Source organism: Bos indicus x Bos taurus, chromosome 18, assembly GCF_003369695.1.
Source record: "Bos indicus x Bos taurus breed Angus x Brahman F1 hybrid chromosome 18, Bos_hybrid_MaternalHap_v2.0, whole genome shotgun sequence".
In the NCBI taxonomy this organism is placed as follows: Eukaryota; Metazoa; Chordata; class Mammalia; order Artiodactyla; family Bovidae; genus Bos; species Bos indicus x Bos taurus.
The window spans coordinates 17,241,208-17,482,044 of NC_040093.1; the positions used below are offsets into that span (position 1 = coordinate 17,241,208).

Genomic DNA, 240,837 nt, shown 5'->3' on the forward strand with positions numbered 1-240,837 from the left:
GCGTATTTTGGGGTTAAGGCAATTGCTGGCAGGGAGCAGAGTTGTCCTCGGGGGGACCAACAGGGGCCTCAAAGGGAACCCATCCTCTCCTTTGGGGTAATCTCTGGGACTCAGTAGTGGGGCCCATGCAAGCTCCTCCAGCACCACACCCAACAGCTCCTCTCCTCTGAGCCATACAGGTGCCATTTCTTTCAGAATTCCTAAGGCCCAGTCTGCACTGACCCCCAAACTGTATCCTCTACCCCCACCTCCTGGCCCTGTGTCGGGCAGCCTCTCCTTCTGCCAAGACGACAGCCTCCTTTTCTCCACACCTGAGCCCACTTGGAGAAGGACTCCGGGAGCAAGGCTCCCCTGATGTCTCCCAGTTTCCCTAGCTGAGTGCAGCTGACAAGCCAGCTTAATAAAAAATTGGTGCAGAGTGTGAGCTGATGGGGGATTTTATCTGTAACTGATGTGCTTGTCTGCCCCCAGCTCTGACCCTAAAAGGCCATGTGGGTTATTTCCAATAGTGAGAACCTCGGGGTGCTAAGTGCCATGCAAGAAGTGGGTGAGTTTCGAGAACACAGATGGGTCACCAGGACTCAGCCAACAGCTCCCCTGCCTGTTCTCAGCTGTTCTCCCAGCAGTTCTCAGGGAGGTACCCCATTGTCACTGCCATTTGGTCCAGAAGGAAACAGGTTCAGAGTTTAAAAGGCCTGCCCAGGGTCACCTGGCCAGGAAGTAGGGGAAGCCAGACTTGAACCAGACGTTGGGCTCCAGAGCCCAATGATATATGCTCAGCTCCCAAATCTTAAAACCACGGTACTTCCCCAGTGGTGCAGTGGGCAAAACGCTGCACTTCCAGTCCAAGGGGAGAGAGTTCAATCCTTGGTAGAAGAATTAAGATCCCACATGCAGCGTGGTGTGGCCAAAAAACAGAGAAAAAAAAACTCTAACCTGGCCAAGCACATGATCAGGTGAGGTCCGCATCACTCTCAGTGCCATGGAAATGGAGCCAGAGTGGGGAACAAATATACCCAGAGTCACAGAGCAAGGAAGAGGCAGAGGAGGTAGGATTTGAACACAGGTGTGTGTGTCTGAGCAGAGCCATGCACGCCAACCAATCCCAGCAACACCCTTTTGCTGCCAATGTTACAATTACTGGCACTTTTCAGATGAGGAAGCTTGACAGGAGGGCTTTCATGTCCAGGCCCTTGGCCTGAAGGAAGGGGAACTGGACCTCAGCGCTGCCCACCTGATTCCAAAGCTTGTAACAGCGGTCACTGCACGTGCTATTATACACGTAAAAGCATCTGGTTTAATCGTCACCAAATCCAACAGAGGGGATACTGTGAGCGGAGTTATTTTTTTTCTGGTGAAGGAAATTGAGGCCGGGGGATGTCCAGTTGCCAAGACCACAAAGAGGGTGAATACCACACAAGAGGGTTCAGGTCACAAACCTTGGGGGCTGGGGTCTTTATTGCAACCCCTCCCCAGAAGATGGCAGTACAGAGTCTTGTCCCAGCAGAAGAGGTTGTTGGAGCCAGCATGGAAGCCAACGGTGTTGAGAGAGGGGCGCCCAGGACCCCTATGGGTTAAGGGTCCACTGGGCTGGGCTTTGAACCCAGACCAGCTACTTCTAGAGCTGGACTTGCTTCCTCAGGGCACTGCAGGTGCACCAAGGGAAAGAAAGTTCTGAGTGATGATCCACCCACCGGGTCCCCACAGTCACTTCTTCTTCTGCACGTGGCCACAGTCGTACTTGCCGCGCACGACCTTGAGCTTGACACCCGGCAGGTCCTGCGTGCGGCCGCCCTGTACGAGGACCACGTGGTGCTCCTGCAGGTTGTGGCCCTCTCCAGGGATGAAGCAGACGGCCTCCCGGCCAGTGCTGAGCCTCACGCGGCAACACTTGCGGTTGGCTGAGTTGGGCTTCTTGGGCTTGCGGATAAAGGTGCGCAGGACCACACCCTTCAGCTGTGGCCGGCCCTCCGTCGGGCCTGGTTTCGAAGGCGGAAACTTCGGGGGGCCCCGACGGTGTAGCTGGTTCAGGGTGGCCATGGGACGCGTGCCCCAAGGCCGGGGGGCCAGGGCTAGGCCTGGAGAGACACCAGGAGGGCGGAAGAGAGATTATTATCCCAGCGAACAGATAACAGCATCAGCCACTCGCTCTTTTGTTTGAGGCACCGTTCCAAGTACTTCCCAGGGCTATATTTGTTTATGGCTGGAGGTACTCATGGCTGAGAGTAATATTAATAACATTTATGGAGCAATCACCATGTGTCGGGTTCTTTTTTAAGCATTTCGTAAGAATTAACTTACAGGTTTCCACTGTGTCCTGTACTGTTCTATGCCTCGTATCTACGTTAACACACACCGCCCCACAGCCACCCTCTGAGGTGGGGGGGAGGCTGGTCTCTGGGCCGTGTTACTCCCCCTGTCACCCCACTTCCATCCCCATGAGCAGATTCTGTCAACTGAGACTTCACAACTGATCGGAATCCCCTTCCTCCTCCACAGCATCCACCCTGGTCCTGTCTACCCTTGATTCTCACTGGACTCTCCTGTCCTCCTCCTCCCAGGTCTCCCTATTTCTACTGTCTGCTCCCCACATGCAGCCAGAGGTACCCTGTGGACACTGGGTCAGATACATTCCTCCCCTGCTCAGAGCCTCCCTATGGCTCCATCTCAGTCCGATGAAGAGCCAAATTCCCACCCAGAGGAACCCCAAGCCCCCCACTTACCATAATTTAGGGACATGCTAAGGCCACGGAGAAGGCCGGACCAAGACATCCCACCGCCTGCAGAGTCCCTGTATAAGGGGATAAGATAAAGTGGCCTTCATTGGGGTAGGGTCCAAATTCTCCCCAACTCTCCCTATTTAGTGAAATGAAAGTCACTCAGTCGTGTCCGACTCTTTGTGACCCCATGGACTATACAGGTCATGGAATTCTCCACGCCAGAATACTGGAGTGGGCAGCCTTTCCCTTCTCCAGGGCATCTTCCAAACCCAAAGATCGAACCCAGGTGCCCCACACTGCAGGCGGATTCTTTACCAGCTGAGCCACAATGGAAGCCCCAATTCTCCCCCACCCTCCCTATTTAGCCTTCCGGTCAAATCTAAGCAATTTCCTCTACCGTATAACCGCAACCCCTAACGCTGCTAAGAGAAAGTCCCTCCGTAAGTTTAGGCTTGCACTGAATAAGCTCTCGGGGAGCCAACAGTCTCTGCTCACATACAGAATAAAACGGGAACCTGAGGGGAGACCCCGGAGGTTTGGAGAACTCGAGCTCCGTAGACTTTACCGACCCTAGCCCGGTCCGCCGACACGCTGAAACCGATCTCTAGCTCGATCTGCGGGGAACAGAGAACGATTGGACAACGATAGTGTCAATCTCGGGCAACTGTTCTCATTGAATTGTGTTTTTTTGAGGCATAGAAGGGCTTCACCCCTCCCAGGGTCTGATTGGCTAGTCTCGAGCAGAACAGCAGCTTTGTAATTGGTCTAAATGAGTAGTGGGCGGGACGAGGGGGGTGCGTGACTCCTTGTCCGCCTTCCAAGATGGCTGCGTCCATAGTGCGGCGCTTGGGTCCTCTAGTAGCTGGTCGGGGCCTGCGGCTTCGAGGAGGCTGTGTCTGTAACCAGAGCTTCAAGAGAAGTTTCGCTACGGAGAGACAGGACCGGAACCTCCTGTACGAACACGCGCGTGAGGGCTACAGCGCGCTCCCTCTGCTGGATATGGAATCACTGTGCGCATACCCGGAAGATGCCGCGCGCGCGCTGGATCTCCGCAAGGGGGAGTTGCGGTCTAAGGATCTGCCCGGCATCGTGAGTGCGCTTGCGCGGCCCAACCACCGCGGGGCCGGTCCGCTTTGCCTATTGGCTGTTCGCTTTACGGACGAAATGGGCTTACAAGATACTGTCCCGCAGGGGGCGTTCTGATCGCAAGAATTTTAATTCCTTCCCAGTTTAGCCAATGTGTTGTGCCTGGCACCTAGGTACGTGTCGGATACCACGGAGTGCTAAGGCCCTACTGTCCATATAGCCATCATGCTCCTAGTCCATAAAGCGTGCTGGGAACTCACTGTCTTCCCGCGTCCTTTGTGCTCAGGCCTCTTGCCAGGCTTATGGTAAAGCCACAAAGGAAAACGGGGAACAGAGATATGAATCAGTGGGTAAGGGGAGACCCTTGCCTTTGGGGAGTGAGAGGAAGAGTTTTGCACTTACCCCACAAGTATCAGGCAGTTGCTGCTGCTACTGGTAAGTCGCTTCAGTCGTGTCCGACTCTGTGTGACCCCATAGACGTCAGCCCACCAGGCTCCCCCGTCCCTGGGATTCTCCAGGCAAGAGCACTCGAGTGAGTTGCCATTTCCTTCTCCAATGCATGAAAGTGAAAGTGAAGTCGCTCAGTCGTGTCCGACTCTTAGCGACCCCATGGACTGCAGCCTACCAGGCTCCTCCGTCCATGGGATTTTCCAGGCAAGACTACTGGAGTGGAGTGCCATTGCCTTCTCCGATCAGGCAGTTAAGTAGTGTTATTTTATGAACGAATGTGTTTTTGAACATATTTAGGGAGTGCGTATGTTCTGTACCTGATGTTGAGAATAAGGCAGTGAATATTAATAATCATACTACTGGGCTTCCCTGGTGGTTCAGACGGTAAAGAATCTGCCTGTAATGCAGGAGACCCAGGCTTGATCCCTAGGTCGGGAAGATTCCCTGGAGAAGGGCAGAAGAGCCTGGTGGGCTACAGTCCATAGCATTGCAAAGAGTTGGACACGACTATGCAACTAACACACACATTCATACTGTGCTACTACTCATAAGGCCAGCACATACATAACACTACATGCTGGTGAACTAGGACTGGAATTGCCATATTTCTAGACTCTGTTGAAATGCTGGGGGTGATGGGGACCCCAAATCCTCCCAGTCCTCTCTTGGACCGCCCCCCCCAACCCATACATCCAATCTAGTATAAGTGCTTTATGCAGATGAGTCCCCTTTAAGTTTCACAGCAACCCTATGAGATGGGTGCCATTATATCCACAATTTTAACAGAGGGGAAACTAAGGCTCAGAGAAGCTAATTTAAAAAGAAACAAACATATGGCAGTTCCTCAAAAAATTAAACATAGAATTACTATGTAATCCAGCAATCCCACTTCTGAGTACATACCCCCCCCCCAAAAAAAAAAAGAAAAGCAGGGACTCAAACAGATACCTACCTGTATGTTCGTGTTTATAGCAGCATTATTCACAGTGGCCAAAAGGTGGAAGTAACCCAAGTGTCCACTAATCAATGAATGGATAGAGAAAATGTGGTAGGGACTTGCCTGGTAATCCAGTGGTTAAGACTTCATGGTCCAAAGCAGGGGATGCAGGTTCGATCCCTGGCCAGGAACCTAAGACCCCACGAGCACTGAGGCCAAAAACCAAAACGTGAAACAGAAGCAATACTGTGACCAGTACAATAAAGACTTTAAAAATGGTCCACATCAAAAAGAATCTTGTAAGAAAATGTGGTAAATACTTGCAATGGAATAACATTCAGCCTTAAAAAGGAAGGAAATTCCGACACATGCTACAATGTGAGTGCTCAGCTGATCAGTCATGTCTGCCTCTTTGCAACTCCATGGACTGTAGCCTGCCAGCCTCCTCCGTCCATGAGATTTTCCAGCAAGAACACTAGAGTGGGTTGCCATTTCTTGCCATTTCCTCCTCCAGGGGATCTTCCCGACCCCTGTGTCTCCTGCATTGGCAGGTGGATTCTTTAGCACTGAGCCACCTGGGAAGCCCATACTGCAAAATGGATTTATCTTAAATTCGTTATGCTAGGTGAAGTAAGCCAGTCGCAAAAGGGCAAGCACTGTGTGATTCCAGTTCTGTGAGGCTTCTGGATTTGTCTCAGTCAAATCCACAGAGACAGAATATAGAATGGTAGTTGGCAGGTGCAGGAATGTCTAATGGGTACAGTTTCAGTTTGGGAAGGTTCAGTGGTTCCGGAGATGGGTAGTTGTGATGCTAGCACAATATAAATGTATTTAATGCCACTGAAATGTACACTTAAAAAACAGTTAATGTGCAAAATTCTATGTATATTTTATCCCAGATCTCAACATGGCAGGAGCTGAGGCAGCTGCGGGAACAGATCCGGAGCCTGGAGGAGGAGAAGGAGGCTGTGACAGAGGCAGTGCGGGCCCTGGTGGTGAGCACGGGGTCCTGAGCAGGTGTGGGGCTGGCAGCAAGATGCCTCTGGCTACAGGTAACGGGAAACCCAGTTTCAGGAGTTTGAAGGATATGGACATTCATCGTCTCACACCACAAGCGTCCAGGGCCCAGGCATCCCTGGGGCTGATTCTTAACCACTGGACCACCAGGGAAGTCCCTAGCTCATCATCTGGGGGACACCATGCAACAGCCTGACTGGGGAGCTCCTGCCCTCAGCCCATTTCACAGACCAGGATACCAAGGCTTGGAGAGGGGAAGAGATTTGCCCAAGAGCACACTCTGGTTGGCACCCAACTTTCAGACCCAGTTCTGCTGCATTCCCTGGTGCTCAGGAACACAGAAGTTTCCGAGCATCAAAGACCGTTGGTGTCAGGCCTCCATGTGCATGCTCATAGACTTTACCATTCCGAGTCTCAGTTTTCTCATCAACAAAATGGGAATCACATTGATACGAACCTTATAGTGGGGGTTATGAAGAAAAAGGATCATCTGAGAGTCCTCTGCCCATGGCTAGACATGAGGCAGCACTAAACTGAGCTACAGGGTGTGATTGCTGTTATGTTATCTTGCCTCCTCCCAGTTTTACTAATAGAGAAACTGAGGTACAGGGTGGAGGAGGGTCCAGCCAGGCACTGGCAGAGCAAGGAATTCAGATCCCCTAGCCCTGCCCTTTCACCCCTCTTTCCCCTCCCCCTCATCCCCAACTCCATCACTCTAATCACCTCCTCATCTCTTTTCTACCAGGTAAACCAGGACAACAGTCAAGTGCAGCAGGTACTACAGAGAGTTGATATCCTGTCCCTGATCGGGGGTGGGCAGCACAGATAACCATTATCAGTCATACAGTCTCCATTGTATGTGATGGAAAACGTAACTCAAGTAAGAGTAAGAAAAATAACAACAGGCTGTGTTGATTCATAAAAATCCTGGCTTCAGGTACAGCTGGATCCAGCTCCTGGCTCCTCCATATTTGGTTCAGCTTTCTCCCCTTGAGGGCACGGAAGACAAGGTTTGGTGCAAAGAGGACCATTTTCTTGATACTTCCAGACAAAGCCCTGGGGCTGATTGTCATGAGTTTGTCTTGGATCACGTGCCTGTCTTTAAGCCAATCACTTTGGCCAAGCAATGGAATGTTCTAGTAGGCCAAGCCAGAGGCATGTCCTTGTGGACGTGCCACGAGGTGGTGAGGGGAGGTTCCTGAAAGGAAATTCAGGATGTTGAGCCTGAAGAAGAAGCAACAAAGTCCACCACAGAGGTTATCCTAGCCAGGACCCCACCCTCTCCTGGGCTGACCCCACGTGTCCCGTTCCCAGGACCCCCAATATCAGAGTCTGCGGGCACGTGGCCGGGAGATCCGGAAGCAGCTCACACTCCTCTACCCCAAGGAGGCCCAGCTCGAAGAGCAGTTCTACCTGCGGGCACTGAGGCTGCCCAACCAGACCCACCCAGACGTGGTGAGCACCTCGCCGGGCGGCAGGGGAGGCCAGGGCCCTGTCCGGCGCCACCTTCCCTCTGACACCCACTGTTTCCCACAGCCTGTCGGGGACGAAAGCCAGGCCCGCGTGCTCCATGTGGTTGGAGACAAGCCAGGTAGGCCATAGCCCAGGCTGGGGGACCCCAGGCTGAGGGCGGGGGCTCCTGGGGTCTGGGACTGTGGCCGGAGCCTGTAGAGCCCTGGGCTTTCTCACACTGTCTCGTGTGTGTGTGTTCCTGTGTGTGTGTGTGTGTCTGGCTCTTTCTCCTCCCCTCTCTCTCCTTTTCTCTCCCTCCCTCTTCCCCCACTGTCTCTCTAATCCTCTTTCTCTCTATCCCCTGTTCCCTGTCTCTTCTCCTCTTACCCCATTGCTTTTCATCCATATACAGCTTTCTCCTTCCAACCCCGGGGCCACCTGGAAATAGCCGAGAAACTCGACATCATCCGTCAGAAGTGAGCCCCCCCTCCCAGACCCTGCCATTCAGCAACCCCCCACCCCAGCAGCTGGCTGCCGGCTCCACTTCACTGGGCTCAGCATGGGATGTGGAACCACCAGGGCCTCGCCCGGCATGAATGTTTGATGACCGGCCTCCCGCCTGGCAGCTGGGCCTCTGCCCCGGGGTGCTAGAGTCCCCCTTCTTCCCCCACCAGCCCCGGCCTACAGGCCCCCACCTGTCTGCCCATCTGTCTCCCAGGCGCCTGTCCCATGTGTCTGGCCACCGCTCCTATTACCTGCGCGGGGCTGGGGCCCTCCTGCAGCACGGCCTGGTCAACTTCACACTCAACAAGCTCATCCACCGGGTATGGGCCAGGATGGGAGGGCTGCCTGGAGGGGGTGGCATCGACGCTGAGCTCCAAAGGCTCAAGGTGGAGAGGAGGGGGTGCCTCTACTCCAGTCACTGTTTTCAGAGCTTATGTGTATCATTGGCATACTTCATTCTTAGGGCAGCGTTAAGAGGAGCGTGCTGTTACTGTCCCCTTTAGAGATGGAGAAATTGAGGCCTGGAGAGGGAGGAACTGTCCAGGACCTCTGGCTCACGTGTGGGGCTCGCCCGAGAGCCTGCACCTGTCACCATTGGCCCTCACTGCCTGCCTGCAGTGGACAGCGAGTGTTGGGGAAAGAACAGTGTCTGCTGAGACTGGGGGGGTCGGCAAGGGCTGAGGGCTGGTCATGCAGCGACCAATGGGACGCTGGTCACAGTGAGGGACCCGGACTGTCCTGAGGGCACTGGGAGTCACAGAGGGTGTTCACTGGTGGGGGACACAGTCACATCTGTACGGAGAACTACACCTCCACTACCCTGTATGGTAACCTGAGTGAGGACATCGGGAGGCCCCAGTGACAGGGCCCCAGCACCCAGGGCCAGCTCCATGCCCACTGCTCGGGCCTGCCTCAGTGTCCTCTCCAGTGGAATGGGCTTCAGAGTGACACGGGGGAGCTGTTAGTCCCCTCTGCAGTGTCCGTTCTTCAGGCCTGAGCTTGGGGTCTGGTGGGGGTCCTGGCTGTGCTCCTCACCCCTTCCCTACCCCTTCCCAGGGCTTCACCCCCATGACGGTGCCAGACCTTCTCCGAGGAGTTGTGTTTGTAAGTGAGGACTCCGTTCCCCATGCCCAGCCATGTGTCAGGCCATGTTATGGGGGCCCCAGGCAGCAAGACCAGCCTGTCTCCACTGAAGAAACTGCCCTGGGGTTGGGTTGAAGGGGTCGCGTCATAATAGGGAACTCAGGGTGAATCTGGGGCTTCCCAGGCGGCTCAGTGGTAAAGAATCCGCCTGCCAATGCAGGAGCTGTGGGTTTGATCCCTGGGTCAGGATAATCCCCTGGAGGAGGAAATGGCAACTCCCTCCAGTCTTCTTGCCTGGAAAATTCCGTGGACAGAGGAGCCTGGCGGGCGGCAGTCCATGGGGTCAAAGGAGTCAGCATGGCTGAGTGACTGAGCACGCACATGCATGCAGGGTGCTTCCCTTCCTTCCAGGGGAGGAGCAGGGGATATGATGACAGAATGGGGCCCCCCAAGGTTACCTGTCCTCTGGCCTCCTCCCCAGGAAGGCTGTGGGATGACACCAAATGCCAAACCATCCCAAATTTACAACATCGACCCCTCCCGCTTTGAAGACCTCAATCTGGCCGGGACAGCGGAGGTAGGACTTGCAGGTGAGAGCACACCTGGGGGCCAGAGCAGGGCGAGAGCCCCTCAGGTCCTCGGCGCGGGAGGGAAAGGGGGCAGCCAGGAGCATCCCGGGGGTGATGGCTGCACGCCCAGGGCCTATGCGTACAGTTGTGTAGGTTGTTCAGCCACGTGTCCTGACATGAGGTTGTGTCTGCCAGAAGGGACACCTTTTCTAATTCCCACAAAGGTTTCCTGTGGATGGATGGATGGTGGCCCTGGCTGACCCCTTCTGTCCCCTTCTCCTCCCAGGCTACTTCATGGACCACTCCGTGGCCTTCAGGGACCTGCCAATCAGGTGATGCCTTGTTCCTGTAGAACTTGTCCCCACCTGTGACATCCCCTGTCCTCTCCCTGACCCCACTTACCCACCCCACCCCCCACCAGGATGGTTTGTTCCAGTACCTGCTACCGGGCGGAAACAGACACGGGGAAGGAGCCGTGGGGGCTGTATCGAGTACACCACTTCACCAAGGTTGGCATAGCTAGGACTGTGGCGGGGACACCCCAACAGCCTAGTGCCTCCTGACTCCTGTGCCCCTCGCCCTGCCCCAGGTGGAGATGTTTGGGGTGACAGGCCCCGGGCTGGAGCAGAGCTCAGAGCTGCTGGAGGAGTTCCTGTCCCTTCAGATGGAGATCTTGACAGAGCTGGGCTTGCACTTCCGGTGCGGGGAGGGGCCAGGGGCTGAGATGGATGGTGGGGTCTGGGGTTGGGGACAGAGGGTGAGGGGTTGGGGAGGAGGGAAAGGCTGGCTGGGCGCTCCCCCATCTTGAAAACCCTCACCGCCTCTTCTCCCCTGCCCCCTTTTGCCCGTGTTAGGATTGTATATAGGATGTCTATCTATCAAGTCCAGTGTCAAGACAAGCTCCCTTCCCTCCTGTGACTCCCCGACCCTAGCATGCTGTCTCATCTGCCTAGTCCAAGATGGCTTTTTAAGATACTGTTTTGTTTACTTATTGTTGTTATTGGTGGTGCTGGCTCTTCACTGCTGTGCGGGCTTTTCTCCAGTCGCAGCGAGCGGGAGCTGCTGTCCAGTGGCCGTGTGCGGGCTTCTCCTTGCAGTGACTTCTCTCGTGGAGCATGGGCTCTGGAAGCTCAGGCTTCCATAGTTGAAATGCGAGGGTTCAGTGGTAGCAGCTCCCGGGCTCCAGAGCGCAGGCTCAGTAGTTGCGGCGCGTGTGCTCTGCTGCTCCACAGCATGTGAGATCTTCCTGGATCAGAGATCGAAGCCATGTTCCCTGCATTGGCAGGTGGATTCTTAACCACTGAGCCACCAGGGAAGCCCCAGGATGGCTTTTTACCTTCCAGTGGGAAGGGGAGGTTGGGGAGAGGGCACACCCCTTCCCTCTAAGGGGGTGACCGGACGGCGCGAGCCCCACCGCCTCGCTCACCCTGTCAGTCACACATTTTCAGGAGAGGCTGAGGAGGGTGGACTTTTTTCTGAGTGACCCATTACAGAAATCTGGGGGTGCTGTTGCTATCTATAGAAGGAAGAAGAGCCCTGGTGAACAAACAGCCCGGTGTCTTGGCCATCTCGTCCCCTTTGCCACCGTCATCTCTTTATTACCTCCGTTTCCCTCTTTTGGGGCTTCCTACCCTTCCATCACCTCCCACTGCACCCCACCCCCCCACCTCTCACCCACTGCCCTTTGCCCTGTCTTTCTCCGGGGCTGCAGAGTCCTGGACATGCCCACACAGGAGCTGGGCCTGCCCGCCTACCGCAAGTTCGACATTGAGGCCTGGATGCCAGGGCGAGGCCGGTTCGGTGAGGTGAGCCCCCTGTCCAGCGGGGCCCTCAGGGTGGGAAAGAGGACCCCCCTCACTGCTCCCCACAGCCCATCGTCTCAGCCCACCCCAACCCCCACGCCCAGGTCACCAGTGCTTCCAACTGCACGGACTTCCAGAGCCGCCGTTTACACATCATGTTCCAGACCGAGGCCGGGGAGCTGCAGTTCGCACACACGGTGAGCCCACACCCTTGCCCGCCCTGCCCTGCACCCCCATGCCGGAGACCCACCACTGCAGCCCCTCCCCTGGGCCCACTGGAGCCTGGATCTGAGCGTCCCCTCCTCTCAGGTGAATGCCACGGGCTGTGCTGTCCCTCGTCTCCTCATCGCCCTCCTGGAGAGCTATCAGCAGAAGGTGAGGGGCGGGGGCGGCGGGAGGATCCCATGGTGGGAGGCGGGGGCCGGAGGCTGGAAGGCCGGCTGGGCAGCCGCCTGAGGCCTGCTCTCTCCCCAGGACGGCTCAGTGCTCGTGCCCCCTGCCCTCCAGCCCTACCTCGGCACCGATCGGATCACCACCCCCACCCACGTGCCTCTCCAGTACATCGGCCCCAACCAGCCCCAGAAGCCCAGGCTCCCGGGCCAGCCTGCCTCGAGCTGAGGACTCATCCTTGTTGGCCAGTAGGGTTGTCACCACTTCCTGGAGCTTAGGGGTCCCTGGCCCCTGGGACCTGGTGTCCTGAGTCTGTCCCGACATCTACCTTCTTCATGTCCACTCCCCACCTGGGCCTCTGGACTCCAGGGTTCCTGGGGATCAGTCAGAGACCCTGTTGTCATTGGGGGTCCCAGCCTGCAGTGAGAAGCAGTGGTTCCTCCAAGGGGACTTGGAGGTCTGGGGGAGGGCAGAGGAGAGGGAGAGGAGGCCTCCATGCCTCCTTCCTTCTTCCCACCCTCAGTGATTAAGAGAAGGTTCCCTAATAAATGGTCAGAACAAAGGCTTGTGTGGGTCTGTGAGTGAGGGAGGTGGCCTGGCCGACTTGCCAGGATGCTGGCCAGTTTCTCAGAGGTGCTGAACCATCCAGGGGTCTGTGGCTGCAGGGACCATGCCAGAAGTGTCCAGCACCCCCGGAGCATGTAGAGGGTAGCTTGGGGGTCACTGAGGGAACCAAGAGGATGCTGAGGCCTCTCCCCTGACCCTGGGATAAGTGGTACCTCACACCCAACCTTCCGCCTCGGTCCCCAGCCCCAGGTGGGGCGGGAAGCAGCCTGAACTCGGTGAAGCCAGAACCCACTCCTCCCCTTGGAGCCCCCATCTCCATACCTGGAACTGCTTTCGCAGCTCCTCCAACTGCAGCACTTCAAGTCATCCTAGGCTATTCTCACATCCACATCCCATCCTTCAGCAAACCCTGGCAGCTCCTCCTCCAAAATATTTCCAGGGGGTCTCTGGTTGCCCAGTGGTTAAGAATCCACTTGCCAATGCAGAGGACACAAGTTCATGGAAGATCCCACATGCCATGGAACAACTAAGGCTGTACTCCACCGCTACTGAGCCCAAGCTCTGGAGCCCAAGAACTGCAACCACTGAGCCTGCGTGCCTAGAACCTGTACTCTCTACAACCAGAGGAAGCCTGTATGCAGCAATGAAGACGCAGTGCAGCCAAAAATAAGTAAATCTTAAAAAAAAAAAAAATTCCCAAATCCTGCCTTTGCTGTCTCGTCCGCTGTCCTGTATCGTAGCAGCCTCTTCTTGCTTTCTGCCCCCCCACGCAAAGCCAGAGGGACCCTGTGGGCAACTGCATCAGGTCATGTGCCTCCCTGCTCAGAGCCCTCCTGTGGCTCCATCTCCCTGGGAGGGAAGGACAAGTTGTCACCGGGGCCCCCGGGAACTGCCTCCCTCCTTCCTTTCTGATGGCCTCTTCCCTGTTGTGCTCTGGCCAGCCCTCCAACCTGCCTGCCTGTTCGCTCAGACTCAATCCCAACTCAGGCACTTGCTCGACTCTTTCCTATCCTAGCTGTTCTTCCCCCTAAATCTTGTGAGATTGCCTGCATTTTATCCTTCAGGTCTTAGCCCAAATGTCACCTCCTCAGAGAGGGCTCCCCTGACTAGCCTGGCCAAAAACCCCAGGCTGTAGCTGCCATGCTCCTGTGATGTGCCACAGCCATTTCCTCCTTGCCCCCCCCCCTTTTTTTTTTTTAATATTTTTTGACTGTGTCGGATCTTGGTTGCAGTGCGGAGGCTTCTGCCTAGGTGTGGTACGCAGGCTCCAGAGCACAAGGGCTCAGTTGCCCCATGGCATGTGGGATCTTAGTTCCCTGATCAGTAATCAAACCCACACCCCTTGCATTGGAACATTAGAAGGCAGATTTTTTTTTAATTCGGCAGCCTCTGGTCTTAGTTGCAGCGTTGATCTTACTTCCAGCATGCAGGATCTTTCATCGTGGTGCGCGGATTCCCCAGTTGTAGCCCAGGTGGACTTCAGAAGTTGCCTCGAAGGCTTGGTTGGCCCCGGGGCATGTGGGACTTAGTTCCCCGACCAGGGGTCAAACCCGTGTCCCCTGCATTGCAAGACGGGTTCTTAACCGCTGGACCACCATGGAAGTCCCTCCTCCTTCCTTGAGTGTTGTCTGTCTTCCCCTCTCAAATGTCCACTCCAAGAGGCCAGGGAGGTTTGCCCGTAGCCTCATTCTCTGTTGTAGCCCCAGTGTCTAGAAGAGGACTGGACATATAGTGTGTGTCCAAGAAAAATTACTGGATGAAGGAGCCCGGGCCCGTGTAGTTCTCCATGCCAGGCACTGCCCAAGCTAATATGTATGTGCATCACTTTAATCTTCCCCATCAGCTGTGGAATAGGTTGTCACCAGCCCCGTTTCACAAGTGAGTTAACAGGTTGGATGAAGCAGTTGTCCCAGGGCTGCACTGCTGGTAGCAGAGGAGCTGCAACTCAGGTGGGGCCCAGTTACAACTCTGAGGAAGTAGGTTTATGAGACCTGCTTTCCAGAAGGCAAGGCATTGCCTGAGGATGGTCTGTAACCTCCCAGCGGGGCCTTAAGCTCATGCTAACATGTCCACTTCTATGTGACCCTGTGGGCTATAGCCAGCTTCTGTCCATGGGATTCTCCAGGCAAGAATACTGAAGTGAGTAGCCATTCCCTTCTCCAGGGGATCTTCCTGACCCAGGGATTGAACCCGGGTCTCCTGCATTGCAGGCAGATTCTTTACTGTCTGAGCCACCAGGGAAGCCCCAGTCAGACCCTGTTTATGTGGGAAGAGAAGCCCTCACCTTCCAAGCAGGCATTCAGGGGCTGGAAGCTGGAGAGGAGGGTGCAGGGCAGTGGGCCCCCATGAATAATTGAGGGTCTCAGACAGGTCTCTCTCTGCCCCACAGCTGTTGCCCTGCCTCAGGCGGCGAGGGGGAGGCGGTGACATCACTTCCTCCCCTGTGGGGGCTACTCAACGGGGGAGGGCAGGTGCGGGTTATAAGGAGCTGCCACCCCGGCCACACAGCGCCAAGGACCCTGGTCTGGACGCCCAACCATGCAGCGCCAAGGGTCCACCATGCTGCTCTTGCTGTTGCTGCCTGCTCTGCTGGCGCTGCTGCTGGGGGCTGGTGAGTGCCAGAGATCAGGGCAAACTCAGCAGCCAGCTGGGGGAGCAGGGACTCAGGTGACCAGGAATGGGGACAGTGCACCCAGTGGGGCCAGACTAGAGCTTTCCTGACTGAGCTTCCAAGTAGAGCCAGTGCCCCTGGCAGGTGGCTGGGGGAGTGGACTTGTGGGTACCGGGACGACCTTGGAACTGGAATCAGCACCAGGGACAGTGCCCAGGGTCCGAGCCCAGCACCCACCTCCTTCCCCCACAGCCACTGCAGCTCCCCTGGCACCCAGACCCTCCAAGGAGGAGGTAAGGACTGTGGCCTTTCACCCCACCTCATCTCCCTGGGACCCCAGCCCCCTCCACCATCTCCATCTCCCTTCCAACCCTCCTACGTTCTCATTCTCCCCATCTGCATTGCCCTCAATCTCCCCTCTGACCCTTCATCCTTCACCCCCAGCTGACGCGCTGTCTGGCAGAGGTGGTCACAGAAGTGCTGACGCTGGGCCAGGTGAGGCGAGGCCCCTGCCTGGCTCTCCTCCACAGAGGTAAGGGGGGCTCAAGCTCCAGTTCCTCTTAGGAGCCCCCGCCCCACCAGGGGTCTGCCCAGGGCTGCCTCGAGGCAGTGGCATCCCCTTCTCATCCCAGCGCCACTGTCTGGACTGGCATGGCACCGTTAAGCATGTCCAGACTGAAGGAGCCTGGCCCACAGCCCCACCCTTGGGGCTCCCTGCAAGGGTACAGGATGGGGGCAGAGTGTCTCCCGGTACTGACCCTCTTCTCCCAGGTGTGGGCTGTCACCTGGGGGACCTCGGGCACCCCACCCCCCGGAACTCCTCTAGGTCTGTCTCCTGATTAGCTGCACAGAGAACATCCCCTCTTTCCATCAGAAATGTGTGAGACAGAGCCCTATGGCTGTCGGTCCACTGAAGATAATGGCCTACTGCTTGGGGATTTTAAAAAGCCAGAGGCTGGGAAGATGAGGTCTAGTCAGGAGGTGAGGGACGAGGAAGAGGAGGAGGAGGCAGCAGAAAGGACCCACAAGTCTGAGGTGCGGGAACAGGCTGTCCGTGAGCAGCTCCACAGCCGGCTCCACCAGGACCACGAAGAGGAGAAAGAGGAAGAAAAGAAGAGGGGGCCCGTGGAGACCTTGGAGGGCCTGTGGAAGAAGCGTCTGGAGGGCGGCAGGGGCCCCCAGAAGCAGGTGGCAGAGCAGGCCAGCGATGAGGAGACGGCCCAGTTCGAGGCAGAGGAGAAGGGAGTGCAGGTGCTGGGCGAGGGCCGCAGCCTGTGGCAGGGGGTCGAGGCGGGCGGAGAGAGACGTGAGGACCGCCACCACTCCCGCCAGCCAGAAGCCGAGCCCCAGCAGGAGGAGAAGGAAGAGGCTTCAGACAGGCAGGTGAGTGGAGGCGGCAATGGGGGAGCAGGGTAGACCAGATGTCAGTGGACATCCTTCCAAGTAGTCACCAACAGCAACATCCACCATGAATAGGCTGACACAAGGAGTAGGTAGCAACACCTAAGCGGGGCCTTCACCTGACCAGGAGGGCTTCCATGCCTACTCCCCATACAGCAACCAAGAAGCCACCCTTATTGCCCAGAAGCGCCAGAGTTAGCTACCATTGCTGGTCTGTGACCAGTGTGTTGGCCCCATGAAAAGTAGCGGCTGTGCCCAGTTCACTGGGCCATAGGCGGACACCACTGGTGGGTCGTGGAGAGTAGAGCTGTCACCACGATCAACAGCAGTGACAGAAATGGCCCTCACCTCACAGATGGGTCATGGCATCCAAGGTGAGCGCCTGTGCTAGCCCTCCGTCTGCCGCACTGGCTATGGCAGACACCGTGGGCCTCACCGCTGGCCATGTTAGCCCACGTGACTCTTCCAGGGTCAACCAGCGGGGTCACCATTGTAGTCCACGATGACCAAGGAGACCGCTGCGGTTGCCACTGTGTGAACTGACCTGGCCCACGTTTGTGGACAACCACTGAGGTGGCCTGCCTTTGAAGGTGGGTGCTGAGACCCCATTTCTGTTGCCACCAGGGGCACGATGTGGAGCGGCTGGAGCACATGAGCGATGAGCTGAAGAAGGCGACGGAGATGCTGCGAGAGGAGCTCAGGAGGGGGGGCTGACCCCTGACCTCACGTCCTCCTCCTCCCACACACCCCATACAGCTTAGTACCGCTGACCCCCAACCTATCACCCCACCCTGCTCCCCAACCAGCAGGAGTGGGGAGAAGGGTGTGCCTTGAAACCAGGCCTGAGGGGCCAAGTCTGAGCTGGGTGGAGGGGCTGGGCTCCGCCTGACTCAGGACACAGCCCAGATGCCCTAACCCGTTCCAACCCCCGACCCCGAGTGAATAAAGCACAGAGAAAACCAAGGCTGATGGCATCGCACTTGATTTTAGAGGGACAGGGGCTCAGGAACCACCTGGAGGCCTGGGAAGGCGACTGCTGATCTAGTCACTGGTTATCGGAACTGACATTTTATTAAATTGGAAACTATTAACAGTTAAGTCAGATGGGGTCGTCAGGGAGCGGTTTTGACGCTGGGGTGGGAGGTAGCTGGTTGGGGCTCCGGCCACTGTGGACTACGATGTCATCGTATTCATCCTGGGGGCAGAGGGGCCAGGCAGAGGGGCTCAGGCAGCTGCCACCTTGCCCACTGCCCAAGTTCCCCCACCCACCGTGGGAACCGGGTGCTGCGTCGAAGCCCGAGGTCCCCGCTCCTAAGTCTAAATCCCACCTCCTAGTTCTCTCACCACCTCTTCCAAGGTCACCTGTGTTCTCCCGGCCCGCAGCCTCGCCAGTCCTTCAGCCGCCGCAGGAGGGTCTCCCCCTCTGCCCCACTTCCCTCTCCCTTTACCCAAATTCCTCAACCCCTGCCAGTCAGCGACAACCCCTGCCCACAGTCATGTCTCGCTGACTGGGCTCTCCAAGGAAGCCCCTTCACCACTGGCTGAGGTCGTTCCCCACTGCTGCCAGTGTTCGAATCACTGCTGCCCAAGGTCACCTTCCCACAGCCTGCGTTCTCCCGCTCTTGCTCCCCGAAAAAAATCTCCTGCAGCCATCCTCTGCTGCCTATGTTTACCAACCACTACGACCGAGGTTTTATCTCTCTCTCCGCTTGAGTTCTGCCTCTGCCACTGCCTTCACTTCTCACCGGCTGGTGCCTGAGCTCTCCCCACCACCCCTGTCCAGGTCTCCCCTGATACTGCCTGCATGGCTGCCTGAGCTCTCTAATCAGAGCAGCCCCAACATCAGCGGGTCTCAGTGAGCTGCACAATGTCTCCTCTCCCCCTTCCACCTGCCCGCTTTTACCCTGGCCCCCCAGCTGGGCTGCCCGCTCTCTCCTGACTCACGCCCTCATCCCCGCTCTCGCTGTCGCTGCTGCTGCTGCTGCTGCTGCAGGGGCCAGGCTTGTCCTCGTCCTCGGGCTCTGGGGCTCCATGAGCACGGAGGAGGCGGGCGAGGATGGCGTTGGGCCGGAGCATGGCACTACCGAGTGGGGTGCGGCCACCATACATGCGGACGGCGGGGTCAGCACCGGCCTTCAGGAGAAGCTCCAGTACGTCAGCTGCTTGGGCCTCCACAGCCAAGTGCAGGGGGCTCCGGCCACAGGTGGGCTCCTGAGGGGTGCAGCAGAGAGGTCACTGGGGCCCTGCCCCACGCGGGGACGACCTCCCACCCTGCCACATCTTCTCCGTAGGGCAGCTCACGGGTTTGTTGAGGTCGGCTCCTGCCTCCTGGAGCAGTCGGACCATCTCTGCGTCTTTGTGGATGACAGCCACGTGGAGTGGGGTGTGGCCTAGGGACAGAGTGACCGACGTCAGATGATGGAGGGGTGGGGACTGGGCCCCCAATGCCACTATCTTCAGGGAAGGTTTGGTGACCTGAGGTTGATGGAGTTTGGGTCTGACTTCTGCATTCCTGGGTATATCAAAGAGGCCCTGTATCCCAAATCCCTAAGTCTCAGGTGATCTGGAACTTGCTGGCAGTGCCAATGCCTGGGTTGTGAGGTTGTCTGGAGGCTAGGGGTGAAGAGCCCAGGGGCTTCGGACAGGGGACCTGAGTCTTTGGTCTTACTTCACAAAGAATCAGGTCCCCAAATTCCTGGGTCCATGTCCTTGAGGGGTGAGGTGGTCCCTGAACCCTGGGTCCTCACCTTCCACCTGTGGTGGGGGTCTGGTGCCAAGTATTAAATAGTTGGGCTTAGAGACGGGGTAGCTAAGACTCTGATGCGAGGGCCCTGGGTAGACAGAATCTATTTTCCCATGAGGTCTGGCTGAAGACGGCTGAATCTATTTTCCCATGAGGTCTGGCTGAAGACGGCTGTCCCTGAACCCCGATATCAGCCTCTGGGAACCTGAGTCGCCAGAGTTTCAGAGGGCCTTGCCTTTGAGTTCCCTTGTCCCAGGTGGGCTGGGGCCTGTGGTTCTCAATAACCTGGGGCTGAGCAGGCGTCCTTGGTCCTGATGCCTGGGTCCCTTGAGTAGTATTATTATTACTGGGATTATTTCCCAAGCAGCCAAGCTCTGCATCAGGAGAGCTGAGCCCAGAGCCAGCTGAACCCAGCTGCCCTCGCTCTTCTTGGGAGCCTGGGCCCTTCATGGTGACTGGGGACCCTCACCCTCATAGTCTTCAGCCTCCAGCTGCAGTTTCCAGTCCTCTTCACTCTCATCCTCTTCTTTCTCCACATCAGGTTCAGAGTACAGGGCAATAGGGGTGTGGTCGGTGTCAGGGGTATGGTCAGAGCCCTGAGCGAGGTAGGTTTTGGGGGCTCCCCTGGGGCGCTGGGGGCGAGGCTGGAGCAGCACGCGAGCACAGGTGTGGGCCCCCACGCGGCAGGCCAGGTGCAGCGCCGTGTGGCCTCCACGCTCCGCCACCAGCAAACTGGAGCCTGCTGCATACAACTTCTCTACCGCGGACGCCTCCTCCAGGATGGCGGCCAGGTGCAGGGCCGTCTGCAGGAGCAGAAGGCAGGGATGAGGGGCCATACTGAGAATCCTGGCCCCCAAGCCCTACGCTGTCCACGGGCGGCTCACCTGGCCCAAGTCATTCTGCAGGTCCAGGTACTCGGTACCAGCTGCAAAGCCTAGAAGGAAGTCCAGGAAGGGCTCATGCTGATGAATCACCGCCAAGTGCAGTGCCCTGAGGACAAGGACCAGGGTCAGAAGGCAGAGGTCAAGTATTCTTTTTATGGTTTGCTTGCTTTCATTTCCAAGGTAAACCATTCAATAACACGGTAATCCAAGCCTATGCTCCAACCAGTAACGCTGAAGAAGCTGAAGTTGAACGGTTCTATGAAGACCTACAAGACCTTTTAGAACTAATACCCAAAAAAGATGTCTTTTTCATTGTAGGGGACTGGAATGCATAAGTAGGAAGTCAAGAAACACCTGGAGTAACAGGCACATTTGGCCTTGGAATACGGAATGAAGCAGGGCAAAGACTAATAAGAGTTTTGCCAAGAAAACGCACTGGTCATAACAAACACCCTCTTCCAACAACACAAGAGAAGACTCTACACATAGACATTAGCAAATGGTCAACACCAAAATCAGACTGATTATATTCTTTGCAGCCAAAGATGGAGAAGCTCTATACGGTCAGCAAAAACAAGACCAGGAGCTGACTGTGGCTCAGATCATGAACTCCTTATTACCAAATTCAGACTTAAATTGAAGAAAGTAGGGAAAACCACTAGACCATTCAGGTATGACCTAAATCAAATCCCTTATGATTATACAGTGGAAGTGAGAAATAGATTTAAGGGACTAGATCTGATAGACAGAGTGCCTAATGAACTATGGATGGAAGTTCATGACATTATACAGGAGACAGGGATCAAGACCATCCCCATGGAAAAGAAATGCAAAAAAGCAAAATGGCTGTCTGAGGAGGCCTTACAAATAGCTGTGAAATGAAGAGAAGCGAAAAGCAAAGGAGAAAAGAAAAGATATAAGCATCCAAATGCAGAGTTCCAAAGAATAGCAAGGAGAGATAAGAAAGCCTTCCTCAGTGATCAATGCAAAGAAATAGAGGAAAACAATAGAATGGGAAAAACTAGAGATCTCTTCAAGAATATTAGAGATACCAAGGGAACATTTCATGCAAAGATGGGCTCGATAAAGGACAGAAATGGTATGGACCTAACAGAAGCAGAAGATATTAAAAAGAGGTGGCAAGAATACACAGAAGAACTGTACAAAAAAGAGCTTCATGACCCAGATAATCACGATGGTGTGATCACTCACCTAGAGCCAGATATCCTGGAATGTGAAGTCAAGTGGGCCTTAGAAAGCATCACTACGAACAAAGCTAGCGGAGGTGACGGAATTCCAGTTGAGCCATTTCAAGTCCTGAAAGATGATGCTGTGAAAGTGCTGCACTCAATATGCCAGCAAATTTGGAAAACTCAGCAGTGGCCACAAGACTGGAAAAGGTCAGTTTTCATTCCAATCCCAAAGAAAGGCAATGCCAAAGCATGCTCAAACTACTGCACAATTGCACTCATCTCACATGCTAGTAAAGTAATGCTCAAAATTCTCCAAGCTAGGCTTCAGCAATATGTGAACTGTGAACTTCCAGATGTTCAAGCTGGTTTTAGAAAAGGCAGAGGAACCAGAGATCAAATTGCCAACATCCGCTGGATCATGGAAAAAGCAAGAGAGTTCCAGAAAAACATCTACTTCTGCTTTATTGACTATGCCAAAGCCTTTGTGTGGATCACAATAAACTGTGGAAAATTCTGAAAGAGATGGGAATACCAGACCACCTGACCTGCCTCTTGAGAAACCTGTATGCAGGTCAGGAAGCAACAGTTAGAACTGGCCATGGAACAACAGACTGGTTCCAAACAGGAAAAGGAGTACGTCAAGGCTGTATATTGTCACCCTGCTTATTTAACTTCTATGCAGAGTACATCATGAGAAACACTGGAGTGGAAGAAACACAAGCTGGAATCAAGATTGCCGGGAGAAATATCAATCACCTCAGATATGCAGATGACACCACCCTTATGGCAGAAAGTAAAGAGGAACTCAAACGCCTCTTGATGAAAGTGAAAGAGGACAGTGAAAAAGTTGACTTAAAGCTCAACATTCAGAAAACAAAGATCATGGCATCTGGTCCCATCACTTCATGGGAAATAGATGGGGAAACAGTGGAAACAATGTCAGACTTCATTTTGCGGGGCTCCAAAATCACTGCAGATGGTGATTGCAGCCAGGAAATTAAAAGATGTTTACTCCTTGGAAGGAAAGTTATGACTTAACCTAGATAGCATATTCAAAAGCAGAGACATTACTTTGCCAACAAAGGTCCATCTAGTCAAGCTTTGGTTTTTCCAGTGGTCATGTATGAATGTGAGTGTTGGACTATGAAGAAAGCTGAGTGCCGAAGAATTGATGCTTTTGAACTGTGGTGTTGGAGAAGACTCTTGAGAGTCCCTTGGACTACAAGGAGGTCCAACCAGTCCATCCTAAAGGAGATCAGTCCTGGGTGTTCATTGGAAGGACTGATGCTAAAGCTGAAACTCCAATACTTTGGCCACCTCATGCGAAGAGTTGACTTACTGGAAAAGACCCTGATGCTGGGAGGGATTGCGGGCAGGAGGAGAAGGGGACAAGAGGATGAGATGGCTGGATGGCATCACAGACTCTATGGACATGAGTTTAGTAGGCTCCGGGAGTTGGTGATGGACAGGGAGGCCTGGCGTGCTGCGATTCATAGGGTAGCAAAGAGTCGGACACGACTGAACAACTGAACTGAACTGAACTGGGTTTTGTTTTTTTGGTGGGTGGAGGGGTTGTTTGTTTGTTTTCCTTCTTATGAGGACAAGCACTCTTGCATTCATTCCTTCAACAAACGTGGAGGGCCCACTGTGTGAAGCATGATGACCCACAGCTCTAGAACCAGCTGTCAGGAATCTGGAAGGGTCAGGTCAGAGTTAATTCAGCAAATTTATTTAATCAATGTGTTTTTTTGTTTTGCTTTGGTTTGGTTTGGTATTTTTGGTTTCTTTGGTGTTTTATTTCATTTTTTGTTTTTGGCTGCACTGTGCGGCATGTGGGATCTTAGGTCCCTAACCAGAGATGGAATCCTCGCCCCCTGCAGTGGAAGCAAGGAGTCTTAACCACTGGACCACCAGGGAAGTCTCCAATGTTTACTAAGTAGGACTTCTACTCCCTCCCAGGAAGAAGTAGCATGGACCAGGTTTCATGCCCGTCTCAAATCGAAGAAAAAGATCAGACACAGGGACTTCCCTGGTGGTCCAGCGGCTAAGACTCCGTGCTCCCAATGCAGGGGGCTCGGGTTCGATCGCTGATCAGGGAGCTAGATCCCACACGCTGCAACTAAGACCTGGTGCAGGCAAATAAATAAATATTTTAAAAAATAACAAAAAACACTACAGCACCTAAAACGAAAAATATGCTGGATGGCATTAACAACAGGTTACATGTTGCAGAAAATAGATTAGCAAACTTCAGGAGTTCACAACAGCAACTGTCCAGAATGAAACAAAAAAAACAAAGAGAAATATTTAAAAATGGAAAGAACGTCAGTGAGCCATGGGATATATCTGTATATAAGCAGCCCAATATACCTGTAACTGAAGGAAGCATGGGGCTTCCCCAGCGGCTCAGCGGTAAAGAATCTGCCTGCCAATGCGGGAGTCGCAGAAGACACAAGTTTGATCCCTGGGTCAGAAGATCCCCTGGAGGAGGGCATGGCACCCCACTCCAGTGTTCTTGCCTGGAGAATCCCATGGACAGAGGAGCCTGGTGGGCTACAGTCCACAGGGTTGCAAAGAGGCGGATACAGCGAGAGCAACTTCACACACACACACACACACACACACACCAGGGCCCAACATGGAAACTCTGTTCGAAACCAACAATAAAGACAAATACCTTCAAAGCAGCCAGAGGAAAAGATACCTTAAGTACAGAAGAATAAAAATAAGCATGACAGCAGATTTCACAAAGGAAATAATGCAAGAGAACACAGCGGAGCCACTTCTTTAAAGTACTCAAAGACAGGCTGTCAACCTAGAATTCTTTAACTCAGCCAAAATATGTTTCAAAGACGGAGACAAAATTACATGCTTTCAACTACACAGAAGTTAGCGGAACTCATCACCACCCGACCCACATCACTAGAAACGTCCAAGGACACTTGTAAGCAAAAAGGAAGATGACATCAAACAAAAACATGGAAAACCAAAGAGTAAAGAACACTGAAAACAGTCACTATATGGATAAGTACATAAGATTTTTTCTTTCTCAATATGTAAATCTTCTATCTTTTGATAGGTCTTAAAAAGAAATGAGTGTTTAAGCAAAAATAACAACGTCTGAAGTTTAGAATACATGGATAAAGGAAGTCTATGACAACAACACACTAAAGGCCAGGAAGAGACAAATGGAAACACACAATTCTAAGGTTCTTTTATGTCATGAGAAGGAGCATAACAGCACGTAAAGGTGGCACATAATAAAGCTAAAGTGGGGACTTCCCTGGTGGTCCAGTGGTTAAGAATCTGCCGCACCAATGCAGGGGACGCAGGTTCGATCCCTGGTTGGGGAGCGTGTACTAAGCCCACGGGCCACTATAAGCCCTAAAGCAGGAGTCAGCAAACATTTTCTGTAAAGGGCCAGATAAATAATTCAGGCTTAGTGGATGCTATGGTCTGTCTATTACTATTCAGCTGTGCTGTTAGGATACAAAAGCAGCCATTGATATGTATTGATAAATGAATGGGCGGCACGGCTGGATTCTAACAGAACTTACTTTATGGAGTCTAAAATTTGGATTTCATGTAATTTTCACTTGCCATGAAACGTTCTTCTTTTGACTTTGCTCCAACCGGTTAAAAAGGTAAAAAACCATTCTTAGCTCACAGCCATACAAAAGCTGGCGGCTGGCGGGATTTTGCCTGGAGACCAGTTTGCCAACCTATCTTTCACAGCAACCACTAAAATAAAAAATAATGAGTAAAAGGTAACAAGCTGAAAAAAGAAATGCAATGGAACAAAATTTGCTCATTCCAAAAGGCAGAAAAAAAAGGTAAACAAAGGAGAGATAAGCAGAAAACTAATAACGAGATGACAGACGTAACCATATCAATAATTAATTAAATACAAATAGTCTAAACACTCCAATTGAAAGGTAGACACTGGACTTCCCTGGTGGTCTAGTGGTTAAGAATCCACCTGCCAACGCACTGGCAGTCAGGGGGCATGGGTTTGATCCCTGGTCTGGGAAGATTCCATGTGCTGTGGGGCAACTAACGCCATATGCCACAGCTGCCCGTGTGCTCTAGAGCCCGTGCTCCCCAACAAGAGAGACCAGCACCGTGCGAAGCCTGCACAGCACAGCTGAGAGCAGACGCCACTCGCCACAACTAGACAAAGCCTGTGCGCAGCAACCAAGACCCAGTGCAGCCAAAAATAAACAGCTAAATAAACACAAATGTTCAAAAAGGGAGAAGCTGTCAGACTGGATGAAAAAGCAAAACCTAGGGTCTTCCCTGATGGTTCAGTGGTTAAGACGTTGCACTTCCAATGCAGAGGGCCAGGGTTCAATCCCTGGTCAGGGAACAAGATCCCACATGCTGCAACTAGGAGCCGATGCAGCCAAATAAATTAAAAATAAATATTAAAAAAAGAAAAAAAAAAGAAAAACCTAACTATATGATGCCTATAAGTAACAGCTTTTCAAATAAATTTAAAAGTAGGTTAAGAATAAAAAGATGGAAAAAGATATACCATGCTAACGCCTGTCAGTCAAAAGAAAGAAGGAGTTTTTTAAAATGAGAGTAGATTTCAGAGCAAGGAATATTACCCAGGATAGTGAAGATTATTTCACAATGATAAAGAGGTCAGTTCAGGAAGAGGACACAATAAACCAAAAACATTTGCACCCTTTATAACAGAGCATCCAATCACATGAAGGAAAACCTGATAAAACAACAAGGAAATCCACAATTATTATTGAAGATTTCAATATCCCACTCTCAATAACTGAGATCAAATAGACAGAAATTACCGGCAAGGATATAGTAGACTTGAAAAAGAGAAGAACCAAAGAAACCAGCACAGGACGTACTGGTGGTCTAGTGCCCAAGAATCCACCTGCCAAGGGAACACAGGCTCAATGTTTAATCCGGGAAGACCCCACATGCCTCGGGGAAACTAAGCCAATGCACAGCAACTACTGCGCCTGTGCCCTAGAGACACTGCTCCGCAACCAGAGAAGCCACCAAAATGAGAAGCCCTCACACGGCAACTAGAGCAGCCCCGGCTCACCGGAACTAGAGAAAGTCCGTGGGCAGCAAGAAAGACGCAGCACAGCCAAAAATAAATAAATAAAAGTTTTAGAAAAGAAACCCACACAACCTCTAACTGACATCTGAAGAACTACACTGAACGACAAGATAACGGACATTCTTTTCAACTGCACGCACGATAGAATTTAACTAAAAACCAATAAAAGGAAGGTATTTGGAATATCTGGAAACTAAATAACATACTCCTAAATAATCTACCGCCCAAAGAAGAAATCAAAGGAGAAATTAGAAACTATCCTGAATTAAGTGGAAATGAAAGCACAGCACATTAGAATTGATGAGATACAGCTAAAGCACTACTTTGGGAAATTTACATGAAACCTATATTAGAAAAATAGGAAGGTCTCAAATCAATGACCTCAGCTTTCACCTTAAGAGACTGGAAAAAGAACAAAAATAAACTCAAAGTAAGCAGAAGAAAGTAAATAACGAAAGTCAAAACTGAGATAAACACAACAGAAAGCAAAAAAAGAGAGAGAAAATAAATGAAACCACAGCTGGTTCTTTGAGAAGATCGGTGTTTCTTGAGTGCCTCCTATGGGTCAGGCACTGTTCTGTCACTGGGGCTATAACAGTAAACACAACAGACAAAAACCCCAGGTACATTCCCTCAATTAGGTCTTTATGACATTGTTCCTTCTACCTGGAATGTTCTCCCCAGATAATCTACTTATCTCATTCTTTCCTGCTTTATTTTTCACCAAGGAAATTACTGTCTTCTGACAAACCATTTTTTTCCTTTCATTTTTCTGTTTCTTCTCTCTTTCCTTCTCTCTCTTTCTTACTTTGTGTCTATACGGCTTTCTGTTTCTTTCTTTCCTTCTCTTTCTTTTTTGTTCCTCCCACCGTTCCTTTCTTCCTTTCTGTCAGTCTGTCTGCCCTTCCATTTATAGACTCCCACACTAGAATGTAAGCTCCACAAGGCATAAGTTGTGCTTTCTTCACTGCCTTATCACCAGCATCTACAACTGGGCCTGAAACGTTGTAGGTGCTAGATAAATACTTGTTTAACAGATGAATCCTTGCTGTCACAGAGTTTACATTTTCTCTTTCAGTGTAGGATTCGAAGATCAGTGCTCAGAAAGTGGGACCTTAGAGTCAAAAGCCAAATGTTAATTTTGGAAATCAAAATTTAAAGCTCCTAAATTAGGAGCTAAGGATCAAAGATCATATTTGGAGGTGAGATGTCAGAAGGAGCCTGTGAGCTATAGTTTTAAGATAGGTCTCAGGACTGGGGTCAGGAAGCTCAAATTGAGCTTTGAATGTGGAATCAATCAATGGATGTGAAACTCTGAGGACCAGAGTTTCAGAAAGGACGGGGTTATGATAAAAACTAGTTTGGAAACTGATTTTATCAAGGGTTAGACTTGGGGGTTAGAGGTCAGAGTAAGCATTAGAAGACAGATTTAGGATTAAGAGGTTGGAAAATCAGTATCAGGGACTAACAGGGAATCAGATGTGGGATCCTAAGGCTCGGTGGGGCAGGCTAAGGTTCACTCACGTGTCGCCATCCTCAGTGACGTAGCCGAAAACGAGGGGCGCCCACGACAGCCCCGGGCCCAGCTCCGCGCCTAGCCCAGGTCCTCCGGGGGCCGCCGCGTCCGGACCCAGAGAGCCCAGGCCGCTGTCGCACCATTCATCGGCGTCCGCAGCTTTCCCCAAACACGCGACCCCGGCCATAGCCCCCAAAGCCTCAGGGGACCCCAGCGGCTGCCCGCCAGTCGCTGGGCTCTGCCTGGAATTCTGATGCTTCCGCCCTGCTGGGAATTCCCCAACACTGCCCCCGGACTCATCCAATCAGAGTCGGCTAAATAGTAAGCGCCCCGCCCTTATTATACACCATGACCAATCAGAGTATTCAGATGGACTGCGACTCTCTACCCTTTCCCACTCATTCCGCGCGCCCTTTACCAACATGGCTGCGGACGTGAGGCACTCTGGGATTCGTAGTCCGGCTCTCGCGTGTCTCCTCTTACCTCAGAGGGGCACGCTCGGGACGTTTTCTATGGCTCCTGGGAGTTGTAGTTCTTTGACCTATCTCGGCCCTCTCCTGTTTCCGGTGCCGTCACGGGATAGAGCAGTCGGTGACAGTCCCGAGGGCCCCCGCCCCGCGCCCATGGCCGATCCGGATCGTGAGTCGGGGGCCCTGGTGGGAGGGTCGGGCCGCGCCGGGGCCTGGCTGAGGGCTGCAGGCCCCGGGGCCCGAGGGCGGGAGTGGTGGGGCATGAGATGGGGGCTGCATGGAGGGGAATGAGGTTCAGGGAGCCGTTGTGATACATATTGCTAGATTGGTGGGTTTCTGGGTCGCGAGGTTTTAAGGGTCCATTTGCCATGTCCCCTAAGTTACTAATGATAGCGTGTGTCTCGCACCTTAGTTGCTAAGGACCCTTGTTACTAGGGACTTAGAATACCGCTGTCCGGGTTGCTAAGGGTACCTGGTTGTTAGTGGGAACTGTAGGGTGCTAGGGGACCCCTAGTGTCCCCTCCTATCCCTTCCTTCCTCTTCTAAACCTACCATCTCGCCCATCCGTTCCGCCCCCGCCACCTCTTCTTGCAAACCTGCCTCCAGGCCCAGTATCCCTTATCTTCTCTTTCTTTCTACTTTTTTTCTGCTTGTAAACCTAACCCTCCCAGCACACACTCACACACTACTGTCTTTCCTAACTCCTCCTAAGCCTTCCTTCATGCCCTTATATGCTTTACTTTCTTTTTGCTTTCCTAAGCCTCCTTGTCCCAGCCTCTTTGTCCTTCACCAACCACCTCTCCTCCCAACACTCTCCACTCTAATAAAATCTGCTTTTCTTCCTTTCCCTCCCTCCATCTACTCCCTTTTTATACCCCCACCCCGTATAACTAGGTTGGAGGGTCTTGTTGCCCCTCTCTGCACCCCAACTTGGAAGCCCTTCATTCCCTGTTAACCACTCCCTTCACTGTAACCACGTCTGCTCCCCTCCTCCCCCAGCCTCTGACCCTGAGGAGACCCAGGCAGGGAAGGTGCAGGAGGCTCAGGTGAGATGGGGACAAGGGTGGAGGGAAGGAGAGAGATGGACTTCCCACACCCCACACCGGGGGGAGGTGGCAGAGGGGAGTCAGATATCCCAGGGCCCTCAGCTCACTGCCCCAGCCCCTCACCCCACCTCCCCTTGTGGTTCAGCTCCTGGGGGAATGGTGGATTCTGGGGCCTGTCAGAGAAGGGTGTGCGGCCTCAAGCCTAGGCCTGCCCTTGCAAACTTTCCTTTCTCCCTGTACACCCCTCCCACCCACCTTCCCTCCTGAACCTCATTCCCAGTGGGCTTGGAAGAGATTTGGTTCCTGAATTCACAGATCTCATAGACGTGTGACTCGACAGTGCTCTACTGGTGATCATGAAAATAGGGCAGGGCACTTTGGGAGCACGGAGTAAACTGTGTGAGATCACACAGTTCCCAGCCAGTCCCTTCCCGGGAAGAATCCACAGGCCGATCTCAGAGTCGGACTGAGATACAGCACATGGTAGTCAGTGTAGAGTAACTTAGGATTTTCTTAGGCAAGGTGAGAAGTGGTGTCCCAGGCAGAGGGTATACTGGGGGGCATGAAAGAGTGTCATGTGTTCAGGATTCAGGTGGCTGATTACCTTGATGGTTAGCATTTACCGAGTATTTAAGCCAACTGGGTACTCTGCTTCGTGTTTGATGGGCATCCTAGCATCCCGGGGGCAGTGGTGGAGGGGAGGGGTGCAGGTCTACTGTGGTCATTTTATAGCCAAGGAATTGGAAACTGAGTTCTTTAACAACTTGTCCTCTGTCCACTGGCTAGAAGAGCAGGGACAGGTTTGCAACCCTCGGCGCCTTGACATATTGCCTCCCAGACACTTCACTGGAAACAGGTCACAGAGGCTCCACCATCACCTTCAGCTCCCCCCTGAGACCAAGTTGCTCCCACGTGCTGGGCAGGGCCCTCGCCTCCTTCCACAGAGCTTCACTGTCTGCAGCCTGAAAGCGTGCCAGCCCACCCACAGACACGAGGTCGCGGTTCACATGTAGGGCAGAGCAGAAGCTGTGACAAGAGCACCCCACAGATGCACGGCCGAGCCACACCAAGGGGACAAGAGCTCCCTGTCAGGCCAGGCTTCTCCCTCGCCTGGCTCCCAAAGCCTGGCCACTGTCAGAGAAAAAGGTTTCATGTGGAAAAGGGACCCTCAGTCCCAAAGAGAGAGATCCGAGGGTGTAAATTGCAGCATTGTGCAATACAGCCAAACTGGAAACAGCCCAAACGACTGTCAGTTGATGGGTTAAATGAACTATGAACTGTACAATGCAACACTCTGTAGCTGGCGGGTCTGTGATATATTGTTTGGTGGAAAATGCGAGGCGCAGCATTGTACTGTGGGGTGACCCATTTCTGGGGAAATAATGAGTTTTCAGTTCAGTTCAGTCACTCAGTCATGTCCAACTCTTTGCAGCCCCGTGGACTGCAGCATGCCAGGCTTCCCTGTCCATCACCAATTCAGATTAAAAAATCTGGAGTAATTACCACTGTACTGTTAATAGTGGCTATCTTGAAGGGGAGGATGGGGTGGGGGAGGCGGGGCTGTGGGTGAGGGACTCAGGAGGCAAGCACCTTCAAGTTATACATTGTCTAATGGTCAGAGTTTTGTAAAGCTTATAGACACAATCTTAAAGCAAGGAAACCTGGCTTTCCTGGTGGCTCAAACAGTAAAGAATCTGCCTGCAATGCAGGAGACCTGGGTTGGGAAGATCCCCTGGAGAAGGGCATGGCAACCCACTCCAATATTCTTGCCTGGAGAATCCTATGGACAGAGGAGCCTGGAGGGCTACAGTCCATGGGGTTGCAAAGAGTCGGACACGACTGAGGGACTTAACACATTTTTACCCAGTGGTGACCATGAAAAATCCCAGACTTCTTGGAGCGGGCATCATGGTAAACGCCACAGATTTTTGTGATCAGATGATTAAACTGGGGAAGCCAAAGAGAAAGGCCTTTGATGTGGAGGGCAAAGGGTGGACCCAGACAAGTCAACAGCAGGAGAGTAGATCAGAGATGCAGACTGAGACCGGGAGCTACGGCGGAGGCCGGGGCAGGGCCCCTGGAGGGACAGGCTGGCCCACGTGGAGCCCCGGGGAGGGGACATGCTCCCACAGGAGGGCAGGCAAGGGAGGCAGGAGACATCTGGCAAACACGGGGACAGAAGCCACACTGAGTTAGGGGCCCAGGGGGAGGAGCAGGCTTGGAAGAGATACTGCGGCCAGTTTGGGACACCGTGAGAGTGAGGGGTCTGGGGTCACACTTAGGGGGAGGCATCTGGGGGCTGTGGAAACCCCGGATCTGGAGACAGAAAGGTGGCATCCTCAGAAACTAGGCTGAGACCACTGGTGTGCATGGGGGAGCTGGCCCAGGGAAGGCGGACAGAAACAGGAGGGAGGGCCCGGGACGGAGTCCCAGACCCGCGATTTGGGCGCCTGGCCGAGGAGAGGAGTTGATAAAGGAGATGGAAGGGTTGGAAAGGTGGAGTGGGGGTGCTTTAAGCCAGAGGGCTGACGGCCACAGGGTGAGGACCGAGGCGTTTCTACCAGCGTTATTGACGTAGGTGAGGCGGGCTGCGGGGCAGCTGGGCAGGGCAGGGGACTGGAGGGGATATAAGTTGAGGACGTGGACCATGGGAGGTGATGAGAGCAGTAACGAGCACTTCCTGAGCACTCACCACCACTGCCGCCCCAACCATGGCTGTTCTGAGAGCCTCACATTGGAACTCACTGCTCACAGCCCTCCAGGTGGCCTTCCTCAGTCCTCCGAGCTCCACTTGTGAGAGGAGGAGCTCGGAGCCTCAGAAAAAACGCAGTCACCCATAGGAGGCCGCGCTCCTCTCGAGTTGCAGAGTTGGGTTTCCAACACAGGCAGCCTGTCCTAGAGCCCACACGCGCCCCCAGCGTGGTCCCCGCTGCTCCTCACTCCCTCGGGCCCACCTCCCAGCCACACCCTGGAACCCTGGTGTCATCCCCTCTTCCCCTCCCTAACACCACTTCTGGGGCCTCGTCACCCCACCTCCACCCCTTCCAGGACTCAGATTCAGACACTGAGGCAGGAGCCACTGGCGGAGAAGCAGAGAGTGAGTATCTGCCTTGGGAGCATGGTTCTGGGGGGTGCTGGAGGGCGGTTTAAGGCAGGGATCCAGGTGTTCACCTCCACCAGGGGTGACATGCAAAGTGTGTAAGAACAGATGCAGCATTTCGGGATCCCTGGCCGGGCCAGGCATCCAACCTTTAGTCGTGGGAAGACAGGAGACCCCGGGGCTGGGCAGGGGCACTCGGGGCCTCTGTGTCCCCTTGAACAAACACCCACCCAACAGCTGTCTCTCTTCTTTTTGGCCAGTGGACTTCCTGCGGAATTTCTTCTCCCAGACTCTGGGCCTGGGCACCCAGAAGGAGCGACTCCTGGACGAACTAACCCTGGAAGGAGTGAGCCGCTACATGCAGAGCGAGCGCTGTGAGTTCCCCACCCTGGGCCCCTTCCTGCGTGACTCCCCCCCACCCCCACTTCTTCTCATGACTTCTCAGCCCCAAACCATTCACAGCTTACGTCTGCAAGTCACAAGAAACCCAACTCAAACTGTCTGGTGCCAAAAAGGGAGTGTGTTGATCCTGTAACTGTTGATCCTGAAGTGTGGCTGGATTCAGCAACTTCTATGCTGAGCCCTTTCTTGGCTCTTCTCTGTATTCAGAGCTCCTGGCAGCTGTAAAAACAAGTTCCACCAGCCTAGCAGCTCCCACTGAAAAACAGCATCTTTCTCCCAGTGGTTCAAGCACAAGAGCAGAGATTGGCTCCGATTGGCCCAGCTTGGGTCACAGTCCTACCCCCCGAACCAATCACCATGTTTCTATTGGTCAGGCTTGTTTATTAGAGTGAAGATGCTAATAATAGTATATTATAGTAATTACCTTATAAGATTATGGAATAGACTCTTCCCCCAGGTATCCCCATGGCTTCCTTCCTTCTCTTTGGGACCACATGGACTGTAGCCTGCCAGGCTCCTCTGGCCATGGGATTCTCCGGGCAAGAATACTGGACTGGGTTGCCATGCCCTTCTCCAGGGGATCTTCCTGAGCCGGGGATCAAACCCTCATCTCCTGCGTTGCAGGCAGACTCTTTACCATCTGAGCCACCAGGGAAGCCCCAGGATTATGAAGAGGGATTACATAAATTCATAGATAAATGCCTGAAACAGAGCAAGCGTTGCCTAAGTGTTCCCCGTGACGATTCTTATAGGAGGCTTGTTCCTGGTGTGGTGTAGAGATCTTTTTACCCGGTCACTGGGTAATTTATATTTCTTGCCTCGAGTTGAGGTCACCAGAGTCTGAGAAACCGAGCCCTAAGCAGCCCTTGACTAGAACAATCGACCCTTTGAGGGTCCTGAACAGCCTTTTGTTGAGGACGTCTCCTGCAGTTTCCCTGTCCTCTAGCTGCTGCCATCTCTCCTCAGGCAGCCAGGCCGGACGCCCTGAGCCCCCCTCTCCTGGAGCGGCGGCCTTCAGCCATCTCCTGCCTTTGTTGTTGTCATTTAGTCAAATCATGTCCGACTCTTTTGCAATGCCACGGATTGTAGCCTGCCAGGCTCCTCTGTCCATAGGATTTCCCAGGCAAGAATATTGGAGTCAGTTGCCCTTTCCTTCTCCAGGGGATCTTCCTGACCCAGGGATTGAGCCCGCATTGGCAAGTGGATTCTTTACCACGGAGCTACTCAGGAAGCCCCATCTTCTGGCTTGGGTGGGCCCCAAAGAGAATACAGGCAGTGGCTACAGAGCTTTCGTTCCGTCCGTCCTCCTGCACCTGGGTTTTAGAATAATTGATGGTGCCTGTGAGGGGATAGTAATAATTAATAGCAATGAACTGGGCTCTCACCTTTTGCCAGGCACTGGGCTGTGCACTTGACAGGCGTCCCCTCATATGATCGTCACAGGAGACCTGTGAGGAGTCAGCTGGGCAGAGGAGGAAACTGAGACACAGAGAGGTTGTAACCTGGTGCGGGGTTACACAGCCGGCGAGAGGCAGTCAGGGCTCCTGAATCTAGAGTGCATACTCACTCCCTTCCACTGGGTCCACTGGGTGTGCCAGGCCTGGTCCGATGGCATCCTGACACCCCAGAGGCCCTCACACTCGTGTGTGTCCATCAGCCGACTGACAGATGCCAAGGGCGCTGTGCAGCAGGGCTGCCGGCAGCCACCAGAGAGGCAGCCAGGCTACTTCCGCACAGCCCTGCGTGCTTGGGAAATGATTCCACCGGCCAGCCACCAGAGAGGCGGTCAGGCTACTTCCGCACAGCCCTGCGTGCTTGTGAGATGATTCCACCGGCAGCCACCAGAGAGGCAGCCAGGCTACTTCCGCACCGCCCTGCGTGCTTGTGAAATGATTCCACCTCTCCCCTCCCACATCTTCCCATCTTTTCCAAAAGCTGGTGACACTGGGGGAACAAAGTGCTTATAGGGATACGAATCATGGGTCTGAAGAAGTTGAGTACTAGTGTCTCGAAGAATCATTAGTGCTAGGCATTGATCTCAGCTTCACAGGAGAGAATTCCTTCTCTCAACAGCCCCCTCGAGGCCAGTGCAGTGATTGTGCCCATTTTACAGAGCAGGACGCTAAAGCCCAGCGCAGTGATCTGAACTAAGACCCACCCCCGCCCCACCCCCTCCACAACTCTGCTGGTGCACAGGAAAGCCAGGATTGGAAGCCCTTATCCACTCTGCTGCTCACTGGGTGTGAGCTGAGAATGGCCCAGCTTGGATCCTCACTTGAAAATTAATTGACTTCTGGTGGCTAACATGCATTTGATTATAGAGGGAAGGAATAGGATGGAGGGATGTGTATCATATGCTGGAAATAGATGGCTGTCCAATATTGTGTCCAGAAGATAAAGAGGTGGTGAGAGATTGTTTTTCACAATAACATGCAGCACTTCCATGGGAACACACCCTCCCGGCCTTCTCCCTAAGATCTACCTCTCACTAAGATCTCCTGTGTTTGTCTAGATCTAGCTAGGAGGAGAAATTTCTCTCCAAGTAGCCTTTTTATGAATCTTACTACACTGGTGTAATCTTAACCAATGGATTCTTTGACCCCATGCTGGCTCTTCCTTCAGTCAGCTGTATGATCCCTTCCCCTGTCTAAGCCTCAGTTTCCTCATCTGTAAAATGGGAATGTTAACACCACCCACCTTGAGATGGCTGGGAGACCCATTCAAGGATCTGAAGTGCTAGCCGCAGGGTTTGGCACAGAGTAAATGGCTTCAGGGACTGTGATAGGTGAAATTACTTAAAGGTAAGAACGGGAAGGGGAAACATTGCTCTTTTTTTTCTTTAAACTTTACTTTCTTAATCATTATATTCAGTCTATGATAATATATCTGATTATTAGACAGCAGTGCCACTAATAAGTTTTTTAAGTTGTCAAAAATCAATTGTAAACATCAATCAGCTCAGTACTTAATTTATGGCAAAGACAACTCTCTTAAGATAAGTGGTTCATATTTTGGAGCAATGTTTGATGTTCAAAGCAACAATTAACAAATGTAAGTTGAAAACAAGAAAAGCGCATGCTGCCTAAACTCTCCTCCTCCAGGTCGCAGGGTCATCTGTTTGGTGGGAGCTGGAATCTCCACTTGTAAGTGCTCCCCTCCCCCAAAAGCCACTTCCTGGTTGGGGCGCCCCTGTGAGGGCCTGGGGAGGAGCTGTGTTGGGGGGTGTGAAAGAAAAGGGGCCAGAGTCCCTTATTGATTACCCCTCCTCCCCCAGCCGCGGGTATCCCTGACTTTCGGTCCCCAAACACGGGCCTCTATGCCAACCTGGAGAAATACCGTCTTCCCTACCCGGAGGCCATCTTTGAAATCAGCTACTTCAAGGTACGTGTCACACAGGGAGGAGGGTCTATAGTGATGGAGATGGACGGGGCCTCCTGGCTCCTGCTCACATCTCACCAGGGGCATCTGGGTGCCCACCTGCCCTCCGGCTCTCTCTCCCACAGAAACATCCAGAGCCCTTCTTTGCTCTCGCCAAGGAACTCTATCCTGGGCAGTTCAAGGTGAGCTCTTTTTTGTGGAAGTGGGGACAGGAAAAATTGGGGGCCAGCAAGCATGGGAAGGACCCCTTCAGGGCCCTTTAGACAAATATCCTACAACCATTAAATACATGGGCCCTGGTGGCCTAATCTTTAGGATTCTGGGTTTTCACTGCCATGGCCCAGGTTCAGTCCCTGTTCAGGAAACTGAGATCCTGCAAGCCTTGAAGCAAAGTAAAAAACAGAACAAAACAGAGTGGGCTTTGGGCCCAGATCACCGGAGTCCAAGTCCTGTTCTCTCGTTTCCTGCTCTTGTGTCCTTGGACCTCAGTTTTCCCATCTGTAAAATGGAGCAGATAATAGTCCATGAAAAGAAATACTGTGAGGCTTAAATGAGCTAATGATACATGTAGGAGCCCAGACTCTGGAGCCAGGCTGCTTCTGTGCTAACCCCAACTCCACAGTTTGTGTGACTGGCCAGACAGTCACCCTCCCTGAGCCTCAGTTCCCTACCTGTGAAATGGGGATAATGAAGGTCTGTGCCTCATGGTGTGAAGATTCCATGAGGAGAAACAGGTCTGGAACAGTTCCTGGCACAGGGCGGTGCGCATTCAGCATTGCCATGCTTGCTTCCCTCCAGCCGACCATCTGCCACTACTTCATCCGCCTGCTGAAGGAAAAAGGACTGCTCCTGCGCTGCTACACACAGGTAGGCAGGACCTCGGGCATCCTGGGAGGAAGAGGCCGGGCAGGAGGGGTCAGGAGCTCAGGCCGCAGCCTCTCTGTTGTGTGACTTGCAGTGAGTCACATCCCCTCTCTCAGCCTTAAGTTTCCCTTTCTATGAAACAGAAGCCAGGGACTTCCCTGGCAATCCAGTGGTTACGACTCCATGCTGCTTCCAATGCAGGGGACACAGGTTTGATCCCTGTTCAGGGAACAAGGATTCCACACGCCCCACAGGATGGGTGAAAAAAAAAAGCAGAGGCCAGAACCACTTCACCCTCTCAGGCCTGTGGTAACGTGGCAATGACCTCCCTCAGGGCCACCCCATGAGTACTGAGAAAGGACCCCTTCTCTGAGCAGACACCTTTGGCACCATAGTTTTTTGGGTTTTCCATCGGATGATCTGAAGTGACTTGGTTTAGCATGATCACTGAAGCGTAAAAGTGTTCGTCGCTCAGTCGTGTCTGACTCTGTGACCCCGTGGACTGTAGCCCACCAGGCTCCTCTGTCCATGGGATTTCTCAGGCAAGAATACTGGAGTGGGTTGCCATTTCCTTCTCCAGGGGATCTTCCCCATCCAGGGATTGAACCCAGGTCTCCCACGTTGCAGGCAGATTCTTTACCATCCGAGGCATCAGGGAAGCTCCCACGGCCGCTGCACCCTGACAGTTTTCCAGTTGGTGGCTGTAGAGGCTTAAGAAAGGGGCACCTTCTTCTGATTTGCACAAAGGCCTTGTGTGGGCCATGGGCCACGGCTTATGTATGGCAGGCACTTAGCTGAGGGCCTCACCCAGAGGTCCTCAGGTAAGGACAGCTCGCATTCTTGGCTTCCTAGTTGGTGAGACTTTTGGGGTCTCGCACACCCAATAGTGAAAAGTGTCCCTCTACTTTTGTTTTATAAATATGTGTTGAATTACGTGATCTACTAGAGCAGTGATACCATGCCTACTCGAATTCATATCTCAGAACCCAAATTTATAAAATAGAGAGAGAACCCATGGATAGAAATAGGTGTTCTATTATTTTCTTCCTGGCCTGGCAATCTGGAGCCTACAGCCTCAGAATCTGCCACCAGGGGGAGGATGAAGTCTTTTTGTTCAGGTCCAGAATTCTCAGAAGGGGGCAAGTACTCCCACCTAGGGCTGGTGGGGGTTGAGGGGGAGCCCCAGCTCAGGATAAACTTGACCTTTCTTCTCAGAGAGTCAGTTTTATCCATGGAATACACTCAGACATGATACAAACAGCTCACCTGAAGCCAAGCACCTTCTGTGTGATTTCATGAAATCTTCACCACGGCCCTGCTGTCAATCCTGTTCGTCAGCTTCTGTCCCGGTGTTTAGTAAGTGCCAACCAGTGCCAGGCCCTGCAGGCAGTAGACAGAAGGAGCAGACATCCCTGTCCTCCGGGAGCTAACACTCTAAGGTGGGGAGGGACAGTAGACAAGAAGGATGAATCGAGTATCTAGTCTGTTTAATGCTGAGATGTCTGTGGAGCACTGGGCTGAACAGAGAAGGGGAATCAGAAGTTCTGTGTGTGAGTGGGGAGAAGGGTGCTGTTGTGAACAATAAGTCAGGAAAGGCCTCGTGGAAAAAAGGGACATTTAAACAAAGACCTAAGGGGAGGGAGGGAGCCATGGGATCATCTCAGGGAGAGAGGCAAAGGGAACAGCCAGTGCAAAGGCCCTGAGGTGAGGCTGCACTTGGCGTGTTCAAATAGCTGGATCTGAGTGAGCGAGAAGGACAGTAGTAGGAAAGGACAGAGGAGATGAGGTCAGGAGGTGACAGGTGGACCATGTGGGCATTTGGGGGCCACTGGGAGGGCTTTGTCTTTTCCCTGGTGGGAGATGGAACCACAGGAGGGCTCTGGGCAGGGCCGAGACATGACCTGCCCCAGGTGTTCACAGGGTCCCTCTGGCTGCATGTGGAGGGCAGACTGTGGGAGGAAGCAATGGGGGTAGGGGGTGGGTACAGAGGCCAGGAAGGGGGCTGCAGTGATGGTCCAAGCAGGAGAGGATGGAGGCTGGGCCGGGGAGAGGGCTGTCCAAGGGGAGAAGTGGGTGACTTGTGAACCCGTTTTGAAGGTGGAGCCAACAGGACTTGCTGTTGGTTTGGATGAATGGTTCTTGAGAGGAGGAGAAGAGTCAGGAATGGCCGGACATCTCTCAGCCTGAGCACCTGATGTCTTTTACTGAGATGGTGGGATGTGCAGGCGTTGGGGGCAGAGGAGGAGTTTGGTTGAAGGCACGTCGAAGTTGAGATGCCCATTAGACAGCCATGTGGAGCTGTAGGCAGATAGCCAGACACTAAGGCATCTGGACTCAAGCTGGAGAGCAAGGGAGACCAGGAGATCACAGGGGTCCCAGCACGAGAAACACAGGCCCAGGACCATGTGGTTCATCCCAGATGCTCAGAGGGCTGACTCCCCACCTCCATATGAGGCACCCCCCTCCCCTGCCCCAAACCACAAAAGCACACCAGCTGCAGGGTATTTTTACATGAAAGCCAACATGAATAAGTTCTCGGGTCAGTGTGAAATGTGGTGGCATTTCCCCTTATAATATTTCACGCACAGATTTAAGTCTACATATATATTCACACTGGCGCATTACATTACACACAGGTGGAAACATTTTTTCCACTCTCATGTTTCATGTAGCCATTCTTTTTTTCAACTCCTCCTCACCCTCTTCTTCAACCTCAGCCACTTTTTGAGTCATTGACCCAGTTTTCTGCAACATACTGTCTTCATGTCTTCCTGAATTGTGACGATGTAGCACTTTTGAAGCCATGCTATTTTTATCTCAAGACCCAAGTATCCATTCAAACAGAACAGTTGTCTCCTTCAGTCAAGTCCCTGTGATCTCCATTCTTTTAAATCTATATCTGTGGCATTCACATTATACATTGGATTTATACTCAGCTTTCTTTCCCTTAAGCCCTTATCTAGAAGACCCTTCCTTATACTCAGCCACATAGCAGCTTCATGCTTTTTATTAATTTAAAAATAAATTTCCCATTTATAGCAGAGAAGCCTATATTTTTTTTTTTTTTGGCTGTGCTGGATCTTCGTTGCTGCACAGGCTTTTCTCTAGTTGCAGCAAGCAGGGGCTGCTCTCTAGTTGCAGTGCGTAGGCTTCTCGTTGCAGTGATTTCTCTTGTTGGGGAGCACGGACTTTAGGGGCTTTGTGTGGGCTCAGTAATTGTTCAGTTGTCCCTAGTTGTCCCTTGGCATGTGACATCTTCCCCAGGGATCAAACTCACATCTGCATCGGCACACGAATATTTTAACACTGAGCCACTGGAGAAGCACAATTCATGCTTTTCAAAAGCGTGTCAGAGACGTGATGTCTTGAAACCGAAAGTGAGCTAAGGTTTGACAATCAAAAGAGATTGCAGATGAAAACTCAGACTTCAGGCTCCTCTTGAAGATCTGGAAGAACTGGGTGCACCCCGGGTGGCTTTCTGGGGTGGGTGGAGGAGGGAGCAGTTGACTAGAGCTGAATGGCCCACCTCCTCACCACACCCTGTTCCCTGCCTGGCACTGAGGCCAGACACCAGCTGCTCTGTGTCTCCATGCGGTCACTGCTGCTTGTCCTTTATACTGAGCCTCTTGGGCCGTATTCCCCAGCCCCAGCTTCCTCTCTGGAGGCCACTACTGTTGCCTGCTTCTTGGGTTTCCTTTGAAAATAGTCCACACTTAGGCAAGCAAACACACAAATTCATATGTTGATTTTTTCCACATCTTGTACACAGGGCCTTCTAACATCTTGGAGAGATTTCCTTCATACCAGTACATACGGGTCAGCCATGTCATTTTTTTTTTTTTAAGATAGATTTTTTTTTCCCCCCAAGATTTATTTGTTTGTTTTTTGGCTGCGCTGAGTCTTTGTTGCTACATGCGGGCTTTCTCTAGTTGCCGTGAGCAGGGGCTACTCTTCATTGGTTGCACTCTAGTTGAAGAGTGCATTCTAGTTGCACTCTTCATTGTGGTGCCAAGGCTTCTCGATGTGGTGGCTTCAGTAGTTGTGGTGCATGGGCTCTAGAGCACAGGCTCAGTAGTTGTGACCCATGGGCTTAGTTGCCCCAAGGCATGTGGAATCTTCCCAGCCCAGGGATCAAACTCATGTCCCCTGCATTGTCAGCAGATGCTTAACCACTAGAACACTCAGGAAGTCTGGGCACATTGTTTTTTCTTTTTGGCTGTGCTCACAGCTTACAAGATCTTAGTTCCCCAACCAGGGATTGAACCCAGGCCATGGCAGTGAAAGGACCAAGTCCTAAGCACTGGACTACCAGGGAACTCCCCAGCCACATTCATTTTTGTTTATTTGTGGGTGCCCCATCAAAAGTAGCATCAGGGGACTTCCCTGGTGGTCCAGTGGCTGACTCCAAGCTCCCATTGCAGGGAGCCCAGGTTCTATCCCTGGTCAGAGAACAAAATCCTGCGTGCCACAACCAAAGGTCCTGCATGCAGCAACGATGATCAAAGATCCCTCGTGCCACAACCTGGTGCAACCAAATAAATAATTTCTTTTAAGGGGCATCAAAAGGTACCACAGAGGCACGTAGGTAGTCCTTTGATATGCCGTTTAGTTATTTGCATGAGTAGTACTGAGTAGTGTTAGTTGCTCAGTTGTGTCCAACTCTCTGCAATCCCATGCACGGACTGTAGCCCACCAGGTTCCTCTGTCCAGGGATTCTCCAGGCAAGAATACTGGAGTGGGTTCCCATTCCTTTCTCCAGGGGAATCTTCCCCACCCAGCCATCAAAACCAGGTCTCCACCTTCTTTACCATCCGAACACCAGGGAAGCCCAGTTATCTGCATACACGCTGCTTACTCGCGTGTGAGGAAGTCGGCAAACTAAGTCCAGGAGCAAAGGCAAAACTAGCATTTCTCCTAGGCTGGGGCAGGGGAAAGCTGCAGAAGGTCTGGAAACAGAGACTCTTGTCTGCATGTTTTGGGGGTAAACTGATGGCTGACTAGAAGCAGAGGGCAGTTGGAAATGGAATGGTGGTTCGCAGAGTCTCTGGGAAACCTTATTGGGTCAGCTGTGGACTACACGTTCCTGGCCATCTCTGTAACATCTGCTAGGTCCTCCAGAAGCACCTGCCTCATTGGCATTCCTCATGGGCAAACAAAAGCTGCTCCAAAATGGCTGGAGAAACCACAAATGTGAAAGAGACAAATATCCTTGTGTGTTGACTAAGGAAAGTAATTCTGTCTGAAAAGAATACAAGTTAATATACTATCTATGCAGCAGATCACAGTAAGAAACCCGACTGTTAAATAGGAAAACTGTAAATAAACTCAAAAAAACTTCCTGATTCATTGATTTGTGTTAATGTCTGGCCAAGCCTGCCACAGACAGCTGTGCAGGTTGGGCACTGCACAAGGATGCCATATCTGAGAGGGCTGTGTTTACAGTAGAGACACTGAAGATTGGTACATTTATTTCACCAAATTTCTGGCTGGTGCCACTAGAGTGTCTGGTTCTAACAGAACAAATTTTCCACAAAAGGGAAGGAAAATGACCTGATTTTGCAGAAAAACACCAGGGCTGGTTGGTGGCAGTGACCTGGGTTCATAGGCATTTGAGTTTGGGCCCCTGACTTGAAGCGTCCATGACTGACTTTTCAGAGGCACCATCAGGGGGAACCAAAGAGTTTTAGACACACCTCTGTCCCTTGCCTCTCCCCTCCTCTCTTCTCAGCCTATCCCACTTGCCTCTCTCAGCTGCAGTCCCCTGCTCTGTCTTCTGACCCCTGGGAGGGGAAGGTGGTTCACTCCTGACCCTCTCCCCTCCGTGTCTCCCTCCAGAACATAGACACCCTGGAGCGAGTGGCTGGGCTGGAGCCCGAAGACCTGGTGGAGGCCCACGGCACCTTCTACACGTCCCACTGCATCAGCTCAGGCTGCCGGCAGGAGTACTCACTAAGCTGGATGAAAGGTGAGGGGCTGGAGGTTACCCCCGAGGGTAGGCTTCCTGTCCCCTGTCTGCTCCTCAGCACCAGGGAAAGGGTCTCCATACACAGACACCAGCTCTGTCCTATGCAGTTCTGCAGCTCTTCCTTTCTCTCTTTTTTTTAAATTTATTTGTTTATTTATTTGGCTGTGCCAGGTTTCAATCAGGGCATGCAGGATCTTTAACCTTTATTATAGCATGTGGGGTCTTTAGTTGGGCCATGTGGGATCTAGTTCCCTGACCAGGAATCAAACCCAGGCCTCCTGCATTGGGAGTGTGGAGTCTCAGTCACTGGACTGCCAGGGAAGTCCCTGCGGCTCTTTTTAGCAGGTAATGGCAGCCCCTAAAGATGTGAGGTGGCAGTGGGGGTTCTCTGCTCCCAACCCCATCTCATAGCCAGGGTATAACGGATGCAGGCTCCAGACACAGCAACGTGTGTTAGCATACTGGCCTCCACGTGGTCATGCAGCCTGTTGCGTGAGGTCATGAAACCCTAGCCCTTTGTCCTTTGGGTGCTCTGACCCCTTCTTACATGAGGGCCTCATCCAGGCCAACACAACTACATTCTAAGAAGAGCAGAAGTATCAGGAGAACTTTCTGTGGTGAGGGGCATGTTCTATATGTATCTTCACTGTCCAACATAGCAGCCATCTGCTCCATGAGGCAATTGAGCTCTTATAATGTGGCTAAAATGACCAAGGAACCGAATCTCTAACGTTCTTCAGCTTGTATTAATTAAAATGTAAAAGCCACATGTGGCTCTAACCACCATATTGGACAGCACTGCCCTGGAGACACAGGGTTCAACCAGCCCATTAGCCGGATTCAGGTGAGTGGAGCCCATGACATGTGAAGCTGCGCACAGCGCTGGTATGAAGGCTGGTGGGGGCTGTCTCTAAGGGAAGAGACTCCAGGGCTTGCTAAAGTCATTGTCCCTGTTCACGTGAGGGCAGAGTGTCCAAAAAGAGAAGAAGAAGAAGAGAAAAAAAAAACCCCAGTCAATCCACATTTCTAGAATGCCAGTGAGAGTTGATTTCTGATATCCATTGTGCTAATTAAGAAGCCACTTATTTCATCCATGCAAACCCATTTCTGACCTTTATGCTGATTTCACAAAGCCTCTGGTGTCCATGTGGGACAAGGACAGCTGCAGTGCTGATAGTAAGGCTTTTGGAATGTAGCCCTTCTGACAAAATGCCAGCTGACTGCCCCTGGGGCAAGGGTTCCTGAATAGCCCAAGTACAAGCAGCTGGGGGTCATGTACAATTAACATTACCCCATTATGTGTCCCTTGCAGCAGTGACATGAGCATCACCCACAAAATATCATGAGCTGTCAATGCAGAAATATTTTAAAGTAAATGGCAGACCTTAACGCATTGCTCTATATAAATATTGAAGGAATGAGTGAATATCTGAATGAACAAGCTAGATTCTGTGGGTTGTAAGTGACAGAGGCCTTTACAGCTTTGATCAACAGGCAATGAGGAGGAGGATTGTCATAGCATGGTGTGTGTGTTGGGGAAAGGGGGTCTGTCACTGAGCCTAAGAGTGGGAAGCACCTGGACCTAAGGTTTTGTCCCCATCCCAGGATTATCTGCATAATTCTTCCCTCTCTAACCTAGCACCCACCAGGTCTCTCTGACCTGACCCATGATGGAAGTAGGCCTGCCCTCAAGGACCCATGGGAAGGGCTTCCCCGGTGGCTCAGTGGTGAAGAATCCACCTGCCAGTGCAGAAGACATAGGTTTGATCTCTGCTCTGGGAAGATCCCACATGCTGTGGAGCAACTAAGCCCATGTGTGCACCACAACTATTGAGCCTGTGCTGTAGAGTCCGGCAGCCTCAACTACTGAAGCCCATGCGCCCTAGAACCCATGCTCCAAGAAAAGCCACCTCAATGAGAAGCTCGTGCACCGCAACTAGAGAGTAGCCCCCCACTCGCAGAAACTAGAGAAAAGCCCGTGTAGCAATGAAGACCCAGCATGGCCAAAAAAAAAAAAAAGACCCATGGGAAGAACTTCACTCCCAAGTCCAGATTCCCCAAGTTGGGGGTTGGCGGAACCCAGTTGCCCCTGTTGGGGACAAGTGTCTGCTTATTTGTTTGTTCTTTCATGTAATAGCTGTGGACTGCTGCTGGGAGGAGGTCCTTCCTGGGCAGGGCAAATGCCCCTGGAGGCTCTGCCATGACTGAGATGTGTTTGTATTGACAATGAAGGGGGTGGTGTGGGCAGGCTGCAGCCCCAACCCAGGGCCTCTTACCTCCTCCTCCTCCTCCCCTTCCCCACGCCCAGAGAAGATCTTCTCCGAGGTGACTCCCAAGTGTGAGAAATGTCAGAGCGTGGTGAAGCCTGGTGAGCCTTGGGGCCTGGGACCAACCGAGGTAGATGCGGGCTGGGACCCTGCACACCCGCTAACCCCTTCCCAAGAAGGCCACGCTCCCCATCCATCCACCCCACCCTGGTCACCCTCTCTCCCTAACTAGGGGAGGGGGTGCCATAGCCCCCTGGCCTATTCCCCACTGCCCCGTCCACGCTCCTGCCCCAGCCCTGGGGTCCGCCTTCTCCTGCCCATTCTCTCTCCCACTCCCTGTCTCTGTCTGCCGCTTTTTCACCATCTCTTTCTGTCCCCGTGTCTGTCTGTCCGTCTGTCTCCCCCTCAGATAGCGTGTTCTTCGGCGAGAACCTCCCAGCGCGTTTCTTCTCCTGCATGCAGTCAGTAAGTGTCCCCGCCGCCCCGTCTCGGCCCACACGGGGGCAGCCTAGGTCCTGCCCTGTGGCAGGTGGCTTCCCCAAATAGCTGCAGGTGGGCTTGCAGTGGGGGGCAGGGGCCAGCAGCCGACCTCATTGGCCACTCCCGCTTCGTAGGACTTCCTAAAGGTGGACCTCCTTATCATCATGGGCACCTCCCTGCAGGTGCAGCCCTTCGCGTCCCTCATCGGCAAGTAGGTTGGGGGCTGGGGCTGTGGGAGGCTGCTGGGAGGCCAGGGGAGCCGCGACAGGCCCTCACCACTCAGCTCACCATCCCCCAGGGCGCCCCTGTCGACCCCGCGCCTGCTCATCAACAAGGAGAAGACTGGCCAGGTGAGTCCTCTTCGTCCTACCCCGCCACCCCCACACACGAGCCCCACATCACCTCCCCCAGGCTCCCCGGGAACCAGGGGACAGGTCTCTGGGGAAGCCCAATACTCTGGGCCCCTCAGCTCAGACCTGGGGATCTTGGAATCCTCAGGGGTCAGATTCCAGGCTACCTCGACTCCAGGGTTCCACAGGCCTCTGGGTCAGTCACCCTTTTTGATCCTCTTTTTTGTCTATAGTAGGCCTTCGTTGCTGTACTTGGGCTCTCTCTAGTTGTGGCTAGCAGGGGCTACTCTAACTGCAGTGCATGGCGGGCTTCTCACTGCAGTGGCTTCTCCTGTTCAGAGCACAGCCTCTAGGGTATGGGCTCAGTAGTTGGGGTACACAGGCTTAGTTGTCCCACAGCATGTGGGATCTTCCCAGACCAGGAATGGAACCCATGTCCCCTACATTGGCAGGCGGATTCTTAACCACTGGACCGCCAGGGAAGTCCCATTCACCCTTTTGAAGGGATGATAGAACCCCAGCCCAAAGCAACTTAAGCCAAAACAGGAACCTTGAGCTTCCTGTGACTGAAGAGTCTGGGCTCGCTGGTCCCTGGGCCGGCAGCAGTGCCATCTGGAGTCGCTGTGCCGTCTCTCAGCTCTCTTTTCAAACTGAGGTGACCTCTGTCCCAGGAGGGGCTCCCTCCCGGGGACAGCTGTTTCCTCCAGCAGGCAAAAAACATACTGTGTGGCAGACACTGTGCTCAGCTTTTTCTCTGACAGTGTCATCTTAGGAGTGGGTGTGGTGATTACCCCCACTCTGCAGAGAAGGAAACTGAGGTTCAGAGAGGCCAGGCCACTTGAGTGAAGTCACAGAGCTGGGATTCAAACCCAGGCCCCCTGGCTCCGGAGTCTGTGCTCTGAGCTCCCCCTCCCCCACAGACTGACCCTTTCCTCGGGATGATGATGGCCCTCGGAGGAGGCATGGACTTTGACTCCAAGAAGGCCTACAGGTGAGGCCCGGGCCTGCAGCGGGTGAGGTGGAGCCTGCGAGGGACAGGGCCCAGGTGGGCGGGAAGGCACGGAGGCAAAGGACAGGCAGAACCACCAGTGCTGGGACAAGCCTGGGAGCTTAGACTCTTCCCTCGCCCTCAGGGACGTGGCCTGGCTGGGCGACTGTGACCAGGGCTGCCTGGCCCTCGCCGACCTCCTTGGATGGAAGGTGAGGAGCTATCACCTCAGCTCACCCCGAGCCCAGTCCCTGGATCCCCCTCCCACAGGTCCTCCGACCCAATGACACACGATGACCTCCGACCTCTATGAACTTTGCCCTCTGCAGAAGGAGCTGGAGGACCTTGTTCGGAAGGAGCATGCCAGCATAGATGCCCAGTCGGGGTCGGGGGCCTCCAACCCCGCTACTTCAGCTTCCCCCAGGAATTCTCCACCACCTCCCACCAAGGAGGAGCCCAGGACCACTGAGGGAGAGAAACCCCAGTGACCACTGCGTCTCCCAGGCAGGACACCCAGCCTTGGGACAGCTGAGCCCCAACCAGCCCTGGCCCTCCTCTAACTTACAGCTCTTTTCTGGGGAGCTCAGAACATTTCTTCAATGTATTAACTATTCCCTCCCAAAACTGGTGTCCCAGCACCCCTGACCTCACCAAATCTCTAACATTCTTGGGGGCAGAGGCTTGGGCAGCCTGTCTCTAACAGCCCACAGCCTCTAACCACCCCTACAGCCAAGGATCAGCCCCCCTAATCTCTAACTGCTCAGGGGGCCACAGGTACCTCCAAACTGCTAACTGTCCCAGGACAAGAGCCCCAGGGCCCACACGCTCTCTACTGCTCCCAAGGGTCTGTGGCCAAGTAGATAAAACCTAACCTACCCTGGGTGGGGAGTTGTGCCCTCCACGCACCCAGTGGGGAGATCCGAGCCTCAAGGCCTCCCAGGCCTCTGCCTCCAACTCTGAAAGTGGGTGCTAGGCCCCTCTCTTGGATCCCGCTTCCCAGGCAGGGGTGGGCAGATGGTGTTGCTTATTAGAGATGAATTAAAAACAAAAAACAACTAACGATTAGCTGTCTGGCCTCGCTGTTCTTTTCTGGGGCCCAGAGGGAAGCTGTCGGAGGAAGGGGGTTAGATCTCCGGCCGCTAAGGAAACCATCGTGAGAAGCAGAGTGAAGAGTGCTGAAAGGTGCCGAGAGCGGACTCCTGGGGCCGTGGGAGCCTTGGGTCGTGGCTGTTACCCCTGGACTCCCAGACACCTGCCAGAGTCCCTTCCTCCAAAGCCGGGTCACCTAAGACCTGAGCCCCCAAAAAGAGGGAGGAGGGTCCATTTCAGATCCCCCCAGCCCCGCCTCTTCCCCTGCCAGCTCAGCTTCCTCTCTCTCTCTCTGAGGAACTTTCACTTCCTGCTACTTCAGGCCTCCCCTCGAAGAACAGGTAGGGGCCCCCAGGGGACCGAGCAGCTGGCATCACCACCCCCCTCCACTACACTGATCTGTAGCCTCCCTGTGGCATCAGGCAGCTGCCCCCGTCACACCCTGCCCAGCACCCCTCGTCTCCTTCTGCTTTCTCATGGGGCCCAGGCAAGCCTCTGCCTCCCTCTCCCCGCCCTTCCTGCCTGCTCTCCCCTAAGCAGGGCACCTGCTCTCTGTCCCCCACTTCCTAACACCCTGGACTTCGGAACAGTGGGCTGATGGATTGGTTTAGCTGTTTATTATCCATCCCTTATACCCACCCCAAGAAGAAGGGAAGCCCCTGGGAGCAGGGGCCTATTCTGCCCATCACCCTTTCCCCAGGCGCCTAATTGTGGTCCTGTACTTCAGTAAATATTTATTGAATGTATGGGTGCATGGATAGATGGATGGATTCCTGCTCCTAGGACTGCTGCAAGGAAAATATTTTAGAATGCCCTCCTTAACTGATAACCCACCATAGGAAGCTATACCCGGTTAAGAGTTGGGATCCAGTGGCTAGAGGGACAGATGTGCGACAAAGCAAAAAGAGTAAAATGTCAATAGTAGAATCTAGGTAGTGGGTACATAAATGTTCCCTGTAAAATCATTTCAGTTTTTTTTAATTTGCTTGTTTTGGCTGCACTGGGTCTTCATTTGGGCATGAGGGCTTCTCTCGTTGAGGAGCATGGTCTAGAACTCCTGGGCTCAGTATTTGCAGTGCACATGGGCTTACTTGCTCTGCAGCGTGGTATCTTGGGCTTCCCTGGTGGCCCAGAAGGTAAAGAGTCTACCTGCAATGTGGGAGACCCACATTCGATCCCTGAGTGGGGAAGATCCCCTGGAGAAGGGAATGGCAACCCACTCCAGTATTCTTGCCTGGGAAATCCCATGGACAGAGGAGGCTGTGGCGGGTGACAGTCTATGGGGTCGCAGAGTCCCACACGACTGAGCGACTAACACTTTCACTTTCGTGTGGGGGTCTTAGTTCCCGGACCAGGAATGAAAGCTGAATCCCCTGCATCGGAAGGCCAATTCTTAACCACTGGACCACCAGGGAAGTTCCTATTTTAATTTTTCTGTTTGAGATCTCTCATGATAAAACCTTGGGAGAAAATATTTGAAGGCCCCTTTGTGATCAGGGAAGGGAGGAAGAAGAGACATCGTATAACATTGATCACATTTACAGACTGTCCAGTGGGCAGAGCCCTTTTCCAGGCCCTGGGTTTTGACAATGGTTGTTATTCATTTGGTCCACTTTCATAAGGCTTCACTGGATGTTAAAATATAAAATATTACCCTGTTGTTTAGTCACTAAGTCCTGTCCAATTCTTTTGTGACCCTATGGACTGTAGGCTCCTCTGTCCATAGGATTTCCCAGGGAAGAATACTGGAGTGGGGAACTTCCCTGGTGGTCCAGTAGCTAAGACTGCACATTCCCAATGCAGGCGGCCCATGTTTGATCCCCGGTCAGGGAACTAGATCCTACATGCCACAGCTGAAGAAACTGCGGGCTGCGGCAAACGTTGAAGGGCCCACATGCCGCAAATGAGACCTGGTGCAGCCAAGTAAATATTTTTTCAATTAAAAAAAAAAGAATACTGGAGTGGGTTGCCATTTCATTCTCCAGGGGGTCAGCCTGACCCAGGCATCAAATCTGCTTCTCCTGCATTGGCAGGCAGATTCTTTACAGCTGAGCACCTGGGCTTCCCTAAAAAAATATTACCCTACCACTTGGTAAATAGCTGCTACTTTGAGTCCTCTTCCTTTCCCCCTACCTCCCCCTCCCTCTCCCACTACCGGCCTCCCCACTAGGATCCCCAGATCTCCCCACCACCCAGGAACTGAAGAATTAACACCTGGCACAGCGAGGGATCTCAAGTCCATCCTGGTTGGTCAAGGTCTCTGCCATGTGGGTTGTAAATATTTAGAATATTACCCCTGGGCTGGAACAGCCTTGAGACATACTTTCCTCCCTGCCAGAGGCCAGACCATGGCTCCCTGGCCTCCTGCATCCTGAGGATGACGGCCCAGCCAGAGGACAAGGCCTCAGCAGGCCCCACGGACCAGGAGAGGTGAGGGTTGCTGAGGCCATCTCTGCCTCCCTGGATTCAGAAGCCCCTTCCATCCAACTCCCACCCACCCCCAGACAGAACCCAGAACCCCATCTCTTACCCTTTGCCCCCAGGCTTCCCCTTCCTGTACCTCTGACCCCATCTCAGTGTCCAACTGCCTTCCTCTGTCCCCTGGTCTCCTGGTCCCTGCCTGTCCCAGACTAATCCCATCACAGGCGAATGGAGCTGGTGAGACCCCCTTAAGGGTCCTTGGGACCCCAGAGTCACTCCTTCGCCTTCAGAGGACATGGGGGGTGTGGCAGATCCCAGAGCTGGATGCCCACAGTGCGAAAGCCCTTCTGGACCTGTGGCCACCAGGGGTAAGTACTCACCCCCAGGCACCCTCTCTGACCCTCCCCATGACACCCTGAACCAGTTAGGACCCTGCCGGTTGCCAGGGACAAGCACAACACAAACCAGGCAAACTGAAATCCTGCTTATTGATTCACATGACTGAAAAGTCCAGAAAAGACCAGTGAAAGTGAAAGTGTTAGTCGCTCAGTCATGTCCGACTCTCTGCGACCCCATGGATTGTAACCTGCCAGGTTCCTCTGTGTTTGGGATTTTCCAGGCAAGCATACTAGAGTGGGTAGTCATTTCCTTCTCCAAGGGATTTTCCCAGGGATCGAACTCGGGTCTCCTGCATTATAAGCAGATTCTTTATCATCTGAGCTACCAGGGAAGCACAAAAAGTCCAGAAGTAAAAGTAATTTTAGGGATATCTGAATCTTGAACATCAGACAATATATATATATATATATATATATATATTTCTCTTCATCCCATTTCTTGTTGTTGTTGTTTTCTTAACCACACTGCACAGCTTCTGAGATCTTAATTTCCTGACCAAGGCTTGAACCCAGGCCCCCTGTAATGGAAGTGCAGAGTCCTAACACTGGACCTCCAGGGATTTCCTTGGCTTTGCTTTAAACTTTGGGAAATTCTAAATATTTTTCACTGCAAATAAACACTTGTTCTTCAATATCCTGATAAGTAGGCATTTATCTTTCTAACATAACCAGAAAGACAGCTGAAGGTTCTAGTTCTGCTCCTCAAACGACATCAAGGACATCTCAGCAGTTCTCCTAGACTTCCCTTACGGTTGCCCAGTGGCTGCCCCAGACCCAAGCACATGTGTGCATTCCAAGCAGGAGGAAGGAAGAAAGGAGGCACCAGCTGCATTTTTTCCTTTTACCAGCAAAAACAAAAGCCTTCACAATTGATCCAGAATATACAGACAAGGCCCAGGTAGCAATATTTTTTAAAAGTTCACCTGGAAAGGATTCCCTGGCAGTCCAGTGGTTAGGACTCTGAGCTTTCACTGCTGAGGGCTTGGGTTTGACCCCTGGTGGAGGACCTAAGATCCTACAAGCCATGCTGTGCAGCCAGAAAGCAAACAAACCAAAAAATAAAAGCTCTCCTGGGAGTTATGTAGCCAGAGGTGAGAACCAGTGCCTACATCGATCACTACCTATCTTCTATGGCTGGGCCTGTTAATGCCCTGAACAAAGCTAGAGTTCTGCAAGGAGTAGGGAATAGATTTGGATAAAGCAATTCTAGATGGCTGGCCCAAGCACAGGGCCACATCTTACCAGGTTAGCAACCCCAGTGTAAAAAGAGGCCTCTTTCCAAAGAGCTCCCATGGGAGATTTCCATTGGCTGGATCTGGTTCACATTCGCATCTCTGAACTAACCACAGTAGTCAGAGAACACTCAATCCTATTGGCTAGGTCAGGTCATGGACCCACACTTAGGGCTCTTGGGAGAGTTAGTCCAACCTGCAGGACCTAAAGTAGAGAGTGGAATAGAGTTTTCTAAAGGAAATTTGGGGTGTGGGACCCAAAATAAAGGAAATGGATACTAGGCAGGCAATAGTAATAGACTTCTGCAGAATTCCTCTTCAACCTGGCCTTTGTCTCCCTTCCCCAAGAGTTTCCTGGTCATAGGACATCATCCCAGACAGGTCCTGGTGTTGAAGACAGGATCTTCACCAGGGGAAGTCAACACCTACCAGATCCAGAAGCTTCCTGGAGGTGAGGAGCCTACCCTCAAGTTTCCAGTCCACAACAAATTTATCACCAAGATCAGTCATTTTTTATTGTAAAATATCTCCTGAATCTTCCTAATCCTCTCTACCTCCATACCCTAATCCTAACCACCATCACCTCTTGCCCAGACAATTGCAGCAGCCACCTCTCTGGTCTCTGTGCTCCCACCCTTTTCTTCCTGCAGTCCATTCTGGACACAGCAGCCAGAGTGGTCTTTTGAAACACCAACCAGATGTTATACATTCCTGCCTTAAACCCTGCAAAGGACATGCAACATCTTTAAAAAAAAAAAGAAAGTGAAGTCGCTCAGTTGTGTCCGACTCTTTTCGACCCCGTGGGCTGTAGCCTACTAGGCTCCTCCATCCATGGGATTCTCCAGGCAAGAATACTGGAGTGGGTTGCCATTTCCTTCTCCAGGAGATATTCCCAACCCAGAGATCAAACCCGGGTCTCCCGAACTGCAGGCAGACGCTTTACTCTCTGAGCCACCAGGGAAGCCCTGCAACATTTTAGATAAACATTAAACTCCTCATGGGACTTCCCTGGTGGTCCAGTGGCTGAGACTCCATGCTCCCAATGCAGGGGGCCCGGGTTCAATCCCTGGTTGAGAAACTAGATCGTACATGCTGCAACTGTTTTCATGCCAAAATGAAGATCCCACAGGCTGCAACTAAGACCCAGTATGGCCAAATAAATAAATATTTAAAAGATAAACTCCTTATCATGGCCTATAAGATTATGATTAGCACTTGCTCACTACTGCCCATCATTCTCTCTGCTCTAGAGACTGTTTTTTCTGTTCCTTGAGCAGGCTAAATGTGTCCTAACTTCAGGGCCTTTGTATTTGCTTTTCCTGTATGAGTGCCCTTCCTTGAATGGCTAGTTTAGTCTCCATCTTTTCTACCTCTATAGAAATGTAATCTTCTTTGACCACCACAGCTAATGATAGGCCTAGTCACTTTCGATCACTCTATTTCATTTCTGGCACTCAATACACTATACACTTAGCATTATTTGTTTGCTCATTCATCTCCCTCCACTAAAAGGTAAGCTACAGGTAGGCAGTGAATGTATCTGTCTTTTGACAAATATATCTCCAATGCCTGAAAATAGTTATCTTAATAAATATTGCCTAATCAATGAATCATATTTGGTGGCATAAGTGGGATGCTAGCATAAGAATACAGGAAAAGAAGGGGACTGCAATGGCTAGAAATTTTTCTGTTCTGAAGGTTCTTGGGGGGAACTGCAGGATTGGGGAAGAGAGAGTCCCAGAAAAAAGAACGCTGCTACCCCTCAAGTTTTCTAACTTATTCCTTCTTGCCCTCTTTCCCCTCCACTACCTCAGGTGTGTGTCTGGAATCCTCTAAGCTCTGCATGCCAGATCTGCCCCATCTCCTGGCCTTCCTATCAGCCAGCAGGTACAGGTCATCCATTAAAGGTGCTAAGGAGGATCCTTCCCTATGACACCCCACCCACACTGTGGCCCCTGCTTATCTTTTCTCAGGGATATTTTGCCTAGAACATTGCTCTTGCCCCCTCCTACCCTGGGGCCCGAAGACCAAAACACAGGTGAGACATGATACTCTAAGGGAGAAAGAGTCCACCTATCCACCTCTTCGATCCAGGAGGATGGTACCTGGGGGACCAAACTACAGGGTTTGAGGGAGGATAAAGGGGACTGGAGGGGCTTCCCTGGTGGCTCAGATGGTAAAGAATCCTCCCACAATGCGGGAGACCTGGGTTCATTCCCTAGGTTGAGAAGATCCCCTGGAGGAGGACATGGCAATCCACTCCAGTATTCTTGCCTAGAGAATCCCCATGGACAGAGGAACTTGGCAGGCTACAGTCCATGGCATTGCAAAGAGTTGGACATGACTGAGCGACTAAGCACACAGCACAAGGGGACCTGAAAAAGTTGAGGGGGGTGGTGCTCAGCTCCTGGGTCTGAGTGAGGAGGTACCAGAAACTGAATCTCAGTTCCTCCAGTAATGAGGCTGAACACTAAGACTCCAAGGCTGGCCCCTTGGACACCTGGGACACCTCACTCCTGCTGTCCCCCAGATCCTCTGCAAATCGGCAGCATCCAACTCAGCACCTCAAGGAGGGTGCTCTTCCTGGTGAACAACCTCTACCTGGAGACCCACAGAGGATGGGGGATGGAGCAGACCCTGCCAGAGACAACTCCAGAGACTGCGGAGAGACACGGTCCAGGTTAGATAAGCAGGGCCCGGGGCCCCTGAGGGATGAAGAAGCTGCTGCTGCTGTTCTGTGGAACCCAACCCTCTCCCCACATCAGCCCCCAGGAACCCAGCCCCTCACCGTGTCTCCTGGGTGGAGGGCCCGCTCAGCCCAGAGGAACACCATCTTAGGCCAGCTCTGGCCAGCCTGGTGGAGGAGAAGGAGGATGAGGAGGAGGAGGATGACAAAGATGATGAAGAAGGACCTGAGGACATGCTCACTCAGCACGTCCGGGCTCTAGCCAGGGCCCGGAGCAGCTACGTGGCCAAGCAGTTCCGGAGCTTCCGGGCGCGCCTCACCTCAGGTGCTGGGGGCCCCCACAGGCCTGGGGACCCGGCCACAGAGCTGCTTCAGGACGTCCGGCACCTCCTTACTGACCTCCAGGATCACTTAGCAAAGGATCCCGATGTCAGGGCTGTCTTCGCAAGCAGGGGACCTGGGGCCCCCCAGAAGGAGGAGGAGCTAGGTAAGGGGGAGGACTGAGAGGGAACCGAGGGACACTCTCCAAACCCCCACAGGTTCACATTTGCCATCTCTTGGCCCTACATCGGTGTTCACATCCAACTTCGTTCTCTCCATCTCTGAGCGCATCTGTTTCCTTTTCTACTCACGCTCCCTTTCCCACAAGTAGCAACACCTACTCTGTTCACCACTGCTCCGTTTCACGCATGTGTGACAGCGCATATTCTCTCTCCCAAGCGGTTGTTCATACCCAGGATCCTTCTTCCACATGTGCTCACACCTACGTGTACACAAGCGGGTGGACAGAGGCTAAGGAGGGGTGGTGATTGGTGATGGTGGGTCAGTGGAGAGAACGTGGCATGGGTCAACCTGGCGGCCCTGCCTAACCCCATCTCAACCCTTGCAGGCCCCGCAGTGGAGGCGGCCTTGTACCGCGCGGTGCTGGCGCCTCTGAAGCCCGCCCTGTGGATGCGACTCCGCACGCTCCGCGCCCCAGAGCTGCGGCAACTACGGCGGCGACAGGTAGCCCTGCGGGCGGAGGCGGGGCCTCCGGGAGCCCAGGGGGCGGGGCGTGAGAAGCGAAGCCCCGCCCCTGCCCTACGGAGCCGCATTCATGAGCGCCTGGCGCACCTCCACGCCGCCTGCGCCCCGCGCCGCAAGGTGTCGCTCCTGCTGGCGGTGTGCAGTGACGTATACGAGGGTCTGGCTCGTGGGGAGAACCAAGGTAAAGTAGGGGTCTTGAGTCTACCTGGATGTGGAGTGACTTGAGGGTTGTGAGACCCAGGCAGCAGGCGGTTGTGCACACGTCGAGCGGGAGAAGATGGCAAGCTTTACGCGGACCTGGGGAATCTAGTGAGGGTCGTTTGCATATCCCGCAAAGTGGAAGGGTAGCCAGCACTCGCGGTCTTGTGGATGGGATGGAAGTTGCCAGCACGTCCCCTCCAACCCCAGAGCCTGTCCTCCCCTCCCTTAGAGCCCCTGGGGGCCGACGCCTTCCTGCCAGCGCTGACAGAGGAACTGATCTGGAGTCCAGACATTGGGGAGACGCAGCTGGACGTAGAGTTTCTCATGGAGCTCCTGGATCCGGACGAACTACGGGGAGAAGGTGAGCCCCCAGCCTCAGAACCCCGGGACCCGACAAGAGGCACCCTAGGCCCCCTGCCTGCAGTGGGAGGGAAGGCTGGCAACCTGCGCGGGGTGGGGGGGAGGTGGTGTTGGGCTTCGGGGGAGTTGAGATGGCTGCGCTGACCTCCTCTTCTTGCCCGTAGCCGGGTACTACCTGACCACGTGGTTTGGGGCGCTGTACCACATTGCCCACTACGAGCCTGACACGGCCCGTGCGCACAAGGGGCTCAGCTCTGAGGTCCGGGCCTCTCTGCGCCAGTGGCACCGCAGGCGGACGCTGCACAGACAGAGCCCCTCCGGGGACCAGGTGATCACTCCTTAGGACTGCGGGTGGCAGGGAGGGCTGGACCTGTTTCCTTTCTGACCCAGGCTCCTACCTCTCCCCACAGGCCAAGCTGCCCTTTGAGGAACCATGGGCGATGGAGATTATGCAAGAGACCAAAGATGATTAGAGATCTCAGACACTTCTGCCCCACAAGCAAGATTCAGGAGGCATCTGGGACAGCACCAACTTCTGACCCCTGTCGTTTAGAGGCAGGGGTTTCCAGGAAAAGGAAACAGGCCTAAAGACCTCTGAACCTTTACATTGGCTGTTCCTGTTTCCTGGCATGCCATTCCCCAATATCCACCTTGCTCCTTCCTTCTATTCTTTCAGACCCTTAGGTAGACATCACCTTCTTAGTGAGGCTGTCTCAGGCACTGCTGTCTAAAACTACAGCTTCTCTGACTGGATCCTCCCTGGGGTAAACAGAATAATGCCCCTCCCAAGATGTCCACCTGCTAATACCCATAATCTGTGAATATTTTACCTTAAGTGGTAAAAGGGACTTTGAAAAGTGATAGTGTTAGTCTCTCAGTCGTGTCCAACTCTTTGCGACTCCATGAACTGTAGCCCACCAGGCTCCTCTGTCCATTGGATTTCCCAGGCAAGAATACTGGAGTGGATTGCCATTCACTTCTCCCAGAGATCTTCCTGACCCAGGGATCAAACCTGGGTGTCCTGCATTGCAGGTGAATTCTTTACCATCAGAGCCACCAGAGAAGCCCAAAAGGGACTTTACCGATGTGATTAAATTAAGGATCTTGCTATGGGGAGATTATCCTGGATTCAGGTGGGCCCAATGTAATCCCCTTATAAGAGTGAGGCAAGGAGATCAGAGTCAGAGGAAGAGATATGATGATGCACACAGAGGTTGGAGTGATGTGGCTAGGAGCCAAAGAATGTAGGCATCCTCTAGAAGCTGGAAAAGACAAGGAATGGATTTTCCCCTGGAATCTCAGCGGGGACTCAGCTTTTGACTTTGTTTTTTAAAACTGAAGGGGACTCAGCTTTTGACTTTGTTTTTTAAAACTGAAGTATAATTAATTTACAGTGTTGTGTTAGTTTTAAGCATATTTAAAGAATATATATATATTCTTCAGATTCTTTTCCATCACAGGTTATTATGAGATGCTAAGTACAGTTCCCTGTGCTATGCACTTGGTCCTTGTTGTTTACCTACTTTATATACAGTACTCTTACTCAGTCGCTTCAGTTGTGTCCAACTCTTTGCAACCCCATGGACCATAGTCTGCCAAGCACCAAGCTCCTCTGTCCATGGGATTCTCCAGGCAAGAATACTGGAGTGGGTATTTTTTTTAATATTTATTTTATTTATTTGGCTGTGCTGGGTCTTAGTTGCAACATGAGGGGATTTTTAGTTGCAGCATGTGAACCCTTAGTTGCAACATGTGGGATCTAGTTCCCTGACCAGGGATCAAACCCAGGCCCCCTGCATTGGGAGTGCAGTGTTAGCCTCCGGACTACCAGGGAAGTCCCAACATGGTCTTTCTTTTGCGTGTGTGTCTTCGTTTTAATCTCCTCTTCGTGTAAGGACACCACTCATGTTGCATCCCTGGAGAAGGAAATGGCAACCCACTCCAGTACTCTTGCCTGGAAAATCCCATGGACAGAGAAGCCTGGTAGACTACAGTCCATGGGATCGCAGAGTCGGACACGACTGAGCGACTTCACTGTCTTTCTTTCTTTCTTTTCTTTCATGTTGCATCAGAGCCCATCTGTATGACTTCACTTTCACTTAATCACCCACCTCTTAAAAGCCCTTTCTCCAAATATAGTCACATTCTGAGTTCCGGGGTTAGGACTTGAACATATAAATTTGGGGAGGGAACACAATTCGGCTTTTTGACACTCTGTGGGTGGTATCTTGAGACCCTGACTAAGTTGCCCACCAACAACTTTTTAGCCCATGCTCTCAACACCTCTCTTTGATCCTTGCTGAATCATTGGATTTATTTGTACTATTCTATTCTGTTTATGGCAGTTTTCCACTTCCTGGAGTGAAATGATGTTTCCTGTATAAATAAATGTGTTTAATTTTTTAAAAAGTGAATTGATTTAAAGAAAATGATTAAGTAGCTAAGTGTATAGGTGACACATGGATACGAGGCAAAGTATGGGAAAGTGAGACTAAATGGCTGATGTTTGGAGTATCATTGGTTAATTATGGCTTTGGCTTCACTCTGAAGCTCTGGGATTCCTCCTGGATACCTCCTCTTGGACTCCCATTCCCATGATGTCCCAAACTGGCCACAGCATCTCCAAGAAACCCATTCCTCCTTCTAGTCCACATTTCAGGGGGCCCTCATGATCCCCAAGTCCCTAGACCAGAGCCCAAGCCTCATCCTGGACCCTTCCTCTCCTCCCGCTTCCCCCCACTTCCTCCCCTTCCACAGCTCCATCATGGTCCAGCCCCAGCCTCCCCCTGCCTCCTGGCTCCCAGTCCTGGGAATCCTGTCCCATGCCCTCCAAGTGGCAGCCAGAGGAAATTTTAAAAATAGATCCGAGATCTACCTCTCAGGCCAAAAATTAGGTTTGCAAGAAACACAATTTTATTTTTTTATTCTTTGATATCTAAGCTGAGCCCTCCTCCCACCATGTTGGGAAGAAATTTTAACCTGAGAGGAAATTTTAATTTGTTTGTTTAATACAATAAGCCTCCCACTGCCCCCTGGTTCATCCTAGGGCCTGGTCACAGAAGTCAGCTGGAGACAACCCACCATCTTGATCTTGAGGCCTCTTCTCATCCTGATGTTCCACTGTTTGCCCAGGTCACGTAGCCCAGCTCACTCCAGGTGAAGGCCTGAGTGCTGCCCAGGGCCCTTGAAGCCCACAAGTTCCCATAGGGCCTGCCAGACTCTCATCTCCTCCCACTCGCCCCCTCATTCACCTGCTTCAGCCTCACTCACCTCCTCATTGCTCCCCACACCTGCCAGGCATCCACCCAGCCCAGGGCCTTTGCCAGACTTTCCCCTACCTGTGTTGCAGGAGAAGGGGGAGTGAGAGAATGGTCACATCCCAGGTCTTGATGGGGTAGGCTGCCAAGGATTCGGGATGGGCTGCCAAGTTATGGTCCATGGCTTTGGGCAGAAAAGAATTTAAGAGCAAGCCGTGGTAAAGTGAAAGCAACTCTATTTAGAGAGAAACACATTCCACAAGCAGAAAGAGGGTCATCTCAGAAAGTGAGAGCAATCTTGGGAAATCCACCCTTTTATGGTCAGCCTTGGAACTGTCCTGGTGCCTGGGGTATGTCATTTAACATATGCTAATGTGTTACAATGAGCATAGAATAAGGCTCAAAGTTTATTGTTGTGGCAGTGGTTGTTTACTCATTCAACTTGTCCAGCTCTTTTGCAGCCCCATGGATGGTAGCCTGCCAGGCTCCTCTGTCCATGGGATTTCCCAGGCAAGAATACTGGAGCTGGTTGCCATTTCCTTCTCCAGGTGATCTTCCCCACCCAGAAATCGAACTCGCATCTCTGCATCATCTTCTCTATGACTTCTCAAAAAGTGCAGCCTCCCTTCCTGTTTATCTTGTTAGGGAAACATTGACCAAAACCACCTGCCTTGGCCAGGCATGATGCTAACCACTTGCCTGAGTTGTCTCACAACAGGAGGTCCTGACACCAGCCCATTGTATATCTTGTAAAAAAACTAACTCAGAAGAATTTGGGAGGGGCCAAAAGGAGGAGGGAGGAGATGCTGTGTTCTGCCAACCTCCCAGAATCTTCCTCGCTGGAATCCATCTTGGTTGAAAGATGCACACACCACCAGGAAGGACCCTGAGTCAGAATGATTAGCCAGAGACAACCTGGGAACTAATCCCGTCACCATAAAACCTGAGAGTGCAAGCCATGTGGCAGAGCAGCTCTCCTGGGTTCCCTTAACCTGCTGCTCTGCACCTGGGCGCCCCTTCCCAATAAAGTCTTTTGCTTTATCAGCAAGGGTGTCTCCTCAAAAAATTCATTTCTGAGTGTTAGAAAAGAGTCCTCACTCAGACCCTGGAAGTGTTGCATGGAGAAGTCAATTCTGATTCCATGTTGAAACTGTTTCTCTGACTTGCTTTTATTATTATGATCATACATAATGGCCTGCCTCAGAGAATCCTGCCCCTCTGCCTGACTATTAAAGTGCCTTTGCTCAGAACCCTGTCCACCTGTAGATGGCAGGAAGGAAGAAATTAACACATCTCCCTGAGGTTTGCCATTCTAGGAGATATTTGCAAGATTAATGACCATGTTACTTTGTTTCCTTATTTCCTCCTCCTCTCTGATATTTAAAAGAACCTGGTATTGAGACCCAGATAAGATGGTTATTTTGAGACATTAGCCTGCCCTCTTCTTGGTCAGTCACCTCTCTAAATAAAGTAGAATTCCTTGCCTCAACACCTTGTTTTCATGGCCTAGGACCAGTAGAAAGAGCTTGGACTTTGTAACAGAAGCAGTACCTCTTCCTGCAACAATCTGATACTATGTATCAATCATTCTCAGCAGCAATTTGTTAAAAATACATATTCTGGAAATAAATGCTCACAAGTATGGTCAATGGAGAAGGCAATGGCAACCCACTCCAGTACTCTTGCCTGGAAAATCCCATGGACGGAGGAGCCTGGTGGGCTGCAGTCCATGGGGTCTCTAAGAGTCGGACACAACTGAGCAACTTCGATTTCACTTTCACTTTTCACTTTCACTTTTCACTTTCATGCATTGGAGAAGGAAATGGCAACCCACTCCAATGTTCTTGCCTGGAGAATCTCAGGGACGGGGGAGCCTGGTGGGCTGCCGTCTATGGGGTCGCACAGAGTCGGACACGACTGAAGTGACTTAGCAGCAGCAGCAGCAGCAAGTATGATCAAATGATTTTTGACAAAGGTTTCATATCATTGGACTGGGGAAGAATCGTCTTTTCAATGAATGGAATTGGGAAAACTGGATGGATGCTACTGCTAAGTCTGTGCCAAGTCCGACTCTGTGCGACCCCAGAGACGGCAGCCCACCAGGCTCCCCTGTCCCTGGGATTCTTCAGGCAAAAACACTGGAGTGGGTTGCCATTTCCTTCTCCAATGCATGAAAGTGAAAAGTGAAAGGGAAGTCACTCAGTAGCGTCCGACTCCTAGCGACCCCATGGACTGCTGCCTACCAGGCTCCTCCGTCCATGGGATTTGCCAGGCAAGAGTACTGGAGTGGATACCCACATGCAAAAGAATTAAGTTGGGGGACTTCTCTTGCAGTCCAGTGGTTAATACTTCATGCTTCTAATGCAGGGGGCTAGATTAGATCCTCGGTCAGAGAACTAAGATCCCTCATGCTGTGCAGCACAGCCAAGAAAATTTAAAAAATAGTTTTTTTAAGAATAAAGTTGGACCCTTTTCTAAAAACGTATACAAAAATTAACCTGAAATGGATGAAAGACCTAAATGTAAAAACTATAAATCTATTAGAGGAAAACATAGGGGAAAGTTCTGTGACATTAGATTTGGCAACGATTTCTTGGATATGACACCAAAAGGACAGGCAACAAAGATTAACTGGAATACATCAAAAATTTTAAAATGTGGGGAACTTGTTGCTTTCACTGTTGTGGGCTGGTTTCAGTCCCTTCTAGGGGAACTAAGATCCTGCAAGCCACACAGCATGGCCAGGGAGGTGGGGGACGGGGGGGCGGGGAACAATCAACAGAATGTAAAATCAACCCATTAAATAGGGGAAAGTATCCGCAAATCATAAGGGGTTAATATCCAGAATATATATGAGATATAGATATATATATATATGATTTCTAAAACTCAGCAGCAACAACAACAAAACCCAAACAATAAAGTTTTTTAAACAGGCAAAGGAATTAAATGGAGATTTCTCCAAAAAGGATATGCATGTGGCTAAAAGGCTCATGAAAAGATAATGTGCTCAGTCGTGTCCAACTCTTTTGAGACCCCATGGACTGTAGTCCGCTAGGCTCCTCTGTTCATGGGAGTTCCCAGGCAAGAATATTGGAGCAGGTTGCCATTTCCTCCTCCAGGGGATCTTCCTGACCCAGAGATCGAACCCATATCTCCTGCATTGCAAGCAGATTCTTTACCACCAAGCCATCAGAGAAGCCTTCAAAAGATAATAAATATCACTCATCATTCAAGAAGTGCAAATCAAAATCACTACAAACCACCATTTCATGACCCTTAAAGAGGCATGCTTTGTTTCACTTATTTATTCTCTGGCTCCCCAGAAACCCAAGGGTAGATTCTAACTAATGTCTAGTGGCTTGCCTGCCTGCTGGAGGAGGTCATCAAGAGAACACACATGACTGCCAGTTGACCTGAGAGCTGGACCCAGGCCATCAGAGGCTCCTCACCCTCTCCCCTGTCCTTGGAATGTACACTGCCCACTGTTCCCACAATGGGAGTTGTTCCAAGGGCACACAATTCTGGGAAAGTACGGTGTTGTTGAGACCATCTAGATGGTATACCTGACGGCCCAGTCAAGGCCTCTGTACATAGAGTTTGAAGATTCTTGCAGGTGGGTGCAGAGATCTGTTCATCTTTTGGCTGCCCAAGATAAGCCTCCTATAAACTTTCCCTTGCTTGTTACACCTGCCGTCTAGCACCAGGTTTTCTCTGGTGACTCAGCAAAGGATCTGCCTGCAATGCAAGAGACCCGAGTTCGACCCCTGAGTCACAAAGAGCCCCTGTAGAAGTAAATGGCAACCCACTCCAGTATTCTTGCCTGGAGAATTTCATGGACAGAGGAGTCTGGCAAGCTACGGTCCACGGGGTCACAAAGAGTCGGACGGGACTGAGCGACTAACACTGTCAGTTTTCTATCTGGACATGCCTCTTTCTTGGCATCTTCTGACCCTCTATGTTCAGGGGCCAGTTTGTGAATCAACAATGCCACAACTTTAGGAGGTAAAGATGGTATTATCAGCATCCCCTTTTCACAGTGTAAGACTCAGAGATAAGGAAGGGGTCTTGCCCAGGCCACATAGTTAGGAAATGGCAGAGCCAGGATTTGGACCAGGTCATCTGTCTCCTTTGCGTGTGTGTGGTCCCAACCTAGAAAACCAACTCACCTGGGCTGAGAGAGGCTCTAAGTTGAACACCAGCTGCCCAAGAGTGGGAATTTTGTGTGTCTTGTTCACTACTGAATCCCCAGTGTCTAGAACAGGGTCTGGCAGTACCTAGTAAATATTTGTCTGATCAAGGAATGAATGAATTAAAATAAATACTTAACTTTCAACCAGTTTATTATTATTGTTGTTTTTAAAAGTAATAGAAGTTGAGGGCTTCCCTGGTAGCTCAGTAGTGAAGAATCCACACGCCAGTGCAGGAGACACGGGTTCCATCCCTCGTTGGGGAAGAGCTTCTGAGCCTGTGCTCTAGAGCTCAGGAGCTGCAACTCCTAGCCTACACACCCCAAGTACTGAATCGTGTACGCCCTAGAGCCTGTGCTCTGAAGCAAGGGAAGCCACTGCAATGAGAAGATCACAACTAGAGAATAGCCCCTGCTCTCCACAACTAGAGAAAAGCCTGAGCAGCAGCAAAGACCTCACATAGCCATAAATAAATAAATAATATTTTTTTTTAAGTAATAGACGTTGGTTGGATACTGCGGTAAACTACTTCGGAAAATGACTTTTCTTTAAAAGTTGAATATATACCCACCATATGATCCAAGCATTCCACTCCTGGGTATATAGGCTAAAAAAAATGAAAAATATCTACACAAAGACTTGCACATCAGGACTTCCCTGGTAGTCCAGTGGTTAAGACTCCGAGCTTCCAGTGCACTGGGTCCAGGTTTGATCCCTGGTCAGGGAACTAGATCTCACACACCACAACCAAGACCCAGTTCAGCCAAATAAATAAGATTAAAAAAAAAAAAAAAGACATGCACGTCGATGTTCATAGCACCCTCATTTGTAATTGCCAAAAATTACAAATAACCTAAATGCCCACCAGTGGGTGACTCGTAAACAAATTGTGATGACTTGATAAATAAACTATTGCATGCGATGGAACAGTACTCAGAAATAAAAAGAATGAATTATTTCTAAACATAAACGAACCTCAAAAGAACTATATTGAAGGGAAAAAGCCAGACATGAGAGTACATACTATAGAATATCATTCTAAAAAAATGCAAACTAACCAATAGCGATAGAAAGTAGATTGGTGCTTGTCTGGGGATGTGTGTGTGTGGAAGGGTGAGGGATGAAGGGTTTATCAAGAAGCAGGAGGAAATTCAGACATGATGGATATGCTCATTAGTTTTGCGTCATTATCTTTTTTTTTTTTTTTGACGTTCTTCAGAACATACATTTAACTTATTCATTTATTTTTAATTTTTGTTGTTTTCATGGTTAAGCCGTCGCTGCTGCTGCTTCTTTTTTTGTTGTTGTTATTTATTTGGCTGCACTGGGTCTTACTTGTGGCACATGGGAACTTCCATCCTCTTTGTAGCATGTGGGAACATTTTAGTTGTGGCATGGGGGATTCGGTTTCCTGATCAGGGATCAAAACCAGGCCCCTGTGTTGGGAGCATGGAGTCTTAGCTACTGGCCCACCAGAGAAGTCACCTTTTTTTTTTAATTGAAGGATAGTTGATTTATAATATTGTGTTAGCTTCAGGTATACAGCACAGTGTTTCAGTTATACACATATATATTCTTTTACAGATTCCCTTTTAAAAAATTTTTAATTAACTTATTTTTTATTGAAGTATAGTTGATTTACAATGTCAATGTGTTAGTTTCAGGTGTACAGCTAAGTGATTCATATATTTTATATATATATATATATATATATATATAATATATATATATATATATATATATGCATGTGTGCATGCTAAATTGCTTCAGTCATGTCCGACTCTTTGCAACAATATGGATTGTAGCCCATGAGGCTCCTCTGTCCATACGATTCTCCTCGCCAAAATACTGGACTGGGTTGCCATTTCCTTCTCCAGGGGATCTTCCTTACCCGGGGATGGAACTCCTGCACTAGAAGGTGGGTTCTTTACTGCTAGCATCACCTGGGAAGTCTGTGTGTGTGTATACATACATACATATATATATATGCACTCTTTTTCAGATTCTTTTCCCATATAGGTTATCATGAAATATTGAGTATAGTTCCCTGTGCTGTACAGTAGTAGGTCTTTTGTTTCTTTTGGTCATTATCTTGACTGTGGTGGTATTTTCACAGGTTTATACACAAGTCAAAACTCATCAACTGTATACTTTATAGTTTTAATTTTATTTTTTTAAATTATTTTTGGCTGCACTGTGTGGCATGTAGGATGTTAATTCCTTGACCAGGTATTAAACTTGCACCCCCTGCACTGGACGTTAGGAGTCTCAACTACTGGACTGCCAGGGAAGTCCCCAGCAACTGTATACTTTGAATATGTATGGTTTCTTGAAAGTCAGGCATATCTCAATAAAGCTTGAGGAAAATTAAGTTGCAACTGTGTAATGCAACTGAGAATTTTTCCCCTACCAGGCCGGCTTTACCCATTAACCCCTAAAGGCATCTGAGTTTTCAATTTGAGGCCCAACAGACCATGAAGCTATTTCCGTTCAAAGCCCTGAAGAGGCTTTAAAAAAAGAAAAGAAAGCTGACCTATTCCTGCTTTGGGGCTTGTCACATTTCTCTCCTGAGACACTGAGCCCACAGGAGACCAATTTCTTGAATAAGTGAAGAAAAAAAAATAAGAATATGCATAGGGGAAAAAAAAAGCAGCTGAGCAGATGGGAACATGGCTAGTTACCCCACTTAAAAGTGGGAAGGTGGAGTGGGCGGTGAAGATGCAGGAGAGGGGATGTGGGGGGAGGGTGGCTGTGGTTCTCTCAGGAAGCAAGAAGAAAGACCCTGTTGAGAGGAATATGATGTTAGAGGGTTTGATTAATTTATTTTATTTATTTGGCTGTTCTGGGTTTTAGTTGCAGCACGTGGGATCTTCAGTCTTTGCTGTGGCATGTGGTATCTAGTTCCTGATCAGGATGGAACCCGGGCCCTGTGCATTGGGAGCATGGAGTCTTAGCCACTGGACAACCAGGGAAGACCCGCTGGTAGAGATTTGAGGAGAAGATCTGATATATCCTCTGGGAGAATCAAGGGATGTGTGTATGTGTGCGTGCATGCGTATATGCGCATGCACACGCACGCTTAGTTGCTCAGTCATGTCCGACTCTTTGCCACCCCATGGACTGTAGCCCGCCAGGCACCTCTGTCCAAGGGGATTCTCTAGGCAAGAATATTGGAGTGGGTTGCCGTGCCCTCCCCCAGGGGATCTTCCCAACCCAGGAATTGAACCCAGGTCTCCCGCATGGCAGGCGAATTCTTTACCATCTGAGGCATGAGGGAAGCCCAAGGGACCGGGGACACAGGAAAATCACACACCATTGTGCATCCATTCCAAGTCCATGGGAATGAATTTAAGGTGAGACCGGTTAACATGATTGTGTATTTTTCTCCACCCACATTCACCTGCACAGATGCAGGCATGTGATAGATGGAGCCTTAGATTTAATAAGGATTGTGGTTTTGCAAGATGAGTAGGGTGGAGTGTATAGAGAATGGGCATAAGGTCGGGTGCAGTGATTACAGTGGTTGGTCAAGGAATTTAATCTGTGTGAAGGTACGAGGGAGCTGAGCGGCCATGGAAACATGGTAGGGCTAATGAATTATTGGAGTTGAGCTTCTGAAAGGAATGAAACAGATAGGCAATAGATACAGAGTAACACACGTGAAACTGAGGTTCTAAAGAGGCTGTGGTTAGTGAGACAAGGTCTAAGTATGGCCTTGGGAGGGACACACAATATCATAAATCCACTATACTTCAATTTAAAAAATTACTGGGACTTCCCTGGTGGTCTAGTGGTTAAGAATTGGTGATTCTACTACAGGGGGCATGGGTTTGATCCCTGGTCCAAGAACTCAGATCCCACAAGCCATGCAGTGGTCAAAAAGTAAATACATAAATAAAATTTTAAAATAAAAAAAAAATTGTGTGTTTTTTTTTTAAGGCTACAAGCCAGAGGAATCCCCACCTCCCTCTGGATTGGGTTTTGCTGTAAGTGTTCTAGAGTGGTTATGCACACCCCCAACACTGACATGGACACACTCCCAGGAGAGCTGGTCCTGGGAGGCCATGGAACAGGTCTTTGTCAAACGGAGAGGGAGAAGAGATTCTCCTTAAAAATGCAGCATCTCTTAGTGGATAGAGGACCAAAAATAGCTGGGGATGTTGGCCACCGCTATGAGCCCTGCAGGCATTATCTGTGCCTCTAAAGAATCAACTTGCAATGCTGGAGATGTGGGTTCAATCCCTGGGTCAGGAAGATCCCCTGGAAAAGGAAATGGCAACCCACTCCAGAATTTTTGCCTGGAAAATCCCATGGACAGAGGAGCCTGGCCGGGTACAGTTCATGGGGTTGCAAGGGTTGTACACGACTTAGTGACTAAACCACCACAAGCCCTGCAGATGGCATAGTTTTAAATCATGAGGAATTTTGACCCCTCAGACCATCCTGTGAGCTTGGTGTTCAAAACACATCCATAACCTGCTCACTTCAATCCCTCCACGGCTCCCATCCTGATCTCTTCCACCTTCTCCAGCCGTTCCCACTGACTCAGCCTCCTCACCGTCTTCCTGCTCCCATCTCACCTCCCACAATTTCCCACACCCACAGCCCACAGCCACAGGGCTCCCATGAACACCTGACCCGGATCAGGGCCCTCCCCTGCTCATAACCATCCTGAGACCTCGTCTCAAAGTCCTCCCCTCCCTGTGGCCCAGGAGGACACTCACAAGCTGCCCTCTCCCTGTTCCCTGATGTCATCACTTACCATTTACCCCTTCTTCCCTTTACTCCTGCCACAAAGTGTCAGTCGCTCAGCAGTGTCTGATTCTTTGTGACCCCATGGGATTCTCCAGGTAAGAATATTGTAGAATACTGGTAGCCATTCCCTTCTCCAGGGGATCTTTCTGACCCAGGGATCGAATCCCGATCTCCTGCATGGTGGACAGTTTCTTTACCACCTGAGCCAATAGGGAAGCCCCAATTCCTGGAACACATCAGGCACACTGTCACCTCAGGGTCTTTGCACTGGATGTTCCCTTGGAATGCTCTTCCCCCTGCATCTACATGACCTCCTCTCTCTCTACTTCAAGGCTTTGCTAAAATGTCATCTTGTAAATAATAATAATAATAATAATAAAATAGAGACTTCCCTGGTGTCCAGTGGTTAAGGCTTTGTGCTTCCAATGCAGGGGGCTCAGGTTCAATCCCTGGTTGGGGAACTAAGTGTGGCATAGCCAAAAAAATTTTAAATTTTTAAAATACAATAATAAAATAAATATCTTCTCAGCGAGGCTTCCCCTGAACACCCTTCTGAGCCAACTGCTCTCATGCACGTTTCATCCTCCTTCCTTATTTTACTATCTTCATAACAGTTATCATCATCTGATACATGTTTTACTTGGGATTGTGCATCTTTTACACTAGATTGTAAACTCCAGGAAGGAGGGAGTTTTTTCCTATCTTGTTCATCATTTTATCCCAGATACCCCAAATAGTGTGAGCTCAATAAACATCTGTTATATGAATGAATGGTCCTTGGAGGAATTAAAACATACCTACTTCTGGCTCCCAAAGAGCCCAGATGCTAGTGAGGTGACAAAAATTAAATAATTAGATATTTTCACATGTCAATAAGAGCAAAGATGGGAAACCGTGATTATGTATGGGGGCTAACTAGGCAGGGTGCTTAGCAAGTGACATTTGAGCCAAGGCCTGTCAAATGAGGAGCAAATATTTGGGAGAAGAGTGTTCTCTAGACAGACTAGTAGCCAGTGCAGCATCAGGAATGAGCTTTGGGTATTTGATGAACAGAAGGAAAACCAGTGTTCATGCCACGTGGAGGACAAGGGGAAAGGGTTAGGCGTGGATTTAGATGGGCCCACAAAGGTTAGATTATGCCCTGGGGGTGCTAAGGAGGGGAGGATTTGTTTTTTCAGAGGCTAGTTAATCTTCAGCTGGTCTTTCCCTTCTCCCGGCCTCAGTCTCTGAACTGGAGGTAGATCTGAGGTTCCGTTTGGACATTCTCAGCACCTCTCAAGACCAGCTAACGATGTGAGTTGAGTGCACCTGCACCCAACTCCAACAGAGGCCCCAGAATGCGAAATCACTTTTCCAACGCCACAGAGCTAGTAGGTTCACCGTCCACATCTGAAAGCTGACAGTCTGACCCCGGGACCCACGCTCTTAATCTCCAGGGTATACTGCAGCCCCACTCCACCCCCACTCCATAACAGGCACTGCAGTGGTTATGCGTCTTTCCGGCAAATTCTTCTATATCTGCCACTTACAAGCGGTGGGATCCTGGGTTAGTTGCCAGCGTCCCCTGAGCTCATTTCCCTGTCTGTATAATGAGCACCCCAACATTCACCTCAACCAACGCAACACTTGGCTGACCAGGAGCAAAGAGGCATTGATTCCCAAACAACTGTGCCACTTTCTGTGAGGGATGTGCGGCGGGTGTTGAGAGGTTGGAGTTGTTTGGGGAAAAGGGACGCGGAGTCTTCCCATCCTCTTTTTGCGTTGTTTCCTCCATTCAATTGCGGGGCAACTCTCGGTCTCCCCCCGCAACAACCCCCCCACGTGTTTTTTCCCCCGGCTGGAAAAAGGTCGTGGTCCCTTTAAGGCCCGCCCCTCCCTCCCCCAAAACTTCCCAGTGTCTGCTCTCTTTTCGATCTCGGACGGCCGGCCAGGCTCGCCGCCGAACTGGTAGGGGCTGGGGGCGAGGGGTCAGGGATGGGTGCGGGGGGATCCGAGGGAGGCGCCGCCCCGGGCCCGCGGCCGCGGTCCGCGTGCAACGGGTGGGGGAGGGGCGGAGGCTGGGAGCTCGGGGGGTGCAGATAACGCGGCCGTTCGGTCGCCCGCCGTGGACGCGCTCGAGGGGGCGAGCGGCCTGAAACGTGTCGCGCGGGGGACGGTTCCGCCGCGTCCCGTCGGCGCGCGCCGGCGCGAGGGGCGTCCGGGCCAGGCGCGGGGGCGGGGAGGGGAGGGGCCCCTTCTCTCCCCCTCCCCCCACCGCATTCCTCTGACGTCGGGACCTCGGCGACCCCGCCCTTCAGTCCGACCCGCCCCGCCTTAATTCCGTCGCTCCGATCACGTGTTGGAGGCGCTGCGCCGTCCCCCGTCTCCTTTTGGCCGGCCCCTTCGGATCTTTCCGGGGTGATTGAGAGCTGATTTAGATCCAGATCAGCCTACCCCAACTTTCACCTCCCCAAACTCACAGAGCTACCAAGCCGATCCCACTCTCTTAGTGCCACTGACCCCATTTCAAACTTAGTTTCCACGAGGACACCCTATTTCAGGAAGCCCCTTTCGCCCGAGTGGAAAAGTTCCGTAGCATCTTTAGCCTCTTCCATTCTCCTTCCCTCCTCCCCACGACCCCCCACACCCACTACCCGCCAGCAGACAGCCCCGTAAGGTTATAGAGTTCTTTGGGCCGGATCCTAGGGTCAACCCCGGACCCCGCCCCCAACGTTCCGGGCCTTGGCCGTCGTTGGACCCTAAAGACTGGGTGGGTGTTCTTTGCGTGGGTAGCCCTACCCGTCCCAGAGGAAATGAGGCCCGTCGGACACTTAGAACACCATAACTGCTCGCCTTTGCCGAGTAGCTAGCTAGCACTGTGCCGGGTGCTGTGCCTGGCGGTTGGTGGCGGGCGGGGTCGTGGGCAGCTTCACTAAGATCAACACACAGATCACACAAGCACTTTCATGCTACGAAAAAGGGCATTCACCAAACTGACAACCCAGAATAGTAAGGACTGTCGAGTGAAAACCGGTGGCCTGAGCTATCAGGGGTTATCATGAGGGAAACCGAGGGTCTGGGATGGTAGGGCCAAGAACGCTTTTCAGCGTGAACTGAGCACGAACAAGAGAAATTTTAGAATGTTAATCCCTAATTCTGGCAGGAGGGATAGTGGATTAAAGTGTTCTAGTTCGAAGAGCCTGCTCGGGCATAGATCGAGTGGTGCGAGATTCTTCCCTTTCTGCAAACTAAAAGGAGTTATTTGTGGTTGAATTTAGAGGTGAAGTGGTGAAAGGACGCGGGCGAATTGGACAGGGTCATAAGATAGACGGCAGCAGCACATGGTTTAATACTGAGGGAAAGGGTCAAATTGAGTTTAAAAAAGTTTTTCCCTCTGGCATTGTGAAGGTTAGCAATGGAGAGGAATAGGAGATAGGGATCGGTACAGAGCTGCACTGGCAATTGCCCTTTAAGAGTCTACCCTGCCGGTGCTGCTCACAGGAGTCCACACACACTCTCGGTGCTCCAGGCCTTCCCTCCTCTGGAGGGTCGCCCCGCCTCCGGAGGTGACTGAACGCGATTCGCGCGTGCGTCCTCGGTCCCGATCCTTTCGTAGACTGCGCCAAAGTGGGTTCCCCTTTTTCACCCAATCAGGGGTCACCAGTGGGCCTAACATCTAGTGAGAGGACTCTTTCCACTCTCAATTAACTAATCGGGCGTCTAGCAGAAGATCGGCGTCTGCAGTAGCCATTGGAGAGAGGCAAAGGGAGGGGCCGTCTTGTTTCCTTGTGGAGAGGCGAAGGGGTCTTTTGGTTTGATGGATTAGCGAGAAAAACCAATGAAAGTGGGAAGGAGGCGGGGCTTTTGACAGTGAGGGTGTGCTGCTCCTATCAGGTACTCCTAAGGAGGCCATGCCGTGCCAGAAATCCAACCAATCAAGTTAGAGTTTATTTTAAGGCGGCGGGGCCAGAGAAATGACTGGCAGAAAGCTCTCGCCTATAAGAAGTGTCCCAGACAAACGAGGGCGGGCACTCCTGCAGAAGGGCGTGCGCTTTATCCAATAGGCGCGCAAGGCGTATGGAGGCTTCCCCTCCCCCCGCGGCGGGACCAGTGGCTCCCCCTATCGGGTGGGGGCGGCGGGTGACGGGCGTGTCCCTCCCCCAATGAGAGGCGGGGGGAGGCGGGTTCTGCGCCGCCATGTCGCGGAGGCTGCTGCCCCGGGCGGAGAAGCGGCGTCGGCGGCTGGAGCAGAGGCAGCAGCCGGACGAGCAGCGGAGGCGGTCCGGAGCGATGGTGAAGATGGCGGCGGCGGGCGGCGGAGGCGGCGGTGGCCGTTACTACGGCGGCGGCAGTGAGGGCGGTCGGGCCCCCAAACGGCTCAAGACTGACAACGCCGGCGACCAGCATGGAGGCGGCGGCGGCGGCGGCGGAGGAGCCGGGGCGGCGGGCGGTGGCGGCGGGGTGAGGCCAGGGTCCTGGACGCCGGAGATGGTCGGGCAGGGAGGAAAATTTTCTCACTTTGAGGGCATTTATTTGTTGGGGGGCTGTGCGCACGCGCCCAAGCCCTCACTCTGTAGAAGGGGTGGGGGAGGGGCGGGCGTTGGGCAAACGGCGGGGTTTGCGCGAGGACAAGCGCTTGCGCGTGCGCGCTCTACAGAACCGGGTGTAGGGGGGCGGAGGAAACTGCTCGCGCTGCAGGTGCTGCAGTGCGCAGGCGTCGCGGGCTGGCATGTGGGGGCCGGGCACGCGGCCGGGCCGGTTTTTTTTTCTTTATCATTCTCTTCGCTGGCCCTCTGCGCAGGCGCACTTCTCCTGTCCGGGCCTCGTGGGCGGTTGTGCGGGGGGTGGCGGGGACCGCCTGAGCGGGAACTAGTGGGTGGTGGCCTTTTCCGCGCCTGAGTTGGGCATTATGCCTGAACACTGTTTAGTTTTGTAGCGTCATGTTTTGTCTCAATACAGAAATTTATTTACTTGGGGGTATTTACCCAGATCAAAGTATGCCTCATTTAGTGAACATTGAAAACCGGAAGAAAAAAGTTGTGAAAGGTCTTTTTAGATATTTGGAAGTTTAACCATGCTTTGGAGTCATCACAAGTTTGCTTACAATTTCTGGGGTTAGATGGGTGCGGTAGGTTTGATGAACGAAAATGTTCCCTGAGGGGTGGGCACTTTGGAAGGAATTCAGCCTCTTCAGCGTCCTACGTCGAAAAGACAACCAATTGTTACTCCTGGCTTGGAGCCCATTTTTTCTTCCCTGGAAGTTCATGAAATCATGTCCGGTTCAGCCATTTGCAGGGTTTTCCAGGGTTTAGTGGCGCTCTGTAGCTGCGGTTTACAGGCATTTAAAGTGTGTGAGAAGCTTCATTGCATGCATAATACTTAAAATACTTAACACTCTTCTATAAGATAAAGAATGGTGTTACTATTACACATTTGATTTTGTAGCTAAACTAGGGAGCAGCTGGGATTAGTACTGATGAGGGCTGTGGAACTCCAAATCGCTGAGCTGGTAACCTCAGGCGGGTGTGGTGCCTGTGGTTTGTGTGGTTCATTCCTGAAATAGAATCCCATTCTGCCCCTGTTACATGGGCTTCTGCCTAGTGGTTCTCAGATGGGAGGCTGGGCCCAGAGCCCAGGAGAGGAGGAGAAGCTTAACTTTCCTCTTGACTCTCAGAGACTTTTGTCTGTGGGTGGAAAAATACTTCCCCTGGGAAGGGAAGTGTCCTGGTTTTTAGTGATATGGGTTGGAGTTTTGTGTTTTGTTTTAAGACTTTCCTCACCCTCTTTTTCCTTAGTTTGGTGTCTAGGTAGTATTTTTCAATACAGATTTTGGTGGGAGAGTAAAGACTGGCCTGGATGCCACAGCGTCTGAGGCACCTGCTGGACCTGGGGATGAGTGGTGGGGAACAGCAGTGTTTGGCTGTGTGGTGATGGCAGCTTCCTCCAATAGAGGATGAGCGAAGAAGCTGGGATGAATGGAAAGGGAATGTCCCGGTTCAGGCTGCAGCAGAACATTGAGTCCCCTTTCCAAAGCCACTCTTCCCACATTTCTTTGGTCAGTTGGAAGAGATTGGTTCTGGGAAGAATGAATTAATAAGATGGGGCTTGAGATTTGCTTCATCTTCCATTTTGTCATCTTCAGAAATTAACAGTGAGAGCCATTAGGCAAGTGGCCATCCACTTAGGCCTTCTGCTCTGCTGACCCAGAATCCTTTTGGGATGATTGGTTGAATTGCTGTTCCTTATTGTCTGCCATGTATGTTCTTCCTGGGTGACACGCAAATGTTTTATCCATCTGAGTCCCCAGCAGTGCAGAACCCAGTAGGCCGCCATCTTACACAGCAGAAAGTAAAGTCTTGGTTTTGCTTCCTTTCTCAGGAGAACTACGATGACCCGCATAAAACCCCTGCCTCCCCAGTTGTTCACATCAGGGGCCTGATTGATGGTGTGGTGGAAGCTGACCTTGTGGAAGCCTTGCAGGAGTTTGGACCCATCAGGTACTCGGTCGAGGCCAGGGATTGGGCTTGGGTATTCAAATGAGTTAACTCCTTGGCGTCCTACGTGTCACCGGGTTTCTGGTTGGAAGTAACCTATTTCAATTTCAGTCCAGGTTCCTTTAGCTAGGTCCTGAGGCTCCACTACTCCTGGGGTTAGCCATTGTACTTTGGATAAGTTACAGCAAGTTCTGTGCCAAAGAATGTAATGCCAAAGCTGCAGACCCCTTTTGCTTGTCATGCCGTTTGCGGTAAGGGGTGTAAGGTACGGGTCAGGATACCATGACAGGGCTCAGAGCACTCGAGAGGCCAGGGAGCAATCAGCTCATAGAAGGTTGAAGCTGTCCTCTGATTCTCATTGTCTCCATCCCCCTAAGATGATTGCGTTCTCTCTGTGTTCTCTCTGCCAGCTATGTGGTGGTGATGCCTAAAAAGAGACAAGCATTGGTGGAGTTTGAAGATGTGTTGGGGGCTTGCAATGCTGTGAACTACGCAGCCGACAACCAGATCTACATTGCGGGCCACCCAGCTTTTGTCAATTACTCTACCAGCCAGAAAATCTCCCGTCCCGGGGACTCAGATGACTCCCGGAGCGTCAACAGTGTGCTTCTCTTTACCATCCTAAACCCCATCTATTCCATTACCACGGTGCGTGCCAGCAGTTACTTGTTGAGGTTCTTTTTCTGTATAGTCTCTCTCCTGCCATTTCTCCCTGTTCCCTCTCCCCTGAGTCAGACTGATTGGCCGGTGCCTTTTCATCTTTGGTTTTTACAGGATGTTCTTTATACTATCTGTAATCCTTGTGGTCCTGTCCAGAGAATTGTGATTTTCCGGAAGAATGGCGTCCAGGCCATGGTGGAATATCCTTTGCTGGGAAATGGGTGTTCCTTGAGATGGGAGCTCACAGGAGTCCATATTTTCAAGCAGCATGTGTCTCCTGAAAACCTGCCTTGTGCCAGATGCCTTCATAGAGCCCATGGTCTCCTGGGAGGGTTAGTTAAACAATCACATGTAAACAGATAACCCTTGAACAGCACAGGCTTGAACTCTGTGGATCCTCTTAAGGTGAATTTCACTTACTAAGTGCATACTTGAGTAGTAGGTTATCTGTAGTTGGTTAAATACATTGGTTTTCAACTGCACAGAGGTCGGTATCGGTAAAACACACCCGTGTTTAAGGGTTAATTGTGTATTGTGAAAGTGCAGTGCAGAGTTTAAAGCGTGAAGGGAAAAAAGAGCATGCTGTGAGCTATAAGGGGACAGAATTTACAGAGGTTCTGGGAAGGTCTCTGAGGAAGTGACCTCCTGTTTTCACATGGAGGTGGGAACTGATAGGTGCACGACCGAGAACACCACCTCTGCAGAGGTCTGCTAGTGGGCAGGCGCTTAGTGTTGGAGAAAGCAAACAACCTGACAACTGAGGAGTAGCGAACAGAGGGTTCCTTAAGACATCGAAGAAGTTAGGGTGGCCCAGGCAGTGGGGTGAAGGTTGGATCAGGGTGCAGAGGGAGCTCAGTGATGGATTTTTCAGGACAGGAACATAATCTCGTTGACATTTCAGATGCTGTTCAGGCTTAGTCAAGACATGTAGCACCAGGGGAGGGTTGGGCTGAAGAAGGTGGTTTGACCTTTGATGGTGACAGAGAAGGCTGATGCTAATATCTGGGTTGCGGGGGAGTACAAGTCATAGAAGAACTCTAGCTAGTTTCTGTGCCTCAGCGCAGCACTCTACCTGTCTCCATAGGAGTGGCTGTGGGCAGTGAGCTCACCCCTGAGCCCACTTGGAGCTGTTTTTGGGTGCTGCCTTGCCCTCATTCCCCTTTGGCCCAACTTGAGCTCTTTCCGAAAAGCTCTTGGGAGGGGACTTTCCCTTAACTTGATTCACGTTTGACTCTGTGCAGAGTGCCCAGCGAGCTAAGGCCTCACTCAACGGGGCTGACATCTACTCAGGCTGTTGCACTCTGAAGATAGAATATGCAAAGGTAGGTCTGGGAAATGGCTGCCCCTTGTCCGCTTCTCAGGTGAGCCTAGGGCCTGGCTGATCTCAAGCTTTGTTTTATCCCTGCAGCCTACACGCTTAAACGTGTTCAAGAATGATCAGGATACTTGGGACTACACAAACCCCAATCTCAGTGGACAAGGTAATCCTGATGGCCGCTTTATTCTAAATACACCCGCCTTGCCTTCACTTGATTAGTTCACTTCATAGACCTGGGCTCAGGGTTATGTAATGCCATTGGGCTCCCTGTGGACATGGGAGGGCCTTAAGGATCAGCTCTTGGAGAAGGCACTCCTGTGGAAGAGGGTAAATAAGGGGCCTCTACGTCCTAGCTGCTGGTTGCGGCCCTTTGATGCAGCTGAGGATGCAGGGTCAAGGCAGAGGCCTGGGTGGGGTGGGAAACAGAGCACAGGCCCTGGCAATGGCTTACAAACCAGTGGCTCCTAGCTCCCAGGCGGGTTCTGCCGCTCACCTTCTCGGAGGCTGCTTAGGGTCACTGACTCCATTCTCACTGGGCTAGGAATGGCCCTTTTGCTGTCCACTATTGACAGGGTCTGCTTGTGGGGAGAGAGACGGGGGAGGTGATGAGGGCTCCCAGGCCTTTGCAGCAGAGCCTTTGAGCAGATTGACCTTGTGAAGTTCAGACACCCCGGATTGGAGAGGGGCAGACACGCCTTGCCTCACTTGTAGAGGGGACGCAACATCTCTGCAGGGGGCCCAAATGGACAACCCTCTTCCTAGAATCTCTCAAGAATGGTTTGCCTTGGATAGGAGGGAGAGGTGGAGCGTTGCCTTTGAAAAACAGCAGCACCCCCTCAGCCAAACCACCCGTCTGTTTCTGTTTTGGTCTGATTGTTTGGACTAGGCATGGGCTGAGGGAGGTGGCTGGTCGCTGACATCTCACCAGCCCTGGGAAGCCAGAGGCGCCTGTTCCTAGGCAGGCCTGTCCTGCTTGCCCTTGCCGCTGGGAAGCCGTGGGCCGGGTGGGCTAGACTCTTCCCCAGGACCCTCACAATGGGCGCTGTGGGGCAGGCTGCCCCCTCCAGAGATCAGAGGCAAATTGGTGACCAAGTGAATGTACCAGAGCGGGCAATGGCATTACATGACTGCTAACAGAAACACGGCAACCAACCATTTCTTCTCCAAGGAACATAAGTAGAAGATGTGCAGACCGGCAGGGGCTAGTGGCAGGGGCTGGCTGTGCATTGGTTTTGATGCCTCTCAGCTTTGGCCGCCCCCAGGCCCGGGGTCAAAAAAAAAAACGAGAGCTGATGAGGTGACCTGGAGTGAGGGCGGTGCTTCGCCACCCCCTCGGGAACCAGACTTCAGCGGCTCTGCCTCTGCACATTGCTCACCAACACACAGGGTAGAAACCACTAGCTCTTCCTGGAGAGAACAGAACACGCAGCCTCCACCACGTCCCCAGAAACAGCCGCAGACTTGAGCTCACTACATCAAGAACACCACCACACCGCGCTCCAAGGAACAGCTACAAGCACAGAGACAGAGGCAGACAGAGACAAAGAAAGAGACGCAACATGGCAGCAGACACTGCTTTTTACTAAACATTAAAAAAAGTCAAAATCCAAGCAAACTTGAACCCGAAAATGTACACAGAAGTAGGAAACACAGAGAACAGAGCTCTCCCAGCCAGCCAGCGGCGCTCTTTTCGGAGAACGATTCATAGACTGAAGTAGATTCCATGGGCCTCCAAGACAATAGGATCCTCTCCATTCCTCGCCATGTGGGTTTGGTTTTTTTGTTTGTTTTTTAAGTCCTTTGGTTTGGGGAGGGCCTTCTTTTTTTTTTCTTTTGTGTTTTGATATTTTTTTTTTCTGCAGTCATCGGCTGCCAACATAATCTGCACCAGCTGGAGATCAGAAACCAAAAAAAAAAAAAACCACAACAACAGCAAAAAAAAAATCAAAAAGCCAAAACAGACCTAAAACCAAACAGCTCAGAGGTACACAGTTACCTGCTGGCGGGTAACCAGGCGCGCTCCCAAGGCCAAAAGTGCGGGCATAGTGGGGCCACTGGCACACCTCACAACCAGGAGACACGCACACGGAGCGCTACACAGCCAGCAGCACCGCACTGAGCACACAGTGAGGAGTGACAACACGGAGGGACACTACCCACTGCATACACCTTTATTGTCCACTTTCTGGTATCTTCTGAGGACAGAACATCTGTGAGCCATTTTTGACTTAATCGAGACATTGACTTTAAAAACAATTCTTTTTAAAGAAAAAAAAATTGTAGCGGATGTGTACCGTAACTTGTATTTATGACTGTAAAACCATGTGATGCAGGGTCGCAGTGTATGTTTGGTGGGACGCCATCTTTCAGAACTGTGCTAACTCACTGTTGAAGCGTCCAATGGTAAGAGAAAATACAGATTTGTTTTTTGTGACAAATGGATATTGTACTCTGTACTTCTGCTGTAAGTAACCCTTTTCCATCTTTGTAATGACTGTTGGAAAACAAAACCCAGGCCGGGTGGCAGGAAAGGGCAGTGGCCCCAAGCCCTGGGTTTTTGGAGTCAGCCAGGCCTGGGTTCAAATCCCGGCTCAGTCACTAACTTGCTTTGTGACCTTGGGCCAAAGTGTCTTAACTGCTCAGTTAAAAATTAATTGCTCATTATCCTTATCTGTGAAATGGGGCAAAAATATTAGTACCTACCTCATAGGGTTGTTGTGAGGAATTTAAGAAACAATGATGTCTGTCTGTAAAGCTCTTAGCACCGTGTCTGCCATTTGAAGTGCTAAGTTAAGGTAGCGATTATGAACTGTAGCTGTGGGTGGGGCAGGGTGGATCTGCGCCATTGTCTTGAGAATGTTGATGCCTTGTACATGATGCTCATTTGAATTGGTTCTGATGATGCCCTGTTTTGTCCTTTCCTTCAGTCCCTCTCCTTGGGGTGAACATGATGAGCGGGGAGGGTGACTGGGACCAGATTTGAGAAAATCGTCTCTAGAGAGTGGGCCCTAGCGCTCGTAGAACCTTGGGGCTTCAAGGGCCCGATTTTACCTTTCTGCTCCTCCCTGAGTTATTTTATGGCTCTTAACTCCTTTGCCTTATTGGGAGTTACTGTAGAATGCTGTTCCTGGCCCCCAGTCAGCTTCCATAGTGGCTGCAAGTTCCCCAGAGGGCCCAAGAGCTGACCTTCCTGACAGAGCTCTGGGAAGTGGGAAGTCCAGAATCTGGCTTCACCCTTCACTGGGAAAGGAAAGCAGCCTGCCTGCACTGGGCAGGGCTCAGGGAGGGACGGTGGGCTCCAGCCTTGAGACCTGGGCTTCATGCCCACCCTGGATCCAGCCCTGGGAAGGCCGGTGCCCAGGCCCTCAGGAGCCAAGGGACGCTGAGACTGTGCCCTGCAGTCAGGAGGGAGGGAGATGCCCATTTCCAAGTCAGCCTCTGACTGTTCTCTCTGTCTACAGGTGACCCTGGCAGCAACCCTAACAAACGCCAGAGGCAGCCCCCTCTACTGGGAGATCACCCCGCAGAATATGGTGAGGGCAGGGGGTTCCCCTCCGTGGACTCCCGTGGCTCGTGTGCCCCTGCCCGCCGCCCGACACGCAAATTCTCACCCGCCCTCCCTCTCTTTCCTTCCCACCCCCCAGGAGGGCCCCACGGTGGGTACCACAGCCATTACCATGATGAGGGCTACGGGCCCCCCCCACCTCACTACGAAGGGAGAAGGATGGGCCCACCAGTGGGGGGTCACCGCCGGGGCCCAAGTCGCTACGGCCCCCAGTATGGGCACCCCCCACCCCCTCCCCCACCACCCGAGTATGGCCCCCACGCCGACAGCCCTGTGCTCATGGTCTATGGCTTGGATCAGTCTAAGATGAACTGTGACCGGGTCTTCAATGTCTTCTGCTTGTATGGCAATGTGGAGAAGGTGAGCTTCTGCTAGGTCCACTGCTTTCCTAGTAGACCTGACAGGCCCAAGGGAGGCCCTGATCCTCTGACCCCTCAGTGAGCAGAGAGTGGTCAGGAGCCTTTTTAGAAGCAAGCAGGTCCAGAGTGGGTAATAAGGATTTTCTCTGGAGCGCTTCAGGTGATAACAGCAACACTGAGCGCTCTGTCTTGCCAGGGGTAACAGCTGACTGGGGCTGCCTTGTGACTGCCGACCTCAGACTAGGTGGTTTCTGCTGTCAAACTCATCTGGGTCCTGAAAGCCTTTTGCTTTGCAGCCCCTGACCTAGCCCATTGATAATAGCAGCTAACACGTGTCAGGTATTCTTACTGTATCAGGACGGTGTTAAAGGTGTTATAAGTTGCTTAAATTCATTATAAGAATCCTTAGTGAGACAAGCAGGGAAATTGAAAGCATCGGGGGCAGCAGATAACTTGTCTAGTTTCACATGCCTTTATGTGGAAGCAGGACTTCTAGCTGACACTGCTGTTTTCAGTGTTTGTATAACAGCCACAACTCAGTATTTGTACATATTCTGTGTTGATGGGAGTAAGTGCTTTTCTCCCCCTGTGGCCGCTTTTCTGTTGTGCTTCATTAAAGGACCCATTCATGGGTTGGGTCCTGCCATTAGGGAAACACTGCCAAGTGAGTCTCTGCTGCCCAACTTGGGCTCAGCACTTGCTGTGGGCCAGGCCAGTGTCTCTGTCCACCTGTCTTAACAAGTGAGGAAATAGAAGCCTAGATCCAGAGCCGGAGTTCACTTGCTTTTAACTAACTAGGAAGGGTCAGCAGAAGGGTCTCTGGCACCTGACCAGTGGTGCTGACTGTGACTGCTCTTCTCAAGGTGAAATTCATGAAAAGCAAGCCGGGGGCTGCCATGGTGGAGATGGCTGATGGCTATGCTGTGGACCGGGCCATCACTCACCTCAACAACAACTTCATGTTTGGGCAGAAGCTGAATGTCTGGTAGGTACCTCATCTCTGTGGGCTTGGGAGGTGTGGAGAGGGGAAGGGCAGTGGAGCCCACTCTGGACAGGGGTCAGAGGAGCACAGAACAGCCAGGTGCTTAGCCAGGCTGGCATTGGGTGTGATGGAAGTGTCTTGTCAGCCTCTCTCCGCGGTGGAGCAGGGCCCTGCGAGGCACACAGTGTTGTCAGATGGGAAAGCCACAGTAGAAGGCGGGGGACAGCTTGAGGTCTGACGGGGCTCCCCTTCTGTCCGACAGTGTCTCCAAGCAACCAGCCATCATGCCCGGTCAGTCATATGGGCTAGAAGACGGGTCCTGCAGTTACAAAGACTTCAGTGAATCAAGGAACAACCGGTTCTCCACTCCAGAGCAGGCAGCCAAGAATCGCATCCAGCACCCTAGCAATGTGCTGCACTTCTTCAATGCCCCTCTGGAGGTGACTGAAGAGAACTTCTTTGAGGTGGGTGCTGCGGAGTTGGTCCCTCAGCACAGCCATCTGAGGAGGCCATCTGTTTTCTTATTTTTTAACAAATATTGAGCTCCCACTCTCCTGGGCTTTGGGTTGGGTGCTGGACACATGTCAGGGACCAAGGAAGGCTCAGAACAGCACAGAACACCTACCAGCAGTGGAGTCTGCTGTGCTCTCTGCATCTTTGGCAAGCTAGAGTGGCTGCTCATCTGCCGTGAGAGAGTCCTCGTCTAGATGGTAGGTTGGTGATTGGAGCCCAATCTTGAAACATCTGCGCTGTCAGGCCCTCTGGGGCCTAGATGACATTAGAAGGTAGGGTCCCATTACAGTGCCCTCAGAGGGGAACCAGGCAGCTTCAGGGAAGGGTGGGAGTCTGACTGCTGATTTGGACTTTCGGCCTTATTCTAGCCTGAGGTGTTGCTATTCAGTTCAGCAAATATTTACCTAGTACCTGCAATACACCCAAATTAACAGCTGAAGATGGGAAATTTAAAAAGCAGTTTTCCAGTGTTTTTCAACATAATAGTGATTGTACTTCAGTCTTTGGGGAGGGGGATCATAGGGCCACAGTGTGTGTGAGAAAAGCTTAGCAACTCCTTGTCCAGAAAAACGCAGGTGTTTGGTTGTGTGCTTGCATTCCACCATGTGGCACTTCTTGTGTTCCTGAGTCTGTTTTCTCTCTCTGTTGCAGATCTGCGATGAGTTGGGAGTGAAGCGGCCATCTTCTGTGAAAGTATTCTCAGGCAAAAGTGAGCGAACTGCCCCGCCTATCTCCACAGTTCCCTGGTGGTACACAGGCAGCTCCCTGGCTCCTCCTCAGATCAGCCTAACACCTTCATTTTCCCTCAGGTGAACGCAGCTCCTCTGGACTGCTGGAGTGGGAATCCAAGAGTGATGCCCTGGAGACTCTGGGCTTCCTGAACCATTACCAGATGAAAAACCCAAGTGAGTATCTGTGTGTCCTGCAGTCATCTCCCTTGTGGCCTAGTGGGTTGGCTGGCTTCCTGCCAGAGCCATCCTTCGTACCGTCAAGACAGGGCCCTGGAGATTTCCTCCTTGTTGCTGACACAGGCAGGTGGGACCTGGTCGTCAGGAGAGCAGCCTGCTGTTCCACATGGGAGGGCCAGCCTAGCTGCTTGCTGCCACCCACTCTGCCAGCTTGGGAGTTGCTTAGGCTTGTCCTCCAGGGAGCTGGCATTCTGTGTGCGTCAGAGGCTGGCTCACATAATGCCCAGGAAAAGGGGGGCTGTACTAGCCAGCAGGTAAAATTCACCTACCCAGTTCCTGGGCAGGCCTCTCCTCATGTACCAGCTAAAGAGCTGGGAAAGGGGTCCTCCTTGCAGTTAAGGAACAGAAGGAAGAATGCCTTGTGGATTTGGCTTGTCTTTGAATCTCAAAACTGGCAAGGATGAGTTAGACCCCCGAATTGCAGAAGAAGATGTGTGCAAAACCAGGGAAACGCGGGGAAAGGGGCCCAGTCATGTCTCTCCTCTCTTACAGATGGGCCATACCCGTACACTCTGAAGTTGTGTTTCTCCACCGCTCAGCACGCCTCCTAATTAGGTGCCTAAGAAGAGTCCCATCTGAGCAGGAAAACATTTCTTTCTTTTATGCTGGTTTTTTTTTTTTTTTTTTTCCTGCAAATGTTCCTGTATTCCTTTTTTTTAAATGCTAGTTTAGTAGAGGCTTTAACCATAATGGACTGGCTGGAAGTCTAAAGGGGGAGGGGAAGGGGAACTGATATCTCCCAAGATTAACCTTCACTTTTTAAAAATTATTGTACATGTGATTTCTTTTTTTTTTTTTTTCCTGTTCATACATTTGTGCTGCCCATGTACTCTTGGCACATTTCAATAAAATTGTTTGGAAAATAAAGGTCACTTTCTGGGATTCTGAGGTGTGTCTGCTTCCCTCCCACTCAGTCTTCTGAAGGCAGGCAGGGTGGCTAGGAACAGCTGCAGCCTCCAGAGGGACAGACCCAGCTCCGAGGAGCAGTGTGGGCCAGAGCTGTGGCTTGGGGGTGATGCTGGGAATTCTGAGAGTCTTTTTTTGTCTATAAGGGAAGTTTTCCAATTTGTGTGTCTTTTAACAAAATGCATTGTGCTGTACAGTGATCTCGTATCACATGCAGGGCAACCTCCTTATCTTGACTCCTAACGTGTGGATGTGTCATAGTTTACTTGGTCCCGAAGGTAATTTCCGATTATTTGGTTTTGCAAACAGTACTGTGATGTGTATCTTTACACAAACTTCTTAGGCAACTTCCCTGATACTGATCTAGAAGTAAATTCCTAGCAGTGGAATTGCCGGATTAAAGGGTATGTTCAGTTACTGTTGATCCTCCCTGATAGTGGTGACTGGGAGCAAAGTCCAGTGCCTTGTGTGTGTATCCCCCACTTGTATGTGTTTGTATCACCACTTTGGGGATTTCCTGTAGAGTTTTTAAACAATACTGAAGTCAAGTGACATCAGATAAACTGCTTCATCAGGGTGGAAATTTAAGAGAACCTTTAAACAAGGAGAAACTACAGTCACTTGGTAGCCATAACTTACAAAATCATACTACTAGGTTTTAAGCTACTTGGGTAAAAAGTAAATTTCTCTACTCTGACTCCCAGCACTCAGCTTTCTTCCCATATTAAGTTCTATTTCCTAGGTAGCCTGTGCGTAAGTTTACTCAAACTCGGGTCCATTGAGTCAGTGATGCCATCCAATCATATCCTGTCAACCCCCTTCCGCCTTCAATTGTTTCACAACCGTCTTTTTATACCAACCTAACTAAATGGGAAATAGATGGGGAAACAGTGGAAACAGTGTCAGACTTTTATTTTTGGGGGCTCCAAAATCACTGCAGATGGTGACTGCAGCCATGAAATTAAAAGACACTTACTCCTTGAAAGGAAAGTTATGACCAACCTAGATAGCATATTCAAAAGCAGAGACATTACTTTGGCAACAAAGGTCCATCTAGTCAAGGCTATGGTTTTTCCAGTGGTCATGTATGGATGTGAGAGTTGGACTGTGAAGAAGGCTGAGCGCCGAAGAATTGATGCTTTTGAACTGTGGTGTTGGAGAAGACTCTTGAGAGTCCCTTGGACTGCAAGGAGATCCAACCAGTCCATTCTGAAGGATATCAGCCCTGGGATTTCTTTGGAAGGAATGACGCTGAAGCTGAAACTGCAGTACTTTGGCCACTTCATGTGAAGAATTGACTCATTGGAAAAGACTCTGGTGCTGGGAGGGATTGGGGGCAGGAGGAGAAGGGGATGACAGAGGATGAGATGGCTGGATGGCATCACCGACTCAATGGACGTGAGTCTGAGTGAACTCCGGGAGTTGGTGATGGACAGGGAGGCCTGGCGTGCTGCGATTCATGGGGTTGCAAAGAGTCAGACACGACAGAGCGACTGAACTGAACTAAACGTACTACCTCTAAATTTCTCTCAAATCTTGGTACCTGCTTAGTGGTTCCAGATAACCAAACAGTTCTCTGTCTTCCAAAAGACCTTTACCATCTGACACGTGAAGAAGACAAAGTGGGACTTACCTAGCAAGTCAAGGGTGCAGCCAAAAGGGGAGAAAGAAAGCAAAATACTCATTTCAATCCCATGTGTCAGGGACACCTGTTCACCTCCTACAAGAGCATACTTAAGCATTTCAATAGCACTTAAAAAAAACACACAGGCTTTAGAGTGCTGGCTCAGAAATAGTGGCCCAGGGGCTTGGTGGCTCCATGGCATGTGGAATCTAACCCCACTGATCCAACCTGTCCCTTGCGTAGCAGGGTGGATTCTTTACCACTGGACCACCAGGGAAGCCCCAGTTTTGTTTTTTTATACTCTAGGGTTAACCAGCTTTTTCCAAAGTCATTTTATTTTTGAAAGAAATTTCAACATGTACTTACTGTATATATAAATCCCCTCTTTAGCACTCCTGACGCTCAGAGACCTTGAACTAGTGACTTCTCCCCAGCCAGTTTTATCTGCATACAAATGTAAAATATTATGACCCCTAGCAAGTGAGGAGGTAGATGTAACATAGTAAGACCCCCACCCCCACCAGCCTACTAGGGGCCTTGGTTTAGGGAGATACAGACTTGAAGATGGGCTTCCCTGATGGCTCAGTTGGTAAAGAATCCTGCAACACAGGAGAACCGGGTTCTTTGGGTGTGGTGGGGCAATTCAGATTGCACAGAGTTTAACGTTGGCCCGTCTGTATTCACATTCCTTTATGTGGATAACTTTGGTGGGACCTGTTTTTTCCTTTTCAGTTCCGTTCAGTTGCTCAGTCGTGTCAGACTCTTTGCGACCCCATGAATCACAGCATGCCAGGCCTCCCTGTCCATCACCAACTCCCGGAGTTCACTCAAACTCACCTCCATCGAGTTGGTGATGCCATCCAGCCATCTCATCCTCTGTCGTCCCCTTCTCCTCCTGCCCCCAATCCTTCCCTGCATCAGGGTCTTTTCCAATGAGTCAACTCTTCACATGAGGTGGCCAAAGTACTGGAGTTTCAGCTTTAGCATCATTCCTTCCAATGAACACCCAGGACTGATCTCCTTTAGGATGGACTGGTTGGACCTCCTTGTAGTCCAAGGGACTCTCAAGAGTCTTCTCCAACACCACAGTTCAAAAGCATCAATTCTTCGGCGCTCAGCTTTCTTCACAGTCCAACTCTCACATCCATACATGACCACTGGAAAAACCATAGCCTTGACTAGACGGACCTTTGTTGCCAAAGTAATGTCTCTGCTTTTGAATATGCTATCTAGGTTGGTCATAACTTTCCTTCCAAGGAGTAAGCGTCTTCTAATTTCATGGCTGCAGTCACCATCTGCAGTAATTTTGGAGCCCCCCAAAATAAAGTCTGACACTTGTTTCCACTGTTTCCCCATCTATATCCCATGAAGTGATGGGACCAGATGCCATGATCTTAGTTTTCTGAATGTTAAGCTTTAAGCCAATTTTTTCACTCTCCTCTTTCACTTTCATCAAGAGGCTTTTTAGTTCCTCTTCACTTTCTGCCATAAAGGTGGTGTCATCTGCATATCTGAGGTTATTGATATTTCTCCCGGCTATATACAAACGCATGATTGCAAACTTGGAGATTGGCAGTTATTTCGCCATTATGCCCGTGGACATTCAGTTGTCTCCAGTTTCTCCTTTATGAAACAGCTGTGGTGAACTTTGAACACAATGTTCAAAAGCACTGTGAACTGTTTTCTTAGGTCAGGTTTCTACTGGGTTAAAGGTTTCATGCGGAATCACTCTAATGGCCGGCGAACTTAGAAGACTGTTTCCGGTTGCCCTTGATAAAGATGGCGGAAAGGGGGACCGTCTCCGCGGTCAGCCTAGGGCTTCGATGCCCTCACCAAGCATGGCGGCCTTTTGTGCCCGCCCCCATCGCTTACTCTCGTCGCCTTACACCACCAGTCAGTGGCAATGGCGGCAGCGTTTGCGGCTGTTCGGCGATTCGGCAACTTGCTTATCCCGCGTGAGTCACCTCTTGGTCTTTGAGGGGTCCTTTGAGCTGTCGTGCTGTCATCGCGACAGTTGGACAGAAAGGCCTGTCCAGGGTCACCGAGGGTTCGAACCCCTTATTAAACTCACAGGTCTATGTGCCCCCATCCAAAGGGCTTATGTCTTACAGTTGGGCCGCTGACAAGCTCAGTGTACTCAGTCTGGGGTGAGTACCATGATCACAGGGCTTTCTGGGTGGCGCTAGTGGTAAAGAACCTGCCTGCCAATGCAGGAGACTTAAGAGACACGGGTTCGGGTCGGGAAGGTCCCCTGAAGAAGGGCAGGGCAACCCACTCCAGTATTCTTGCCTGGAGAATCCCATGGACAGAGGAGCCTAATGGGCTATGGCCCAGAGGGTTGCAAAGAACGGGCTAGGGCCAAAGGGTTGCTTCACGACTAGAGCAACTTAGCGTGCACCACAGTCATGGGTCTGAAGTGATCCTCAGGCTGAGGCCTCGGATAAGTGCACCTGAATCTTAAAGTCTGGTGGTGGTGGTGGTGCTTTAGTCACTCCGTGGCGTCTGACTCTTGTGACACCATGGACTGTAGCCTTCCAGGCTCCTCTGTCCATGGGATTTCCCAGGCAAGAATACAGGAGTGGGTTGCCATTTCTTTTCCAGGGGATCTTCCTAATCAGGGCGGTCAAACCCGGTCCTCCTGCATTGCAGGCAGATTCTTTACTGAGTGAGCCACCAGGGAAGCCCCTCTTAAAGTCTGTATCCCCTAAACCGAGGCCTCTCATAGGCTGTGTCCCCCAACCTAGTGTCAACTGAGATGTGTACCCTCTGCTTTTGAAGGTGCTGTGCCCCGTATTCAGGGTCATCAAAGGCACTTCCTACCTCTGTCTCCCCAGGATTGACAGCCTCCAGCAACCTGGGTCTCAACCTTCGCCCAATGAGTGCCTTTACACAAGAGGAAGCCTCCAAAGCGTCCCCAGAAGAAGCCCCAGGCCACAGCTATGAGTCCCTTCGGGTGACAGCTGCCCAGAAACACGTTCTGCATGTGCAACTAAACCGGCCTGAGAAGAGAAATGCCATGAACAAGGCCTTCTGGAGGTCTGGCCTGCAGATCCTGGAGGCCTGCCTGCACGAGGAGGCAGGGGCTGGGGCACTGGGCAGGGGAGGGCCTGGGGGCAGGGGATTCCCACCCCAGACACAGCCCTTCCTCCTTTCCCCTTCTGCAGAGAAATGGTGGTATGCTTCAACAAGATTGCAGAAGATTCTGACTGTCGTGTGGTGGTGATCTCTGGTGCAGGAAAAATGTTCAGTTCAGGTAGCAGCTGCTCTCCACACCCACCCCTGCCAGTCTCCCCTGCTCCTGGGAGTAGAATAATGCTTCATAATTAGGGTTTTAAGCAGCTTCTAAATTCTGCTTTATATGCATGCTAAGTCGCTTCAGTTGTCTGACTCTTTGCGACCCATGGACTGTAGCCCACCAGGCTCCTCTGTCCATGGGGATTCTCTAGGAAAGCATACTGGAGTGAGTGGCTGTGCCCTTCTCCAGGGGATCTTTCTGACCCAGGGATCAAACCCATGTCTCATATGTCTCCTGCACTGGCAGGCGGGTTCTTTACCACTAGTGCCACCTTTTACTTGGGGAAGGTCTGCTTAAATCATTTTCAAATGTAGAAATTAGTCCAACAAAAGACAGGATCACGGGCTCTAAAGTCTGGTTTTCACGCTGAATCTATGGCCTTGATGAAGGCCCTTGACCTCTCAGTCTTTTTTTGGGTGTCAATAAAATGTGTTGTGATAATTACATGCTTTCTGGGAATTCCGTATCAAGTCCAATGTTAGGATTTGGTGCTTTCACTGCAGGGGCCCAGGTTCAGTCCCTGGTTGGGGAACTAAGATCCTGCCAGCTGCACATGAAGTGGCCAAGACCTTTTTTTCTTAAATACATGTTTTTGTGCAATTAATTTTGAACCTACATGAACTGATTTTCTGTTCATGTCTATTGGGTCTTTTGATTGTCCCACAAGTCTATTCATCAGGTTGGATAATTTCCATCGATCAGGTTCATCGTCTCCTTTGTCTTCTCTCTTCTGCTGTTAAACCCATCTAGTGATTTTTTTTTTTTAATTTCAAGGTGTAAAAAACCCAATACTGCAGAGCACAGTAACATGAGATATGCCTGTATCTTAGTTTCCTTTTTTTTTTTTATAGTTTCCATTCTTCTGCTGAAGTTTCATATCTTTTTATTCATCACAATCATATTTTTCTTTGCATCATTCAGCATGGTTACAATGGCTGTTTTTAAAATCCTGTCTCCTGATCCCAACATCGGGGCCACCTTGGGGTCAATCTCTGTTTATTACCTTTTCTCCTGAAAAAAAAAATGAGTCTCATTTTCCTGTTTCTTTGTTTTTGGAGTAAGGTTGGATTGCATGTATCCTGGATGTTGGACTATGGAAGAAAATGATATGGAAATTCTAGATCCTATTACATAATTCCAGAGTGCTGAATTTCCTGTTTTAGCAGCTACGTTGGTATCAGTTTTTAAATCTCTTTGCTGGGCTGTAGGTCTGGTTCATGGGTCTCTTGTTATAGAGATTTGGGCAGAGCTTATACACAGAATCTGGGGCTCTCCTCTCTGGCTGTCTGCTTTCTGGAATTTTACCCCTTCATTTTCCATCAGTTGAGGTCCCCCTGGACTCTGTCCTATGGTTCTTCAGGCACAACTTCACCCTGTACTCAGGTTAAATTTAAAAAAAAAAAACAGGTAACTCACTTGGCTGGTTCCTTCTAGAAGAATCTGCTTGGTATCCTCAGGTAATTGGACCTTGTTCATCTAGGGCACATAGTTGGCATCTGTGGGAGGCTCTATGCCAGAAGTGAGGGATCACATACACTGATTTCTGCACAGGGCGCAGCCCAGTGCTGGGGACCCAGTGGCGACTGAGATAGCCCCAGGCCCTGCCCCTCCTTCAGTGGGGAAGACTGGACATTAAACAATGTATTTCTTTGTGTTTCCTCTTTCCTTCTGTTCTATTTCTCTGTAACATCTTTGCCTGTCCCTTGTTTCCTTTTTCTGTTCTTCATTTCTTTGTTCATCCATTCAACATTCTGCGAGGTCACTCCAGTGTCAGCCCCCTTCCTGGGTGACCCCGACCTTGAAATAGGAAGCAGCCTGTTTTCTGACCCTCATTCTGATGAAGTGCAGGATGAGGGTTCATCTCTAGCTGTGCCTGGCCAGAGGTCCTCATCTTTCAGCTCTCAGTTGATTGTGCCCATTTTGTTCCATTTTCAACCTGAAGGCCAGAAAGAAGACATTTAGTTTAATTAGCAGTTTTAAAGATTGAATGAAACTGCTAATTAAAAAAAAAGTAGTCCAGACTTTACATTTGTGGAGTGTCTCTGAGCACTTTACACATGTTAATTAATTCTCACCACAGCCCTATGAGACAAGCTCAGTCATCATCCCCATTTGATAGATGAGGAAACTGAGACCCACAGAGAGGAAGAAGTGTGCCCAGTCCTCATTGTTGGGATTTTTGAATGTGGGCTGCCTGGCTGCAGAATCCTTGCCCTTCACCACTAAGTGACTATGGCCCAGGTGTGTGGCAAGCTGATTCAGAGTATTCCTGGCCCAGTAGCCAGCCACCTCCCACCCCTGCCACCTCCACACACCTTCACCTCTCTGTGAGCTTCTGATCTGAAGACAATGGCGATGCTATGAGCACCCATGGGTGCAGTGGTAAAGAATCCACCTGCCAGGCAGGAGACACAGGTTCGATCCCTGTGTTAGGAAGATCCCCTGGAGAAGGACATGGCAACCCACTCCAGTATTCTTGCCTGAGAAATCCCATAGACAGAGGAGCCTGGCAGGCTACAGTCCATGGGGTCGCAAAGAGTTGGACACAACTTAGCAACTCATCACCCCCCTCATCAGGTTGCATCGAGGATTAAATGAGTTAATAGGCACCAAATGTTAATTCATGTGAAGCTTTTATTGATGTAGCTGTTATTCTTGATGATGATGAATAACTTAATTATGACAGTGAATGAGATCTGAAACATTTAGATGTTCCCAGGGAATGAGATGAGAGACTCCTCAAAAATGAGTTCTGGCTCTGGAAGGGAAAGACCTCGTACCATGGTCTGGGGCCCTTTATTCCAAGGGGTTGCAGACAACCACCCATGTCTGCAGATCCAAGTAGGGCAGATAAACCAGCAAAGCCCGTGGGAGGAGGTGTCGCAAGTTGCCAAGCTGAGCTTGTTCTAGGAGTAAGCGTGGTTCCCACTGAGTCATACAAGCTTCTCGGACCTGGTGTGGAAGCCAGCAGATGCCTACAGACTGATGCAGGTGGTTCTGGCCTTGGCAGAGATGGAATGTATAACAATAGGACCTATTGTGATGCCATTACATGCCAGGCACTGCTCAAAGCGCCATGAGCTCTGTCTCTTGAATCCTTGCAGCCCCATGAGCTCTAGGGAGGGTTTTAGCCTCAATTTTCAGAGCAGAAACCCAAGACCCAGAGAATGGAGTGACCTGGCTGAGGTCACACAGAGTTCTTTTTTTTTTTTAATAATTTTATTGTATTTATTTATTTTGGGCTGTTCTGGGTCTTCATTGCTGCAAGGGCTTTTCTCTAGTTGTGGCGAGCAGGGGCCACTCTCTAGCTGTTGTATGAGGGCTTCTCATTGTGATGGCTTCTCTTGTTGCGGAGCACGGGCTCTAGGGTGCAAGGGCTTCAGTCGTTGCAGCTCCTGAGTTCTAGAGTGCAGGTTCAGTAGTTGGGGTGCCCTGGTTTAGTCACTCCACAGCATATGGGATCTTCCTGCCCAGGGATCAAACCCATCTCACCTGCATTGGCAGACGGATTCTTTACCACTGAGCCACCAGGGAAGCCCTATTTTATTTTTATTTGAAGGATAATTGGGGTTATATCCTACTCATATTTAACTTGCACAAATTCAGCTCTACCAAGTCAACACTCCTCTGTTCTCGCTCATTTAAACAAGCTGCAGAGGCCACAAATCTATAGACGGTCAGGGGTATGGCCAAATGTGGGACTGATTTTTCCAGCTTTGTCAAATTGCACTGTTCAGACAAGTGAAAAATGAGAATGATTAACCTCAGGAAGAAGAAAATTCTGCTCAGAACCATCCTGTAGCTCCATCTCACTCAGAGTCAAAGCCAAGTCCTCCTTTTGGCCCACGAGGCCCCACAGAATCTGCCTCTGTCACCTCTCTATCCTTGGCTCTTCCTACTCTCCTTGTTCACTCTGCTCCACTATGCTGGCCTCCTCCATGGTCCTCACGCAGACACCAGGGGCACTCCCACCCTAGGGCCTCTGCACTGGCTGTCCCTAACATTGAGAACTGTCTTATCCCAGATATCTGTACAGTTTCCTCCCTCTGGTCCTTCAGATCTTTACTCATATGTCACCGTTTCAGTGAGAGGGTCCTTGACCACCCCAGTTAATAATGCAACAGCCCTCACTGCACATGGCGTATGCCTGTGCACATGCGCACGTACGTGCGTGCACACACACACACACACACTCACACTCCGTTCCATTTCCCTCCTTTAATTTTTTTAGTACTTTTCTCCACTGGACAAAATGAATTTTCTCATTTGTTTGTTTCCCCCCAGAAGAGCAGCCCCTGCGGGCAGAGCTTGTTGTCTGTGTTGTTCATTGATGAAGCACCTGCTGTGTACTAAGCTGTGTTAGGCACAGGGATAGAGTGGGAGGCAAAAAGCCAAACGCCTTGCGTGCACGCACATGCCTGTGCATGTGTATGTGTGTGTGTGTAGCTGACAAGCTCCTCTGCTCATGGATCTCACATCCTAGAGAGGGAGACAGGCACACAATTATGTGATAACAAGAGGGCAGTGTGGGAGGCACAGCAGAGAAAGGAGGTGAAGGGTGACAGGCAGCTATCGAGCCAGGGTGGGGAGGAGGGCCTCCCTGAGGAGGTGGACTTTGCCCTGTGGCTTGAACAGTGTGATGGAGTCAGTCTTAAGACCATTGCTGGGGAAAGGCTGCTCTAGGCAGAGGGAGGAATAGGCATGAAGGCCCCAGGAAGGGAATGTGTCGCGTTGTTGTAACAGCTGGTGGAGGCCTGCGTGCCCAGTGGAATAGGTTAGAAATGGTGCTTGTGCAGAGTTGGTAAGGTCCTGGTATAAGACCCCGCATTTTGTTCTATATGAGAGGGATGGATGGATGGGAAGAAGAGAGGGCCCTGAGGTGATCACAAGGGCCCTGAGGCTGTGTGTGAGGAACAGAATGTGGGAGCAGGTCAGTGGAGGAAAAGGTCGAACTTGGGATTGTCTTAAGGTTGGAGTGACAAAGACTGCTCCATTTCTGACCTCCCTGTCTTAGGAAACATTACCACCTTTGACGAAATTAGTGTTAGTTGCTCAAGTCATGTCCAGCTCTTTGAGATCCCATAGACTGTAGCCCAGTCCACAGAGGAGCCAGCCCTTCTGTCCATGGGATTTTCCAGCAAGAATACTGGAGTGGGTTGCCATTTCCTTCTCCAGGGGATCTTCCCGACCCAGGGATCAAACCCAGGTCTCCTGCATTGAAGGCAGATTCTTTACCGCCCAGAGCCAGCTTCATGGCTCTGGGTTTGAAATCTCAGTTCCACTGCTCACAAGCCAGGGTGACCTTGGGCAAGTGACTTAAGCTCCCTGTGCCTTAGTTTCTCCCCCGATAAAATGGAGATAGTAATAGGACCTACCTTAGAGGATCACTGTGAGGCTAAAGTGAGCAGAGACTCAATACGTGTTAACTTGTATTGCCCTTCACACCCCAAATGCAACCCCTCCAGAAGTCCTGTGTGAGTTGCTTTCTCCACTGTGGTGGTTTGCCTGGCCTATGACCTCTAGTCGGGGCAATGAGTAGGGCCTGGGAGGCTAGGTGAGCCTCCCCACATCTCCCCACCAGGTATCGACCTTATGGACATGGCTTCAGACCTCCTTCAGCCCGCAGGTGATGACAGTGCCCGCATCAGCTGGCACCTCCATAGCCTCCTCACCAGATACCAAGAGACCTTCAGCGTCATCGAGAAGGTGACTCTGGAGTCTAGCAGGGTGTCCCCCCAACCTGCTGCTCCCGGACCAGCCTTGACCCTGCCCTTTCTGTCCCCTTCCAGTGCCCTAAGCCGGTGATCGCCGCCATCCATGGAGGCTGCATTGGCGGAGGTTGAGTCTGAACCCACCCACCCCAGATCTGTTGCTAGTTAGACTTTGCCCCAAGGTGCAAGCCCCTGCTCCCCACTCTGGGAATGGGTGTGGGTCAGTCCTGTGGTTGTTCATTGTCTCTGGCCTCTACTTCCCAGGAGTGGATCTCATCACTGCCTGTGACATCCGATACAGTACCCGGGATTCTTTCTTCCAGGTGAAGGTGAGCCATTCTCCCAAGCTTCTGCTCCCTTGGGTCCTACTGAGGGCTGAGAAATGAGTGGCAGAGCCGGGTCAGAGCAGGGACGGAGCAAGCTAAAGGGGGTGGGAGTGAGCCTCTATGGCTTCATGGAAGAGTTAGAATTGAATCTTAAAAAGTAAAACTTGGCCATTGAGGACATCAAGGGGAGGTCACGGAGTCAGTGTGAGGTCAAGAGTGAGTCAAGGTGTGGGGGAGGGGAAGAGGGTGGGGGCTTTGCTCAAGTCAGTGCTGGAGTGGGTAGGAGGCAGGATGGAGCTCATGGATGGAGGGGGTCAGGGCAAGGCTTTTCCTGGAGATAGATGCAGCTGACTTCAAAGAGTTGGGAGGACAGAGGAGTTGGAAGGTGGGCTATATTCTAGAGCGAAGGAACCTATATGGGCAAAAGTCTGTGGATGGGAATGAAAAGGGGTGTCTGGGAGGGGCGTCTCCGAGGTGAGAGTGTGCTGGGACTCTGAGGTAAATGCAGAGTTTCGCTGGCATTGAGGCTGCAGTGGGGACAATACTGGGCAGAAACCAAGCACTAACACTATGGCTTCCCCCAGGAGGTGGACGTAGGTTTGGCGGCAGATGTGGGAACCCTGCAGCGACTGCCCAAAGTCATCGGGAACCAGAGGTGGGTGAGAGGAACCTGGGGAAGGGGACAGCAGAGCATCTCCTAAACCGGATGCCATCCTCTTGCATGTCCTGCCCTCTTGCAGCCTGGTCAACGAGCTGGCCTACACTGCCCGCAAGATGATGGCTGACGAGGCCCTGGAGAGTGGACTGGTCAGGTAAGGGCTGAGGCCTGTGCTGGATAAGAATTCAGGGACAGGCAGACTTGGGTGGGGCTCCCTGGATTCCCATGCACCTTAACTCATGGATTCCAAGTGGCCTCCTCTCTGTGGGTGGTCTGGAGTCTACTGCCTTGCTCCGATTGGTCCATTTCACCAGTGCTGTCTTCCACTTTCTACTGCGATTGGTCACTTCTTCATCCATGGGAGGGAGAGGAGAGCTCTTCTCAGATTGCCTGATTTCCGATTCCTTTCATCCTCAGCCGGCTCTTCCCAGACAAGGAGAGCATGCTTGATGCGGCTTTCACCTTGGCAGCTGAGATTTCCAGCAAGAGCCCCGTGGCGGTGCAGAGCACAAAAATCAACCTGATCTACTCCCGCGACCATTCGGTGATGGAGAGCCTCAACTATATGGTGAGACTCTCCATCCAATCGGTCACACCCATCTCTGATTCCTTGAGTGACCAATCAGGACCCAGCGGCCATTTACAGGCCTTGTCCTCTGATTGGCTCGCTGCTATCTCCCTCCCATTTTTCATTGGTCCAACGAAAATCTTCCTGTATTCTTTCTATTACCGGCTGCCATCTTTATCCAGAAATCCTGGAACATGAGCATGCTACAAACAAAAGACATCATGAAGTCTGTCCAGGCCGCAATAGAGAAGAAGGATCTGAAGACCGTCTCCTTCTCTAAGCTCTGAGAGGCCTGTCATCCCAGGTCTTGACGCAGGGGTCTGGCTTTGCCCTGCCTCCTGCCTGCATGTTCTCATTCACGGGAAGGGAGGATTCATAAAGATGGTCCAGCTTGCTGTCTTCTCAAGTCTTCCAGTTTTTATCTTTATGATACATTTCTTCCTGCCTTATCTTTGCCCCACGAACAGTAAAGCAATGTAAAGAACCCGGTGTCCTTGTTGGAAAGAGAGGCGAGGCAGAAAGAGTAGGTAGATAAATGACCCTGGGGGCTCTAAGGACCACGGTTGTGTTGAATGTTGGGAATAGAGATTTGACCAATTGGGAACGGGAGCTGTGCACATGATGACCATTCAGAGTGTTGGTGGGCAGGCCAGGCCTGGTAGAAAGTCATGTGATTCCCTTTAGGTTGATGAGGCTACAGATGGTCTCCCTGCCTGCTTTATGCTTAAGGGCAGAGTCTACCCTGCCTGGTACCCACTCACCACAGAACATAGTGGGATCTGGTGCTGGAGTGTGGCTAGGAGTCAGCTGCTACACACTCTTGGGCCAACTGCCTCACTTCTTTAGGTTTCGAGTTTTCCATAGGTAATCTCAACCTCCTGGGGAATTAGGACTAGGCGCTTTCACTGCGGTGGCCCAGGGTTCAGTCCCTGGTCAGGGAGCTAAGATCATACAAGCCTGGTGGCACTGCCAAAAAAATTAATTAAAAAAAAAACAACTAACCTCCTGGATTTATGTTTGGAAAGAGAGCAAAGTATTATTTTCCCTCTGTCTTTGAGTATTTTAGCATTACTTTGGTGTCTTGTATATGCCACATCCTATTCTGCATATTTATTAATTTAGTGACTACTTTCAAGGACTCTATGAGGTTGATACTATTAATATTCTCCCATTTAACAGACAGGCAAATGGGCAAATTGAAGTGAAGGCACTGACCCAAGATCAAAGCCAAGAAATGGCAGAGGAAGGAATTCAACCGAGAGCTTCTGGCTCCAGAAGTTGGTGATCTAAAGCACTACATACACAATATAATGTACATAGTAGAGCCATGCAGTGGGCAGGCAATAAATTTAGGTCTTTTCACGTTCCTGGGGGTACCAAGAGTGCCCAGGTCCTCCCTGCTTTCACTTTTTTCATTGCCCATCTGTTCTGAGCCACTCCTTTTAGCCTTGCCCTGCCCAACCCTCCTGGCCTCACCTTCCCTCTGCTAACAAAGGGCCAGTCAGGTTTTATGGGCTCTGATAAGGGCCAAAGTTCACCAGCACTTCCTCTTTACAAAAGAGCCTAGAGCGGCTCTGAGCTCAGTTGCACCAGGTGTGGCCCCAGTGATCTGGATGCTGGTTGGTCACTAGTGAGGCTGGTAAGAGAAGGGAGCCTGGGATGTGCAGAAGAGAGACCCCACCATGGACCCTGCCCTGCCAGCCACACCCTTATCCTCAGCTATAAGAGCCACCCACCACCTGCTAGCTGCCACCATTCACGACTCCTGCAGCTTTTCTCACAGGAGAAGTCACCAGCCCAGCCTCTAAAGATGGCCTTTGTCCCTGCACCAGGCTATCAACCCACCTACAACCCGGTGAGATACCCTAACCCCGGGGTTAGCTCCACCCGGACCTCCACGCACCCATTTATCCTCATCCTGAGCCTCAGAGGCACCCATCTGTGACCCTTGGGGCTGATTTACCCAGTAGTGACCCTGGAGCCTGACTTACTCCCACTCTGACTCTCAGGCTATTTGCTTCCATCTCTAACTCAGCTCTCTTCATCTCACTGATCCCTCCCACTTTGGTTTCCTCTCCCTTGCTTAATGGAGTGGGGCTGGAGGGGCTTCTGAATAAGTGGTAAGGGCTGCAATAGGGAGATGGCCTTTGAGGCCCCTCACCCAACCCCATCTGCAGACGCTGCCCTACCACAACCCCATCCCAGGAGGTCTCAGAGTTGGAATGTCCGTTTACATCCAAGGAGTGGCTAGCGAGCACATGAAGAGGTAAGACCCTCACCTGTGCCAGGCGAGCAAAGGAGGAAGTGGGGAGAGAAGGGGGTGACTACAAATGGGGCTTCCAGCCCAAATGCAGGAGGCCTACTTCCCTTCCTCCACCCTGGCTGAGAAGAGGACTCTATGTCACTGCATCGGATGGCCAAAGACCAGCCCTGGTCTGGGGAGTCCAGGGTTTGGTGATCAGATCAAGAGGGGGACCCTCGGGACTGGGAGGTGTCAGGGAGACTCACTATGACAGGTGGCCCCAAACTTGGAACACTGGATTGGAATTGATGGGTATGATAGCATGAATTAAGATCATGGGCTCAGAACTGGTCCACTTGAGTTCACATCCCAGATCTGTCACTTACCAACAGTGTGACTGGGAAAGCTCTGTGTGCTTTACTTTCTCATCTATAAAATGAGTTTTGAGGATTCAATGTGTAAAATGTGTAAAGTAGTATAATCAGTGCTACAATAACTTAGCTTTTAAAAAAATGTTATTTTATTAATTTATTTACTTTTGGCTGCCCAGGGTCTTCATTGCTGCATACAGGCTTTTCTCTAGTTGCAGTAAGGGGGCATTACTCTCTAGTGGCAGTGTGCGGGCTTCTTATTGTGGTAGCTTAGCTTGATGTGAAACACAGGCTCTAGAGCTCGGGCTTAATAGTTGTGATGCATGGCCTCAGTAGTTGCTGCTCACGAGCTTAGTTGCCCTGGCACACCTGGAATCTTCCCAGACCGGGGATTGAACCCGTGTCCCCTTCACTGGCAGGCAGAGTCCCAACCACTGGGCCATCAGAGAAGTCCTTAGATTTTTTTTTTTTATTTTATTTTATTTTTAAACTTTACATAATTGTATTAGTTTTGCCAAATATCTTAGATTTTTTTTTATGGCTTTAAAATAGGATCGTCGTTTCTTTGTTCATTTTTTATACATCCGCTGAGTGCCCACTCTGTGCCTAGACGCTGGGAACAGCAGTCAACAGGACAAAGATCCCTGGAGCTGACATCCTAGTAGAGGAGATGGATAAAAAATAAATTTAACTCAAATATACAATTTGGCAAATGGTGATAAATGCTATGGAGACAAATAAGGAGAGAAGAGAGATGGGGAGCAGATGTGGGGGAGAGGATGTGGCATTGTCCCATTAAATAAGGTGGCCAGGGAAGGGAACTTTTCAGCAAAGACCTGAAGGAGGTGAGGGAGGGAGTCTGGGGTGTGTCTGAGGTGTATCTGAGTGCAAAGTCCTGAGGCAGGTGTGTGCCTGCACCCTTGCGGTAATTTGTGGGATGCTGATGTGAAATGAGCTGTGGAAAGTGCTCGGATTTGGGTCTTCCGGACGACAGAGAATGAGATGGTTGGATGGCATCACTGACTCCATGGACATGAGTTTGAGCAAGCTCCAGGAGTTGGTGATGGACAGGGAAGCCTGGCATGCAGCAGTCCATGGGGTCGCAAAGAGTTGGACAGGACTGAGCAACTGAACTGAACTGAGAGTCCCTCTGGCTGCACCTGGGGAATGGGCTTCAGGAACTGGGGACCGGGATAAAGAGACTTGAACTGATAGATTTCAAGTTTGTCGGGGCAAACGCAGGAGTCCCAGGGCTGGTCCTATTTGAAACTGGGTGGGGGAAGGATTTCTCATAAGGACAGGGAGTAAGCGACGGGGTAGCGATGGGAAACTGCCCCTTGGAGTGCGGCCAGGGGTACAGCCCTCCGTGTCCCGCCAGGTTCTTTGTAAACTTCGAGGTGGGGCAGGGCCAAGGGGCAGACGTCGCCTTCCACTTCAATCCCCGCTTTGATGGCTGGGATAAGGTGGTCTTGAACTCGAAGCAGAACGGCTCGTGGGGCCAGGAGGAGAGGAAAATGAGCATGCCCTTCCGCAAGGGCGCGGCCTTCGAGCTGGTGTTCATGGTCATGACGGAGCACTTCAAGGTCAGAGCCGTGGGGGCGGGGCCTCCCCGCCCCGCTCCTCCCTCCCTCCTTTTCTTCCTTTCTTCCTGCCTGCCTGCCTGCCTGCCTTTCTTCCCTTACTCCTTCCCACCCGCCGTTTCTTTCTTCTTTTTCCCTCTCTCCCTTTCCCCTCCCTCCTCCCTTTTTTCTTTTCTTTTCCTTCTTTCCTGCCTATTAGCCAATTCTTTTTCTTTTAATTTTTTTTTCATTTTAGAACTTTTTAAATACAAATTCTCTCATCTCTTTTTCTTATTCCCATTCCTCCACCGTGGAGACCCTTCTGACATGTTTCGCGTTTATCATCTTGCCCCTCTGTGTTCTTGTGAGATTGAGATTTGTGTTAGTCGCTTCAGGCGTATCCAACTCTTTGCCACCCCATGGACTGCAGCCCGCCAGGCTCCTCTGTCCCTGAAATTCTCCAGGCAAGAATACTGGAGTGGGTTGCCCTTCTCCTCAGGGGATCTTCCTGACCCAGGCGTCGAACCCAGGTGTCCCCCATTTCAGGCAGACTCTTTAACTTCAGAGCCACTAGGAAAGCCCAAACACACGCAAAAGGAAGCACCGAATTGTGGGAAACCCTCCTCTCCTGGGCCAGGGCTGATAGCTGTCAATTCCAGGTCTGTCTGCTCCCATCTCTACCTGCCACTTCCCCTCCCCTATCATTTAACTGCAAATCCTAGATATCATATAATTTCATTCATAAATATTTTTGTTTTGACCCCATGTCAAAAAGCTCCCTATTGCCTGCTTCCTGTTTCTGCCTTCCCAAGGTCATGGGTGCCGACTCTGACCTTACCCCTGCCGTCCAGGTGGTGGTGAATGGGACTCCCTTCCATGAGTTTAAGCACCGGATCCCGCTGCAGATGGTCACCCACCTGCATGTGGATGGCGACCTGATGCTTCAATCAATTAACTTCATTGGAGGCCAGCCTCCCTCAAACCAGGTGTGTGGTGTCTCTCTCTCCTGTCTGCTTGTTTCCTTCCTTAATTCGTGCCCATGTTTACTTATTTCCTGGGCACTTTCTCTGTGCCAGACCCACTGCTGGGTGATTCCATGGACCCAGCGGCAACCAAGACAATCTACTGGGAAGATGGCTCTGTTGCCAGATGGTGGTGGCCACAGGTGGTCAGTGCGGGGGTGGGAGGTATACAGGGGATTTGGAGAGTCTTTCTTTTTCTAAGGTATTTGAACCATTTCCTACACCATCATTTTGTTTATTTTCACTTATTTTTTTGGCTGTGCCACTTGGCTTACAAGATCCTTGTTCCCTGACCAGTGATTGAACCCTGGCCCTTGGTGATGAAAGTGCAGAGTCCCACCCTCTGGACCATCAGGGAATTCCCTGCAGGGTCTTAAGGAAGGACTTTCTGAAGGAGACATAGGTGTGTGAGCTGAGTCAGAAAGCACAGACCCAGTGACCAGGAAACCCACTCCCAGGTCCATAGTGAACGATTGGCCACCAAAATACAGGCACTAGAACCCTCCCAGCAGCACCACTTGGAGCAGCTCAAACTCCATACCCCTGGCATGTTGTTTAGCTGAGGGCTCTCCCCTTCCCAACCTGTGAGTCCCCCAGTCCCTCCCAGGGGAAAGTACTCTCTGACGATCATCAGCCCCATTCTACAGATGTGGGAACTGAGGCACAGAGAGCTTAAGTAACTTGCCCAAGGTCTTGGAGCTTGTAATTGGCAGAGGCACAGATCAAACCACTCTGCCTCCCCAGTGAGGAATGTCTTCATCCATAGGTAACCTCAGGCCTAGGGTAACCTCATTTTACTCTTGCGCTCCATCAATGTATTGTATTATTTTTTTAGTTTTTATTTATTTATTTTTGGCCTCACTGCCAAAAATGAGGGAATTCCCTCATCAATGTATCTTTAAAAAAAAAAAATGGAAATTCCCTGGTGGTCCAGGGATTATGACTTTGTTCTTTCACTGTTGAGCAATTGGGTTCGATCCCTGGTCAGGGAACTAAGATCCCACCAAATGCACAATACAGGCAGGAGAAAAAAAAAATGAAGCTATTTTTTAAAACTGGCTTAACACAGAAGTCAAGGCAGAAAGGAGTTCATTAGAAACAGAGAGAAAGGGTAAATAAAAATTGTCTAGATGGGGGAAAAGGTTTTCTGGGCACAAGAAGCCACAGTTGAGAAGGTGAGGGCAAGTGAGAGAGAAACAAAGGCAGGGAGAGCCAGAGACTGAGAAAGAGAGAGTCTCACACAGACTGAAAACGCCTGAGACAGACAGGGGAGAGATGGGAACTTGGCTGGTAAAAGCACCCCTGGTTGCCTCAGGGTGGTCACGCAGAGTGAGGGGCAAATCGTGGTTGGTGATGAGGTGAGCAGAGTATTATGTGGGCTTGGGAGGTGTTCTGAGGATGCTCACTTTATTGCGGGACTCCTGGATTGAGGAGGGAGGTGAGGAGTGGATGAGGGTCCTGGGACAGCAGGAAGCCAGGAGGGGGCAGGTATCAGCCTTGTCCTAGAGGGGTGGGGAGAGGTGCACTGAAGATCCCTAAACTTGATGAGTTCCTTGCCATGAATGAGCCATCTGGGCACACCCAGAGTTCCCATGGATGGTGGTGGCGGGCTGCCCTGGGGCAGGCATCCTTGACACCTTCCAGGCCCTAGTTTGGGGCCCCCCTCATTGCCTCCTTCTCCTCTCTCCACAGATGCCCATGCCTGCTCAGGCATACCCAGTAAGTACCTGCTGGTGGGTGATGGACTTCCCCTCGAGGTGTGGGTTCAGTGGCTGAGGAGGCCCTGGGGCCCCCCTCATTGCCTCCTTCTCCTCTCTCCACAGATGCCCATGTCTGCTCAGGCGTACCCAGTAAGTACCTGCTGGTGGGTGATGGACTTCCCCTCGAGGTGGGGGTTCAGTGGCTGAGGAGGCCCTGGGGCCCCCAGCCTCTCATCACTCATGTCTTCCTTCTATCCATGTAGAGTCCCGGACAGTACTATCAACAACAAAGCAGACTGCCTGTAAGTGGGACAGTGTATGGCCATTTGGGTGTTGGGTGGTAAGAGCTGGGGGTGGTCAGATTGGATCCCAGTTGTATTAATCCAGCACCTAGAGATATGCCTGCATGTAGTAGCTGTTGTTGTCGTTTAGTCGCTCAGTCGTGTCTGACTGTTTGTGACCCCATAGACTGTAGCCCGCCAGGCTCCTCTGTCCATGGGATTCTCCAGGCAAGAATACTGGAGTGGGTTGCCATTTCCTTCTCTGGGCGAACTTCCCAACTCAGGGACTGAACCCACATCTCCTGCATTGGCAGGTGGATTCTTTACCTCTGAGCCATCAGGGACTGCCCCTGTATGCCATAGGTGTGCCCTAATTTTTGTCGAATATTACAGAATAGTATCTCCTCTTCCTCACTTCACAGACCATGGAGGGACCCCCAGCCTTCAACCCGGTAAGGTCTCTGGCAGGAGTTTAGGGTTCTGTGGTGGGCAGTTTGTGGGAAAACAGGAGTGGGAGGTCCTGAACCACTGGGAGCCCTGAGAAGTTTGGAAACAGAACGGGCAGAGCACATTTGGGACAGGAGGTGGGTGGGGAGAGGGTAGAATTGGTGGTCGGAGTCGGTGGGGCTTGGAGGTTTGGAGCGTTTCCCAGGATAAGTGAATGCTCCTCTCTGAAAATTCGTCCCTGCCTCTGGCTTCTGGGGACCTGAGAGATGTTGGGGTGTTGTGTTTTCTTTCCACAGCCCGTGCCATTTAATGGGAGACTGCAAGGGGGGCTCATAGTTCGAAGAACCATCATTATCAAGGGCTACATACCCCCTACAGCCAAGAGGTACAGAATCTAGATTGAGGTGTGAAATCTCTGTCACCATCATCGCTCAAACCTAGGAGTCTGAACCCCTAACCCCCTCCTCCATTGGAGACCCCGGAGTCCAGGCCCCAGTTCCCTCTTTCCTTGGGGAGCAAGGTGCTCCCCCAGCCCCCCTCCCATACCCCCACCTTACTCCTGCCTTCCTCTCTGCCCCAGCTTTGTCATCAACTTCAAGGTGGGATCCTCTGGGGACGTGGCTCTGCACATTAACCCCCGCATGACCGAGGGCGCTGTGGTTCGGAACAGCTTTCTGAATGGCTCTTGGGGATCTGAGGAGAGGAAGGTCTCCTACAACCCATTTGGTCCTGGACAGTTCTTTGATGTGAGTCTGGGGTTTCTTTCCCTGCTTCCCTCTGAAGCGTCTGTCTTGGCCCTGGCCTCATACCTGCCCTTCTCCCTGCAGCTGTCTGTTCGTTGTGGTGCAGATCGCTTCAAGGTGTATGCCAATGGCAAGCACCTCTTCGACTTCTCCCATCGCCTCTCAGCCTTCCAGAGGGTGGACTTGGTGGAGATCCACGGTGATGTCACCTTGTCCTACGTCCAGATCTGATCTATTCCTGGGGCCATAACCCTTGGGAACACAGAGGAATGGTTGGATTTTTAGGTGGACCCTTTCTAAGCCCCTAATAAAATGTCTGAGGGTGTCTCATGAATGTATGTGACTCCATTCACTTCCCTCATTGTCTCTTTCTTTTTGATTCAGCCATCCAGTCATCTGGTCATCCATCTTCTCATCATAATAAACCTAGGCCTTTGAGTGTATCAACCCATTCACTCCTCACAATGCCAGTAGGTAGGAACTATTAATATCTTCCATGTGTAAATGATGAGGAAACAGGCAAAGAAAAATGAAGTTCACTGCCTAAGGTCACAGAGTCCTTAAATGGCAGAACCAGGATTCAAATCGAGGTGGTCTGGTTCCCATGCTCAACCACTGTGTAGTCTTGTAGTGGGAATTCCTAATAATGTACTTTTACAGCCTTGAGAAATTTCACAGAAATAGCACCTGAAAAAACAACATATTATGTTTTTATGTTAATGACTATCTTTTCATGTTTTTCTTAAGAATTATCACCTTGTTACAAACTCCAAGGCCAGACCCAGAAGGGAGTATGACTGGGATCATGAAAACATGGACCTTGAAACACCGGGTTGGCGCCAGGCATGAACACTGCCTAAGCACTTGCTAATTGTTCCCGAGACTAGCCCAGAAGGGAACGGCCTGGGATAAGCACAAGGAGATCTGGACTAAGTCAGTGTAGTTCATTACGTTTAGAAGTACATGATTAACATAACGTGTCTTGAGAAGGATAAGATCTGAGAAAGCCTTGTAGTCTGCAATTAGGAATAAAAGCTGAACTCAGAGTGGACTCTGCCCCTCAGTCCAATAGAGGCTGCAGGTCCCCTGACCCATTGCACCAGATTTCATGTTCTGGCTTCATTCTTGTCACGTGCTCCTGGACCATTAGGGCAACATAACCTGTTGTCCCATCCACCACTATATCCATCTAACCAAAAGTCCATAGATCTATTCAACATCTAAACATCTAGCCACTCGCTAGTCCATTTATCCATCTGTTCAGCCATCTTTTCATCCAACCCTTCATCCATCCACCCATCCATTCATCTCTCCACCTCTTTCATCATCCAGCAATATTTCTAAACAGTCATGCAAGCATATGTTCATCCATCCACCTAAGTATCCAACCATTCATTCACTCATCAGTCAATCTTCCTTTCCCTTTATCCATTCAGCTCTCTGTTCATCCACTCATCATCCAATCCTTCACCTTCCATCTATTCAAGCATCTATTTACTCATTTATTAGTCCATATGTCTATGCATTCAGCCATCCTTACATCCAAATTTCATTCATCCATTCATCTCTTCACTCCTTCATTTGTCCATGCAATTCTCTGCCTTACAGCACATCCATCCATCCATCCATTTGTCCATTCACCTCTCCATCCAGTCATCCATTCATTTCTCCATTTATATCTATCCATTCATCCATTCATCTCTTCATGATTAATTCCTAACTGTTTATGCACCCATTTATCTCTTCATATGTCCACTAACCATCTGCCATTTATTCAGACATCCCTTTATCATCACCTTTGTGTTGATTTAGTAATTCATTTATTTATACTTTCTTGCATCCATTTATTCCCTTATAATTTGACTTACTCATTTGCTTGTTCTCATATCCAGTTATTTGTCAGTGCCCACTCAGTTGCTCATTCAGTTTATTGTCTCATTCATTCACCTAGTCTAGTTCTCAAATAGTTCTATGTTGCAATCTCCTGGGGAGTTTTTAAAAAATATTGATATCTGATCCCAACCCAGACCTTGATTAGATTAAACTATATAAAAATACCATTTTTTGTAGGTTTAAAAGTGCTTAAATGTCAATCATTCCATATGTTCCAGCCTGGTATATCAGTAGCAGGTCCCAGGCATCAGTATGTTCATTTAGTTCTTCAGATGATTCTATGGATTTGTCAGACTCTGATCAAAGATGTTCCTCAGACCCTAGATGGATGCTAGGAGGGGTCAGGAAGGGAGGAGGGATGACCTGGGCACCTCCAGTCTGAGGCTCCTCCTTCTGGACTCTCTCTTGTCACACTGAACAGTCACTGCCTAGGAATGACCCTGGAGATACACATCAGACATGAGCCTAGAGGGGCTTAGGGAGAGGGGCCCCCAAAGAGCTGGGGAGGTCATGTCTGATTTTGTGTCACTGCTGCAAAATGTCTGAAGAAATAATGGCTACAGACTTACCCAATTTTATGGAAGATATTAGATTCTAGATCCAAGAAGCTCAATGTACTGCAAGTAGGATAAATACAAAGAGATACGTACCCAGACCCAACACAGTCAAACTGCAGGAAGAAGGAGAAATGACAAGGACAGTTTTCAAAGCTGCAAGTGAAAAACAGCTCAACACGAACAGGGGAACAGCATGTGTTTACAGAAAGAACTAACTGTTCACAGAAACAATGGAGGTCAGAATGCAGTTGAATGATTTATTCAGAGTGCTAAAGAAAGGAAAACTGTCAATAATTCTATATTCAACAAAACTACATTTTAAAACTGAAGGCAAGGGACTTCCCCGGTGGTCCAGTGGTTGAGAATCCTCAACTGCCAATGCAGAGGATGAGAGTTCAATCCCTGGTTGGGGAACTAAATTCTCACATGCCCAGGGCAGCTAAGCCCACGGGCCACACCACAGAGCACTCTGTAACCCATTTGCCACAACTACAGAGAAACCAGCGTGCTGCAGCAAAGGGTCCTGCAGGCCACAGGAAGATCCCGCATACCACAGCTGAGACCCAACACAGCCCAAAATGATGAAATAGCTAAGTAAATATTAAAAAAACAAAACTGAAGGCAAAAGAAAGACATTCTCAGGTAGACAAAAATTAAGAATTCATTGTGAGCTGATCTACCCTGTTGGAAATGCTAAAGAAAGTCCTTCACTTTGAAAGAAAATGACATCAAATCCACAGGAAGAAACAAATGAAGAATCCTAGAAATTATAAATATGTGGGTAAACATTTTTAAAAATCAAAGTTTTTTTTTTATTTAAAAATGTGATTGTAAAAGTGGAAATTATAACACTATGTTGTAGAGTGTATAACATATATGGATGTGATGGAACAACAGTAGCACAAAATAAGGTGGGAAATGGAGATATGTTGGAACAAGTCTGCTATATTTTACTGTGAGTCAATATGTATTAACCTAAAGTTGACTGTGATAATTTACAGTGTAAATATTGTCATCCCTAGAGTGACCATTTAAAAACCAGCTTTCAAAATATATAGATTTTTTAAAAAAATCAACAGAGGAATTTAAATAGTATACTAAAAGTTGTTTAACACAGGAGAAGGTAGTGAATGAGTCACAGCGAGTGAAAACGGACAACAAAATGGCAGCCATGAAGCCAACCATATCGATCATGACATCGAATGTGAATGACATAAACATTCCAATCTAAAGTCAGAGATCATCTGTGGTAGTCAGCTTCCAAAGTGGCCTCCAAGGATACTCACACCCTTGTGTGAACACCTCCCAAACTACCAGCGTTGCTATAAATGACTAGGAAAATACAGCAGAACTCATGGTACAAACAGGGTTATGAGACACTGCAGCTTCTGTCTTGGCTTGTTCTATTGCTGACACTTTTCTATCCCTCCTCTCGGAGGAGTCAGGAACTTCTTGAACAGTCCTGGGTAAGTGTTCATGTGACAAGAGACTGAAACTCCTGCCAGCACTCATATGTGTAAGCCCTCTTTGGAGAAGCTCCTCCAATCCCAGTCAAGCCTTTAGAATAGGGATTGCAAACTTTTTCTATAATGTTGTTGTGTGTTGTTTAGTTACTAAGTCGTGTCCAACTCTTTGCCACCCCATGGACTGCAGCTGGCCAAGATCCTCTGTCCATGGGATTTTCCAGGCAAGGACACTGGAGTGGGTTGCCATTTCCCTCTCTAGGAGATCATCCCAACCCAGATTCAAACCAGAGTCTCCTGCACTGGCAGGCAGATTCTTTACTGCTAAGCTGCCAAGCCACATAGTAAACCCTTTAGGCGTTGTGGGTGACCTGAAAAAGTCCTGAAATCCACTGGTGAAGCGCAAAAGCAGCCAATAAGCAATACATAAACGAAAGAGCATGACTATGTCCCAGGAAAACTATTTATGGACACTGAAATGTGTATTTCACATCATTTTCAGGGTTATGAAAATTTCTTCTTTTTTTTTTTCACTTTTTTCCAGCTATTTTAAAGTGTGGAAATCATTCTCAGATTGTGACTCTTACAAAAACAGGCATTGGGTGGATTTAGCCCACTGCCATAGTTTGCCAAAACATCTTTCGGATGATAGAAACTTCACTGATAGATTGTAGCTTCATGAAAACTCAGCACCCCAACCACCTAGTTAAGCCACTCCTGGACTCCAAACTTTAGAAACAGTAAGACAATAAGTATGTGTTATTTTATGACGTTAATGGGATAATTTGTTATGAAGCAATAGATAATAATACACTGTCAGCCTGAATAAGAAAGTCAGACCCAAGCATATGCTTATTTGTACTTTAGATCTAACTTTTTAGACATAAAAAAAGTTGAAAGTAAAAGGATAAGAAAAATACCAGGCAAACAGTAAGCATAAGAGAGTGAGGACAAAATTGGTATCAGTGCAATAGATGTTAAAAAAATTTTACTAGAGACAAAGAAGAACGTAGGAAGTGAAAGTGGAGAGAGAAAAAGTTGGCTTAAAGCTCAACATTCAGAAAACGAAGATCATGGCATCTGGTCCCATCACTTCATGGGAAATAGATGGGGAAACAGTGGAAACAGTGTCAGACTTTATTTTTCTGGGCTCCAAAATCACTGCAGATGGTGACTGCAGCCCTGAAATTAAAAGACGCTTACTCCTTGGAAGGAAAGTTATGACCAACCTAGATAGCATATTGAAAATCAGAGACATTACTTTGCCAACAAAGGTCCGTCTAGTCAAGGCTATGGTTTTTCCTGTGGTCATGTATGGATGTGTGGCACCCTACTCCAGTACTCTTGCCTGGAGAGTCCCATGGATGGAGGAGCCTGGTACGCTGCAGTCCATGGGGTCGTGGGGGGTCGGATACGACTGAGCGGCTTCGCTTTCACTTTTTACTTTCATGCATTGGAGAAGGAAATGGCAACCCACTCCAGTGTTCTTGCCTGGAGAATCCCAGGGACGGGGGAGCCTTGTGGGCTGCTGTCTATGGGGTCGCACAGAGTCGGACACGACTGAAGTGACTTAGCTTAGCTTGTATGGATGTGAGAGTTGGACTGTGAAGAAGGCTGAGCACCAAAGAATTGATGCTTTTGAACTGTGGTGTTGAAGAAAACTCTTGAGAGTCCCTTGGACTGCAAGGAGATCCAACCAGTCCATTCTGAAGGAGATCAGCCCTGGGATTTCTTTGGAAGGAATGATGCTAAAGCTGAAACTCCAGTACTTTGGCCACCTCATGCACAGAGTTGACTCATTGGAAAAGACTCTGACGCTGGGAGGGATTGGGGGCAGGAGGAGAAGGGGACGACAGAGGATGAGATGGCTGGAGGGCATCACTGACTCAATGGACGTGGGTCTGGGTGAACTCCGGAGTTGGTGATGGACAGGGAGGCCTGGCGTGCTGCGATTCATGGGGTCGCAAACAGTCGGACACAACTGAGCGACTGAACTGAACTGACATCAAATATACACATCAAAGATACACATGTAGGGAATTTCCTAGAGCTCCAGTGGTTAGGACTTGGCGGGTTCACAGCAGCGGGGCAGGGATTCTATCCTTGGTCAGGGAACTAACATCCTGCATGCCCAGAGGCATGGCAAAGACAAAAAAAAAAAAAGACAAAAAACCCCCAAACACATGTATATTGCTAAGTGACAAAAGCAAGGTGAGTAGGTGGAGAGCTCAATTTTATGCAGGGAGGGGCGAGAAAACTGCATATGCATGAGTTTAGGAGTATAGAGAGGACTTCCTTGGTGGTCCAGTGGTTAAGAATCTGCCTTGTAATGCAGGGGACACTGGTTCCACCCCTGGTCTGGGAAGATTCCACGTGCCAAGGGACAACCGGGCTGGTGTGCCACAAATACTGAAGCCCACGCGCCCCAGAGCCCATCGTCCATGAGAGAAGCCACCACAACTGGCGTAGCCCGAGCCCCGCAACTAGAGAGTGGCCCCACTCCCCACAACTAGAGAGCAGCAATGAAGACCCAGCACAGCCCAAAAGTAGATAAATAATAAAATATTTATATACATTAAAAAGGTAAATAATAAAACATATTTTTTAAAAAAGAAGTACAGAGTTTTAGAAAGAAACACAAGAAATGAAGACACTGGTAACAGAAGTTTATTCTTATAAAGGAGGACTTTCATCTGCATGTTTTATATATTTATATTTTTCTGTTTTGAAATGACAAACACAGAAAGTTGTAAGCACCATACAAACATTTTTTTTCCTATACGCATTTGAGTGGTAGTTGCCAATATGCTGCCTGATCGCCTTCAAATACTTCACTGTGTATTTCCACACAAACAAGAACATTCTCTTGCATGTCCACTGTAAGGCCACAGTGAAAATCAGGAAATCTACATGGATGAATAACTATCATCTGTTCTGAAGACCCCATTTACCATGGTGCCAATGACTACTTTTCACTGCAAACCTGGGAATTTGTACCATAAGTGTATGTGGGTACATGTGAGCTTAGTTGCTCAGTGGTGTCCAACTCTTTGCGACCCCATGGACTGGAGCCCGCCAGGCTCCTCTGTCCATGGGATTCTCCAGGCAAAAATCCTGGAGTGGGTTGCCATTTCCTCCTCCAGGGGATCTTCCTGACCCAGGGATCAAGTCCGGGTATCTTGTGTTGCAGGCAGATTCTTTACCATCTGAGCCACCAGATCTGCTGTGTGTGTGTGTGCGTGCGTGTGTGTACATGTCTCTGGTAGCTCAGACGGTAAAGAATGCCTGCAATGTGGGAGACCTGAATTCGATCCCGGGGTTGGGAAGATCCCCTAGAGGAGGGCATGGCAACCCACTCCTGTATTCTTGCCTGGAGAATCCCCATGGACAGAGAAGTCTGGCAGGCTACAGTCCGTGGGGTCACAGAGTCTGACAGGACAGAGCAACTAAGCACAGCAGGAATATATCCTTGAACAGGCAAAAACAAAAAACAACAACAAAAATGAGCCCAGGGGACCAGGGGAATTCAGACTTTCCCGGGTCTTCCACTGGGAGAGGGGAGCCTTCATTCCACGATTCATCCAGAGACACACTCTCAAGAGCTGAACCTGGGGTGGGGTGACTTCAGCCGAAGGGTCTCAAGGGGCAGAAAAATGGGTCCAGAAAAGGCTGAAGCCCCGCGCAGCACGGCTGGTCTTCCCACCACCCCAGGTTCAGTCGGGAACCAGTTCCAGCTTGCTGAGCCTCTGTTCTTAAGCCGAGGCTCAGCAAGTTTTAAACTTCTGTAGCGGACATGGAATTTTCCAGGCAAGAACACTGGAGTGGGTTACCATTTCCTGCTGCTGCTGCTAAGTCACTTCAGTCGTGTCCGACTCTGTGCGACCCCATAGACAGCAGCCCACAAGGCTCCCCCGTCCCTGGGATTCTCCAGGCAAGAACACTGGAGTGGGTTGCCATTTCCTTCTCCAATACATGAAAGTGAAGAGTGAAAGTGAAGTCGCTCAGTCGTGTCCGACTCTTGGCGACCCCGTGGACTGCAGCGTACCAGGCTCCTCCATCCATGGGATTTTCCAGGCAAGAGTACTGGACTAGGCCAGGGGATTTTCCCAACCCAAGGATCAGAACCCACGTCTCTTACATCTTCCATGGATACGGAAGCTGGGTGCATCCCGCCAAGAGGCGCGGCCCCGGACTTTCCCAGAACCCGGCCCAGCCCTCCGTGCGCGGCTGGCACACTGCACCCTCCCGGCTCCATCCGCAGGTGACAACCCCGGCAGCTGCGAGCGCCTCGCTGAGAGGGTTGGGGGTGATCGTGTGGCCCTGACTACCCCCGGCCCCCACCAGAGCCCTTCAGTGGCGGCCCAGAGAACCCCTGAATCCAGATAATCCCAACCTGGAGGTCGCGGGGTGGGAGCAGTGGAGGGAGACTGGGCGTCTGCAGGGACCCAGCTCCCCCTTTCCCATAGAATCTCTGGTAAGACTGGGTTTGGGGTGGGACGCTCGCGGCCTTCGGGTGAGCCCGGAAGGACGAAGTGTGTGGACCCACTCGACATGGCAGACCCGCCCTTCGCGTCCAGCGTCTCCTCCGCGGTGAGGCTGGCGCTCCAGTGCGCTTCTGACCCGGGGCACAAAGGGCGGGAGCCTGTCCAGACCCGCATGCCAGAAGTCTAGGAGGCAGGTGAAGTCCGATTTGCTTCCGAACCCCTCCCCGCACGAGCCACCTGCAGCCGCCTGGAGGTGGGGGAAGCTGGGGAGAGACAAGAAGCTGGGGGTGCGCGCGGGGAGCCTGAAATTCACTCACCTGAGGTCCCCAAGGGACCTGATTGCAGACGAACCGATTGGGGGGTCTGTTACACGAGGGCGCCAAGGGATGGCTTGTGTATGTGTGTGTATATGTGCTCAATCGCTCGGTCGTGTCCGACTCTTTGCGACCCCATGGACTATAGCCTGTCAGGCTTTTCTGTCCATGCGATTTCCCTGGCAAGAATACTGGAGTGGGTTGCCGTGTCCTCCTCCGGGGATCTTCCGACCCTAGATTGAAACCGCAATTCCTGCATTGGCAGGCGGCTGGAGGCACCAGGGAAGCCAAGGGAGGGCTTAGAAAGGGAAAGTCGCACAGTTGTGTCGACTCTTTGGGACCCCATGGACTATACAGTCCATGGAATTCTCCAAGCCAGAATACTGGAGTGGGTAGCATTTCCCTCCTCCAGGCGATCTTCCCAACCCAGAGATTGAACCCAGGTCTCCCACATTGCGGGCGGATTCTTTACCAGCTGAGCCTCAGGGGAAGCCCAAGAATACTGCAGTGGGTAGCCTATCCCTTCTCCAGTGGATCTTCCCGACCCAGAAATTGAACCGGGGTTTCCTGCATTGGAGGTAGATTCTTTACTGAATTATCAGGGAAGCCCATAAGGGAGGGTCCCTCCAAACTCTTATCGGCTCACCCTCATCGCACTACCACCTGGCTGCTCCGCAAAGTGCAGCAGGAAGGCGAGTCAAAGCCCCAGCCCCCCCAGATCGCGACCGTCCCTAGGCCTCTAGGCACAGCACCTGCCTAGTTCTGGGAGATCTAGGCTCAGATCCGCCCCCGCTAGGGCATTGCTGTGTGACCTTTAATCAGTGTCTTCACCTCTCTGAACGTGCTACTCTCGTCTATATGAAGGAGACACTGACACAAGACAGGCGCACAGATGAGGGACTAAAGACTTTATTTGCCATCTAAGACCCCTGTCCCCGGTCTCCGCCAGCCCTCCTGGGAAGGCTCAGAAGATCTTCACCAACTCCAGCTGCAGGTCCCCGCCCACCTCCAACGCGCGCACGCGCCCTGGCGGGATCCGGTACCGGAAGTGGTGGTATTCAGAGTCTGCTATCACCACCTGCAGGGGCACGGGGACGCGGCTTAACGTTCCCCAGGCAACTGCGGGGTCATTCCAGCCTCGTACCCACGCGGCGACCTGGACACTCAGGGAACCCTGTCAGGCCCCAGGGCCCCTTTGGGCAAATGGCTACTGTTCACTGAAACCCCTTGTCCTGAGGATTAAATGAATTTATTGTTGACACCTGAGTGCTTTTAAGGTTTAGCTGTGGATGTGGTGTCCACATTGCCGGGGTTCATTGCCTCCCTCGACGTGCAGATTGGAAGTGAAGACTGCCTGGGTGGTAGAGGATCTGTAGCGACCACACCCTGCACTTTCCCTGTCTCCCAGTCCATCCATTCTTCTGCCCCAGAGCCGCTACGTCGGTCGCCAGTGGACAGAGAATAGGATCCAGGATGTCTACACCTCCCGGCTGGAAACCCACCTTTTGGGCACTTGGCTCTCCCTTTCTGGTCCTTGGCACTGCTACACGCCTGCCCTCTGACAGTAGTGAGCTTGCGCCAGGGGAGGTGAGGGATAGGGGAGGCCCTGCCCAGCCTTGGCCACACCTTTGCTCCCAACCTCTGCCAAGGGCCTTCCTGGCCTTGCCAAGGGAAGAGACGTGGGTGTTGGACCCCGCCCTGTGGAAGAGACACACCTTGAAGCCTTCTTCGGTGGCAATGAGGAGCACGTCGAAGGGCTGCCCTCTCTGGAAGGGAATGCCTGAGCCCCGCTCCTCTGCACCCCAGGTGCCGCGCTCCAGGGTGTTGAAGACCACCGTGGACTCGTCCAGGCGGGGGTTGAAATGCAGGGCGGCATCACTGCCTGGTTCCTCACCGCACAGCAGGTTCATGTAGAACCTGGCAGGTGGTGGAAGAGAGGGGCATCCGATAGAGAATTAACCCTTTGCCAGAGCATATTTAGAGGGACCTGAGAGCCACAATCAGGGGGAAAGGGGTGGTGGACTGGAGGCCATGGAGCCCAGATTGCAGGGCACCCGAAAACCAACTGGGGACCTGGACACACATCCACCTAGACCAGGGCCTGGGTCCCCCTCATTTCCAGAGTTTGAGAGGACCAAGGAGTCATGGTCCTGAAGACGAGAGTGCTCCCAGTTCCCAGAGGGCTGAGAACAAGGCGAGGGACCCCAGTATTCCCGGGCACCGTAGATTCTCAGAAATTCTGAAGACTCGACCCAGGTAGTCGTAGGATTGATTGCTTAGGCCTTCCATATACCGAGGGCACCTCTGATTCACAGAGGTGCCCTCAGCATATGCCCTGATTCCAAAGTGGCTGTGGTCTCAGACTGGAAGTCATATCATTGCCCTGGAATGCCCAGATTCTTACAATGATGTAGGGACCCCACCTTCACAGTCATGGGACAGATAAGTGAAGACATCAGATTCCAGAAGGGCAGAAATAGCCTGGGGATTCCAAGATCCTGGTGGGCAAAGTTGGCCTGGGGCTTTGTTCTTTGGGCTGTAAAAGTGGGGTTCACTGAACCTGGAAACCTCCCACCTGTTACCGCTGAGGCTCGGGGGTCTCACCTGCCAGCCTTGTCGGGGACTAAACCACGAATTCTCAACACAGTGCCCACTCGGATGCCCTCGGGCAGCGAGGTCTTGTGGGGGACATTCTGCAGCAGCCAGAGTGGATCAGGGAGGCAGAGGAGAGAGACAAGTGGGTCAGCTGTGTGGAGAACATGACCAGGACGCAGAGCAGCAGAATCAGAGAGAAGAAAGGGCACAGAGACACGGGAAAGAGAACCGGGGGTGCAGAGGAACACAGAGACTCAGCAGGAAGATACTCAGAGGGACAGAAAGATAGACAGTAAGGGGAACCAATGGGGGGAGGGGGGAGAGCGTGGGGATGGATTGGGTGAACCCAGAAACGGCAGCCCAGAACATTCTGGCACAACGGAACACCCGCTTTCTCCCTGAAACAGGAGCCCTCAGCCAAGCCCCAGCCCCTCCCCTCTGCCAGTGCAGCCTTGGGTCCAAACCCCTCAAGCCCCGACACTGCGAGCACTCACAAAGCTCCCGGCCATGGCTGGAACAGCGGGACGGCAGTGGCAGTGGGGGCGTGGCTGCTGGGACCTTAAATCAAAGCAGGGTGTGCCTGGCCCTGGTGACTCAGCCTTTCCACACCCACCACCCACACCTGGCACAGACCCTGGGGCCATGCTGGCCCAGCACCCTCTTTCTAGGGCCTCTGATGCCCCTGCCATCCTGAGGATTCCCAGGTGTACGGTCCCTCCCCTTTGAGCTAATAGTGATAGAGACAGTTAACAATAATAACCATACCAGCACAGCACACAGCGTGGAAGGCTTGTTGAGACACCATCCCTCCAGCCCTACCTTCCTGCTGCCTGGTGGAGAGAGAAGACTCACATCCATTCCATCATGGAAAATCTGAGTCCTGAGAGGCGAAGCTGTGAGCTCAAACTCTGCGCCCTCTCTCCCAGGTTAGGACCTGCTGCCTAGGGCTAAGGATGGGTCTCCCCTGAAATTCCAGTTGATGCTCCTGTAATATAATAATAACCATGGCAACAGGATAATGATAGGAAAGGCAGCTAAGAGGACAGGATATTCTGCCCAGTGGTCAAAGCTGTATCCTTGGTGCCTAGTGCAGTGCCTGGCACACAGTAAGTGCTCAGTAAATGTGGATGAAAGAAAGAAGGAAAGATAATGAGAAGTGCCACTGACAAAGCCTCGGGCTTGCCTAGCATGTGGGAGAGACCACTGATCTCTGACAGGCCACTGAGCATAGGGCCCCTGATCACCCTTATCTGACAGATAAGGAAACTGAGGCTCAGAAAGGAGAAGCAGTTTGCCCAAGAAACACAACTAAGTAGAACCATGTAGACTGTGTGTCTGGCTTTCTTCATCTCTGGAAGTTCCTCTCTGGTTTTTTCTGTCTCCAGGATGCCCTAGACTCCCTTGTCTCTGGCTGTCTTGTGTCTCTGTCTCCCCCTGTCTCTGACTCTCTCTCTCTCTCTCTCATGTGTTCCTGTCTGTTTCTCTTCTTTGAGCCTCTCTCCTTCCAGAATTGCTTCTTCTCTCCCACCTGGTGTTCAGGACCAGGGATGGGGGAGGGGGAAGAGGACCACCCAGACTCAGATTAAAGGAGATAAAAAAGTGGGAACCCCAGGTCCATTTCCAGTTCCCACAGCCCAAGACGCCAGGAGGGGAACACAGGTATGAAGGGTAGGGTGAGAAAGAGAATCCTGGAAAGGGTTTGAGGCTAGAGACAGATGGGTCCCCCTAGGGTAAAGCAATTGGAGAGTCATTGACCGAAACTTCTAGACGTGAATAGCAGGACAACAAAGGGAGGAAGCTGGGCTCTGCTCAGACCAGATATTTCTCGTTCCTGAAGTCAGGAGACCTCCCCGACCACGTGTGCACAGAAAAGGGTCCTTGCAGGCCAATGGGGGAGCAATGTCAAGGGATGCTGTACCCAGAAGCCTTTGTGGTAGGATCCATCTTGACCAAGAGACGTGTGCGTGCACATCGAAGGATCCTGAGATTACCAAATGCGGATTGTGAACCAGGCAAATCAAAATGATTGGCCAAAGGAAAACTGGCAGAAATGCCCCATATAAGTCACTTAAAATACAATGTGGGCGCCACTCAGGGACTTTCCCTCTGAGTCTGCCCATTTGTCCTTCCACACATGCAGTACTCCTCCTCTTAATAAACACTTTACTTGCTTCACTACTTCCATCCTTGTGGAAATTCTTTTCTGCAAAGTCAAAGGACCAGGGCCCTTGTCACTGACCACTGGTCTCATTGCTAGGATCTGGTGCTCTCACCGCCAAAACTCAGCCTCAGTCTCTGGCTGGGAACCCAAGCCCTGCTTCAAGCCGTTGCCACCCGAGATCAGGTTCTGGAAGGCAGGGAACAGGGGAGGTGTGGGGCTGAGCAGAAACCCCTCCTAGCAGCTTAGCAGCCCACAACTCCGTGTCCCTCTCCCCACCCCACCTACCCTCCCAGTTGGTACCCCACCCAGCAGAGGGAGAAGAGGCCTGGGGCCGAGCCAGGAATGGAGACTTTGGGTGGAGACAAGACAACTCAGAAATTGGTCCACCGCCCTCAGCCTCTCAGGCCTGCCAGCCTCCCTCCAGCCCCATCACCGCACAGTTGGTACAGCTGAGGGTAGGGGCGTGGCAAGCTTCTCAGATAGGGAGGGTGGGCAGCTGCATTTAGGTGGGGGCTGCAGGCACCCCCATTTGGCAGAGAACAAAGTGGGCTTAGAGAGAGCCAGCCTTTCTCCAAGGCCTCATGGAAAGGGTAGGGCCAGCGCCTGGTCTGTGTGCCAAGGACACCCCACATCATGATTTTAATTAGAGAGAGTAGTAGGGTTGGAGGTGGTAACACCAGCATCTATTCGGGTGGAGAGTTTCCCAGAATGATGGGTTCTGTTACTCAGATCCATAATCGGGTCCCCTTTGTAGGCCTCCTTCCATACATTGCTGTGTATCCTGGTAGCTCATCTTTGTCTTGATTTCTTCATTGTCTCTGGCTGTTTCTTCACATGCTGCCAACCTGTACGTCCAGACTTGTTTTTGATGTTTGGTCAGATATTTGCCTTCAATCTGTCATCAGTTTGATTGCTGGTTCACTTCTCATAACTCAGATATGGACACCCTGGATGCATTCTATCAGTTCTGGAATAATACACTTGGTAGCACTTTTTTTTTTCACTTCTAAATAAGCTGGGCTTCCCTGGTGGCTCAGATGGTAAAGTGACTGCCTGCAATATGGGAGGCCCGGGTTCGATCCCTGGCTTGGGAAGATCCCCTGGAGAAGGAAATGGCAATCCACTCCAGTGCTCTTGCGTGGAAAATCCCATGGACAGAGGAGCCTGGTAGGCTACAGTTCTACCAGGGGTCCAAAGAGTCGGACACAGCTGAGCAACTTCACTTCACTTCAAATAAGTGGTGAACGTGCTTATTTCCCAAGACTCTTTTTGTTTCCCCAAGCTGTATGTCACATTCATAAATTATCCAGATTTTAACAGAATACTTCCCTGAGCCTTGACAATATACAGACCTGGGCAACCACTACCCCAGTTAAGGTTTAATCAAGGCAGCTTGACCCCCTCCACCTGCCCCAGGACACAGTGTCATTCCTCAGCAGTTAGGAGCCAACGTGTTCATTTGCCATGAAAATAAAAGAAGGATGCCCAGTGGGCCGAGCATGCTGACTTTCCTCTCCTTCAGGAATAACTGGGGCAAAAAATAAATATTCATTACACCCATGGTGGTTGTGGCAATTGACAAGCCCAGGCTCTGTCCACGTCAGCTTCTTGATGACTTCAGGTCAGTTTTCATATTCAGTGAAGATAATTCAGGGGCTGCTTTGGTATTGTAAATTAGTTTACCAACGAGGAAAGTGGCATGTTTTCAAAATTTGATTAAAGCCCTGCCATGCTTGGCTTGCAGGATCTTATTCCACCACCAGAAACTGACCTCGGACCCTTGGCAATGAAAGCACCAAGTCTTAACCACCGGACCCCCAGGGAATGCAGGGAATGCTCCCAAACCTGACTCTTCCTTAAGCAATTAAGTCCATTGGATAGCTTTTCGTTTTATTTATAAAGATAGTAAGTTGTACCAATCCAATCACTTGCTAAGAAGGAGAATTTTCAGTCATAGTTGGAGGGGGAGGGGACTGAGGGGCGCTGCTCCCCTAGGGCTGGATCAGCTGGGATATCAAAAGGAACCCTGAGAAGGGTGCTCAGTAGAGGCTGACCCTCGGGATAGGAGTAAAGGGAGGACCCCAACCCCACCTGGAGGAGGTGTCCATGCAGGGCAAGGGGGCGGCCAGATGAGAGTCGGGGGAGGAAATGCCCTGTGGTTGTCATGGATGGAGGCAGGTACAAATTCGGACCAAAGAAATGCACCATGATGCTGAACTGGAATTTGAGGTGTCCTTTTGAACTAATGATTTCATGAGTTGGGGGGTTTTTTTGAAGGGGGTTCTTTCAATTTTTTAAAAAAATTCTGTTAAAATAGAAAACCATGGAATTTACCTTTTTTTTTTTTGGCTGCTAGGCTTGCAGGATCTTAGTTCCCCCGTAGGGATTGAACCAGCACCCCCTGCATTGGAAGGTAAAGTCTTAACCAGGGAAGTCCCTTTCAACCATTTTTTAAAAGTTTATTTATTTTTAACTGAAGGATAATTGCTTTATAGTATTGTGTTGGCTTCTACCAAGCATCAGCATGAATCAGTCATAGGTTTACCCATGTCCCCTCCCACTTGAACATTCCTCCCACCTCCTTCCCCATCTCACTCCTCCAGGTTGTTACCAAGCCTCGGTTTGAGCTCCCTGAGTCATTAACGGTTTTTTAAATGTACAGTTTGGACTTTCCCTGGTGGTCTAGCAAATAAGACTCCACACTCCCAATGCCTGGGATGCAGGTTCTATCCCTGGTCAGGGGAACTAAGCTCTCACATGCCAGGCATGCAGGGGTGGAAGAATAAAAACTAAAAAAATAAATGTACAGTTCAGCGGCACTGGTGGTAGAGAATCCCCCCACCAATGCAAAAGATGCAAGAGACATGGGTTCCATCCCCAGGTAGGGAAGATCTCCTGGAGTAGAAAGTAGTAAACCACTCCTGTATTCTTGCCTGGAAAATCCCATGGGCAGAGGAACCTGGTGGGCTATAGTCCATGAGGCTACGAAGATTTGGACACGACCGAACACATGGACACACACACACAAGCATATTCACACTGAATATCCCCAGATGAGGACTTGGAGAGCAATGGCGACAAGAAGAACCTCCCTGGAGGCGGAACCAGAGCCAGTCTTTGGTCTTCATGTCCAGTGGGCTTGATCTATGCCATGGGCCAGTGTCTGCTGCAAGTTTCCACGCTCCCCTGTTTCTGAATAAGAAGCCTCTCCCACCTTAGTGTATTGGGTGTCTGGGCCCAGACTCAGCTGGGCTTGACAAAGAGGAATATGTCTTCCCCCAAAATCCTGGACTCTGTGTTGGACATGGAGCTTAAACTTGTCTGCCCTGGGCAGGGAGGTGAATGGTCTGGGTAGGAGAAGAACAGTACATGTGAATCTCATTGTAGCCAAAGGGGTCGACTGTAGCAGGAAGCTCCTGTTGACCATCCACTATTTATTATCTTTCGTTCTTTCTTTCTTCCTTACTTCCTCCCTCTCTTCCTTATTTCTTTCTTTCTATTTTTGGCCGCACTGCACAGTCTCCACAGTCAAAGCTCCGAGTCCTTAATCACAGGACCGCCAGGGAATTCCTATCACTTTCTTTCTTAGTCAAAGACTCTTGACTCAATCCAGGATGGCAACGTGGCTGTTGCAGTTCCCAGGGTTCCAGTTACTTTGGTTGTGAAGCTGATTGCCCCAAAGCCTTGCAGCTTCAGATGACCATTGGGGGTGGGGCTCATGGCTGCTATAGGTCAAGAGTTTGGATGGGGCACATGGGAATGGCTTGTCTTAGTCCATGATGTCTGGGCAACCTCTAGTGCTAGAGGCTGGGATCATCTGGACCACCTGCACTTACCCTCCCTAGGAAGCCTGAGCATCCTCAGAGAAACCAGACTACCTCCATGGCAGCCCAGGGCTCCAAAAGCTAGTGCCCCTTCAGCTAACCTGGTGAAACCTGCCTCTTCATTTCTTTTTAATGATTTTTAATTTTTTTTAACATTTACATGATTTGAATGGATATTAATATGATGTGTGCCAATTGCTACTTTATTTACTTATTTATTGGAATTTAGTTGCTTTAAAATGTTGTCTTAGTGTCTGCTATACAGCATAGTGAATCAGCTATATGTTTACATCAGTTCAGTTCAGTTCAGTCGCTCAGTCATGTTCAACTCTTTGGGACCCCATGAATCGCAGCACGCCAGGCCTCCCTGTCCATCACCAACTCCTGGAGTTCACTCAGACTCACGTCCATCAAGTCAGTGATGCCCTCCAGCCATCTCATCCTCTGTCGTCCCCTTCTCCTCCTGCCCCCAATCCCTCCCAGCATCAGAGTCTTTTCCAATGAGTCAACTCTTCGCATGAGGTGGCCAAAGTACTGGAGTTTCAGCTTTAGCATCATTCCTTCCAAAGAAATCCCAGGGCTGATCTCCTTCAGAATGGACTGGTTGGATCTCCTTGCAATCCCCTCTTTTTTGGATTTCCTTCCCATTTAGGTCACCACAGAGCACTGAGTAGAGTTCTCTGTGCTATCCAGTAGGTTTTCATTAGTTATCAATAGTGTATACATGTCAGTCCCAATCTCTCAATTCATTCCACCCTCCCTTTGCCCACTTGGTGTCCATACGTTTGTTCTCTACATCTGTGTCTCTATTTCTGCTTTGCAAATAGGTTCATCTGTACTGTTTTTCTAGATTCCTGGTATATGTGCTAATGTATGATGTTTGTTTTTCTCTAACTTCACTTCGTATATCACTCCCTAGGTCCATCCATTATTTATCATAGATTATAAATAAATAATCTATTTATTGCTACTTCTGGATTTTCTGTAGGGGCATTATATATTGACTCCCACTCAGGTGCGACAGGTGACACTGGTTTAATCCCTGGGTTGAGAAGATCCCCTGGAGGAGGACGTGGCAACCCACTCCAGTATTCTTGCCTGGGAAATCCCACCAACAGAGAAGCCTGGTGGGCTACAGTCCATGGGCTCAATAAGAGTCGGACATGACTAAAGCGACTGAACGGGCACACACAAAAAGGGAGAGGGTGTGGCTCTCTTTCATCTCCTCTCCTCCTCCCTACTGCTGGGTTCATGTGCCCTCTTATCATTTACCAACAGACTTTAAAGTCATCATGGCTAGAGTAGTGTTCAGTGTTCACATTCATGTGACTCTGTTGGCACAATTCTCCAGCCAGCCGTGTGATGTATCTGTGAAGGTTCTCCTTGGTGTATAACTTTGTGTTCTCCCTGGAATTAGCGATCATCTTGTTTTGTATTTGTTTAGCTTTCTCTGTGCGTGCGTGTGTGCTCAGTTGTGTCTGACTCTGCGACCCCATGGGCTGTAGCCCATCAGGCTTCTCTGTCCATGCAGTTTTCCAAGCAAGAATGCTGGAGTGGGTTGCCATTTCCTCCTCCAGGGGATCTTCCTGACCTGGGGATCGAACCCGTCTCCTGCCTCTCCTTCACTACAGGTGAATTCTTTACCTCTGAGCCACAGGGGAAGCCCTCAGTACTTTCAGATGCACCCCATTTTCCATCAGTTTCACTTTCTCAGAGATTTTGCCCAAAACTTCCCTTTACTCCAGTCCTCTATTTCCTCCTCGGTGGAAAGGTGGTTGAAGGCCCCAGGTAGCTGTCTTTGTGCACAGCTGTCACTTCTCAGCCTCACATTTTTAGTCCTGGAGAAGCACCTGGTGCCATGGCTTCCTGGGCTGGGCTGTTCGGCAGTTCTGAATGAATGAGTTTCTTCTCCACTTTTTCAACTCCAGCCTGGGATTCAATTCCTGGGGTCTACTAAGTTACCATATATTCAGTACCTAAATCTGTCTTCTCTCTTTTTCTTTGTCCTTGAGGGCTTACACCTTGAAAAAATCCTTTAGGGACTTCCATGGTGGTCCAGTGGCTAAGACCCTGTGCTCCCAATGCAGGGGTTCCTGGTTCAATCCCTGGTCAGGGAACTAGATCCTGTGTACCGCAATTAAGACCCAGCACAGCCAAATTAATTAATTAAAATATGTTCTAAAAGTCCTTTAAAACATAATGATTTAAGGGCCAGAAGTCTGAGATCATTTTTTTTTTTTTTTGGCTCTGCATCTCCTGACTACGTGAACTGAAGACAGTTGCTTTTCTCTTTATGTTGGTGAATTGGGGGTAACAGTGGTCGCTACTGCATAGATAAGATAATATTAGAGTGAGAGACTAAACGGTGAAAGTCGATAAAGTGCCTAGAGCTGTGTGACACACACCAGGATATGCTGTTTGCACTGGAGTGGCTGCTGCTCGTGGATTTCACATTATACATTATTGCTGATTGGCACATCACTCCAACCTCAAAGCTTAAAATAACCATTTCCTTTTGCTCAAGGATCCTGTGAGTGAGGAATTCAAACAGGGTATAGTTTGTTTCAGCTTTTCAATGTCAGGGGCCGTAGCTGGGAAGACTTAGTGGTTGTGGTTGATGTGAAAGCTTGGGGCTGGATCATCTGGAGACTTATTCACTCAAAAGTCCACCTGTAAGTCAATGCTGGTGGTTGACTGGGATCTCAGCTGCATGGACCGGTGGACATGAACACTTTCTGGATGGCTTGCACTTCCTCATAATATGGCTGCTCACATAGCAGCTCAGGGTTCCAAAAGGACCATCCCAGGTCACAGAATGGCAACCTTTCCTGACACAGTCCCACTTCTGCTGTACTCCATTGGTTACAAATGGATCAGAAGCCCACCCTGACCCAAGCAGAGGTGCTGTAGGATACCCATCCCCCCTCTGTGGGAAAATTGCCAAAGTCGTATATCATAGAAAAGCCTGTGGGACATGAAATAGTCTTGTGGCCATCTTTGGAAACTACAATTCATCATATTTCTCAAACGTTTATATATATATATGTAAATTTTTATTTATTTATTTATTTTTGGCTGTGCTGGGTCTTCATTGCTGCGAGGGCTTTCTCTAGTTGCAGTGCGTGGTCTTCTCATCGCAGTGGCTTCTCTTGTTGCAGAGCGTGGGCTCTAGGGTATGTGGCCTCAGTAGTTTTGGCTCCAAGGCTCTAGAGCACAGGCTCAATAGTTGTGGTGCACAGGCTTAGGTGCTCCGTAGCATATGCCGTCTTCCCAGACCAGGGATAGAACCCATGTCTCCTGCATTGGCAGGTGGATTCTTTACCACTGAGCCACCAGGGAAGCCTGCCTTAAAAAAATTTTTTTTTAATTTATTTGGCTGCATCAGGTCTTAGCTGCTCTGTAGCATGTGGGATCTTAGTTACCCAATCAGGGATCAGACCTGGGTCCCTGCAATGGGAGCATGGAGTCTTAGCCACTGGGACACCAGGGAAAGGGAAGTCCCCTTTCCTAGTTTTCTTGCCTACCAGGGCCACAATGCTTGTAGATACTCAAATGACAGCAGATTATGGTCTGCACATCTCTTGTCTTGCCTGACTTCATGATCAGACCTTTGTAATGCACTTTGTTATTGTCAGAAGGTCCCTGGTGGCTCAGATGGTAGAGAATTTGCCTATAGTATGGAGATCCGGGTTTGATCCCTGGGTCAGGAAGGAAGATCTGGAGAAGGGAATGGCTACCCCCTCCAGTATTCTTGCCTGAAGAATTCCCATGGACAGAGGAGCCTGGCGGGCTACAGTCCATGGGGTCACAAAGAGTCAGACACGACTGAGTGACTAATACTTGTTATTATCATTGGAAACATTTTTTCTCTCAGTTAATTGTATATACCTGTAAATTGTCTCGGAGAAGGCAATGGCACCCCACTCCAGTACTCTTGCCTGGAAAATCCCATGGACGGAGGAGCCTGGTAGGCTGCAGTCCGTGGGATCGCAAAGAGTCGGACACGACTGAGCGACTTCACTTTCACTTTCACTCTCATGCATTGGAGAAGGAAATGGCAACCCACTCCCAGGAACAGAGGAGCCTGGTGGGCTGCCGTCTATGGGGTCACACAGAGTCGGACACAACTGAAGTGACTTAGCAGCAGCAGCAGCAGCAGTAAATTGTCTTACTGTAGAGGTTATCAAGCATACAAAAGTCAACAAAACATAGGAAAATAAATCTCTCTGCACCTCCCAACCAGCACAACAGCTGCCAAACCATAGCCAATCTTGCCTGATCTGCATGTGTACCCACCTTCTATCTAGTAAAGATAATATTCTTTATTTTTGATATAATATTAAAGTCAATCTTTTAAAGTGCACAGTATTGCACCAGGAACTCTGTTCAATATTATGTAACAACCTAAATGGGAAAAGAATTTGAAAAAGAATAGATATACATATTTGATATACAATAGATATACAACTTGAAAAAGAATAGATATACATATTTGATATACAATAGATATACAATTTGAAAAAGAATACATATAACTGAATCACTTTGCTATATATTTGAAACTAACACAACATTGTTAATCAACTACACTCCAATATAAAATAAAAAGTTTTAAAAAGTGCACAATTCGGTGGGTTTTGCTATCTTCACAGGTTGTACAAGCATCACCACTATCTAATTCCAAATATCCTCTCACCCCTCAAAAGACCCCACACATAGCAGCAGTCACTCTCCATTCTCCCCTCCTCCCAGCTTTTGGCAACCACTGTCTCCATGAATTTGTCTTTTCTGGATATTTCCTATGGAATCATGCAATATATGGCTTTTTAGGTCTGACTTCTTTCACTTAGCAGTGCTTTCAAGGATCATCCATCTTTCAGCATGGATTTGTACTTCGTCTGTTTCTACTGCTGATAATTTTCCATTGTGTAGATATACCATATTTATACCATTATTTATACCTTATCCATCATTAGTTGATGGATAATTGGAATGTTTTCACATTTTGATAATGAATACTTTGCTTCAACTATTATAAATAATACTTCCATGAGCATTTTTATTTCTTATTATTTGCCAGGCTGTGCAGCTTGTGGGATCTTGGTTCCCTGACTTGGAATTGAACTGAGGCTCCAGCAATGAAAGTCCAGCAGAGTCTGAGCCGCTGGGCTACCAGGGAATTCCCAATATAAAAGTTTTTGTGTGGATATATGTTACCATTTTTCTTGTGTATCTACCAAGAAAGGGACAACAACCAAGGAACGGGGTTGCTGGTCACTGGGTAAGTTCACGTTTAATCTTTGGGGAACTGCTGGAGTGTTTTCTATAGCTGCACTATTTTACATTCCCACCAGCAAATTAAGAGGGTTCCAGTTTCTCTATATCCTTCTTTAGGAAATGTTTACTTATTTATTTGGCTGTGTAAAGTCTTAGTTGCAGCATGCAGGATCCAGTTCCCTGACCAGGCATCGAACGGCATCGAACCCAGGCCCCTTGCATTGGGAGCTCGGAGTCTTAGCCACTGGACCATCAGGGAAATCCCTTTCTCCATGTCCTTACCTGTACTTGTTATTATCTATCTTTTTTATTGTTGCCATCCTAGTGGGCTAAAATGATTGTTTTGTAAGATGTTAACTTTGATGTATTAAGTATGTGTAAAGTTTTAAAGAACTTTGGCATATTAAAATACCTAACTGAATAGCCTTGTGATTCCAACTTAAAGTATATAACTGAGTTATGGTTTATACTTGTGAATTTTACTTTACAATTTCTAAAAACAGTGCTGGGACATTTAAAAGGACTACAGACTACTTAAGATTCACTATATTTTTTCTTCTTTTTTTTAAATTGAAGGATAGTTGATTTATAATGTTGTGTTAGTTTCAGGTCTACAGCAAAGTGATTAAGTGATAAATACAGGTGTGTATATATATATATGAATATATAGGGCTTCCCTGGTGGCTGAGATGGTAATGAATTCACCTGCAATGCCGGAGACCTGAGTTCGATCCCTGGGTCAGGAAGATCCCCTGGAGAAGGGAATGGCTACCCACTCCAGTATTCTTGCCTGGAGAATTCCAGGGACCGAGGAGCCTGGTGGGCTGCAGTCCATTGGGTCGCTAAGAGTTGGACACGACTGAGTGACTTCACTCTCACTTTTCACTTTCCTGCATTGGAGAAGGAAATGGCAACCCACTCCAGTGTTCTTGCCTGGAGAATCCCAGGGACGGGGGAGCCTCATGGGCTGACGTCTATGGGGTCACACAGAGTCGGACATGACTGAAGTGACTTAGCAGCAGCAGCAGGGCTTCCCTGGTGGCTGAGATAGGAGACCTGAGTTCAATCCCTGGATCAGGAAGATCCCCTGGAGAAGGGAATAGCTACCCACTCCAGTATTCTTGCCCGGAGAATTCCAGGGACCGAGGAGCCTGGCGGGCTACAATCCATGGGGTCCTAAAGAATCAGACATGGCAGAGCGAGTAACACTTTCACTTCACTTTCATGAATTCTTTCTCAGATTCTTTTTCATTATAGCTTATTACATGGTATTGAACATAGTTCCCTGTGCTATACAGTAGGTCCTTGTTGTTCATCTGTTTTAAAAAATAATTGTATTCATTTATTTGGCTGTGCTGAGTCTTCATGGCTACAGGAGGGTTTTTCTCTGGTTGTGGCGAGTGGGGGCTCCTCTGTAGCTGTGGCGCTCAGACTTCTCACTGCAGTGGCTTCTCCTGTTGCAGAACACGGGCTCCAGGGCGCATAGGCTTAGCAGTTGCAGCACGCAGGCTCCAGAGTTCAGGCTCAGTAGTTGTGGCAAATGGGCTCAGTTGCCCCTCGGCATGTGGACTCTTCCCAAAACAGGGATGGAACCTGTGCTCCATGCATTGGCAGGCAGATTCCTTCCCACTGGGCCACTAGGGAAGCCTTGTTTACCCATCTTATATGTAGTGGGGTGTATCTGTTAACCCCAAACTCCTAATTCATCCCTCTCTCCCCCTTTCCCCCTTGATAACTATAAATTTGCTTTCTATGTCTGTGAAGATTCCCTATATTTTGATATCACTGAAACATTTGGAAACAATTGGAAACTTACAGAATAGTTTGTAAGTTTGTATTAGTTTGTATTTGCAAATACAGGACTATGTAAGTCAGTTGCCAATAGACAGCCCCACCATCCTCAAATACGCTAATGAGTGTGTGTGAGGGGTACACAAGGACGCTCACTCACACCCACCAACATCAGGGGTTCACCCTAGAGCCCCTACTGCCACCTGACCTTCAGACCCCATTCCAGTTCTGCCTGTGGTGCCACCGAGCAGCTGGTAGCAGAGGACTCAGTTCAGAAACTGGCATTGATTTGGTTGTCACATATTCTTAGTTTCTGTCCCCTTCAGTCTGGAACAGTTCCTCAGTCTTTCTTTCTTTCAAGACCTTGACATGTTAGAAGGTTACAGGTTGATGTTTCCTTGTCCTTCGATTTTGGGGGCAGAAGCGTCACTGTGTGCACCTATGAAGCTGCTCACAACCTCCAGGTATCCTGTTGCTGGTGATGTGGACTCTGAACATGTGATTAGCAGTACCTGCCAGGTTTCTCCACCATCGAGTTACCCTTTGGTCTTTGGTCATTAGTAAACATTTCATAGGGAAGCACTTAGAACTTAGTGCAAACATTCTTCATTCCATTTTTTATCATTTCTCTCCTTTCCTTATGCACATCTGCTATAGACTGAATGTTTATGTTCCTCCCCCTAAATCCCCATGTTGAAACCTAATCCCCAGTGCCATGGTATTTGGAAGTGGAGCCTTTAGGAGGAGATAAAGGGCTTCCCTGGTAGCTCAGACAATAAAAAATCTGCCTGCAAGGAAAAGACCCAGGTTCAATACCTGGATCCTGAAGATCCCCTGGAAGAGGGTATGGCAATCCACCCCAGTATTCTTGCCAGGAGAATCCCATGGACCGGGGAGCCTGGCAGGCTACAGTCTACGGGGTCACAAAGAGTCAGATACGACTGAGCGACTAATGCATACAAGGTCATGAGACAGAGGCCTTATGAGTGGGAGTCTCTTATAAAGGGACCCAGAGGGTCAGCCTTGATGGTCCAGTGGTTAAGACTCCACGCTCCCAGTGCAGAGGGCCCAGGTTTGATCCCTGGTCAGGGAACTAGAGTCCACATGCCACAGCTAAAGATTTTGCATGCCGTGATGAAGATCAAAGATCCTGTGTGCCGAAACTAAGATCCGGAACAGCCAAATAAATATAAATCTTTAAAAAAAAATCCACCTGCCAATGCAGGGGACCCAGGGTCAATCCCCGGTCTGGGAAGATCCCACACATCGGGAAGCGACAAAGCTCTCGAGCTGCAGTGACTGAAGCCTGTGCACCCAGAGCCCGTGCTCCACAAAAGAAACAGCCACGGCAATGAGAGGCCCGCGTGCTGCAACTAGAGAGCAGCCCTGCTCAACACAACTAGAGAAAACCCACGTGTAGCAACGAAGACCCCGCACAGCCAAAAATAAATAAATAAAAATTTAAAAATAAATAAAGGGACCTAGAGAGTGCCTTGACCCTCTAGTCATGGGGGGATCGGTGAGAACCAGCAATTGAAAGGTTGTTGTTGAATCACGCGAAGACACCGGGATTCTTGGCCCCCAGAGGAGAAGAATTCAATCCGGGGCCAGAGACGAGGCCTGATCGCTCAGAGCTTTTGTGTAATAAAGTTTTATTAAAGTATAAAGGAGATAGAGAAAGCTTCTGACATAGGCATCAGAAGCGGGCAGAAAGAGTACCCGCTTGCTAGTGTTAACAATGAAGTTATATAATCCAAAGGATGTCTGAGGTTGTAAAGACCTCATCAGACCCACTCCCATCATTAACATTTTAAGATAACACTGTCCTCAGGCAGGATACATCCTTGTAAAGACCAGGTCTACTCCCATAATTTACCTTTTAAGATAACAGAAGGTTTAATCCAGAGACTGTCCTTAGGCAGGATACATTATTGTTATACAATCCTAAGGAATGTGGAGAAAGAAAAAGGTTTGTCCTTTCTTCCTCCTTGAGAATTCCAGACCCCTCTCTCCTTGGGGACCCCTAGACTCCCTATCAACCTGCCTAGGAAATGACTCTCTCACAATCAGGCTCTCAGTGATGATAATGGCACCTTGGTCTTGGACTTCTCGGCCACCAGAACCATGAGAAATAAATTTCTTCTTTTTTTTTAATATGCAATGTTTTACTAGCTGCATACATTTCAACAAACAAGTTGGGGACACAGATTTGGCTATTTAGATTATTAAAAGTATTTATTACAAGGTTTCTTTTCCTATATTTAAGAGAAAACACATGACTGGAAATATTGAGATGGAAACTGGGTTAAACCAATTCCCAAGTCCTTATCAAGTAATTCATCAATAAAGGAAAATATACTTTAGAACTAAAAATTAGGGAAGCCTATACACAATTTAGATAGGGGTGGGAGAGAAAAATAAATCAAAATGAAGTCAGATCATTTACATTTTATAGCCTTCAATCCAGCACATAAAACTGTACTATTTAATGTATTTCTCCATGAACTTTTTGTGAAATTCAGATCGGAAGCGTATCATTTACAAATCTTTTGTCTTTCTTCTGATCATGTACACCTTTTGCACAGTTCTTGAAGATAACGTCATCATCTCACCTTCTTTTAACTTTGAAGTTGGCCTGAGGCTGGGATGGGCCAGTGAGATTAAGAAGAACGAATCCTTTCTTCTTTAGCCTTTTGTTCTTGTTCCTTCCTGGCCTGCTCTTCAGCTCTTTCTGTTTTAATTTTTTCCAGCTCTGCAAGAAGAGCTGCAGTATCATCATCATCACTCTCCTCTTCAAAATCTTCATCTTCATCTTCCTCATCTGTCAGTGGATCGTCTGCATCAAGGTTGGCAGCAGGAATCTGGTCCAGTCGAGGCTTCTTTGACACTGAAGAGGAGGTTGTATGTTCTCGGGTTGGCTGACCTCTTGTTTTTTTCTCTTGCAGCAGCTCTCTCTCTCTTCTCCAACTCTCTCCTGAAGTCACGGTTTCGAACCTCTTCAGGGGCATCCCGAGTGGTCTGTCTATATTTTATCTTTGTATGAGAGGGTAGGTCTCTGCTTGAATACTGCTTTGACAGTTGGCTCAAATCACCCTCACCTTTTCCTCTTCCACCTCTTGCAGGTTCAAAAGTTGGCCGAGCTGCTGTTGTCATCTTTTATGTTTGGCCGAACTCTGACGCTTCTACCTCCGGAGATCATACAGACACCATCATGACTCTCTGCTCCCCGAGAAATAAATTTCTGTTGTTTGTAAGCCATCTGGGCAATGATATTCTAGGGCTGTCACAGTGGCCCTAGCAGAATAAGACAACATCAGTACGGGCTCATGGCTTCCTATTCTAGTCATGGTGTTATCACTCAGGAGTCTCATGGTCCCAGATTCAGTCTGTGGGAGTCCTTCAAGTGATTCAAGTGAGTTCATACACCTGCCCCAGATGCCCCATCCTTTTGTAAGTGCTTCCTTCTTCTCTGACACAAGCAGTTGTTCCCAGCACATCTTGTATGCTCCCTGTCTGAGCCTGGGAAGCGGTCATTTCTACAGCAGTTCCTTCAGTAGAGAAAGATACGGTCCTTAGGAACCAAGATCTGGGTGCCAGTGTGTGAAAAGGGAAAGTGTTAGTTGCTCAGTCGTGTCTGACTCTTTGTGACCCCATGGACTGTAGCCTGCCAGGTTCCTCTGTCCATGGGATGCTCCAGCAAGAATACTGGGGTGGGTAGAACTCCCTTCTCCAGGGTATCTTCCCCACCCAGGGATCAAACTCAGATCTCCTGCACTGCAGGCAGATTCTTTACCATTGGAGCCACCAGGGAAGCCTGAGTGCAAGTGTGCTCACTGCCATTCAGATGTCTCTGCTCCCAGGCCCTCTGGGGAGACCAGGTGGGAATACAAGAAGTCAAGTGTATGTCCACATATGGTAGGGTAGGCAAAATTTTACCTCTATCTTCCTTTTTTTTTTCTTTTGGCAAGGCCTGAGAATTAAACTGACATACCAAATCAACACAGAAGAAATGAATACACATTTAAAAGTTTTACATGATCCTGGAGCCCACATAAGGAAATAAACACAAAGAAGCAGCTACACCTACAAGTTAAGAACAATGAAAGGCATTGTGGAAAAGTAACTAAACTAATACGTGGGGAGGTAAAGGAAGATAGGAATCTTTTTTTTTTTTTTGGCTGCAATGGCCATGTATGATCTTAGTTCCCCTGAAGTGGGAGTGCAGAGTCTTAACCACTGGATTGCCAGGGAAGTCCCAGACAAGAATTATTTTAACAAGGCCTCCCTAGGTTCTCACCTTGCTGATAAAATTGTTACTTTCTTAGGGCACAAGTAGAGCATCTTTCACTTGGCAGTTTTTATCTCCTGTTTTCAGGAGAAAAGTGGAGATTAGAATGACCTTCCTGTATTTGCTGTTTTTCAAGTGCTGAAAGCTCAAAATAATCCTTATACCAAAGGGCATATTTTGGGTGACATATTTGTCACCTTTCAACACACACAGGTATTTACAACTGACTTTCTCTTTTGTGTGTATATAATGCTCATCGATCACAGAGGGCAAGTATGACTCCACTTATACAAGGTACCCAGAGCAGCCAAATTCAGAGACAGGAAGTAGAATGGTGGTGGTCAGGGGCTGGGGATAGGGGAAGAGAAAGTGAGTGTTTAGTGGGTACAAGTTTCAGTTGGGGAAGGTGAAAAAGTGCTGGAGATGTTGGTGGTAAGGGGTGCACAACATGGGAATGTACTTAAGGCCACTGAACTGTACATTTAAAAAATAGTTAGAATGGGGGACCCCCCTGGTGGGCCAGTGGATGAGAACCTGCTTTCCAGTACAGGGGACATGGGATCGATCCCTGGTCGGGGAACTAGTCCCACATGCAGCAGGGCAACTAAGCCGCAACTAACACCTGACTCAGGCAAGTAAATACATACATTTTTAAAAATAAATTAAAAAGAAAAGTCCAATTTGGGGGCGTTTCCTTGTAGCCTAGTGGTTAGGATTCAGAGCTTTCCCTGTCGAGGGCCCAGGGCAATTCCCAATCCAGGAATAAGATCCTGCAAGCCCAGTGCATCAAGGCCAAAAAAAAGAAAAAAATTAACAAAAAAAGAAAACAATCAGATTTTTAAAACGTCATTTTCCTCACTGGGAAGGTAATTTACAAAACCAAAGCAGCTCCTGGGACATCTTCACTGAATATGAAAACCAACCCAAAGTCGCCAAGAAGCTGACACTGACACACCTGGGATTTTCAATTCCTGGAACCGCTGTGGGGGCACTTAGTATTACTTCTGGCCCCAGTTGTTTCTTTTTATTTTTTCTGATCTGGGTCTTCACGGCTGTGTGCCGGCTTTCGCTAGTTGTACTGCACGGACTTCTCTTGTTGCGGAGTATGGGGTCTAGAGCTCTTAGCAGTGGTAGCACACATCGCCCCAGTTGTTTCTTTTTATGTATTTCATCTTTTGGCTGTGGTGGGTCTTCATTGCTGCACCCAGGCTTTCTCTGTTTGCAGAGAGTGGGGGCTACTCACTAGCTGTGGTGGCCAGCTTCTCACTGCAGTGGCTTCTCTTTTATGGAGGATGGGCTCTAGGCACACAGGCTTTAGTAGTTGAAGCACAAGGGCCCTAGAGCGTGGGCTCGGTAGCTGTGGCCCACGGATTAGTTGCTCCATGGCGTGGGGGCTCTTCCAGGACCAGGGATCAAACCAGTGTCCCTTGCATTGCAAGGCAGATTCTTAACCAACCACTGGACCACCAGGGAAGCCCTCCCCCAGTTATTTCTGCAGGAGGTAATTCTGGAAGGTGGAAGGAGAGACACACACAACCTGCTGGGCATCCTTCTTTTTATTTTCATGGCAAATGAACGTGTTGGCTCAATACTAAGGAATAACGGTGTGTCCTGGGGTAGATGCAAGGGGCAGACTTTTTCAGGAGATAAACCTTGATTGGGGTGGTGGTTGTCCGGGTGTGTATATCATTAAGACTCATGGAACTATTCTGTTGAAACCTGGGTGATCTGATTTATGAGTGTAGCATATGGCTTGGAAAAACAAAAAGAGTATTGGGAAATAACTACATTCACCACTTATTTAGAAGTTAAAAAAAAAGATACTAAGTATATTATTTCCAAACTGATAGAAGATAATCAACACAGATGAATAAGAATGCATCCCACATCTGAATTATGAGAAATAAACCAGGAATCAAACTGGTAACAGATTGAATGCCTCATTTGACCAAACATCAAAAACAAGCCTGGACGTGCAGGTTGGAAGCATGTGGAGAAATATCCAGAGACAATGAAGAAATCAGGAAAAGATAAACTGCCAGGATACACAGCAATATACAGAATGACATATACAAAAGGCACATGATTACTGATCAGAATAACAGAACCCATCATTCTGGGAAACTCTCCATCTGAACAGACGTCGATGTCACCGCCTCAAAACCCACAGTCCTCTCCAGATTGAAAAATACTTTTATTTATTTTATTTTGGGTGTGCTGGGTCTTTGTTGCAGTGTGTAGGCTTCTCTAACTTCAGTGTCCCAGCTGAGCTGCCACGTCTGGGATCTTAGTTCACTGACCAGGGGGCGAACGCAGGCCCTCTGCATTGGAAGTGCAGAGTCTTAGCCATTGGACCAAATAGGGAAGTCCTTGTCCTCTCTATTTAAAATCTCCACGAGGTAGGTGTCCTTGGCACACAGATCAGCTCCAGCCCCTGGCCCCGTCCTCCCCATGAGGCCTTGGGGAGATGCTGGCCCTCTCTAAGCCCACTTTCTCTTCTGCCAAATGGAGGTGACTGTAGCCCCCACCCAAATGCAGTTTCCCACCCTTGCTTTCTGAGACGCTTGCCCCCCCAGCTGCACCAACTGTGCAGTGATGGGGCTGAAGGCTGGGAGGCTGAGGGCGGTGGATCAGGTTCTGACTCTGCTTGTCTCCACCCAAAGTCTCCATTCCCGACTCAGCCCCGGGCCTTTTCTCCCTCTGCTGGGTGGGGCACCAACAGGGGTGGGTGGGGTGGGGAGATGGAAATGGAGTGGTAGGCTGCCCGGGCTTCTAGGAGGAGTTTCTGCTCAGCTCCCCAATGCCCTGTTCCCTGCCTTCCAGAACCCTCTATCAACATTCTCCCTCTCACACCACCCTTCATACCTGCATGCCCCTTCAGGAGCCTTGGGCTGTGGGGACTTGGCCTGGGCAGAGGGGCCACCCTTCCCCCCCCCCCACTCCCTTCCCTTATCTTGAACACCAGGTAGGACAGAGGAGGCCATTCTGGGAGGTGGAAGGAGAGAGACTCAAAGAAGAGAAATAGACAGGAACATGTGAGAGAGACAGGGCAGGACAGAGACACAGGACAGCCAGAGACTAGGGCATCCTGGAGAAAAAACCAGAGAGGAACTTCCAGAGATGAAGAAAGCCAGACACACAGTCTACATGGTTCTACTTAGTTGTGTTTCTTGGGCAAACTGCTTCTCCTTTCTGAGCCTCAGTTTCCTTATCTGTCAGATAAGGGTGATCAGGGGCCCTATGCTCAGTGGCCTGTCAGAGATCAGTGGTCTCTCCCACATGCTAGGCAAGCCCGAGGCTTTGTCAGTGGCACTTCTCATTATCTTTCCTTCTTTCTTTCATCCACATTTACTGAGCACTTACTGTGTGCCAGGCACTGCACTAGGCACCAAGGATACAGCTTTGACCACTGGGCAGAATATCCTGTCCTCTTAGCTGCCTTTCCTATCATTATCCTGTTGCCATGGTTATTATTATATTACAGGAGCATCAACTGGAATTTCAGGGGAGACCCATCCTTAGCCCTAGGCAGCAGGTCCTAACCTGGGAGAGAGGGCGCAGAGTTTGAGCTCACAGCTTCGCCTCTCAGGACTCAGATTTTCCATGATGGAATGGATGTGAGTCTTCTCTCTCCACCAGGCAGCAGGAAGGTAGGGCTGGAGGGATGGTGTCTCAACAAGCCTTCCACGCTGTGTGCTGTGCTGGTATGGTTATTATTGTTAACTGTCTCTATCACTATTAGCTCAAAGGGGAGGGACCGTACACCTGGGAATCCTCAGGATGGCAGGGGCATCAGAGGCCCTAGAAAGAGGGTGCTGGGCCAGCATGGCCCCAGGGTCTGTGCCAGGTGTGGGTGGTGGGTGTGGAAAGGCTGAGTCACCAGGGCCAGGCACACCCTGCTTTGATTTAAGGTCCCAGCAGCCACGCCCCCACTGCCACTGCCGTCCCGCTGTTCCAGCCATGGCCGGGAGCTTTGTGAGTGCTCGCAGTGTGGGGGCTTGAGGGGTTTGGACCCAAGGCTGCACTGGCAGAGGGGAGGGGCTGGGGCTTGGCTGAGGGCTCCTGTTTCAGGGAGAAAGCGGGTGTTCCGTTGTGCCAGAATGTTCTGGGCTGCCGTTTCTGGGTTCACCCAATCCATCCCCACGCTCTCCCCCCTCCCCCCATTGGTTCCCCTTACTGTCTATCTTTCTGTCCCTCTGAGTATCTTCCTGCTGAGTCTCTGTGTTCCTCTGCACCCCCGGTTCTCTTTCCCGTGTCTCTGTGCCCTTTCTTCTCTCTGATTCTGCTGCTCTGCATCCTGGTCATGTTCTCCACACAGCTGACCCACTTGTCTCTCTCCTCTGCCTCCCTGATCCACTCTGGCTGCTGCAGAACGTCCCCCACAAGACCTCGCTGCCCGAGGGCATCCGAGTGGGCACTGTGTTGAGAATTCGTGGTTTAGTCCCCGACAAGGCTGGCAGGTGAGACCCCCGAGCCTCAGCGGTAATGGGTGGGAGGTTTCCAGGCTCAGTGAACCCCACTTTTACAGCCCAGAGAACAAAGCCCCAGGCCAACTTTGCCCACCAGGATCTTGGAATCCCCAGGCTATTTCTGCCCTCCTGGAATCTGACGTCCTCACTTATCTGTCCCATGACTGTGCAGGTGGGGTCCCTACATCAAAGAATCTGGGGGTTCCAGGGCAATCTCATGACAAGTCCAAGTGCACAGCCACTCTGGAAATAGAACCTATGAATCACAGGTGCCCTGGGCAGCATGTAGGAGGCCTAGGCAATCAATCCTAGGGCTTCCTGGGTGGGGATCTTCAGGATTTCTGAGAATCTACAGTGCCTGGGAATTTGGGGGTCCCTGGTATTGTCCCAGCCCTCTGGGAAGTGGAAGCACCCTGGTCTTCAGGACCATGAGTCCTTGGCATCTCCCAGACTCTGGAAATGAGGGGGACCCAGGCCCTGGTCTAGGTGAATGTGTGTCCAGGTCTCCCACTGGTTTTTGGGTGCCCTGGGATCTGGGCTCCATGGTCTCCAGTCCATCTCCCCTCTTTCCCTGGTGTGTGGCTCTCACGTTCCTGTAAATATGGATGTGCTCTGGCAAAGGGTAACTCCTCTATCCAATGTTCTTCTCCACCACCTTCCAGGTTCTACGTGAACCTGCTGTGCGGTGAGGAACCAGGCAGTGATGCCGCCCTGCATTTCAACCCCCGCCTGGACGAGTCCACGGTGGTCTTCAACACCCTGGAGCGCGGCACCTGGGGCGCAGAGGAGCGGGGCTCAGGCATTCCCTTCCAGCGAGGGCAGCCCTTCGACGTGCTCCTCATTGCCACTGAAGAAGGCTTCAAGGTGTGTCTCTTCCACAGGGCGGGCTCCAACACCCACATCTCTTCCCTTGGCAAGGCCAGGAAGGCTCTTGGCAGAGGTTGGGATCAAAGGCGTGGCCAAGGTGGGCAGGGCCTCCCCAGTTCCTCACCTCCCCTGGCGCAAGCGCACTACTGTCAGAGGGTAGGCGTGTGTCGGTAGCAAGGACGAGACAGTGAGAGCCAAGTGCTCAAAGGGTGGGAGTCCAGCCGGAAGATATGGACATCCTCTATCCTGTTCCCTGTCCACTGGCGTCTGAGGTAGCAGTTCTGGGACAGGGAAATGGACGACTTGGAAGACAGGACCCCGAATAAGTCCCAGCCGGGGGTGGTCATTGAAGACCTTCCACTACCCGGGCTGTTCTTCACTTTCTGTGCGTCCGAGGAAGGCGATGCATCCAGGAATTCTGGCAACTGCATCACTGCCAAAGCTTAAAAAGCACTCAGGTGTCAACAATGAACTCATTTAATCCTCATGACAAGGGGCTTCATTGAATAATAGACCTCTTTCTCAGTGGGGGCTTGCGTGCGTGCCTAGGTCACGCCGCGTGGGCACGAGCCGGGAATAACCCCGCAGTTGCCTGGGGAACCTTAAGCAGTGTCTCCTCGTCCCTGCAGGCGGTCATCGCAGACTCTGAGTACCACCACTTCCGGTACCGGATCCCGCCAGGGCGCGTGCGCGCGTTGGAGGTGGGCGGGGACCTGCAGCTGGAGTTGGTGAAGATCTTCTGAGCCTTCCCAGGAGGGCTGGCGGAGACCCGGGGCAGGGGTCTTGGATGGCAAATAAAGTCTTTAGTCCCTCATCTGTGCGCCTGTCTTGTGTCAGTGTCTCCTTCATATAGACGAGAGCAGCAAGTTCAGAGAGGTGAAGTTAAAGTCGCTCAGTTGTGTCCGACTCTTTGCGACCCCATGTACTTATACATTCCATGGAATTCTCCAGGCCAGAATACTAGTGGGGAGCATTTCCCTTCTTCAGGGGATCTTCCCAACCCAGGGATCGAACCTAGGTCTTCCGCATTGTGGGCGATTCTTAACCAGCTGAGCCACAAGGGAAGCCCAAGTATACTGGAGTGGGTAGTCTATTCCTTCTCCAGAGGATCTTCCTGACCCAGGAATCGAACCGGGGTCTCCTGCATTGCAGGGGGATTCTTTAACTGCACTATCAGGGAAGAGAGGTAAAGACAATGGCTAATGGTCACAAAGTGGCCCAGGTGGGTCCGACCCTGAATCTCCGAGGGCAATTTCTATTCCTGGAGGCTTGGAGAGGGTGGGGGTGGGGCTTTGACTCGCCTTCCTGCTGCACTTTACGGAGGAGCCAGGTGATAACGCGGTGGAGTTGACTGAGGGAGTCTGGAGGAGCCCAAGCCCTCACCAAAGCGATGGACATGAGTTTGAGTAGGCTCCGGGAGTTGGTGATGGACAGGGAAGTCTGGCGTGCGGCAGTCCATGGGGTCTCAAAGAGTTGGACACGACTGAGCGACTGAACTGAACTGAAGCCCTCCCTTGGGCTTCCCAGGTGGCTCAGTGGTAAAGAACCGACCTGCCAGTGCAGGAGATGCAGGAGACATGGGTTCGATCCCTGGGTCTGGAAGATCTGGAGGAGGAAATGGCAACCCCCTCCGGTGTTCTTGCCTGGGAAATCTCATGGACTGAGGAGCCTGGCGGGCTACGGCCCATGGGGTTGCAAAGAGTCTGAGCACGAATTACTACTAAGCCCACCCTTGCCGCCCCCTCTGAGGGTATAACAGCCACCACCACCTCCCCCCCTCTCCACCCCCCCAGCGGTTGGTCAGCCTGCAAACAGGTCCCTTGGAGACCCCAGTCTCGCGGAGATGATGTGTGAATCTCGGCCTCTCTGCAGTTGCCCCCGCTTCCTGGCTCCCCAGGCTTTCCAGCCCTCCGCTGGGGCGGGTTCAGGCTTGGAAGGGATCTGGGCGTTGCCGGCCTACTTTTCTGTCCCCGAGATGGGACAGTCTCCGCCAGTTCGCGCCCGGAGGCAGACGCACACGGGCGGGGTCCGGAACGCGAAGTGCCGGCTCCTGTGTCCCTGCTGCCCTCTAGGGCGCTGTTCTCACACTTCCTCCTTGGCTCGCCTGATGGCCCTGAACTGCCCCTTCCCCCAGGGATTCTGGAGGGGGAACGAGGGGCGGGGTACAACTTAGAAGCCAAGTCAGCCCCGAGTGCCAGGTGGGGATTTTCTGGCCACTGTGGGGAGAGGAGTCCATACCACGGAGTGCCCCCCTCCCCCGCCGACTCCCGCACCCTCTCTGAGGTGCTCGCAGCGGCGGATGGTCTCAAGCAGTTGATGGAGAGAGGTTGGAGGGAGCGTGCACCGCATACCAGGAGTTGGAAAAGTCCAGAGCCGCTCCCCTGGGGGGATGTTTCTCAGCCTAGTACCTTGCGAAGCCAGTGACATGCTGCCCCCTCCTGGCCGCTGCCCACATCGCAATCTTGGGTCGGGGAAGAGCCCCTCGAGAAGGGAACGGCCACCCACTCCAGTATTCTTACCTGGAGAATCTCATGGACAGAGGAGCCTGGAAGGCTCCATAGGGTCGCAAAGAGTCGGACACGACTGAAGCGACTTACACAAGCACCTTGAAGAGGGGTGCAAAATCCTGTGGGCCGGTTCGAGCCCTTTCATGACCCGAACTTATCCTGCACTTTGCAAACCTCCAACTGCAGGTACCTATCCCCATGGCCAGCCTTTCTGAGTATGTTTCTCAGGGACAGTGGAATAAGGGGTCCCCTGCGGAGACCAGTCTGGCATCCACTGGAACTCCAGGGCTCATTGTTAAGTGAATTAATTTTTATTTTATGTATGTGTTTTCATATCGTTATTGAACATTTTAAAATGTTTGTAGATAACATACCAATACGGTACAAATTTCAGAAAATAGAGTGAAAAGTAAGGCATTTTACTGGCACAACCACAAACGTGGTTAGGTTCTGAGCAGTAGATGGTAATGATTCATCTGTGTTAATTTACTGGTTTCATCTCTGCCTTACCGTATAGATAGTGGAGAATGTTCTTATTTGCACAAAATACAGAGTAAAGTATTTGGAGGTAAAGAGGCAATATATTGGTAACTTATTCATAAATTGCTCAGGAAAAAACTGAAGTTTGTATTGTATTTAAAACTTTTTTTTTCATGTCAAGAAATACATATATATATGAATTATAACATATATATATGATATGATCTTATATGTAGGATTCCCTAAAATTTTCCCCGTGCGTGTGTGCTAAGTCGCTTCAGTCGCGTCCAAGTGTTTGTGACCCCAATGGGCCATAACCCACCAGGCTCCTCTGCCCATGGGATTCTCCAGGCAAGAATACTGGAGTGGTCTGCCATGCCCTCCTCCAGGGAATCTTCCCGACCCAGGATCGAACCCACATCTCCTGTGTCTCCTGCGTTGCAGGCAAATTCTTTACAGCTGAGCCACCCGGGAAGCCCAAAGTTCCCCTCACCCTATTGTTGAAAGCTTAATGAATGAATGCAGCAAAGTAGCAGGACACATAGTCAACACACACAAATCAGCTGCATTTCCCTATACTGAGACTTTTCTTCTTTCATTTTGCTGGCTCCCCAGGGCTCCATTGTAAGGAGTAGCACAACTTAGGCCACTTGAGGCCCCATGGATGTCTACTGGTGTCAAAGCATCCCCTGCATGCAAACTGTACTTTAGTTTTTCAGTTTCCTTGGACTTACATCAGCCCAAAGCTTTCACCTTTTTTTACACACTCCATTGTGATTAGAAAATATATGCATATTTACTGTACAATCTTTAACAAGATTTTTTGAATCACCCACAATTTCACCACTCTGAAATAACCACTCGATATATTAGTGTACTTCCTTCTAGGCATTTTTCTGTAATAATTTATCTACATTGTACATTCTGGGGAAGTTGGAATATATATATATTTATATACATATTTAGCTAATATTTCCTGAGTCCCTACTATGTGTTGTTAGTCACTGTGCTAACCATTCAGTCCTTAAAATGACACTCTGAGATAGATAATTTTTTTTCATTTATAGAAAGACAATAATTTTTTATTTTTTTAATTTTAAAAATTATTTATTTTTCAAAATGAAGTATAGTTGATTTACAGTGTTGTGTTAATCACTGCTGTACACCAAAGTGACTCAGCTTTACATACATATATACATACAGATTCCTTTTTAAAATATTCTTTTCCATTTATGATTTCTCACAGGATATTGAATATAGTTCTCTGTACGACACAGTAAGACCTTGTTATCCTGTATATATCCTCTATTAGCCAGCCTATATATAATAGTTTACATCTGCTAATCCCAACCTCCCACTCCATCCCTCCCCCAACCCCTCCCCCTTGGCAACCACCAATCTACTCTCTATTTCTGTGATTCTATACGTCATCTTTCAGATTCCACATATAAGTGATATCATTTGGTATTTGTCTTTCTCTTTCTAACTTCGTTCGTTTAGTATGATAATCTCTAGTTTCAATCCAAGTTATAATCTAGTTGCATCCAAATTGCTGCAAATCGCCTTATTTCATTCTTTTTTATGGCTGAGTAGTATAGTATGGATGTGAGAGTTGGACTGTGAAGAAAGCTGAGCGCCGAAGAATTGATGCTTTTGAACTGTGGTGTTGGAGAAGACTTGAGAGTCCCTTGGACTGCAAGGAGATCCAACCAGTCCATTCTGAAGGAGATCAGCCCTGGGATTTCTTTGGAAGGAATGATGCTAAAGCTGAAACTCCAGTACTTTGGCCACCTCATGCAAAGAGTTGACTCATTGGAAAAGACTCTGATGCTGGGAAGGATTGGGAGCAGGAGGAGAAGGGGACGACAGAGGATGAGATGGCTGGAGGGCATCACTGACTTGATGGACATGAGTCTGAGTGAACTCCAGGAGTTGGTGATGGACAGGGAGGCCTGGCGTGCTGGGATCACAAAGAGTTGGACACGACTGAGCTACTGAACTGAACTGAGTATAGTATCGGAGAAAGCAATGACACCCACTCCAGTACTCTTGCCTGGAAAATCCCATGGACGGAGGAGCCTAGAAGGCTGCAGTCCATGGGGTCGCACAGAATCGGACATGACTGAAGCGACTTAGCAGCAGCAGCAGCAGCAGCAGCAGTAGCAGCAGCAGCAGCAGCAGCAGCAGCAGTAGCAGCAGCAGCAGTGTAGTATAGTCTTATTATTCCTATTTTGCAAATGAGACATCTGATGCACAAGGAAGTGAAGTGACCTGATCAAGGTTACATATCATGTAGATGGTGGAGCAGGGACCAGAGCTGCTCCATACCTGTCCATATGTTTTGATTAAATACCTGGTGAAGGAGATTCCACAGCTTGGGGTCTAAACCACTGGGAAATCATGTTTTATTTCTTTTCTTGTTTCAATTTTTAATATCAGCTTTATTGAGGTGTATTTTTTTTACAATACATACATATTAATGATTTTTGTATGTCTGATTTTTCTTTTTTAAACTTTTTATTGGAGTATAGCTGTGAGGTATATTGCTCATACAATAAAATTCACCCTGCATGTACAGTGCCGTGAGTTTTGACAAATGCATGTGGTTGTGGGGCTAACATCACAGTCAGGGCACAGAATATTTCCATCACCTCTTCTCAAGCGCTCTTAGCAACTGCTAGCCACTGAAGTGTTTACTATCAGCATAAACTGGTTTTTCTTGCTCTAAACTTGGTATAACAGTGTAGGATGTGCTCTTTTCTGCCTGGCTACTTCTGTCAGCTTGTTTTTGGAGTTCTTTCATGTGTTTGCATGTAGCAGCCACTCATTCTGAATGGTAACCATTGTATGACCACACTGCACTTTACCTATTCACCTGTTGATGGATTTTTGAGTTGTTTCTAGTGTTAGTGATTATGAACTAGAGTGGTATGGACAAATCTTTGTGTGGATGTATTTTCTTTTTAAGATTTTTTTTAATGTGTACAGATTTTAAAGTCTTTATTCAATTTGTTACAATATTGCTTCTATGTTTTGGTTTTTTGTCCACAAGGCATGCGAGATTTTAGGTTCTTGACCAAGGATCCAACTTGAATCCCCTGCATTGGAAGGAAAGTCTTAATCACTGGACCACCAGGGAAGTACCTGTCCATATGTTTTGATTAAATACCTAGGAGTTGAGATGCTGCGTCAAATGATGAGTGTATGCTTGCCTTCTAAGAAACTGTCAAATTGTTTTCCAGTGTACTTGAACCATGCTACATGCTTACTTGCCATGAATGAAAGCTCTGGTACCTCACATCCTTATCAGCATGTAGTATGGCCAGGTTTGTTGGTTTGTTTAATTGTAGCCATTCAAGTCGGAGAAGGCAATGGCACCCCACTCCAGTACTCTTGCCTGGAAAATCCCATGGACAGAGGAGCCTGGTGGGCTGCAGTCCATGGGGTCGAAAAGAGTCGGACACAACTGAGCGACTTCACTTTCACTTTCTACTTTCATGCATTGGAGAAGGAAATGGCAACCCACTCCAGTGTTCTTGCCTGGAGAATCCCAGGGACGAGGGAGCCTGGTGGGCTGCCGTCTATGGGGTCGCACAGAGTCGGACACGACTGAAGTGACTCAACAGCAGCAGCAGCAGCAGCAGCCATTCAAGTGGATCTGTATTTGTGTCTCATTGTAGTTTTAATTTGCATCTTTGCATTTTCCTGTAACTACTCACGTTGAGCATCCTTTTATGTGCTTGCCAGCCATTTGTATATTCTGAGACTTGTTTATTCAAATCTTTTGCCAATTTTAATTGGATTGTTTGCTTTCTTCTTATTAATATATGAGTTTTTTATACTTTCTGGATATAGTTCTTTGCCAAATATATGTATTGTGAATATGTAACATGTATTCTTCTTTGGGTAAACAGACTAAAAACAAAAACCTAAAGTCTTTTCATTGTTTATGCCTTTCTCAGAGCAGAAGTATTTAATTGATGAGTTCCGCAATATCAGGTGTGGGGTTTTTTTTTGTTTTTGTTTTTTTTCTGTCATGGTGTGTGCCTTTGTGTCCTATTTAAGAAATCTTTGGGAATTCCCTGGTGGTCCAGTGGTGAGGACTCAGCACTCTCATAGCCGAGGCCCAGGTTCAATCCCTGGTCAGGGAGTTAAAATCCCATAAGCCACAAAGCAACAGCCAAGGCGGGGTGGGGGTGGGGGGGAATGGGACATAGAAATAAGCATAACGAAAAACTGTAAATCTTCCAAATGAAAGAAAAAAAATTTAATTAAAATTTAAAAAAAAAAAAAGAAGAGGAAGAGACCCCAGAGCTCTCTTCTGTCTGGGAAGATACATCAAGAAGGTGGCCATGTGCAAGCCTGACAGAGAGCCCTCAGCAGAACATGACCACACTGACACTCTGATCTGGGATGCTCAGGCCCCAGACCTGAGAAATAACCATTTGTTGTAGGAGCCCATAGTCTGTGGTGTTTGCTATAGCTGCCAGAGGTGGTGGAGATATCTCTGAAGGTTGGTGTGAGGATTACAGTCACAGCAAGTGCTCGGCAAATAGTAAGCACTTGTTATCCTATTTATAACGAATATCTGCTCTCTATGGGATGTCTTCATTTACATGATAGCATTACAGGCAAAACCTTGTTATTTTTTTCAATTTGGCTCGAGTGAATCCTTAAGTTGATGAGACAGGAACACTCTACTTTGCTGGTTAGGTCAGGAAGCAGGGGTAGAAACTGGGTAATTGGCACCGGACCCCTGACTCCATGGCTGTGTCAGATTCCTTACTCCACAGGGAAATGAGTTAATCGACATTCTGGCTGGTGCACCGCTACAGAGATCATGTCAACTGAATTAGGAAGGTTTTATTTGGTTGCTATTTATTTGGTTGACAAAAGAATAAATAAAATAAAAATGGGAAAGAGAGAATTATTGACTCTGTGAATGTAAAAGTCTGGTTTTGAGCACACCCAGATGGAGGCGTTCTATACTCCAGTAAATCTTATTTCTGGCTCTGCTTCACTCAGCGGCGTCCGCATTCTCAGGCAGGGTCTCCTGACAACATGGCCAAGGTAGAGCTGGGCCACTCGGGGGTTTCATCCCCCCTGCTTAGGGGCCTCAGGGAAAGAGAAGCCCTGTCCTCACTTCCAGGCACTGAAACAAGTAACGTGGGGGCCGGGGGTGGGGGGTGGGCGGGGCCGGGCCCGGCCGGGGTAGGGGTGGTGGTGGCGAGGCGCTCTGATTGGCTGGCTTGAATCACATGCATTTCCCTGGAACAGGTGGGAGGGGCCAGCCCAACCAGAGCCATGTGCCTTGAGAATAAGGGACCCGTGGGTCCCCCAAACATAATGAGGTGACTGATTCCAGAAAGAGGTAAGGAGTGCTGGGTTCACAAACAGCCACTACAGTAACATCAGTCTGTTTTTCTTAGCTAGGCTGGGGAAAGCATATTTGACTCTGGGTTCAAGGAGAGATTTGGGGAGTGGTAATCACAAGAACTCTTGGTGGTGTGAGCCCTGCAGCATGGCAGCCAGCGGGGAGCTAAGAAGAGCAGCAGCCTGGAGGGGCCTTTCAGGAGGGGCCAGGGAAGAAGTGGGAAGGAGGCCAGGGCATCTAACAGTTAACAAGATGTCAGTCAAGTTTTACTAAAAGCTTTCCCCTAGGACTGACGCTAAAGCTGAAGCTCCAGTACTTTGGCCACCCCTAATTCAAAGAGCTGACTCATCGGAAAAGACTCTGATGCTGGAAAAGCTTAAGGGCAGGAGGAGAAGGGGACAACAAAAGATGAGATGGTTGGATGGCATCACTGACTCAATGGATATGAGTTTGCGCAAGCTCCGGGAGACGGTGATAGACAGGAAAGCCTGGTGTGCTGCAGTCCGTGGGGTCGAAAAGAGTTGGACACGACTGAGCAACTGAACAACACAAGCAACTGTTAGTGATACTTTGGAGCAAATAAAGGGGAGAGCGCTGTGACCTCGTGGGGTGAGAAGATAGAGAACAGATAGGGAATGGTGGAAGTGACCATGAAAATGGCAGAGATGATCTCCAGAGCCAGTGGTGATAGGTGACCATGGTTGGGATTGCAGGATGTAGTCATGACGTCAAAGGTTCATTGGTCACCAACTATGTGTCAGGCAGTGTTCTGAACATGTCCCACACATCAACTGGTTTGTTTCTCAACACTCAGAGGTAAGTCTTATTATCACCCCCATTACAGAGATGAGGAAACTGAGGCACAGAGAGGTTAAGTGACTTGCTCACAACACACAGTTCTAAGTGGCAGAGCTGAGATTTGAACCCAGGCCCTCTGGCTCCTGAGCTTCCCAGGTGGCGAAAGTGGTAAAGAACCAGCCTGCCAATGCAGGAGATGTAAGAGACACCAGTTTGATCCCTGGATCAGGAAGATCCCTTGAAGTAGGAAGTGGCAACCCAATCCAGCATTCTTGCCTGGAGAATCCCATGGACAGAGGAGCCTGGTGGGCTACCATCTATGGGGTCGCAGGGAGTTGGACACGACTGAAGTGACTTAGCACACACGCATGCCTCTGGCTTCTGACCCTGCCACCTGCCTCATGTGAGGGTTTGGTCTTGGCAATTCTATAGGAAGAAAACCTGTTTATAACCCCTCTTTGGTGGGCATACAACCAGGACACAGACAGTATCTTTTGGTCCATCTGGAGAGAAAGATCCCAGAGGGCTGAAGCTCATCTAGTGTCACAGAGAAGATGAGGCTCTGTTAGGGCAGGAGACCCCCCTGTCTGCTGAGAGTGGACAGGCTTCTGGGATGAAAACTGGTGAATTTTGGCCACTTGAAGCCAATTTTTCCCATTTGTCTCAACAGCTCTAAGATGGGAGGATAGATAAGCCCCAGGCTGAGGCGCTGCAGCTGGTCTCCTGTTAATGCTTTGAGATGGGGTCCCAACAGGAGCACTGGGTCCTGATTCTGTGCATTCTTGTGGATTTCCTGGCCTGACACAAGTGCGGAGAAGGCCCTCAGTTTAGAGGAAGGACAAAGGAAGGAGACGATGCCAGCTGGATGCCATCTTGGCTGAGTGATGGGGGCCCACTCCAGGATAAAATATGAGGATCTTGGGCTAGAAAAACAACCTGGAAAACTGCCCCTATATGAGCAACTTAAGTTGCCCCTGGTCTTCTCTGGTGGCTCAGTGGTAAAGAATCTGCCTGCAATGCAGGAGACGCAGGTTTGATCCCTGGCTCGGGAAGATCCTCTAGAGAAGAAAATGGCAACCCACTCCAGTATTTTTGCCTGAGAAATCCCATGGAAAGAGGAGCCTGGTGGGCTACAGTTCATGGGGTCACAAAAGAGTTGGACACAACTGAGCAACAGAACTGCCGCTATTGCGTGCAGCTCACTCTGGGTTTACCTGTGTGCTCTTCCACATGTACTTTTTTTCTCCCATATGTTTTCTCCTCCATTTTAGACAATCCTCTTTAACCACACCCACCAACTCTCAGGAAGGAAACTGAGCCCCTCCTACTCCTATAAGTTTGTATTCCACTGACCGATCTCCAGTCCCCTATGCTTGTTTACAACGACTGGTACCCCAGGATGAGAAGATTAGTCCTGCTGGGGTGACCTAGAGTGGGACTTCCTATCACCCCGGATCAGGGAAAATATGTCCTCTTAAGGAAGTGGCAAATGGTGAAGACACAGTCAAAGTACATGTGTCTTTCTCCTGCTGCTGCTGCTGCTACTAAGTCGCTTCAGTCTTTCTCCTAATAGACTTTAAAAAATACTTATTTATTTTAAAAATCTTTGGTTGCAGGATCTTTAGTTGCAGAATGTGGGATCTAGTTCCCTGACCAGGGATCAAACCCGCGTGCCCTGCACTGGGAGTGCAGAGTCTCAGCCACTGGACCACTTAGGAGGGAAATCCCCTCCTAGGCAATTTTGTTGTTGTTCAGTCACTCAGTTGTGTCTGACTCTTTGCAACCCCATGGACTGCAGCGTGCCAGGCCCCCGCCCCCGCCTGCCGTCCCTCATTATCTCCCGGATTTCACCCAAGTTCATGTCCATTGAATTGGTGGTACTATCCAACCATCTCATTCTCTGTCTTCTCCTTTTCCTCCTGCCTTCAATCTTTCCCAGCATCAAGGTCTTTTTCAATGAGTTCACATCATGTGGCCAAAGTATTGAAGCTTCAGCTTCAACATCAGTCCTTCCAATGAGTATTCAGGGTTGATTTCCCTTAGGGTGGACTGGTTTGATCTCCTTGCAGTCCAAGGGACTTTCAAGAGTCTTCTCCAGCACCATAATTTGAAAGCATCAGTTCTTCGGTGCTCAGCCTTCTTTATGGCCTTGGTGTACTTAATGATCAAGATCAAACTGAGGAAGAGGAGGAAAGAGCTCAGTTTGAGAAAAGGCAGGCCAGGGTTCAAGCTCAACTGATAGCAGTTGCTGTCAGCCATGTTTTGCAACCTCAGGACAACCCAGTGTTCAGGAAGATTCACCCATCCATCTGGAGGTAAAACCAACAAGGGGGAATGCTTCAAATGTAAGTCAACTTGCCACCAGGCCTGTGGATGCCAGGAGCCCCCCGGGCCGTTCTCAGCCTGCAAAGAGACCAGGCTCTGGAGAAGGGAGTGACCTCAGTCCCAGATGGGAAAGGAGGGGGCTTCTGCTCCTGAAATGGCCGTGCTGAACAGCTAAGGTGCCCCCAGGGATTCCAGCAGCTCCCTTCTTCCCCCAAGGAGATGTCTATCTCCATCGAGGAATCCTGCATGGTCCTTTTCTTTTTTTTTGCACAGAATACAGGAAATTATTTCCCTGAACAGGGATGGAACCTGAGTCCCCTGCATTGGAAGTGGAAAGTCTTAAACAATGGATCACCAGGGAATTCTCCCTGGGTGGTCCGTAACAGAGCAGATAAGATTAATTTTAAAAATTGTTCTAAAGGAGTTTGGGTTTTTTGTTTATTTTATTTATTTATTTTTGGCTGCACCGGGTCTTTGTTGCTGCACATGGGCTTTCTCTAGTTGTGGTGTGTGGGCTTCTCACTGCAGTGGCTTCTCTTGTTGCAGAGCACAGGCTCTAGGGTGCCTGTGCTTCAGAAGTTGTGACCCATGGGCTTAGCTGCCCCCTGGCATGTGGAATCTTCCCAGACTAGGGATCGAACCCCATGTCCCATGCATTGGCAGGCAGATTCTTAACCACTGGACCAGCAGAGAAGTCCAGAAGATCAATTTTTTAATCAATACCGGAGCCATTTATTCCATCCTGATTTCTCAAAATGGGCTTCTTTCCTCTAAATTTGCTCCGTAACTGGTGTCAGTGGGAAACCTTGAACCCATAACTTCACTGTCCCTCTCACTTGCCAATTAGAACAGCGTTTGATCTCACATGCCTTTCTAGCTCTTCCTGAGCATCCTACACCACTCCGGGGGAGACTTTCTGGATTCCCTCTGGGCCATGTTAGGGTTAAGAGGGGCCTTGGACAGCCCCTTATCTGAGGGGTAGAGCAAAGGCCTGTTCACAGAGTGATCTTCAACGCTTGTCTTTTTAATCTGCTTGTTAAGTTTGCTTTTTCCAGGTTACAGCAATTCAAGATGATGGTGATAGAGGGATTCCAGTGATTCTCTGAAACCAATCCTGACTCTCCAAACCAAACCAAACAGCAGAAGCTGTGCTGGGGCCCCTTGACAAGAGTGTTCCATGGCCCCAATTAGGTAGGGTGTATAAGCCCAATGTCAGCCTGAAGAAGCTACAGAAGATAGACCACTGTACATCATCCTCCCAATAAGATTTGGGGGGTCCACGTCTCTCAGGAGGGATCTGAGACAGAGGATCAGGCCCCAGGCTGAGCAGCTGCAGCTGGTCTCCTGCTGATGCTCCAAGATAGGATACCAGCAGGAGCAGTGGGCCCTGATTCACTGCATTCTTATGGGTTTCCCAACTCAATGCATGCACAGAGAAGGCCTTCCGTCTAGGGCAAGGACAAAAGGAGGGAGAAGACACAGGCTGGAATCCAATCTTGGTTGAGAGATGCGTGCCCATACCAGGACCATATATGGAGATGACTGGCCAGAAAAAAAAAACAACCCTAATAACTGTCCCTATTCAAGCAACCTAATCCGCCCCTATTGTGCTCAATCCCTGTTGCTCTGCTATAAGTGCTTTGTTCCTAATAAACACTTTTATCTTTTTCATTATTCTTGGTCTCTTCACTGAATTCTTTCTTCAAAGAAGACAAGAACCAAAGTCCTTCTTCCAGCCATTCCACCAAGCTCCATCATCCTTTTGGGAAAACACTGCTCCACTGAGCCCTGAGCCACAGATGAGCAGGATGGGGTGTCATGGCCACTGGTGGGCCTGGCTCCCCATCTAGGACAAGTAGGTGCAGAGCAGCCCCTCCATGGTCAACCTGGGGCAACCAAGTTGAGGTCTGCCTTGTAGAGGAGGGGAGAGACAGGAGTCCTGAGGGCTCAAAGTCCCTTTAGGTGACAGGGGGAAAATGGCGAGGGACAGACAGTGGGGCATGCACAAGATAGATAGATACAGAGAGAGAAAGAGAATCAGGAAGAGGTGCAAAGAGAGAAACGGAGGTAGCAGGAGATATAGAGACACAGATACAGATAAACAAAAAATGGAGAAAAGACAAAATGAGCCAAGAAAGATGGACAGAAAGAGACATGGAGGCCAAAATAGAAAAGAGAGTTATGATGGCAGGTAGAGAGAGAAACTGTCAGATGGAGAGACAGAGAGACACAGAGGTAAAGACGTCTCCCTCCCCAAACCTGCCTTCCTCCCTCCCACAGAGGGAGGCACGCAGGGACAAGCTGGCAGAGACACGCCCTCTACACTGACCTCCTTCTAGGCACTCCCACAATGGCATCTGGTCCTTTCTCAGCTCTGCCCACCTTCCAAACCGACTGCTAGTCAAGCCCATTAAGCTGCTACCCTGGCCACACCTGAAGGGCCCACGCCTTGAGGCAGAAACCACTGAAGAGGCGTCCTTGCTCCCTGGAACCCCAAACCCTCAATTAGTATTAATGAGGGAAGGTTCTTCACTGCTTAAAGACCCCCATCTGCATTCAGATAGACGGGAGGCCCCGCCCCCATGACTCAGGAGGTTAAAGGGCCCAACGCCAGCCTGTGAGCCCACAGTGTCTGGATGGCGTGTGGCAGCAGGAGAGTCACCATCCAGTTGGTTAACGAGGAGACGGGGCCTGAAACCAAGGGCCCAAAGCTCTTTCGGGGCCAGAACTACAAAGCAATCCGAGCAGCCTGCCTGGATAAGGGGATCCTGTTCCAAGACCCCTACTTCCCTGCTGGCCCTGATGCCCTTGGCTACGACCAGCTGGGGCCCCACTCGGAGAAGGCCAAAGGGGTGGAATGGAAGAGGCCCCACGTAATGTGTGGATGGGGTTTGGGCTCCTGGTCTGAGGGAGGAGGGGGCTGAGGACTGGGTTCCTGGTCTGAGGAAGGAGGGAGTTGGGAGCTGGGCCTCTGGTCTGAGGGAAGAGGTTGTGAGCTGGGCCTCTGGTCTGAGGAAGGAGGTTGGGAGCTGGGCCTCTGGTCTGAGGGAGGAGGGAGTTGGGAGCTGGGCCTCTGGTCTGAGGGAGGAGGGAGTTGGGAGGTGGGCCTCTGGTCTGAGGGAGGAGGGGGTTGGGAGGTGGGCTCCTGGTCTGAGGGAAGAGGTTGGGAGCTGGGCTCCTGGTCTGAGGGAGGAGGGGTTTGGGAGCTGGGCCTCTGGTCTGAGGGAAGAGGTTGGGATCTGGGCCTCTGGTCTGAGGGAGGAGAGGGTTGGGAGGTGGGCTCCTGGTCTGAGGGAGGAAGGGGTTGTGAGCTGGGCTCCTGGTCTGAGGAAGGTTGTGAGCTGGGTTCCTGGTCTGAGGGAGGAGGGGCTGAGGACTGGGCTCCTGGTCTGAGGGAGGAAGTGTCACTCTGGGACCACCTCAGAGCACAGTCAGCCATCCTGTGTCAGGGGAGGCCCAGAGAAGGCCCAGGAAAGCCAAACGCCTGCCCCAGGCTTTACAAGCCTCTCATGGGGCTGGAGGTGCTCATTACTCCAGAGCTGTGAGGGCAGGAGGGGACCCAGGAATCTCACCTCCTGGCTTCTCCTTCCCTCCCCTTCCTGGCTGAGGCCTGGAATCCCTCATCACCCGCAGGAGTTTTGCACTGAGCCCCAGTTCATCTGTGAGGACATGAGTAGAACAGACGTGTGTCAGGGGAGACTGGGTGAGACCTCTGAACCCATGTTGAGCCCCCAGATCCCGCAAGTCACAGTGGGACACTGCAGCCAGCCCACCTCAGCCTCTCTGCCCCACCCCACGCCACCATTCCCCCTCCATCCCCCTCTCAGCCTCTCCCCCTTGTGCCTTCTTTCCCCACTCCCTTAATCCCAGCCTTTCCTCCCAGGTAACTGCTGGTTTCTTGCGGCTGCTGCCTCCCTCACTCTGTACCCCCGACTCCTGTCCCGAGTGGTCCCCCCGGGACAGGGCTTCCAACATGGCTACGCAGGTGTCTTCCACTTCCAGGTAAAGCTCGGTTCCTTTGTTCATGCCTCATTTTCCCCCAGGGTGATATGGATTTCATAGCTCACGCTGTCCCCTTGGGGCTGGAATTCCTGGACTGGTACAGCCGGGTCAGGGGGCAGGGGCTGGGGGCCCAGCAGGGTTGGAGGAGGGAAGTTGAGCCCCGGCCCTGCCCATCCCCCCACCAGCTCTGGCAGTTTGGCCACTGGGTGGACGTCGTGGTGGACGACAGGCTGCCTGTGTGCAAGGGGAAGCTGATGTTCGTGTGCTCCGATCAGCGGAACGAGTTCTGGGCTCCGCTCCTGGAAAAGGCCTATGCTAAGTAAGGACCCTGATGCCCCCAGCAGCAACCTCAAGTCCTAGCCAGCAGCCCTCAGGCCACAGGGGACCCCTGGAGCCCCCTGACTTCTGGGATCCCCAAGACACTTCGCCAAAGATCTCAAACCAAGGACCCTCATGTTACACCATCACCTAATGACTTCCAAATCATGAACACTTCCCTCCATCCATATTTTACACAAAATATTCTTAGATACCCACTAAACACTCGTAATTGGAGAAGGCAATGGCACCCCACTCCAGTACTCTTGCCTGGAAAATCCCATGGACGGAGGAGCCTGGAAGGCTGCAGTCCATGGGGTCGCTGAGGGTTGGACACGACTGAGCGACTTCACTTTCACTTTTCACTTTCATGCATTGGAGAAGGAAATGGCAACCCACTCCAGTGTTCTTGCCTGGAGAATCCCAGGGACGGGGGAGCCTGGTGGGCTGCCATCTCTGGGGTCGCACAGAGTCAGACACGACTGAAGTGACTTAGCAGCAGCAGCAGCAAACACTCGTAATTCTGAAGGAGCCTGAAATATCATATGTCAGGCCCCGGTGTCACCCTTGGAGAACCTGTAATCTCAGTCTCTCCTGATCCATCGAGAAACCCAAGATACCTCCAAAACATCAGGTGTAATCCCCGGGACCCTCAGGTCTTTGCTTTCCCCATTCTGCGGCTCTGAAATCCCTGACAAGGCCCACAGGGATCACCCTCAAAGCAGAAATCTCCCACAGACTCAAAATATCAGACACAGCCCCCAGGAAGTCCAGAATTCTGACAGAACTCTCCTATGAGCCCCAAATCATGCAGTCCTGGTGGCCCCAGGAGCCACCGGCCTGATTTTCCAGGGCTTCTAGGATGTGCCTTCTTCAAGAGTCTGCCAATTTCGGGCATAGTCCCCGGGACCGCAGACTGGGACCTCACAGCCTGGGCCCCACCCCACCCTGCACATCCCAGGGGTTGCCCGAGATGCTCATCATGCCTCAGATGTCTGACCCCAGACCTGCTCCCACAGGCTCCACGGCTCCTATGAGGTGATGCGAGGCGGCCACATGAATGAGGCTTTTGTGGACTTCACAGGGGGCGTAGGTGAGGTGCTTTACCTGAAGAAGGACACTCCAAACCCTCCGGGCATCTTCTCCATCCTGCGCCATGCCCTGGCCAAGGAGTCCCTCGTGGGGGCCACTGCCCTGGTGAGAGAGTCAGACTCCCATGACGACCGCCCCCACACCAGGATCTGAGCACAGTCATGACTAGAAGGAGGCAGTGTCCTGTGTCCTTCTCCTCTCTGCTGCTTTCACTGTTGGCTTATTTTCTCCCACAAATATAACACGAGCCAGTCAAAAGGACATCTGTTTGCTCTCAGAACAAGTTAAGTTTCAGCCACAGCTGGATCCAGGTGCTTAGTGGATGTTGTGAATTTTTTTTTTTTTTTTAATTCCTGCTTCTGGGTTAGAGTCACTTGCAAACTTTTCTCTCAAGGGCACAAAAGTGACCCCCACAGAGGCAGGTTCCTCCTACTGCTCAGGTGGTATGTGCTTAGTTGCGCGGTCATATCTGACTCTTTGCGACACCCACGGACTGTAGCCTGCCAGGCTCTGTCCGTGGAATTTTCCAGCCAAGAATACTGGATCAGGTTGCCAGTTCCTACTCCAGGGGATGACTCGGGGGTCTAACCCGAGTCTCTGGGGTCTCCTGCATTGGCAGGCAGATTCTTTACTACTGCACCACCTGGAAGCCCATACTCAGGTGGGAGGAGGGTGAAAAAAAAGTGCCTCTTAGAAGTTCCACGAACGTTCTGTGATTGCTTTTCATGGGCTCAGTTTGGGTCATATGTCCATCTGTGACCTGATCCCATACTCATACACTGAGCCAGTCTAACTCATTCATTTGCTTAATCCTCTGCTCAGTTATTGATTGTCTTGTGCATTTCTCTGCCTCTTTTCCTCTCTGTTCTGTATTTTTCTTTCTGTTCTTGTTCTGTATCTTTCTTTGTTCCCATTTCTCTGTCTCTCTCATCTATTTTAGCCTCTTGTCTCCATCTGCCTCTCTCTCTCCCTTCTCTTGCCTTCCCTCCCCAACTCCCAGACCCTCTCGGAGTTAGGTGCTCTGGGTGACTCTTGTCTTGGTGACAGGAGGTGGCAGTGCAGAAAGGAGCAGCCACCCTCCTGTCCCCCACTGTGGTTCACTGTCCCCTGTCCTCTGCCCAGAGTGATCGGGGTGAATACCGGACAGAAGACGGGCTGGTGAAGGGACACGCATATTCAGTCACGGGCACACACAAGGTGAGGAATCCCCAGGGTGGGCTGGCAAGGTGTGTCTGGGCACCAAACTCCCCACTGACCATGCCTCCTTAGGTGTCACTGGGCTTCACCAGGGTGCGGCTGCTGCGGCTGCGGAATCCATGGGGCCGAGTGGAGTGGAATGGGGCCTGGAGCGACAGGTGGGATGGATCTGGGGTGGGTGGGTGGCTCGGCTCCCCCCCGCCAACCCCTTACACCTCAGTCTCTCCAGCTGCCCACGCTGGGATGCGCTCCCTACAGAGTGGCGAGATGCCTTGCTGGTGAAAAAGGAGGATGGTGAGTTCTGGTGAGTGGGGCAGGGTCCCAGGTCTGCCTGGGCAAGGGGTGCCAGGCTACTGGGGTCAGGGAGGGGGCAAGCCCCACTTGAAGGGACACGGGAGAAGTTCATGGGGATAAGTCCTAAGTGGCAGAGAAACTGACCATATCCGTGGTAATTTGGGAAGCTGGGTTCTATTTTGGGGAGCTGAAGAATTAGCAGTAATATTAGGGGAATTGGGAAGCATAGTAATCTTCAACAGGTTGAAGAGATATTTAGCACAATTGAGGGAGAGTTGGTGACATCGGGGGCATTTCTTGAAATTGGCAAATTGAGGGGCTGAAGGATGCTTGTTAGTAATAGAGAGTCTGAGGTCTCAATATCTGGGGAGAAATCTAGGGGAGCCGGTGGCGCTAGTGGTAAAGAACCCACCCGCTGATGCAGGAGATAAGAAACCTGGGTTCAATCCCTGGGTCGGGAAGATCCTCTGGTAGAGGGCATGGCAACCCACTCCTGTATTCTTGCTGGAGAATCCCATGAACAAAGGGGTCTGGCAGGCTGCAGTCCACAGGATCACAAAGAGCGGGACACCACTGAAGTGATTTTGCACAGCATGCACTAGGGGAGCTGGAGGGGTCTAATTTGGGGGACTGATGTGTAACTGGCAACATTTAAGGAATTCAGGGGGCTTTGTGATTGAGGGGGTCATGGGATAATTTGGGGGACTAGGGCCCTGGGGAGGTGAGGGCCCAGGCAGGGTCTGACCACCAGCCACCGTCCAGGATGGAGCTGCTGGACTTCTTCCGCCACTTCGACACCATCCAGATCTGCTCGCTGAGCCCCGAGGTGCTAGGCCCCAGCCCGGCTGGAGGCGGCTGGCACATCCACACCTTCCAAGGCCGCTGGGTGCGCGGCTTCAACTCTGGCGGGAGCCAGCCTGGTGCCGGTGAGGCCTGAAGGGGGCCCCAAAGGCAAGGAGGGGTGGGGCTGTGGCAGGCTGGGTAACCCTGTCTCTTTGTCCTTTCCTAGAAACCTTCTGGACTAACCCCCAGTTCCGGCTGACGCTGCTGGAGCCTGATGAAGAGGATGAGGAAGAGGATGGGTCCTTGGGGTGCTGGGGGGCAGCAGGGGCACGGGGCCCCGCACGGGGTGCTCGCACCCCCAAATGCACTGTTCTCCTGTCACTCATCCAGCGCAACCAGCGGCGCCTGAGGGCCCAGGGCCTCAGATACCTGACCGTGGGCTTCCACGTGTTCCAGGTGGGACCCCGGGCTGAGCAGAGGCAGTGGGGGGCGAGGGGAAGACACAGAGGCATGGAGGTACAGGAGGCCAAGGCGGGATCCGAGGGGGTGGAGAGGGGCTGGAGAGGCCGAAGGGGTAGTGGATGGGGGCCAAGGGTCAGGGTCAGGAGACAGTTGAGGACGTCAGAGATTCAAGGAGAGGCTGAAGGGCTAGGGAGTGCGCAGAGAGAGACTGAGGGGCAGAGGGCAGAGGGAAAGGAGTCAGAGAAAGGGCTGGAGAAAAGGCTGAGGATTTGGGAGTGGACCCAGGAGCAGAGAAGGCACTTGAGGGCACAGACGGGAGGGGGTGGGCAGGAGGTGCAAGGTCAGGAACTAAGGGGCAGGGCCTTTAGAAGGGGTGGGGTGGGAAGAAAAGAGGCAGGGATGTGGAGGCAGGAGGAAGGGCTCCGCCGTCCCTTGGCTGCCTCCTGGGGCCCTGACTCCCCTGGCTCTTCCTTCTTGCAGATCCCAGAGGAGGTGGGTATCAGAAAAGACCCCAGATTCCATCCATCCCTGAACCAGCCCCAGCGGCTCCTACAACCTGGGGGCCTGAGGCGCGCTTGGGGTGATCGGTGACCAGTGGGTTTGTCCAGGGCGGTGTGGAGGGTGCAGTGGGTCGGAGGTCGGATGGGGTGAACTGGACGGTGGTGGTCACGCTGCCTTATCCCCCCCAGCTACTGGGCCTGTGGGACTCCCCGAGGAGTCGCGCGCATTTGTCCGGCCTGCTGCGCGCCGACCGCTCACCATTCTGCGCCCGCCGCGACGTGAGCCGCCGCTGCCGCCTGCGCCCGGGCCACTACCTGGTGGTGCCCAGCGCCGCCCGTGCCGGCGATGAGGCCGACTTTACGCTGCGCGTGTTCTCTGAGCGCCGCCACACTGCCGCGTGAGCTGGACACCCAGCCCCGCCCCCGGGATCCCCAGCCGCGCCCCCGGGATCCCTAGCCCCGCCCCCGGGACCCCCAGCCCCGCCTCCCGGGATCCCCAGCCCCGCCTGCGTCAGCCCCGGCCCCCAGGATCCCACCTAAACCCCACCTGAGTCTCAGCTGAGACCCCGAGTGCTCCATATCCTCAGCCGTGGGGTAAGAGCCCCCTCCCCCATCTCCCGTCTGTAATTTGCAGGGAGGTAGATGACGTGATCAGCGCCGACCTGCACGCCCTTATGGTGAGGCGCGGCTCTGGGAAAGGGGCGCTATGGTGTGTGTATGTGGGCGGGAGAGGCGGGGGAAGGGGACGGCGTGGAACTTCTTGGCCAGAAGTAAACTACCCAACCCCACAGGTCCCCTACATTCCCCTGGAGCTGGAGTTGCAGCAGCTTTTTCAGGAGCTGGCAGGAGAGGTGAGGAGGTGGGGCAGGGCTAAGTGGATTCCCTCCTCTTCCCTCCCTCGTCATATAACATCTCATTTTACTTTAGTTTCCCAGTCTCTCTGTGCTTAAATATCATGAACTTCTTTTGCCAAAACCCTCACAGCTCTTCCCTGCCACAGGGCCTTTGCTCCGTCTGTATCCTGGACTGCTTTCTCTCCCTTCACAACCCCTGCCAGGCAGAGGCCTTTTCTTTCCCCAGGCTGGCCAGCCACTTGCCCTGTGAGAGTTCCAGCAGCCCAGGGCTTCCCCACTGCAACCCTGACCTCTCTGTGGACACGTCTCTCTCCCTCCATGGACCAGGAGCTCTGCCAGGCCCGGGGCTCTCTCAGGCTCTGCCATGTCCCAGCACCTCCCCGCATGCTGTCTGGGCCCCCCTGCCCTGGGCTATTTGTTGAATGACTACCTGAGTGCAGCCTCACAACCCTCTCTGTCCTCGCCAGGAGGAAGAACTTGGCGCCCCTCAGCTCCAGATCTTGTTAAGCATCGCCCTGGAGCCTGGTGAGTTGGGGACCAAGAGTGGATCCCCGGAACCCCCATGTGTGTCCAGCCACGATGCTGCTGGGAGAAAGGCCACGGGAACCCTGGCTTCAGCTTGCCAGCACCTCCCCTGTGGCCAGAACTGTGGATCCTGTGATGGGACCTGTGGCCAAGGCCATGGCCACTCATAAGCCTCCGTTCCTCTAAGGGAGAAGCAGGGAGTGTCGCTGCCCTAAGCACTGACTCAGACCGCCTTGCCTGGGTTCAAATCCCAGCTCTGCTAGTTTCCATCAGTTGCAGGACTTTCAGAGATAACAATAATCCTGAGCACTTACCATGATGACCAGGATGTGGGAAGTGCTATCTTTTTGTTTTCCCTGTAGCCAGGGCCCATGCCCAGACCCCCAGAGAAATCGGGCTCAGGACCTGTGAGCAGCTGCTGCAATGTTTTGGGGTATACGATGGGGCAGTGCCCAGGGAGGGGGAATGGCCTCGGCTCCCCTTCTGGAGACACTCACCCTAACCAGATGCTCCCTCCCCAGCATGGGGGAAGCCTGGACTTGTACCACTTCCAGCAGCTCTGGGGCCACCTCCTGGAGTGGCAGGTAAGGTGGGGCCCTGGGCAGGGCACCTCCTCCTGGAGGGCCAGGAACCTTTACTAATAGACCTAAGTGCGCTGTGGGCTAGCGGGATCCCAGGGGAGAAGGGGGAACCGGCCAGCACCACACCAACCTCAAGGATGCCCCTGCCCCTACCACCCTAGTTGCCCCTTTGCATGTGTGTGCCAAGTCGCTTCAGTCGTGTCTGAGTTTGTGACCCTATGGACAATAGCCCGCCAGGCTCCTGTGTCCATGGGATTCTCCAGGCAAGAATACTGGAGTGGGTTGCCATGCCCTCCTCCAGGGGATCTTCCCGACCCAGGGATCGAACCGCGTCTGTCTCCTGCATTGGCAGGCAGGTTCCTTACCACTAGCGCCACTTTGTCCCTTTAGGGGGCACTAAAATAGCTCAAGGGTCAAGAGCAAACTCTGATCCTGGGCTGGAACCCCAGCTCCCAGCTCAGCCCCTTGCTGGCTGTGTGACCTGAGCAGGCCTTTGCTGGTGTATGGCTGGGAGGCTGTCATTCCTGCTGCTCTGGACCTCTGTGAGGAGAAAACGGTCGCAGGCCTTCACACACACAAGTGACAAGCTACTGTTCATGAGCCCTTTGTGGATAGAGTCTCACCTTGTCCCCACAACCCCTCTATTACCGCTGGTGCTGGTATTCCCACGTTACAGAGTGGGCAACAGAGACCCAAAGTGGTTCAGCTGCTGGCATGGAAAAGCCAGGAAGAAAGGGAGACGGGTGGGAACTCAGGCCCGCTTTCAGCCTTCTTGTGGGTGCTCTGGGACCTGGGGGTGGGACTGACCCAGACCTCCCTGCCCAGGCCACATTCGATAAGTTCGACGAGGACGCCTCTGGAACCATGAACTCCTATGAGCTGAGGCTGGCGCTGAATGCGGCGGGTATGGACAGAGGTCCTGGGGGCTCCTGGGGATGGATCTGCTCCCCTACCTCCCCCACACCCCTCCCCCGCACCCACAAAGCCCACACCTTAGTTTGTGTAGGAACTGGGTGACCCTAAAAGAGGTCCGAAGGGGGGACTCCTCTGTGTGGGGGGAGGAGGGCGCTGTGGGAGTGGGGCCTTCCCCAAGAGGAAGGTGAGGCCTTGGGAACTGGTGTCTGAGAGTCCCCAGCCCACAAGGCCTCAGAGTAGAATGTCCTGGACTCCTTGGGTGGCCCTGGGCTCTTGAGTCCACCTCCTGGAGCTTCTGTTTTCCTCTCTGCAAAATGGCTCATACAGAGGGTGGCAGGAAGGAACCTGTGGAATGGCGCCCACAGGGCTTAATGCTGGGAACTAAGCTTCTGTTCACTCAGGCCAGGTCACCTAAATGAAGGCTCTCACTGGAGCCTTCCCGAGTTCTTGCAGGAGACATAAAACAATCCCCTTCTATTTGCGTGGGAGCACAAATCCCTAGCCACGGCACAGAGTCAGAGACCCACACTTTTCCAGGGCCACACAGTTAGAAAAGGTGTGCGAGTGTGATTTGCCCCCCATCTCACCTTGCATGGAAGGAGTGGAGGCTGGGGTCAGACACAGAACTGCCAGACCCCACCCCCCACCCCAGGGCTCATCGGCCATAGCAAAAGGAAGGATGCAACATGGAGGGATGGGAGGCTGGGGGGATGTGACCCAGAGTCTGAGAGGCAGAAGGGCGGGGTCAAACGTCCAGGGAGATACAAGAAAAGAAAGGAACTCAAGAGCCGACTCATTAGAAAAGACCCTGATGCTGGAAAAGATTGAGGGCAGGAGGAGAAGGGGACGACAGATGAGATGGTTGGATGGTATCACTGACTCGATGGACATGAGTTTGAGCAAGCTCCAGGAGATGGTGAAGGACAGGAAAGCCTGGCGTGCTGCAGTCCATGGGGTCGCAGTCAGTCAGACGTGACTGAGCAACTGAACAAGAAGACAGAAGGGGAGATGGAGTCAGAGAAGATGGGGAGATGTGAGCCTGAGAAAGAGCCCCAGGTAGACAGGAGGGGAAGATGGAAGGCTGTGCTATTCACTCAGTATCCCTCGGTAGGGGGTTGGTGTCAGTCTAGGCAGAAAAAAGTGCTCTCATAAGGCTGACATTCTGGTGGTGCAGATACACCAAGCAGAATGTCCGCTGGTGAGGAGTTCTGTGGTGGAAAAGGAAGCAGGCCAGGGTGCTGGGACATGTAGCGAGTGGGGTGTGGGTTGAGACAGGGCGGGCAGGGAAGGCCTCGCTGAAGTGATGGTTGAGCAGAGATCTGAAGGACGGGGAGTGAGCCTCGGGGACGCTGAGGAAGAGCCGTCCAGACAGAGGGAAAGGCAGTGAAAAGGCGCTATGGAGGCCAGTGTGAAGACAGAGGAGTGAACGACTGGGCTCAATGATGGAGAGGACTGAGGAGGGGTTGGGGGGGATGGTATGGCTGGGGCCAAGTAGGGAGGAAGAGGTGGTCAGAGAGGAGATTGGTGGGGGAAGACAGGAGAGCCTCGGGAGGACAGCTCTTTAGTACTTATCAGCCGGAGGAGGGAGAGACAAGTCCAGGATCAGGGTGTGTGTGAGGCTGGAGCTGGCAGGCAAGCGGAAGGCTGCGTGTAGTGGAGGGAATGCCAGGGAGTGGCCAGCAGGAAGCCATGGCAGGAAGACCCTGGCAGCTCTGCGCTGGGGGGCCTGGCAGAACCTGCTCTGACCTTATCCTGTCCACTGCTCCAGGAACACTCCCGAATCCCGCCCTGCTCCAGGCCCTGTGCTGGCTGATGCTGGGGATTCTGTGGTGACCAGGCACCTTTTCCAGACCTCTCCCCTGCTTATTCCCAGAGCCACTAATGCCAGTGACAGTCACTAATGCCAGTGACAGCTGGGAAGGGGTATGGTCAGGGCAGGGACGTGGAGGCGCAGGGAGCTGTGGGAGCCCAGAGGGGGAGCTTGATGCTGCTTGTGGGGGTGGGGCTGAATATCTGAGAGGACTTCCTGGAGGAGGTGTGTACCAGAGTAGGACATGGTGTTCTGGGCGGAGGGACCATCAAGTGTTGAAGGCAGCAAGACAAAGCCCTAGGTCAAGTGGGGGTGGGTGGGTGAAGGGAGCAGGAGATTAGGCATAGCCTGTGTGGGCCACCAGGTGCCTCGGGACAATGAGGGCCCTGGGGAGGGGTAACCAGGAGGTCATGGTCACTAGGGCCCAGCAACCTTAGTAAGGGGGTTCACAAGTACCAGCTTTTAAAGGCCTCTCTTGAAATTCCTTGTCAAAGAAGCCTTAAATACATACACACACACACACACACACACACATATATATATATTTTTTTGCTTTATTTTTGGCCATGCCTCATGGCATGTGGGATCCTAGGTCCCTGACCAGGGACCAGAGATTGAACCCATGCCCCGTGCAGTGGGAGAGCAGGAGTCTTAACCACTGGCCCAGCAGGGTAGAACCCCAGAGATATTTCTAAACTCCAGAAATGGCACCTGATGTGGAGTGTCAAGATATTGACTCCATATGGGACTGGCAAAAATGCTTTGCTGCACGGAGGTATTGTCCAGTGTCTATTAGCAGAAATTCTCAGAGTTTAAAGGGATAACGACACTGACATAGTTAACAATGTGCTGGCGGATACTGTCCTAAGCTCTCGACATCTAACACCTTCACACGCTCATGGGGTCAGGGCTGACCTAGTTCCCGTGACAGGCCCAGAGAAATGAAGGGAGTTGCCCCAAGGCCTCAAAGTTGGGATGAGACAGAACCGGAACTGCAGAGATGGGACCAGGCCCCCTGAAGTGTGCCTGCATTCCCTGGGTAGTCAGAGTGGGTGGTGCGACCCGGAGGTGGGCTCAGGGGGCAGCCGGGCCTCAAAGGTGGCCTCCCCCAGGCTTCCACCTGAACAACCAGCTGACCCAGGCTCTCACGAGCCGATACCGTGACAGCCGCCTGCGTGTGGACTTTGAGCGCTTCGTGTCCTGCATGGCCCAGCTCATCTGCGTCTTCCGTGAGTGCCCTCCCCGGCGCCGATGGGGCAAAAGGAGGTGGTCTCCGCAGCTGCGGGACCAGGGAGGTGGGCCCTCACCTCACCCCTCTCTGCACAGGCTACTGCAGCCAGCACCTGGATGGGGGCGAGGGGGTCGTCTGCCTGACCCACAGACAGGTGAGCCTGGAATGCAGGGTGCGGGTGGGGGAGTGCCGGGAGCCCCCTAGCCTCATCTCTGCTGTCTCCTCTCGCCCAGTGGATGCAGGTGGCCACCTTCTCCTAGATCTCAGCCCCTGGAGCCCTGCCTCTCCCCCATCCCAGCCTGGACCGCGGGGAGGGAACAGCTGCTCTGACAGTGGGCAAGCGCGGCCTTGGGCGCCAGCCTGCCTGGAGCGGATTTCAGGCCCCACCCCTCACTGGCTGGGTGACACTGGGCAAGTCCCTGCACCTCTGTTTTGTCCTCGGGCAGGGTCATGGCGCCTGCCCTGTGCGGGCTGCATGAGTCTGCCCACATTACACGCTGAGAACAGTGGCTGGCCCAGAGTGGGTCCCCAGAGGCACCCCTATGCTCACACACTCACGGGAACAAGGACTAGGGCGCGCCCAAGCCCCCACTTCGCTCTGGGAAGGGGTGCTCCGTCATCACTCTCCAAAGAAGTGGAGAACAGGGATAGAAAAACAGGACGCTGTAGGAATCCTTCTTAAAAATATTACATGTTTTATTATCTTGTTCCCAGAAGGGAGGTTTATCCAGAAACCGGGGGAAAAAAAAAAAATCAAGAATAAACTCAAAAAAATAAGGCGGAGGGTGGTGGTTAGGGAAGGGAGAGCAAAACCATCCACTAACAGGCAGCTAGGGCAGCAGCCCACCCTCCACCTCAGGAGCGTCCCCAGAGACCCATGCCCGACGGCAGACATCAGAGAGAATCGGGGAGGGGCTGGGGGAGGGGAGCCAATCAGCTATGTCTTCATTATGAGAGCAAGAGGCGGCGAAGATATGTTGCTAGGTGAATATATATTTATATAATAAATCCGTAAGTTAATAAAGTAAATAGGAATTTTCTGAAAGGTTGATTTTTTTTTTAATAGCTTTTGTTTTTTTGTAAATTTGTGTGTGTGTGTGTGTGTCGGGAAGGGGGGTGGTTTGGGGAAGGGAGGTGGTCCTTAGAAAATCTGAAGAGATACACAGGTCCAGACAAAGCAAAGAGGGGGGTGTCTGGGGGTGAGGGCCGGAGGCTGCTCTGCCTGGCCCCACTCCTATCGCAGAAGAGGAGGAGACTGAGCTGAAGCCCCTCACGTCCTGGCAACACCAAGTTGGAGGGGAGGGGAGACGGAGCAGGCAGGTCCTCTTTCCTGCCGGGCGGCCCGGGCACCCTCTGCGGGGCCCATCGCAGGCTCGGCGGTTCCTGGACAAGGCACGTCGGGCTTTGGCCTGGATGTGGGAGGCCGTGAAGGGACCTCGGGGGAGAAGGGGTGGGGGTGCCGTTTCTAGGGCTTGGAGGGGGCCTGTTTTGCTGTGAGGATCCACTGTTCCCTCCACAAAGTTAGGAAAAAAAAAAAAACCCAAAACGAAACAATACATCATATATATTTACCAGACCAGAAGCGCTGACCCCGGTAAGCCTCCCGGCCCCCATCCAGGGGGAGGGAGAGCCTTGCGGCCGACCACAGAGAGAGAGGAGAGAGCCTGCCCCAGCCCCTCCCTGCCCACCCGCCCCCCCAGCAAGACCGACAGAGAGTGCTTTGCATAGATACAGAGTCAGAGGAGCGGGGCCGGGGGCCCTCGTGGTGGGGAGGTGGGATGGAAGGGCTCCCCCAGCCCCTCCGGGAGGCTGTGAGGAGGGGGGCGTTTGGTCGGGGGTTCTCCGAGCGGGGCCTCACAGGTCGCTCTCTCCGTACAGGGCTGTGGAGAAGGACTTATAGTCGAGGGCGCCAGGCACGGCGTCAGGGCCCTGGTAGGGCGCCATGCGGGCGATGCAGTACTCGGCCTGGTCGGGCGGCAGCTCTCTCCGCAGCTCCTCGGCTGTGATGAAGTTCTGGGGGGCAGCAGGGCAGGAATCTGGGTCACCCCCACCCGCCCCTGGCATGTATGCTGGCCCACCCGGCCCCCGAGTGCCTGCCTGCTGGGTGTCTGGCTCACCTTGTCCCCAGCCAGGACCTTGAAGGAGGCGATGACCTGGTCGGCCGTGTCTGTGTCGGTGGTCTCCCTCGACATGAAGTCGATGAAGGCTTGGAAGGTCACGAGGCCGCTGTGGTTGGGGTCCACTACGCTCATGATGCGGTTGAACTCGGCATCGCCCTGCGAGGGGGGGTGGGCGGGGGACAGGTGGCTCTTGAGTAGCACAGGGCAGGCCGGGCCTGGCCCAGTGGCTAGAACGTGGGGCCGGGAGAGCAGGGCCTAGCCCCAGCACACGGGACCGGTGGCATCGGCAGGCCTCTGAGGGTCCCGGTTCCCCCAGGGCCCGCCGCCCCATGCGCCCTCCGCTCCGCCCCTCCCATGATCCTGGGAAGTGGGGAGTTGGGGTGAGGATCAAACAGGCCTACTGCTCCTCAGCCCTGGCTCACAAGTTAGCTCTGGAGGGCGAGGAAGAAAAGAGAGAAAGAGAGAGAAAGAGAAGCGGGGAGCGTGGGAGGCCTGGCCTCCTCTCTCCGGAGATTTCCAGGGCAGGAGGTGGGAGGCTCTGGGGGGCGGGGGCGTCGTCGGAGGGACCCCACCCAGCAGAGGCAGCGGAGGAGGAGGAGGAGGGAGGCCAGGCTGCGCTGCTCTGGTGGAGGAGGGTCCCCGAGGACACGGAGACTCTGGAGGCGGTGAGGAGGGTGAGAGGGGGGCAGGGGTGGGGGGGGAAGGCCGAGCAGCAGGGCAGGCAGAGGCGGCATACCAGGCTGTATCCTGTGGAGATAAGCAGAGCCCTGAAGTCATCGGAGTCCATGCTGCCTGTCTGCTTCTGCTCCAGGACCCAGGGACAGCAGAGGAGGCCGGGCCCAGAGTAGGCAAGAGGGGCGGCCCCGTGCGCACAGCGGGGAGACAGGACAGTGGCGGGAGCAGGGTAGACAGAGGCGGCCCCGAGAGACCAGGTAAGGGGGCAGGCGTCCGGAGAGACACAGGGCAGGGAAGAGGAGGCAAGAGAGCCGGTGAGATGGCACACGATGGTGAGGGGTGGGGTGGCCAAGGGAAGGGAGACAGAGAGAAGGAGAGAGAGAGAGAAGAGCAGTTAATGCCACGGTCCGCTGGGGCCCCGGGGGCGCGTACCTGCCGGTCGTTCTCCACGTCGTAGCCCAGGCTGATGAGGCAGGCCTTGAACTCCTCCGGCCCCAGCGCCCCGCCGTGGTCCTGCCGGCGGCATCCGGAGGCAGGTGTGCACGAGGGGTGGGCGGTGTGGAGACCAGGCCGGCAGAGGCGGGGCCGGGGGCCGGGGTCACATGCAGAGGGCAGGGGAGGGGGACACACGGGGGGAAGGGAAACACAGAGTTAGAGGTGACGAGGACACAGTGATGGCCGGGGTGGGGGCCTGGAGGGTGGTCAGAGGCCTCACCCCGCCTCCTCTGGGCCAGGGCAGGGGCGGGGGCTGAGAGATGCAGGACTCAAGACCCAGGACTCCTGGGAGGGAACGGGGGAGCTGTCCTGGCCTCCAGGATCTGGGGTGGGAGAGAGGGGACTGCCCCTCCTGTGTGGAATGCAGGGCCCTGCTAACCCCTGGAGTACATCCTTCCCACGGAGGGCAGGCGGACGACACCTCAGGTCCAGCAGGGAGGGCCTGGGGCGAACTGGCGTTCGGGGCCCCTCTAACGGGGCTACCAGACCACGTCTGACTTTTAAGAACAGTGAGTGTGTGTGTCTTGGATCCCTGGGGGTGCTGGCACTTGTCTGTGTGTCTGTCTGTCTTGGATCCTCGGGGGTGCTGGCACCTGTCTGGATGTCTGTCTGTCTTGGATCCCCAGGGTGCTGGCACTTGTCCGTTCAGGGTTGCCCTGGCAGGTGGGTGAGGAGACACAGCCCCAGGGACAGAGCCAGGGGTTCCCCTTTCTTCTCCTGAGGGAAGCTGGGTCCCTGTCAACCCGTGAGTGGCCTCTGATACTCAGGGACCGTGATGTGAACAGACAGACAGATGTGAAGACGGAGGGGGCGGGGTGGGAGGTGACAGCGGGGAGGGAGGGAAGACGGGGGCTGAGGGAGCCGCTCACCTTGTCGAAGTGGTTGAAGGACGCCCGGAACTCCTGCATCTGCTCCTGGCTGATGCCCTTGGCGTCGCGGGTGAGGATCTGGTTCTCGACCTCGTTGATGGTGCGGGCGATGGTGGTGAGCAGCTGCTCCCAGCCCACCCGGATGTGCTGGGGAGGAACCAGGGCGTGAGTGCGGGCTGGGCCAGTGGTACCACAGTAGCTGCAGCTCAGGGGGGTCAGACTTGGGTTTCTCCTAACCCTCTCCCAGTGCCAACCCAGCCCCACGCACTCCCGTGCACACAGGGACACAGCCACACGCCTGCCTCTGCCCAACCACCAGGGCCCTGGTTCACGTCCCGCTGTGCACGTCCCGGTCACGAGGCAGCAGAGGACTGGGGCCTGACACCCATGCCAGGATCCTCGTGGGAACTCTGCAGAGATGTTCCAGGCAACGCTTATCTAGCTTTCTGGGGAAACTCCTCTCCATTCCTTTTATTTAGTGGCACCCTCGGATTTGCATGGTCTCAGGGCTTATCACTGGGGATCATTTCAAGCTGCCAGTCTGACAGCAACCAGCCCTATGCTGGGACTTCTGCACACTTTGGCTGGACCCACGCCCTCAAGCAAGAACCAAAGGATCAAATGGCTGAGGCCATATGAGGGGGCAGGTGCTGCTGCCCTCCCGGCTCTCCAGGAGCTTGTCCTGAAATGTGTGTTATCGTGGTGATGGGAGAGTACTGGTAAGGAAGTCAACTTTTCAAAAAATATGAACATGGGATCCAGTCTCTGCGGTCAGAGTGAAAGAGGAGAGAGAGGAAGCGGGAGCCGGCTTTTCTACAGGGCAAAAACCACTCGGAAGAAGGCGGCAGCCTGGCTCGGGCTGGCAGGGCGAGCAGGGCGCACCTCCATGGTATAGTTGGTGTGCTTGTTGTCGAAGATGAGGGCCTCCTGGATGAGCTGGTGCTGCTGCTCGAGCAGGTCCAGGTTGGGCTTGTAGTCCACAATGCTGCGCTCATACTGCTTCAGGTGGCTCAGCTGGTCCTCCAGCGTCCCATTCATCTCGATAGAGATGCGCCCGATCTCCTGCACAGAGGACGGCGGCGCTGGGCTGGGGCTGGCGGGCCCTCGGCCACCACCAGCCACCAGGAGGAGGCCTGTCGCTGGCCACCGCAACGCGGACTGGTGGTGGTGGTGGCGGCAGCAGAGAGGCCGCCTCCAGCCTGGGGGTCCTCTCCCAGAAGGCCTGCCGCTCACCGACTGTCCCCCCAGCCCCGCCCTCCAGCGCAGCAGCAGTGATCAGTTTCTGCCCCAGCGCTTCACAGGTCCACCCCCACAGCTCCCTCCCTGTGAAGCCCAAGCCTGGGACAAGCCCCTTCTGCAGAGCTGGAAACTGAGGCCAGGAAAGGGCAGCTTATCACAGTACAAGGCAGAGCCGGGCTGGGAACCCAGGCCTGGCCCGCTTCAGAACCCAGGCTCCTGAGCGCCCCCACGCCTCGCCCCGCCACGGCGGCTGGTACTATGCCCTGGGCTGCCTGCCCAGACCTCTCGGACTGGTCGTGAGTTTCAGTGACGCCGCTTGGTCAGCAGTAGCCCAAAGGGCATTGAGGGGCATGGTTACAAGCGTCCCCGGGGCTGGATCACCAGGGCGGAATGCGTGTGCTCATGAGGGTCTGAGCTCGGACCACCTTGGTCACAGCGACACCGCGGTGCTCACGATGGGGCTGGCGCAGGGCGGTGCCCAACTGTTCGCTGAGAAAATGAAGTAACAGTCCCCGTCCCCTTTCAGGGATGACAACACTGAGGAACAGAGGTTACATGTGCCTGACTCCAGAGCAGCAGCTGAGGGCAGAGTCGACTTGAGACCGCCTCTCCCTGACCCCTAGCACAGTCTTGCGCTGGACAGCACTGCCATTTCCATCGATATAACCTTCCCGATCCCATGAGGCCCCCAAGTCCACTGGCCCCACAGAGCACTGCGGACCTCCTGCCAGGGGTGGGCAGCCTCCCATTCAGCGGGGGCTCTTGCTCAATTTTGCCAAGAGATTCTTGGGGTGTGGCGGGGGGGCGGGGTAGCAGGGCTGGGACGACTGGCCCTCACCTCCATCTTCGTCTGGATCCAGGGCCCCACAATATTGGCCTGGCTGGCGAACTGGCGGCGGAGGTGCTCGTTGGACTGTTGTTTGCTCTGCTCCTCCAGGAGGGCGTGGTCCCGCTTGGGCACCAGCTGCTGCACCTGGTGGGGGGGAGGGGGGCATGTGGGCAGGGGCAGTCAGGGGTCAGCCCTTCGCCTGGCAGCCCCTCCTCGGCATGCCAGTGGATGGGTGGTTGGGTGTCGCCTACCTTCTCCCACTTGGAATTGATGATCTGGGGAGTGACGGTGGTGTAGGGGTTGCTGCCCGAGAGCTTGATGTGGTTGCTCTCGGCGATCCGCTGGGCTTCCTTGTGGATGGCCAGGATGGCCTCCCGCTCCCTGTCGGCATCTGGCAGCGTCGACTTGAACTGGTCGTGGGCTGAGATCAGACCCTGGGGGACATGAAGAGAAGGGGTGAGGGGGCAGCCCGGCCCCCAGAGGGCCCACGAGCCCTGAAAAGGGTGGAGGGCCGGGGGCGGACCTCGATTTCCTCGATGGTGTGGACGATGAACATGTCCTGGAGGTCCTCCATGGCGCTCTCCATCCAGTTGTTGAAGGGGGCTGCCCGCTTGGCGTACTCCAGGTGCAGCTGGTCGATGGTCTCTAGCTGCTTCTCCGTTTTCTGGTGCGACAAGGACAGAGGAGGGAGGTCAGTGGGCCAGCAGGGGCTGTGCATGGTGGGCTGGGATCTGGGAAGCTCTGAGGGCACCCACCCCAACCCCCGCCACCGCTCACCTCCAGGGCTTCCCTGCGACTGTGGGTCAGAGAGCCAAGGGCGTCCCACTGGTCACAGATCTTCTGGCAGCGCGTGTTGACGTTGTGGGAGTCGTAGTAATCCAGCTCGCTGTGGACCGGGCAGAAGGTGGTGAGACCCGGTGCGGGCAGGGATTGCCGGACCCGCCCACCCACACGTGTCCCAGGCCCTGGTGCTGGGGGACACCACCCCTCTGGGCTGAGGCAGGAGGAACTGGCGAGGGGGTTGGCGGGGAGAGGACAACAGAGCTTCCTGTCAAGAGCCGCTGACGCAGGGCTCCCAGACTGTGACCCTCAACCACGCCTTATCTGGATTGTTTTTTGGGCTGTGCCATGTGGCTTGTGGGATCTGAGTTCCCCGACCAGCAGTCAAACCCAAACCCGCGGCAGTGGAAGCACAGAGTCCTGACCAGTAGACCCCCAGGGAAGTCCCCTGGACTTGCTTTTTCCATTTAAACAAAGTCTAGCAGGGCATGCTGGTTAAAGGACAAGGCTCTGGAGCCAAGTTCCCTAGGCGTGAATTCCAGCTCCTGATTTTGAACCTGTGTGACCCTGGGCAAGTGAATTCCCTCTGGATACTTCGGTTTTCTCATCTGTGAGACGGGGGTGGGGTTGTGAGGACACCAAGTTACTTAACACGTGTCAAGTGCTGAGAGCAGTCCTTGGAGCCCAGTGGGTAAAAGCAGGAAGTTAATAAAGGATATGTTTTTATGGGTATTAGGAAAAAAGTGTGTGACTAGCCTGCAATCTCATGCTAAGCAACTAAGAATATATTCAAGAAAAAAAACAAACAAACAAGCTGATCAGAGAATGGGTATTACTGTTGCCTTGACTGAGGTTGGGAACACTGAGCTGATACCATAGCTCTTGCCCCCCGACCCCACTCCTGAGCCCCAGGCCTCCTGCCTCCTGGGGTCACACTTGGGCACTCCCAGCAGGAGGCTCCTAGTCGGTGCACAGGTCTAGGGTGACCAGACGGTCAGGCAGGATACAGAGGCCAGGGGAGCAGGCAAGGGCTGGAGAAGCAGCCAGGCAGCGTTCCACGCAGGGGCCGGGCCGGCCTGGGTTCCACTCGCATCTCACTCACTCCCTAGCTGTGTGATCCGGGGCAGGCCCCTTGGCCTCAGGGTGCCTCAGTCCAGCTCTGTAACAGACGATCAATGGGACTGACGAGCTGGCACATGGAGGGCCCTGAGTGCTCTGAGCTTTCGTCATTATTATTATCAATCGATGCCCAGCCGGTCTGCCCATCCAGGCTCAGCCCAGGCGGCCCTTGGCCTCTGACTCATCTGTAGGGGAACGGACGGCACCCCATACAACCCTCCCCCCTTCCTCCAGGGCAACTGTCCAGAGAGTTGCCTGGGGGACCGTCAGCTCCCTGGCTCAGGGCGATGGGTTTCACATGGCCATTCCCAGTGTCCGAGCAGTGGGCTGGCCTAGCGCTGACTGCAAGTCTGTTGCCAACCAGCGTCCAGGGGCTCGCCTGTCCCACCCCCACAACCCCTGCAGATGGTGGGCGTCTGTATCCGTGACCTCACTCTCCTTGGCCTGGACGTGCCAGGTACAGGGAGCTTGATCCTAGAGGAGCTGCAGGACCCCCAACAGTGCCCAGTGAGGGTGTGTGTACCCAGGACTGTGCCTGCTAGTACTTCTGCCCCTGGGCAAGCACATGGGGAGCCCCAGAGCAGCTGGGCAGTGCGGAGGGAGTGAGTCAGGGAGACAGCCCTGCCCGGTGTGGGGCTCCTCCAGGCCTCGCCGCTGGGCCCCCGCCTTGGAGGAACAGGCAGAACTTCGGGGATGACTGTGACAGGGTGGGAGGTGTCTGTCGAAAGGCCAACTCCAGCCAAGGATCCTATTTTTGAGCAGACAGCTATTTTGGGAGCCCTGCCGCCCCTCCAGGGCCTTTGGATTTTCCATGAAGTAATGGCTGGGGCCTCCCGCTCCCTGGGCCTTGCCTGCTGCTGGCCGCTCCGATGGGGGAATAAGGCTCCCTTTCACTGTGCTGGAGACTCAGTGTACTAATTGTGTGCACGAGTTTATCTGACTGGGGTGGGGCGGGGAGGGCAGAGAACCGGCTGCCTGGAAGCTCTTACAATAAGTGTATTCTGAGCAGCAGAGGGAAGAGGCCGGGCCGAACAATGGGCTCTCTGTGCAGCCCAACTCCCTTGGGGAGCCATGGGTGGGGGCCGTGGAGGTTAGGCCGCCCACCACCTCAGGGGGCCAGAGACCTCCCTTCTGCTGGGGAACGTAGATCCCACTATGGGTCTCATCTGGGGTTAAGACAGGCGGACAAAAGGCATCACCCCGTAAGGCTCCTTCCTGGCATGGGAAAGGAAGGGGTGAGGGTGGAAAGGACCAGGGGAACCCCTCCACCACTGCCCCACCACCGCTCTGGGCCAGGCGCTGGCAGGGAAGCAGATGACGGGGGACCGTGAGCCCACACATACTTGAGCTCCTGGGCGATGGCGGCAATCTGCTCCACGCGGTCCTGGTGGGCGGCCAGGTCGCTCTCGAAGGCTTCGTGCTTGCGGATGAGGGCCTTGATGTCCGACAGGGTGGCCGTCTCATAGTCCCGGTGCTTCAGCATGGCCTCCTTCCCTGAGGTGGGGCGGAGGGCAGGGGTGCTTGGTCAACAGCATCGCGGGCATCCAGAGGGGGTGTCCAACCAGAGGGAGGGGAGTGGGGTACAGACCCCATGCCCTGCCTTAGCGAGGATGCTGCCATGAAAGCCGGAAACCCCGGGAACCTTTTCCCTTGCTCCTTCGCAGGTATTTCTAAGCTATAACACCTCCTGGATGGGGCTGGGAGACACTGTGGGGTTGGTGGGCGTGAGTCAGATATCCCAACTCAGGCTCTGTATTCTAGACTTAGTGTCTTTTATTGGTGCACGCCAAGTCGCTCAGTCGTGTCCGATTCTTTATGACCCTATGGACTGCAGAACACCAGGCTCCTCTGTCCATGGGGTTCTCCAGGCAAGAACACTAGAGTAGGCGGCCATTTCCTCCTCCAGGGGGTATTTCTAACCCAAAGATCAAACCCACATCTCAACGTCTCCTGCATTGGCAGGTGGGTTCTTGACCACTATGCCACCTGGGAAGTCCTTTATTGGTAGAATGTAAGAATCTGGACAGTGCTACCAAGGCTGGAAACATCAACACCCACCTGCAGAGGGCCTAACTGGGCCTCAGCAGTGCAGGGGGGTGGCGGGGTGCAGAGGGGAGGGGAAGTCTGACTTGGGGCTCTTCCGGGATCCTGACCCCTATGCCTGCTCCCTGGCCCTTGGGCGCCACGCCCCCTCAGGGAGGGAGTCCTATCACACATCTGCTCCATGCTACCCTAAGGGCTTTCTGTGTGCAGTGAGGCAGGGCCCATGTCAGGCCCTTTGAAGGAAGGGAGGAACACTGTTATTAGGCCCGGAGCCTGGCTAATTATACACCCTGGGACAGAAGCTCAGGCGAGGAGCCCTGCACACTCAGTACCGCAAAGAACTGAGGGGGAGATGCTGGGACCCCTAACCTCTAAAGCAACCTCGGGCTATCCCCAGAGTGCATACTCAGAGACCAAACCCTCCTCAGCTGGCACCAGAAAATCCCAATAGCTGCCTGCCGAGTGCAGCCAAGCAGGCAGTCTCTCCTGGCCTGCTCCTTCTTCTGTAAAATGGGGCCAATGCCAGCCCTTGGCTAAAGCCCCAGTGAGGTGATCTCGAAAAGGGTGGGCACCAGCCAGGCCCACCCCACCGCAGCCGTCCCAGGGATGGAGCCCCGAACCAGCGGGCAGAGGGTGGTGCGGCCTGGGAGCCTGACTCCATGGGGCCCTGCCGCCCCAGCCCCGGGGCAGTGGGCCCAACCACAAAGGCAAGCTTGCAATTCCCTTCTCCAGATCGCTTTCTCCCAAGGGTGGGAACCAGAAATAGCAGGTTACCACTTCTCTGCCTCAGCAGAGCTGCCGCAAGGGAGCTGCCAGGGGGAAGAAGGGGGAGGAGGGGGCCGCGGCCAGGGCTGCCTGGGACCCGGGCCAAGGGGCAGCCAGGCCGAAGGAGGGGGGGGGGGGGGGGCTCATTTTTGCTTTCTCCCCAGACAATCTGAGACCCTGTGAGGAGCCTCCACGTGGAGGCTCACACACTCCTGCAGGCTGCAGTGGATGGTGAGGGGGTTACAGGGTAGCGGCAGCTCAATCTGCCCTCTGCCCCCGCTGCACACACAGGTAAGGAGCCTGCTCCACCCGATCCCAGGGGTACAGCGGGGCCGGTCTGCCCTGTGGTGTGTAATTGGTGGTTCAGAGGATGGAGGCTTCAGGTCTCGGGAATGAGAATGGATAGCCCTTCCCAGTGGCTCCGGGCCGACGCGAGGGGGAGGGCTGGATGCCAGAGTGCCTGAGGGGAGGCGGGGCCAGGGCATGTGAAGGCCGATGGAGCGGCTGGGCCCTGGCTGAAGCCTGGACCCACTTCTAAACGCCTTCAGGTGAAGGCCGGCCAGGTTCCAGGGAAGCAGCTCTGAGGGCCCATCACCCCTCCTCCCCTGGGCCTCAGGAGACCCTCTTCCAGGCCTCTTGGAGTCCCAGGAGAGAGGCTGAAGGGCTGACAAGAGGCCCCCAGGAGGCAAACACACAGGGATGGTCCTCAGAGACCAAAGAAGGATGATGGAGAGAGATGACACGGATAATGGCAGATGGTTCAGTCCAAGTGGGGGACACGGGTGCTCTAAAACCCACTTAAACGACAAGGGACCTCTGACGAGAGAAATGGCAAAACTGGCTGGTCTCTGAGCTCCCTGGGCAGGAACCTTTCCCCACCTGGGAAACTGCTGAGCACAGCGAAGGGGCTCGAGAGATGTTTGTTGACTGAGTGAATGAAGAACCAACAAATGAACTACACGTCAATGCCCCTCCCCTCAGGTCTGAGGGGCAGAACCCACGAGCGTGGCTTCTGCGAGGCAGAGGGAGGCACCTGCCTCCCAGCACGGACTCTGTGGTCCTCGCCTGGCCTTCCAGCTCCCCCTGCTCTGCATCCCTCCCCTGGCACAGGAGGGCCAGGATCCTCAGGAGCTCCTGTGAGGAGGGCATTCGCTGGGCAGCGGCCAGGAACATGGATGACATGGGCCCCAGTCAGCACAGCCCACAGAGCCTCGTGTCCACGTGCCGGCAGAGGTGGGCAGGCTCCATGTGGGCGCCTCTGGGTGGTCTTAGCAACTGGCCAGGGTTGGGGCTGCCTGCCAAAGGGCTTCCCAGGTGGTGCTAGTATTAAAGAACCTGCTGGTCAATGCGGGAAATGCAGAAGACCCAGGTTTGATGCCTGGGTCGGGAAGATCCCCTGGAGGAGAGCGTGACAACCCACTCCAGTATTCTTGCCTGGAGAATCCCATGGACAGAGGAGACTGGTAGGCTACAGCCCATGGGGCTGCAAAGAGTTGGAACAACTGAAGCAACTGAGTATGCAAGCATGCACACCAAATAGCTGGGCGGTGGGGGTGGGGGGGGTGCTGGAGGAGCCCCCGGGGGCTCAGTGAGGATCTCGTGGGGGACCAGGAGGGTGGGAGGAAGAACCCCACTGAGCAATACAAGGAAGCATGAAGCCAGTTCAGCAGAGTGGTGGCAGGAGGACAAAACAGAGCGGGAAGGAGGCGGCCAGAGTGGGAGGGTGGGAGCCCCGTGGAAGGCCCTCCGCGTTCCCAGGCGCTGGCCGTTTCCTGAAGGCTCTCAGGCCCTTGGGATCTGGGATCTCAGCCTGGTGTGGGTCCCAGCTGAGGGCCAGGACGTGATGGAATCCCGCAGCCCGAGCCAAGAGAACAGGCAGCTGTGGAGCTGCCGAAAAACTGGAGTCACCGCAGCCCTTCTGGGAGAAGGCATCCCGTGGGGGGCAAGCCCCCCAGGGGGAGGCACGGGATGGGGCGGAGGTGAGAAAGAGCTCCCATGGGGGGCCACACCGAAGGCTGGTCAGTGAGCGGCACCTGCAAGTCGGGCAGCAGGGCCAGGAGGTGGCTCTGTGGCCCGGTCTAAGGACCGTGCTTTGGATCCCAGGCTGGCCAGGACAGACTCTTCAGCGTGAGGTTCATGGTCTCAAAGGGTGAGGGGGGCGGAAGGCAGGCTGTGTGAACCCAGGCTGCCGGAGCAGGGCGAGCCTGCCCCCGGCCCCACTGGCCTGGAGGGGTGCTGTCCTCAGGGCAGACGGGCAGGCCTGGGGGTCACGTCCCTAAACAACCAACCCAGGGCTGCATTCTCAGATGACCCAGGAAGGGGCCCACCTGTGAGTGATCTCCAGGCCAGAGCAGCCTGGGGAGACCTGGCCCCAAGCTGTTCCTTGCTGCCCAGGACTGGATGCACCCAAAGCGTCATTTGTGACACGTGTATTCCGAGGCAGCAAAAAAGGGAGCCTAAGAAAGAGACAAACCCTACACAGGCAGCAGGGGCTCTGTGTGTGCAAGTGTCTGCGTGTATTGTGAGCACGTGCGTGTGTCTGAGAGCCAGGAAAGGAGGGCGGGAGTGGGGAGGGCTGTACCATCGGTCCAGGCCTCGTGGATGGAGGCCTTCTGCCGGAACTTCTCTGCCAGGTGGTCGAGCCGCTCCAGCCGGCGGATCTCGTTCAGCAGCCACTCCTCGTAGCCCTTCTCGGCCTGCTCCAGGTGCTGCCAGCCGTTGTTGATGTCCTGTGGGGGCAGGAGAGGGCGGGGCTACATGGGGGGCTGGGGTACCCAGCGGGGCAGTGCCTCCCAGAGGGATGTTCACAGAAGGCAGAGAAACGGGCCGGGGTCACACGTCACCCTGCTCTGCTGTACCTGCACGCCTGCACAGGGCCCCACACGAGGCAGGTGCAGTCTACACTTTCCGATTAAACGAATGAGTGACAAGGAATGAATGAATGCCCCCATGGTGCTATGGGAGTCAAAAGGTGCCTGTGCAGTGACTATCACCCTCTCCTGGAAAGGGATCTCAAGCACTTGGAGGTCTGGGAGTCCCAGCTAAATGAAGGTCCAAATTCAAATGACTCCAAACTATGGTGTGGTCTTGGGATGAGAGTAAACCTCCAGGGAGTGATGCGGGGAAACGAAACAGTCAAATGCCAAGTGTATGCCCCACGGCGCCTTGTACCCGGATCTGTGCGTTCTAGTTCAGAAAGACTGCAGGCCAGACAATACGCCTGGGGTTGGCCTGGAGCTGCCCCTCCACCCCTCACGGGGCCTCTGTGGCTCCGTAGGCCTCCTGGGCCCCGGCACTCACCGACACCATCTTGCCCTCGGAGGGCATGAAGGCAGGCCGGTTGCTGAGGCGCAGCTTGGTCTGCAGCGTGTTGAAGTTGATCTCCAGCTGGCACTTCTCCTGCACCTTCGGCGGCTTGTGGACCCGCCGGTAGTCGCGGAAGTCCTCCAGCTTCTGCTGCATCTCCTGGATGGTTTTCTGCGGCACGCGGTCCTCCAGCCAGGGGATGGTGCGCCGGATCCACTCCAGGAGCTGTGGGCCCACGAAAAGTCCGGGTGACCTTTGCAGGGGACCGCCGACAGGTGACGGGGCTGCCTCCAGCTCATGGACATGGGACCTGGATCTTCGAGGATCCCATCTTGGGGGATCACCCCTGCTGTCCAGCCTGACTTCTCCATGATTCCCCATGGGCATCCCATGGCCAGGGATTCTGGGAATATCACTCCTGCTGGAATCACAGTGCTGTTCTCTGGCTACTTTCTGCTTCTGCCTTTGCTCTTGGTCATCCTCCCTCCTCTAAGCAGGATGGCCTCAATTCAGACATCCCTGTGGGCGCACCGCCCCCATCAGGCCCGCACAAAAATCCACTGTCGCCATACGCAACACTATTTGAGAACCTTGCTGCTTCCCGTTCACCAACTGTAAGCGCCCCAAGGCAGGGCTGGCCACACGCCTGGCTCAGTCTGGGGTGGTTGGTGCCAGGCGCAGGGCCTGGGCACAGGAAACTAGACGGTACAATTGAAAAAGAAAGTGACCTGTACTGTTACGAGCCACTCGTGTCTTTGATGGAGCGAAGACTGGGTACAAACGAGCAAACAAACTGGACATCCCAGAACAATCCCAGGAGAGTGAGACCAGTCACCATGCAGGCAGACGTGCCAGCCGCAGACAGGATAAGAAAACCGAGGCCCGAGGCCTCCATGGTGTTCACTACTGGGTGCCTGGCACCGCCTGCCCTCTGTTGGGCAAGGCTGGGACTCTGGACACAGCCCCTTAACCTTTCCTTGGTGTTGGCAGCGATGGTGGTACCAGGTGGTAGCTTTCTCTTGTTTAAAGTATCCTTAACTTTGCAAAAGAAAAAGTTGGCCACTATAGGGGGCCTGGAAATATTTCCCAAATATTCCTGGTCTGTGAAATCTCAGAGTCTGGGGAACACTGATCTAGAAGAGCAGTCAAACGGCTCCTCCTGGGCAGCATAGATGCCAAGAGGGTAACAGGAGTTCCCTCCTCACAGGGGACCTGCCGTGACAGACAGCCATCCTGTCTGTCGCTGTATCGGATCTCGGGTGTCTCTCCATCCTACCAAATCAGGCTTCTGTGTGCGGGACACGGGGATAGGAATTTTTGCATAGGGGTGGGAACTTTTAAAAAAGCTCCTTTAAATTTTTTTTAAAATAAAGGGACTTCCCTGGTGATCCACTGGTTAAGACTCTGTGCTTCCACTCTAGGGGGTGTGGGTTTGATCCCTGGGTCAGGGAACTAATATTTTTTTGCGTGGCGTGCCCAACGGATTTTTAAAAAATAAAATAAAAAGCTCCCCAGCTGATTCTAATGCAGTGGGAAAAACCCTGTCCCTAGGTATCTCTGTAGGAAGGCAGGCTTGGGGTGCCAGGAGCCAATAAGCTCGGTGACACATCACTCTGACCCTCAGTCCTTGAAACCACGAGCACTGACGTGGTCAAACTCCGCTCTGTAGCCCTGTGACCTTCTCTAGAAGGTCTTGCTGCCATCCTTGCTCTCTGCTCTGCAGGTGTCACAGGGACTTGAGCCAAGGGTAATGAGAGGGGTCTGATCCCTCAGCTCTGGCGGGGCCACCGGGGGAGGGCGGGGGTGAGGGGTCACTCACGTCGCTGGCCAGCCTCTCATAATCTTCCATCAGGTGCTCGTTCTCCTGGTTGACGGCCAGCACCTTGCAGATCCGGTTGGCAGCGGTCTCAGCCTGGGTCGGGGGACGGGGTTGGGGGGGAAAGCGCACACAGTCAGGGCTGCCTGGGGGCTGCTGACCCTCCCTCCTGACAGGCAGGTCCCCTGAAAGCTGGCACGTCCGTGGCCCACACAGAAGGCCCCGAGGCGGGGAGGAGAGGAAGCACAGAGCCAGCAAGAGGGTGCCCTGAACGGCTGAGTCCTGACAGGCCTTGCTGGGGTCCTTGAAGCTGACTGTTAAGGCCCCTGCTCAGGGAGCCAGGCCTGTGTGCTCTCTCCGCTTGGACCCTGGAAGTGTTGAAGCGGGTGGGGAGTACCCTAATGTGGGGGAAATGGACTCAGAGGCCCACAGAGAGGAGGCCTGAGTGAGGCTGAGTAGGGTCCTCCACGCAGCTGAACCCTGGAAGGACCCGCCCCTTGGCTGGGAAGGGAGGCTGCACCAGGGAGCCGTGGGGTGTGGGCAGAGGAGGGGGTGCCGGTGTCCCCCAGAGCAGGCTGGTGGTGGGTGCATGGGCAGAGCACGCCTGGCCCCTTTCCTATCCCCCCTAGAGAAGGCTGCCGCTGGCTGGGTGGGCAGAGGTCCTGATCCACAGGGTGGAGGGGAGCCGGGGCTCCTGAGAGCGGGACGCGGCGCCAACAGTGACTAGTCTCTGCCCCGAACTACAGGGTGGGTCCTGCTGGGGGGGTGGGGGGCGGGGAATGCAAGGACAGGAGGAGGAGGGTGAGGGATGGCACACAGAGACCAGGTACCTTTCAGGAAGCACAGAAAGCCTCCAAGAAGAGTTGAAAACGGCAACAGAACAGGAACAGAAATAGTGAGGAGGGTCTACAGAGCGGTGGGGAAGGAAAACAGAGAGGCTTGGGGATGGCTCCAGCCCTGCTGACGCCCGCCTCTCCCCTCCACACACAGGTGGGGAGGGGAGTGGGGGGCCAGCTGCGGCTGGTGTGTACACACACACATGCACACGCACACCTGCTGCATGCTGCAGGACACTCGCCGACGAGCCCCAGAGGGGAGGCTCGCGAAGGCCTTGGCCAGCGAACACCCAGCCCTGAGTGAGCGCAGGAAGCAGAGCCCAGGTCGGAGCCTGCAGGGAAGTCCCTGACCCCCAGCCTGGAGAGACGACCAGACCGGTCCCCCAAGTTCAGCTCCACCCTGCCAGGCAGGCCCCGCGAAGGTGCGGGCTGATGGGCAGGAGTGTTTTGTTTCGAGGCTGAATTCCTGGCACCCGGCTTGGGGCTTGGCATGTCTGAGGGACTCAGAGCTGATGAATGAATGAGCGAGCAAAGGACAAAGAGCAGATGCTTTCGTGAGTAGAAAGAAATAAACCAGCAGGAGAGGATGGGCATACATGGGGCAAGGACTAGGGCTGCCCTGCATTCATGAAATGAAACAAAACCCTGAGAGCACTCTTTTAAGGGGCCTGATGGAGCCTCTGGGGAAAAGACGGTGGCAATAACACAAGCATTACGGGGCTCTCCTGAGAAGTAAACAGGCTGGAGGAAGCTGGAGAGGCCTGTATGCTGCATGTCCCTGGTGACCCACAGCTCCCCAGAGGCTGGCCTTTATTTCCTCCCTAACGAGAGAGGCCCAGCTCCCTCAAAAACTCCCAGATGTTGGGGCTTCCCTGGTGTCCAGTGGTTAGGACTCCCTGCTTCCACTGCAGAGGGCGCTGCTCTGGGAACTAAGATCCCAAACTCCTAGGAGTAAAGAACACCAAAAAAACCTCCCAAATGCTCTGACCTGGGCTTTCCGGCCGGCATGCCCTCCCACAGAGCCTCCAGGCCTCTGGTCCCCCACTGGAGTCCTGCTATAAGCACCAGAGGGCAGTCTGGGCAGAGAGAAGACACGCCCTTCAGGGCAGTGTGGCAGCAGCGAGGCTGGCGAGGGGCCCGTGGAGCAGGGAGGCCCACAGCAAACGTGCCATCAGTGAGGGTTTGCGGCAAGAATCTCCCACCCCACCCCATTTTCCCTCTAGGGTGAGGGGTCCCCTCCACCTCCCTGCCTGTGCCAAAGGCACCCCCAGTCTCCCCACCACCAGGAGAACACATCAAACACATACTCCAGCCACGTGCTGGGGAGGCTGCTCCCACTGCCAGGCCGTGTGCGGGGCGCTCATGGGGCCAGACACTGTCCTGAGCCCTTGGCCTGCTCATTTCACCCTCAGACGATCCTGAGGAGGGCGCTGGTCTGCTCCCCATTATACATGTGGGAGAAGGGAGGTGAGGGCCTTCTCTGAGGTCACACTGCTGAGCGGCGACAGAGCAGGGACCCCTGGCAGACTGCCCGCAGGAAGGCCTTGCTGGACCTGGGGTTCTGAGGCAGGCAGCAAAGTCCCCATCCCGTGACTTGTGTCCCCTTCTTGTAAGTGGGGATACCGGGGCCCGCCACTCCCGGCGTGGGCATGGGCTGCTGACAGCCCGTGCACATGGAGTGTCTGGAGGTCCTAGCACGCAGCTGCGGGCGGGCTACGTTGCTTCAGCTGTGTCCAACTCTGTGTGACACCACGGACTGTAGCCCGCCAGGGATTCTCTAGGCAAGAATACTGGAGTGGGTTGCCGTGTCCTCCTCCAGGGCATCTTCTCGACCCAGGGACTGAACCCACGTCTCTTACGTCTCCTGCACTGACAGGCGGTTCTTAGCACCACCTGGGAAGCACGAGTTACTGCTCAATAACCAGCTCATCTCTTGGTCTGCTCTCTGCCCAACTGCTAACCGGGACACAGAATCAAATTGCTGGGAATACACTGCAGGCCAAAACCAGGCATGCAGGAGGCAGGAGGAGGAGACAGAGGTGTCCAGGCCTCCAGGCAGCAGGGGCAGCTCTGGTGAGAGGTCAGCTGGGCTCGGGGAGGGCCACCCCAGGGAACAGACACTTCTGACTCCCTGCTTGCGGTGGTGGGGCTGCTGGGGGCAGGGGCCCTGTGACCTGGGCCCCTGGAATCAGAGACAGGCCTGTCCTGGGGTGTTTGCTGGGGGAAGGAGCCGCAGAGCAGGGCAGGAGAGCCAGCATTCCCAGTGGGGACATGGCCAGTGTGGCAGGCGGGTGGCCTGGCATGGATCAGGGAAAGAGGGGGACAGCTGAGAGCAGGTGCACAGGCCCCAGCTGCGCCCCGCTGTCTGAGGTGATACTGGGACTCGACTGCCTTATCTAGAGAAAACTGGGACCAGCCGCCACTTCACAGGGTGGGCTGTATCCATGGAGGGACTCGTGGGACTGTCTGTGGCGTCTCAGCCCTGGACCAGTGCTGGCTGGGTGATGGCCATGGAGGCTCAGGGTCACAAGAACCTTCCAGGCTGGGTCAGTCCTCAGCCCGGACACTGGGATGGTGGGATGGTGGTGGGGGTCGGGGGTTGGCAAGGGTGAGTCTCCGGCCACAGCAGTGAAGGTGCTCCCGCCCCCAGCTCACCTTTTGAGCCCCTGAGAAAGCGTGGTAGAAGCAGGACACGTAAGTCATGATGGCTTTCTCATCTGGCCTCAGAGTGCCTACAATATCTGCGCAGAGAGAGAGAGAGAGAGGCAGGAGAGAGTGAAAGATGCAGGAAGGGCGGCTGAGGCCGGGCCTGAGGCTCATGCGGGAAGGATAGCGCTGGCTCTGGACTGGAAGCCAGACCCCGGCTCCAGCCTGCGTGGGCACGTCTTGCCAAAGTTTTGCAGAGGGGAAGGGGGCGACATCTGAGAGGGACAGATTCCTTTCCTAACCAGACCTGGGTTTGGGACACAGCGGGAGCCTTGGTTGGGGCTGGGGGGATCTTGCTTGCATTATTTGATCTTTCTGAAAACATACGCAGGATCCATGTCCTGTGTGACCACCTACCACCTGAGCATAAACCCCTAATCATCTCCTGGGGTCTCAGAATGAAACCCAAACTCCAGGACTACAATGTCTCCCCAGAAGGTCTCTGTCACCTTCTCTGACCTCACCTTCCTCTGCTCCCCAGCCATTCCTTGCATAAGCCCCGCCATTGATGCCTCAGGGCCTTTGCACTTGCTCCCCCCTCTATCTGGAACACTCCGCAGCTCCTGCTCATCGCCCTCTCCCCGCCAGTGAGGATCCCAGTGCCTCCCACCACGCTGTCTGTGCTCTCTCTTACTCCTCTCATGTACATTACTTTCTCTGTGGACCTGCTCGTTGTCTGTCTTGCCTACTAGGCTGTAAGCTCCATGAGGGCAGGGGCCCTGCCTGACTCGGTCACTGACTGTATGTATTGCACTGAAGGAGGGGGGTGAGCTCTGAGGCGCTCGAGAGATACTACGAGCAGGGAGAGGCTAAACGGGCGGTGATGCCAAGGAGCCGGGGGGATGGCTTCCAGTTGGAGAGAGGCCACTGCCGTCTGCAAGAGAAATGAGGTGAGTGCGGGAGGAGAGAGGCAGCAGCGGCATTGGGCGGTGGCGGCGAGGTGGGCCTGCCTGGCCCTGCCCGGTACCTTCTGCGCTCCCGAAAAGGCATGGTAGAAGCTGGACACATAGGTCATTATGGCCTTCTCGTCGGGCCGGGCCGTGTTCACGATGTCTGTAAGTGAACGACAAGGGTTAAACTGCCCCAGCGGGGGTGGGGACGGGCGCTCACGGAGATGCACGGGCTCCCCAGGCCACAGCAGGAGTCCTGGGAGAAGGACCCTCGGAGCCGATTCCATGACCCTGGGCAACTCCAGTGGGCTTGGCCAGCCCCTTGGCCCCTCCATCCCCCATGGTCACCGGAAAGGCCAAGGCTGTGGGAAATGCGATTAAGACGAGGCCACTTCCTCTCTCTGAGAACGGCCTCAAGGGGCTGGTAGACGGTCAGCCCCAGGGGCCGCCAGAGGCCAGAGGCGGGGGTCCTGGCTGGGGTGGTGCGTGGCTGGGAAACGGAGCAAAGCCGGAAAAGGAAAACAACATTCCACTCTGTGGGCTCCAGATCCCTAGCCTGTGGCAGGCAGGAAGGTGGAGGCCTTGGTTATTCACAGAAGCCGACCCTCCCAGTGACTGAGGGGCGGGACCAGTCAGGAAGGGCTATGGCGGGGGTGCCGGGGCCCAGGCCCCAGGGGCGGCCCTAAGAGCTGGTCCCTTCAAAGACCCCTTCCCCACCAACTCCAACCCAGGCTGCTCCCGCCTGGGCGCCCTGGGTGACGACACCATTATTCCCGGTTCGAGCAGATTTGCTCAGGCGTTCCGGCTGGCTCCGCCAGCTCCGAGGTCACCCCAAGACATGCCCGTAAAACAGCGTGCTGACAAGAGCAAGAGCGATGTACTTACCCTCTGCATCTAGCATCTTGGGGATGTCGAGGTATTTCTCAGCCACTTCGAAGGCATTGTTCAGGTTGGTGACGGGGTCGTCCTGGGGGAGGGAGGCGAGAGAAACATGGTCAGGGGCAGGATGCACAAGCAGAGGGAACAAGGGCTGGCCCCAAAGGGAGGGATCCTGGGGAGGGCTGGAACTGGAAATGTTCCTTCAGGCAGTTCTCAGCCATGTGTGCTGCTGCAGGGAGTTGGGGGCGGGGCAGACACACCTGGATAAAGGAACACTCCTGGAAATCTTTGGGGGGCTAACTGTGCACCTTTCCTTCAGAAAAAAAACACAGGTGTGCTCTTTCCTTAGAATTTCCAGCCATCCCTGGGTCCCAGATCAAGACCCCTGCCCTGAAACACTGATCCAGACCTGAGAGCACACTGGGGTGTGGGCATGGGGGTGGGGAGCAGAAAGCCTCCGAGTTCTAAGCTCAGTCCAACTCACAGGATGGGAGCCCACTTCACATTGACCCTCCCTCATGGGCCTCTCCCACTCTCCAGCTACAGCCCAATTCGATTACTTGATTAGTGGCTGTGGCCTGAGCAGGCTGAGTGCAGGCCTGGGCACCCCCATCCCCCAATCTGGGCCCCCATCTGGGATGATGCTCTTTCTCTCTGGCCCTAGGCTGCCTCCCCCATGGGCCCTGCCCCACGAGGCCAGCTCAGGAGCGCCTTCCTTCTTCTGTAGCATGGGTACCCCCATGATGGTTCAGAATTCCTTACCGCTCCCCACTGGGCAGAGCGTGAATGCTTCCAGAATCTAGAGGGTTATGGAAGGGGAGCTGGGGACCTTCCTGGTGGTCCACTGTTAAGAATCCGCCTTCCAATGCAGGGGACTCGGGTTCGATCCCTGGTTGGGGAACTAAGATTCCACATGCCAAGGGGCAGTTAATTAATCCCGTGTGCCACAACGACTGAGCCCTCATGCCACAACTAGAGAGAAGCCTGCCCGCCCCAACTAGGACCTGATAAAGTCATAAGTAAATAAATAAAAAGGAAGCAGAACTGGAAGGCATTGTCGGCCAGGATCTCCCATAACCCCTGGCAGCTCAAGGAGGGAGAAGGGGACAGGTCCCAAGGGGAGCAAAGAAGGCGAGATCAGCCACCAAGCCTGGGTTTCCTGATGGCTGGCACAGGGCCCTCCTGGCCTGCCCATCTGAGCACAGAGTTCAGCTCTGGACACCAGCGACGGATGGGCTGGGGGAAGTGGCCCAGAGTCAGGGTCAGAGTTGGGGTGTCTGTGGGCCACCGAGGGGAGTGAGAGATGCGTACCTTTCTCAGCTTGTCGTACTCGATCAGCTCTGGTCTGTGCCGGTGGATCAGGGCATTGAAGGCAAGACCATCCTTCCAGCTGGGGATGGAAAGGCCAAGGTTGTGAGGAGGGCCCCCATGGTCATGAGTGGCTATGGGCCGTGAGCACACAGGAATGACTACCTCCCACTTAGCGAGGGGGTCTAGAGAGTGTGCCCGGCTGGCTGTGAGCCTGGCTGCTGGAGCCAGACCGTCTGGGGGAAAACCCCACCCCTTCCGCTGTCAGTGCAACCTTAGGCAAGTCCTCTAACCTCCTGCTACCTCAGTTTCTACATCTGCCAAATAGGGATAATACAGTGCCTATACTTCATCGGGCTGTTGTGAGGATGAGTAACTGTGTGAGGCTTAGGCCAATACCTGCCACGTGACAAGTGCTTTATGACTGCTTGTTACCGGGGTAGCTGTGCCCCGCTGAGCACTGCCGTGCGTGGCCCCACTGAACCGGACAGGCCCGTGCTGCGGGCCCTCTGCACCTTGGCTGACCTGACCGGTGTGCTGGCTAAATGCCAGGATGTGGCCTGGCATGAGGGGCTCTGTTCAGAGGGAAGTGACAGCTGGTCACAGGCCAGACTGGTCACATTTCCCTGCCCGGAAACCTCTAAGGCAGGGGTCCCCAACTTCTGGGGTGTACACAGGTACCTCCTATCAGGTCAGCGGCAGCATCAGGTTAGAAATAAAGTTCACAGTGAATAGAATGGGCTTGAATCATCCCAAAACTACGCCCCGCCTCCCACCCTCAGAGAGAGGAATGGTCTGTGGAAGAACTATCTTCCATGAAACCAGTTCCTGCTGCCAAAGAGGTTGGGGGCCGCTGCTCTAAGGGCTGGCTCTTCTGGAGGTCAGGCTTTCTGGCGTCTCACACAGACCCCGTCTCTGAGCACGGCACTCCTGCTGGTTACCTTCTGCCACCTCATCCTATTTCGTTGTCTTTCTTCGGCCCTTCTCACTACTTGGATTAGGCCGGTTCCTGCACACCTTTGGGAACTGCTGGTCCCCGGCTGAGGTGTGACCTTCCAAGGGCAGGGACTTGATCTTAGCGCTAGTGTATTCCCACTCTTGGCATGGAGTAGGCACTCCACAGGTACTGAGTGACTGAATAAATAAACGAATGAGAAGTGCACGGAGGACCAGCTAGCTGGGAAGGAAGGAGACGTGGAGGAGATCGAGGGAGGGACTGCACGCTATGAATGGCTGAGCACAATGGTCCCCGATGCCCAGTGCAGGGCCCTGGGGAGCCCGAGGACACAGCAGGACCTCCGTGGACGATGGAAAACCCCGTTCTTCATCCCTGTGTTTGCCCTCTCCTTGGACCATCCACCCCAGAAAGACAGCAGAGGCTCAGAGGGGTCAAGTCACGGTCATGTCAGATCTGGTCTCAAGGCCACCCAAAAGCCTGCACGCCTAATCCCCAGGCCGTGCCATACTCCCAGATCTCCCACTGACCATGCCTGCCTTGTGGACACACTCATTTTCTGCCCTGACCAGAGGGAGAGCAGGCTTATTGTGGCTGAGTCCTGTTCCGCTAATAGACACAGGGCACATTTCCCCCGACACTAAACTCACGGGGACGGCAGCTCCCTCTTGAGATGTCAAAACAAAGGAAGAGCTGTGCTGCTGCTTCTGAGTTACCTGACTTGGGGAAGAAGACTCTACAGGGCCTCCCAGAAGTGCTGGGCCACAAGGCCTTCAGCCCGGGACAGTGAGCTGACTGCCACCTCCCCCAAGGCACGCAGGGACCTTCCCAGGGGTTCATGGAAGCCAGTTGTGGGGGGCACTCCTGAGAGCTGGCACCTCACAGACCCTGACAAAACCACAGGAAGAGGGCCAGGGTGGGGGTGGGGGTGGGGATGGGGCCCGCCAGCATCTCGAGTCCTGGGAAGCAGCGTGGGGATGATGTGGGCCAGGCCCTCAGCCAGCCGCTCACCTGATGTGGAAGTTCTGCACGTTGACATTCTTGTACGGGGCCGTCTTTCTCTGGCACCAGAGGAGGAGCCCCTCCTTGGCAGAGGTCTCTGCAGAACACACGAGGACAGTAAGCCCAAGCTCACAGCTAAAGGCACAGCACCCAGGGCAGGTGGGTCACCCTTGGGGCTCAGGCATAAGGGGCAGAGAGAAGCTGGGGGAAGAGGCCCTTGGACGGGGCAGCCACAGTGTGGGTGCCCCTTCCAGATCCTAGCCGCACGCCAGGCCCCAGAAGCAGTCACTCCCCTGGGGTCACCCTGGAAGTGACAGTGACAGGGCAGTGTCAGGGCCTGAACCTGAGCCGTTTCTGACCCCAGCCTATGCCTGGTGGGACACACTGCCCAACAAGCGCCTGATGCAGGCCCCGGCTTCTGAACAAGGCCCCAAGGACAGGCTGCCCGCTCAGGGGCCGGCTGCAGCTTTGAGGAAGCAGGTGGGAGCGCCCCAGGAGGTCCCTCCGTTCCCCGTGGGCAGCGCCCTGTGGACTGTCCTCAGCAGACTGGGCGTGCTATGAGGGCAGGTACCACGTGTGTCCTGGTCACCGCACTGGCCCGTCACCAGGAGCCCCTCCACACGCTGGCCCCGTGGTTTCCCACCCTGTGCTGGCCTGGATCCTGGAGGCCAAGTCCAAGGGTGGGAGGTGGAGTGGAAACATGGGTGCTGATGCCCCGCAGAATGAGGCCAGGCCTGACTCTATCGCGAGTCTGATCCCAGACCACCACATGGCGCGGTGATGGACTCAGGAAAGAGCCTCGAGGCATGAAGACAAAACACCCGAGAGTCTAACCAAGTCCCCAGAACTCGGGTGGCACCGGGGTTGAGAGAAAAGGCTGCTCTCTGCTGGTCGGCAGGCCACCGGCTCTCACCTTCCACAGAGATGTCCTGGATGGCGAACCTGAGGATGATGGTCCAGATCATTCCCAGGGTCATCTTCGCGTTGCCGTCCACAATCTCTGCACACAGGGAAAGGCGCAGAGGGTGAGAAGGTTGTTAGAGCCAGAGGGTGACTCCCCAGGTGGCCCCCGGCCCTGTCTAGAGTTCAACTCCGTCATCTGACAGAGCTGCCCAGGCCTGTCCTGCACCACCTGTGCTGGGAGGTGTCCCTCAGCAGGAAGTGTGGTCCCCAAAGCCTTCTGCCGCTTGGCACCCTCAGGCTTCCTTCCACACATGTGTTCTTAGCCTCACAGGCCTCCTCCTCTTCGGGCAGCTGGTCCTCGTGACCCAGTGCAAAGGACTGCTCCCAGGCACTGTTGGGCCTGTGTTTCCGGCCCCGTCAGGTGCAGGCCACGCTAGTGTTGGTTGAGAATCTGTCCCCTTCCTTCCAACCAGTGCTGCCACCTCAGTCCAAGCCGCTGTCGTGTCCCCCAGATCTCGATGCACCGCCTCCTCCGTCCCCGTGATCCACTCCCACGCAGCAGGGTGGTCACTTTAACGGGTGTGTTGGATTTGTGTCGAGCGCCTGCTTCAGGCCCCACCGTGCCTGACACAAACCCTGTGTGCTGGAGGCGGGCTCACAAGGCCTGCTCTGCGTGACCCAGCTGCTCCCTCCCTGGCACTCTCTAAGCTCCGCCCTCTTGGCGAGTCAGAGTTTGCTTGCTTTAAGGATCTCACACCTTCTGTCCCCCCAACAAAGTGCACCCCTTGCCCCCTTCCTCAGAAGGCTGGTGGTCCTTCCCAGCCTGTTCTACGTCACCTCCCGGCTTCCCTGACTTCCCTGGCACCTGCTCTTGCCCTCACACGCACACACTGGCTGGTCTGTCTGCTAGTTCCGGGGCTTCCCAGCTGGTACAGTGGTAAAGGATCTGCCTGACAAGCAGAAGTCATGGGTTCGATCCCTGGGTCAGGAGGATGCCCTGGAGAAGGAAATGACAACCCACTCCAGGATTCTTGCCTGGGAAATCCCACGGACAGAGGAGCCTGGTGGGCTACAGCCCATGGGGTCACAAAAGAGTCAGACATGACTGAGCGACTCAGTGGCGGCAGTAGCTGCCTATTCCTCGTCTGCCTTGTCATCAGTCCTGCACCCCCAGCACCTGGCCCAGCGAGAGACAGAGAGAGACAGAGACAGAGAGAGAGAGAGAGAGAGAGAGAGAGAGAGAGACGTGGAGCCACGGGCAGCGGGGAGCAGGGGGCACAAGGGCCAGCTGCCAAGCTTGCACTTCCTCAGCTGACCGAAAACCACTCTCTCAGACTCCTAGGGGTGAGAGAGAAGAGTCTGGACCACACGTTCCTCAGCTTCAGCAACTTGCAGAAAAACCACTTCTGTGACGCTCAGGCACTGTGGGGCCTGGGGCCGGGTGGAGAAGTGCGTACAAGCAGCCGCAGACCAGAGCCCATGGGCCTGACATGCTTGTGGCGGTCCTCTCAGGCCTGTAGCCCACTGCGCCTCTCACAGCCCAGATGCAGGAGGGAGGCTGGGAGAACAGAGGGAGGCTTCAAGAGACTGTGCTCACCAGCCTCGAGGACAGAAAACTCTAGGTGAGCCTAATTTGAGGAGGAGGGACGACGGTCCCCCAGAGGATGGGGCCCAGCCTTCCCAGAGGACACACTCACCAGGAGGGGGTGGGGTGGGGGGCTCTTTAGTCACTGGAGAGGCTTCCCCCAGTGAAGCTGTGGGCTGCCGGCTGAGGGGGGCTCTCCGTTTGAGGGTTTGGGGAGAGGAAATACATGCAGCTGGCTGCCTGGAGGCAGGGGAAGGACACGGTGTCCGTGCGCACCTTGCCCAGGGCAGAGAACCCCAGGCCTGGAAACTAGGGTGAGCCTTCTCATGGGGTGAGAGCAGGGATTTGTCTAGGAAATCCACGCTGCGTTCCTCCTGGGTGCCGGCCGCAGTGCCCGTTCCCAGCTGGTGCCCGAGAAGGCTGGTCACGGAGGGCTTAGAGAGTCCCTGTGACGGGGGGAAGGTGGCCGCTCTCATGACACACCCACCAGCTGCTCCCTGGACCTGCAGCTGTGCCTCCGCCTCCTGACCCCACTCACAAGCCCCACAAGCAAGTCATGTTCCTGCAGCTGCTGAGACGGTGCAGAGGGACAGGGAGTCAGGGATGGGCGGGGGGGCTAGATCAGGCTCTCAGGTACCCCAGAGATCTCAGAATGACTCCGGCCAGCTGCCCACCAGAGGCCCAACGGCCACGGGTGCTGGGAGCTAAGCGGTCTGGTCATGAACAGAGAACGTTTTTAGACTGAGTTTTTCTCCAAATGAAAACTGACGACTGCCATGGGTCTTCTCTCACCCTGTCTGTGTTTACAGGCTAGCATTTGAGCAAAATAAAAAAAAATGCAGCTGTGAGAAGCAGGAGGCTGGAGGGGAGCCAAGAGGAAAGATCCATGCAAGGACAGAAAATCTCAGGGCCTGATTGAATTCGGGCTTTTTTGTTTTTTTTTTAAACAAACACCAACCACCTCGACCGTCGCATGCGAGGCTTGGCACCCCTCCTTGGAGAGGGCCCGGGCCAGGGCAGAGCCTTGGAACACGGGATGTGCATTCTTGGCCTGGAGTCTCAGCCAGACTCTCAGAGCCCTGTCATTAACAGCAATTAGTTTTCTTTGTTTTTCTAAAAGCTGGGACAACATGGATGTCGGGGTGTACGAAACCCTGCTCTGACTAATGAGTAAGACTGTGAGCCCAGGCTGATGGGGACCTTCTGGGCTCCATCAGGCCTTGCCTGGTCTCCAAAGGCGCTGGGAAGCTGAAGACAAGAGCTCCAGCTGCTGGAGCGAGGGTACGCCGCTGCTCCCGCCAGGGCCCAGAGACAAGGTCAGGGTGCTGGCTGGGCACCCACATGGGGCCCAGAGGGGTCCTGGGAGTCCCGTCAAGAGGCCACACTCTCCCAGGCCACGCAGCCAGCAAGGTTTGCTCCCTGACCTCTGGACCTACACTCCCTGCCCCAGAGCCCGGACACTGGGCTGCGAGCCTCCTCCCCTCCTCTGAGCCCCTCCTGCCCGTGGACACCAGGCAGGGCCTAAGGGCAAAGGTGCCGCCGGCTCGAGACGGCGGGTCACGTGTCAGGCCCAGCACCGGGACGGTGAGTGAGGTGTCCGCGGTCCGAGCAAAGCCATTCCTCCCCTGTGTCCCTCGTGACTGGGTGAACCAGATTCCCTGGTCTTGGACTGGATTACTCTCTGGAGGAAGGAAAGCAGGGGTGGGCTGTGAACCCAACGCCACGTGGAAGGCAGTCACTGTGGGCACCACGTGGTGTATCCGGCACCCCCATCTTGACCACCAACACAACTTCTTTTTTTTTCTTTCCTGGATGCATGGCTTGTAGGATCTTAGTTCCCTGACCAGGGATTGAACCCGGGTCCTCGGCAGTGAGAAAATGGACTCCTAACCGCTGGGCCTCCAAGGAATTCCCGCAGCGCCACTCTGCTCCGGGCCCCACCCAAACTCACCTTCCGCCCCGATGGAGACCAGCTTGACCCCTTTGCTGGCGATGAAGTCCAGTGCCTTGTTCACGTTGTTGATTTTGTGCACTCTCATCTTGCCCCGCTCTGGCTTAGGTAACCGCTCCCCTGAGGGCGAACACCGTGAAAGGGAGAGAGGGGAGACTTAGGGTCCCTGCTGCTCCCCAGAACAGGCCGACGCCGGTGCAGTGTTGCTGCAGCTGGTAGAGGCCTTGCTCTTGCCTGGCAGCCATGGGCAGGGCGGGTGGTGTCCTGGGGGCACCTGCAGGGTGGCTGGGCGTGTCCTGGGGGCACCTGTAGGGTGGCTGTTGCGGGGAGGTGGGGGGGTCGGTGCTCACCTGAAATGACCTCCAGGAGGAGCATGAGCTTGAGCCCGTCTCGGAAGTCCTCATCAATGTTCTCGATCTGTGTGCCGGCCTTCCGCAGGTGGGAGTTGCACCAGGCTGTGAAGGTCTGGGGAGGCAGAACAGAGGGTGGCCAGGAGGGTCAGTGTGGCTGTCGGGGCTCTCCAGCAAGAGGGCCGGGCTGCGGCCCTGACTCTGCATCAACAAGGCCACCATGGGGCCCTCGCCAGGGGTCAGGCCCTGGGCCCAACCTCTATCTACACTGGCGCCCATCTCCACAGCGACCCAGGCAAGCTGACGGGAGGAAACTGAGGCTTAGGCTGGTTCCCAGACCACCGCTTGGTCAGCGGGATAATGAGTGGCAGAGTGTGGACTGGAACTCACATCAGCAGCCCAAGTCCTGAGCCAGAGCAGAGAACACCGGAGGATGGGGCCCGGGCGTGGCGTCCAAGGTGACTGGCGCTCAGCCCCCTGCTGGCTGGGGCCTCTGTCGTCATCGACTCCAGCGCCAGGGAAGTGCGTCACATCAGTTAAGGTGGACGTGTCCAGACACCTTCCGGGGAGACCGGCCCACGCAGCCCCAGCAGCAGGGTCTGGGAAAAAGCCCACGCCTGTTTCCCACGGGAGTCCCCTGCCCTGTCCCCACCAGCCTGCAGGCCCAGCGTGGACCTGGGCCGATGGCCAGGAATGCACGAGAGCTCGCGCTGCGCCCGAGTGTGGGCAGAGGCCGTGTGGGGGGCGAGGGGCTTCCAGGGAGACACTGGCCAAACACCATGTGTTTTGACAACAGTCACCAGAACAGCTCATTGGAAGACTCAATGCGAGGCCCCTCGCAGACAAAGAAGCCGCCTAATTAACATGCCGCTAGGCGGGTGTAAGCGAGGGTTCCCTCCAAACGCAACGATCCTTCCAAACCCGAAGAAAGGCGGAGGGTTGCGGGCGACTAGGGTACCCCACCCGCCTCCCACCAACAGGAAGAAGAGCTCCACCGCCACCACCCTGGAGAGACAGAAATCTGCCCTCGGCTGCCCCTCCGCCCTGCTCAGTCCACACCTACCCCTCCCTCACCATCAGCCCCTCTGGACACCCACCCAGGCTGACTAGCCTGCCCCACCCGATCCTGACTCAGATGCCTGCCCCTCCTCTGTGCAAATCTGTCAGAGGACCACTGTTTCTTCCCCCCCCCTTTTTTTTCAGTATTTTTATTTATTTGGCTGTGCCAGGTCTTGGTTGTGGCATGCGGGATCTAGCTCCCTGACCAGGGATCAAACCCAGGCCCCCTGCACTGGCAGCGTAGTCTCAGCCTCGGGACCCCCACCAGGGAAGTCCCTCTGCTTCACTCCTAACAGGTGCGTGCTGTTTTCCGCCTCCTGGCAGCCGTGAGCTACTCTGGAGCAGGTTCTCAGCGAGGTGCGCACGCATCCCCTCCCCCATCTTACTTCCCTCGCTCCTTCCCCTGAGCAGCTCTGAATTCGGACAAACCGGGGCCAGGCTGCTGGTTACACCATTCCTGCGGGTAGGTTACCCAACCCTCCTAACGCCCGTTTCCTCATCTGCTACGTGGCAGTGAAGACACCACCCGAGTCACGCACGGTCAGTGCAAGGGTTCACAGTGGTGACCCTGTGGAGCTGGGCCACACAGCAGGTGCTCGGTTCTCCACACACCACGCTTCCCGGGGCCCCTCCTCCTCGGACACCCTGCCCGCCCTGGCCACCACACACAGCCCTCGGCATCTCGGACAGCATTGTCCAGTCATCTGGGGTCTTGCCAGATGCTACGTGCATATACATGTGTGCTCCCGGGGGTAGAAATTTAGTCTCACATCACACATGTCTTTAGAATGCCCAAAGCACAGTGGTCTCAGGCCTGGGCAGTTGGCAGCAGCAGGCCGGGCTGGGACAGGAAGTGCCAGGGGATGCTGGGCCTCTGCTGTCCCCTGTGCCTGAAAGATGCAGTGGGGCAGCAGACTGGCCACCACATCCCTGGCTGAGGACACAAGAGGGCAGCTCCCAGAGCCCGAGCCCCCGGTGCTTCTGGGCCGAGCTCTAGGCACCTGGTCTGCGGGGAGGGCATCTCTCTCCATCAGCCTGTTACACCTGAGGCAATCCTTCAGGGCTTGAGTGCCGGCCCCTCAGCTTACCTCTGGGTTGCAACCAGGTGACTTGGCCTACCTACACCTCAGCATCCTTCTCTGTAGGACGGACTTATCAGAATTTACCGCCTGTATCTGCTGTGGGATTAAATGTGGGAGGAGGGTGGAGAGGAATGCTTTAAAACATCGGCCACAGAGCTGGGCGTCAAGTCCCGAGAACTCGCACACCTGGGAGCACACGCACACCAGTGGCGTCCCACTCCATCCCTGGGAAGGGTGGGACCTAGTCTCTCTGCAAAGGCCCTGAGCCCAGCACCACGGTTTGGAGGGGAAACGAGATCGCAGGACATCCTCTCACTCCAACCTGGGCGGGCTCTGAATGAACCTGGCCTCACTGGGCTCAGGTCGTCTGTCCTCAGAAGATCACAACACCGCCCGCTCTGCACACATGGCCCATCTCCACACCTTTGCTCACCTTCTCTGGGCAGGTAACAAGAGCTCTGGCTGGGGGCTCACCCAGACCTGCCTTGCCCACCGAGGCCACCTTCCAGGGGGGTAACCTCAGGCAAGCAAGGAGCCTCAGGCTCCGTGCTGGGTGAAATGGAGGCAGTATTCTCCCCTCTTAAACGATGATTAAACAAAATAACGCAAGTAAATCACTTAGGACTGTGCCTGGCACAGATGAAGTATTCAGTGTTAAACAAATGTCAAGGGAAGGACTACTTTCAGATAAATGGTAACTCTGCCTGGCACTCCGTCTCCCTGGCCGGAAGCAGGCGGAGGCCCAAGCAGAATGCAGAGTGAGTGCTCGGGGAGAATACCGACCAGCGCGGCCTTGGTGGCGAGGAACCCGACACGTGACGGACGGGAAGGCCGCCGACACACCCCACGCCCGCACTCCATGGCCTGTCCGGCCGTCTTCTCCTCCCAGAAGACCAGGGGCATCTGCTGACACCAGAGACTCAGGGGGCCCCGAGCCCAGGGCACGGTGGGCAGGAGTCACAAGGCCCTCCTCGGGATCAAGCCCACCACTCGCAGCCCCAGCTCCATGTGGCACGACTGTGAGTAGGAGCTGGAGTTCCAGTGGGACATGAAAAATTCATAGCTGCTTCTACTTGGTTACAAAAATAACATTCTGCTTATTCACTCCCTCTCCCTGCCCGGTTTAGACTGAGATGTGCGGGGTGGGTAGTGTGGAGGGTGGTTTCTATAGATGGAGGCCTCGTGGGTCTGCTGTGCCCCCGCCACTCTGCAGCTCTGTCACACAGCACAAGTTGGGGAGTGCGGCCGGCCCTGCTGGCTCTGCGATGCCCAGGGCGCCGTGGGGCGGGACACCCACTCCCGAGACGGGCATCTGCTGCCTGCCGGCCAGGGGCAGGCCTGGCGCTGAACCCACCATGCTGAGCAAAAGCAGACCCAGGCTGCACGCTAAGGAGCTTCCAGTGTGATGAGGGACAGAACTGATCTCATTAACCAAGCGATGACTCAACTACAGAAGTGACACCCGCAGGAAAAGAGGGAACGGTAACAACCACAGCAGATACTCCCATAAGCTAACTATGTGCCCCGCGCTGTTCTGGGCACTTTGCCACATGTTAATAACATCTCTCATCCGCACAGCTACCTTGTGAGGCGGTTGCCATTTCTGCCCCATTTAACAGATGAGGAAACCGAGGGTCTGAGAGGTGATGTGATTTGCCCACAGGTAGTCATGTACCTGTAAAGTCACAGAGCAAGATTTAAAGCCAGGTACCCTGGCCCAGCTTCCCAGGTGGCGCTAGTGGTAAAGAACCTGCCTGTCAATGCAGGAGACATGAGAGATGCTGGTTCAATCCCTGGGTCAGAAGTTCCCCTGGAGGGAGGGCATGGCAACCCATTCCAGTGTTCTTGCCTGGAGAATCCCATGGACAGAGGAGCCTGGCAGTCTACAGTCGGAAAGAGTCGGACACGACTGAAGTGACTTAGCACGCGCCCTGGCCAAGCAGCCACACCCGGAGGCATCACCTTACATTTGCCCTCCTCCCTCTCACCTCTCAAAGAGGGAGCTCACCAAAGTGTTTAGGATGCTGGTGGGGGAGGGGAGGACATTTCCCTGAGGGGCCAGTGGTTAAGACTCCGCAAGCCCAATGCAAGGGGCCCAGGTTCAATCCCTGGTCAGGGAACTAAGATCCTACAAGCCACGTGGTATGGCCAAAAAGAAAAGGAAAAAGAGAAGGAAGCCCTGGGGAACAGCTCCTGACCTTCTGGCCAGGCAGACCCGGGTAAGTTCCCCTGTGGAGAATGAATGGGACAAAAATAAGAAAGACTTTCCAGAAAACGGGACCAGCATGTGCAAAGGCCCTGCAGCAGTGAGAAAAGAGCCTGGCCCTGGAGAAAGGGAGGGAGTGAAGGAGAGCAGCCTGCGTCATGAGGCTGGCAGGGCCACCCTCATGGGGCTGCTGCTGTGTGGGGACTGAGCCAGAGGGGCAAGGGTCAATGTGTGATGACAGGGGGTGGTGGGGAGGAAGGGTAAAAAGCTTCTTTTAAGAGAAACTTGGCAGGAGGAGGAAGACAGAGGAGCCGTGTTAAAGATGCCAACAGTGGTAACCAAGCAAGGCACACTCAAGGTTTTGGCTTCACCTGGGAGGGTCTGGGACTGCTGGCCCTCTGGGGGAGAAGGGAAAAGCCATAAGCATCTAGAGCTCATCTGGGTGGGGCTGTCAAGGTCACTTCAGGGGCAGCACTGGTTCTGAGCAGTGGCATGTCCCTAGCGCCTCATCTAAGAGCCCCCAGTGCAATCAACGAGCCGACAAAGCCTGACCTGGAGCCCAGATTAGGCACGGGAGGAAGTGAAGCAGACACAGAGCTTACATTCTGGTGGTGACGGGCGGTGGGGAGGTGGCGGAGAAAGGGTCTCACTGAGGCTAAATGTACAGTAACTGTTGATGGCTAGCTCTTACCATTTACACGGGCTTGCCTTGTAGCTCAGTTGGTAAAGAATCTGCCTGCAATGCAGGAGACCCAGGTTCGATTCCTGGGTCGGGAAGATCCCTTGGAGGAGTAAATGGTAACCCACTCCAGTATTCCTGCCTGGAGAATCCCACGGACAGAGAAGCCTGGCGGGCCACAGTCCATGCGGTTGCAAGAATTGGACACGACTTAGCGACTAAACCACCACCACCATTTACACGTGGGAACAGTTTAAAACCCCCAACCCTGTGGTCATGTGAGACACGTCATCTCCACTTTACAGGTGAGGAAACTGAGGCGGGGGGGGGAGGCTAAAAGACTTGCCGAAGGTCACACAGTCAGTAAACACAAACACGGGGCGGACACCCATTCCTCTGAGTGGAATGTTCCCTACCAGCCCGGGAAAGCAAAGTCAAGAAAGGTCCTGTCCCCATCTCGGTCCCCAAGCTGGAGCTGAGCTCGCACGGCGAGCAGAGGCAGGCAGGGCTCTTCCCCTCAAAGCCCACCTGCTTTTTTATTAATTCTTAAAAAAAAAAAAAATTTGATCAGGCTGCATGGCACACAGGGTTCTAGTTCCCCCACAAGGGATGAAACCCACACCCCCTGCATTGGATGCAAGGAGTCCTAACCACTGGGCTGCCAGCTACGTCCCCCACCTGCTTCTTAAAGGCTTGGCCTGAGCCCAGGCGGACAGTACCAGTGGCGGCCCTGCCATCTTGTGAAGCGAGCCTGCACACAGCCCTTGACCCACCTAGTGAAGAAGGAAGGATGTGGACACTGCCTCTGAGAACACATGTGCACAAAACCACAGAGAAGAGCTTTCAGAAGTTGCCTCTGCACACTGGCAGCCCGTTAAAGATTCTTCTCCGGTTGTTAAAATAGCACAAGGGTGTGGGGGAGCGGGGGAGGGCGCGGGGTAGGAGAAGAGAAGACTTGGTTTGGGCTCCACGGGTGCACTGGAAGGCAAGCCTCGGGAGCACCCCCCCAAGCTGTTTCTGCTTTCTCACTGTGTGTTGGAAGGGGAGGGCAAGGCCAAGCATCACTGGTCATCAAGTCCTTCCTGTGTCACAGGGGCCCCTCCCAGTGGCCAGGATGTGGGGCGGCTGGGTGAATGAATGATGGATATTGTTCGGGAGGTGACCTCAGCGGCCAGGAATGTGGCAGCAATGGGCTTTAATGAGCCATTCATGGGTGACTCCCTCCCCCAACCCAGAGAGGTAAACCTTCTGGACTCTGGGGCAGTCCCCAGTAAGAAACCAGTGGCCCCCCAGCAGGCAGGGTGATGGCACGGGCCAAGGGGAAGGATCCTGGCGGGATGCGGCTAACCCAGCTGAAAAAACTTTCCTGCCCTTGTCTTCTCAGCGACTACGTGTTACAAGCCATGTTCTCAGTACTGGAGGGGGTGGCGTGGAAGGAAATGTCGGCTGGAGGCTGGAATTCCACTAAACCCAGACTGAAGGGAGTCTCCTGCAAAGTCAGCTGGGACCCGAGGCTCGGGCTGGGGCGTGTGCGCTGGCTCTGATGATGGCTCTGGCGAAGGAGCTCCTGACCAGGGCTGGGGGGCCGCACTCGCCTGACCGCCAACGGACGCTCACATGTGGATTCCATTGACTCCACGCTGGACAGGGCTTTGGGAAAAGCCGCTGGCTGCCTCACGCTGCACCCCCGCCTTCCACTCTTTATACCGCCCACCCCCTTAGCCAGACGTCCCAGGCCAGCAGCCTGACCCAGAAGGACTGGTTGCCTAGCTGAGCCCCGGCAAACTCTCCCAGGGCACTGGCAGGCAGGACGGGGTTCCCTGGGGAGCTGGGAGTTGTCAAACCTTGCCTCTGCAATACCGTGTTGGGTTTGCCGCTCCGCTGGGGCGTCGGCCGCTTTGAGGGGGAGGGCACCATCCCGCCTCCTGAACTCCCACCTTGCCCGCTGTGGCCTCGGCCGCTGCCCATGGTTCCTGCTTCCACGGGACCTTGGGAAGGGTGTCCAGGGCTTGGACACAGGGGAGGGACAGCTATTTATTCCTGGGGTAGGCACCTACCCTTCTTATCGCCCATCTGCCGGCTACTGCCAGGCTTCGGGCAAGGCCTGGCCCCAGCGGGGCATCTTCTCAGGTCCTGAAAGCAGAACCTGCTCCCCTGGCCCCTGGGCTTCACCAAGCCTAAAGGTGCTTTCAGGGTCCGAAAGCTAAGCCTTCCGGAATCTGGGTTACCAGTGGCCCAGGTGAAAAGGTGACTGCCCTGGCAATACCCGCATGGATCCATCCAGGAAGTCTGTGAAGCCTCTGGAATGGCTCTGAGATTACACATGGGAGGGCTCCTTTGAAGTAGCCTTTAGCAGATTCTAAAGATAAAAGCCAGGGAGCAGGTTGAGAGAAGAGAAAATGAACTGGTCATGATGACATGGCCACGACCAAGACAGGTGCAGCAGCGTGGGGCTCGGATGGCCCCGCCAGCTCAGGTCATCAGGGCTAGCGGGGCAGGGGCGCGGGGACACTTCGGTTGCCCGTCCGGTTCCCAACTGCACAAGCAGCCAGGGACAGAGCTGAGTGCTTTGCCCCTTGACGACAGAACCTAATTTGAAAGCAATTACAGGGAAACAAGGAATGCTTCTTATGTCCTAGCCTGCCGTTGCCTTATTCGGAGTTTTTCTCGGCCTACATGAAAAAGCTGACTTCCCAGTCGGAGGAGAGGTATAAATACCGCAGAGTGGAGCAGCAAGCATTCCAAAGGTCCTGCGTGTCCATCCAGAAACCATCTCTTACCCCACCCCCTAGTCCCCTCCCGGTAGCCGGCGTCCCTGCCTCTGCCAACCCCCCGCGAGGCGCCAGAAAGCAAGTGAGTCGTTGCTGCCATGGGCTGCCTCTGGAGTGCTGGCCCCTCCTCCTTGGAAACGCTGGGCTAAGGCTTTCTTCTAGGTCTCTACAGGCTGCTTAGTTCTCATCGCGCAGGGCTTCCCTCAGATGCCACAGTCCCAGGGAGCCTGCCCTGACCCTGCTATTATCTCCACCATGCTATCACCTCCCTGCTTGTTCACCCACTCCACTGGTCACTATCGGAAACGAGGTTCTTTGTCTGTAACCCGTCTCCCTCCCACGTGCAACAGAAGCTCCACGAGAGCAGGGTCCTGCTGGCTGCAGAACCTACTGCCTGGCATGGTACCTGGCGCACAGTAGGTGCTGTGTAAATCCTAGCATGAATCAAATAGGGCTGGGGCTTCTCATGGCCAGTCGCTTAGGACTTCACGATTTCTAATCCCATTTAGACTGGTGAGGGTTCCTACTTAGGGATAAGACTGCTTGCTCTCTTTCAGGAGCTCACAGAAATAATCCTGGAGCTGTACACGTCCCTAAAACAAGCCAGGAAAGACAATGCTGTTGGTGTGCCACCCCCAGGGAATACAGTTGCCTTTGGCAGCCCTCTTCACTCAGGCATCTGAGGCCACTGGACATGCAGAGGCCCTGGTTCCAGAGGAGTTGAGCCTTAGGACTTCCCTGGGGGTCCAGGTGGTTAAGACTCCACGCTGCCAGTACAGGAGGCCCGGGTTCAATCCCTGGTCAGGGAACTAAGATCCCATGTGCCATGTGGCATGGCCAAAAGATTTTTTAAAACAAATAAGTTTTTAAAAAGAGAAGCTGGGCCTACACAGGGGCGGAGTAGTAGGTGGGCTAGGAGGAGGAGGCTGAGGAGCTGGCAGACACGTGAAGACATCCATCTGCCAGGGTCTGCAAGGCGGAGGGGTGGACAACATGGCCCAGTGCTCCAGAGCAAGGGCTTCCAGTCTGAGCAAACGTGGGTCTGAATCCCTGCTCTGCCACCCACTGTGTATGGCCACAGAAGATGACCTTCACCTCTCTAAGTGTCAAGTTCTTCCTGTGTAAGATGAGGATAACAGACATGTGGGCACTCAACAGGGTAACAGAAAAAACACGGCACACACAGCCTGTCAGAGTGGCTGTTCAACAGTTTCTATTAATTACTGGTGGTTTAGTTGCTAAGTCATGTCTGAATCTTGCTACCCTATGGACTGAAGCCTACCAGGCTCCTCTGTCTGTCGGATTCTCCAGGAGTGGGTTGCCATTTCTTTCTCCAAGGGAGATCCCAATCCAGGGATCGAACCCTGGTCTCCTGTACTGTAGCCAGATTCTTTACCAATTGAGCTACGAGGGAAGCCCCTTTCATTACCACATTATTCCTGTTCAGGAAAGTGCCATCATTGGTATCAGCCCTGCAGTTGGTACAGCCAGACCTCCCCCCTCCGCCCTCAGGATTCACCAAGCTGGCTGGCTGCTTCCCAGTGGCTGACACACAGCGGTCTTCCCCCAAACCTTCCCTCCCCTTGCCTGGCCACTCGACTACCAAATGAATAAAGGAATATAATGATCAGCTCTCGTTATTCTTGCTTCAGAGAGCCTTCCAATCCTGAGGTTCACAACCCTGGCTTTACAACAGAATTATCTAGGAACTTTCCTGGTGTATTTGCATTTTCTCTCTCTAACATTTACTGCCTTCAGCCATTAAGCTTTGAAAAGGCAATTTGTTACGCAGCAGTAGGTAACTAATACAAGTCAAGTAGCTGGATCACAGGCATGATCTCTTTTTAAGCATGTACTCTTTTTTAACCACATGCAGTCTGGTAAATCAGTTTTTTAATTGAATTATAATTCACATATCATAAAACTCACCCCTTTCAAAGTACATATAAAGGGCAGTGAGTTTTAGCATATCCATGAGACTGAAAAACTATCACCTCTGAGTCCAGAACATTTTCATCACCCCAGAACTGTGAGCAGTAACTCTTCTTTCCTTCACCCTCCCTCCCCAGCCCGACAACCACTAATCTACTTTCTCTCTGAATTTGCCTCATGGAGACATTTCACACAAATGGAATTATACAATATCTGGCTTTTTCTGGCTGGTTTCTTTCATTCAGCATGTTTTCAAGGTTCACTTACACTGTAGCGCATTCCTTTTTGACTGAATACTCCATTGTATGGACATATGACATTTTGTCCATTCACGAGTTGATGGACATTCAGGTTATTTCTACATTTGCTATTGCATACATCTGCTATCATGAGTAATGCTGCTACTGACATTTATGCACTAATTTTTGTGTGAAGATATGTTTCCAGTTCTCTTAAATATATACCTAGCAGTGCAACTGCTGGGTCGTATGGTGAATGTATGTATGTTTGATCATTTGAGGAACTGCCCAACTGGTTTCCAAACGGGCTGCACTATCTCACATTCCCACCAGCGGTGTATGATGACTCCAGCTGCTCCACATCCTCACCAGTTCTTGCGATTAACTGACTTTTTGATCACAGTCACCCCAGTGGTTGAGGTGGTATCTCGTTGTGGTTTTTGATTTGCATTTCCCTCATGACTAATGACGCTGGGCATCTTTTCATGTACCATTTTCTAACTGTGTATCTTCTTCGGAGAAATGTCTGTTGTAGTCCTCTGTCCGTTTTTAACTGGGTTATTTGGTCTTTTCACTGTTGCATTATGAGTTCCTATATATTCTGGACATCTGACCCTTACCAGATGTATGACTTGCAATTATCTCCCATTCTGAGGGATGTCTTCTCACTTTCTTTTGTCCTTTGAAGCAAAAAGTTTTCATTTTGTTTTTTTAAATTTTGGAGAATACCTAGTTTTCTTTAATAGCTTATGTTTTTGGCTTATCTAATAGACCATATCTAATATCTAACGGGCTTCCTTGGTGGCTCAACTGGTAAAGAATCCACCTGCAATGAGGGAGACCTGGGTTAGGTCCCTGGGTTGGGAAGATCCCCTGGAGAAAGGAACGACTTCTCACTCCAGTATTCTAGCCTGGAGAATTCCATGGACCATATAGTCCATGGGGTCACAAAGAGTCAGACATGACTGAGCGACTTTCACTTTCACTTTCTAATAGACCACTGCCTGTTTTCTTCTAGAAGTTACATTTAGGTCTTTGATCCAGTTGGAGGTACTTTTTGCATACGCTATGAGGAAAGGGTCTAATTCTATCCTCCACATTCAGTTGTTTTGGCACTATTTACTGAGAAAGCTATTCTTTCCCCAATGCATATGTCTTGGACCCTTGTTGAAATCCAAGCTACAGTAAATGTACAGGACTGGAGAGCTTCTTAAAAAAACGCCTGAACTTCACCCCAGGACAAATGAGCCAGATTTCTTGGAAATGGGTCCCAAATACAATATTTTACAAATCTCTAACCAGAAGCCAGGGTTGAATCTAACAGAAAGCCAGGGTGGAGAATCACCACTCAGATCTAACCTTTTGTTCTAAAAATGAGGAATCCAAAGCCCAGGCAGAACCAGGGAGCCCTCGCCACTGCATCTGTTAGACTAGACAGGACTCTTGGAGAAGCAGGGGACAGGCAGCCCAGGGTACAGAGGTGCCCCAGTCTGAGCCTGTCTCTGTTCTCAAACGGACCTTTCTGGAGTCCTCTCACGCATGGAAAACTGAGCCAGCAACCCATAGCTGCTCAGATTACACTCCACAAACTGGGTCCTCCCAGGGTTGGGGGAAGCCTGCTCCCCCCAAACACACACACACACACACACACACACACACACACACACACACAGAAGCCTGCTCCCCCCGAACACACACACACACACACACACAGAAGCCTGCTCCCCCCGAACACACACACACACACACACACACACACACACAGAAGCCTGCTCCCCCCGAACACACACACACACACACACACACACACACACACGCAATCCACAGGGAAGCAAGGGTCTGAGCTACAGGCAGGCGGAGCCCACGGGGTGGAGGTAGAAGGCAAAGCTCCGCTTTCAAAGGAGGCCTTCTCAGCAGGAAGAGGAGATGGGTGAGGCCTACCTTGAAATAGCTACCTTTAAAAGAGAAAACTTCCACTCCCAAAAGGCAGTTTTAAAATTAGGGCAGCAGCAGCAGAGGCTGGGGCCCTGCCCTCTGCCTCCTCTGGCCCCATCTGGCATTCTGCTGTGAGACAATCGAGCACAGGAGGCCCTTCACCTGGAGAACAGGGAGTCTGAGCCACAAAAACCCCATTTATTTTCAATGGCTTACAGCTGGGCTCGGGTTTCGGCCTAGGGAGGGGAGATTAAAGATCGTCTGGTTTAAACTTTGATCCTTCAGAAAGATAGCCAAGTGAGCCAGTTCTGGCCTCGAGACTGTGCGGCCTGGAATCTGAACAGGTGCCTAAGAGGACCGGTCTTTAGCATTCACACCTCAGCCGGGGCAAATCCGCCCATTGGATGGCTTGTCCAGGTAACAGGTGTTTGGTATTTGGGGATAAAAAGTCGGCGAGGGGGAAACTGACGGGACACTGATGGGACCTGAGTGTCTTCCGCCCTGGGCCATGGCAGCCCACCCCAGGAACTCCCCAACAGAATCCAGGGGTGCAGAGAGTGCTGAGGGCCAGGGCCACCCGACGGCAGGCACGCCCATTCCCCCATCCTACCCTCATTCACCTTCTAGAAGACAGCTTGTTTTCTGCTGCAGTTTACATGATCCCTGAACTGGGCACTGCTGGTAGAAGGGCAAGCAACTGGGGCCGGCCCCGGAGTGATCCCTAATGGTGCTGCTGGTTTCGCCTTTGACATCTGAAACTCCTCCTCGGTGATCCCTTTCCTTTTTCCTGTTTTTGGGATATTCTGATTCATCAGTCAGCCAGTCAGGACAGAAGCCTTCTCCCGCTCCAGTGCAAAGCAGGGAGGTGGGCGACACGGCCAGGGTGGAGCGGGTTGGGCTGGAAACCTTTGCTCTGGACACACCGGGGGAACCGGAGCTGGGCCAGTGCTCACAGACGTGCACTGTTTCCTATATGCTTTGTCCCGCTGCCTTCTCGCTCTCACAGCCTGGGAGCAGACAATCCCTTTGGGAAGCAGGGCGAGCCTTGAGGCTGCGTGAACGCAGGCATTTATCTGCAGGACCCATTCTCCTCATCTCGGAGTGGACCAGCACCGGCAGGGGCACCGTGGAGGTGCTGGGTGCTCGTCAGCCCGCCTGCCTTTTGCTGAGGCTCGTACTGGAGAAGACAGTGAATGAATCCATCGATCAATACGAGAGGTGCCTCAGACCAGAAATTCCAGGCCTGGAGTTTGAAGTTTGCCAAGAGGCAGTTGGAGTTGTTCAGAATTATCTACTCTTGCCCTGTGTCCTACCTCGCTGGCTCTGTGTCCTGGCGGGGTACTAGAATGGTCCTGGGGGTGGGAGGGGGAGGCATCATTTCTGTAGGGTAAGAAATCACTCTGGATTTGGATTCTTTTCTTTTTTTTTCTTTACCATAGGCACTCCTTCTCAGACCCCTTGGACACACAAGATGGACAGTGTCTTAGGAAGATTTTAAAAAAGGAAAAACCAAAATATGGTTCTATAGCCAAAGGGTAATTACAGGACTGGGAGGAACCAGCAGAGAGAGACTGAAACCTCTGACTCATAATTGCTCTATTAAAAACGGTGAAACCGTTTGCCCTGGCGGAACGACAGGGCTAGACTGTCACCCTGGCTCGCCCAGCCTACAGGCCTTCCCCTGGCTGGTGCAAAGGCCTAGCTGAACCACACGGAACCACAAGGCAGGCATAAGGGGCGGCGGCTCCAGGGGCAGCGTGACGTCACAGGACAAAGGCGCCCCTGCTGCTCTCGGCTGACTCCTGGCCCTGAAACGACAGAGTGGCTTGCTCTGCGTGTGTGTGGGAGTACACATGGGGGGAAGTCAGGGGATGAGGGGGCATTGTGAAGTTGTGAGTTCGGTTTTCCAGGGAGGGACTCTGAGGACCAGCTCAATCTGCCCCATTAAAGCTACTAAAGGAGCTGAGCCTCAAAGGAAAACAGCAGAGGTGTTTGTACAGTTGGGTGGGGTCTACCCTGACACAACTGCGTGGATGACTCACAGTTACTGAGCGCTTACTATGTCCCAGGACTTGCTCTGAGTGCTCTACATTTTACAGATCAGCCACCTGCCTGTGGTCACACAGCTGGTAGGCGTCAGAACCGGGGCCCACACGTCTCCTAACCAACCTAGAGTCTGGCCAAGGCTGTTTTCCGTTTCTGCTTTTCACTCTGGCAGGGGCAGGGCCCTCTGTGAGGTACCTCACTTAAGTTTCTTTCCTTTGAAAGCAGACACACAAGTGAGCGCAGTCCTGGAGACCCTCCGCCAATTCCACCCGCCACTGGGGCCACCAGCGCCCCACACCCCCCACGGCCGCGTCGCAGGGCTAGCTCGCGGGCTGCTGTGTGAGTCACGGAAGAGGGAGGGCTGGTCAGGTGACCCACGAGAATCAGAGCTATGCTGAGGTGGCCTGGTTACCTTGACATTCCTGAGATTCTGCCAAGGTAAAAAGTAACCCGAGGAGTTTGCCTTATATGGGCACAATGACAGATTTCGACTTGACAACGTGTTAACTGACCCTGTATCAAATATCAAATCCGTTCCCGGACTGCATAGGAGACGCCCGATAAGAGCCTCTCTGATAGTATAGGAAAAAACAATTTATGACGGGCTACGGCCAGTGACTCATACAAAGGTGCAGCCATTGTGTGCCCTGACGAGGAGGAAGAGAAGGCTGGTGGTTCTCCGGCCACGCGGCTCCATCGCTCTCTCCCCGACACGTGATCGGGGAGGCCTGGCTCCCAAGCCTCCCTCTGTTCACAGGGCTTGGCTCAAGGCAGGGCCCGGAGGGAATCAATTTCAGGCTGGGGTAGAACAGCAAGTCCTGCCTGGACTCTGAGCACCCGGACCACCTGCTTCCTCCCAGAGGAGCCCCAAACAGGAGAGGCAGGGGCCGAGCTGGAGGCTCCAGGGATGACAGGGCTAGGTCTGAGTGCCCCGACACTGCCCGAGAACAGAGAAGCTGGCCGGACCCAGGATCCCAGAGAGTCATCTGGGCCTGGGCCTGGGCTGACGTTGCTGGCATCAGACCCCTCCTCCAGGAGGGGGAGACTCATGGCTCAAGAGCTTCTTCCAAACTTCACTCATTCATTTCCAGTAAAAATGCTGCCAACTCCTCAGCACTGGGATTAAACAAACATCCCTGCCCTCACGGAGTCTACATTCTAGTGGAGGGGATGACACGGAAGGAAGGAAGATGGTGGTGGTGCAGTAAAACAGGGTTACGCAACAGACAGAACTGAGTAACTGGGGAGGGAGTTCAGCCAAGTCAAGGAAGACCTCTCTCTGAACCAACAGAAGGGGCCAACCAGTTGACAGCAGGGGGGAGATCATTCCAGGAGGAGAGACCCCAGGTGGGAACAGGCCTGGACGGTGTGGTGGAGCACAGAGAGCCGAGAGGAAGAGCAGAAGCCTAACAGGCCCCTGGAGGAGGGCTGGGGACTACGAGTCTAAGGGTTGCTGTTTAGTCCTTAAGTCATGTCCGACTCTTGTGACCCCCGTGGACTGTAGCCCACCAGGCTCCTCTGTCCATGGAATTCTCCAGGCAAGAGTACTGGGGTGGGTAGCCATTGCCTCTTCCAGGGGATCTTCCCGACCCAGGCATCGAACCCACATCTCCTGCATTGGTGGTGTGTTCTTTACTGCTGAGCCACCAGAGAAGCCCGTTCTAAGAGTGGCAGGAAGCTTTTGTGGGGGAGGGGGCCGTAGCATGACTGGATTTAGGTTGTGAGAACAGCCCCTGGTGGCCGTGGGGCAGCAGGGTTACAGCAGTGAAGATGGGAAGAACTCTGAAGGCAGAGCTGGCAGGACGCGCCCATCCTGTGTCAACGCCCCCTCCTTCCCAGACTCAGGTGACGGTTACTCCACAGCTTCGTGCAGACGCGGAACCCCCCCCACCGCCCCCACCAAGTCATCTTCTTTAGAAACACACAGGCCTGAGAGTGAACCCCAAGAGGCTTCACAAAGGGACAGTGGACCTCCTCTCTCAGCTGAGACACAGACATGATGCCCAGGGGCGATTTTCAAACAGCATTCTGAAAGAGCTCAGCTGCAACGGGTGCCGGGTGGGTAGGGAGGGAAGCTGCCTCCCTACTCACATTTAACCTCAGCAGCTATTTATTCGATTTTATAACATGGCAGATCCATGTGGGATTCGACTTGAAAGACAGCTGTGCCACTGGAAAAATGTCACTGCTTTAAATCTTAAACCCCCCGTGCAAAATCTATTTCGAATGGCTGCAGCCCCTTCCACGGTAGCCCCTGCGTCCCACGGGAGGGAAGGGGGGCAGACGGGGCAGGAGGCGACTCTGGCTCCACTGACGAGGACCCCGTCAGTCCCATCCCCTCCCCTGCCTGGGCCTTTGATCCTCTCTGCGCTGTGGGTGGCAGGCGGCTGCAGGAAGGCAGACACGCCATGTGCTGCCGTCCTGTCTGAGATGACTGAGGCCCGCTCCCTTCGCTAAGGTGGGGCTACAAACAAAAGGAGGCCTATATCCCAAAGTGCACCCCACCACCCCCGCAGCAGCTGGCCTGTGGCCCACAGATGGAACCTGTTGCATAGAACCACCGAAAAGGCAGCCTGAATTCACAACAGAGTGACCAAAGTGGGCAGCTGTTCCCCCTCACCAGTGGGAGCGAACCCATGCCGTGAGTCTCTAACTTCTATAGCATCCTCTCCTCTTGGAAAAGAAAACAAAGAAAAAAGGAAGTAATGGAAGGTGGAGAAAAATAAGAAATCCCCTGTTTACATAATTAAACATCAACAAGGGTGACACTGGCCTTCAGGTAGCTTCCCATCTCCTGGAGAAAGAGATTCAGGACAAGTAAAGGGAATCACAGCTGAGGGTCTGGGGAGACGTACAGAACCTGCCGCTCTGCCCTGGAGGAGGGCGCGGTCCGGCTGGAGAGGGACACCAGTGAGCCAGTCACTGCGGGGCAGTGTGATCTGAGGACAGCAGAGGTCAGGCGACACCGGATCCGGGCCCTGAAAGAGGAGCGCTATTCTGATAGGTGGTGACCTGGAAGAGGGTCGTCCCACATGGTGGAAACATCAAGAACAAGACAACATTAACGTGCAAGAGATCTTTGGGGAACTCCTCAGGGAAAGATGGGCTTCTCTTGTGGCTCAGCTGGTAAAGAATCCGCCTCCAATGCGGGAGACCTGGGTTCAATCCTTGGGTTGGGAATATCCCCTGGAGGAAGGAAAGGCTACCCATTCCAGTATTCTGGCCTGGAGAATTCCAAGGACTGCATAGTCCATTGGGTTGCAAAGAGTCGGACACGACTGAGCTACTTTCCCTTTCAGGGAAAGATGCAAGAGACGATGGCAGCTGGGGTCAGAAGGTAGAGAGGCTAAGGAACTCAGAATTTGTCCTCTGGGAAGATTCCTCAGAGTGACCTGGTTAGATATGAGTCATGTTCATGGAGCCACCGAGATGAACTGGGAGACTGGAGCGAAGCCAGTTAGGAGGCCGCTGTGGGAGACCTGGCCTGGTGTGGCCAGGGTGTTGATGATGGAGCCAACGTCAGAGCACTTCCTGTGTGCCTGGCAGGGTGCAAAGGGCGCATAGCACTAACTCACGGGAGACTCCCCACAGGCCTTGGAGGCAGTCAGTACCCTCAGCGGCCCAGGCGTTTCCCTGCTGTCACCCAGCGCAAGGTACTGAGAGCAGCAGTACTTGCAGTTTACCCCCGCTGGTCTGACTCCAGAGTCTGCACTTTTCAAGTGCTCACTAAGTGGCCCTGCGTCAGCAGTAGCTAAGGACAGGAGGAGGGTCAGGATTCTGATACTTGAGAGAAATAAATAAGTAAAATCTGGTGCCCGTGACAGGCTGAGGAGTCAAAAGATGATCCCAATGTTTTTGACTTGGACGTCAGACCCGGATATGAAGAACCCAGGGAGAGGGGCTCGAGAATGAGTCTGCCTTGGGACACGCTGAGTGTGAAGTATGTGCATGCAGCACAGCTACTTGGCGTGTAAGTTTGAACTTTCATCTAAAACTCAGAAGCAGTGGTTGAGAATTCAAATGCCTTTCAACGCAGGGGACGCGGATTCGATCCCTGGTCAGGGAATTAAGATCCCACGTGCCGTGTGGCAACTGAGCTTCTGCGCTGCAACTAGAGAAAGCCTGTATACTGCCATGAAGAACCCGTGCAGCCAAAATAAAAATAGCTTTAAAAAAACTCAGCAGAAAGGCCATTTGTTTGCACATGCATTCACTCAGTCATTCATTCGAACGTGTTCTGAGCTTCTCTTAGGGTGGAAGAGGGGAGAAGGCGATGTCGAGGAAAGCAAAGGGCAGAACTTTTTTTCTTTTTCCCTGAGACACACTCAGAACCATCCAGTACAATGGTGTGTGGCTCCGTCAAAAACACAGACACCGTATCCATTAGAGAAACATACGGAAGCAGTTAGGGGTGACGTCTGGGGTTGCCTTTAAAACAGTCTGAGGGGGTTGTGTGCTGGGAGAAGCTGATGAAATAAGTTTGGCAGAAGGTTAGTAACTGTTGATGCTGGTGATGGGTACATAAGGATTCCCTCCGCTTTTGTATATGTTCATGAATGTGCTGGGTGTGGGGGGGAGTTCAAAGGACCACGCACTGCAGAGAGGTGGACAAAGAGGGCCGGGGCCCCTGCCGCAGCCCAGCACCTAATACAGCTCCTGGCACTAAGGAGGCACCTAACACATCCCGAATGGGCACTACTGTGCCCACACCCTCAGGGGTGGTAATTAGCCAGTCTCTGGAGATCTCGGAGAGGACTGTTCGGGGGAGTGGCTGGGGTTGGACAGTATTTGGGAAGTGAGGAAATGGAATCAGCCGGTAGAGGCTGATACATTTTTTAAATGCATCGCGGCCAATAGCCAAGCATATATCTTTCCCCCAGGATAGAACCCAGCTGTTGGACCATCCAGTACTATTCTACTTTCCTGTAAGAGACAGACGACCAGGCTGCTCTGAGGTGAACTTCTCCCCCTCCCCTCACCGTCCCATCTCCACTCCCAGCCTCAGATTCCCACCAAGTCCCCTGTGTCCCTCTCCTCTCATTATCCAGCAAAGGCTGCCGGGCAAACAGGCCCTTTTCAAAGGTGTATCGAGGACACCTCACTATCGTCAAACGAACAGGCACTTCTTTCTCACTTTTCTCCTTTCCTGCGGAACAAAGTTGCATTAAAAAGGAGAAACAATCTCAGGTTTTGTTCTCCAGAACAGAGAGAAGGTCCCAGGGGCCTGAACTCGGAACACGGAGCAGCTCATTCCCCAGGCATCGCTCACACGGACAGCGAAGGAGGTGTGGAGGGATGAGGGCGGACAAAGCCCAGGGCCAAGGCCGACAGCAGAGACCGGGCGGCTGGGTCGCCCTGGGTCCCGTGGCCCCGAGAGCCCCGAGGAGCTATCGAATTCTGCCGGACCACACCACGGAGCCTCTCTCTTTCTCTAGATTTTCCACGGTCCTGACTTCTCTGCCAATGCCCCACAAATAACAATGGCCACCAAAGATAGCCCAGACCGCGCTTCCTCTCCTGGTACCCCGCATCTCTGGGCTCCGCTCAGGACACGGAGGCGAGTGGGCTGCCCCAGAACCCGGTACCACAGTAGCCAGGCTTCGGGATGGCGGCCAGCAGTGAAACCACAGGGCTGGGTTTTTAACGTCTGTAGCTATCTCGAGAAACAAAACACTTTATTGTCTCTTGCTATACTGAGTTAATTTGACCTATAGGTAGCAATCTCTGTATAAAAGGGAAGAGTTAAAAAAAGAAAAATTTAAAAAAGGTCTCCCTGTGTTTAGCCGCATTTTTTCGGGGCAGGGTCCTTCTCCTGTGTTGTATCCGGAGGCCTGGACCACTGCCTGGCACACAGCATGTGGACAACTAGCTTGGGAAGTGTTTGCACAAAATGGGATGAATTCTGTCCCAACAACGTCTCTCCCACTCTCCACTGACAGTGATGTCTCCCCTCCTGAAAAGCATCCTCTTTGTGTTTCGTATCTGGCAGGCACTGAGGCAGAAGTCAGCCAGGACAGCTGGCTGACCCACTGGGTCTGGGGAAGGACAGCTTATGACCTTCCAGAGCACATGGCTTACACGGGGCCTGCAGAGGGACTTCCTTCCCAGAGGAGCTGAGGGTGAGCAATCTTTTTACCCTTAACACCAAGCTGCTCCACAGGAGGCACTCAAGTAAGTGGGTGAACAGACAGGTGGCAGGTCCATCTGACCTGCCTGATGGACTGGCTAGTAAGTAATCTATGCAGCACAGATACACTGCTCCGATAAACATACGTTTACACTCTGTAATACTCTGTAATATATGTTATCGGAGCACCTGTATCTGTTCCACATGCTAGGAATACACACAGCAAGAGACACAGGTGAGTCTACTCTCAGGCCCTCACAGTGTCACGGGAGGGTGGAAAGATCAAAACACGGGTAGAGCTAACAGGAGAAAAGGAGGTGACAGGCGCACCCCTAAGGCAGAGACCCAGCCTGGGCGGGACGGCTTGAGTGTGACTTGCTGAAATGGTGGTGGAGAGCTGCAGATCTCAGGAACCAGGAGGGGCTGCGTGGGAACCCGGTAAGGGAAACAGAGCTCTGCAGGTAGGAAAGAGTGTGGTGCAGAGGCAGCTGGCGTGCCTAAGCACAGCAAAGCGAGCGGGGGGAGGCGGAGACAGACAAGGCTGGGGAAGGAACAACAGACCCCCAGGGCCCCGGGGCTTCCAGACTTGGGATATGGATCAAGATTTCAAGCAGGGCATTTTCTGTCTCCCACGAGGAGATGGGATGGCGGGGGGCGGGGGCGGTTATCGTTGCTCAGGCTTCAGGACGGGCGCTGGGGCCACACTGGTTCCGCTGCTGCACAGGGACAGCGAGGCTGCTTCAGGGGAGCCGGTGGGACCTCAGGGCTTCCTGAGATGAAAAGCCACAACCCGGGCCTTTCCGGGCTCCACTGCGGTAAAGAGCATAAGGGCTGCCTGTTTACCTTTCACATCCGGCCCCGGAGGCCCTGCCCGGGTGGAAAGCTTCCCAGAGGGAAGGACACATGGAGCGCTCTGCAGGATACACAATGCCGCAGGGAGCCTCCCTGAGGCCCGCGGGGCCCCCTTGGCCCACTCGCAGGACACCGAGGCAGTAAGCACGTGGTCCTCCTGGCTTTGCTTTCTCGCCCAGAGTCCGCCCATAAACCACGGGGCTCCACCCTCCACCCTGGGCCTGAAACTATTAAGGATGAGCAAGACACTGCTGCCCCTTTCTAGGATCCTTACTTCCCAAGCCCCCTTCAATGCTTAACACATCCATATCCAGCAACTGAACTTGTTCGATCTCTGAGTCCATCTTCAAAGAGCAGGGGTGCGGGGGGGCGGGGGGGCTCAAGAGGAAGAAGATATAAATATATAAGAATAATTATGACTGATTCGCAATGTTGTATGGCAGAAACCAACACAACACTGTAAAGCAATCATCCTCCAATTAAATTAAAGGCCTCATCTAGATAAAAAAAATTTTAAGTCGGACAATGAATATTAGTGGGAAAAAAAACACTAAAACAAAGAGCAGCTGGCTTCACACTGGAGACCATAAGAAGCGCTATCATCCTAATTCTCTGGCTGCTGTTTCCGAGTTGAAGAAAGGTTCCCGGCACCCCCCACCCCAACCCATCACTCCTGGTGGGACTCTAGATCCCACAGGAAGAGACCTCTCGAAGACTCCGTCCTAACTGCCCACCCCAGGAGACAGAGTCTAAGCAGAAGAGCCGCCATCTCTGCACCTCGGCAAACATGCCCCACCCCATCGCTTTACTGAATCCTGACCCTGAGGTCAACACATCACTGGCTCCATTCTGTAGACGAGGAAACTGGAGCTACCTTGCCCAAGGTCCAGCCAGCAGTAAGTACAGCACCAGGGTCAGCATCTGAGCCTTACTCTGGCTCCATGGCCTGTGTTTATGAGACGCCATGTCTACAGGGCAGGGGTGCCGGGGAGCACACGTGGGCCCAGCTTTGGCCTCTCCATGCACCGCAGGAGTCCCTGCGTCCTGGCCTTGCTCTCTCCCTGCTGTGAGGCCTCTTGATTGAGTGATGAAGAGCTGGGTCCATCCAGCTGACCTTTTATCACCAAACCCTCTGGTGGCAGCTGCAACCTCTGCCCAGCACCTCATCAGCCAAAGTGCGCCCGATAGCAGGATGGACTTGAGCCCTCGAGGGCTGGAGGCCTCGCTGTTGGCCAGAAGAAACGCAGCTGGAGGCGTTCACAAAAGATCCTCCTCTCTTAAGAGGTATTTCTGGGCTTATTAAAAAGCAACAAAGTGGAGAAGGCAACGTACAAGTCAGGCTGGCTGTACCCTCACCCTGTGCTTTTCAGGCCACGATTAATTCTTTGGCTGGTTTCAGACCTTCGTTTTCAAAGATATCTAGTTTGTGCTTGTCTGCAAAGGAATGTAGCTGGGCACCTCCCACCAGCAACACAGAAAACAACTCCTCCTGCCATCACCTGTTCTCTGAGGCCAGGCCATATATAGGCAGACGGCACCCAGAAGGTTTGGCTGGGGAGCTACATCAACTCTCCAGCTCTGAGCCACCATTCAGACAAGTTTCGCCAGACGTGTGGGGCTTGGCTCCCACCCAAGACGCCACGGTCAAGGTGAAACGCACAGCTCTGGGCTACTGAAGCTGGGACGTCACCAACCTTGTCCTGCAACCTGCACGACCCACGTCGTAGGTGACTTGATGCCCTCGCCTGCCTCAAGTCCAGGGATCACCAGGAGCCCCTGATTCATATCACCAGGAGCGTAAAGTCACAGAGAGGAGAGAACCAATCCCTCAGCCCTGATGGGGGAGAAATCACCTCGAAGGAGAAGGGTACGGTTTGATTCCTGGTTCTGTCGTATATCGGCTAAATGACCCTGGGCAAATCACGTAACTTCTCTGAACCCCAGTCTCCTCATCCATAAGGTGGGATAAAAACAGGCTGCTGCAAAGTTTTGTTTTGGCTGTGAGGCACAGCTGGCAGATCTTAGTTCCCCGAGCAAGGATCGAACCTATGCCCTTGGCAGTGAAAGCACAGAGTCCTAACCACTGGACCGCCAGGCAATTCCCAAGGACTATATTTTAAAGTGCTATGTGCTTTATGAGCTGTCGCAGGATCTGTCCCAGCATCAAAAAAGAACACGCTTCCATGGCGTTCCACTTGACTGGGAGCCCCAGGAGGGCAGGGGTGGTTCTGTTTTATTTTTACGCAGCTACATAACGCAGTGCCCCAAACACTGACTTGTTTAGTCGCCTAAGGACTGTAGCCTGCCAGGTCCCTCGGTCCATGGGATTTCCCAGGCAAGAATACTGCAGTGGGATGCCATTTCCTTCTCCAGGGGATCTTCGCGACCCAGGGATCAAACAGGTGGATTCTTTACCACCAAGCGGCACCTGGGAAGCCTTGTGACCCCATGGACTGTAGCCAAAACAGTGACTGCCGTCAAGGAAATTTTGGTGCAACCAATGCTTTTTCGTTCATTTAGAAGAAAACCCAAGATCCTCACTGGAGGCATGTTCTGGTGGCTGTCACCTTTCTGTGAGGCTCTTACCTCACACCACCCTCCCTGCTGGGCCCCACTGCCCTGGGCTCACTCTCTCTCCTCCCATGCTTCTCAGGTCCTCCTGCCCAGGACACTCTTCTCCCAGGGTGGCTCCTGCCCAATCCACGGCACTCTCCTAAAGGGCTCTGCTCTTTTCCTTCAAAACGAGGATCACCACTTGGAATACTGTACGTTTGGCATTTTTATTGTTTTGCTGCTGTTTAATGCCTATCTTCCCCATTGGACAGGAGCTCCACGAGGACAGAAAGGACTATCTCGCTCACCTCTCTTCACCCAGTACCTTGTTTATGGCACAAGCTGGAGAGATGCTCAGTAAAGGCTGCAAGGGTGGATGACGCCACCTCCTTCATCAATCGTGCTGGGGTCGATTACTTAAAACTGGCGTTGAGAGCGTCTCCTCCTTATCTGCTTGACCTCCCTTCCCCTCCATAATTCATCTCCTTCTTCCTGCATTCATTCCAAATCCACCAAAAAAGATACACATCAAAGAAACCAAACAGAGCCTCATGTAACAAACACTCCTGGGTGGCCTGTATGGCTGGCAGTGAAGCCCACTGATGAGAACCCCTACCGACTTGCTCTCTATCCTAAAGCACCTTGGGCTGCCGACTGGTGGAAAGCCGGAAACTTTTTCAGCCCAGGCCCTGAGGTATGGCAAGAGCCCACTGGAATAACACGGCAGACCAGCCGAGGTGATAAGGTCTTCTCCACCCAGCCGTGTTCCTGGGTGGGAAGCCCGTATCCTTGAAGAGAGAGAGAATTTCCATCCACCGGACAGGCAGGGAGCAATGCAAAGCATTACAACCATTTTTCCTCCAGCTATTTCGAGGCACACAAATAACATCTAAGGACTCAAGGCCAGCTTGAGAAAACAATCGAGCCAGGAAGTACTCAGACCAGAGAGGAGGTAACGGAGCCCAAAAAAGTTAAAGTTGAGGGCAATGCCTTTATGGGGAGTTTCCTGGCCTTTCCCAGCCAGACAGATGCAAAGCTTTCCCAAATGCAAAGCTTGATAAGGATCTTTTTTTCTGTGGGGCCATTAATCCAATAAACAGGGGACTTAATTAGAGCTTAGGGAAAAAACTGCATGAATTTTCCAGGGATAAGTGTCAATTTTTTTTTTTAAGTTAGATTTATTATTGCACACCTATGTCCCATTTTTCTGAAATCCGTCAACTCTCTCATCAGTGACTAGTGCTGTGTTCTGGCTTTTCTATCTACACAGATCTTAGAATTGATCTCTTTCACAAAACCCGGGCTGCCAAGACCTTCCAGAAGTCAAATTTAGCTGAACAATCCTAAATGAGTATTTCTGTACGACTGCCACTGGGCTGCAAAGTTTGAACTGGCAGTTAATTCTGAAGGTTGGCATTGTCCACCAGGTCATTGTGTGCGAGAATAGCTGCCTTTGTATGAATGTTGTTTGGAGCCTTCTAAAACAAAAACAAATGAAAAACAAAAAACAACTTTCCACTATTTTTGTTCACAGAAATGTGGAGCCAGATCCTAAAAATCCGTATATGGTGAGAGGAATTTTGAGGAGCCGATCCTTTTATCTACAGTAATGGGGAAAAGAGTCCAGAGAGGGGAAACCAGACAGGGCAAGCCCTCTTTTTTAACCACCATTCATTTCAACCACCTTTTATCAGAGCTGTCACCACCAAGGAGCAAAAGAAAATGGATTTTCTCCTTCCCGGTAAGAGGATTAGCAGCAGCAATCCAGTTGAGAGGAAAGAAGGAACTAAAGGAGAGAGAGGAAAATGAGGCCGTGCAGACGTTCGAGGTCAGAGGTCACAAATCCCTAGCTCTGGGGGCCCGTTTCATATGGCCTCCAGGTTTGGGGGCTCGTATTTTAAACTGAATGAACTGCCCTGTAAAACTCTGAATTTCCAAACTTCTGGAAAATGAAGTTCCAGGCCCACAATCAGCGGAAACTGAGTGGTGGCAGCCCTGGTCCCCACCCAAGCTCCTCCACTGGTTTTTGTCACCTGCCCTTCGATAACCCAGACAGCAGTCTCTCCGCTCCAGAAGAAAACCAGGAGCACTCACATCCCGCCCCCGCCGCCCCCAGTGGCCCAGAAGACAGGGCCACCCACCCGGAGGGACACCCTACATGGCCCAACAGAGCCAGCCCCGTCCTGCCCCTCAAAGAGGACCAGAGCAAAGCTGCCCTGACTCCGCTCCCAGCCTCCTCTGACCACCCCCCTCAAGTCCCAGCATCTTCTATGCACCACAAACAGCCTGAAACTCCGGGTGGGGTAGAGGGTGTGGAAACCCCACATTTCCTGGGAGATCTAGAACACACGCTTTCCAGGCCCCAAATGATGGGGCTGGGAGGCTGAGATGGGTGACACGCAAGAGAAAGGTAAGGTCAGGAAGACATTAGGAACGCCAGACACACTGGCTCCGAGGGGCCCTGGAGGAACAATCCCCTTCAGCTGCCAACACTTTCCAGTTGGTGCTAAGAGTGAACAGCTATTTCCACAAAAGATCAGGAAAGCACTGAAGTTTTCCATATACGTTGGAGATTTTTTGGCTGGGCTGCACTTATTACCTCTCCCTCCTCCTCTCAACTCCTGCTTCGAGACACCTAACGAGCAAGGGAGCCAGCAACCCAAAAGAGGATTTTCACCACAGTGTCCCCAAAGGACAAAATCCCGGGGCTCCGCCCATGCAGCGTCAACCTGCCCTTCGAAAAGCAAGCAGCGCTAACCTCACCAACTTCCTGAGGCCACAGTGGGCTCAGCTTCCTGGCAGTTACCACAAGAACGTGGCTCTAAGCGCACAAGTCAGCTCCGGAATGGAGCTGTAGCTCGAGCCATCCAAAGGCAACCATCTCCCCAGGCACTGGTGTGGTCGGCCACCAGCCCCATCACCAGCTTCTCCCCAGCTGCCTCATACATATCCTCCATCTGGGCAAAAGCAACAGGCCTGCAGCTTCCAGACCTGTCCCCTATCCACCCACTTCGGACCGGACTAGGCCACTGAAGCTTTTCCCACATAGATGTTCTAGAAACGCCACTACTAGGGGAATGCCTGCCAACTCTGGTTTCCTTGGCCAGCAGGGGCCTCCTTCTTGCCTAGATCTGTTGGCCGTTTCTAGCAATGTGTCCCACTTCAGGACAGTTCCAGGAAAAGCAGGATCCCAAGGTGACTCCTCAGCCCTGGGAAACTTACAAAACCACACACCAAGAACCAGACATTCAGGACTCAGCTGGTAGTGGGTTTCTAAGGGAGGCAGCCGGAACACCTGAGCTCCAAGACACGTAGGGTTTGTTGGGAAGACGCTTTCTAAACCCAAGGAGGCAATGTCAGCGGGCCTATAGACTGCAAACTCATTCTACCTATGGCCCACCTTCCCCTCCACGATGGACCTGCTATGAGGCTGCGAATTAGGCTGGTTTTCTTCCCTGCTGTATCTCTAAACCTAACCCTGTGAGTGTCTGGGTAAATGTTAGTTGAGTGAGGAGGAAAAAAAAAAAAAAGAACACTAAGCGATTACAGGATGTGAACCACAGGAAACTTACAGCTATCTTATTCAATCCTCAAACTTCCTTCTAAAGCTGTTAGGATGTTTTTGAAGGAGAGGAGGGTGCGGGGTGGGGGCGGGGGCCACTCTGAACTGTATCCTGATCCTGCATTAGTATTTCAGAGGTTTTAGCCAGAGACTGAACTGGGCAAAGCATGAAACTAGACACAGCATTACAACCCCTGGGTTGTTTGAAATTCTAAGGAACAGGCACCTCAAAAGACATAACCCTCCTTAGCCCAGGCCTAGATCTCCTGATGACTGCCTTGTGCCATATAAATAGTAAGCCGGCTGGCATATTTTGCATTAACGTCTTCACGCAGGGCTGGTTCGAGTTTATTTTTGTTGCTTTCATTTGAAGACTCTGTTTATGCCTCTCTGTTAGACTTCCGGCCAGCAGAAAAAAATGACAAGATGCAAAGCTTTGTCCTTTTTTTCATAGATGCTCCAGACACTTCCTGGAGGTACATGGGAAGGTTAGCGGCTCATAGATGCCCACTTGCTGGCATTGGGTGGTTTTCCGAAATGGTTTTTGTGGCAGAAGCAGATATGGTAATCTAGTCCCGTGTCTCCATTTCCACACTCAGCGATGGAGACTCTCCTCCCGAGAAAAGCAGTAGCAAGCATTTACCTGGTGTCTAACTTCCTGCCTTGTGGGCCACAAATCCCAGAGTGTAACAGCCAGTTACCCAAGAAAGCACAGAACGAGGAATGGCTCAGAAAAGGCTGTTTCTGAAAAAGCAACAGCATTTTAAGGAGCAAACATAGTAACAGAGAATTTTCTTAAATTTGGAAAAATAAGGAAGTTGAACCTAGCTCAGAATATTCCAAAGACCTCCCCCCACCTGTGATTTCTCTCCCACCCAGATTTTCAGTTGACTTGCCTCTTCTAGACAACACACACACAAACACACTTTCTAATCTCACCAGCCCTCCTCCCCCAAGGCCAGGCTTGGCGGTGACAGCTTCGAACAATGACATCACCCAGGTCTGCCTCCTTGGCAGGGTCACCAATATTGTTTGCAGTGAATTTCCTGTAAAGGCTCTTTCGGCAGGAAACTAGTCCTGTGCCTTGAGTCCTCCGCCTGTTCTAAGCCATCCTGTCAATTCAAAACAAAGGCTTTTTTGTGTTTTTCCCTTTAATAAAAAAAAATAAAATAAAATAGAACCTCCCTGCACTTTTAATGAGCACCTTAATTACAGCAAAAGAATTAGATGTATTTACGGATAACCTCATGCCTACTGATAATTAGCCATTTGAAAGGCCTGGCACATCCTTAGGCCTGGTTCCTTCTTCATCCCCTCCCTGAAGCGTTCAGGTTAATTACTAAGCTTGACCTTCCCAAACAAGCAGGTCTGGCTCAGCCAGTCCCCCTCCCTGGGGCTCCCCCGCGGAGAGGGGTTTGTCCCTCCTTCCATGGAGAAAAGGGAGAATGGAAAGGGTTGGTGTGCCCCGGGATAATGATGTAGGAGGGGTGACAGGTTTTGGGGGAGGGGGACCACTCTAAGTGTCGACAAGTTTTCATTAACGCCAGGGCTAATTTAACTCTGGCACAGTGGAGGGGAAGAAAACTGCTCATCTCAGAGGCAGAAAGGGTTAGGATCTGCAGAGTCCCAGTTGCAAAGGAGGGGAGGTGTCTCCGAGCACACGTGTTGTCCCCGCCCCACCCCGGGCCTGCGAGTCCCAACTGGAGGTGCAGCTGATGTTACTTTCCTCTCACTTCAGCGTGTGAGCAGGGTGCCAACCACTTGATTTGGAAAGTGCAAACCAGGTGGCCCTCCCGCAGGGTCCCGCCTGCGGGCCGGCAATGGGCAGCTCTTGAAAACGGGCCCCACTCCCACCTCCCACCAGTGGGTTGTCGCTCCCGTTGTAACATTTTCCAAATTTGCTGCGGGCCTGCGCCCTGTTAGGCGAGAGGCTGGGAGGCGGACATTCTCCTCATTCTTTTTCCTTATTAGGTTGTGGATTTGATTGCTTTTGGGGGGGATAGGGGCTAAGTTGAGGAATGGCATCAGGAAGTGACCTCGGGAAGGGGAGGGGGGTGGCAGGAGGCAGGCGGAAAAGAGGATGGAGCTGGCCGTGAGAAGTGCTTGGGGGAAGGAGGCGGGAGCGCTCCTCTAAGCCCTCTAGAACAGGCGTCCCCAACCTCTGGGATCTGATGCCTGATGATCTGAGGTGGAGTTGACGTATTAATAATAATAATAAAAATAGAGTGCGCAATAAATGTAACGTGTTTGAATCATCCCGAAACCATCCCCCCTCCCCGGTCTGTGGAAAAACTGTCTTCCAAGAAACCGGTCCTTGGGGTCCAAAAGGTTGGGGACCGCTGCTCTAGAAGGCCCAACATTCTGGACCAGCAGCTGAGCAAGGCTCCTGTCTGACTGCACTTTGGGGCGGTTATTTTGGGGCTTATCAGTGGGAGGCCATTCTTCTTTCCGCTTGATCACCAGTTGAAAGAAGGTGGCCTGACTGGCTGGAGGTTGTTTCTAACTTGAGTTGATAAGGATTTTTTTTTTTTTTTTTTGCTTTGTGGGGAAGGGGACAGGGAAAGAAGAGGACCTGAGAAAGAGCCCCTAGGCTGACCCTAAACTTAGTAACAAGCTGACTTACAAAAAAAGCCTTGCCAGCCCTGCCTGTGGCTCACGCAGACACAAAATTGTTTAGGGCTGGCAACTCAGAAACACGGAGCGACGTCCCGGGTAACGAGGCCCAGATGGACACAGAGGCTGGGGACAGGGCTTCGTCATGGACAGGGCTTCGTCATGTCACTTGCGTCTCGCATTCCAGTTGCCCCTTGACAGTGGATGCTGCTTTGAAGTCCCTGGCTGGGTTCAGGGTTCAGAGCTCCCTGGGGGAGGGCTTTAGGAAAGGGGATACATTACATTTTGGTTTTCCACTGAGCTGCATGTTTCAGCAGACCCTTCCAACTCCTTTGAAGAGGAGATGCCAGCAGCAAACCCCACCTGGATGTAGGATGGTGAGCTGCCGAAAGAATTCTGAGAAGCTACATGAATTAGGACTGACAAGGTGCCAGGCACTGTGCCAAGCGCTTCAGACACACTCTTTCTCTTATTCAATCTTAGAATCATCCTGTGAGGTAGGATGGTGGCCCTTTTCAAAGGAGGACACAGGCTTAAGCCAGCCCACAGCCACGCAACCAGTAGGTGGAGGAGTCGGGTACTGAGCCCAGTTCTATCCCCCTCTGAAGGCTCTGCTCTGACCCTCTTCCCACCCCACACCTCTCACTGCCTCCTGCTTCTGTCGCCAGAAGCGCCCTCGCACAGGAGCAGCAGTGCTCTCGACACCCCCTCCCGGGTTGCAGCTGCTGGAGACAGGAGACAGCCTGGATCCCAGTGACATCTGAGCTGCCTCCTGGCGTCTGGTGGGCGGGCTGGGTGCTATCGGCTCACCCACCCACCAGCTCACCCACTGGCTGAGCGGGCATCTCTTTCCAGAGCCTGGGTTCCTGCAACAAACTTTCTGTTCCTGAATACTCTGCAACATCTCCTCCTCCCCAAAACCTCTCCCCAAGTGTGGGTAGAGCAATGTAGATTCCCTACTACAAATGAGTGAGCCCCTATTCTCTCCTGGAAGGAAGTCCACCTCCCTCCCCTCTTCTGCATTTGAAAAGCAGGGAAAGAGACACCTCTTAAGGACTAAGACAGACTCCTCCTGGAAACCATAAGGAAACAGGAACTGGCCATGCTAACAGCCTGCAGCTCTGACAGCAGAAGCAGTGCTTCAGGGCCCAGGCTACAGACTGGCTCATGACAGGTGACACCTGCCACCCTCACTGACCCCACCAAATCCTTCCACGGCCAACCTCCTGATCCCGAGTGAGATCGGAGAGATGGTTGCCAGGTTCTACTGGAGGATTTCAGCCACGATATGCACGAGCTGCGCTGTCGTGGCTCTCAAGCATCATCTGAAGGAAGGAAAAAGCCCAACCTGAAACCACACACATAGTCTAAGAAAGAGGCCTGGGCCAGCTACCCCAACCTTATCTCACAGTAAGGCCAGCGTGCCACTCGAATATGTCAATTTTGGGAAAGCAAATGAAGGGCACTGCAGTATTTGAGTCACACATTTGGCCCAAGAGCATCTGAACGAGGAGAGTTTGTTGGTTTTTCTTTTTTTTTTTTTTTAAACACACTTGAGTGTTTCCTGGGATGGGAACTCTTACTTTGCACAAGCCAGTTAAAGGCATTTATTTAAAGAAAAGAATAGCACCTGGAAGCTGAGCTGGCAGGCAAGAATAAACTCTTGAGGCAGAACACTTGGAGGCTACCCTCATGCCAGCAATAGTGTGTTTACTGTGGTGTGCCAAGCCAGCCAGCCCGCGGGACTCGACCCCATTCATTTCCGTGATCAGCACAGAACCGCTGTTCCCCACTTTGAGTGTCATCTGGACTAGAAGGCAGTGCCGAGCATCACCTACCCAGAGGTAAGGAACAAGGCTTGAAGAAACCCTGGGACAGAAGAGGTCAGGAGAAGGGGATGGTCCTCTGCTCCTCTTTCCTGAAGCCTGTGCTTATTCAGAAGGGACCGTCAGCAAGCTGAAAGCACATGCCTCAAAAGGAGTAGTCAGAGCTGAAGCCCCCTGGGGAGAAGGGTCTGGCCTGCCCCCTAGATCGCTGAAAGCCACAGGACCTGTGAGTAGATAGGGACTCAGAAGCTGGGGTCCTGCAATACAGAGGTTCAAACGCATGGATGGCTGAGACATACTGAACATGGTGCCTTGCCTCGAATGGGAAACTCCCCAAAGAGACGGCTCAGTGAGGGGAGGAACTGGTGGGACTGCTCACAAGAGACAGCTAAGGAAGGCTGTTCCAACTGCACATGCGGGATGGGATCCCCTAATGCCTGTCCCCAGACACCTGCCCGCCACCACACTCACCTCCTTTATGAAGGCTTCCATGACTGACCCCACCTGCCCTTATTCACCCTTCTCCTCTCCTGGGACACAGCTAGAGTGCTGTGGGCTTGTCTGTGGGCCGCTTGGTGTCCTCCTGAGGTCTCATGTGGCTCCGCTCTCGCCCCAGCTACCCTGCCAGCTCCTTGAGAGCACAGGCCAGGTCTCCGGTTTCTCTCATACCCCCAAAGGCTCGGCACAGAGCTCTGCTCTGCACAGGGGCCCAGTGAAGGCTGTTGAGGGCCCTGGCGGTCATGTTTCTACCTGAGCGCCGGACTCCAGGGCCCTTGAAGCCCCAACTCATGTTACACAAGATGCTGGTTGGCTATCAAAAGCAGACACGCTTCGGTCAGCGGCCCCTAACACTGCTACCTGAGTGAAATCATTCAAGAGACCTTCCAAGTCTCTACTGCATGGTGGAAAGAGACAGCCTCCTCCCTCAGAAAGCCCTTTCTATCTGTGGGGACAGCTTGGAGCAGGTTCACCTCAACATAAACGCATAAGAAGCCACCCACCCATCGTGGAAACTTACAGCCGTCTCCCAATCACGGGGTATGAGTTCAATATAATTGGACCCGTTTTCCACTTGCCGTAGACATTCTTCCCACTCTGAATCAGTTTTATAAGGGGAAAGTTTTATTTTTATATTTAAGGGGATAAGGATAAAAACACACACCTTTATCTCCCCTCCTATACAGCTACTTAAAAGATTTAACAAGTTCACATGGATGTGCTGCCAGGAAAACGGAAACCTCGCCGTCTTCTTTCCAGCAGAAGCAGCAGGGCTGGCTGGGCCGTCACAGGCCACCTTCATGTTCACTTGCTCCTTTAAACTCTGTCAGAAGGGATGGTTTTTGCTGCTGGATCGCAGCTAGGGCAGGACAGAGAGAACTCCAGCCCAAGCTCACCTGATGGATACCGCATGATCCCTGAACTTAGCTTCCTGCCCGGCTGTTGTGTATGGAGTCAGGAGTGTCCATGGCTAGCCCCGAGTGCTGTCAGCGTTCCTCCCTTGCTGAGTCAAAGCCACACAACTAGTCTGACAAGGTGCGCCTTCCGACAGGGGAGCCACGGGCCGAATGCAAACTACGGGGTTCCTGGACCGGCCTCCAGCAGGGGACAGAAAGCTGGACGCCTGAGAATGAATCAGCCTGCAAGTCCGCCCCTCTCAACTAGAGGCGTCCTAGCTACAGCCCCGCCTGACCAGAGGAACCGACGGTGAAATACTGAGTAAACGAAAGAGGTTTACAGCGAAATGGAGGTGCCTAGAAGAGCCAGGTTAAAAAAATAAAAATAAAAAAATCGGGCTTCCTGGCTTCCCACTTCAAAGAGGGAGATACAACATTTTTACCAAAGATACCTTGTGAATCCAGCAGCCTCTTGATGAGCCAGAAGGGAGCTGGAATTTGATGGTGAGGAAAGAAGTTAAGCTCTCTGAGAAAGACACGACCAAGCCATATGAGAACACAGTGCCATAAAACTCCAGATTCAAAAGTTACCAAGGCTTTAATCAAACACAGGTGTCTACTAGAGCAGTGATCATGGAGATAATTGAAGCCTTTGTTTGGTTTAATGCTCCGTGGTCTGGGGTTCCCACTTTAGAAGTCAGGTCTGGTTTGGCCTGTCTAGGGGGCCTGAGGGGAAACCGTTGGCAGGGCCAGAAGTCTGGAAGCGTGAGGTTGCTGGCCTACCGGGGTCTAAGGAGGACTGCACTGACAGACCCTGGGCCCCATCACCACTTCCAACAAAGCTCCAAGAGAGCTGGCTCTGCCCACCTTCTCTATCGTACATGCCCTGCTCTGACCATCCTGAATTTTCTGTTGCTCAGGGCCGCCAAGCTTCCCTTCCCTCTGCTTGGAACAGCCGTCCCCCAGTGCTCTCCTGGCTCATTTATTCTCATCTCCTGTGACTGTTGCTGTTCAGTTGCTAAGTCGTGTCCGATTCTTTTGTGACCCCATGGACTATAGCCCGCCAGGCTCCTCTGTCCGTGGGAATCTCCAGGCAAGAACACTGGAGTGGGTTGCGATTTCCTTCTCCAGGGGATCTTCCCAACCCAGGGACTGAACCCAGGTCTTCTGCATCTCTTGCACTGGCTGGTAGATTCTTTACCACTGAGCCACCTTTCTCACCCTTTCAGTTCAGTTGCTCAGTCGTGTCCGACTCTTTGGGACCCCATCTCATCCCTTAGGGAACAGCTAAACTGTCAAGTCTTCAGAGATCTTCCTCTCAATCCGAAGTACCAGCATTGCCCTCCTCCCCTGACCGACCTCTCCCCAGGCTATTCCCAATCACCAGACTGTAGTGTAGTGTAGACATGGCTTGAAAGCCAGACCCCTTGGGTTCAAATCCTAGCTGTGTCACTTGGGCAAGTGGCTTCAACTTCAAAGGATTCATTTCCACACTTGTCCTGTAGAGGTGACAATACCTATCTCACAGGATTACATGAGTCAATCCACATAAAGCTCTTAGAATAATACCAAGCCGAGTCCTAGCTAGCTGCTATTATTATTATTAAATTCATAGGGCATAATCCCATCTGAAATTACCTTGTTTTATTTACGTGCTTGCTGTCTCCCCACCAGCCTGTGAGAGGATCAGGAACATAAAGAAATGAGTTGGGAGATGGTTCTCATTTGGTCATCTGATTTCCTTGGTGGCCAGGGGCCAATCCCAAAGTGGGGAACCAAGCTCCCCGAAGACCCTCAACTGCCCACACTCTGACGTAACTGAACCCACGAGGCCTGAACTGCGACTCACAAGTCTCATGTTTAAACAATGCTTGGAATGTTCGATAGGAACATAGACTTATTTTTAGGCAAGAAAGTTGTCTCCTAGGCTCACCCGGTGGCCCTGGAGCAGGCCGTATTTGGCAAGGCCGCCTCTGTGGCTGTTTATAAAGAGGCCCAGAACTTTCTCAAGTCTAAGGTAGCTGCGAAGAGAACTCAATGCGATGTGAGTAGCGAGTCTTGTATTTTTATGGTCAAAGCTGGTTCCCTTTGAATCTCTGGGGTGTTTCCATACGGCGGGTAGGAGCCCAGTGCCACTCCCTGACCTTCCACGGCTCTGGGCCATGATCCATCAATCAACCATTCTTGAAATGGTTCACTGCTCCAGCGGACTGAATTCTCTTCCATGGGTTGTCCCTGAGTCACTGAGTCAGTGAAAGTTACAAAAGGAAAGGGAAAACTTGCTTCCCAAAATGGTTAAGAAGGTTCCCCCGGGCCCAACTGGTCTAGGTATTTCCTCTCACTCCACCAGTACACTCGGTGCTGGGTGACTACAGGCCTAACATCTTGGAAAAACACATCTTGATACAGACCTTTCTAGACCTTTCTGTTTTACAGAAAGTCATATCCTACCAGACTTGGCCGCGTAGCTCCAGTGATCCCTCCTCCTCCCGCCCCCAACCCCACACAGGAAAAACTGCCTGACGATGCTGGTGATGTTTACCGGCTGGATACCTTCCAGGGCTGGTTAGCAGACAGCCTGTAAGAAGGGTTGATTCATCAGACTGCCCTCGAACTAGCCTGGCAAGCTGGCTGTTTCCAGACATTTTGAATTTTGAAATGCAGTTTATACTTCATAGGCCAGAACTGGAAGATCATACCAGCCTGTAAAATTTCTTTAAAAATCTGACTCTTCCCCACATAATCCATGCCAGCAACAGCCCAAGAGGCATTTAATATTTCCATCAGACACAAAGGTTTAATGTAAAGATACCCATTTCCTTAAAGAAAAGAGAGCGGGGGAAAGAGGTGGGAGTAATGGGGGAGAAAAAGGTTTATTTACTGGCAGAGTTGGAGGAGGAAGGATGTGGCTTGTTTAAAAAAAAATGTTATCATGGGATGAACTGTGCTTGGGATTTGCTGGAAACTTTAGAGTTCTTTTTAAATTTGTCAGTGTTTGCGAAAGCAGGCAAAAGATGCAGGCACATTTTGCCCTGCTGTTAAGAAGTCACATAGCTGAGATTCCAACTCTAAATGCCTAGAGAAAAAGCACTCGCCTCAGCCACAAAGCCAACAGCGGCTTTCACGTGTACTCTCCTCTCTCTCTTACAAATACACACACTCCTCATCGATAAAACAGACTGGGCTGACCCGTGCCCCAGAGAACAGAGGTCCCCCGACCCAGCACGGCCACCACGTACGTGGACACTTTCCTGGAGGCCGGCTGGCAGCACCACGTTTCTACCCAAGAGCCCACATTCCTCCACCGGTGCTGGCTCCAGTACACAGGCACATCTCTCAAGTACTAAGCAGTTGGGTTTCCATGATGATATCAACTAAAGACCTTTCACACACACCTTGACCGAGACTGATCAAAGCGCACCGACGTGTTGACGGTTGCACACGGGCATACCGAGGGTGCACACCGAGGCCGGTGACACTGACTGAAGCGCCAGCTTCCAGCACTGCCCGCGGTGCTTGGTAAAGGGAGGCCTGTTTTTTCAATAACACCAGCTGGAGACCCACAGAGTCTTGGTGTGACACCCCCTCAGGCAACCTCCCAGGGTGGCTCTGGTAGCTCACTTTCAGGCTTCCTCCTGTGGTGTTTTCCCTAACTTCGAACTAGCCTTCTCTGCCACCAAAATGAAATGTGTATGTAAAAAGAAAAAAAAGAAAGAAAAAAGGGGGGAAAAAAAAAAGAAGAAATGCATTTATTTGACTTCCTGCCACACCCCCATCCTGGATGGCTGTTAATTAAGACATTCTTGGAGCTGGAATCAGAGACTTTACTGGTCAGGAGGTAAGATATGGAAACTCTTCATCTTGGGCTCTTTGGAGGTTGAAAGACCAAATGCGTTCCCATCACACCTGGGGAACGAGAAGGAATGCGTACGGCCTGCCTTCCGCGCTGCCTCCCATCCACCTAGACTGCGGCTTCCACCCACTCTCACCAGCCCTCAGGGAGGGGGGAAAAGATGAAAAGAAAAACCCACTAGAAAGCCAGTAACAGACATCACTCAGCCCTACACCTTTTGCTGGGGGGGGGACTTTAAAAAGCATAAAACAAACCACAATGTCTTCTTTATTCCTGCCCAAAGCTGAAGACACAAATTCTATTGTATTGCTGGTGTTCCAGCATCCCATTCAATCGTTTCAACACCATCGACGATATTTCCCGAGATGACTTCACTTGTGTTCTGTGGAGCAGAATCTGCCACTTACAGCTACTTCTGCCCATGTCCAGAGTTCCACTCGGAGACAGAATCTGTTCTGTTCTCTTAGTTGGAAGCAAAACATTGAAATCAGCCTTTCTTAACGCGGCAGGAGGGCACTGCTTTTCCTTTCCGAATTGAGGATGCAAATACCCAGATGGGGCAGCAGGGTGGTTCACAAGTAGAAGAGCAGCCAAACTTCAAGTGTGTTTGTGTAAGGAAGCTGGAGCCTTAAAAAGAGAAAGCAGGGCTTCCCTGGTGGCTCCGTGGTAAAGAATCTGCCTGCCAATGCAGGAGACACGGGTTCAATCCCTGGTCCAGGAAGATCCAACGTGACACGGAGTAACTAGGCCTATGGGTGCACCCCAACTATTGAGCTTGCGCTCTAGAGCCCGGGAACGGCAACTACTGAAGCCCATGCTCCCCAACAAGAGAAGCCACTGCGACGAGAAGCCTGCGTGCAGCAACTAGAGAGCGGCCCTTGCTTCCGCAACTAGAGCAAAGTCCACGCGGCAACAAGGGCCCGGTGCAGCCAAAAATAGATGAATAAATAAAATTTAAAAAAGAAAAAGCAATATGAGGAACAAGGGATAAACCCACAATTATTTTATTTAGAATGTGGCCTCGCTTTAAAAAAAAAAAAAAAAACAAGAAACCATAATATTTGAATGCAGAGAAAAACCCACTGCCACTCAGTCCTGAGACGTGTTCATGGGTAGTGCGGTGGGAGGCCGGGCAGGCAGGACGGGCGGCATGTTCCTGGCTGAGTCACTCTGCCCTGCCACTCTCGGAATGTTGCCAGGGTCAAGTGAGATAACGTTTTTTCCACGCATGGCAAGCACACCATGGGAGATTTTAAGAGTTATCCACGCTCTCCACTGAAACTTGAATGACTTAGAGAAGGTTTCTCCCTTTGATTCTCTTGTCTACCTTCTGAATACATCAAAGAGAAAGTCTCTGCTCGGTTCTCTGGGTCTCTAACACCTCCCGGACACTTGCCCATCTCCTTCTGACAAAGGAGCAGGCCTCAGGCCTAGACCCTGTAGCTGGCTAGAACTTCACATCATTGTTTTCTTTCCAGCCTGTTTATTTGTGCAGTTTCCTTCTATTTATGGCCAGGGAAGCTGGGGTTTCCATTGGCAATACTCATATAAATTTCCCCAAAATTGACTTAGAAGAATATTATTAAGCATATAAAAGCAAACGCGGGCCATGGAAAAAATCACAAATGACTGAAGTTTAGGAAGTACGGAGCCAAGCACGATGCAGGGGATGAGGAGGGCCGCTCTGGCTGGAGAACCACTGTGCCTTCTTGGAAACACAGGATGGTCCTCACTCCTGGGGAAGCTGGGGCTCATCCCATCCCAGGAAGGCAGGAGCCAGTACAGAAACAGGTGGCAAACAGCAAATCCCAAGTTAAAGCTCAATTCACTTGCTTTTAGAGGCTACTTCAGTAAATTACATCTAAGGGAAAAAAGGCCTCTGGCCTCTTCTGGAGTAACTGCTGCTCAGACTAAAGAGATGGCAACCAAGTTACACCAACCGGCTTTCAAAGACTTTCCGCGGACATTCCAAGTTACTGCATCTGTTGTTTACGAGGGAAAGGGGAGGGGGAAGGACATGAAGGGCACAACACCAAGACAAATGTCTCTGGGGTTTTTATAAGCCCAGAGAGACTGCTACTTGGATTCTGATACGAGGACATGTTTGCCGGTTAAATGTATGCAGAGTTTTCCCTTTTCTGGTGGAGGCGGATCCTTCTCCTCCCAACCGGTCGGTTAATTTTTCCTCCCAATAAGATCACTCTTTAAACAGAGGCTGGACTTTTTATATGATTTCTGTTTTCGCTTGACTCACTGAACCTTATACTCCCTGATACCTGGGTCACTAACTAAAATGTAACTCATAAACCTTCCTGAAGAAAAGCAAGTGCTACTTGTGCCGCAGACGCTTTATAACAAATTCTGGTCTAGACGGGCAACACTGTAAAACTAAGTTTCCTTATAATTGCGCTTGAGGCTTTGATGTTTGGAAGTTGAACTTCATCCTGAAGGAGACTGATCTGGAGTTCTCAAACTACCGGGGACATAAAAGTCTTTCAAACCTCCCTGGATGACAGGATCTGTATCAAATCAAGTGGAAGCTTCCGCCCACCTTTTAGTAGGTCAGTGTTTCAGTTACCGCTGCCATTGAATTACCAACTTGCTCTCACTCACCTCCTATTTCCATGAAAAAAGAAGGGGGTGGGGGGCAGGGAGGAAGACTTAAAGTAACATGAGTGCTTTTGTTATTCTGTAAAATAAATACATAAAATAAAAGCCACAGAAGGGAAGTGACCAGACAGATGAAAACAGGGACATCACTAAGAGAAGGAAATAAGGATAAAGCTGGGAAAACCATTGATCTAGAACATTCCGAATGCCAGAGAAGAGATAAACATGCTGATTAATTCAGCCATTCAGAAAATTTGAATAAGCAAGTGACACTACAGCAAACAGCTGTTCCTTAATTATCTTTGCCCTTTCCCTCTCCTCCTCCCCCACAAAATAAAAGGGAATCCTTTAAAAAAAAAAAAAAAAAAAGAACAACCCTAAGTCTGGTCAAAGGCTTGTACAATTCCCGGCACATTATAAATCAATATGTCGAAAGCCAGAAGTGTTCATCTCAACCGTCTCAGAAATTCCCTGAGTCTTCCCAAATCGGTGCCTTTCTGGCTTCATTCTCTCTGCTGTCATCTGCTAGACCCGCGCTGCCAGCTAACTGTACTACTCACTCACTTAACTCTGTAAAAGGGGGCTGTCTGGCCAAACTCAGCCGTGACTGGAGTGTATGTTTAAACAGTAGAACTCCCCACCCCAGAGACTTGAGCCTGGAATCCAGCCTTGTCCCTGATCCTCTGACATCCGATTCAGAGGACATTTTGTGGGGCTGTCGTTGTTGAGGCTGTCGTGTGCGCTCAGTTGTGTCTGACTCTGTGACCCCATAGACTACAGCCAGCCAGACTCCCCTGTCCATGGAATTTTCTAGGCAAGAGAACTGGAGTGGGTTGCCATTTCCTACTCCAGAGGGTCTTCCGGACCCAGCGATCAAACCCACGTCCCTGGCATCTCCTGCACTGGCAGGCGGATTCTTTACCAACGATGCCACCGAGGAAGCCCTTTGGGGGTGCAAATCTACATTTTCACTGACCTCCTGGACTGCATCTCAGGAGTTAGACAGCACCAGCCGCACCTGGATGTTAAAACCCCATCCTCATTTCCAGGGTTGTTTTCCTCCAATACTTCTCACCAAACTTTTCCCATGAGGCAGCCTGCTCGAGGCCAGGCCGTCAGCTGCCATTAAATGGAACTATTTAGCACCAGTTCCAACTGCACAGTGAGTCAGCTCCCCACTGCCAAAGGAGCCTCCTGGCTGGACTCAGGGAGGGTGCTTCAAAAGGCAGAGGGCAATCCTGCCCATGCCCTAGAGCGCAGAGAATGAAATGAATTAGACGAGGCAGTAGGCGCCACTCCACGGCACCAACTGGATTGCAGCCCTTGGCTGAATGGCTGTGAGTGGCTGCAAGGGGCGCTGCGCTGCGGCCAACCTCCCTCACCTCACCTCTGAGGCAGGCATCAGGAAAGCCCTGTTTCTCGCTCTTTTAATTTTCACTGGAGTACGGCTGCTTTACAACGTTGTGTTAGCTTCTACTGTACAGAAAAATGAATCATTTTGTAAAGCGACTCCCTTTTGGACTTCCTTCCCATTCAGGTCACCACAGTGCATGAAGCAGAGTTCCCTGTGCTGTGCAGTAAGTTCCCATTAGTCATCTATTTTCTACATCGCACCAAGAGCGTATGTGTCGAGCCCAATCCCCCAACTCCTCCCACCCCTTCCCCCCTTGGTATCCACACATTAGTTCCCTTCGTCTGTGTCTCTATTTCCGAGAAAAGCCCTGTTCTTAAAACCTGGGGCAGGGGGGAGTGACCGAGGACAGAAGCTAGCAGCTGAGTGCCTTTCCCTACCCCTCTCCCAGGAAGGCAAACAATACCTGCCCCCCTTCTCACATTGGTGTGTGTGTGTGTGTGTGTTAATCGTTCAGTTGTGTCCGACTCTTTTCGACCCCATGGACTGTAGCCTGCCAAGTTCCTCTGTCCATGGAATTTTCCAGGCAAGAATACTGGAGTGGGTTACCATTTCCTTCTCCACCTCACATAGGTACAGTCTTTAATTCTAGATGACAACTGAGTCTGGGTTTTTTTTTTTTTTTTGGTTTTGGTTTTCAGTAAGTAACTTATTCCATTTTTAAAAACTGCTAAGGATCTGCTAGTCTCAGCCAGTTCCTAAGAGGCAAGCAATTAAGAGTAATGGAACAAAATAACAGATGGCTACTTTGAGGTCTCTCTCATCAGCCTAAAAGGAAAAAAAAGAAAGAAAAACAACCCTACTTGGAGAAAAACAAGACACCATCAGAACGTTCAAATAATTAACTCAAATCCAATAGAGCCCAAGCCAAAGGTCAGGGTCTAAACACTGAGGCCCTGTGAGCAGTCAGGGATGTTTCCACGACCACGCCAGCTTAGCAAAGGAGGCAGTTCCTCTCGCTGCGATGAGAGCTTCGGGAGTGGCTACCAAGTGCCCTCACCTGTCCAGCAGAGCAAGGGTGGCAAGGCTACTCAAGCCTCTTTCAGAAACTGGGAGAGGGAGCTCTGGCCCAGAGCTATAATTGCTCAAGAATTTGCTCAAAGACCAGAACAGTCCTTCCCCCCACACCCCTGGAGAAAACATGTAGAGCCTTCCCAGATCAGAACTGTTGCATAACCTACTTATCAGGTAATGCCTTGGTTACAAGGGTCCCCAGAAGGGCTTCAGGTAGATGTGAGAACCACTGGGAACCACAGGCACCCTCTGCCTTGGGCCAAACCTTGCTTAATTCCTAGAAGAATTCAATTGCCACGCGCTTTAAGGGGCCTACAGCTGTCCTGGACACAGCCTTTTAGAGCGGGAGAGTACGCACAGCACACTCACAAGACTGCCACCCTCTCTGTGGTCTGTGGCTCAGCCCTAGAGGGGCAAGAAGGGCAATCCGTCACTTGCCAAAGTGGCAATGCCGGGCAGGAAAACCCAGTCTGGGGGGGATGGGGGTGGGGGTCCTCTTAGAAGGAAGAAAACAGCACAGACTCGTCTATACCTTTCCATTACTCCTTCTCCCATTTCAGAGAAGATGCCCGCCCCAAAATAGGTAGGCGCACAGCAGTGAAATGATATTCCCCCCAAAGTACAGTTGCGTGTAAATATTTGCTACACTTGTATAAAGTCGGACACGCTAGGATCTGGCCCGTCTTGAGAATCTAAAACAGCTGGTCTGAGAGGGGCTGTGAGCCACCCTTTCCTTCCACCGTGCCTGGTCCCTGAGGACGGGATGCGGGGGATGACACAACCGCAGCCAGGCCTGGGGATGCCAGTGAGTCCTGGTTCCTGCTCCAGCCTGAAGGGTGCCCTGGCCTCACCCAGCAGGCAAGGGAGACTATAACCACGGAGGAGCACACACCCTGACTCCCAGAAGGGAGTGGAAGCAAGCAGAGGGAGTCACTGTGGGAGGGGTAGGAGTCAGCAAGGGACAGGGAAGGAAGGTCCCTACTCCCCACCACCTGAGTCAAGAGACTCCACAGCTCATTCTCCCCCAGCACCGGGAGCTGGAGAAGGAGCCCAGGTTTTCTCAAAGAAACGACCCCATGGACCCTGCCTTGTTCCCTTCCCAACTTCCCAGGTCTCTGAGTAACTCTTAACCTTTTTCAACCCGGCATTGCCTCCGGCAGTAAATTATTGTTGAGACTGGAGGCTAGGTCTCTCCCCTCAAAAAGAATTTTTATGTCAGATTATCTCAACCTGCCCACCCGGAGGTAGGTGGGGCAACAGATAAGGACATCTCCACAGAGCTGCCACCCCCCCCCCCCACCACCGCCCCCACCCCCCACCCAACTACCGATGAGGAAATTCAAGCAGAGGTTGCTAATTTACCCCACGGTTAAGCCAGGCCCCACCCCAGGCTGCCTGGCACAGCTGTTCCTTTCACCCTTTCCCCGCCAGCCTGGGCTGCCTGCACGGAACCCCCAAAGCAAAAGCTCACACCCTCAAGAGGCTTCCAGCCACACTCAAACCCCTTGCTACTCTCCCAACACCATACACATCCACCCTTGTAGAATCACAGAAGGGACTCCCTCGACCCCTCCTCATTCCACAGATGACAGAACCACACAGATCAAGGGTCTTGCCCAAGGCCACATAACTGGTAATGAATCCAGAAAGAAAATTCAGGTGTGACGAACCTACCACATGCCTCTAATAGTAAGTACCTCCCACCCTCTTCACACACTTTGAAACAGCCCCCTCCCAAGACACACACCCACCTCAACACCTTCCTTTCTTTAGCTCTTCCTGCGCACGCTAAACCCTCTCTTCTAGCAGCTTGGAGCTCCCTGCTCTCTACCACCTTGGGTTATGTGCACACACGTACACCTATACACACACAGAGATACACACAGACACACACCCGACCCTCTCTGCACCTCCCACTCCTTTTGATCTCCCTTTCCCCACTGTGAGTCCCCCCAAATTGCCTCCACACCCCAACATGCCACCTGAAAACAGACCCTGCTTTAGAACGAGCTCCTCATCACCACCCCCAAAAGACAATTCTGGACACTCTCAGCCCCTCCTCCCCAAACAACTTGTTCTCCCTTCACAACACATAAACACACTCTCCAGTCCTGGGACGGCACCTCCAGAAGCCCTCACGCCCAAATTCCTCTCTCGGTCTATCCATCACACACTCCCTTTCTAATGAGACTTTCATTACTCCGCACACCTCCCTCCCACCATCCGCCATTCCGACCTTTCTCTCCCGCCTTTCTCACCTCATTCAGGCTACCTTTGCCTCCGGCAACACCAACCCTTTGCTGAGCTTTGTCTACGTTCCATCAATTCTTCAGAACCCCTTCTCAGAATACTCCAAATTCTCTCTATCCCCCTTCGGCCTCTCATCAAGGAGGCCTTGGCCTCACCAATACCTCTTCTATCTCCCAATCTTCTCCTCTTCCCTGTAGGATAGGGCACCCCTGATAATATTTCGCCCCTTCAAAACCTCTTATTCACAGCTCCCTGACTTTTCCCACCAGTGCCAGAGTCCAGACCTCCTTAGCAGCCTCCCCATCCTCACCCACCAAGCCCTGGGTCCCTTCACACCCACTTCCAGAATCTTCATCCCCTTTAGAATGAAAGGGGCTTCATCCCTGGGGGTCCCATAATTCCAACCCTCTTCAGAGGATTCTGTAATCCAAATAACGCCCTCCATACTCCAGCTCCTCCTCGGACTCCCCTGATGCCGAATTCTATCCTGACCCACACATTCCAGACTCCCCCTTTTCCCTCTGACCATCTCCAGTCCATCCTGACCCTTTCATCCCGCCTCAGACCCAATTCCGTTCTTGAGTCTCCTCCAATCATCTCGCGATTTCCCCTCATTCCCAGGCCAGACGCTCCAATTCCTGCCTCGGGCTCCCTGATTCCTAGTCTTAGATTTCCATATCCCCTACTAAGCCGCCAATTATTTTTTCAGACTCCCAATTCCCCGCTCAAGTTCTGCAACTCCTTTCCAGGACTCCAAACCCCTTCCCAGACCCGCCGATTCCTTCTCAGGACGCCCAGTTCTCACCACAGACCCTCCGATCCCGTCTCAGGGTCTCCAAGCCCCTTCCCGGCCTCCAGCCTCTCTCCGAAGCCCCCCTCCTCCAGCCCGTCCGGCCCAAGGGCCGCGCACCTTGCGCTGCTGCTTCTCCCAGGCCGGGTCCAACAGCAGGTCCCGGTCCCAGTCGTCCTCCTGGGCCATGTAGTCTCCCATGGTACCCCCGCCGCCAGCGCCATTGCTCCCGCTGCTGGGGCCGTACTGGTACGACTGGTTCGCCGCGTGGTAGTCCACCATTCCGCCGCCTCTCCCGAGCCCGTCCGCTCCAGCCTCTGCTCCCGCCCCTCTGCCCGAGCCACTGCCGCCGCCGCCGCCGCCGCTGCTTCAGCTGCTCCAAGCCCGCCCTCCGCCGGCGCCTGCGCACTGCCCGCCGCGCCTGCGCACCGCGCCGCCGCCGCCGCCGCCCTCCCGCGCGCGCGCCTCCTAACCCAAAAGACCCTGAGACTCCGCCTCGGGGCTTTCGGAGCCTGCGCAGAGCGCGCTTCTCCCCCGCCCTTCAGCTCGTGGACGAGCCGCGCCCCCTGTTCCCGCGTGAGCGCGCCCGGCCTCTGCGTGTGGGCGGGGCCAGATCGCGGATGATTCGTAAGGCGGGTCTCGCCGTCCTACTACGAAAACCCGCTCAGGCGTGGCATGTATCCCATTCAGCAAGAAAAATTCAACAAATATTTATTAAGCGCCTGCTGTGTGCGTTGCCACTTAAACGAAATAGATAAAACTCCCTGCCCTCGCGGAAGCTTCGAGTGACGGGAGACAACAAACAAAAAATTTTCAGTACATAATATATATGTTAATATATTCCAAGGGGATTAGTGTTATGGAGAAAAATCAAGCTGAAATGTAAATGGAGTAGTCAGGATAGGCTTTGCGGAGAAGGAGGACATTTGAACAAACACCGGCGGGATTCACGAAATGGACCTGGGAGTTAGACTGGAATAGCTACTGGCTGACTTGAAAGTTATCAATAGAAGGTTTTGTGGACTTATCTATCTTCATTCACTCAATAGACACTTATTGAGCAGCTACTGTGTGCCAGGCACTGTTCTCAGGTGCTGACGATACGGTTCTGAGCATAAGGGTGATCAGTTCTCAAGTTGCTAATGCGGGGGGTGGGGCGCAGCAATAAATAAATAAATACAGATAAATGATATTGTCACATTAAGAGGTGTCTCGAGTGTAAATATCCAAAGCTGAGCCCCTGATCTTCCTCTCAAACCTGGTCACCCCATGATCATCCCTGTCCCAGAGAATGGCGCCTCCATCCTCCCAGCTTGCAGGCAACAGAACTTGCAGTTACCCCGTGTCC

The 240,837-nt window shown here is 52.4% G+C and overlaps 13 protein-coding genes, 2 non-coding genes and 1 pseudogene across 31 annotated transcripts; 11 read left to right on the forward strand and 5 right to left on the reverse strand.

Annotated features, from left to right (window-relative positions):
* Positions 1 to 1,274: 1,274 nt before the first annotated feature.
* Positions 1,275 to 3,768, reverse strand: MRPS12 (mitochondrial ribosomal protein S12). Of its 3 annotated transcripts, none has more exons than XM_027515888.1 (3): positions 3,290 to 3,768; positions 2,724 to 2,791; positions 1,275 to 2,078 (listed from the first exon to the last, which is right to left on the reverse strand). In XM_027515888.1, exons 2-3 carry the CDS (start codon positions 2,770 to 2,772, stop codon positions 1,708 to 1,710), a joined length of 420 nt encoding a protein of 139 aa, XP_027371689.1. In that variant the 5' UTR covers positions 2,773 to 2,791; positions 3,290 to 3,768; the 3' UTR covers positions 1,275 to 1,707. The 3 variants fall into 3 exon arrangements, with proteins under 3 accessions (XP_027371689.1, XP_027371692.1, XP_027371691.1); XM_027515891.1 differs by having other exon boundaries at positions 3,220 to 3,538; XM_027515890.1 differs by having other exon boundaries at positions 3,236 to 3,531.
* SARS2 (seryl-tRNA synthetase 2, mitochondrial) lies at positions 3,523 to 12,572 on the forward strand. The gene is made up of 16 exons (XM_027515880.1): positions 3,523 to 3,809; positions 6,093 to 6,188; positions 6,956 to 6,985; positions 7,525 to 7,665; positions 7,747 to 7,801; positions 8,075 to 8,138; positions 8,381 to 8,486; positions 9,223 to 9,270; positions 9,731 to 9,839; positions 10,105 to 10,150; positions 10,240 to 10,327; positions 10,408 to 10,517; positions 11,530 to 11,623; positions 11,725 to 11,817; positions 11,930 to 11,995; positions 12,095 to 12,572. Exons 1-16 carry the CDS (start codon positions 3,543 to 3,545, stop codon positions 12,236 to 12,238), a joined length of 1,557 nt encoding a protein of 518 aa, XP_027371681.1. The 5' UTR covers positions 3,523 to 3,542; the 3' UTR covers positions 12,239 to 12,572.
* A 528-nt stretch (positions 12,573 to 13,100) lies between these two features.
* Positions 13,101 to 17,552, forward strand: CCER2 (coiled-coil glutamate rich protein 2). Its single transcript, XM_027515887.1, has 6 exons — positions 13,101 to 13,247; positions 14,967 to 15,188; positions 15,441 to 15,481; positions 15,633 to 15,720; positions 16,063 to 16,571; positions 17,214 to 17,552. The coding sequence occupies exons 2-6, from the start codon at positions 15,116 to 15,118 to the stop codon at positions 17,301 to 17,303; spliced, it is 801 nt and encodes a 266-aa protein (XP_027371688.1). The 5' UTR covers positions 13,101 to 13,247; positions 14,967 to 15,115; the 3' UTR covers positions 17,304 to 17,552.
* A 79-nt stretch (positions 17,553 to 17,631) lies between these two features.
* NFKBIB (NFKB inhibitor beta) lies at positions 17,632 to 28,303 on the reverse strand. Its single transcript, XM_027515883.1, has 6 exons — positions 28,026 to 28,303; positions 20,217 to 20,322; positions 19,802 to 20,135; positions 18,891 to 18,979; positions 18,534 to 18,800; positions 17,632 to 17,784 (listed from the first exon to the last, which is right to left on the reverse strand). The coding sequence occupies exons 1-6, from the start codon at positions 28,202 to 28,204 to the stop codon at positions 17,689 to 17,691; spliced, it is 1,071 nt and encodes a 356-aa protein (XP_027371684.1). The 5' UTR covers positions 28,205 to 28,303; the 3' UTR covers positions 17,632 to 17,688.
* On the forward strand, positions 25,703 to 25,775 carry TRNAG-UCC. Its single transcript has one exon. It is a non-coding gene; the product is annotated as a tRNA-Gly (tRNA).
* Positions 28,304 to 28,555: 252 nt separating the features above from the next.
* On the forward strand, positions 28,556 to 48,390 carry SIRT2 (sirtuin 2). Its single transcript, XM_027515882.1, has 16 exons — positions 28,556 to 28,656; positions 29,487 to 29,533; positions 32,582 to 32,630; positions 32,894 to 33,007; positions 36,137 to 36,178; positions 36,310 to 36,416; positions 36,539 to 36,595; positions 37,212 to 37,280; positions 43,113 to 43,242; positions 45,551 to 45,610; positions 45,919 to 45,974; positions 46,124 to 46,200; positions 46,288 to 46,339; positions 47,260 to 47,330; positions 47,473 to 47,539; positions 47,657 to 48,390. Exons 1-16 carry the CDS (start codon positions 28,641 to 28,643, stop codon positions 47,813 to 47,815), a joined length of 1,173 nt encoding a protein of 390 aa, XP_027371683.1. The 5' UTR covers positions 28,556 to 28,640; the 3' UTR covers positions 47,816 to 48,390.
* A 59-nt stretch (positions 48,391 to 48,449) lies between these two features.
* Positions 48,450 to 57,601, forward strand: RINL (Ras and Rab interactor like). Of its 5 annotated transcripts, none has more exons than XM_027515876.1 (13): positions 48,450 to 48,757; positions 50,587 to 50,672; positions 50,755 to 50,846; positions 51,046 to 51,205; positions 52,816 to 52,918; positions 54,282 to 54,354; positions 54,441 to 54,505; positions 54,998 to 55,147; positions 55,233 to 55,640; positions 56,043 to 56,360; positions 56,610 to 56,741; positions 56,905 to 57,068; positions 57,151 to 57,601. In XM_027515876.1, exons 3-13 carry the CDS (start codon positions 50,794 to 50,796, stop codon positions 57,211 to 57,213), a joined length of 1,689 nt encoding a protein of 562 aa, XP_027371677.1. In that variant the 5' UTR covers positions 48,450 to 48,757; positions 50,587 to 50,672; positions 50,755 to 50,793; the 3' UTR covers positions 57,214 to 57,601. The 5 variants fall into 5 exon arrangements, with proteins under 5 accessions (XP_027371677.1, XP_027371678.1, XP_027371679.1 ...); XM_027515877.1 differs by having other exon boundaries at positions 50,587 to 50,662; XM_027515878.1 differs by lacking the exon at positions 50,587 to 50,672.
* Positions 57,602 to 70,797: 13,196 nt separating this feature from the next.
* On the forward strand, positions 70,798 to 84,662 carry HNRNPL (heterogeneous nuclear ribonucleoprotein L). Of its 3 annotated transcripts, none has more exons than XM_027515894.1 (13): positions 70,798 to 70,889; positions 75,300 to 75,418; positions 75,826 to 76,063; positions 76,190 to 76,275; positions 77,301 to 77,397; positions 77,484 to 77,556; positions 80,855 to 80,926; positions 81,038 to 81,318; positions 82,181 to 82,302; positions 82,562 to 82,763; positions 83,464 to 83,521; positions 83,622 to 83,717; positions 84,273 to 84,652. In XM_027515894.1, the coding sequence occupies exons 3-13, from the start codon at positions 75,839 to 75,841 to the stop codon at positions 84,329 to 84,331; spliced, it is 1,371 nt and encodes a 456-aa protein (XP_027371695.1). In that variant the 5' UTR covers positions 70,798 to 70,889; positions 75,300 to 75,418; positions 75,826 to 75,838; the 3' UTR covers positions 84,332 to 84,652. The 3 variants fall into 3 exon arrangements, with proteins under 3 accessions (XP_027371695.1, XP_027371694.1, XP_027371693.1); XM_027515893.1 differs by lacking the exon at positions 70,798 to 70,889 and adding an exon at positions 73,110 to 73,382 and having other exon boundaries at positions 84,273 to 84,662; XM_027515892.1 differs by lacking the exon at positions 70,798 to 70,889 and adding an exon at positions 73,119 to 73,382 and having other exon boundaries at positions 80,855 to 81,318; positions 84,273 to 84,662.
* Positions 84,663 to 88,140: 3,478 nt separating this feature from the next.
* ECH1 (enoyl-CoA hydratase 1) lies at positions 88,141 to 97,352 on the forward strand. 3 transcript variants are annotated; one of them, XM_027515896.1, is made up of 10 exons: positions 88,141 to 88,265; positions 89,145 to 89,346; positions 89,475 to 89,563; positions 95,187 to 95,311; positions 95,395 to 95,443; positions 95,581 to 95,645; positions 96,227 to 96,297; positions 96,383 to 96,454; positions 96,718 to 96,868; positions 97,051 to 97,352. In XM_027515896.1, the coding sequence occupies exons 1-10, from the start codon at positions 88,214 to 88,216 to the stop codon at positions 97,153 to 97,155; spliced, it is 981 nt and encodes a 326-aa protein (XP_027371697.1). In that variant the 5' UTR covers positions 88,141 to 88,213; the 3' UTR covers positions 97,156 to 97,352. The 3 variants fall into 3 exon arrangements, with proteins under 3 accessions (XP_027371697.1, XP_027371698.1, XP_027371696.1); XM_027515895.1 differs by lacking the exon at positions 88,141 to 88,265 and adding an exon at positions 88,334 to 88,457; XM_027515897.1 differs by lacking the exons at positions 88,141 to 88,265; positions 95,187 to 95,311; positions 95,395 to 95,443 and adding an exon at positions 88,328 to 88,457.
* A 557-nt stretch (positions 97,353 to 97,909) lies between these two features.
* On the forward strand, positions 97,910 to 105,567 carry LGALS4 (galectin 4). 2 transcript variants are annotated; one of them, XM_027515898.1, is made up of 11 exons: positions 98,625 to 98,723; positions 99,046 to 99,134; positions 100,860 to 101,064; positions 101,892 to 102,026; positions 103,755 to 103,781; positions 103,886 to 103,912; positions 104,026 to 104,064; positions 104,466 to 104,495; positions 104,787 to 104,875; positions 105,071 to 105,236; positions 105,318 to 105,567. In XM_027515898.1, exons 1-11 carry the CDS (start codon positions 98,679 to 98,681, stop codon positions 105,462 to 105,464), a joined length of 999 nt encoding a protein of 332 aa, XP_027371699.1. In that variant the 5' UTR covers positions 98,625 to 98,678; the 3' UTR covers positions 105,465 to 105,567. The 2 variants fall into 2 exon arrangements, with proteins under 2 accessions (XP_027371701.1, XP_027371699.1); XM_027515900.1 differs by having other exon boundaries at positions 97,910 to 99,134; positions 100,034 to 101,064.
* Positions 105,568 to 114,835: 9,268 nt separating this feature from the next.
* LOC113875747 (galectin-7-like) lies at positions 114,836 to 117,087 on the reverse strand. The gene is made up of 4 exons (XM_027514438.1): positions 117,034 to 117,087; positions 116,549 to 116,637; positions 115,660 to 115,861; positions 114,836 to 115,022 (listed from the first exon to the last, which is right to left on the reverse strand). Exons 1-4 carry the CDS (start codon positions 117,046 to 117,048, stop codon positions 114,909 to 114,911), a joined length of 420 nt encoding a protein of 139 aa, XP_027370239.1. The 5' UTR covers positions 117,049 to 117,087; the 3' UTR covers positions 114,836 to 114,908.
* Positions 117,088 to 131,826: 14,739 nt separating this feature from the next.
* Positions 131,827 to 132,791, reverse strand: LOC113875748 (annotated as a pseudogene).
* Positions 132,792 to 137,775: 4,984 nt separating this feature from the next.
* LOC113875749 (galectin-7-like) lies at positions 137,776 to 140,036 on the forward strand. Its single transcript, XM_027514439.1, has 4 exons — positions 137,776 to 137,855; positions 138,252 to 138,340; positions 139,012 to 139,213; positions 139,846 to 140,036. Exons 1-4 carry the CDS (start codon positions 137,841 to 137,843, stop codon positions 139,957 to 139,959), a joined length of 420 nt encoding a protein of 139 aa, XP_027370240.1. The 5' UTR covers positions 137,776 to 137,840; the 3' UTR covers positions 139,960 to 140,036.
* Positions 140,037 to 146,282: 6,246 nt separating this feature from the next.
* Positions 146,283 to 146,354, forward strand: TRNAE-CUC. Its single transcript has one exon. It is a non-coding gene; the product is annotated as a tRNA-Glu (tRNA).
* A 6,982-nt stretch (positions 146,355 to 153,336) lies between these two features.
* CAPN12 (calpain 12) lies at positions 153,337 to 166,789 on the forward strand. Its single transcript, XM_027515906.1, has 21 exons — positions 153,337 to 153,573; positions 154,334 to 154,403; positions 154,584 to 154,702; positions 154,888 to 155,021; positions 156,040 to 156,217; positions 157,235 to 157,309; positions 157,382 to 157,467; positions 157,539 to 157,613; positions 158,366 to 158,529; positions 158,613 to 158,842; positions 159,329 to 159,340; positions 159,538 to 159,746; positions 159,983 to 160,025; positions 160,140 to 160,199; positions 160,670 to 160,727; positions 161,090 to 161,160; positions 161,249 to 161,311; positions 162,134 to 162,212; positions 165,146 to 165,262; positions 165,360 to 165,418; positions 165,498 to 166,789. The coding sequence occupies exons 1-21, from the start codon at positions 153,337 to 153,339 to the stop codon at positions 165,522 to 165,524; spliced, it is 2,166 nt and encodes a 721-aa protein (XP_027371707.1). The 3' UTR covers positions 165,525 to 166,789.
* On the reverse strand, positions 165,937 to 239,907 carry ACTN4 (actinin alpha 4). Of its 6 annotated transcripts, none has more exons than XM_027515902.1 (22): positions 239,610 to 239,888; positions 194,686 to 194,800; positions 194,336 to 194,455; positions 190,810 to 190,896; positions 189,906 to 189,993; positions 187,943 to 188,021; positions 186,638 to 186,719; positions 184,812 to 184,897; positions 181,324 to 181,416; positions 179,499 to 179,729; positions 178,780 to 178,927; positions 174,734 to 174,884; positions 172,269 to 172,377; positions 172,015 to 172,155; positions 171,743 to 171,925; positions 171,501 to 171,635; positions 170,306 to 170,485; positions 169,424 to 169,570; positions 168,492 to 168,572; positions 168,121 to 168,186; positions 167,382 to 167,540; positions 165,937 to 167,277 (listed from the first exon to the last, which is right to left on the reverse strand). In XM_027515902.1, exons 1-22 carry the CDS (start codon positions 239,769 to 239,771, stop codon positions 167,119 to 167,121), a joined length of 2,802 nt encoding a protein of 933 aa, XP_027371703.1. In that variant the 5' UTR covers positions 239,772 to 239,888; the 3' UTR covers positions 165,937 to 167,118. The 6 variants fall into 6 exon arrangements, 5 of the variants coding, with proteins under 5 accessions (XP_027371703.1, XP_027371702.1, XP_027371704.1 ...); XM_027515901.1 differs by lacking the exon at positions 184,812 to 184,897 and adding an exon at positions 185,830 to 185,915 and having other exon boundaries at positions 239,610 to 239,843; XR_003506523.1 differs by lacking the exon at positions 184,812 to 184,897 and adding an exon at positions 185,830 to 185,915 and having other exon boundaries at positions 168,121 to 168,572; positions 239,610 to 239,845.
* Positions 239,908 to 240,837: the final 930 nt, after the last annotated feature.

Bases quoted from the DNA above. Each gene is read 5' to 3' on its own strand.
- MRPS12 (XM_027515888.1), bottom strand. From the start codon at position 2,772: ATGTCTTGGTCCGGCCTTCTCCGTGGCCTTAGCATGTCCCTAAATTAT. The intron at 2,079-2,723 runs GTAAGTGGGGGG...GTGTCTCTCCAG, and splicing joins TAGCATGTCCCTAAATTATG to GCCTAGCCCTGGCCCCCCGG.
- SARS2 (XM_027515880.1), top strand. From the start codon at position 3,543: ATGGCTGCGTCCATAGTGCGGCGCTTGGGTCCTCTAGTAGCTGGTCGG. The intron at 7,666-7,746 runs GTGAGCACCTCG...TGTTTCCCACAG, and splicing joins ACCAGACCCACCCAGACGTG to CCTGTCGGGGACGAAAGCCA. The intron at 11,818-11,929 runs GTGAGCCCACAC...CCCTCCTCTCAG, and splicing joins AGCTGCAGTTCGCACACACG to GTGAATGCCACGGGCTGTGC.
- CCER2 (XM_027515887.1), top strand. From the start codon at position 15,116: ATGCAGCGCCAAGGGTCCACCATGCTGCTCTTGCTGTTGCTGCCTGCT. The intron at 15,482-15,632 runs GTAAGGACTGTG...CTTCACCCCCAG, and splicing joins CCAGACCCTCCAAGGAGGAG to CTGACGCGCTGTCTGGCAGA. The intron at 15,721-16,062 runs GTAAGGGGGGCT...TCTTTCCATCAG, and splicing joins CCTGGCTCTCCTCCACAGAG to AAATGTGTGAGACAGAGCCC.
- NFKBIB (XM_027515883.1), bottom strand. From the start codon at position 28,204: ATGGCCGGGGTCGCGTGTTTGGGGAAAGCTGCGGACGCCGATGAATGG. The intron at 18,801-18,890 runs GTGAGCTGCCCT...TGCACCCCTCAG, and splicing joins GAGCCGACCTCAACAAACCC to GAGCCCACCTGTGGCCGGAG. The intron at 17,785-18,533 runs GTGAGTCAGGAG...CTCTGCCCCCAG, and splicing joins GCGAGAGCGGGGATGAGGGC to GATGAATACGATGACATCGT.
- SIRT2 (XM_027515882.1), top strand. The intron at 33,008-36,136 runs GTGAGTTCCCCA...CTCCTCCTCCAG, and splicing joins CTACATGCAGAGCGAGCGCT to GTCGCAGGGTCATCTGTTTG. The intron at 37,281-43,112 runs GTAGGCAGGACC...GTCTCCCTCCAG, and splicing joins TCCTGCGCTGCTACACACAG to AACATAGACACCCTGGAGCG.
- RINL (XM_027515876.1), top strand. From the start codon at position 50,794: ATGACGGCCCAGCCAGAGGACAAGGCCTCAGCAGGCCCCACGGACCAG. The intron at 55,641-56,042 runs GTAAGGGGGAGG...CAACCCTTGCAG, and splicing joins CCAGAAGGAGGAGGAGCTAG to GCCCCGCAGTGGAGGCGGCC. The intron at 56,742-56,904 runs GTGAGCCCCCAG...TCTTGCCCGTAG, and splicing joins GGACGAACTACGGGGAGAAG to CCGGGTACTACCTGACCACG.
- HNRNPL (XM_027515892.1), top strand. From the start codon at position 73,119: ATGTCGCGGAGGCTGCTGCCCCGGGCGGAGAAGCGGCGTCGGCGGCTG. The intron at 75,419-75,825 runs GTACTCGGTCGA...TCTCTCTGCCAG, and splicing joins CAGGAGTTTGGACCCATCAG to CTATGTGGTGGTGATGCCTA. The intron at 82,764-83,463 runs GTGGGTGCTGCG...TCTCTGTTGCAG, and splicing joins CTGAAGAGAACTTCTTTGAG to ATCTGCGATGAGTTGGGAGT.
- ECH1 (XM_027515895.1), top strand. From the start codon at position 88,388: ATGTGCCCCCATCCAAAGGGCTTATGTCTTACAGTTGGGCCGCTGACA. The intron at 88,458-89,144 runs GTGAGTACCATG...CTGTCTCCCCAG, and splicing joins CTCAGTGTACTCAGTCTGGG to GATTGACAGCCTCCAGCAAC. The intron at 89,564-95,186 runs GTAGCAGCTGCT...TCTCCCCACCAG, and splicing joins AGGAAAAATGTTCAGTTCAG to GTATCGACCTTATGGACATG.
- LGALS4 (XM_027515898.1), top strand. From the start codon at position 98,679: ATGGCCTTTGTCCCTGCACCAGGCTATCAACCCACCTACAACCCG. The intron at 101,065-101,891 runs GTCAGAGCCGTG...CCTGCCGTCCAG, and splicing joins TCATGACGGAGCACTTCAAG to GTGGTGGTGAATGGGACTCC. The intron at 105,237-105,317 runs GTGAGTCTGGGG...TTCTCCCTGCAG, and splicing joins GTCCTGGACAGTTCTTTGAT to CTGTCTGTTCGTTGTGGTGC.
- LOC113875747 (XM_027514438.1), bottom strand. The intron at 115,862-116,548 runs GTGAGACCCCCG...ACCACCTGCCAG, and splicing joins GTCCCCGACAAGGCTGGCAG to GTTCTACATGAACCTGCTGT. The intron at 115,023-115,659 runs GTGTGTCTCTTC...GTGCCCCTGCAG, and splicing joins CCACCGAAGAAGGCTTCAAG to GTGGTGATAGCAGACTCTGA.
- LOC113875749 (XM_027514439.1), top strand. The intron at 138,341-139,011 runs GTGAGACCCCCG...ACCACCTTCCAG, and splicing joins GTCCCCGACAAGGCTGGCAG to GTTCTACGTGAACCTGCTGT. The intron at 139,214-139,845 runs GTGTGTCTCTTC...TCGTCCCTGCAG, and splicing joins CCACTGAAGAAGGCTTCAAG to GCGGTCATCGCAGACTCTGA.
- CAPN12 (XM_027515906.1), top strand. From the start codon at position 153,337: ATGGCGTGTGGCAGCAGGAGAGTCACCATCCAGTTGGTTAACGAGGAG. The intron at 155,022-156,039 runs GTAAGGACCCTG...CTGCTCCCACAG, and splicing joins CTGGAAAAGGCCTATGCTAA to GCTCCACGGCTCCTATGAGG. The intron at 158,530-158,612 runs GTGAGGCCTGAA...GTCCTTTCCTAG, and splicing joins CGGGAGCCAGCCTGGTGCCG to AAACCTTCTGGACTAACCCC.
- ACTN4 (XM_027515902.1), bottom strand. From the start codon at position 239,771: ATGGTGGACTACCACGCGGCGAACCAGTCGTACCAGTACGGCCCCAGC. The intron at 181,417-184,811 runs GTGAGCTGGGGG...CCCCCGACCCAG, and splicing joins CTTTCTCAGGGGCTCAAAAG to GCTGAGACCGCTGCCAACCG. The intron at 168,573-169,423 runs GTGAGCGGCTCC...TGCCGCCGGCAG, and splicing joins CCTTCAACCACTTCGACAAG to GACCACGGCGGGGCGCTGGG.